General features: G+C 41.3%; 1 protein-coding gene across 1 annotated transcript; it reads left to right on the forward strand.

The window, feature by feature from the left end:
* The first annotated feature begins 25,393 nt into the window (after positions 1 to 25,393).
* Positions 25,394 to 195,285, forward strand: DISC1 (DISC1 scaffold protein). Its single transcript, XM_088534839.1, has 14 exons — positions 25,394 to 25,557; positions 26,996 to 28,121; positions 30,758 to 30,827; positions 62,801 to 62,948; positions 66,236 to 66,365; positions 70,239 to 70,474; positions 83,332 to 83,386; positions 87,036 to 87,138; positions 97,507 to 97,695; positions 147,406 to 147,466; positions 171,058 to 171,301; positions 177,064 to 177,108; positions 187,580 to 187,696; positions 193,977 to 195,285. Exons 1-14 carry the CDS (start codon positions 25,394 to 25,396, stop codon positions 194,124 to 194,126), a joined length of 2,838 nt encoding a protein of 945 aa, XP_088390965.1. The 3' UTR covers positions 194,127 to 195,285.
* The last annotated feature ends 93,073 nt before the right edge of the window (positions 195,286 to 288,358 follow it).

A 288,358-nucleotide genomic window follows, 5' to 3' on the forward strand; every position in this document is an offset into this window, starting at 1 on the left:
GAGCTAGCATCTCTTAGACCCTGTACCGTTCTGGGCTCCCAATAACCTGGAACGCATATAAGGGTGAAGCAGTGGGCGAGGTGCATTACACAGGTGGGGACTGGGGGTTGACACCATTTCTAGAGGAGCAAGGGGTAACAAGCTGCTTGTGTGCCTAAGAAATAGGCTAAAGACATCAAAAGTATCAGCAGCTTAAAAGCGAGTGGATTCAGAGTGTGACCCAGATGCAGCAGCTGACGGCAGAGGATGGCCAGTAAGAGGAAGGGAAACACGTCCAGGAGAGGAAGGGGAGCGTGGCCAGGAGGCAAGTTGCACCCACGCAGTCGCTAGCCAGGCAGCTCAGGCCTCCTGCAGGCTCCTCTGGTGCGAACCCTTTGCCCTGAGCAATCTCTGAGCGAGGGGACAGCGAGTTCCTTTCCCAAGCAGTTGCAGCAGGCAGTGCTCTGCCCCTCACAATATCAAGCTTCTTCAAGGGGAAGAGGAGCAACAGCTTTAAAATCCCCCAACAATAAACCAACTGTCTGAGCGGTGTCCTCAGTCACTCAGCAAACCCTGGGTCTGCAGAGGTGCGCATCCCTTTCAGGCACTTCTTGGCACCAAAGTACATCAGTATCTCACAAGCATCGACATCTTGCCCTGTAGGGAAGCTTTCTTCCACGTCGTTCCTGCCAGGGAGCTGGCGCATACCATGTTTAAACACTTTGGCTAAGGATACAAGAGGGTTGTGGCAACTCAGGACATTAGATCTAGTCTCTTCCAGGCCTCCGTTCATTCCAGCTCATCACCCTCCTATGCAGGGTGCAAATAGCCTGCAGGGTTCATCAGGTGAATCTCTACCACAAACCAGGGACACTTCCCCATTGGATGTCTCACTCTACAGAGCAAGGCACAAGGTCTGACCATTGAGACTTCTTATCTCAGCCTATAAAGCCTAACAGTACTGCGGATATTTGTCAAATAATAACTATAGTATAATTTTCTGAACACTTGAAATGTAGGTGAATGAACCTTAACCAAAATGACCAAACAGCAACAACAACAAAAAAACAACAACCACCACAACAGAAATTGTGAGGGAACTAAGTTGTGCATAAGGCCATTTATCTCCTCTCTTTCTTTGTCATCAAGCTCCTTGACAGCTTCACCAGGCTCAAACCAGAAAACATTGCCCAAGTAGGATTCCTACTCTGGGACACAGTCTTCCCTGGGCAATGAAACATGAAGTAAACTCTTAAATCAAAATGGCTATCTTTGCTACAAAAGAATATTAAGCTCACAGCTAGTAAAAGAATATCCTACAAAATCCTTCCTCATACTTCCCTGAACCTCTTCCCTGAAACAATTAGTGGATGCTCTTGTTTTGAATTCTGTGACTCACTCTCGTAATTCAGTTGTGGTTTGTGAACGCTCAGTCACTTAATGCAGTGTGGGGAAATAGGCAATTGTGAGAATTTCCCCTTCTCTCTCTCTTTCTAATCCCTTTTGTAATTCTGTGGTACATAATGTTACAGATCCATATGATTAGGGTGGATGGCTGTATCCCAGCTCTGCTGGCTCACCATTTGGACAAGCTTTCTTCACCTCATTCAAATGTGATCAGGAAGGTTTGTCAAAGGGAGAAAGTGCATTTCCTTACATTTTACAGTATTTTGTAATCCAGCTATAAGTACAGTACTTTTATCAATTTTCTTAATAGTTATATTGTGGCTTGGCTCCAGTAGAGTTTTATTTCTAAGTTTGTATCTTCTATGTATGTGCATGTGTGTGCGTGTGCATTATTTGTAAGACTTTATTAAAGATAATAGGCTCTATTAAAGCAATTACATTAGCTAATGTCTTTCACATTCTTATCTATTAACCATATATAACTTTGTCAGTCAGCAGCATATTTACTGCTATGAACTAGTAAGTGATTTTTAATCACATTTACTGTTATGAACCAGCAAGTGATTTTTAATCACTAATTCTTTACATCTCTAGAGGTCCTTTCCAACGTTAATGATTCTATGATTTGCATAACTTTCCAAGTATATGATGCATAAAAAGGCATTTAACAGGTAAAATAGAAGGAGTTCCAGAGATTCTCAATATTCACAAATTGGAGGCTTCTCTGTGCTTATCGTGCCTTGGTCATGCCATGAATTTTGGCAGCTGAGCAAGGAAAAAGTCCTCAATAATTTGCCAACTTTTAACATGTAAAAGAGAAGGAAAACATGAAGTTTCCTGTTGGTACCATTCCACCGAGCCTGAAATTTTGCCATCTGTCCATCAAACAGTGCTGTAATTTCACCGTGGCAATTATTTTTTCTCTTATTGCTGCTCTGGAGTGCTAAATCCCTACTATTATCACAAGTAGTAGAGGGGCCTATTGCAGGAGGTGCACAGATGATGCAGGAGGGAACAAGCTGCACCATCCTTCATGGAAGGCTCCCTGCAGCTCTCCAGGGGTGGTTGAGCGAGCAACTCATCTGTAAGGTTTCATGAGTGAGGGTTTTCCATGTCACCATCATGTTTCACACTTGTCTGTTTTTGACTTCCCTCAGCTTTGATCCTCTCTTTCAGGCACTTCCCTCCCTTAGTCTGTTTTTTTGTTTGTTTGTTTTTGTTTTGTTTTGTTTTCCTCCTTTCCTCTGTTGCTTTTTCTTACTACTCAGTTTAATTCCATTTCTCCCCCGTCCCTCTTTTCACTTCCCCATTTCTTTTTTTTTTTTTTTCCCTTCTCTTGCCTTTTGCCTAGCCATGCACTCCACCTTCTCCCTTTCACATAGTTTTCATGGGTGCTCAACCACAGCAGCTCTGTCTGCATGGACATTTCTAAAGCCTAGACCCATCTCCCCCAAATAATGGCACTTAGCTCAGGGCCATCAGCTTCTTAGACCCCCTCTGTAGCCACAGAGGAGAGATGAGAGCCTCCAGAAGGTGACCCAGCTTAAGAGTGTTGAAGGAACCTCTGAAGGCACTGTTCTCTTGGCATGGTCTATCAGTAATCTCTTGGTTTAGGAAGGCTCTTTTCCCTCTAACTGGGCAAAGTCACCTGCCCAGTTCTCGCAAGTTCACAGACTTCTGGGGCAGTTTGATGGTAAGTGCAAGCTGCACCCGCACTGACTTGCTCTAACAACTTCTCCACATGTTGAAGCCCTGTGCCACTGCTATAGACAAGACAAGCCCTCTTTCCTAAACCAAGAGGGTACTTTTACTATTTTTCATTCTAAAAATAAATGCGATGTAAGGAATAAGGAAATAAAAGTGAAATGGGAAGCAGAACTTTCATACTTAGCTGATTGCTTTAAAATAGGGCATCTGCATAGTTCTAGCTGCTTTCGTTTCACTAGGAGAATGGTTCCCATGGGCTAACTTAAACATTTTGAATGGAGCCATGTTTGGTCTTTTCAACAGCAAATCACACAGGAACTGTGAACTCTAAATGTAACCTTATCTCCATCCAGTCATTCATTCTCCAAGAAACTTATTTGGTTCTCTGTGGTCAGAAAAAGAAAATACATGGCAATTTATAACAGCCCTTTAGAGTTTCTGAGCAGGGACGGTCTGCGCCATTCTGTGGCTGCTGACAAGCTGCTATATGTTAAAGCTCCTTTTTACACTATTTTAGTAGCTCTGGGTAGAACTTCGGTCCCACTGCCTCTGTAGGAGAGTTTGACAGTGGCTTTCCTAGGATTTCCTGCCAACTTGGATCACGACTTTTAAGGCCTGCTGGTTCAGTAAAGCAACGAAGTAGTTGGAGCCCTCTTCTCTTGCCCTTCCCGTTGAATCTGCACCCCTCTTCCCTAGGAGGGACAGCCATCCACGCGCCGCCTGAAGGCCCTGGCCCTGGGGTGGGCTGCCAGGCCAGGGCCTGGCCGGGCCGGGCCGCGCGCTCCCTCCTCGCTGCTCTGCCGGGCGGCCCTGGCGCTGCTCAGCGCTCGCCCAAGGAGGCCACAGTGTATGTAACACATCCATGTGTTTTTTGGGCCACAGAACTCCTGGGGAGTATTTTTGGTTAACTTTTTTATCATTGACCTCAGGAAATGAAGTAACAGAGAAGTTAAATTGCTCGGCCTTGTGTCTGACCAAGGCAGCTGTTTTGGCCGTCGGTGGCTGCCGCCTTGGTTGCCGTTCTGTGTGCAGCTGACCTGCTGGCTTTTACAAGTGATTTTTTTACTAACTTGTTAAGTCAAATCCTGGCATTAAGCCACTGGCAAGTTATAAAGCTGGCCAGATAATCAGAATAATAATTCATGCACATGGAATGTTGTCCATTTAAAGGTGGTGTGTATTTCCTTGAATCTCTTGAAATGAAATCTCAGGTAAGGATTTGGCTTAGATTAGTTCACCGCACCATTTACTTTAGTCCTATTATTTTACCACCAATATATAGAGTAAATTCATATACAGGGCAAAAGACCTAGGCCTTGGTTGTATTATGAGATACTGTGGTATGGATTATGTGTTACACAGTAATGTATATTATAAATGTGGAGATAAAAGACCTAAGAAGCCCAGCTGGCACACTTCCACGTATTATCTCACAGTGATTGCTCCCAGCCAGTAGACATTTTTGTACTGCAGAAGACAGGTTATTTGTATTATGCATTAGGCCTAAAACTGTAATAACATCCTCTGGCAAAGGTATTATCTGATGGCCTCTGACATGGAACCAGTTTCCCTATTTTCAGGCATTAACAAATGACAGTCTGTGTCATCTCATGGCATCTCCTGAGTTTGAGAATAAAATGAGGAGGATTTTTAATTTCATATAGTTTATTTCTTAAGAAGTTGTTTCAGACAAGCTGGTTTCCCAGAATTGCTTAGTGTGGTTTGTATCACCAACCAGAATAATACTGCTTTTATAATTGTAATTGTGCAGAAACAGCAGTGCTGCTAGCAGGACTCCAGCTCTTAGTTTAGTAGACTCAGAACAAATAATTGTCAGCAAGCAAAGGTCACAGAAGAGATTTTTTGTTTGTTCGTTTGTTTTTTTCTCCTGTTACCTTAGAAATAGATGTCTGCTACATTATCCATGAGCTCAGCATGCATGTCCTCAAGTATATGCTACATTAATGATGATGTGCAGTCAGCAATTAGAAAGACTAATTGCAGTATGTTTTAGGCATCTTAGACAGAGACAAATTTTAGTGATTGGACAGGCTCATTAGGCAGTGTAGCTGTTCCATCAGGCAGTAATGACAGAGAGAGATAAAACAGGAGGGCTTGGCTTTGTACCTGGGCTGCATGAAGGCAAGTAGGCTGCTTTCCAGTTCTTCCATAACACTTCAATGTTCCTACATATACAATATATTGGCAAGAAAATGTTTGAGAAAACTTTTCCTTACAGATATCTAAAGATGACACATGCATTTATTTCTTTGTTTGTGTGTGCCACACCTGCAAAGCATCAGTGCCTTTGCTGCCACAGCTGGTAACAGTGCTCACCTGGGTAGGTCGTGGATGGCCGTAGCAACACGGATAGCTTTAGCACTTGGAACGCAAGCAGCTTTTTAGTCAAAATCTTCCAAAAGTAATCCTCCAAAGTAAGCACCGCACGGCCACTCTGCAGTCACCAGCTGTGATTAAGCCTTCAGCATAAAATATTGAAATGCAGTCCCAGAAGCTTTGGTAGCAGAAAGTACACAGATTTCAGTCCAGTATCAATAGACACAGGAAACACCGTTCTGGCCAAGTTACTGAGAAAGGAATACCGTCCTTGCTTTTTCCAAATGGATGCATATTGCAGCGCTCTCAGGTATCCTGACACCATTCTCTGTCAGCACATCCCATGCTGGGTTCCCGTAACCGTGGTCTCGTGGGTGCCCGTGGCCAGCAGAGCAGTCAGATGATACCCTTGGCAGCCAATGTGTTTGCGTGCTCTTCATGGTGGGGCATCTCTGAGGGCTCCCAGGGAACCCAGGGCACTCACGGTGTGAGTGCCTGCCTCTCCGCCGCTCTTTCGGACACAACAGCCGTGCCAAACAGCGTGGCCAAGCCACATTTCCAAGCTGGCATTTCCTGCAGTGCCTTGACACCGGCAGCTCATTTGATAGCGCCCATGATGGAGTTAGACAAGGACTGAGAATAACGTGAGAGAGCCAGCACAACCGGCCCACTGTGCTTTCTCTGGGTCCCCGTGCCCCACGGCTGCAGTAGGCGTCTGCGAGAGATATTGCTCACCCTGCCACACGCACAGGTGTCAGCAGTGTGACACCAACACCCAGTGGAAGGGGTCGCCCCTTTGTGACTTAGTGCCGCTTTCCAGGAGTCAGAAATTGATGGTGGTGGAGCAAGGAGCTGGCAGGTTGATGGAGCTATTTAAGGGGGCTGTGTGGACCGTCTCTTTCCAGTGTGGTGACATCTTAAACAGAAAACATTTATTAAATTGAATGTTGCAGACAGATATGATATACTCAAATCCAGATATGTGTTTTCTGCGGGGAAAATAAAAAGGCATAATAATGGCAGTTAAACAGAAAACAATTGCATAACTTGGTATAAATAGAGAAATTCAGGAATGATTGTTGACTTAGTGGCTGTACTATGAGGTAAAAACACCAGTTTCTGGCAAAGGACAGGTACTGAAGAGCGCAAGACTTAGAAATAACTTCGAGGCAATTTAGGATTTGGGGAGTTTAGTACTGTGAAAGGACACTTGCTGAGAAAAAAATGTTTGTTCTGTTTTTTAAAGCTGCAGTGATTCTGCTTTCATTTCCTCCAGTTTTGTTCTTACTTGATCTATTGATTTAGAATTACTGCTAGCCCACACTACTCTGAGTAAAAGGAGCCTAAAATCCATTTTTAAAACCTTGAAAATGGCAATAGGAATCCTCAGCTTTTTGTCTAGTGATCAGGTGTCTCTGGGGTAACTAATTCTTTTCTTGCACTAATTTAAGTTTATGGGAAGGCATTCAGTCAAAATAAACATTTGAAGTCTTAAACTCTTTTGATTTGTGTATCCACTGGATTAGGACTTCAAGCATTTCTGAGTTATCTATAATATATTATTCTTAATCCTATAAATATTTTGAATGGAGTTGCAATGAGCTATCAGCTTTACTCTGGCTCGGCAGTCTTCCCTGACACCAGAAAAACATACAGCTGAATCATCGCATTTGGAACAGGATCAGAAAATGATGCCAATAAAGTCAAACAGCTGCTCCCTCACAGCTGGAGATGAACAATGAAAAAGATGAATCTGGAAAATGAAATATATTCACCAGTCACAATGATGACATTAAAGCTGTGCCAATTTATTTTGGATTCTTATTAGTTTATTTTAAAAAGTATGAAAAATTATGCTTCAGATCAGTGGATGAGCTAAAAATGTGTATGCATATAGGTCATTTGAGGTTAACACAAAATGTGCTTATTAATTGTTTTTTGACAGGAAAGAATCCTTGTTGGATGAACTGCACCACAGAAAATGAAATGACTACTTGTATTTTTGGACATTTTAATCTCTTATGAAGGAAACACAGAAGAAAGTGTCAGCTGTCCCTGCAGTGAATGGCTCAGAGGCCGTGGCCACCTCCCATCCTCCTGTCCAGTCACTGTTATTGTCTTCTCCTGTCCTGGGTCTTTGGTGAGATGTGACATCCCTATGTCCTCAAAGGCCCCATCTCCTTGTTCTGGTCTGTGCCACCCCACGCAGCTGCTCTGCACCAGCCCCATCCCTGCCCTAGCACTTGCTCCTGGCCTCCTTCCTCCTCGCAGCTCCCCGAGTCCATCCTGGAGCCACTGCCGGAAAACTGCCGTGTAGGTGGCTTTTGACCTGTGAAGGAGAAACGAGGACAAAAAATAGTCTGAGATTTTCTGTATTAAAACATAAGGAAAATAAGCATTATAGTTTAGCTACTCTTCTGCTCTGTGACAGATGCTGTCACATGTGGATCTAGCTAAAAAAAAAAAAAAATCCAGATGTCTTAATTCCGGAAACATTAAAACAAACATGTCTAAAATTTCTGGCTTTCTTCATTTTTATACCTTTTTTTTTTTTAAAATTGAGTTTACAAATAGAGTTGTATTCCTGTCAGTGGCATGTTTTAGTGAATAGATTCCTTAGCACTGAAAAACCAAAAGGCCTATGGTGTAGCAGTGACTGGATAGAGAGGGAAAAACACAAATGAATGCAAAAAGACGAAAAGCAGAGTTTGCAGCTGAAACAGAGGTTGAAAGGGACAGAGCTACAGGAAATCTGTTCACGATGGCAGCAGGTGCAGAGGAGAGCTCTCATACACTCATGTCAAACCGCCGTGAAGGTACCACACAAAGAAGCAGCCTTGTTGGATAGTAGCAAACAGAGACAAGGACTGGAAGAGAGAGCGCGATTCTGAACTGGCATGAGGGCTCCGGAAGCGGTTTCCGAAGGAAAGAGGCAGGGCGCTGCGTTCAGCACAGAGGAGCAATTGTTAGAGTTTGCCAGGATTCCTGCCACAGCAGGAAATGTTGTAGTTTCACAGTCACTTTCAACTCGAGAAAGGCGTGTGGTGGAGAAAAAAAAAGAAAGGGTTAAATCCACATCTGTTCCCAGTTTACTGTAGAACCAGACAAATGCTGCACAAAAGCAGACAGTAGCTTGGGGGAAGGAGGGAAGGAAAGCACAAATGGAGAAGAAATAGCAGGGGGGCAGGCAGGACAATTTCTTTGAGCAACTGTGCCAGGTTGTGCTGGTTTAATGAAACCTCGAAACGAAGGAAGAGCAAAGCACTCCAGCCCCTCCTGCCTAAGCGAGAAGATGAGCGTACAGCATCCGCTGCTGCGTGTGCTCTTCGGCAGAAGCTCTTAATCCCGCTTTAAACACCTGCCTGCCTTCTGGAAGTGAGGGAGGGCTGCATGCCAGGGAGCAGACACCTCTGCAGGCTCAGGATACCCCCCGTGCTCACCTGGATCACACTTCCTGTGGAGGACTCAGCTTGCACACAGCCTTAAAAAACAAAAGAGCATTTTCACCTACCACCATTTGCTTCAGAAGTCTATCTGCTTCCTGCACTTTTTCTCTAGGCACCCTTACAGTCCTTTTGTTTGTTTGTTTTTTGTTTTTGTTTTTCCTTACATAAACACGCTAATATGAGTACACAAGAAGCAAGGCCAAGTCCCTTGAAGCAGAAGTGGTGAAGCCTGGAGTAACCCACACTGTGCAGTTTGGAAATGGACTCCCATGATGTGACAACAGCAGACACTAAGTCATGAGGGGTTTGGACAGGGTGGGTAATCACCACCCAACATAAAAACCTGGCAGCAATCAAAGACATCTAGTCCTAGCCAGGCTCAAAACAAGCAAAAGGAACCAGTTACGTGTGCAGTGAGTATAAACCAGCACAGCCAAAAGCTGCTGCGGTTCAAAGGGAGGTGGGACAGGCATTTAGGAGAGAGTGAGATCCATGGGTCAGACAAACCAAATCAAGCTTGGAGGATCAAGGAAATTCCCCGATTTGACACTGGTCAGAGGCCAGGCGAATATAAAACGGAAGTGTTGCACAGATATATTTGCCTTGTTCCTACTTTTCTCTTGGCAACTGTGCACAAGCACGGCTGGAGACCAGACAGGGCTTAGATGGGCCCTTTGCGCCAGTACAGCTGTAAGGAGTTTATCTCCAAGGGCCGGGAGCAACATGGATGTGAGCGGACATCACAGAACCACATTCCCTGCTGCGAGCCTGAAGCAGGGAGGACGAGGAGGAGGAGGAGGAGGAGGAGGAGGAACTCCTTCCTGCATGAAGTGTTAGCTATTTTTGGCACGCGAGGCACAGCTGCTCATTCTCTCCTCTCAGAAGCAGGAAAGACACAGATTGGAACAGGAGGGCAGAACTCTGTTAGCATCTCCCATGAAGGTAGTTTCCAGTCCTCCATCCTTTACTATCTACCTACAACAGAAAACAGGGAAGGGAGTTTCTGCAAAAATCTATGTTGTTGCAATGATACCTAAGCTCAAGAGGAGAGTGACGGGAAAGTTAGAGTGATCTTAAGCAGAAAAAGGGCTTCTTCCCCCCCATAACCAATTTGATCTAATAGCAAATTCCTAAGACTGATCACACCTATGACAAGCATGTGCACCTGAATTAACTGCACATTTTTGACGCTCAGAGCCACAGTGTTAGCTGTTCAGACTAGTTGGATTCCAAACCCGGTTGAAATGATTTGTTTTACACATAAATAATAGTGACTTGAAACAAAAAATGAAGCAGCTCTACATTTGACATCCCAAAAGCCAATTAGCACATGAAAGTAATGAAAACAGGTATGGTGTAGAAAGCATTTCCAGGATTCAGCTAAAGAAAACCAGTGAGTATTGTGTCATATAACTACACACGTTTAGCTGAATCAATAAGCATCTGGCACATCTGGCAGCGCATCTGGCAGACACAGGGCAGGCCTGCTGAACAGCCAGTAAGTGACCGCAAGACCAAAGCAGCGCACAGTATCGAAGCCCAAAGCAACCTAATTAAGGGCTGGACAACCTCGGGCCGCTACGCGGGCAGGCATCTTAGGCAGGGACGCTTGCCTTCCAGGTTTGCCTGCGGGCAAGCAAGAGCCCCGAGGGCACCTTTCCTTGCAGGGCTCCCCCACACCGTGCCTGCTGCCTCGGCCCTGTAACGGGCCGCCGTTTCCAGCCCGGCGCCCTTCCCGGCCGCCCGGCCCGCCGCGGTTCCCGGCCCCGGCCCCCAGCCCCGAACGGGGCTGGGGGCCGGGGCCGGGAACCGCGGCGGGCCGGGCGGCGGGTGCCGCCAAGGGGCGAGGGCGGCGGGGCGGGCTGCGCGCCGTGTCTCCCCGCCGGGGGAGGGGCCGCGGCCGCTCGGCCCGCTGCGACTTTCCGCCCCGCTTAGGGCCGGGAGCCGCGGCCTGGGCTGCCGGGATGTGGTGGCACCGCGGCGGCGAGGAGGCGGCGAGCCCAGGTGAGCGAGACGGGCGGCGGCAGCGGCGGGCGGGCGGGCGAGCCCCGGCTGCCGCGGACACGGCTGGGCCGCGCTGCTGCCGCGCGCCCGCTGCGGGGCGGCCCGGGGCTGTGCGAGTGCCCGGGAGCTCCGCGCGGACACAGCGAAGCGCTGGGGGGGCCGGGCGCTAACGGCCACTCGCGGCGCGGGGCGGCCGGTAACGGCCACTCCGGCGCGGGCCGGACGTTAACGGCCACTCGCGGCCCGGGGCGGGCGCTAACGGCCACTCGCGGCACGGGGCAGGACGTTACCGGCCACTCGCGGCGCGGGGCGGGTGTTGCCCCGCGCCACTGCGGGCCGTGGGGGCTGGCAGCAGGGGCTGGCATTCCTCTCAGCATGCGGACCGAAAACTCGGGTACGGAAACGCTCCGGACGGCGGGGTAAAACATGGAGTGCTCCATTCGCAGCTATATTCTTGTTGTTGTTGTTTTCTTTTCTGCGCCTGAGGCGGATTAGCCTTTAATTCACAGGGAGGGTTAGTGTGGTAAGTGTAGTCTAGGAAATCGTGTCACCCGTGTTAGTGCGTCTCCATCAGTGTGGATGCAGTCGTGTTAGTACAAAGGCATATATATATTTAATAACTCACCAGTTCATCAAAATACTGTGTCCAAGCTCAGTTTTAGGGAAGAGAGAAGAAGCTGTTATCTTAATAACACAGTTGCCAGATTTTTCTATATATACTTTTATTAGTATCCTTGGGTGTAGATGAGCCACCCTGGCTGTTAGTCAGAGCCTTGCTGGAGCTTCTGAAATGCGGAGCAGTGGGAAAATTTGGGGAAATTTTGCTTCAGCTCCATTATGAGACTTCCTGAAGCAAGGCACAAACACTAACAGCACATACCAGCTGCTGTTTTGCTATTTTAGAGATACAGTTCTCTCCTTAACTTCCATTAATCTAGTGAAACTTTATGCAGGCTCTTGTGCTGCCCTTGCCCGCAGCTCCGCAGGAATCAGCTCATTCATGTTTTGGTAATCCACACTGAAGCCACTCTGCGTGCCAGTAGCCAAGCAGCATTTGGCTGTGCTTCTAAGCAGTGGTTTAAGAGCTCACCGGGAAGTGCTCTTATTACAGAAGCTTCTACAAAATATGCTACAGAAAATATACCTGCAAGTTCTGCTGATAGGTCATTTCTTTGAAAACTGAAATTTACTTTTAATTAAGTAGGCTGCGATGCATTATCTCTGCTTCTGTCCTTTTGTGTTTGCTCGATTACTTGCTAATTTGCAACTGGTCTCACAGTAATTAATGCAAATTAGAGATGTTCTACTTTAATAAACTTTTCTTGTTGTTTAAATGCTAAATGCCTTTAATTGTGGTATTATTGATATATTAATTGATATTCCCCCGTACCACTGCTGAAGTTCAAGCCCTTAAATTTTTATCTAGATAGTGCCTTTCTAGTTGGAGCTATAGTAGTTTTTTTTCCTATTGATAAAGCTTTTGACATTTACAAAATTGAAAAGAAGGGATTTTTTTTGTATTAAAAGAAAAACATCGGAGTTAAGGAGTTTGTGGTTACACAACATACTATGATGGTGGGTGGTTACACAAAATACTATGATGATGGGTTAAGGGAATGTAAACAAAGGCCCAAATCCTTATAAATGTTGTTTTGTATGTTTGAGATGAAGGCGATGTCCAATTATGATTTTCTTTTTTTCAGATTTCATACTATCAGATTTATCATTTTTATGTGTAGTTCTTTGGGCAGTGAAAATAACCTGTTTTTATTCACCAAGTTATTGATTTATCTTTAAAAAGTGGTCATTTGCAAGTATGTTTATTGACAATTGACTTCCTCCCTATTCATTTTTAGATAAATCACCCTTTGTTCTCTTCAGCAAAGTGAAGCCAAAAGTTCGAGCCTAAGCTACTGCTTTGGGAATTGTAGTGGGGTCCTGTAAGAAAAGAGGATTTATTAGCACCAGTTTAAAATAATTATAAAGAACAGAAAGACAGAAAGCAGGGCCAACAATGTTTTGTACTGACAAAAGCAAAAAGCCCTAAAGGTTAATTCTGGCTTTGTTCGCCAATTAGGCACACTCGGTTAGGTTTTTTCTGCTTGCCATAACTTGGGCCTCCTGCAGCTACTGAACCACCTGACCTTTCCTGTGAGATTTGCTGGAGTGTGTAACACCTCCTGAGTGCTCATCAGGAGTTAGGATTTCTTCATTTTAGTATTTGGTTTCCTTGAGCAAACATCCTCTCTAATTGAGTGGTAGACAATCTGCAGCCCCCTCTGGTTTTGGACACACATAATACATATTAACAACTCTTGCAAAACTGGTTTTCTTGCCTCTTGTGGCATATCAGGCTCGAAGGTACACCCAGAGGAACCTGTGGAGTTGCCATAGTGATTTCTAAGTTCATCCTTAGCATGTTGTGTCTTTTTCTAGAGACCAGCCCTTTCACGCTGTGTCACTTAGATTAGGATTGAGTCTAGGGTATGTTGTAATACTCCTAAATATCCTTGAAGGAAGGCTGTTTCAAAACCCTTGTGTATGAGGGATGAATGTGTCCTTTGTAAGTCAGCAGTCACACAGGGAAAAACTTGGCTCTCTGGCACTGAACAAAGGTTACTGTGCCTACTTTACAGTACTGTAATGTCCTTATTTGGAGATGCTTTTTAATTCTCTGTACTGTTACTTATTTAGCACTCCATTTTAATAAATACTTATTTTTAGCGCATAGGTTCAGATTCTATTGACTTGGCACCTGGAAAATGCTCTTGAGGAGAAACCTTCTTTATAAAACCTCCTCGTAACTGATGCCATGAAAACTGAGATGAGCTATTCACAGACTTTGTTAAGCACTGGTTTGCCACATGAAAATTGAATTGGTGATGGATGTGGACTTCCTTCCCTATTTATCAATGCTGAGAATGTACAGTGACTTAACGACTAATCCCAAGTCTGCCAGCGGAGGGATGAGATAATGCACCCAGCAGAAGTGCGGCATCTTCGTGGGACACAGGGCCGTTGGGGAGCGCAGGAGTCGGTTTCTGCCTGCCCTTTGTGTGGTGGGTACGCGACGTCTGCGTGTTGTACGATGCTGCCCTCTCCATTTCAGACCCTACTGCACTGTACAGCTTCCTTCCAGCGCTTTTCTTCTATTATCTCCCTATGCGGTTAAGTCTTCACAGACTCTCTTGGCTAATGAATATAATGGACGGTGCCTTCCATTCTTTTCCTCTTCCTTCCTCTCCTGCTGTCTTACAAATAGGTTGTTGTATGACCGTGACGTCAGGGTTAACTGTCTGGTTGCTCTGCTTTTCTTCCCTTGTCTCGTTATGTTTATTTGTAGCAACAGTGAGTGTAAGAGCATGTAGATTTTACATTTGAAATACTACATAAATAGTTATGTGATCGGAATTTGGGATGAAAAGGAGGAAAAGCATTTTCTTAGTAGTGCTTAGTGAGCTCTTTCCATTTGGAGGGTATTACCTGTATGTATAATCAGACCAAACAGCACCCAAGTCAGAAGTGCAAAAAAGGCAATAATAAGTTTGCTAAATGGAGTTTATATGCACTGAGATGATAAAATCTTATAAAATATTTTATTGGGAAACATGGCTCTATGAAACACGGGCAGAATGAATGTGATATATATGAATTTCTAACCCACCTCTCCAGTGTCTCTGCAAGCGGAGAAAGTTTTTTCCTTGGAGGGATTTAGTGGTCCCTGATTGAAAGGTTTCTTATTCTGAGGAGAGAAAGCTTCTTTTAGTTAAGGAGGGTTACTGAGGCATTGGAGATACTGAGTTTCGTGCACAGGACTTGCAGCCTCTTTGCTGAAGGCTCGTGGAGACCAGGTGATATGGGGGAATGCGCAGCGCTGCCGTTTGCTGTGACCCAGCTATTCCCCTCTGTAAACCAAAGTCCCGGTTTGTACTTCTACCTGGGGCTGTGAGCAGTGGAGGCTGAGGACGCGCGGTGTTCTCCACTCTTCCCACAGAAGACAGAGGGACAGACAGCTCCTGATCGTGATAGTATTTTATACTGCTGCAGTTAGTACCGTTGTTGCTCTGCTTTGCTCTGCTGGTTGTCATACCTTCAGTGGGAGTGACAAGGAATGGGATGCTCATCTGTGCAACAGTAATGCTGTGGGGACTCAGGGCTTGGGACACCCTGAACAGTCCCAACCTCTGCTGCTTCTGCTGTGGCCAGTGCTGTTTTGGCTGGACACCCTGCTGAAACTTTGCTCCAGTGCTGCCTGCCACCTTGGTAGGTGGAACCATGCATCTTTTTGTGCTTGCAACAGTGAAAATATTGAGACTTTCACACTTAGGTTATGTGAGAAAGGCCCTATTGCTGTTGCTTGGAGTGCAATGCTAGTGCAGCTGGCCTCAGTGTGGTTTTGTGCCTTAATGTCAAACTGGATAATAATCAAAAGGTGTTGCATTTCCCCATTTTCTGGGAAACCTGAATACAGTTGCTGCAAGACAGCTGTTGTAGTATTCACATGTTCATGGCCTCCTAGATTCTTGTAGAGATTTGCTTGTGAGCAGGGCTGCCCCTGTTAATGGTTTCTTCCAAAGAGTATATACAAGCTGTTCACTTTCTGTGAGGTTGAAGGCAGGAGGGGAAAGAAATCTTGCTTGGCAGGTGGTCTCAAACAGCTGTAAGATTTTTTTTTTTTAAAAAAAGGCTAGTTCCCATTTCTTTCTTAGTATGCAGCGAGCAGTAGTAGTTGGACATTTTTCTTTTAGTGGACTAGGCACAAAGGGGTGCTTTCTGCTTGGCTTTGGTATAGTTGTGCTGTTTAGTGTTTTAGAAGTACCCCCTTTTTTTTTAGTTTGTTTTTCTGTATTAGGTAGAACTGTGAATGCATAATGAATGTTAGGATTTGGAGAAGAAAAATCTATTGGACTTCACCTTTTGTGACAGGTGCTGGCTTGCCCTGTTCTTGTGCAGAGCCTTTTGCTAGCAAGGCTTTTCATCTTTGAGACATATAACTTGTATATACTGATGCCACTAACTTTCAGAATTAATTTTGTGTTCTTTTCAAGTAATTTATCTGTAACATATCAAGTGCCGTTGGCCATGTGCAAGGCAGCACTTCTGCAGTGTTTCAGGTGAGCTTTGTGTAGTGCTGAATTTCTTGATGAGGGTCCAGACCTTTCTGCTAGATCTGAATATACTCATTTCTTTTGTTGCTGCTTTCTGCACTGCCAGATTTTAAGGGACGTCCATGTGTGCTCTGCCTTGGCATTGAGGCAATAGTTTGTGTGTGTGACCATGCTTAGTTTAGGTTGGCCATGGCTTTAATATTTAAACAGCATGGCTGTTTTCAGTGCGAGCCATTGAGAAGTACGTGGAGTTGCAGTCTTCCTTACAGATCTATGCCTAGAAACAGTTGTTCTACATGTAGGCAGTCTAAAAATTGTCTGTAACGACTTTAAAATCATGTTTTAACATATCAGGATTTTTTTTAAAGGGGTAAAAAGGCAATTAAAATGCAGGGAGCTACCTAGGGAATAATGAAAAGCCCCAAACAGACTTGGTAAAGACACTAGAGAGGACAGCTTAAGGCAATGAGAATTTTGTGCAGCAGACTGTGTGTGTATTTTAAATACCACTGTTGTGAAGTAAAAGGAGGAAGAAGAGAAAGGTCCCTAGGAATCCCTCAAATTTGGAGCAAAGCCAAGATGAAGTCAAGAAACAACTGCATTTGTGCGCGCAGCGGTAGAGTGTGTGCTCATGGTGCAGTTAGGGCAGCCTCGTGCAGCAGCGTGGCAGGGTAGCCAGGTCCGTCACCTCCCAGGCCCACGTGATGATTAGGCCTCAGGGGCTGGGCAGGATAGAGGTAACGTTCCTGGGCAGAGATGCCCTTCCTGCTTCTGTCGCCAGGAAGCCTGTGCAGCAGGCAGGCTTGATTGCAGCTGTTCAGACGTGATGTTAGATGCTTTATTTGCCCTTGGCACCATGGAAGGGATGATGTTTTGGAAAGGCAAGTGTCTCCAGAAAGTCTGGCATATGGCTCCCACTTGTCCTCTGATCAGAAATTGGCCTGAAAAATGTTATCAAAATAATTTCTAACATAGTAAGCTGAATAATGTCTTGAGAGAAATGCTTTCAAGTATTTGTGCAGCCAATAAAAAAAATGTTGGTAATAAACATTTTGTGAAATAACTGCAGTAGATCAAAGTGGCATTTAAGTGATGCTCATGAGCATCATTTAATCACCAGCTGGTGACTATAGGTCTGCTGCTGTGGAGCAATAGGAGTTTTTATGTTGCTGTGCCTTATTGTGTCTGCCCAGCTTGTAGCATGGACTGTCATTGAAGTTTGTGATTTCTCTGTGTGGGAACACTGGATGCTTAAAAGCTGGTTGAGTCCCTGTGATTTTCAAGTACTGATCTTTATTCTTGGTTTTGTTCATAGCAAGTCAGCTGTTTCCAGGTTCCAGGATGTGCATCTCCATTGGGATGTTTCATGAAGCAAGATGGAATCGCTAACTGTGATTTTCTTGTGCCTCTTTTGTGGAGTTAAGTCAGATCATTTTTTCCTTGCAAAGTTGGATTTATCTTCACAGAAGATGTGCTTGAACTTTTGTCATGTGTATTCTGAAGTAGTACAGGTAGCTTAGTGGAATATTGCAAATCCTGAAACTTAAATTTAAAGCTTAGAGGTAGCACAGGCTGATGAGACCTTGGGAGGTCTCTAGGGCTCTGCCCTGAGCAAAGCAGTCAGCTGCAAGGTCAGACCATTTGGTTCTTGAAACCCTCCAAGGATGGAGTCTGCGCAGTCTCTTGGAGCAACCTGCTCAACCTGTCCTCAGGGTTAAAAAATTTCCTTGTATGCAGTCTGAACCTGCCTTGTTTCAACGTACACCCATTTTTTCTTGTTCTCCCATTGTGCATTACTGCATATGGATTTCTTTTGTCCTCACTATTGATGTACAGTATGCTGGTAATTTTTTTGCTAGTAGAGGGTGGTAAGTTGTTATTTATAATCTCCTTAAAGCTTTTAGTGTAGCACACTTGGCATCATTTTATTTCCTTTCTATGGCATAAAATAGCAGCTGTATTTGCTGAAATGCAATGCTGTTGCAGATATATCTTTATACCCAAAGAGGGCATGCTAACCTTAGAGATGTTCTTAGTTCCAGCTTCATGACTTTCTCTGATACAGAAGTCCTTGCTTATGACTCAGACTTTGAGGTAATTTAAGTTTAAGATGCCTTTTTTCCCCCTCCTTCAGTAAAGCACCGTGACGCTTTTATCATGCAGTAGGAATTAGAGGAGCCAGTCAAAGAAACTCTTCTCTCAGTGGCCCATCTTTCTGGAGAGCCTTGATGTAGATATTGTATAAAACTCATTTCCTGTATGAGATCTGAAGAGTAATAAAGACATTTTTTGATTTGGAGTACAAAAACTATAGCAGGCTCAGATCATGTTACATATAATCTAAGAAGTCGTATAAATATGATGATTGTTTTAAATTTTTAGTGAAAATTCCAGTTAAACTGATGTTTCCAGGGATACTTTACTGTACAGAATCCCACATAACATTGTATTATTGGTAGTATTTGCTTTGGGGGACCTATGAGTTGAATAAGTATATTATTGCTATCAACATCTTGATTCCAACTTTTACTACTTTTGAAATTTCCAGAATTTTGAATTTTCTTAAAATGATTTATTTTCCTGAAAGGAAGTTACAGCAGTTCTGTGTGCTACTTTTTAATAACAATAATGCTTTTCAAGAGTACTTGTGCCTAAAGCTGAAAAGAGCAGGAGAAGAGACCACCACTCTTACTACACTAGTGCTAGTCATGGGACTGTCTCTCCAAACCGAGAGGGATCGGCTACTACGAGTTACCTTACAGGACTAGATCTTGAATTCAGGTTCTCTAAAGCACACAATAAATTGGAAATAAACTGTCTGAAATAAAGAATTGCATGCATTGTCTATATTTTTTTTTTCTGGAAGATGATTTAAATGGTATTTGAAGTTGTCATCCACTAATCTTTTGATGCCTAAAACCTTTTCAGGTGTGCATATTTGCCACCATATGCCACAATCAGCACCTTTCATCGCTTTAAAATATTAAGATTAATCCAGAATCTGTTGACATGAAAACCTGCTTTGCTGGATTTTTCAAAGCAATCTGCCTTTTACAAAGAGAATATTTTTGAAAAGTCAGTCTCTTTTTTTTTTAACTTCTCATTATTGTAACCAAAAGTATTTTAAAACTTTGCTTCCATACAGTATTGCTTAGAGCCCTTGGCAGCAGTGAAGCATCTGCAAGCTATTTCATGGAAGACTACAATTTCTTTGACGATTAATACCGTTCCTTATTTTACTTACATAATAACAGCAGGCAAGATTCAGTGAAAGATGGCAAATCCTATGGTCTTGCATTCAGATAGAAATATTTAGGTGAATTAGAAATAACATGACAGGAATAAATTTTAAGAAATGGCAAAAAATCTGTGCGTTTGTTGAGCATCAGTAGTATATTTAATAGGGGAACCTGCATTATTGGCCATTACATCTTAACTCAGGCAGACTGTCAGAGCAAATTGTTGCAGGTAACTGCCTGAATTGTCTTGATTTCCTCGACCTGAATAGCAGTGATTTACAGACTTGAGAAAGAAGCTCTTTTACTAGAATGTTTTCACTGCGATCATCTCCAAAGGGCTGAATGGAGCCAGTGCACTTTCAGAATGGAGCCTACAGGCTCTTACAAACTCAGCGGGTGCTGTGTTAAGTGTTAACCCAGTGAAATCAGTGGACACAGCTGAAGTGGAGTTGAGATCCTTTTCAGTGGACCCGAAGACACCTAGAAACTTCTTAGCCCTTCTTAGGGGCAGTGGGGAGGAGGGAGGCCTTTCAGCTGGGGTGAGATGGGTGCTCTGAGGGGCTTGGAGAGATGGGGGCTTGAAGCTCAAACTGGAAGCGCTTTTGTCAGTAAGCTGAGACACCCTTGATTTCTGTTGTGTGGGGAGCACTGTTGGGGCTGGGGGAGCCTTGTCTGTACTGGGATTCTGAGGAGAAGGAGAAAGTGAGAAGGTTCAGAGAGGTGGTGCTTCTAGAGGGCATGGCTTTGACTGGAGAAGGCAGGATTTTCATTTTGTGGAGACGCTTTAATCTCTGGTGTGACTCGCATGATGCAACTCTCACAGCTCTTGAACAGAGATGGCTCTTCCTCAGGTCAGTTGTCATTGAGATTGTAGATGTGGTGGTGTTGCCAAAGTCCTATCAGAGAGGCAGTGTTCCACTTCTGGGGTAGGAAACCCTAGTGATGTATGCGTGGAACACCACGATTGATCTCGACCTCCATAACCTCCATTTGGAAAATACAGAATGTTAACTCCACCAATACTGGTGGATGCCTTCTTGGTTTGGATCCGCTTCTGCTCCTTTTTGAGGTCTCCTAATCCACCATATAGATCACTATCATGACTTTGTTCCAGTGTGTCTTTTCATAGTGACTGTGGATAAACATCTAAACGTATACTCAGTCATGACTTTATGGCGTGTCTATCAGGTGCCACTAAGCAGAGGTTGCTGTCTTCCCATCCAAGAAATTCAGGCTTAAAGCCAGAAAATGTCTGATTATAATATATTAGCCTGAGGGAGGTGCTTTGTAATAGACAGTCCTGTCTGCATGTTGTACCTGACTACACAGAGCTTTGATGGCTTTAGTGATGTAAGGTCTGTGGTGCTGAGGCTTTTTTGTAGTGTTATACTTCTCCCTCAACTTTTATCTTGGTTATAATTCTTTTCTTTGGATGCAAATTGCTGTTGATACCCCAGAAATGGTGCCGAGTAGTTCAGTTTGTGGTTGGAGTGGAAGAGAAGGCATTAATTTTTCTCTTGTTTGAGAGACATGTATTCAATATGTATTCAAAGGCTGTTGTCATTACCTTCTAGATAGAAACTGTGCTTCTTCCTGAGACATTAATCTGTTTTGTGTGTGTGTTAGGGTATATTTTTTGTCTATTTGTTTTGTGATACAAGACATGCTCCAGGCAGCAGCTTCTGTGCCATGTTATTTGGAAGGTGAACCTATTAGCAGAAATCACAACAACTAGAAGGCACAGGAAATGTTTTATGCTTGCGGTTAGAGTGTTCTGCTGCAATATCATATACTACAGCTTCTCCCAAAGCTTGTTCATAAGATGAGCTATCTATCCTTTTTCTTAGTGGTAGAGGAAAAACATATAGCCAGTGTCTTCATTTTTGTGTTCTTGGACTAAAGAAAACTTTTTCTGCCTCAGATGAGGTTGTAAAGGAAGAGTGATATCTTCAGTGAAGTTCTCAAAAGCAGTAATGCCTGTGTCCGTCTTGCTTACCCACGTAGGTCTCTGATGGGCCTCCGCAGTCGCTCTGGTTGAGCACCAAGGCCTGTTTTTGGTGTGTGTGAGCTGATAATACAGACTAACAGGCTGGCCTTTAGCAAGGCCTGTGCTTTGTGTTAAGGTCTGTCCCTAACTGAGGTTCTTCATCTCGCAGCTTATAGGAGATACTTCTCATCAGCCACCAAGGCAGAACCCCCATAATTGCTGCTGCGGGAAAGAGAGAATACAGAGTACAGAAATTTCATGGGAGCATAAAGGGTGGCAGGGGCTCGCGCAAAGCCCTGAGTCTGTCTTTCTGAGGGAGCAGAAACGACGCTTCTTGCTTGTTTGTATTTTGCTGCAAGAGCGGGACTTGTTTGTTTCCATTCAGTGCTGTACTGGTGGTTCATGTACCCTGCCGGCTTCTGCAGCAGCTTGTATGTAATCTATGTCCTAAGGCACCATGTTTTCTGTAATATTGCTCAGCTTTCCTATGTCTGAAACTTCTTTCCATCTCCACTGTTGTCTAGACAGTGTTGGCATTGCTGATATCCTGATGGGCCGTAAGGTAAGCTTCCTATGAAGGGGCAAAGGAGGAAAATTTGTTCTGGGATTTTGATATTAAATTGTAAAGTTAAAAGCTTACTGACTCCTCGCCCTTGGCAATATAGAAACTGCCGTGTTGTTTTATTTTCATTAAATGTGATCACTACTGAGCTGTTAAGAGAAAATTACTTTCTATTTCAGTAAACTCAATTCTGGTTTCAGACTGAGTGTGCATCAGATGCTTAATTTGGAACCCACTCTCTTGCTGAAATTAAAAATTCAAATCTCCAAGCTGGAGCACTCAAACTGTGCTTGAATTAGAAATTGACTGCTGTCAATGTGCTCTCACACTTCACTGTTTTTTTTCCTATGATGAGTTCTATATTAAAGTCTGCTGCAGATGATCTGACTGAGCAGAAGTAGTGGGAATCCACTCTGTTGCTCAGCAGACAGAGTGATAAAGTGTGTGTGTTAAATAGACCATTCTTGAAAAGGACTGCTGTGTATTAATTTTGTAATTACATACATGTTGGGTGAAAGGCTCTTATGGCATGTAGCTGCAAACCCATTAAGCATTGTTTATACAAATTAATTTATAACATTTACATAACAAAATTTCACAGGTTCTTCTCAAGAGCATCAAGCAAAATCCTCCTCCCCTCATTTTTGTATAATATTTGAGATTTTTTTTTCCTGAAAAACACAGAACATTTTCTCTAAATGAAACACTTTCAGGGACTGCCTTTCCAGACTTTCCCATTGAAACTGGAAATAAAAGGTTTTATCCTGGGAAGAAAACAACATAAAACCCTTCTTCAGACATTAAAAACTACTGAAAGAAGTTAGTCCTCCACTCCAAGTGTTTCTCTGCACGCTTACCACTCTGTGTCCTTCTGCCTTTTGGAAAGTGGATAGCAAATTCTCAAATATTTAATTACAAGTGAGAAGAATATTACTGGGAGAGCCTTAAAACAGATTGAAATTGCGTATTTGTGGGGAAATAAGTATATTCTGGTATTGATAATGCTAAAAGGGACAGATCTACTGGAAAGCAGCTCTGTGGAGAAGGACTTTGGAGCCCTGTGAGGCAGGGAGCTGAGCAGCAGGCCCAGGGAGGTGATTCCCCTGGCTCAGCCCAGCCGAGGCCGAGGCCGCAGCTGCAGGGCTGACCCCAGGGCTGGGCTCCCCAGTGCAGGAGAGATGAGAGCACCTGAACAGTTGCCCAGGGAGGCTGGGCAGTCGCCCTCCTTGGAGACCTGCAGAATCTGTCTGCACTCGAAGCCGGGCATTGCGCTCCAGGTGACCCTGCTTGGGCAGGGCTGCTGGACTGGGTCGTTTCCAGAGGTTCCTTCCGACCGTGACCATTCCGTCAATTCTGTGAAAGGCTGGCCTGTGGATGTGATGTGCTGGCCTGTTTTTTACGGGCTTGCGTTCTCACTTGCTGGACAAAAACATGCTCACATGAGTAGTCAATGGACTGCTGAATAGCGATGGGCTCATAGATGTGTTTGTGTTTTAAAGTATTAGCAGTGCAGGACACAATCATAAGAAACACAGCATTTCTTAACTACATCTTATTCCTCCCTGGATTAAATAGCTATTTGTTATTGGAGTTGAAAGTGCTTTTGTATTTACCAGGTGACTTGTTAATAGATGCTATCTTTTTGCTTAGCGTTAACAAAGCAAAACTAGCTTTAGGATTTTTTTTTTTCCCCTTCCCCCCATAAAGATGTAATTGTTAAAACAATGGCTAAGGAAGCCCAGACTGACATCTAAAATGCTCAGCTCTTAAGTGTTCCATAGTGAAGAGTAAAAGCTAACAAGCACTTAATGACTGAATATTTTGTTCATGGCATCTCAGAAATTTAGCAGTTGAATAACCGAACTCAGCAGGTGGCCTTAGAAATGGAAGGAACCATTGGTGAGAAAATTGTTCTTAAATGGGGACAAACATAATGTAACTCAGCCCTTTCTTTTCTTTTATAAATACACTTTATAAAATGGTAGATAAATTGTAGCCATCATTGAGTAATTAAAATGAAAAAGCTGAGCAAGATCTTCATGTTTCAGGAGTTTAAAAAAATCTATGCAAAGGTAACTTTCTTTGAAAGCGTATTTGAATAAAGAGACCACAGTGGTTTGTTTTGAAATAGTCTGTATTCAGATCAGTGTCATCTTATTTCGAATATTTTGTGTTATCTTTGAAATTCAGCAAACGAGTCAAAATATAATGAGCTAGAAACCTGCAGTTACATTTTACATATTTCATAACATAGAAACTGACCAATAATTGTTATCAGCAGATCAGATCGATCTGAGAATGATGAATTTTATTATTGAAACATTGAACTTCTGCGTCTTCATCTTTGTAAATAAAAAATATCATCTTGCTAACTTCATGCATAGTTTAATGCATGTTTTTAAGGCTTCCTTAATAGAGACAGCACTGCAGATATTACTTGGAGCAGTCCTTTGGTAGCTGGCTTTGAATATGGCCAAATGTCTTCTCCTTACACACCCCAGTTACCTGCCCACAAATGCTCTGCAGATGAATTTATTATTCTAACAAAAATCAGCAGTGTGTAACATAAGTAAATTCAGAGCCAAGCTCTTTTTAAAACTGCATATGTAATTTCTCAGTCACTTTCAGGGAAAACTTAATGAGCTTGCAAACATTTTGCATTACGTGTTTAAAGCTGAGGGAGGAAGGAACTAGTCCCTGCAGAGTTTCTATTTTGATCTATAAAATCCTGGTGGACTTCAGAGATGTGAAGTACTTAAGGTGCATCTTACAGGTGCTATTAGAGCACTTAGTCAAAGAGCTACCACTTTTGTGGCTAAAAATGAAGACTGATTGTATCAAATAACTTCAGCGAACGTTCTGCTGTCCTTGAGCATCGTGTTCAGTGCAAGCAAATGTGCTTTGTCTGCAGGTGGTGTCTGCCCGGCGGCCTCACCTGCCTGGTGTGCCTGGCTGGGGCGACAGCAGCGGGCTGGCCCCGAGCGCTGCCGCTTGCACCTCGGCTCTGCTCCCATCCGGGCCTCACGAAGCTTGGCCTGTGACGGTGAAAGAGCTGTTAGAATGTTAAGCCCTTTTGTTGTTGTTGTTGTTTTAATAGTTTGGGTTTGAGGCAATTTGCACCCCATCTGGTAATAAATATCTCTGCAGATTCTTCTAGGATCATATCTTATGTCACGTTTTATAAATTGTTTTGTGATACTACAATTTAAAGACCCTTCTTCTGTTTGGGGTTTCTCTCTTCATCTTCCCCTCTCTCGCAGCAGTGTGATGCATTGCACACTGTAATGCAGGATATTTCTGAGCTCCTTTCAGTTGCGCTCTCCCTGTTCCATTTTCACTAGTCCTGGGGTTAATGGCCAGGGCCTGGTCTTTTACCTGATGTGCTTAAAACAAAACTGTGAGGAGAATTATAATAAAAATGTGAGACCTGTCTTTTCTTTTTTAACAAGCCATCTGAATACGGTTCAGTTTGTTTTCTTTGGGTGGACATCAGATGTAGGAAGCCCTAAGAGGAGGGCTGTGCGGAAGAGCCCTGCAAAAGCAGATTTCGGATATGCGATCATGAGCAACAGGAATGATTCCCAACTTCAGAACAGGGGTGTGACCAAATGCCAACGATGCCCTTCGATGGGACGCCCAGAGCCCCAGGGACCCTGCAGAGCCTGCGCTGGGTGACGGCCAAGGGACTGCTGTCCCTGCTGGAGACGGGGCCTGGCTGGGGATGTCGCCTCCATCCCCTGGCTCCTGGGGATGCCTGGGCAGATCCCCCCGTGCAGATTTAGTGAGGTTGTTTCAAAACTGATCACACTAAACCAGGGGACCTTTTCCTTTCCAGGGGCAAGGCCAGCGACCTCTGCAGCCTCTGCCAAGGGGTATCCAGTTTTAGAAAGACTGAGTTATTCCTGGGTTCTGCTGATTTGTTCTCAAGCTTTGACTGTTATTCTTTTATATAAAACAAAAGAATTACATTCTGAAGAACATTTTGTTCAAGTTCAGTCCCCTTGCTTCAAGAACAGCTTCTATTTGTTATATTTTCTATTAAATTACTCCCTGCAGAGCGTTTCACTGTCTTTTTATAGTAGGCAGGCTGATAGGACTTCATAACCCTTTTTATTTCTAATTTCTGTGTTGTTTTTTTTCACTGACAAATAAGAGAGAACAGAAGAGACAGTTGGGGTATTCTAATTTATGGTGATAGGTAGCAAAATACTGAAACTGAACTGCAGTCCTGTGCTAAGATGTCAATATTGGAGAATGTAGAAAGTGTTTAAATGGCTTCCGCTGAAGGTTGTTTTGAGAAGATGCAGCGAATGTTGGGCAACGTCCCCCGGGACGTTTCAACTCTTGCGCTTAAGTGCTTTGTATATCGTGTCATTCTGATGAGGTATCCATGAGGCTTCTCTAGGGAGTCGCTGAGGTGTTTGTATTTTGTGGAAATGTGTCAGTGTAAAAGTTGGCAAAAGTTTGTGATTAACACATATTTTTAAATATTCTAATTTCTTCTAATGTGGTTTGTTTTGCATTGTGTTGTTGGGGGGAGAAATTTGCTTTTGTGGTCACTGACGCAGAGGTGTCCAGGGTTATTCCAACGCCTTGTCTTCTGACAGTTGATTCTGTTTCCTTGCATAGAAGGTGGCTGATCAAGGGCATAATTCAGGGATCCCTTTGAAGGGTGATTCTGACCAGGTTTTTGTGATACAAAATGGATGATGGTGGTGTCAATGTTTAGCCAACAACTAATGCAGTAAATCTAAGTGAAAAATTATAAGATATCTTTTTAGTCTGTGGCTGTACATCCATCATTCCACTAGAAATTCACCTCTCTTCTGCAAGCAGGCTCTGAAACATCTTGCTTGTATTAATTAAGTATGAATCTGAATGTGAAACTGGACATGAGCAAAAATAGATAAATGCAAAAATTCTCTGCGGGTGCTGTCCTCTTCTTAATGGAGGTTCAATTCTGTGCTAGGTGGGCTTATATGCCTGAAAACCATTCTGGATCAGACACACTAACATATCACGCTGCTAACTGAGTTGAGAATGAAGAATCACAGAGAACTACTGTGGATAGGGAAAAGGACATGATTCATCATACACAGTTTTGTGTCCTGAGGGACACAGTTATATCGGTGAATTCACATAAAAACTGATGCAAATTCTTTAGAAAGCGAATGAGTATAGAGAGTGCTGTGATAGCAGCTTTTCTCCCCTTTGCGCAGTGTGGCCAGTGTCTTTGATGAAAAGGAAACTGATGCACCGTCTGAAATTCCCAAAATAACTCCTTTCTCATGCCACAATATTCCAAGCCTAGAAAATTGCAGAAATGCTTTAATGACTTTTTCTTTCCATTTTCTAGATGATTTGGAGCACTTAATACCTGCAGGCTCTGTTCGCAAAAAGAAACTGGCAAGAAGACCTGGATACATGAGGCCAGAGGCTCAGCAACAGACGGAGTTTCAGCCCTTGAGTGCCTGCAAGCCACTGAATGCAGGAGAGCTCAAACATGGCAGGAAACATTGTGAAGGCTTTGAAAACCATTCTCCGTGCAGGCAATGCAAAAATAACTTTGAATTTTTATGCTGTCATTCATTTGCAAATAGCGCTGTAGTCGCCTCTGATGTGGTAGCAACATCAGCCACTACTGGAAATATGCCAGGAAGCTGCAAAAATCTTTCAGGTTACAAAAATCCGAAGAGAGAAATCCCAATTACAGCAGTTCACTCTGCCACAGCCACAAAGGGAGGAAATGTTTCTACTGCATGCTGCTCAAATGCACAAGAGGCAACCCATAGTGCTAAAGCAATCGAGCCCCAAAACATGTGTTCTTTGGGTGAGACAGAAGTGAATAACAACTGTGAATATCAAAGAAAAGAAGTTGCTTCTCTTTCCATTGGTCTGCACGATGGCTTTAGTTCAAGCTTCAGCTTCATACAGCTCTCCATGAGCTCGGCCTCTGGAGTCAGCGCTGCTAAAGGCGCATTGACTGGGGAGCATGTTCCCCATCCCAGCACCGCGGGAGAGGTGCAGACACTAGAAGAGAGGGAGGTAGCTCAGGAGCACTCAGGAGCTTTGCGGTGCTTCTCAAGGCCCAGTGAGGATTTGAAGTATGAAAATGAGACCACAGTGAATGATAAACTACAGGATTGTGAAACTGTCTCTCTCTCAGATACAGATGCAACATTTTCATGTTCTACAGACTCCTCAGATGCAGCATCTGCTGTTTCTTCTGTCACCTCAGGCTATGAAAGTAGCTTTACTGCCAGTGACCATAACTGGGATACTTGGATGAAAAAATATGAACCAGTACTACTGGACTGCCTGCTTGCCAATCGCACGACATTAAAGGTTTGTAATCTTACTACTTTGGGATTTTTTTTTTTATTCCTCTCCCTCTCCCCTCTGCTCTGTTTCCCCCAAAGCTTCCTGTTTATAGTGTGGGTATCAATGTCAAAGCTGGTGCAGGGGTCAGGATACCAATCGCCTGTGTGTGTTCAGAGGTTTGCAGTAATGTTTTAGTATACAGCGTGTTGAAGGTAGCACACTAAAAGTGGGAAAAACCTGTCACCTATCACCTGACCTGGGCTTATAACCCCTTCTAGTGCTTATTTTTTTCATAGAGGTTGCATTTGGGAGTCCAATTAGGTTCTCCCATGTAGTGCTACAGACTTCATGCACGTTGAGATCAGGCAGTTTCTTTGACTCCACGTGTGAAATGAGAACATGCTCAAAATGTGTGATTTTTGGGGGGAATTTAATTATCTGCAAATTTGGGAATATATAATATAAAACATAAGTGGTTTTCTCTCTTTTTAGTATGCTCTTTGGACAGACAAAGGAAACATTTCTGTCTTTAATTTCTTTATTCATGAATTCATTGAATGGAGAACTGGGGATTTATGCCCTTACATGTCTTTGCCCTTGGTTACCCAGTCGCATATGCTTAACTTGAATCACCTTCCTATTGCAATGATAATGAGAGAGTTCTCAAACTTTTCAGAAAGGAGCAAAATAAACTGTAGTCAACAAAAGAAGACAACACTAAAGTTGTGTAAAAATATGCTTTTTCTTGCTTAGAGTGGTGACCTGATGGTACAGATAGAGGCCATGCCCCTCTGAAGTGGCTGAGATCCAGAGCTCTCACTAGCCTGCACATGGAAAGCACGTTATAGCAATGGCATCAGTCAGGTGTCTGCGGGCTCCTGGGTGCATTGTGGTGCCCCAGCTTGTTTTAAATGACCTGCCATAGAGAATACACGATGGCAGAAACAGTGGGGAAAAGCAGCAGGGCTCTGCTCCAGGTAGAGATGGTTGTAATGTATCAGACATATGAAAAAAAAGCGTTGAACCGTTCCCACGGCAAGCTTCTTCAGAACTCTATCAGAGGTATGGCATAAAATATAGAAAATAATTAACTTTGAGGATTCAGAGCGCCTCCCTTCACGAGGTTATGCGTTCCACACCAGCCTCAGAGACAAAAGATTGGTGGTTCTGGATATGGAATACAAAAGCAAAACAAAAAGCTTGGAGGGAAAGAGTATGTTCTATGCATGTGTGCAAAATACACTATGTTATGGGGTTTTTTTTCCCACATGTAGTATCATGTTGGGAGAGTCCTATAGCAGCATATTATTAATCAGCCATTTTTGATTCTTTCCTGGATTTGGCTTTTGTAGTTCTTTTCTGACTACCTTGCTTTCATTTACCAGATTTAATAGAGATACCATTAGTTTAAATGTCTTTCCTAATTTGTGTGTTGATTGTGTAGTCAAGATAACTGAGTATTTCCACTAAGTTGCTGACTGACTTCACCTAATTTTCAGTGTGAAATCCAGAAATGTAAAAGTAGAGATCAAACTGTGAAGTGAAGAGTTTGAGGGGAGAGGAATCTTTTGTAGAGGCAGAATGTCTCAAGTATAAATTTTCTCGCATTGGAAAAATGCTCTTCCAAGCACTTCCAGGCTTTGGCCTATGACCATATATATGCTCTTTCTTTTTCCAGGTATGCTTTTCTCAGTGCTCATAACAAGCCCTTGGTATAGATCATGTACCAGTTTTAATAATAAGAAAACATTTTTTAGTTTTATAATTCTAGGTATGCTAAACTGTGGCTGGTGTGATAATGAGGAGAGGGCTGCATAACTTTTACTAAAAATTAGGAAGGCCAGATAGGTATTCAAAGACTTTTTATTAACTGAGAAAAATGGTTAAAAGACGAAGCTGTAGAGCTTTTGTTTGGAATTGTCAAATAACAAAGAGAAACATCAACTTTTGTAATGAGACTTTATTCTGAAAAGAGTTCTAGGTATGAAAGAGCACTTGCTTTGTGCTATGGGGGTTTTGAGTGTATTCTCCACCTAATGTTTGCAGGGTGAATGCAAATATTGCAGTGAAAATGCAGATGTTAGTGTTTTGCAGATGAGCCTAAAATATAAGGAAACTTCTTTGTCTGCATGTAAATACAATTTTCTGTGAAAAATACACTTGTCCCAAAATATTCATGTGTTCTTTCTTTCTTTACTTGCTGAAGAAAATGTGGTTTGTGTATCCAAATTTCTGGATTTGTTCTGTGCAAAACTGATATACAAAATTGATAAAATGGACTCGGAAAAGAATATTGACTAGGATGTAAGAATAGGGTAAATGTGATCAAAGCGAGTATCCTGTTATGAAAGTATCCCGTAATACACTTTACCTTGAATAATTACAAATCTGAAAAATACTGTACAATCATACAACTTATTTAAATCTTTTAAGAAATATTATTAACCTTTGGAGATATTTGGACCGAAGCCATACTTGGCTCAAGTAGCTGCAGCTCAGCAATTTTGAAATATGTGGGTCTGTTTAATTTATGCTGGGCTTCACTTACAAAAGCAGGTAACTAGTAATGTAACAATTCTCTGTATTTTTATCGTGTAGAGGTTAGTAGTGATTTTAAGTGGAATTTTTTCATGATTAATTTTTTCCCCCTCTATATATAGATAAAATCCTTGATTTTACGTCTTCAAAGGCTTCAGGAAAAAGCAATAGAGGAAGATGATTATGATAGAGGTGAGACTTTTCTTATACCCACGTACTCCTGCCGTGATCCTCATTGCATCATGTTGTCTTTTTTCCGTTGTTCCTTTGTTAACGTTATTCTATATTTGTTACACAACTATGGTTAGATATTGAAGAGTTGAATGAATTATATTGTTTATTCCGTAGTGTTGCAGGAAACAAATTAAAGGAAGAAGTAAGGCAGCAGCAGGTAGCAACAGTTTTTATTTTCTTGAGCCACATTACCGTGTGGGAAGGTTGAGATGTGAGTATCCACCATCTGGATCAGCTGTTTAGAAACAGCATGACTTTTAAAAATACCAGAATAAATGAAAGGCTTGCATGGAGAAGAGACAGGCACTGCCTGCTGACAAATTGTGATGTGCTGCTTTCCCCATCTAGTCATGCCACTGCAGCAGAGCTCCGGCACAGAAATGAGGTCAGTAGCTATTATAAAAGTGAATGATACTGTCCTGTAGGACTAACTTGGTGTCCACTGACTTGAATCAAAACCACCTATGGAATGTGGTGCTAAGACTTCTGGCAATATCTGTATTTAATTTTCCTCTCAGAAGCCTTGGCACTTCTGATAAGCTGCATATGTGCATGTATGTGCTCATAACTAGGATGCTTGTTAACACATATTTGAGGTTTCCCTTTATAGCAGTCCGTGTTCAGATGCTTGTATTTTGACAGTCTGGAAGTTCTTCGTGCTAGGTTTGTCTTCAGCAGACAAGCAAGCACGTTGATAAGCCCTGCATGGGTGCACCTGAGAGAATAAGACTGGAGAGAAATAGCTTTTCTCTCTCTCTCTCTGCGTTCTTTCTTCTCAGCTTTGGGGCTCAGAAAGTGGTCACGTCGGGGTGCAGAAAGGTGTTTTAACACAGTGTAGGGAGTAGATGAGAGTGGCCCAGAGAAGAGGTCTTGTTGGTCTCTCAAAGGTTGGTCTGTACAGAAGATAAGTCTACTAATATCCAAGCCATTCTTTCAGTGTTCCCTTCCCCACAGGGGTGAGGCTGTGTGCTAAAAGCTGAGCCTGTTGTAGCTGTTCATGGTTGTGAAACAGACATAATTGTTGTGTGTGTTTTACATGTATAACATATCTATATACAGAGATATGTTGCTCGAGTTCCAAGTTGGAGACTTCCTAACAGCAGTGTACTTAGTGTGTGTGCTTCCCACAGAGTTCAGCTGGAATTTTGGGGGGGGTGGTCATCCACATTGGTAGTGATACTTGGCGTATGCCAGATTTGACATGTGCATGTGATGCTGTGTGGTCACTGACCACAGGGCAAAGTAGGGCTTGTCTATTCTTGCCTAGAAAGCTCTCGTGTAAATAGTCCAGCACACAATAGTCCAGGTCTTACCTGGAGTATGGGGTGCAGTTCCAGGCTCCCCAGGACAAGAGGAGCTTCTAGAGAGGGTCCAGTGTAGAGCCAAAAAGATGGTTAAGGGACTGGAGCATCTATCGTATGAGGAAAGGCTAAGTGAGTTGGGCCTGTTTAGCCCGGAGAAGAGAAGACCAACAGGAGATCAACATGTTCAAGAACCTGAGGGGAGAATGTAGGGAGGATGGGGCTGATCTCAGTGGTGGCCAGTGACACGACCAAGGGGTAGTGGGTGCAAGTTGAAACACAGGAAATTCCTGTGAGGAAGAACTTCTTTCCTGTGAGGGTGACAGAGCCCTGGAACAGGCTGCCCAGAGAGACTGTGGAGTCTCCTTCTCTGGAGATCTTCAAAACCCGCCTGGATGCCACCCTGTGCCACGTGCTGTAGGTGTCCCTGCTGGAGCAGGGGGCTTGGACTAGATGATCTCTAGAGGTCCCTTCCAACCTCAACTGTTCTGCAATTCTGTAAAGCCTGGGATTTTCAAGATGGGGCCATCTTTCTGTAACCCTCGTTTTATCAATTGCCCTTTTCAGTTTCCACCCTAGTTACCAGATAAGCAGCAGGGATGGCAGTCTGGCATGAGTGCCCTGTCTGCTAAAGGAGGAAAAATCTCTCCTAGGGCAGGGGAGGAAGGAGGCAATAGCATGTCATCTGTACGTTGAGGAATTAGTTAAGATTTTCAGAAGGCTGATTTTCTTTTTTTGTTGCTGTTTCTGTTTAAGGGATGCTTTCTAAGCCTTCACCGTTACTGAAATAAACTTGTGTTGATAAAAGCTTTAGTATTGGTTACTCAGTGAGCTGGATCAGGGAATTGGTTCCGTCTGAAATCTAATTTTGTGGAAGGTTTCTGGCAAGGTTTACATGAGCAAGATGGGGAGCGGTACAAAGGTGAGGAGCATCCACAGCATAAATTCTGCTATGTGTGTGTTTGGTCTGGCTCACGTGCACAGAAGGTGCTTCCCTTGATATGGGGCTAGTTACCGGGGCACTCGAAAGACCTTTGCTTAGTGTCCTGCATCACTTTTTTAAAAAGAACTCCAGTATAGTGCAAGCATGCTCAGAAAGTGCCATGTGCCTTTGTAATACGTGACCATATATCCTTAATTTTATCGCTTCCTAATTTTTGAGTCCTTGACCTACTTTTGATCTTACTGGTCTTTGTTCTCATCTGATACAAGAATCAACTTTTTTTTGTAACTACCTTTCATTATTTTCCTGACATCTGAACTGACTTCCTGAGGGTTTTTTTTTTTTTTTTTCCTGTGTAAGGTAGGCTGCTTATCTCCCGGGAGAGGCTCAGACTAGGGAGGTGTGGAGAAGCAAGAAGAATTAGACCTGTGACCTCCCTTCCTGCCCTTGAGGTGGTGCTGCTTTCCACCTTTGCTGTTACAACTGCATTGCTGCTCTCAGTATACACAAGGAATACAAAATACAAAGTCCTGCCTGGTGTAAAGTGAGATCTAAAAGCTTATTGAAGAGCTCACAGATTGGCTCATTGCCAATTTCCGTGTTGAACTGGAATCTGCAATTAGAGATCTTATTGCCAAATATTGCTAGCAGGGGTTGGAATTGCTGTGCGTGCAGAGCTAGGATGTGGTGTATAAATGGGAGTATGTTATCAGGGAGTGGGAGAAACTGGCAGTATGTGTGGTGGTCTGAGGACATGTCAACTAAGAATAAAATTACAGTCCTTGAAATTTGGGGTTTTTCTTTCAATATAGAGTGGGTCGTCTGAGAAGAGAAGAGCTATTTTGGGCAGGAGATGGTAGTGCCACAACTTGCGGTAGCTGAATGAGTTCTGCTGATTTGGGAATGGTTCCAAGGCTGGGAAATGTCATGTATGTGAAGGGGTGAATACTGGAGAGGAGAGCGGGTAAGAGGGGCACAGGTGATTTTTACCCGCAAATAGAGAACTGAAATATAGATAGAGAAAATATCATGTGTAACTGTTATTACTTGCTTCAGGAGTAGTGGCTTATTTTGCAACTTTAGCAATGGGCAGTAATTCAACAGATTTTTCAGACCTTGGCTTTTCAAATATCACTGGGTCGTGCAAGGAAGACTTGCACGTGTGTGTCTTATTTTGGCAGCAGTTTGGTGGGAAGGAGCTGTGCAATGCTGTGAGGGCTTTCAAGTGCTCAGGACTGATTTCTGGTGTCTACCACTGCAAAGATTTTAGCAGCTTGAAGGAAAAGTAAGGATATATGGAGTGACATCAATGCTTTTCTCCTTGCCAGAGCTTTTTGAAGGTTGCCGTAATTTCTAGTGAATTTTGAAATGGAAATGGACATAAAATGGCACCCTTCCAGAGGGGGGGAAAATAAAGCTCAGTATTTCCAGCTGTTGTAACAAAATTCAGAAATGCCTCAGAAATAAAGGCAAGATTTTCCGGCTACTAAATCGTGAACAAATACCCTATTGCAAACAACAGGTCAGGAATAAGGATACATTTACTTTCCCCTTTGCAGAAACACAAAGTAGATGCTTGCTGCTTGGAGCAGTTAGAGAATGTATGTATTTTCAGATGGATGTTAATGAATTAGCACTTATTTCCCGAACAGATGATGAAATTTATTTTAATTTTTTAATTGGGTATATGTTGTGAATACCTATTTAAATCTCCAATAAACTTCTTAAAAGAATTTTTTTAAGGAATCTATCTGTCCCATCTCTGCTCTCCCCTCGAGCTTGGGAGGAGCATGGTAATAGTGGCTTTTGCCGTTATTTGTGTAGCTGTTATGTGCTTTCTTTTAGACTTGCCTTGGCATGGTTAGGGTGTTGCTGTACGGGAACTTCAAGCAGTTACTCAAATGGCTCTAGTTCCTTCCTGTACTTTCCAGCACTGCCATTTGCAGTCTGAGAGGGTGAGAAGGCTGAGGCAGAGGCTGCCTTCTTGCCCCAGGTTCCTGCTCGCCTGGTACAAGATCCCCACGAGCTGGGAGACCGTGCAGGGCACTTGCTATGAAGCCTCTTTCCCTGCTGTAGCAGCTTTGCCTCCTTTCAAATACAGATACGGTTTTGCTCTGAAGTGATTGTGTCAAATGTATCTTCAGCGAGACCAATCTCCCTCTGGGTCCCTGTTTAATTTTAAATGTGAAACATTAGGATTTTACATGTTTTTATTGCTTGTTCTGCAGGTCTATATGATGGAATGCAGTGAAGTGGCCTATTTGTTTCGGTATTTACTTGCAGTCTCCTCTTGATGGCCACATTACCGTATATTTTCAAAGCAGATACAATGCCATGGGAATACAATAACAGCCTTTTGCCTTGTATAGAATATAGTAAAAATTGGTCTGTTCTCAAAGGATCACTTGGAATGTTGTCATGGCTCATTATTCATGATGGAGCTTGACAGCTCCAAGGTTAAACATACTGCTGAATACAGGGAGGGGGGAAAAAAAAGGCAGCATATTTGTGTGCCTGCAACTTTGCCTTGCAGTGGAAGCAATATAGCCGTATATTTTGCAAGTACAGATCTCATGCCTAAATAGTTTATTATCTTTTTCTTCTTCTTTCTCTTGGTTCTTGAACGCCTTAAGCTCACCTACTGTGAGGGGCAGACAGATTAGCAATAAAGGGTCAGCACTGAGCTTTGTGCCTGGACTCCCCTAATCACTTGCACGCTCGCTTTCTTACAGAGTTACTGCTTTGTGGGTTTGTGTGTGTGTGTGTGGTTTTTTTTTTCTTCTAATTTCTTGCATACAGGATGTGAACGTACCCACTTACTGCTTGCAGCTGATGGAGAATAATAGCTTCCCTGTACAAATGGATTGCATTCAAAATCAGAATTCCCCAACGGAGCTGATCTAGTAGATCAGGACAGCGCCTCATCTGTCCAGCCTGCTGGCTGCATGCAGAAATGGCAGCACTTGCCATGGAAAACCTGGCCCATTTCAGCAAAGAGAACTGGACTTCTTACAGTAGTTCTTGCAAAAGCTGCATTATGTGTTAACCCCAAATCCAGGCCGCACTGCTACTTGTGTAGTTCTTTGGTGTTTTTAAAATTCTCTTTGCAGTTTAAATTGAAATTGCTTAGTTAAGTACAATTTCTAGTTGTAGCTCTTAAACATTTGCACCAATTTGATCTTTTAAGCACATGATTTGATGATTTTTTTTTTCTTCCTGGCAGAGCTTGCAGATGGGGTTGGATAGAATCCCAGCTTAACTGTGCTTGTATTAGTTTGAACTGAAATGTTTACTTGACAGATGAATGTTATAGTAGGACATAGAAGTGAAGGGAAGTCCTTTTCTGAGAAAGGACAGTGAATTTGAGAGGCTGTGTCTAGAGGCTTTATCTATTCTTGCTCTCTGAGAGAAAAGAGCAAGTTGCTTGGGACGGTACTTTCAGAATGTAATGGATCAGTGGGAGTAAAATTCTTAAACATAGCTGTATGTTTCGCAAGGCATAAAATAAGGGAGTCTGTCAATGAAAATAAAAGGTGACGGACACTGGAGGGGTAGATCTGTGGCACAAGAGGCAGATGTTATTGGGAGATCGTAATTTGCAGTCGCAGGCTGCTGAGTTGAAACTGGGTTTGGGATGAATAGGCTTTTCTTTTGATACTTTTGGAGCCTTATCCTGGCATAAACTTGTAGAGACTTTCTGTGATCTGCAGGTAAGTCTTTATTTTTTGGGTTTCATTATCTTTATAGCTTGCCAATTTAAATGTTTAGGGCTTGTGCAAATTCTCATAAGATTTTTCTTTACATGGGTCTTGTTCATAGCATCTTTTTCCAGCAGCTCAAATAGCCTTCAGAAAACATTTTGCACGGTAAAGGAAAGCGAATGCGTATGTATAAATGAGACTGACTTTTTTTCTTGTAACAAAACAGAAACAACTCTAGCCTTGCAACCTTTCCAGCATGTCTGGGCTTTGCTGTTTAAGAGCCTGGTTTGAAATGAAAAGAATGAACTTTTTTTTTGTCCATAGTCAGTTAGTGCTGGGTGTCGGCTGAGACTAAGATACCACAATCCAGGTGCTTCGTCTTGGCTCTGTCTAGTAGCAACAGTAACAAGATCCCCTTTGCATTGTATGTAGTCTGTGTCAGCCTTATCCAGTTGGTACTAATTTTTATCACAAAACTGCAACAGGAGTTGATCCAGTCTTCATTTAGAGGTCTGAAACTCCTTATCCCAGGGTTAAATTTTTAGCTGTCTACTTGACAGATTAGTTTTTGTTATAGTCCTAAAAGAATATGGTTACGGCCAGTGTTTACAAGCAGCAATGTTCCTGAATACTTTACCTGCTGTGGGCGCTCATTACATGTATGGAAAATGTACATGCATATTCAGCAAAATACTTCTGATGTGTTCACTATCCCCCGTGCTTCTTAGCTAGACACCCGTTGTGGTCTTTTTATTCAGTTTCCATCCTGTTAGGGTGTGTCTTGGAGGCAGAACAGGATCTTCTTGCTGTGGGTCTGGTTATGCCCATGCATGGAAAATTCAGTTGTGTTTTCTGTATGATTAATTCCTTAGGCAATATTGAAGCGGAAGCTGCTTTAGTCATTCTGTATCTTGCTTAGACTGCGTGGCCTAAATATTTTTAGGAAACAATAGTATTTGGTGGGATTCTGCTATGCTCTCTTATTTTCATCTTGGCCAACGTTAAACTGTTCAGCTACATTTGTGTTTCTGGAAGCTGCTTGACAAAAAGAAAATTGCTGAAGTTTTGGCATACTGCACGTTTGGAAGCTTTCTCTGCTGCCAGCCATCTGCTGTCTAAAACTGACAGCACAGGCTACGTCTTCTAGGATTGTAGGACTCTATTTCTTCATCCGTGATGCAGCCAAGCTGCTTCCCAGACAGCCTGGCTAGTCTTTTACAAGCAAACCAGCAACAAAAAAATAGGGATAAAATCAGCAATTGTTCATAATTTAATACCCTGCTGGCTGAATTGTAATGCTGAAGTATAAAATTGTGATAGGTGTGACTCAAGAGAAGTGTTGATACATGGTCTGGACACTACTAACCCAGTGACACGGTTCTCCTGCTACCCAGCCCATCTGCTCAATTGTCGCTTGCAAAAACACTTACCCCAGTTTTATATTCGACAGACTTACTCTTTCTCTTGCTTTCAGAAACATTAACTCCATGTAAAAGAGAATTGTATCCTACCAGCAGTATGAACCCTGGAGGCAATATGACTGTTAATTAAACCAACTGTTAGAAACTGATTTTACTGCTCTTGTACTTAAGACATAGACTTTTTAAGGGGTTGGGAGGCACCTGCTCTTTATAATTATTGCCTGCTTAATAGATGAGTGAGCACGGACGTCAACTCATAGATGGCCTGGTCATGTGGCTTCTGTGTAACTGGGGGTTAAAAAGATGCTGTCTACTGTCTACTAGGTGAATGCAAACACACAAGACTTACGGTCTGAGTTCTCTGCGGGCACCTGATCGTGCTTCTTGCTGATTACTGGGTGTCTCGTTGAATTCCTAATAGGCTGCTTTCATGGGAGACCTCCTTGGGCCTTCCATCACTTGTCAAATTCATCTGCAAAGTGGAATTGCCTCAAGTCAATTGACTTTTCCCTCCTCCTGAGGTTTTTCTGCTGTCCTTTCCCTCTGCACACCCGAACCTGACCACCCATCTTCAGCTGTAGCCCCGTATCCATATGCATGTATGCCCTCCCCGTTGCTCCCTTGTGCTGCCTTTGGCATGTGCAAGCCTTTAGCTGGCATATAGGTAGCTGGTGGAGGGATAATGATAGTAAAAGTAGTAAAAAGTACTGGTTTGCAAACATCTCACATCATCTTGGGGCAATACAAAGGCTGTAGAAATGACCACTAATCAAAATGGTGGAGAAAAGGGACATCAAATTCCTTCTGCTCTTGCACATTAACATGCTTTGAATAAATACTTGCTGGGGCTGAAGGCCAAGCTTAGAGCAGCAGCATCAAAACTGATGTTAATTCATGCACCTCTCTGGCGTTTCCTAGTGCTGCTGGATATTTCCTCACTAGCAGCAGCCCACTGGAGAAATAGTCGTTGGGGAAGAAGCTTTAATGTTCGGATTGCTAGAAGCTGTCCAGAGTTCATCCACCTTCTTGAGGAATGGTATCAGAGTTGGTAAAGAGTACACACAGCCCACCCCTTTCCCCTCTTTTTTTTAATGGCATTCAGCAGCCTACGAAGCACCCATTGCATCACGCCGATGTGTCTTGTTTAATGCTGCAGGACAGTACCTGGGCAAAAGGGCCTCAGCAGACTAAGATCTGTTTATAAATGGATGGATCTCTGTAGAGCTTATTTTTTGTCATCATGTGCTATACCTGCAATATTTATGTACCGTCCTAATGTCCCTAGTCTTGGAATAGGTGCAGCTGCCTTAATTACTAGAATTGCAGCGTCTGAGTTGCAGACAGTTCTGTGTTCAGTTTTTGTCCCTGCATAAACAAACCTTTAAAAGGCACATTGCAAGGAGGTGCTAGCTGTCGTTTCCAGGAAAGCGCTTGTTCCTGACGCGGGGGAAGTGAAAGCACCAAGGAGACCAAGGTTTGAACTTGATGTTTGTAACAGTACAGTATAATGTCAATATGTAATAAGCACTACTGAGTAAATGTTTTTCTAGTAATTTTGCCTTAAAGAATGGTAGCCTCTAAGCAATGTAACTTGAAAGGAAACTTGTGACAGTTGTTTCTGTAAAATTTTCTGTAAAAATGTCAGGTTGGTGCTTTGCAGTAGTTGCACAAGCTCCCAAAACCCGTAACAAGGGATACACAGGGTCCAGTGAGATGCTGTTGTTTATTGGTAAGATTTCTGCATTTTTTTTTCTTTTGGATGTTTTCAGAACAAATCATGCAGCTGCAAATTAGAAGGATGAAACCTGACAAAAGAACAACTCATCGTCATTCTCCATGCTGTGCACTGCGTTTATGCTATTATCAAAGATATCTCTTTTTGTTTTATAATTAAGACCCCAGGGTTGATGCTGCTGTGTGGTTTCTATGGTGTATATGTGCTACTGACACACTCTCTCCCTCCCATGTGACATATGGGCAACTCGGCATGTTGGTTGAACCTGTCTGTTATTGTATGTGAGATGTTTCTCTCTTTCCTCCTCCCTCTTTCAAAATATTTAGGCAGTGCTTATATATAGGTGCTCTGCTGGCTGACCTGAAAAATGGTGTAGGTTTTTCTGTTTTACTGAGCCTTGCATGCTCAGTAATGTTTTGTTACTTCTCTCAGGAAATGGAAGGAAAGATCCTTCTTTTTAAAACTTTTCTAATACATTATTTCTTTCCCATTAGAAGGATAATCTTCTCTGTATGTCTGCCAAGGCCAGTTACCAAAGGCCATCTTTAGTTTTAAATATTTACCTGTCATATTATAACAGCACATGTTGTTTCATATAGCTAGTTAAAAGGAATAAATCTGAATATTATTTGTGGTGCAGAATTTCCTGAAATACCCTTTGAAAAGCGAGGAAAAGGTTTCTGCAGCCATAGTTGGCAATCTGAAAGTCTACCTGTGCCAGAGCACCTTGCATAACCTTTGGAAAAAATCAAGAGAACAACGTGAACTACTAGATTGGTTCAACTTCCATCTGCAGACCAATTGACTCTGACTGTTGGAGGTCCTTTTAGAAGTGATGTATAGCACATACAAGCCTATCATCTCAGCTTCCCGGTGAGCAGACAGAAGAGGCCAGGGCAAGGGCACAAACGTACCAGCCGCTCCTTCTAGGCGATGTGGTTTAAAGCAATGACCCAAACCTTCCTGCAGAAGAGAGATCCAGAGAAGCTGTGCGTGGTCTTTGTGCAACCCTCAAGCTCAGGTGATGCTCCTGCCAAAGCTGGGTTTCAGTCCTTGTTTAGGGGAGGCTCTTGTTTGTCGAGGTTCGGGCACCAAGAGCTCCTGCTGCCCGCAGTGCGTGCTGTGAGGAGCTCCGGTGCCTGCTCGGTGGGCCAGCATTGCTTTCCTATGCTTCCTGCTCTGACCTCCCATGCTCTCACCCTCAGGGCATCTCCCTGCAGCTTTCCTCCCTGCGCCTGTGTTTTAGGGGCAGGCTTGGTGAGTGACTTCTGTCCCCTCCTCTCTCCTGTGCCCGGGTGAAGCGTTGGTGCAGCCAGTGAGCGCACCGGGCTGGTGAGCAGCATTCGAATCTGCTTGTCGCTGTTGGTGCTCCTAGCAGGTGGTGGTGCATGTTAGCAGCCTGCTGCTCTGCTTGCCGGGGATAACTGGTCTCTGTTCTGCAGGCTCAGGGCTGGAGAAAAATGGTTGCTCTGTCGTCACCCAGCAGTCTGCAGTCAGGATAGAGGCATGATGACAAGGTGCATCTTCCTGCTCTGCCCTCTCAGTAAGTTAATTTTCAGCAGACTGGGAAGGCAGTGCCCTTTTCTTACCAGGTGGTGTTTCCCTGTATTCCTGCATTTGCAGATGTGCGCCAGCAGCCTGCGGACAGGCGTGCTTGGAAGTGTGGCCGCTGTGCTCTGTAGCATGGAAGGGAGGAGCCTCATGCACTGTATCCACTTGCATCAAAATGAAATTCTCCTGCTTGGATCTGTGCCCTCTGGAAGCTACTGAATGAACTTGGGAGATGGCAGTGTGTACCTGCACCATTTTTTTTCTGCAGCTTATGTATACTTTAGGCTTGATTTTGTAGGTTTTCCTCGGCACTGAATGAAGTCCCCCCATTGCTTCCTGAAGTTTCAGGCCTTTATGTGTGATTGCAGAGCAAGAATTTTAGCAGAAACAGGAATAGGTTAAAGTTACCCTTGGCTCTCTTGTGTTGTATAGAAGCTCAGGCCGCCCTGAGCATTGGAGATGGAGCAGCTGTATGGAGCCATAGACACATCTTGCATTCAAGTGCAAGGTCCTGCACCTGGGGAGGAATAACCCCAGACACCAGTACAGGCTGGGGACTGACCTTCTGGAGAGCAGCTCTGCAGAGGGACCTGGGTGTCATGGTGGACGACAAGTTGCCCATGAGGCAGCAGTGTGCCCTCGTGGCCAAGAAGGCCAATGGGATCCTGGGGTGCATTAAGAAGAGCGTCTCCAGCAGGTGGAGGGAGGTGATCCTGCCCCTCTACTCAGCCCTGGTGAGGCCACATCTGGAGTATTGTGTCCAGTTCTGGGCCTCACAGTACAAGAGGGATGTGGAGCTGCTGGAGAGAGTCCAGCGCAGGGCTACAAGGATGATCAGGGGCCTGGAACATCTGCCCTATGAGGAGAGGCTGAGGGAGCTGGGCCTGTTCAGCCTGGAGAAGAAAAGGCTGAGAGGGGATCTGATCAGTGGCTATAAGTACCTCAAGGGAGGGAGTGAGGAGGATGGTGCTGGCCTCTTTTCACTGGTGGCCGCTGATAGGACTAGAGGTAATGGCCGGAAACTGAAGCACCAAAAGTTCCACAGGAACTTAAGGAAAAATTTTTTAATAGTGAGGGTGACAGAGCCCTGGAACAGGCTGCCCAGAGAGGTTGTGGAGTCTCCTTCTCTGGAGATCTTCCAAACCCGCTTGGACGCAGTCCTGTGCCATGCGCTCTAGGTGACCCTGCGTGTGCAGGGGGTTGGAGTAGATGACCTCTAGAGGTCCTTTCCAACCTTAAGCATTCTGTGATGATTCTGTGATTCATCTCGCTGTATCTGTCTTCAAAAGCTTGCACAAAGGTCTTCATTTCTTCCTTTCCAAACTGCTGCCTGGAGCTAAAGCCGCTACCGTCCTCAGAGCTCTCTGCTTTAGCCCTGCTGTGACTGCCCACGTGCGGCTCTAGGATTCAGCTGGAATCCTGGTGCAGGTGCCGTTGGTCCCCATCCTCTGCATGGGGACTGGTGTTTAAGATTTCTTTCTTCTTCACGTAACTTGGGCAGTGTAGTTGGAAATCCTTGGCCCAATGAGAGCCCCACAGCCAGCTGCTGTAGAGAAAAGCAAGTTTTTAACCTCATTCCAAACTGAGGAAATCTAGATCCTAGGTTAGCAGCGAGGGCTCATCTTTAATGAGTTTAGACAAATATGATAATGCCTTGTTCGTATATGAAGAAAATAAAGCCAAGCCACCAAAAGAGAAGAAGCCTTGCTATTAGAGCATATCTTAACATCAAAATATCTATTTTTTTGGCCTTAGGAAAAAAAGTAATTTAAAATTTCAAGTTAAGTAGAAACAAAAGTGCTGATTCATTTGAATTCCAGAGAAAGATATGTGAGACTGAATGAAGTCGCCAGCAATGTTTGAATTACAGAAGAAACTGTTTTATGCTACTTATACAAGATCTTTCTCTTGAGAGATTTGTATTAAATATCTTGTCTAATGAAAGTGGAGGAAAAGCGTGAATATAAACCAGAGTGATAGCATTGAGACAGTAGCAGCATCAAGGAGAAATCTTGCTGAATGTAAAACAATAAGGTTCTACAGAAACCTATATATTTCCAAAAAAAAAAAAAAAAAAGCTTTTGATCATTTACAAAAGTCAGTAACAGATATAATTTGGTAAGAGACAATGTAGCTGTATACCTTGGTATTTTATAGAAATTTTCTGAAAGGATAACGTTCTTTGAAACTTTATGCATGTATTTTATTGCATTTCATTTTCTAAGGACCAGGTACACAACTCTGAAAATCTGTTTTCAAGCACTTTGTTGTTGTGCTCTGCACACTTTAACATTCTGCCATGATTGCAACTTCTGCTCAAATCAGTTTTAAAAAATATGAAATGTTTTAAAAACTTTGCAGAGTGGAATTTTGAGTCTTTATAGAATCACAGAATGCTCAAGGTTGGAAGGGACCTCTAGAGATCATCTAGTCCAAGCCCCCTCCTCCAGCAGGGTCACCTAGAGCACGTGGCACAGGACTGCATCCAGGCGGGTTTTGAAGATCTCCAGAGAAGGAGACTCCACAACCTCTCTGGGCAGCCTGTTCCAGCGCTCTGTCACCCTCACTATTAAAAAATTTTTCCTTAAGTTCATATTATGAACTTAAGTTCAAGTTATTTTCGAATGTTTTCTATAACACAATGGCATTAAGGGTTGCAAGTTACAGCCTCAAGTTCATGGAGCCTTTAAAAAGATTCTCTTTTAGTGTAACATGCAGATGTTGTTTGGTGTGTGCATTCGTGCCCTGCTGGATTGCCCTTGTGAAGGTGTAGATATGGTGTGCAAACTCATGTTTCCAGTCCTTCCAAAAAAAAAAAAAAATCCATCATTTTTCTTCCCAGAGCTAGGCTTTCATGACCACTCTGGTCTGCAAGTAGTGGAGATCGCAATAATTAGAGTTCAGAGGACTTCAGAATATTTAGGTTATTAAGTATGGATTCTTGAGCCTTCATTTAGGCATCACGGAGAAATCTAGCCAAGGGTGAATTTTCTTTGCACAGTGATATATTTATTTGATGAAGTTTCCAAGAACAGCTAGAAAACAAAAATCACTGAGGTTTTAATCTGGCTTGTGGATGTGCTTCGCTGCAGCTGCTTGCAACCTCATGTTACAGAGCTGCCATCATTCACAGTATTCGTCGGAGGAGAAACCTCCAATGCCATTATGCTTTTTTGTTATTGAGTATCTTTGAATAACTAGTTGAATTTGACACATTTAGAAAACATGCCAGAGGGTAAAACAAACATCACTCCCATTTTTTAATGTAGCAGCTGAAGTGGCGGTGAAGAGGTCTGTGAGGAAAGCCACCCTGTCCCTTGGCCTCAGCCGACTTCCAGGCTTCGCCTCACGCGGGAAGTGCAAACCTAGGAAAGGAGCTATATGTTGGCATGCTCTGCCACGTTATTTTGTTTTAATGAGGCACTAATGCTGTGAAAGAGAGGAATGTGGCTTCCAGAGTACCTGTGCTGTCTGTTTTACAGTAATTTCCCGCAGGATAGCTCTGTTCTGCTGTTAATGGTGATAAAGCTTCCATTGGACTCGTTCTGGAGGTTGATGCCTAGGCTGTGGCATACAGATTGAGTTACAGTGATCTTGTTTAGTTTTCATTCCTTTCTTTCAAAAGTTGTTTGGCCGTAGTTGAATCTAAAGGAGTCTGCTCAGGATACACATTATCTTTTGGTTATATTCAGCTGACATCTGGGAGACCTAGCAAGACCTAAGCAGTTTTGCAACAAATTCAGAAGCTTGGTGCTTATAATCAGTGCATTCTGCACTGACTGCACAACGCCATGAGGAGTCCTTGAGTTTTGTGTTTTTTAGAATCCACTGTGTAACATCTTTCTATTACTATCCCCTGAAGCTGGAAAGCATCTTCCAAACTTGTCTTGATAATGTTAGATGTGAACACCATGCACAATTTAAACGGTGTTCAGTTTTAATCTTTCATTAATAATGGGAGACTGAGAGTATACTGAATTGTGTGTAATTTTGGATTGCTGTAATTAGACTGGGTGAGCCTAAAAAATTTTCTTCCCATTCTTCATAGTGTAATTCAGGCCTCCTGTGATGATGAGAATCATGTGTGCATCTGTGTAAATCAGGTTGTTCCTTGCGTAGCCTTATACCTGCTTCTCAACCACTAAATTGCCATAATTCTGGCTTCTGTATTTGTACACATCCATTTCACATTTCAGGACTTACCGTGATATTCCGGACAGAGTGATATTTTTGGAGAATCAAGTAGAAGGTTTGATGTGAAAGAATAATTCCTTACAGAGGAAAGGGAGCTTTACAAAAAGGAAACACCTTGTATTTTTTTATGTTAGTCTGTGTGATCTTGCCTACCTTTTCAAACTGTGGGTGAGTTTCCTCACGCTCCTCTTCAGAAGAGCGAGCCGTCTGTAAAAAGGATGTATCTTCACTTGTAACCATATTCAGAGTTGTAATTAAAGATTGTAAAACCCAGCTTCCTGTGATTGGAGCTTCAGAATTATAAGGTATTATTAACCATAAATGCTGAGATTTTAATTTTTGTGTTTTGCAGAAAAGTTGTCCTTGTGTAACTTATGGATTGTAATGCTGTAGAACTTTCCTGTGAGGGTGCCAAAGCCCTGGAACAGGCTGCCCAGAGAGGTTGTGGAGTCTCCTTCTCTGGAGATCTTCCAAACCCGCCTGGATGCCGCCCTGTGCCACGTGCTCTGGGTGTCCCTGCTGGAGCAGGGGTTTGGACTGGATGATCTATAGAGGTCCCTTCCAACCTCAACAATTCTGGGATTCTTAAGTGCAAGCTATAGGTTAGGTTGTTCTAATTGGGTTGTATAGGTTGCAAAGATATGACAGTAATTCATTTTGTCCTGGTTTATCACAACATGAAAAGTTCTTTTTTTTTTTTTTTTAGCATGTATATCACAACAAAATTATTTTCTGTACTAAGAATTGTGTGGAGTGACCTTTACCAATTTATGACGTTGATGTAATGGAAGGGACATTTTTCCACTTGACCTTTACACAATGTGTCAGCTTGTCCTGTAGCACAAAATGAGTTGCAAGTGACACCTTTGATGGAAAACTAATGTGACAGGAGCTTATTGTTTGGAAGAAGATATGTGTTGAAATGTGAAGCCTGTAGTAAATACCATGATAGTTTTTGCATATTTTCTGTCACTACGGACTGTCTGGCTTAGAAATGACCACTGTCTAAATTACAGTTTGAACAGTGATTAACTCAGTTTCTAGCAAAACAGACATCAAATAAGGATATCTCAGAAGATTTAAAATAGATTTGACTTCATTATTCTGTAACGAACTAGTGACATTTTTCCTACATTTTAACTTCACTTCTTATCTTAACACCTCTCTATAACAGGAAGAGGAGTGTAAGTTGGATGAACAGTTTTCAGTATATGGTATGGAATACATGTCATCCAGGAGGAGAGTATCTCAAGTCATTTGTTTAGTTATTTCTATATTAAATAAATATTCTTAAACTATAATTCTGTAGAGAGAAACACTGGGGGTAGGGAGGAATGCACTTCGAAGGAAGTGTTAAGACAACAATTAGGGTAAGGATATCATGAAGAGAGCTGAAAGGAAGAAGAAATTGTACCTGCTCTACTGCTCCAGCTGTGAAATGTAGAGGGCTGAATCTACTCAGAGCCACTGAAATACAGTAGGAGAAAGATTTCTCCTCACCTTTTGAGGAGAAATTTAAAAGCAAAGAATGCCAGTCAGCTATTTCAGGTTTCTTGTTTTTGTTGTTACAATTCTAGTATTGTTTCTTCCCTGGTTTGAAGGTTCTGGTGCTTTCTGCAAGTAGAAATTATTCCACTATTAAAATAAATGGATAAGACAAATTTTTAGTGGAATGCAGGATTCATTTGTGAGTTTTCAAGTAAAGAATTACTATAGTTTTTAAAAACCACTGAGCAGCAGGAATGATAAAAGAGCAGCAAATACCATCTGTCTGATCTGCATATTTTACCACAGTTCTCCTCAAGCTGTCCGGTTAATGGAAAGTTATAAAGAAAGGAGAGGAAAAAAAAAAAAAAGAAAAAAAAGAAAAAAAGAAATGGCTGCATGGGTGTGGGATAGGAAAGCAGCCAGTTTTCTGTTGCATTTGTAGGAGGAATTTGTTTGTAAAAAATAAATAAAAATAATAAAAATTGCTTTTCTGCATCTATTCAGTCCTATCTCAGTATTTCAAAGACACACTGCTTCAGCAGTTTCAATAGCAGAGGAAGTTGCTGGACAGAATGAAGGTGACCTGCTGGACCACAGTGTTTATTTTGTTATGTTAGAACACCTTTTTAGAGTGTATATAGATCTACGGAGGTGTTGCAAGTGTACTGTCATAGTGTGAAATTCACAGCAAAATTCACTACTGTAGCAATATTATTTAATCATGACTCATGTGAAAGGTATGCATTAGTTACTGTGAAACTGTATACTGGCAGGAACATTTTTTACAGTATTTTAATTTGTAGTCAACATATGCTATGGAAAAGAGTAGGCATTAATGTATTTATGTTCTATGCCTGCAGGAGATTGGTGGAGAGCTCAGCTGCAGGCCTGAAAGTAGAACCCAAGTCTTTCAAGTAGCAACTCTGGAACCTCCCATAGGATTACACTTGGAAAATGTCCTGATTTTTTTCTGTGGCTTCATACTGAAATTGTAAATCCCATGTCCTTTCTGGAGCCCCTGCTTTTCAGAAGCCTTTCAGGAGTGTGTGGCAAAGGCTGGACCTCTGTCACCCAGGGCTGTATTTCCAGCGGGTGCTTCTACTCTTGTCTCTGGAGCTCAAGTTCTGTCAATCTCTGCTCCTCTTTCCCCTTCCATTCTGGCTGTCATTCTCACCTGGCTCTCTGTCAGCAGATATAATGGTCTGGCAGCTTTGATTTCCAGCCAGAGGAAGCTTTGATGAGCAGGTGGAGAGGTTGCTGGAGGCAGTGCGATGTTGCAGGCTCAGGCTGTTATGTGGGTGCCAACATTTGCTGGAAGAAGGCAGTGGTCCTGTTTTTAAAATGTTAAAATTTAGCCATGCTAAGCACAGAGACTAGGAAAGTTGCCTTACTCTGTTGTACTTGACTCAGACACGCAAGATGCTTTCCTGTGGGTCTGTGTGCTGCTGCAGTAGGAGAAAGCAGAGGGAGATTAAACTGCTTTGCAGCTGCTGCTGTTGAGTGGTGGCTGCTCTTCCTCTGGGAACTCCTTCCAGGAGGACATCCAGGAGGTCAGTGAGATATTGTCTCGTGCCTAACTGCTTTGCTGAACTCACTCATGTGGAGTTTTAGGACTGGAGATTGCGTAAAAAACCTTTTGGTCTTCTCTGTGGTGACCTGTGCCAACATCCTTCTGTGCAACCTTGCCAGGGGTTTAGTTTTTTGGGGGGCAATTTTTGCGCCCAAAGCGCTTGGACAACTTCAATGCTGGGACTGGGGCAATGAGGACAGCTGCATAGCCAGGATGAAATGAAGATCATAAATGAGAAAAAGATGAAATGTGTGTATGTAAAAGAGAGGAAGGTAGGGACAAAGTAATGGGGCGAAGAAAATAATAATAATAATAAAAGACTGCCAGATCTCCTTTGTTCTAATAGGAGAATAAAAGACTGGGCTTTGTCTTTGGAAAGGAGAAGATTAAGAGGTGACTCCAGGGGGTAATACAGTCTTTTATAGGGAAGAGAGTCCTGTAAAAGAATAAAAGGGCATTAACTTCTAAGAAGAGATCAAATTAGGAAAGGGATAATACAGAAATTCTTGTACAAAAAGCAGTTAATATTGCGTAATTATAGCAGTGCTTTTATCTGAAAATCTCATGCAGGTGTTAATTAAGCCTAATGAGGCCCCTGTGGAGCAGTTACTGCAATCCAGAGTTTACAGAGAGAGGACCTAGAAGCAGAAGGAAATGGAGCTGTTTGTCCGACCTCGTGCAGCAGCAGTGTAGGGCTGCTGTTGGGAGGTGGACGGGCAGTGTGCGACGTCAGCGTGTCGGCCACAGCCGCAGGCAGAATTCTCCTGCCGTGAAGCGCTGGAGGTGCGTTTAAAAACAAACAAACAAACCCCACTGTGGACTAAGAACAGGTTCTTTTCCCAGTCCTTATCCATTCTTGATTGTTTCTGAATACATTCTTGTTTCTTCTTCTGCTTTGTCAAATGTTTTGCTTAAAAACTGCAGGATTTGAGGACATCTCAAAAGCATTTCCGTGTTTAGGGAGACTTATGAGACCCACCAGTGCTTATGATGGTGAGGCTTGTGTGTGCCCATTTCTTTCTTCATTTCAGCTTTTCCAGTGCAGAGCAGACTGATAGGTTGCTTTGTGAGGTCCCTGTAAGAAAATCAAGCAATTCTTCATTGTTTTCCTCCTAAAAGATACTTCAGCTGTTGATATTGCTGCAATAAATTCTGTAAAAAATTTTGATGGATGATTGAACAAAAAGAAAAAAGAAAAAAAGAGAATTTTCAGGAACTTTTAGAACATTTTGTTTATAGGGTGTTGGACTTCTGAGTCGTTTGCTGTTCCTGACCATGCTCCAAATAACATCTCTGGTTGCCTGTTTCATGTTTTCTTCTGTATGTTTTTTTCTGCTGGTGGAGTTTGGGAAGTTCCAAGCCTGAACCTGTCAACACTGCTGCTTTCATTGGGTCTAGAAGCCTCCCTAACAGATTGAATGGGGAGGGAGCTCTCTGTGCACCGTCATGGTGCACTGGTATCGATCTGTGTCAGAGAGAGATCCTAACTGCCTGGCAGCTCTTGGAAGTTGAGCGCTGTAGCACTTGTGTTATGTTAGAGGGATGCCTGGGCCCTCTGCGTTTGCTGCTACACAGCTGGCATATGCAAATTGTGAAAGCATAATCACTCAAATGGCTAAGAATGTTTTTGGGGAGACTTGGAAAATATTTAAAGGTAAAGGCTGCCTGGGACAGTTTGGCACCCCTGGGTTGTAGTTCCAGTCCCGGGAAGGTGCTTCTTGCTTTGGCACAGTGGAGCAATTCAGGCCTGAGAGTGGAATCTGAGCAGGTGGGAACGTGTGCGCAGGGAACGGAACAAGGTTCTGCTTCCGAGCAGGGTTATGGCAGAAGGCAGCGCTGTGCAGTGCAGTACGTGGCGCAGCTGTGAAGCTGCTGGCATCAAGTTCAACTCGATGTAGCAGAGGTGGCTCGTCTGCAGTTAATGTAACCTTTGTTACACTGCAGCTTGAGAACCCGTTTCTGTACAGAACTTTCCTTTTCACAGTATTTTGAAACCCATACATTTACAAATTTTTTACCAAATTTGATATCTCTCGCAGATATGTCAGGAAATATTTAATGTTTTGGAATTTGGGATCCCTTGAACTAAGTGTACTTGTGATACGGCTCCCTTGGGATGAGAAAAGGGGAGGGGGCACTGAAAGCTCTTACTTGGCAGCCTGTCCCTTTCATCTCCCCCAGAGCTGTGAGATCAAACTACAGTTGTCACTGTGGCCAAATGGTTTCAGTTATTTTGTGTTCCCCCTATGTAATGCATTGGTACCAAAAGCTGTCCTGAGAAAGAAAGGTTGAGGATGCTATTTAGGAAACAGTCAGAAGCTGGGTACTTGCAACCCTGTAAATCCTTCAGAAATTCAAAGAAACCTGAATTGCTTTCAAGAAAGCAAGTAGATTAAGCTGCTAGCTGTGATGGAGAACGCGTGACAGAAATAGAGGTGGGAGAAACTGTGGTGAGGGTGCCTAGAAGCTGCTGAGGAGAAGCAGCTGGGTTGTAAGGCCAAGTTCAAAGAGAAGGGACTTAAGACACTATTTATTAACAGTCAGCAGTTACTCTGTGGTCAAGAGGCATTGCGTCTTTTGTCCTTGAATTCTTCTTTCTTGAACTGGTGAAATCACTGGATCCGACCAAATTTAGAAATCAGTGAGTTGATTTTGATTTATGGGGAGACAAAAGAGCCTGAGAACAAACCTCAAATGTCGTAAACTGTTCTCGCTTATTGTTTCTTTTTAGAATATGATCTCTGCTGGGTGAAGGACAACAATGACTCCTAGAAGCTACAACAGTGATGGATGATGGAAACTGGGAGAAGTGTCTAGAACAAACTAAGCTAGCATCCTTAATAGATTTAAAACCCTTTTTGTTTTGCATCTACTTATTCAAAGTGCTGGAAAAGGGAATCAATTCAAAGGTGAAGTTTTAATATCTGCAGGGCATCAAAGATAAGGGAGAACAAAAAAAAGGGAGAACAGGGAAAGAGGAGATTAGTGGGTGTGTATATTTGAGATATTAAGTGTGAGACATATGACAAAACATTAAACACTGTTGTGGAAACTCACGAAGGGAAGCATAGGGACTAAGAAAAAAAATATATATATATGTATAAAAATATATATTTTTTATTAAACACATATTCTGGCCTCCCAGTCCTTATCCATAATAAAAGGATGCTCTGCTTTCAGCTCCATTAGCACCAAGACTTCCTTGCTCTACTTTCTCCCTTTTTGTTTCTAGAGAAAAGCTTCAAGTTTCCTTGTAGCATTTCTCACTGAACTTTTCAGGGGAATCAGTTTAGAGTTGTTTATTTATATTTCTTTATAGTTCTCTGTATTCATTCTGTAAAAAGAGAGGGAGTGTTTGATGCATTTTTATCAGTATGCCGTGCTGCAGAATGAAGATAATGTTGTGTAATTGCATTTTAGTTTTGGTTATGCTGATGTCTAGCTGGTGACTTAACTGAAACTGCAAGCTTATTTCTTAACACAGAATAGTCATTGGGACTTTGTGCAATTTAATATATTCCATATTATAAAATCTGTGCTGCTTTCTTTCAAACTTCATCTTAAAGCAACTCCATACCTACCACTAGTGTTTCTTAGCCTTTGATTTATGCTGCTTTATTGTCCATTTTTACACATTTTTTTTAATATTAAATGTAAAAACCTTTGTAGAACACCCCTTATCTATAATCATTTTGGACTTTCAATATATATATTAAAAAAAAGTTTCAGACAGTGTGTTTCAGGATTATATTTTCTGAATATTTAGGGTAGGACGTAACAAAAGAGTCTGTTCTTTGACAACTGGAACATAGAATTTTAGATCCACAATATGTGCATGAATAGTGTTTTTTTTAAACAACCCAAAATAAAACAACAACAACAACAAAAAAAACAACCTGCCTGTTCCTTTAGTTGCAAAGTCTTTGATGTAAAGAATGTAAAAGCCCTTCTCGTGTTTTAATTCCTTGTAGAATACTTAAAACTTGCTTTATAAAATGACTGATATCACACAGCTTTAATGCAGTTCACTGTAGAACATTGCTTTTATTTATTTGTTGTATTAGCTGATAGGCCCATCTTCCAATTCATATTTGGAAATTCCATTCATTTGGAGAAAATCAAAAGACTTTGGCTTAGAGATTTTTGGAGCAAGGAAAGGAATGTCGTGGGTTGGGCTTGATTCCTTTTCAGTTGAAATGCCTGTGTTTTGCTGAGAGTTGTTCATCTGTGTGAACCTTCCCCAAAGTTCCTTCTCACCCATCTCCAAGAAGAGCAAGAGCTGTATTGCATTTTTGAATGATCTTTCTAAGAGAAGAATTTAACTTGGAATAGAAAAATGTCATTGTGCTGTGTATTTGTACATATCTTTTAATGCAGATTCAGCCTAGAGTCAGCAGGATATGTTTTTTTTTATATCTGTACAATTTTGTATGTAGTGACAGCACTGTCAGGATCGCTTACAAAATAATGCTGATATCAAAGTGCCCCAGCAATCAACTTATGTGTGTTTTTATTTTTTTTCTTTCTCTTCTAATGTATATTTCAATGTTATTTCAAATTATTTTTGCTCTTAAGTTGTATGGGAAATACAGGCATCTCAGTGGTGTGATTGGAAATTTGATACCTACAACAGAAGGCATCATGAAAAGCAAACAGCCAGCCAGTCATTGCTTATTTTGCATTGTGAATTGATTAAAACAGATTTTATGTGTCAAAAAAAAAATGGCTGACGCATTAAAATAAAAAACCCTTACAGTGTTTGAAACAAATTACAGATTCAGCAAATCTGAAGGTGTAAGGTCTATATGGGTAAATACTATATACAATTACATCATTATTTTAATGCAGTTTTATGGAGATGAGTAAGGGCTTGTCACATATTGCAAACTGCGCATTATTTCAGCAACTGGTATCCATGTTAAAATTTAATTACTACAGCATTTAGTAAATTATGGAAGTAACTTGCCTATGCGGCAATGTAAAATACAAATACAAAAAGTTCTTACTATTGAAACATTGCTATGAATACTTAATATTTTCAGAAGTGTCAGATGAAGAGCAGTGCAGATTAAGTTGCTGGCATACTGAAACTATGTTTGATCATTTTGACCTATATTGTGTATCTGCCGCTTTGTTTTCTCCATTTATCTCTTGGCTGTCATTTGTTTGGATTATAGCTCACTGGGGTAGGAGTTGCTTTTCTGTGTGTGCATCTACTGTGATTGGGTTCCCCCCTAGGTTTTGGCCTCCTGGGAGCTGATGGTAGCAAATAACCCTTGCTTTGCTTGCAGGGTGGTGGCGTTGCGGGGAATTGCGGCGCGGCTTTATCTGGATCGTCTTCACGTGCCGTGTAGAAGGAACAGCTGGGAGAGTCATGCAGCCTTATAGCAGCTGCTGGCCGGTAATGAGAAAGGAACATGGGAAAGCAACGTTTTCCCAGCGCTGACCGAGTCGCTTGTAAGATGAATCGCCCACCTGCGTGCCCTGATGCCTCCCTCTGGACGCTTGCCATGGGCTCCTGGTGGGACCTTGTCCCCTTCCTCCTTACTGCTCTGCCTGCTGAATCTTGAGGTTACTGAGCCTGCATCCTCATGAAACCTCTGAGCCCTGCAGCTTGTGCCCGTTAATCAGCACTTGGTTACTCATGTTACTAAGGCTGAGAGAACGCCTTGCACGTAAGGCAAGGTGTTAGCGATGGGGCTGCTGTGGATGCCCCACAAAACAGAAATTCTGCTTGAAGCTAATTCTCCACGTCTGTGTGAGGCTTGGGTTGGTGTCCTTCAGGCAAGAAGTTTCACATACAGCCTAGACTTTTCCATGTTAAAATGTAAACGTAGATAAGAAGCTTGGGGTTGCGGCCTCTCTGGAACTTCTGAGAATTCCACTTTTGTTCAAAGCCTAAATGAATACTTTCAAATTCAATGTGAGCTAAAGGAGAAAACTCATTATCTGCCAGTGTGTCAGGTTTGTTTTTATTTGATTTATAACAGCTGAAACTTGTCTGTACTTGTAATTTAAAAGCTATCTGGCTCTTAACTTTGCCGCAGCTCTAACAATCTGTACATTAAAGTCTGAAATGTTATGCATTAAGGGGTGCAGCAATTTTCTGGGTCATAGCTGGTTTAGACTGATGAGGAAAAATGCGGAGCTCGTGGAGTGACACAGAATCTGCTTGCCAGTGCCTTGTGAGAAGCTATTCAGACACTGCTCTCCATGGCCTTGCTAGTCAGGGCTATTTAGAAAACCAGTTTTCCTTTCTCTCCTCCTCCACTCGACGTGTGCTGGTCTCATACTGAAAGGAAAGAGATGGTAAATTGTGAATGTCGTGTGCAGCAGCTTCTGACATCAAACATGTCTTCAAATCGTTGCTGTGGTGTTTGGATATTGTATGCCTTAGGTTCGTTTGGTAATTTGGGGCACTTTAGACTATAATAAGGGTTTCAGCACAAATTCCATGTACGGCTTTGTCATTTAATGCACGCTGTATTTCAGCTCCCATTTTTCAAAGAAGCATTTCTTACCTTCTGGGGATTTGGTGAGGTAAAACCACTGTGGGAAAAGGTACTGCCCTGTATTTAGTTGTCGTGGTGAGAAGAGTGCTTATAACTAGGTAAAACATTTAGAATGCAAATAACTAAAGAGATCAGCCTGAGCAAAGGCTGCCTGTGGTTTTGGGGCCCTCTCTTCACTCTTGGGTGGTGGAAGGAGGAGAGGCAGGGAAAATTCCTGTTGTGACTGTGGAAGGCAAAACTTCCTGTGAGCCTTCCATCTTTTTCCTTGGTATTAACTTTGTAGGATGAAGACTTAGGAAAACTGTTGTGGTTTAGCGTGAACAGGTTAGTACAACCCTAAATATTGTTTAGTATTTTGATTATGTGTATTTAATTTCTTTGATTATATATACTTTAATTTATTACGTATTTGATTTATTTATAAGCACTAGTTTCAGCATTCTTTTTTTCTTTTTTCTTTTTTTTTAATACCTTCTGTCTATAGTGTTTATAGTTGCGTCGCACTGTATGTATTAGTGAGATCCATAGAGTTCAGGGGGTAATCGGTACAGTCCATGTCCATCTTCAGTGTTCCCCCGTGGAGCAGTAATGCCCTATTCTTGAGAAAGGAGGACTTGTATTCCTGACTTACAGCACCTCGATTCTTTGGAAATGGTCCACTGAACTGCTGTACCATCACAGAGAGTCCTCAAACATTTCATTCTGCTATCACATTGTCTGCTAATCTCTTGCACTCTTCAGATTGTCATTGCTTTAACTTTGAATAAGATGAGAATCAGGGGCAAAAATCTATCTGCATTGTAATGAAGTGAAGTGGGAATTAAAAGTAGCTTCAGACTCTGAAGGATGTTTGAAAGCCAGGATTTCGGTTTGCCCAGCTGTTCCTCAGGCAGGCTTCAGACTGCCTTGGTTTGGTTGGATGGGAAACCACTCTTTTACTTGGAGTGGGAACTAAACTAAACCTGCTCTGAAGCAAGAGGTTTGAAATGTGGATGGTGGGTTCTCAGACTAGAGGACTAGAGGGTCCCTTCCAGCCTCAACCATTTTGTGATTCTGTTGCGTGTGTTTGGATGTTGACTGGTCTGCATGTTCCTCTGCAAACAGTTTTGCAAGAGGCCGATGCTAGTCCTTGGGCTGTAGAGACTTCTTGCTTACACTGGACAGCCTAATATTTCAGTTGTGTATTCATGCTCCCAGTCAGACTTCAGGCTTCCCAGGCCTTGCAGCATTGCCTTAGCTGATAGAAATTTCTGTCTTGGAAAATGAGTAGTGCAGGTTGAACACAAAGAGGTCTAAATTATTAGAGGACAGGCAAAATGACAGAGGAATGCTTCATTATATTCACAGTATAAAATTGGGGAACCATGGGCAAAGTCATCAGACTTTAAGGGTAAAATTAATAGAGGGGTTATGTGCATATGTAACTCATAATTCCATTCTGAGATTTATTTTTCATAGAATGTTTTAGAAACCAAAAGCATAGATAGCCTCAGAAAAGAGAACAAAGAAATTTCTTGTGGATAGATTTCTTTTTTTTTTTTTTTTTTTTTTTTAAAAAAAAGGCAGTGATCTAGGAGTACTATCTTGTTCAGAAAGTCTTCGATATGTGTTGAGTCTGGCAACCAGCCCCGAGATAAAGGATCATTGTGTGCCCTCTTTCTTAGTCTTCTCTCTATAGGCCTGCTACAGCGTGCAGTTGGAGACACGATGCTAGATGGACCTTTGGATGTGATTCTGAGAATCTTTAGTTCTTACAAAATAGGTAATGAAGCAAAATACCATTGAGACTGGGTATGCAGAAATACTTCAATCACCATGGAAACTTTAAGATTTTAAGAAAATGAGCACTGGGAAGATTAACTGGCTCTGGAAGCATCTAGCAGATAAGAAAAAGCTCTAAGGACTACAAATCTGGTTTTACACATCTAATCTCTGTGTAAAACCAAATCTGAAAATCCTATTTTAGACCCTTCGGATATTTTTTGGGTTGTTTGCAAGATTATGGGGCAGGACAAATGCTCTTTTCTAGCTGAACTAGCTGAAGAGAAACTTTCTTATATAACTATCCAGCAGTTTGTGGAACAGTAACCATCTTCCCACGTATCAATAAGGAGCAGAGATAAAGAGCCATGAATATAAGTATGTAGTATGTAGCAAACAAGGTTCTGTCATAACTGTAACGATCTTTTCAGATGTTTTCAAATGATGACAAATAGTTCTTATAAAATAAACTTGTTCTTCATGGGAACTAAAATAAATGTCTCCTGAAATTATGTAGCTAAATGGTAGCCAAATGTTCTTATATGGTCAATTAAAAATTATGGAAATAGCTTCCTTTGCTCAAAGCTATTGACCAAAGCTAAAATAGGATCCTAAGAGACGAAGATTTTCTTAAACTGCTGTCTGTTTAATTGAGTGCAGCAGTAAGTCAACGTCTTCCAGGTCTGTGCCCTTGGTTAGCTTTAAAGTTAAAAGGGATATTTGAAGTACATAAGACAGTGAGTGAGTGGGATGAAGGGTAATTTAGAGACTGTCTTTTGCTGTTTGCACAGAAGTAGTGAGCTTCAGCTGAGGAATGCTGCAGTGGTATGTCAGCAACAGAGTATAGTGAAATAAAAGGTTGGTAAAGAGGATTATGCCTTATTTCAAAACGGTGTTATATAGTATGTCTTGAATATGTCAAAGTTCCTTCATTTCAGAACAATAAACAAATTCCATATGTGTCTATCATGATACTTCATTAAAGGGGGAAGTTCTTTCTCTTCATGTCAACTGTATTTTAGATGACTCTGAATGTCTTTTCTGTGTTGGAATAACACGCTTGAAAGGCTAAAATGAAGATGAAAGAAAATGTTGTCTTTGTCTCATGGCTTATAAATAGCAAAGACCTCCTGTAAGTTTCTTGGCTAAGAAATCCTAGAAAGTCTGGTGACAAAGGATTTCAGGAGGACATGTTCTTGTTGGGATCTCAACAAGAACACATCTTCAGGTATCTTGCTGACTTCAGCCTTAAGAATTGTGTCTCAGTTATTTGTGACAGATGTTTCCTGACCTGAAAACCCCACAGATGGAGGTTCCCTGGCTCTCCCAAGCAATTAGTGCTAGTGCTTTGCCATCTGTTATATATATATGTGTGTGTGTGTGTGTGTATAAATAATATATATATATTTTGTGATCTCCTTTTCTGTAATTCAAGTCTGTTATTGAAGACTCAAGTTCTCCTTAGACATAAAAAGTGCTTTGTTACTGTTCCTTGCAGCTTCCTGATACATGCTAGCACTGATGGTTATCCCCCTCAGTGTTCATCTCCACTAGATTAAGGAACGCTGCTTATTGCATCCTTTTTTGCATGACATATTTCCTAGACTTACTTATGGTCATTTTCATTACTTATGCTTGGTCCAAATCTCTTTTGAACTTCAGCATTGAAAACTGGACAGCGATGAGCCTTATTCGCGTGCTTCCCTGCTTAGCAGCTGGCACTCTGAGGTGCTTTTTTCTCTCCAAGCACTAAAGGCATCAGCAAGGTTAAACAGAGTGGCCTCCCAAAAGCGAGCCTGAAGGGAACAGCCTAGAATCCGAGTGCTGCAGTGCTCAGGACTGGTAGAGCTGGCGTCTCTTTGAACATAACCCCTAATGACAGTGCTGAAAGGATAAACAATCATTCAGTTTTGAGAGATGACAAGTGGGTATGGCCAGCAATGCAGCTTATAAAATACCATTGGAACACATTGTTTAGAAATGTCTGTTAGTGGAAACTAATTAAATTTGGTAGACTGGAATATATAAAGTAGGATGCAGCCAAGAATTAATGAGAGAACCAATTGGCATGTGGATTCACTTATCTGTTTTCCTTCCAAAAATAGCCTCAGTTTCTAGCCCTGGGATGCTTAAGGGTAGAGCTGTGAAACAGCTGGACACAAGCAGAGGGTTAGCATCATTATGGTGAAGAAAGTTAAAGTATCATGAGATGGATTTTATTTATATGTTTTTTTTTCAATGCAAGTTTTCCAACTGTTTGTCTTGGGAACAGAGGAGGAGAGCAGTGTGCCTTCTCCTGGAGTAGCTGGGGTTTATAGCATGGTATCCTATATAAATCCTATTGGTAACTCCTACTTTTTTTGTTTGTTTGTTTTTAGTCGTGGTAGTACCTCAAAATCCTGTCATGTGAATCTCAATAGTCCCATATTTCATGTGTTATATAAGATGTCAGCTCAAACATAAGCCAGTTTCTTCCTTAACCCCAAGCCATTAGTTGTAGCTTAATTTGCAGTTTGGGCTTAAACTCTTTCTTGAAGCCTGTTGTTTAGTGATGTGCTATTTTAAGTGGATGCTGGGGTAGCTTTGCAACAGTAAGTCCTGCAGTTGTTCCCCCTGGGGAGGGGAAAGCCTGTCTCCCCATGTGCCCAACCTCTCTTTCAACAGCCGTAGAGGGTCACACAGCGCCAACTCAGGTAGCACAGGCAACCCAAGGGTGAGAGTTTTGAGTGAAGGGAGGTAATTCCTGCATGTTGTGGCCTTCTGAGGTCACTGGTAGCAAACTAATCCTTCCTTTTCTGTCTGTATTTTTTTTTTGATGTCTTTGTTTGAAATTCCACATAAAAGGTAAATGGTAATATTTATTTTTCTTTCTGAACTACTGGCTCGGGTGTCTTACCTAGACCCTCACATCTGATGGAGCTACTGACAAGTAGGATTTTCAGAGATATCTTAAGAAGGAAAGTCCTGCCTACTTTTTTTGTCATACAAGATCACCTGGCATTTATTTCCAGAACTGGCTACTAGGTGTACAGACAGTACATTTATACACATTTGAAGAGGTCTGGCTATATATTGCTTCTGACTTGAAGCCAACAAGTCTGTGTGATGCTGCTTTGTGTAGGCTTTCTGATTTGGGTTGGTTTTTGGGCATTTCCTTACTGCCCTTTTTTGTCTGTAAAAGACAGCTCGTATGCCCAAAACTTCTCTCCCCTGCTGATGGTAACTATTGTGCACTGTGGTCTGCTGTCACTTGTCTGCACATCTGCTGCAACAGAGCCCTAGGTAAAGAAAATTACCCAAGACTCTCCTACAAGAGTCTGAAGACACTCATGTCCTACTCATGTCCTAATTTCTGTTTCATATTGTGTGGTTGTAGTCAGGATGTGTGGAACATTTCTACATCAGAATGCAGGTATAGCACCTTGCCCTCCGTTGGGCCTTGCTGAAATCCCAGTTCTGCGTTTTTTTTTTTTTTTTTTTTTTTTAAGACTATGCATTTGTCTGCCTTGTGGTCCCTAAATAAGGCAATAAACGTCAGGCAGTAAATGGCAGTATCCCTCCTTCGGTCCTCGCTTGTTACCAAGTTCTTCCTAGATTCTGAACGTTGTTTTTCTCACCATTTTCACATCTGCTGTGTGATGGGAGTTTGTTGTGCAGTTTCCTTGTGATGGCAAGGACAGGGGGTTTATTCAGCTGTGGTCCCTGCAAAATGCACTTCCGCAGTGGATGACAGATTTCTGAACTAGTTCTTTTTCAGTGTGTAGCAAAGAAATTTTATGTTCACCTTTCTCCTCCAATGAAGTCTAATTTTTAAAAACAAGCAGCAGATGTGGATCAACGCTATAGGATGGGAGCATGGGACAGAACAAGTCAACTAGGACTAGATTCCCTGTGCAGGAATCTGGGACCAGCTACAGTTATTCATGATGACCCTGAGAAAACATATCTGACATATCTAACAGTGATGATACTTCAAGGCATTTCATGGCAGCACAGATATTAATTTAGGTACAGATGTGACATGTGCAATTCTTTATTTTCTCTTGCGTGCAAGAACACTGTGTTAGACTGTGCAAAAACACCTCTCAATACTTCCAACCAGAGATGAAAAGGGCAGGAATGTTTTCTTGGAGGTTTAAATAGGTGATACATGGCCCCAAAGCCACTAATGAGCCACTCCTGTTCCTGCTGCCCCTACTGCTTCCCTGAGAATAAAGGCTCTTCGTGTCCCCCACATCAGAGTGCTGGGCAGATGCCCCCTCCAAAACAAGAGCTCAGGAAACTCGAAGAGAATCAAACAGGCCCAGCAGTTCTGCTTTCCTCCATCTGCCTCTCAGGGTGACAGTTCCGCGTGGTGCTTAGTGCCGAGCAAAGCTCAGGGCAGCCACTTTAAGGCGAGCTGAATTATTGGAGGGGACAGGTCGGAGCTGCCAGCAAAATGGCGCTGCCGCGGTGATCGGCGTCCAGCCTGGAAAGCACAAACACAGCTGGGGCTGTCGGCAGAGAGCCCTCCTGTGCTCAGGATCACGTTAGGACTGCGGTGTCAGAGCGGACTTAATGCCCCTTCTGCCAAGGAAAATGTATTTCTGCTCTGTGCGGATTGTGCGTGCACACATGTGTTGCGCTAAGGCTGGTGGGGCAAAGCCTGTTCCCTGCAGGATAGCACTGTGGTGCTGATTTCAGTGAGAGCCCTTGGCCACGTTCATGACAAAAGATAAGAAATAACAACATTGGTTTAATTGCAGTGGCCTAGGGAAAATATTCATCCTTCAACATTCAGGCGTTAGTAGATGCTGCTTATGTTTATTCCATCTCATCTGCACAGAAACAGAAGAGAGAGAATACTGATGATAGGTTATTGTAAAAATAGAACTATTTCACTAAAAGAAGAAAAGGTAAACAACCCTTATTTTCAGGATAAAGAAAGAAAATAGGCAGTAAAGAGTATGCACAAATGCACCTTATTTTTGCAGTAAGGAATTGAAAATGTTAAAGAGAAGGCATGCTAATCGTGCAAAATTGTAGGCACCAATGTCGCAAAAAGAATACCAAAAATTGCAGCCTGCCTCAAAATTCTCACTTTGACACCATCCAAGGTGTTCTGATTTGGATCAAAAAGGAGAAGGATTTGCTCTGAGAAACTTGTGGACCTCTGGTAGAATCAAAACACTCTTATGGACCTACAGTTATTTTTCCTTGAAGTTGAAAGTAAATCACTTTGCTGGATGACAAACTAGATATAATTCAGGAGAGCCTAAACTGAGACAATTGGTAAAATTCTTATAAACGCATGTGTATTTTCTGCTGCAATGTATTGCTAAGCTATCATAGGTGATCCTTTAGTTTTTGATCTAATAATGCTCTTTTTAAAAAGGTCAGTTTTGGACATTTCCAATTTGCTTAAAAATAGTGCAGCAAAGAGTAGGAATTTTCTTGGAATTCAATTCAGAGTTGTTGGTCTAGGAAAACAGCGTGGTTGAAAGCTGTGAGCAAAATTTTTGGAGCCTTATTAAATGAAAATTCTGTGAAAGTGGTGGGAAGTCTGCAGTTTTGTTGTTATCATAGAATAAAACAGTACTCTATATCTGTTTTTGTCCATTGTTGCCTTAGTAAATTCAACCCAGATGATAAAAGACTGAAATATTTTATCAAATATTTGTTGGCCTGCGTTTTTTTTTCTTCTTCAGGTACAATACAACTTTTTTGTCACTGTTAAGTAACTTTTTTTTTTTTTTTTTGTAATTTAATATCTAGCTGATAAATTTAGACGAAAACTGGAAGAACTAGAGAAAGAGAAAAATTCTTTGAAATTTCAACTTCCTTCGAGACATCCCTCAATTAGCAGTTTTCTGGACAGATTTGTTACCCAAATTCAAGCAGCACTGCACTGGGCTATAGAGCGGTAAGTTTGTTAGTTCCTTATCATATAAAATGACACTTCTGTTTTCCCTGAAACATTGACTGCAGCCTATGAAAAAAGGAGTACAGAATTTTAATGACTTTCTAGCATATCAATGTCTCATCTTTGTTTTTTTTTCCTACCATCCTTCCCTTCCCTGCCGGCCTAAGAAAGACAGGTTATGAAAAACTGGTGAATTAAATGCCGCCTTTCTCGCTATGCTGAGTGAGAATAGGATTGAATCCTGCCACAACAGTTTAAATATACAACTGCAAGGCAGCCTGAGCGATGGCTCCCCACGGAGTTAATTCTGATGCTCGTTTTCAGGCAATGGATGGACGTTTAAATAATAAGCAAAAAGAGATTCTTCTTTGAGATGTGTAGAGCTTTGGGTGCCTCCTCTCATGCATCGTTTGTTAAGTGGCAGTAATGTGCTCAGTGCTGCACGAAGTCACAAAAATAAAGTCTCAGTGTTTCCTTGAAGGGATAAGAGCTACAAAGTTGGAGGGAATTTAAGGAGCATTGAGTGGCCCAAGGGAGGTAGTTATCTTAGGAAGAAAGAGTTGTCTGTATTACTGGAGCATTCTTCAGCTACACTACTGGTTAAATTTGCTAAAAGTAATAGGTTTCTGTATAAGTATTGGAAGTTCTTCTCTAATGCTATAGCACAACAGGAAAAAAAAAAAAAAGAAACCTTTTATTTCTGGCAACCAGCATTTATAAGGTCTGCAGTTGCCAGTCAGTAGACATGGGTGTGTTTTTGATGTATGTGAGAAGCAGATTAACTCAGTAGAAGAAGCTATTGGTTGATGTTTTTAAGACTTTCTTTAGCCTCTGCTTATAGTAATGAGACACATTTAGAATTGGCTGTGTTCCCTCAGAACTATTTCTTTCTACCTTCCGAGCCCCTAAGAAGCTTCTGCTTTTTAATTCTATAGACATTAGGATACCTAATAATCCATAAAGGTTAGGAGCCTCCTGTGTTTTCCTGTCAAGACATGTTCCCTATGTGCATTAGTAAAGTTTTTTGCTTTAGAGGCAGTGTTTTTTTTTTAATGGCATAAAAATCAATAATTTGATTTTTGATTTGATTCAATATTTGATTTGATTTGATTTGATTCAATATTGAAATTCAATTTCAATATTGAATCAAAAATTCAATAAGCATCCTTAAAACATGCAGCCTGCTTAAAATATTTATTAATATAGTATATATGCTCATGACACTGTTCCTGCTGCTGATAATTGTATCTGTAATTCTTTTCTTTGCACAGGTCTGAGGGCAGTGCCATTCTTCAGGGTCAGATAATTTTCTTCCTCTTCTTCAGCTTTCTGCCTTGCCTGCATTGCTCCCTTTGAGCTAGACTTTGGCTGTTGTGTTGCTGTGTCATTAGAGAAATATCATTAAGAGATACTGTGCTTGACATCCTTTGCTTGCAGCCTTGACCCTTCTGTTGAAGGAGTGAGCGTATACCCTTTTACCCTTCCTCCTTGCTGGGGGTGGTCAAAATCTTTCTATTCCATCAGTGTTTGTAAGCAGGACAGGATAGAAAGCAGGGCTACTTCTTCAAGGAGAACTTGTAGTTTTCTGTCTTTGCTTTCCTTCTGAATCAGAACAAAAATAAGATATCCAAGAGAGTTTCAACCCCCCCCCCCAGAAAAACAGAAGAGTCAAATGGGCCCCAGAAGATGAAAACATTGCAATTTTTCTGTATCAGGCCCGTCTGTCCTCCTTAATGCTGAAGAACTTTTTTAATGAAAAGTGTGCTTGGAGGGTTATTAGTTTTAAAGCACAAGTCTTGAATTCTTCACTTGCTTTTGTTTTGCACTTTTAAATTATGAGGTGAGATTTTAGGTGGGCACATGAAGTGTTGGCAGGAGGTACTGTGGGCAACTTTTACAAGCCAAGTTCAGCATAGGCACATGAGCTTGGCGAGATCAGAGAGATCTTGCTTCTGTCTCCTCACTGTCAAGTAGATTAGATTTCCAAGGAGTTTCTGAGGATAATATTTATCACGAAATGTTCCTGAGCTGCTTTTCAGACATTTCCCTTGCACATTGCCCTCCAAAAGGTGCAGCTCTCATTAACCCAAGAGCACTTCGGAGCGGCTGGGAGTTGCGGCTGGTTGGAGTCGTAATGGTCTGTGGTGGCTGCGGGCGCACACGCGGGCTGGCCTGCCACCCTGCACAGATGGCTCTTTGTTCCAGCTTGTTACTGCAGAAATACCGATACAGAGTCATCACACCCATTCTCTTCAAGTGCTAATCCATTTATGTTAAAACTTGTGCTTTTTCTTTTACTGTTTTTTGCTTTTATTTTCTGGCGTGCACTTCAGTCCATAGGGAGGAAGTGAAAATGCATGTGCTCTGCAGAAAAGACATGAATGTCTTGTTTTATGCGTTTGATAATTATGATCCCCATGCACAGATGTTTATGTGATTAATAATGTTAAAACCAGCTTTATGATGCATGTTTTGTGTGTGGCATGAAGTGTTTATTTTGTAAGATTATGATGGGTAGTCATGGTTCAAAAATGTCCTTCATATGAGAGAAAGCATTTGTTGTTGTTGTTGTTTTTTATAGAATATTTAAATAAATCTCCTTTATATAGAAATATATACATGTCCCTGTATATACATGTAATTGTCCATACAATTGCACATGCCCTCATGCAGGAACATGTATGAGAAAATAGATTTGCATTGTTTGCAGGTGCATTTTGAGAGCTTGATTAGAAACTTGACACTTAATGTAATGCACTGATTATCTTGAGGTCCAACTATGTAAAGATTTACAGCTGAGGGCTGTACCGACCACTGTGGGATTTGATTTTGAAAGAACTCACTGTTCAACAGGGAAGTAAAATTTGGCATCATGGAGCAAACACTCCAGATGATCTCTAGTGTGAGCTCGAAAAAACGACAGAAGCTGCAAAAATGTCTTTGGCAAGTTTCTAAACTTCTGTCTAAAAAAGATTTTTCACTATATTGATAGAAATTACACTCCTTAGTTTTGCCTCTTTCAAGGCAGTGATGGATAAATTTCTGAAAAATGAAGTAGCTGGGGGAAGGCTGAAACTATACAAGTTTTCCTTTTTCTTTCTTGAGCATGTTGTAAAAACAGTGTAAATGTTTGATATAATAAAGGAAGATATGCCAAGGAAAATCTCTTGTACTATATCTGTGTATCTAGTTAAAATACTCTGGAGGTAGCATATAGCATTCTTTTCTGTCAAATCTTTGAGAAATAGGTACCCAAACTAATTTTTAGTTTTTGTCATTTTTCAAAGGGTTACAAATGAAGAAACACAGCTCTGGCAAGAAAATGAACATAAACTTTTGAGATCTACCTACCAAGAGAGGATTCAGGTTTCAGCCACAAAACGAAACAAGCTTCTTCAAGAAAAGAAGTGGTTACAGGTAACGAGACTGCAAAGTTGTCTATAGGAGACAGTGCTGCATGGGGAAAAAATGTGTAAGATGTCAAACAGAATTGAATAAACTTATTGTGATAGTGACTTTGCGTCTGTGTAGCAATTAGAGCCTTGGCTGTAGTCCAGTTGATAATCTAAGTGATGATTGGAGATGGCATATGCAGGAGTTGTCTTAATCTTGTTACAGAAAATGGGAACTGGAAGGCTTAGTGGCCTGTATGTGTGCTTTAATTTTCCTCTTTACATCTTTAAGTGTGCTCTTTCTGTTCTAATTTGCCATTTTTTAATTTCACTGAGCTTCAGAAGTTTTCGTTTGCTTGCTTCAAAACACCTTTTTCTTCAATCTCTCATCCAATTCCAAATAGATTTGATTATCAATATGGAACTTATCAGCTTTTCTTTAGGAAAAATGGTCTTTACCTTTCATGAGGATGCTGCATTTACTATGGAAAAGTCAGCATTTGCCAGCAATAACTTGATACTAACACGTGATGTCAAATGTGGTAATGGTTGGCAAATGTAGTGTTTTTAAGATGGCTTCTGTCCAAGTAAAAATCTGCAAGTTTTTAAAGCATAATTTAACTCTTTTTTTTCACCGTCCTTCAAAAATCTCAGTTTATTTTCTAGTACAAATCTTACCTCTACTTCAATTTCAGCTTTAGTGATAACTCTTAGCCATGTGACATCTTAGAAAACTAGTGGTAAAGTCTGTTTTTCTTCATTCCCAGGGTGTTTTCTTGAAATCTCACGGTTTTTGTATACTTTTTCTTCCTTTACTGGGTCCGCTGTTGTAGTGATTTGTGTGTGCACACATGTGTGTGTGTAGGTATATATATGAAGAAAGAAAGAAATGGAAACGATTATCTAGGTGGTGGATTTAAAGTCTTAGATCAAGAAATGTCTTTCCATCCTATTCATCACCTTTGCATTATTTGGATTTATTTGATCGGTGTGTAAGAGCAGCCATTGTCTAGTGTAATCTTATCAATGTCAATAATTCAAATGGAAACTACTGTACTTATACCAGCTAATATTTCTCTACTGAATCCAAGTGAATTTTTATTTCTGAACAGAGATACTAGAGGCAAATTATCCACACCGTTGTATGTGAATGCCACCTATAAGCATAGCATGATCAAAATGCCCATGAAGTCTAGATTGTGGAGAAGGCTCATTTGTGATGAGCTCCCAGCATGCCATAGGGATTGCTCCTGTCCAAAATCTCATGAGATTAGTTTTTATTTATATATATATATATATATATTTTTATCACTTTCGCTTTCTTCCTGTTAATTCCCTTCTCTCAGGTCTGCTTTTGCCTTCATTAATGAGAAAAACCTGTGACCGTACCTAAAATTTGCATTTCAGTGTTTCTGATGCACTCTCTGCTTTGCAGACACCACGACTCCATGGCTGAAGTGAGAGGTCTGCAATCAATAGTGTCTAGTTGTCATGTTAGAAATCTCAGTTTAAATGAAAACACACACAGTAACACTTCCAGCTATGGTTAATGAGCCAAATATCATCCATTGCTCCATGCTGAGACTTTGAGTCTTTTTTATCTATCTCTGGTGCGTGACCAAGTGCGTATCAAAGGCTGCTTGACATTTCTGGAAATGAATGAGAGAGAATTCCAGGTTACTGGCTAAAATTTCCATTCTCCCCAAAATGCCTGTGTGAGATTCTCAAGCAGAGTGGCTTTCACTTTGTGCCTGAACGTTCTGCGCTTCTGGTATCTATTTATGTTGTTAAAACATGTATGAAAAGCAAGTTGTAAAATCAAAGTCTCTTCATCTTCCTTTCTGTTCCCATGTAGGCTCTTTATGGCAGTGATTACAACATTTTCAAAGAATATGAAGGTCTTTGTATTAAGAAGGGCCTATTAAGATTTTGGCAGTATTCCCAAACCAGCAATGCAGGGACAGAATTGTCCTTTGTGCACACTAAAAGCCTGATTTGAGAGCAAAAGAAACAAAATGGACGTTTTTGGCCTGCTGACCTTTATCTCTGTGACAAATGCCTGTGAGTTGAAACATGGGCCACTCTGTACTCTTGCAGCTAAATCTAAAAGGAAAAAAAAAAAAAAAAATTGACACATCTCGTGTACCGCACTGATATGAGTTGAATTCTTTGAGGCAGGGCTCCAGGGTACAAGGACTGCTTCTTCTCCTTCTAAGAAATACTAATGGGGACTTGGGAAGCTTGCTACACTACTGCAAACCTGACAATGTGTTTGTTTAAAAAGCGAGCATTAGTAAAGTAAATGTTACTTGGTTTACACTAAAAAACTCAAAAGAATGTTAAGGCTTCAAAGTGAAGCAGTCGCAAAGGAAGTCGTTTGTGCGTAGTGCACATCTATTATGAAAGTTATGAGATATTATGTGAGGCCCCCCTTTTTGTTCCCCTCCTGGATCCCCATCTCATACTTTGTTGAAGATAAAAAGTGCTTTTTTGGATCCCAGTGTGTCATTTTATCTTAGTTATTCAGTATTCAGCCCCAGAACCTTTTATCTGTATGCCACTTAAACCTTCTTTTGGATACAGATTTATACATTTGCCAATGGACTCTCTGTATAGCATTACTCAACACAGCATCTGAGTGATTCAAAACCACTAAATTTTCTCTGCAACATTGCTTTGGGGTAAAGGGATATTTTTATTGCTATTTTACAAATAGAGGATGAAGAAGTGAATTGTTGTCAAAAGCCACGTGATAATGATCATTTTGAAATACCTATTTACCTCCATTTTTTTTTTCTCTTTTACTGGACTGAATATAATCAGAGCATTGAATTATGATGAGAGTGTTTAAATAGTACTTCAGATTCCCTCTTGTTGGTTATGTGGAAAATGGTGAACATTTAATCTGTGGCTATATGTGGAGAATTATCTCCATAAATGTCACCAGTTTAAGTTGCTTGTAGAGTTTCACAGAGATTGTGAGAAATGTAGGAGCAGAATGGAATTATCCACTATGACATTCAGCTATTTAGATAGCAAGACTTTTCCATTCTTTAATTTTTTCCTCAGCTTTCAAATTTTGGGACAAATGAGTCAAGGACCATATAATACGTAACTGTATTAACTCAGAAAGCCAAACTCTTTATGTAAGTGCTGTCTTTACTTGGTCTCTTATCTTTTGGGTTTCCAAGGAAAAATAGGATGTGCTCTTGTAACAAGTATCTGTATCAATGCATGGGGTTTTCACTGCCTGGATGAATGCACTTGAAATTGAAGCACTGGTCACTTTAAGTTAAAGAGATATTTTTTATAAATGTTTTCAATAGAAATTAAATAGTAATATAAAAAGGACTGGCAAGACAGAATTATTTGTCACTTGCATTCTGTGCCTGATGTTGCATTGGAAGTTTAGTGAAACTCTTGCAGGGATATTTTTGCAACAGGCCTGGTAGTCTTCACTTTAACTGCCAATCTGTAACAAAATACTGTTATTAGGTGTCAACTGAGATTACATTTTTTTTTTTATTATTTCATTAATTTGGCAAGTACTGGCATGTTTTTAAAGGCAAAAGGTGCCTGTAGCGGTTGATGTTGGAGCAGGAATTCGAAGTTTGGTTTGTAAGTGGAAAGACTCCTTAAGCAGTTAAAGATCCGAATTGTACTAAAAAAGAGCCAAGTTTTTGCCCAAATTTTCTGAGAAAGTTTGGCCAACTCTCATCAAATATTAACAATTTCTGTTACAGTTTATTAGAATTATAAGCTGCCAGAAGCAAGCATTGAAATGTGTTGCACAATCTTAATTTATGCTACTTTTGAGATGTGTACTCCATTTTTCTAGGAACAAAGCTTTTTTCTTTAATGGGGATAATCAATAAATCTAGATTTCCGCTCTGTGCAGAAAGAAATCGAAGACCTCCGAGCAAGACTGGCTGTATTAGAAGCAAAAGACCAACAATTAAGAAAAGAAATTGAAGAGCAAGACAGGCTTATTCAGTCCCATGACTGTGAACTGAGTGCTTTGCTTGGCTGGGTTTCTTTGAGAGAGCTACAGGAAATAAGCAAGGCTGTGGATGAAACTTTAGCATCGTCCTATCAAATCCCATTCAGTTTGGACCTTCCGGGGACAATAAAGAGGTATTTAATTTTCAGTATGCTGTCAGTGATGTACTGAGTCTGGTATATTCTCAGTGAATTGTTGGATTGGTTGTTTTCATGGTAATTGTGCCAAGTAATGGTGCCAAACTGGGTTCAAACACATTAAAATTTTCTAAGAACAGATGTAAATGTTCTAATATTAATATTCTTTGTTGGGAAAGAAGATCTTGTCGTTATTCGGAGGTCTTGCACTTATTATTTTTATGCTTAACAGCCACCTGCAGAGAACATTCAAATCCATCAACTATTAATAGCTATGGTCAATTTAAGCTATTACTTGTTAATTGATGGATTTTTTTTTCCTCCCCTGGATTTGTAATGCAATAATTGCAACATGTTTCTCTCAATTTGAAAATGTGTGCTGTGGATCATCCAAGCAAATATTAGCGATGCTTCTTGCTTCAGGCGCCTTCCGACCATAATATAGAGCCAGCTGCGATGAGAAAGGGGCTCAGATAATGGAGTCGAGGTAGTGGGAGAAGGGATACAGCACTGAGATTTTTGAGGACACCTACAGTTAAATGCACAGTATATGGTTCCTCTAAATGAGGAAGTAGCTACACTTGGTAGCCTTTTCAGAATTACCTCATCTCTATTTACGAAAGGAATAGAAGTGCTTCGGGGCCTAAATCGTACTGACGGGTCAGTGGAAGTTCATCGTGAAACTCTGAAAATGTTAATACTTCTGTGTCACCAGGATGAAATAAAATTTCTGTTTATCCTAGTTTTCATTCCTTCCAGGTAAGCAATATATATGTTGTTTACAGTGTTTTTCTGCCTTCGTACTGGTTGGATTTAGTTTGTTTATATTAGTATTCAGGAGAAATCACTGCTTATGTGTTTTAATTTATACAGTTTTTTTTTTTTTTTAACTCAGCCAGAACAACCCAGAGAGGATATCTTCTTCTTTTTCGAGGTTTGTTTAAGAATTTAAATTAGGTTATCTTTAATATTTTTAAAAGTCACTTATATCTCTGAGATAAAGGTCTCAAGCAGTGTATGTGAAAACTTTTGCTGTGGTTTGAGTTTTCTCTTAGTTTTGGATTTGCTTGCAAGAGAATATTCATATTTTTTTCCTCTCACACTGCTGATGCAACATTTGAGTTATGCTTAACACTGTCTTTAGAAGTTCTTCAAAAAACGTTGTCACTAGCACCAATAAGCAGTTAGGTCTCTTTACCCTGACTGCAATTTCCTTGTTACATGTGGGGACAGCTAAATGCCAAATTGGGATGCACAAGGAAACGCACTTAGGTGGGAATCTTTGACAGTCACTTACCTGAGGATGTATTTGCCTACTCTTGTCAAACCTGGAAGCCTTTTGTGACCTGAACTAATCGCAGCGATGCAGGTGCCAACCCATGAAGAGCAGCTTGGTGGCACTGGGGTTCAGGAAGCTGGAGCTCCGAGTCTAGGCCCTCTTGGCCTGACTGGATTTGAACCTAGGCCTTCCACAACCTCCAAACTGATTCTGTATCACGGCTCTTAAGTTGGACTGTGACATATTCAGGGATGCAAGATGTCAACATCTGTTTAAAAAAAAAAAAAAAGGCAGGAGAATGGTGAAGAGGCTGACTCTGAGAGTGTGGGGCCTGGGAGGGCAAATGATTATAGCACTCAACTGAGACAGGAAAGGTGCTGCTGATCCTAGTGGGAAAATTGCCAACTTCCTCCACATCAGTGAGATACTGAATGTATTTTTCTTTTCCAAAGTAAAGGTGAAGTCAGCTGCTATGAACATATCCCAATCTTTCAGAAGAACAAGGTGCCACTTGCTCTCTGTTCAGCAAGTTCTTGCCCCTGCAGGAGATGATGGTCCGCTCTGAATTCAGAACTTAGTGGCAGCTCCTGTTTCTTGTAGATGTTTCCTCAGCATGATGTGGCTTCTTGGTCTGCTATGACCCATTCAAAATCTGCCCAAGGACTGTGTTTGCTGTGTGTGGTGCTCTACTGAAAAAGGCACAAGTTGTCTTGGGAGCAAGGACTGAAAGCTGCAGTTCAGGTGTGTAACCCAGGCACTTGAATTTGTCATGTGGCTCCTTCTTTGCCTTGATCTGCCTTTGGTCCTTGGGTCTCTTCCCCAAAACAACTTGCTACTTTAGGTAACTGAAAGCGTTTCAGAGCATTTCATTGTGTTCAGCAAGCGTGGGTTTCCCTGCCTTCAGGGTGTGCTGTATGTCTAGAAGGGCTGATGGGGGGAACATACTCCTACAATGGTGTTTTAATGGTGAGAGTCAGGCTTGCTGTTAGGCTGAACAAATTGCTGGGTGCCTGCCTTTTATAACTGTGCAGCCCACCTTACCCCAGGTACAGTGATCTTGTGCGTCTGTATCCGGTCATGTTTAATTTTCTTTTTATGTAATATGAAAAGCAACAAATAGAGATTTAGGCATCTCTTTTGGGTATGCTTCCTGAGTGCCTGTGGAAGTCACCTATGTTATCGTAGAATTAAGGAATAGTTTAGGAATGTATCTGGTCAAATCCCTGCTCAAAGCTGGGCTGACCTCAAGCTTAAATCCAATTTCAAAGTTGGATCAGGTTGCTCAGGGCCCTGTCTGGCTGAGGTTGGGCGTGCTTTAGGTGACCCTCTTCGTGCGAAGGGTTGGCCTAGATGATCTGCAAAAGTCCTTTCTAACCTCAACCATTCTGTGGTTGTGATACATGTTTTCTGTCTCCCTGGACATGCTATGTCTGACCCCTTGCCTCTTCCCAGCTCCACAGTCTATCCAGAATTTCCTTATTGTAACTCATGTTTACTCCTGAGGCAGTACTTCCCATGAAAGACAATTTTATGTTAGATAAGAGGTTAAACCCTAGGCAAAAACATTGAGCTACTGTTAAGTTTTAAATTCCTAAAACCTGGGGTATTTAATGTGAAAGAGATTTTACTGGAGTTGTGCATTTAACGAATCATTACAGAGGGGAAATAAAAAAGTCTTTTAAAGTTAGGGCTCTCTGTGTTGGCAATGAAGTTTTATCCGTGCACGGATACTAAAGATGAGTACATTCATAGACCCTCATTCAACACGGATGGGCTGTACTGGCCAAGCTCCTGGCTCCTGGTTGCTGGATATTATGGTGTTGTTCTAACTGCATTATATTAGTCAGTACGGTACTGTGATAATGTGCTTTTGTGGAATTATTTGTTGGGTACATGAACTCCTTTCAGCGCTGGAATAGCATAGGGCTGATGGAAACATCTCTTAAAACAATCTGTGGTATAGTGAATCATGTTGAATAGCTTGCAGCTCACTATAAAATACAGATAATTTGCTTCTCTTGGTCTAAATGTTATTAAACATACAATAGCAACTTACTAAAGTCAACTTTCTGGAACAGGAGAAGACATCTTAAATGTCCAGTATAATTACCCAGATAGATTTTTGCAGCAGTGAGAGTGTAAAACAATGTAACATTAGGTGAGTGTTATTTCAAACTTACTTTTCTTGTCAAGCATTGTTATTTTCAGGGAGATTATTATCGTTTTGTTTTTTCTTGTTTATCTTTTGTATATGGTGGAGGCCTTGAAAACAAAAAGCTTTTGTCAGTAGCTATAATGTGCTTAGAGTTTAAAGAACTGAGAAATGTTACAAGCATTACTTTGGGCCCTGTCTTCAGGACTATTGAAAGCCTATGTTAAAAGGCGGCCAGTTCATGTGCATCAAGTGTTATTTATTGTATTTTGACAGGATTCTCATAAAGCTGAGGCCCTAAAATGTGGTTGTCTTGCTCACAAAGGCAGGAATAATTGCTCTTGGCAATCTAAAGGCAGTTAATAATTGATATAAAATGAGGAATTTGAAGTACAAACAGTTCGCGTGTGTGGGGTTGTGTGCTCAAGCTCTCTTTAAAACGTGGGAGCAGCTGGAGTTGCATGCCCTGACACACACGTGTGTTTTAACTCAACATGTGACATACTCTTGTCTGAGAGGGGAATTCACTGCCCAGCAGCAGGGAGCCGCTCGCGCTGTGCTCGGCGGGGACGTTTGCTTGCTTATTTTGCACACCAGGTGCCCAGTGGCTTCCCACAAATCAAGCACAGCCTCTGGCCTTTGCAAACTGTATTTACACACTCAGTAACTTCCCAAATCCATCCCCGTTGCACCATTTGGTTAGTGATTTACATACAATTATAATATTGCTTACCCATTGTGTCCACTATTAGGCATGCTCAGGGAAGGGTCTTTACCTTAGTGAGGTTTTTCTTGATCCATGGGTATGATTTTTAGTATCATAATGAAGTCAGTTCACTTAAGAGATACGGACCTTGGGTTTTCCTGCTGAGTTTGCAATGTGTTTAAAAAATAAATAAATATACTTGATTTTAATGAGTAGTTCCAGGTTGTGCTTGGTGAAAGACTGTTAACTGCCTGTTGTGACAAGGAAACTGACAAGTTTCCTCCCACCCTACAAAGATACAGGGGTCATCTGTTCAGCTTAGTTTAAACAATGTAAGCCATCCCTCAACATTACTGGAATCAGGAAAAAAAAATGTGCCGGAGTGTTATAAGTGTGCTCTCTCCTGGAGCTTGAAATGATACATTTTGTTACCTTCGCAGTATTGTCCATTGAAGAGGACATAGTTTCAGAAATACCTTTTTATTCTCCATTGCGTAACTTGAATCTCCTACTTGCTAACTAAGAAAATGTTAAATGTTTGATTTATTTCTTCAGTCTTGGCCTTTGTGTGCATGTGTGTGTGTGCATTTCTTTCCATTTGACAATGAAAACCTGCAAAGCTTGTTCTATTTCTCATCATATTTAGTTTCATTTAGCATTTTCTCTTTTGATTTTCTGACAGTACCATATATGTGACTGTTTGGCATGTCATTCTCAAAATAAATGTCACAGTTGCATATGGACTATTGTCTGGCCACAGAATGGTGGTTGAAAAAGTAATCAATAAAATACCTTTCACAACATATGAATACCTCGCCTTTTTTAGCTCTTTTCCCATGGAACTATCTGTAATTAGTAGGAAGTGTGTGGGAGATATTTGAAGACACAGAAATTTTCAGTTTTGTGTATGAGTTGTTATAGTACTGTCATGGCCAGCGGCACAAGGAGCTGAACTTGAAGTTTTATGCAACCAGTTCACTCTGCTTTAGTGATGCCTGGAGCTCATCTGGCAAAGATTAATTCGAAGTGAAATACAAGTGTTTAAGGGCTTAAAACCTTATTAGTTGGAATATACTTGAACCATTCCGCATCTTCACTTGAGACTGAAGTCTGGCTGATCTAAAAAAGGGTGTTTTTAGAAAAGTTGATCTGCCTGTGAAAAGTGTGTGGCAGAGGAAGATTTACATGCTATTTCACATATTCACTTTGGAAGAGTGGAGTTGTCATTCAGCACAGGCTACTGTCGTTAGAAGAGCCTGCGTTTACGTGTTTTGTTGCTTTTCAGCATACATCTCCACATGACGTTCCTAGTTAACTTAGTGATTAGCAAGCTACCTTAAATTACTGAAAAAGCCTGAAGACAGCCATGTTTGCTTGCATCAGTCTTTAAATAAAACTCTCATCTTTAATTGAATAAGCAGAACAAATTGCACCTTATCTTTTCAGAAAGATACCTGCTGTTTGCCAGATAATACATTGGCTGTCTAGGAGAGTCCTTTTTAAATGCAGAGTTTGAGCTTTTCATTGGCTATTTCTATGAAAATGCATACATATTGAAAATATCCTCCGTAAAAAGAAGGGTAGTGCAAATACAAAGAGCAAGGGGATGCATTTTTTTATTTTAATAATATCAGAAAGTTATTACTGTAGAGCATAGAGTGCCAGTGTTCCTGACTGATGGGCCTATGTAAAGGACAGTCCTAAATTGTACTTGTGATGCCTTTAATGTCTTCTGGGAGTTTTTTGGCTTTCTGTTTCTTTGGGGATTTTTCTATCTGCACTTTTTTCTGATTTCACAACCCTCATAGACCCTGCTTGCATACAGAAAGTGATGGTTAGACAGAGGCAGAATAATTAAAACAGTACCCAGTGGTAGAGCCTTCCAGACAGTGTACTGTAGTGATTTTTATTCTTAGGAGGATAATTGCAGCTATACTTGGTAAACTCTAGTTTATGTACAGTTTTTCTCAGGCACTCTAAAAGGCTGGAGTAGAAGCTGGGAATCTCTTGGCACACCAGAAAGCCTGGGGAAGGTGTTTGGAAGGCCTGACCTGCGCTGCAGAGATCGGGGTCTCTTTGCACCTCTCTTGCTTCTGCTGCAGGTACGAGCTGAGGCCGCAAGTGCCCCAACCTCCCTGTTGCAGCAGGTGACAGAAGAGTCATAGGAAGTAAAGCAGCGTGCAGACGGTTACCTGAAATAAATAGAAAACAGACTGCCAGTTCAGCTGCCTGCATGCTGTTTCTAAGCCAGAAAATTTCTTAATAAATGATGGTGAAATTCAGATTGGAACATTTAGTAAAGATAACCATAGCATCTCCTGGTGTCCGTGAGTTTGCTGTTTGTAATGGAGAGATTTTAGCTGAAAAACAGCTACCATACTAAGCAGGCTTTGCACAGCAGGTGCTGCTTCAGTATTCCTCTTGGGGGCATTGAAACAAACAAACAAACAACTAGTTGCAAAAACACAACAAAGCATCTTCTAATGGCCGGAATTTTCTGCATGCCTCCTATGGTTAGGGCTATTAGCAAGTAAGAATCTTCTAAATTTAGAATTCTTGCAAAAGCTTCTTCTGGGCAGGATGGTGGAAGTTGTTACAGCCCATTTCTTGTGGGTAAAAACAAGATGTAGTCTGTGAGACAAGATATGGACAAGTGGAATCACTTGGTGCTTTGGTGGGAACCTCACTGACGAGCTGGGGCTGTGCGGAGGCGCCGGGAGAGCAGTTCTGCCTCCAGCAAAGGCTGCGCGGCAGAACGCAAGTACTGAAACAGTCCTCGTTGTAAAGCAAAGGCGAACAAAATCGCTGCTCAGCAAACTGTTGTCAGAGGAAGAGGAAATTACAAAATGAACTGTCTGCCGTTTCAGGGGGTTCAGAGACATTCAGAGTCTTCTAAGTGTGTAATTTTGTATTCCCATTTGTATTCCTTGAAGATGTGTGTGTATTGAAAATGTGCAGAAGGTCCTGGGCTCCTGTACCTTAAAGTACATCTCCTGATAATTATTGTCGCAAGTCAGATTAATCTTTGAGGTTGGAAGCTTGCCAAGGTGACACTTTGTATTTTACTTCTAATTCGAGGGACTAGTTCTTGTAACTGCCAAAAAATTCATTTTCAGTGTGAATTAAACACAACTTATTCCTCCTCCTACTTAGTGTCAAAGTCCACCCCTCAAGAGCACTGACAGATTTAGCTAGAGAAATTGGATTTTTGCCATCTCAGTTCAGCAGAAATTTGTGTTTCTACCAATGTTTAAGCAGCGAGTTTTCTGTGAGCTGAATTATCCAAAGGGAAAATAGAGTTTAGTTGGCCAACTTGGACTTATATTTAAAGGATGATTTTTTGTTCCCATCTTGAAGCTATGCCACCATGAAAAACACATTGTTAAAGTCCTATGGATCATTTCACAAAGAGAAACTTCTGTGCTCATCTGAAAATCTGCTTCCCTGATGTGGTAATATCCAGATGTATAGGCCAGCAGGGCTTACAAACAGATCACATAGAATGAAGATAAATTTGACCTCCAAAGATTTGTTTGATTGTGTATAGTTCTGTGTGGTAGAGTATTAAAAAAGTTGCTATTTTATGATAGTAAATATAATGCATTAGTTGTGAGATTTATTAATTGGACAGAACAGTAGGGCCAGCAGCACCCTTGTAGGTGTTCTGCTAAGAAGCTGCACGTTTTATCTGCAATCATTTTGTTCAAAATATAAGACAGGAATCTTTTGTTATTCTTTATTTTAGTCAAAGTTGCAAGGGATATCTGGGTTAAAGCTGCTTCTTGTTAAGTAGAGCTTTGTTCAGAAGCTTTTTTTTCCTTTTAAACTTGTCTTCAAAGCATAGTGAGGAATGCGCATCAAGGGAACTCTGAAAGTACAGGGAAGTTATTGATTATTTGATTTGATTTTGTTTTGTGGACTTCGTGAAGGCCCAGGAGAGTCCCTAGACTTTGGGTTTCTAGTGGATTTTTATTGAATTCTTGCTTTGATGTAGCCTCTAGCAGATGTTCATGCGCAAAGTTCCCTGGCTAGTACTTCTGTTTCTTTTGCGAGGGATTGGACAAAAGCTTTTTGGAAAGACAGCTTCTGTTTGCTTGCTGTTAAAAGCAGGACTGTGAGTATATGGCTTGGTTTATATATTTTCATCTTCTGAGAGAACAGAAATTTTTGTTACCTCAGGATCAGAAAAAGAATCATGTTAGGGAAGTTAGAGTTGGAAAAGTCATCCTCTTTGCAGCCCGAGACCATTAGAATCAAGTAGGTTGACGTTTGCAGAAGTCTTAATATTCTAAGACCAAATTCAAACATGCTCTAAGCTGCTAAAAATTGCTGATAGCCAAGGAAATGCTTTAAAAAAAACATTTTAGCAAGCAGGGAAATATTAATATGAATTGAGGCTCAGCCCATCTGTTTTTTCATACATTTTAAACTTGCACAATCTGAGCCTGGGTTTCCAGACAGCAACTCTTGAATTTGAGATTCGAATATGAGCAATTTTAAATTGTTCTGACTTCTGCTAACATTTGAAGAAATGGAAGTATGTTTTTTTGCTTAAGCACTGCTATGGTGATAGGGAATGAAACAGTGGGACCTAAAATAATCTGAGGTGACAGTAGTGTAAGGAAGAATGTTTGTTGTTAAAGGGCACCCTTCTGTCTTTTAGTTTCTTCAGGTATAGGTGGTGGCATAGGTCAGAGGTGGTCTCTCCATTTCTGTATGAAAGTAAGAATTTCTAGTGTAGAATATGTGTATTATATAATATATAATAGTGTAGAATATATGTATTCTTTTGCCTTGATACTCTTTCCTAATTTTTAAAACCACATTTGTAGCATTTTTCTCTTGTACAGTTACAAAGACTATGTTCTGCATAGGTTTTTTGTCATTGTGTGTACATTGCTGTTGATACAGGAGCTGGTTCTGTTTAAGCAGTGCATATATTTATGTATCTTGAATGTAGAAATCAGTATGGCTTGCTTCTTGCCAATTTTTCATTCTTTCAATTTTTTTCTTAGGAAGCAAAATATAAATACACAATAGCCTAAGATGCGAAGGGAAGTTTTACTGGCAACGTGGAAGGAAAGAAATTTGGAAATGTTACTTCCTTTAGTAGAAAGTCGTTTTTCCCACAATTGTACGACTCGGCCTTCCTCTAAACAAAGTCAGTTCCATATTGTCTGCCATTCCTTCATGGATATCACAGCTTCTCAGTATATTCTTTAAAAGGCTTTTTAAACACCAGCTCTTGTATTAGGATGTTTACTGGCCTCTGAGTCATGTAGGAAGCCTGTGATAGAGCACGGAGTAAGCGAGCCAGACTGCTCCATTCCTGTCCTCCTTCTCTGTCCCCTCCTGCGCTGCTTTGCCCGTGTCTTTATTTTGCACGCAGATTATTCCTATTTGTGATCATCGTGGTCTCAGCAATTTCCAACTGTGTTTTAATAATTCAACCTACTCAATACCTGTTTTTTTTTTTTTACGGTTGTCAAGATGAGATGCTTACAAGGTGTTGGTTTGCTTGAAGTGTTTGGATCATTTTAAAGTTTTCCCTTAGTCTGTTGTTATGTCCAACATAAGTCAGCCCCAGATTCTAAACGCGCTCACATCCTAAATAAGCTTTTCTATATCCTCCTGCAGTTCTCTGGTTGAAGTCCATGTTTTGCCAATATAGTTATCCTCTGGAAATAGTAATTCCTTAGCTCTTGCCTTCCTAGTCTGGTCTAGCAGGTGTACAACGAGGCGATAGGACATTCTTTGCAAGTCTGCATTGCTTTACTTTTCTTCCCTCCTCATTATAGCTCCTAATGTGTGTAAATCCACTGCAAGCAATTTAAATGGTAGGCCTACATGAATAAGGAAATTGCATATGATGTATAGTCTGCTGTCAGTTCTGCAAGTGTTAAAAACCTCTCTTGTCCTGCCTTTAGTCAGTTAAATTTGCTCTAATTGAATTCCTGTCTTCTTCTAGTGTTTCCATCAACGAGGTCGAGAACTTTGCATTCTCTGTGATGGAGTTAGCTTGTATTGGATTTAAGAAGTAACTTCTAAATGGTCCCTATAATAGATTGCAGAGACTGTGAGGACAAGCAGTCAAATCCCTGATTAACTGTTCTGCCAGAGAAGAATAGCAATGAGTCAAAACTATGGCTATCTTCCCAGGCAAGAAATCAGTGTTGCTCCAAGGGACTCTTTTAAGATTGGTTTTCCCTGGTAGTCATAAGTAAAGCAATGTCTAAGCAGACAGAACATCCCTCTTAAAATGAAATATGATGCTCCAGGGTGCTGGTAAAAGAAAATACTATTTCTGGTTCAAGTCATTTGTAACGGATCGTGGCTATTAAAAGCCTTTGTCGGTCGAATGAATCAGTATTGACTGGCTGGTGGCCACTGGGGGTCAGCGGGAGCGTTAGCTGGTCACGTCCCTGGGAGGCTTGTGAGGGGCTTCTCCGAGCTGGTGTTTTGGGCAGAACAAAACGTGGGAATAAACTGAGTTAAAAGACTATTTGTAGGTGATGAGACTGACTGGTCCATGCAGTTTTGATTGCTGCATGTGAATCATGTGGGTTGATCTCTAAAAGGCATAAGGAATTCCTACAGTATCACTCTAAGAGTTAAATAAAATGCAAAACAAGCTAGCAGTGTGAAATTCATAGCATAAACAATGCAAATGCAGTTATAAAGTCTGCATGAATGTTTTAATTGTAGTAAAGGGGTTCTTCAGAGTCAAGTCTGTGTGGTTAAGGATCAAGGCTATGATTAACAGATGCTGATAGTCTTTCTTAATATTCTTCAGATTAATGTAAGTTTGTCTCTTAAAGCTACAGTGGATTGAGTCCATGTGTGCTTTTTTTGGTGACTCGATACATATTTATAACAAGAAATCTGAATAAAGAGAGGCTTGCTCTTTTTCCTCTGCATACTCTCTTCCCATTCAGCGCTGGATCTAAAAGTGCACGTGGGCTTGTGCGTCATTGCTAGCAATGTAGATTCTGTGGCGGGGCTGTAGGTCCTTTTCGCTTTTTTTGGATGTAGAGTTAAAAAAATAAATAAAAACTGATCTCCCTTCCCCTGCAGTGGAGTAAAGCACAACGTGAATCTTTGGGGGCTTTTTGTCAGTAAAGTGAACAGGCGGGAGGAAATGAACACAGAAGAGATTTGTGGAAGAAAGAGGTGCCATCTCCATACTGTTATTCTCGTGGCTATAACCGCACTTAGGTTTTATTAGGTCTTGGCTCCTTGGGGTGGGACAGGATGAGGCAGTTGGTGCACGGTTGGCCCAGTCACCTGTGGCTCATTCAGTCGTGCCCGTGGCCTGGCTGCTCCCGCTCGCCAGCCGCGCGCAGAGCCACGAGTCTGTAGCTTGTTCGCCCGTGTTGCAGTAGCAAGGGCTATTATGGGAGAGCTCGGAGGAGTGTGTGGGAGATGGCTTTGAGCTTGCGCCTTGAGTTTGCGCGTGGGCCAGCTCCCCGGCTTCGCGTGCTCCGTTAGGCTGCTGCTAACCCACACAGTCAAATGCTGTTTCGTGGAGTGTGTCCTTGGGTTTCAGACGTGCAGAAATGCTGAGTCTTGAAACAGAGCTCCGTAAGTGCTGCCCTGGGAAAACACGAAGCAGCAAAAGTGAAATGCTTCAAGGTGGGCAGCAGCGACTGCGCGTGGCATCAAGGTGGGCGCCCAGTGCTGATGTGCGCGCGGAAGAACGGCGCTCCTGAGATTCCCACACCGACACCTGAGTGCGGTGCTGTGCTCTACAGTGCTCCAAATGCAGCCAGGGGTGTTTCTGAAATGTTTGGGTACTCCAGTGATGAGTGCTAAAGAAAAGCTCGGAAATAAATTAGTAGCTCTTATTCAGGAAGAGCATCACAGGCAGGTTGTAAAATAAGCATAGTCTTTACAGTGAGGCTAAGAGCAAGACTTGAAATGCTGCTGGTAGGGAATGCTGGCTGTCATGGGGGCTGGATGAAGTGTCTTACTGAAGGGAAAATAGGGTGTAATAATGTAATCGAACACTGTTAGAAATGTGTCTCTGCAAAGCAGGAGGGAGGGAAGCATTAAATAAAGGTTGCAAAAATAGATCTCGCTGACTCCTAGTGTTTGTCTACGTGACTTGAATTTTTGATCTTTGTGTTTTATTTTTTTGTTCATAAATAAACTCACAGGATTACAGTATATTCAGTTATATCAGATTACTAAACTTACCTGGTTTTGCTTATGAAATGAAGGCAAGTGACTTGCATTTAAATATTTCCTGGCAAAGTTGGAAACCTGCTTATAAGAGAGGGTAGTTAACTGCATGTTCTTAGACAGAAGCTTTCTTTTTTTTTCTTAAATACTTCATGGCAGCCTACCATACACTAGTCCTGAACCCTATTTTGTACTTCTAGATACTATAGTTATGCAAATAATCATAATTGTGTTGTGTTGGTAAATAAAATGTGCTTTATTATACGTCCTTAATTAAAAAGTGTAAAACTAGTCTGCGATCCATTTTGCAAATAAATAGGGGTAGAACTGGGTGGAAAATGTTGGTTAGTCGCTAGCAAAACAAAATATAAGCACTGAAACCACATCAAGGATTTTATCTTTTTATTGGTTCTTTGTGCTAGTAAGAGTCACCTTAAAGCCTGTGTGTTCCTGTATGATAAAAGTGTGTGTTGTGTAGCAGACTGTGATGAGCAGACAAAGTCAACATTATTTTATTTTATTTTAATCCCTTCTAGCCTTCAGGAAAGAGAACAATCATTCCGCATGTCCATTAAGGAAACGACTGCCAAAGTAAGTACGTGTCAGATGTCAGTTCCTCAGCAGATTTAGAGAAGCAGATAATACCTTTCTAATAAACTTTTCATATTTTGGAAAGTTAGCTTTGTGGATTTCTTCTGAAAATATTTTACATATGTTAAACATGCACTCCAAAAAAAAAAAAAAAAAGAGAAACTTAAATTTGGGCAAAGGACAGAGATTATGCTTAAAGAAACAGGTGGAGAACTCTGCTTCTTGCTCCAGGTTTAACAGTGCTTGCTAGCCTCGATGTAGAAATGGCTATTTTAGCTTCATGAAAAGAAAATGAGCTGTGATCCTAACTTAATATTTTTTGTTCTTAATACAGAGCCTCTTACCTTCCTTGTACCTAGTTTGGTTGGTGTGAAGGAAAAAAATCAAGTTCCTCTCTCCCCTGGAAGAGAGTTACTTTTCTCTTTAAATAATAATAAATTAGTAATCCAGCTCTCATACTCCTTTAAAAATGTGAATGAAAGTATAGTAATGTATTTGGCATATCTTTCTAATCATAGAAATTAATAATTTTCCTTTGATTTTCTTTTTTTTCATGGCCTCCTTTCTATCAAGAAGATAATAAGTTTTCTTTTTATGTCAGAATAGCTTGGTAAGTCAGAAGTAGCATCTTTGCTTCAGAATTGTTTTAGAAGAAAAGTTCATTCATTGTATCTAATTCAAAGAGCTCTATATAGAACAGGGAAGAGAAAATATTTCTGGATTTGATCATTAATCATTTTTGTACATTGAAATAAGTGTGCTATTTTTTCGTGTTTTTTCTCTAGTAGTACTTTCCAAGATTGGTAAAAATTTTATCTTTACGTTCTATCTTCTGTACTTGACTGGCAATTTTGTGCTATGCATACTATAATGTACTATAATGTCTGTATCTGATTACCTCTTCTGCTCCTGTTTTATTTTGAGCTCATCCTTTTCTATCCTTGTATTTACAAATGTCTTGAGACTGTTAGTCTATCATACTATACTTCTGCTGTCACACCTTTTTTTTTGAAGACTATGAATAAAGTATCAAGTAAAAGATTGTGACTGATCTACATATAATCCACTAAAATTAATGAGTAATTTGGTACCTTAGAGTGACTCATTGTTTGGATCACAAAAAATAAGCTCTAGAATTTGTCTTCCCCACCAGAAATATGTGCATTATGTTTTAGTGGCCTATTTTAAAACTATAGCATGTAGGGATTTTTTAAATAAGAGCTTATAACTTAAGGTAGCAGTATAGAAGTCTGCATGGTAGAGTTCCACAGCCTGTCCATTTCTTTAAATATTAAATAGATAAAATCTCTCTAATTTCATTTGATTCCTGCATAGTGGCTTTTTATTTATTAGATAAAAAGAAAGTACATAGGCTCTTCCAAATCATTTCTTATTTTATTTGTTCAAATTATCCTGTTTTATTTTATTTGTTCAAATTATCCTATTTTCTTCTCAAACTGAGTAGAGCTAGTGTTTTTAATGTTTTGGCTGCATGAGGAAAACACTGCGTTGTCACAGGCCTGTGCTTCTAACATACTTATAAGGTGATTTTTGCCTTTCTGCCTCACCTATATAGTTAGGATTAGCACATTGATGACGGGACCCATCTTCCCAACCCACGTGCCCTGGCAGAGGCTCAGGAACACACTTAGCCTCCGGTTCCAGAGGAACCGTCTCGGGGAGCGTGAGGAACCTCCTTTCGGCCTCTGGCCCTGCTGCGCAGCCCATTGCCCCGCAGTGCCCGCAGGCTTCGCCGCAGCGGCCGTGCCCCGTAGGACCCGATTAAACCTCCCAGCTAGTCTGGCCTAATTGCCAAGCAGCCGTCTAGTGGGGAGGACTCCAAGTTACTATGAGCATAGAATATATTCATGCAGTTTTCCTAGGGATGAGTGATTCCTGATCTAAGTGCAGTTTGCTGAGTCATTCAGTTATCCCTAAAGAGAGAACACTGCTTGGAAAGAAATCATTAGAAAATGTAGGATTTATTTTGGAAATAAGACACACAAATGGCCTTGGTGTTCTTTAGGCATATTTAGCCCCCTTTTTTTTTTTTGTGGGTGTGTGTGTGCATAGTTCTTTTTTATTTATTTTCAACCATTTTAAGTAAATTATTAGGTAAGGTAGAAAGAGAAGGAACTAAGATAAAGTGAAATATCTGAGAATTTAAAAGCTATTAGATACAGAAGTGATGAATTAACAGATGCCTTAAGCTAAAACAAGAGGGTATTAACCATTTAGTTAAGATTTACAATTAGTATCATATCTGAATTATTATGCTTTAATTATACAAACGGGTAGCCCATTAGAGCTGTAGGGCTTTTCCTTTTTAAAAACAAATTGATAGTGATGCGTTTGTTAATGTGTGTAGCATAATCATCTCTTAAATCAATCTTAAATCATCTCTTGCTGTTGAGAAAAGATATGAGGTGGGCAGGGAAACTTTCCTCTGGAGATTTCATTTCATTTCAAATCTTATCTCTTCATAACTGGCCTGTGCTTCTCTTGACTGTGGCCTTACTCTTGTTTCCAATGAATGTAACGTTTTCTTGAGTGTCAGCTACAATTTTAAGCAATTGCTTGATGTCTGCCTTGCAGAGCAGGGGAAAAACAGAGCCCTGGAACAGGCTGCCCAGAGAGGCTGCGGAGTCTCCTTCTCTGGAGATCTTCCAAACCCGCCTGGATGCCACCCTGTGCCATGTGCTCTAGGTGTCCCTGCTGGAGCAGGAGGGTTGGACTAGATGATCCCTAGAGGTCCCTTCCAACCTCAACTGTTCTGTGGTTCTGTGTGGTTTGGAACAAGAGTATTTCCTACTACCTGGATATAGGCTTTACCTAGTTGTAGGGTTTTTCGGTTTGTACATTTTGCTTTCCTCTACAAGTGCTGCAATATAAGAGAAGAATGACATTCTTGAATATATGAGAATGGTATAAGTTGTGTATTGCATATAAGAATTTTTAAGATGCTTATTTTTGCTTAAATATAAAGTACAGAAAAAGGTGAAGCTCCTTTCCTTTCATGTCTTTTCTCCTGTCACTCTCCATGCTAATACCAGCTCTGATTTGTTGCTGGTAAACTTCCAATTCCAAAAAAGAGACAGAGGCCCCAGAACCTGATGCAACTGTATCTTTGTGAAATGAAGTACAACACTGAGTTGGTTTAGCCTTATCTATTGCCTGTCCAGAGAATGTCAGTTGCTTTTTCTTTTGCCAGTTAGGATACGTGATGTGGTATCTTTGGCAAATAATAATAATAATAAAATCACAGTGCATTTTGTGTTTTGAAATCTTAAGCACCAAACCTTGTTTTCCTTAAATTTCTCTGATTCCAGGCATCACTGAATTGTAATGTTCATAAACTGCCCTTTCTTCTATGTTCAGCCTCAGGATCTAGTAGTGAAACATAACCTTTCTTATGTAGGTAGCTAATGCTAGTGTTTTCTGTTCTTATAATGGAATATGTGTGGCAAAAGCCACAGAAATTCTGATTTGCATTGGATATTTCAGCAAAGACATCACTTTTTGTTAAGCTTTGGTACCTTGCTGTAGGTTGTGTCATGCTTGTAAACCATGAGCATTTGAAGCCCCCTTTAAATTGCCTTGTACTTTTACATGAATGAATTATATATCATGGCTGTCTGCCTCAATCTAGGTTTGCGCAAGTCAGAAACTCTGCAGTACTTTGAGGAGGGAAGTGAGTGATATTGAGACTCGGCTACCAGTTCTCCTTGAAGCCAAAATGCTGGCTGTTTCAGGTAAGTTTTAAATGATGGGAAGAGCTAACAGCTGATGAGGGGTGTTTTGGGGCAGTTTGTTCACCCTCTTGTAGTTGAGTCTTCCTGGGCAAATGGTCATGGCTCTGTCTACATGTTACTGGGTTCCTTGAAGCCATTGCAAGTCCAGCAGAATCCATTAGCCTGGGCTGTGTCATGTCCTGTGTAATGTGCTTCAAGCCCTGCTCCATGGTGGGGAACTGTTCTCCAAGAGAGTGCTGGATGACAGGCATTAGTCATATAAAGAACATGACATTTTTTGACAGGCAAAATTGATAAATAACTGTCAATAGCTTGCCTAGCCTTTACAAGTTAACTGCCTAGAGCTGTGCAGCTAAGAAGAGCCATAATAAGTTAACAACAAAGGTATAATAATTACATGTATGTGTTTTAAATGACACTTTAAAATGGAATACAATAATTGGCAGCTTCTGTTATTCAGATCGTTAAACAACTAATGTTGGCAGCAGAAGAGCAATTTGATCCTTGGAGCACTCGTGCATGTTATTTACAACCAGTAAAACATTGAAATGTGATTACAGAGTCTGATTCATAACAGCTTTACATGCCACTTATTTTGGATTACCGCGCTGTTTACTAAGGATGAAAAGGCAAAGCACAGTTTTGTCTCTAAATTTGAAGAGGGAGTTCTTCTAATTCAACAAATTGTTTGCAAATGCATAAGTAGACATCTCTTTCTCTAGACACCTGCCTCTGAGGAAAAGCTGAATAGGATGGAATGTAAATTTGGGTATAGAGAATTTTCTAGCATTTTTCTTAGCAATATATGAATCTTTCTTAAAGAAGAAAGTCTGGAGATTTTTCAATATATGTCAAAGGGATGCGATATAGGTTTTTTTTTGGCCTCTTACTTGCTCAGCTAAAGATAAGAATCTCATAACTGTACACAGAAAATTTTTAAGTGCAATCTTGCACAATATCATGTCATTAGTTTGCCAGAGGTGCATAGTGTCAAACTTGAGCAAAACCCTAAAAGATTTGACCATATCTTTTATTGATTGCTTTATTTTTTCTGCATCCAGGTGCAAGGTAAGCTGAGTAATCACCCTCCTGTGCCCTTCGGCTGTTTAAATATATATAATTTTCTGGCTTTTAGAAATCAGGGTCAAAGTTTTCCCCAGCCTTTTTTATGGCTTTCTGGAGATCAGAAATTGAATGTGAAGCTGCTTCATGCTGCCAGCAGGAAGGAGCGGGCCAGAAATGTTGTGCCTTGTTCTGATGCTTTGGGAGAGCAAATGAGAAGTATGAGTGCAATTTCAAAAACATTCATAACACCACTTTATAGTTGTTAGCTCTTAAAAGAGGGATGCTTATATTTTAGGAGTGGATTCAAGAGCTAGTTTAACGCTGGTGCTTATAGGAATTTTTCACAGTGCTGTGAGGATGATTGCCTCTGCATGCCTTTTAAGAAGTAATAGTACTATTTCTTAGTGTTGATAAAAAGCCTCACTTTTGTTTTTATTCTTACTATGAAAAACTCTCAGGACTGTCACTGAGTAGTGCAGTCTTAAACAAAAATCTACATTTTTGGGGAGAATTTTGTCCAAATTAAATTTACTTTTTTTTTTTTTTTAACTTTACAAATTCATATTGTTTGTATATGTGTTCATGGGACAAGTAATAATTACTTGCAGTGCAGTAAGTTAAAAGCTGTTAGCTCTGTTGCTTTAATGCGTGCTTTCATACAGTATAATTCTTCCTTGATTTTCAGTGTGAATAAAGGTAAATTCAAAGATGTTAAGCCTAATTGTGAAGGAATGGAAGGCATTGATGGTATTCACAGAACACCTCACTTCTGTGACTGCTTTCTTCAGGAAAGTAGGCATCCATGTGCCTTTACATCCATTACATCCATGTGCCTTTACATCCATTTCTGCCTTTACATGATTTAATTCAAGTGAGGTCACAGGTGGAGGACTTCTCAAGAACATCTGGAAATGGGTTTTCATTCTCAAGCCTGCTAATAAAGAAGACATCTCTCTGGTTTCCCATGCAAAGAATAGCTTGAGTCATATCAGGCCTGTGAAACTGCAAAGATACATTTATGATAAGAAAAGTTCAATATAATCTCTATCTTAAATCATATCTATAGACATCAGTAAGGATCTGTTTAAAACTGAGCAAGGCTTTATGACTTTATATGTCGTTATGAAGACTTACTGATGTAGTTATGAAGACTTACTGTTGTTTTCAAGTCTGACAAGCTTCCATTTACTACTCTAGGAAATACATTTTTACAGGCATTATATACCACAGTTAGTGACTTTCTGTCTTGTTGTGAAATGTATGGACTTTCAACTGCAGCTTGAAGGAAACTGTTGACTTTAAATCCATAATTGACTGAGGGTTTTTTTTGTTTTGTTTTTGTTATTTGTTCATGTGGCAGTTTTTTTGAGGGAAGGAGAAAGTAGTGAGAAGAAATGCAGCTTAAAATTGAAATCTGGAGATGGGAAAATAGAAATGACTCAAAGCAGAGGAAAAAGATGAAGCAGGATAATATATGTCTGAGATATTAAGCATATTAAAAATGCATTTTTTTTCTGAAGCTCAGACACAGATGAGAGGCAGTGCAATTTGTTGTCTTTTTGTGAAGAGAAATCACCTGGGTGGTCTCTTGTTACTACTATATGAGAAACAGATGATATTCGAGGCTTTTTGGGTCAACTAACAGTAGTATCAAAAGCAAAGACTTGATGCTAATGAATAACATAGGTCTTTAGCACCAGATTTGAGGTTACTGTCTAATGAAGACTTTATTTATTTGTTTATTGGTGAATTGGACACAGACCTACGTTTTGTCATATCACATGACTGGCTCTGCACCTTCATGGTCTTAGATCCAGACTGCAGCTGGAAACAATGTGAGAGGCACATTGAGATGAATTCATGCTTGTGCCTGTACCGTCATTCTCTGCTCCAGCATACAGTGTTGTGTACGAGGTGCGTTCCTGCAACGATCACTTTATCCTCTGCAAAGTAAAGTTTGACACTCAGGATTGTTACAAGTGATGTACTCTTTAGTAAACCTATAAACTCATTTAATAAATGATGCCTGCAAGTGTCCTCCCTGCCCAAAAAAGGCCTAACCCATCATACAGGCCTCAAGCACCTATGCTGTTTGTCTTTTTGTGCCATATCCAAATGGGACTACCAGTAGATGGATGTCCCTGGCTTTCAGTGAACTTCAAAGACAATTTGTTCCAGCTGAAGTTCCGTCATGATACGTGACTAGACAGCAGAAAATTATTGCTTCTGTTGTGTCAGTCACTCATGTAGTTACTTTTTTTCTTCCCACTTACCTAACCTGCTATCCCTGGAGGGAGACAGGGTAGAAAAATCTCTTTGACAGCTCCTTTTCGTTTGTACTCTGAGAAGAAAGGTTAGGTGGAGAGTGCTCCATGGAGAAGGCTCTCCTACCCTGTGAACAGGCCGTCCAGATGACTTGGGGAGATGTAAGAAAAGGTCTTGCACCTCATGCAGTCTGTGGACTGGGCCTGACACCACAGTGACCAATACAGATGACTGCCTCCCCACCTCTCTTAGCATATGCTGTCCGGGAAGCCTGGTGACAACCTCTCACATTGAGTGCATGCAGTTTTGATGCCTAAATATAGGTCTCGTGACTACTTTTCTTCCGGTTGTCTCTTTGGTTTCCTTCCTGTTGTGGTTGCTGAAAAGGCTGTAATGACTTCATGTGGCCATCAAGATCACAGATCTGAGCTGTCACCCTCATCGTATCCCTTTCACTGGTAGTGTCAGTATGTGGAGGCAGAGGAAGAAAAGAGAAGAAATGGAAGAGAACAGGAGCTTGAAGAGCATAAGGTGACTGAAGGGCGTGAGGGAGGGCGAAATGGTTATGTGGGGAAGCCAGTGTGCACTCATGTCTGTGCAGCAGCGTGACCCTTGAGCCTGTGAGTGACTTCTACCTGGGCATCCTTTTATCACGTGCAGAGATGCAGAAGGAGGATTACACAGAGTTTGTGAAGGAGGATTATACAGAGTTTGCAGCAATTACTTACTGGCTAATGCATGAAGTAAAATGCTGGGACCAGTGTGCTCCTGGGCTAATCTGTCCGTGCTCATCACCCTAGTGCGGGCACTGGAGGAGTCTGGTGGCCAGGCTGTCGTCAGTCACCACTGCTCTTTAGAACAGACTGCATCTCAGTTTTGCTGAATTGCCGTCTCCCATCCCTCTGCCTTTTTCTCTTCAGGGTCTTTTTTTTTATTGCCTTTTCACAGAGGCATTTTTTTCTTGAGCCTTTGAGTTTTTATTACTGCCTTAACAATTTTTACTTTTGCATTCTTTTTTTAATAGTGGGTGACTTTAGCTTATGCAGTCTATCGTAGCCAACAGCATTTTTTTCCAATAAAGCTGAACTAAGGTTTCACAGTTGTCCTGTACTAGGCTTGGCTTATGACCCCTGACAGCTGAACCTCTAAAACTGGCATGTAGGTTATTTTTGTGTGTGGTATTTTGCCGTGTATTAAAATATGGTCTACACACAATCTGGTCTTCCTGAGCTTCCATGACAGTTTACAGAGTTTGGATCCTTGGTTTAGTAGCTTTACAGTAGCCAAAAGTCTGTTGTAGATTAAGTTGAGACTGGCATCCTCACACTGCAGCTCGCAAGTAAGGAAGATGTGACTGGTTTTCTCTCCCTCCATTCTCCTGTGCTTCGTGGATTGTGGGTACAGATCAAGAATCGCCCCTCTGCCAACCTCAGAGGTTTATGTGTCTTCAAAAGTGTTTGGACTGTTTGATACCACTTGGAGAACAGCAGAGAGGAAAGCAAATCTTCCCTTGTGTGTGCTGTGGTGCCTTTGCTTTCTGGATACAGGTTAATAAGAGTATTAACCTGTTATTATCCTGTTTTATTATTATCCTGAAACCTCTTATTAACCTTATTATAAAGAGATAATTACTCTTACCCTGTCTTTGGAAGGATGATTCTGGAGAAAAAAGATCACTTGTTTTTTGGACTCATGAAGCACAATTTTGAAGGCTTTTCTGTGGAAAATTTTCTTGAAAGACTCCTGCAAGAACCTTCCATTTGTCTTGTCTTAACTGATTTTATTTTCCAAATTGCTCAAATGGGGATTCCTGGGTTGCTTTGTGCCCACTTACTCAATTCTAGTTCAAGAGAATTTCTCCTCTGAAAGTGCGTCTTTGGGTCTCTCAAATTCTTTTAAATGCATCCTCTTACTTTGGCTGTTCAGAATCACATAAATAATATTGTTGCACTACGTGTTTCAAAAGTGCGGTCAAGTGTTGTCATTTAAAACCCCAAATTCTGATTTTTTTAAAAGCTCTGAACTTCCATGAAATATTTTAGGAGACAATAAGTATTTACCTCATTTATTGATTTGTTTGTTTGTCTTCCCAGAAATGCAAACACACAGTCACTGCTTCCAAAACCTTGTGCGTCTATCATGTTTTTAGCTTTTCTTCATGAGAAGTTGAATTATATTTGTTTTCTTCAAGATTTTTGGTGCTGGAATCAACTTGTATTTTCAGTGATCACAAGTTGAAAGATTTTCAGACTTCAGTTCTAGTGCCGTTGATGAATACCATGATGGTATTGAGCTGAAATATCTCTAAGTAGAAATTCCTCTACACTTTTATGTATTATTAAAAGAAGTGTTAGCCTTTCAAGAATTCATTTGCAGAGAAAGTTGGATAAGGACTGCTCCATGGATTTCTGTTTTCAAGCTAATAACCAGTATGTAAATTTTACTGTTGTGCAAAAATTGCTCTTTCTGTAGAGGTGGGATGTTCCTCTCAGCTGCTAGTATAAATGGAAACTACGAGCGCACGTAATTGGTGGCATAGATATGAGAAAAACTTGCATTAAAAACCTTGTGGACCATTAACTTTATCTTGAAGGAGGAATATTTGACAACACTTAAATAGAAGCATATTTACCGGGATTTACAAAATGGGACAGATTCCACAGTATATTTTTAGTCAATTTGTCATTGGCAAGTAGTATCAAAACAATGACATGTTAGTTTGCGGCTACTAAATGGGCAACAATCTCCTGATACAGTAACATCTGGCAATGAGTTGTTAAAATGGGCATGAATTTAAATAGAATGGAACTCTATATAAAGAACATATACTTCATGTGCACAATAGTATTTAGCTGTAGCATACGAACTTACTAGAAGAATTCTGGGAAGACAGAAAATTATTTAGTATTTATTTTTATATTGTATAAAAACAAAAAACAAAACAAACAAAAAAAACTTTGTGCCTGGAGATATTTTTCCTTATTCTTTTGCTTATTCAACTCCATGTGGTTTGTTTTGCTTGATTTGGCTAGTATTTTTGGCATTCAGGTTAAGCCATTGCAGTTTACCTGATGTCACTATCTGGATGAAGCCAGAATGAAATCTTACCATGTAGATTTTCAATTCTTTAGTGATCTTTATGTATTCTTGTAACACTTTTTTTTTTTCTGTAAACCTTAGATATTGCTATTTTAATTTGTTTAAAAATTAATTCTGTATAGGAGCCCTCTTTTTAAGGGTTTCATTTAAAGACAGACTAGACTGGTTTTAGTTAAAAGAGACTGCAAAAAATTGCCTCTGACTTCTTTTCCATTTTTGTTTTGTCAAATGCTTCAACTGGCAAGCTTCCCCTGCATTAGTACCTATATTATGCTTTACAGAATCGCAGGTGAAACTTGTACAAGAATTTCTCAGGTTGCTTGTGAAATTTTGGTTGAAACAGCAGACTGTAGTTCTGTAGGCAGAATTTTTGAATCTGACACTTTAGCTACTACCTAAAAATTAAAGCCTTTTTTCTCCCTAATGACAGATTTGTTCTAGATCCGAATCGCTGTGGCAGTCTGTGCAACAGGGTCTCCCATAGAGAAAGCTGCTGACGTGGCAGGCACGCTGGAGAGAGAAGGATTTGAGAGGAGAGGACTCTAGAGGGCAAGATTAGGGTTGAAGTTTAAACCGGGGTTTTGTTGCAGTCTTTTGAAATAACACTAAGGTTGAACCTCTCAAACTTAAGTGTATGAACTCAACTCCTCAAGGCAGTGTATTTTAAGAGCTATTCACCCTATTCAGAGCAGCAGATGCTTGGAATTAGTGGTAAAGGGACAATATGACTCTTCAGTGCAGTACTTGTAATGAGTTTGGCTGATGTGAGTGTTTCCAGATTTTATTATAATCCGACTGTTTCACATGATTATTTATTTTTCTCAGTGGAGTTGATTATTTCTCCCAAAGATTGTTGCTTCCTTGCATTTATTCAAGTTTAAACTGAACAGTTGTAAGATACCAGTAAGGCAATAAATTTTCTAGCACCGACATTTATAAGCAATTTTCTGAAGTTGTAGATTTCCCTGTTTGTTGTACCATTTAGTGTAGGTTTATACATATACGCGCTTCAGTAGTATCACTATGAGGCAGAGGAAGGATGGGAAGAGTGGCATTTTGCTGTTCTGCTGCCTTTATAGAATGGCATTATTAGCTTCCTGAGGTTTTGGTATAGACGGAAGCTGAGCTTTTAGTTGTATTTATTTTATATATATAGTATGTATTTTGTATTGCTTAATTTTGTTGTCTCTGTACACATTTCCTGAGTGAACAGTCCTTTTTGTTTCAGTGATTTAGACTTTCCAGGGAAGAAGAGGACTGACTTTATTTATCTAATGTCATGCAGCTAGAATTCTGTCAAATGGAATAGCTTTGTAAAAATTCAGTAATGTTTATTGTGTACACATAGGAAAATGGTAATTTCATCATTAAAAAAATCATCAACAGTCTCAGAATACTAGCAGAATAAAATATTTCAGCAAATGCCTGAAGAATATCTTTACGGTATCCAAAGTGACTTTGGCTATTAACAAAAACAAACAAAACAAAACAGTCTCCCCAAAACAGGGCAGTGTGTTTCTAAATGTTGGCAGCTAGAGGTTTATCTTGTGGCATTTAGAAACTGTTATTTTGGTTGCTGTGTTTGAGGTCGGAAGCTCAGTGATGACACTTGGTAGGGTATGAGTCTGTAAATGTGCTTCTGAATTTTCAGTGCAGCCTTTCAGACGTTTTTGCTGTCAGGGATATCTCCATCAGGTAATTTTGGCTTTCGGTCATATATCTGATGTCATTTCCTCATAGGCTGTTTTGAGATCAGCTTCCCCTCTGGGATTTAAGGCCCATTCAGTATGTATAAAACTTTCATGTATACCTTTCTCCTTGCTGGCTTCTGAAGTGTTAGAGAAGGCTCCAGTTTCCAATGAGCATCTCCCGTCCTCATGTTTTATTAAGCATCTGGTGCATGGATGCGTGGGAAAGTTCAGGTGCAGTAAAGATGCAGTGTTTGATTGTAAGTCTTGCTGCCTTAGAAACATCTGAACATCTGCATTTTTTTTTCCTAGACATTCTTGTCCTATTTTTCTGCTACATTTTACCAATTTTGGAAATTGTTTAATTCTTTGTAGGCTACAACTGGCAAACAGGATTTTAGTTGAGAAACAGAGAAGTAGTAGTTTTCAACTCTTAAAATGAAAGAAAAAAAGGTCTATTAAAAAGAATTGACTTGATAGTATTTTGCTTGTTATGACTAACTTAAAAACAAACAAACAAAAAACCCAAACCAGCCCACTGTACTTGGCAGTCTTTTTCAGAATTTGGAAAAGTGCAGTCTCCTCCTGGCACATCTGCCTCTGTGTGGCCGGCGCAGTGGGCAGCGAGATCTCTCTTGGAGGCTCAGGGCTGTGGATTCCAGCCCCGAGCGTTCCCGTCGCTCCTGCACGCGGGGGCAGCAGGGCCCTGTCTGCAGCGGGAGGCAGTTTGCAGCGTCCTGGCTGGTGTCAATACCCGCATCTAGTTTTGCTCCCTTGTCCTGCAGGAACTAAGCAGCAGCCCAGTATTTCTCTCTAAGATTTTGTGGCTGACGCTTTTGAGAAAGGGGAGTAATGCTGCAATTTAGTCAACTCTGTTGTGGTTCTGATGTTTTGGAATGTATCTTATTTTCCTAAAATAAGCTTTCAAATTGATCTGTTGTTCATAAGCAATGTATTACTGTATTCTTCTGCAGGGGAAAAAAGAGGTAGTTGAATATCTGAAAATGCTGGTGTTGCCAAGTTGTTTCAGGAGTCTGAAATCATTGCATTTACTTTGTAGTCTGAATGAGGCATCCTGCATATGTGACTGGATGTTTGTCTCAAAAATATTTGGATCATGGCTAACTTTGTAAATGTTGAATGCCTTTGCTTCCTAGATCAAACTGCCATTTTTTTTTTTTAAGTTAAGACAATGCTGGAGCTCTGTTGTGCTGCAGATTTTCTGTCTTGTGTCTACAAGTCTACATGGAAATGTTTTCTCAGTCTAAATGTTCTGTTGATGCATTTTTGCTTTATAAAACAAATAGTTGAATAGTCATTAAAAAAAGACTTGTACAACTGCATATATGTAGCATAACAATAGTTACTACTACTTAAAAATGATTTAGTAGCTGAGCGCTTCATCATCCTTAGTATATTTATATCTGAGACTTCTCTATAAAGCAAGGAAACATGCCTGTCCCTGTTCTTACAAAACAGTGTTTGAGAAGGGTTAAGTGGCTAATGCTGTATGCTGCAGTGTTAGCTAGTTGGCAATTGAACTTTGGTTCCATGTTCAAAGGAGCTGAACATGTTTTTTGAAAATCCAGAGCAATGCGAGCTGTCAATACTGAGGTATCCTCTCACTTTGTGCTGTCTCATGCTTCAGGGAGAGACAAATGTGGAGAGTTGTATCTTTTAAATATGTTTACTCAGAATTTTCTTCTCGTTTTCCTTTTAGTTGCTGCATGCCACTTAATAAAGGTGATGTCATTTTTGAACAGCCTTCTGGTGCTTCGTATGAAGAACTGCCTGATGCCCCTTAGTTCAAGGAGAAATATTTGAGAGTCTTGCAGATTGATAGCATCCATTTCAAAACCATTGTAGGCTGAGGTGTCTTCCAAAACCTGCAGATGATCTCACTGATTACAGTACAATGATCCATGAATTACACTACAATGGTTTGTGCAGGGCAGGCCTTTGAAATACATTTTCCAAAAATGTAAATGGTAGCAATACAAAAAAGGCTGTTTATGTATGAATTTAAATCTCTACAATTATAATTCTTTTTGTAGTAGGTTAACAAGATGGATGGTTGCAAGCTGTTCACTGTTATTGCAAAAGAGTCAAAGAAGTCTCCCTCTTTTCTTGTCTGGTCTTTAAGTGGCTTTTGGAGAGTGTAGTTGCTTAATTTCTCTTGTTTTCTGTGTAACCTACTAATGTTGCAAATATCTGCTTCATTCTCTTCCCCCTCTCCCGAATGAATGTACAGGAAGTAATTTTGGGACTGCTAAGAATCTGACAGAAGAAATAAGATCATTAACATCTGAGAAGGAGCGTCTAGAAGGACTTCTCAATGAGTTGGTGGTGTTGAGTGCCAGAAATGTCCAAAAATTAGACAGAATTAAAGATGATTACAACAGACTGAAACAGGAGCTTGAGCAGGGAGAGACCGCCTTTGGTAAGTAACTCACAGGCAATTACAGCTTTTGTTCAGTCGTGGGCATCTACAAGTCTGCTGGGTGTGCTGAGCCACCTTGCATTTCACAAAACATTTCTAAGGCAAGGCTTCTTTGTTTAGATTTATGACTGGGAGGAAAGGGCTTAAACAGTTTAGCAAATACAGCTCGCATATGCCCGTAAGCAGTACTTGAGTTGCAGTGTCATAGTGGAATTGCAGAAGTTATCTGCAATTATGGGGAAGACTACAGACAAACTAACAAAGTAGCAAGGCTGCTGGGCTTGGCCAATCCTCCTTGACTAATGTCCCTCCTCCTGAAGTTATTGTGCGGATAAAGTGGCCTTGCTGCTTGATTTAAATGTTCCTCCGACTTTTAATTTACTGATTACAAATGTACAGTTACTATGGTTACCTCTAAACAGCTATGTGTAAGTCTGAGGGATTGATTAAAGCTCTAGGGGTTTGAATGTCTTTGTTTTTTCGTGATCCTGTGGGCCAGAGGTTGGCTGAGGACAGAGAAGTGCCTCAGATTTAAAATGAAGTCAAATAGGTAGGCAGAATTATCTTAGAAGCAAAATTAATGCCCTTTACAATATGCAGAATAATACATGTGTAGTCCTAGGTAAGAGTTTGCTCTGTTAGAAACTAGATGGCTATATTTTTAATGGTATTCCTCAAAAGAGGTATGTTAATACCTAAGCAATGTTATCCAAAAGCACAGTGTGCAATGCTTCCTCCTTGCTTGGATTTGCAAGGGGTGGAGAAGGTTTCTGACCTTCTGAGCTGCCTGTTTTATTGCTGCTTTGTTTCTAGGAAAATGAAACATCTTGTAACACACTTTTTTTGGGAAACACTTCTTATTTGTACTTTTATTCTGCGGGGTTTCTGGGAATCAAGTCTATATAAGACTGTTGCTGAAGCAACAGAACTGGTAGCAATTCAGTGACTCTTTTTCCTTTGCTTTTATGTAGCTGAAATGAAGTGTCATCTTGTTCTGACCTCTACTGTTGTACAATTTGTGACAATAAACGGGGAAACGCAGGATGTTTACCAAGCAGATGATTTTTTTCTTAATTGTGATTCTACAGGAGTTGAGAAATTTTATCCTTGCGTAAAATAAAACTCTATTAAGCACATCCTCATCAGAAAGATATAGATTGAAATCTCAGATGCTCCCTTGTCCTCACCTCTGTCCCTTTTGCATGTCATCTACACCATTTTCTTCCTTAGAGAATGGAAACTCCTTTAGGTTTGAGGACACTAGCAGGACATTGATACCAACCATTTAATTACAGCACCAACAAAAATAGCCTTCTGCTACACTCTGGAAGATAGTAAACACATCATATCTTAAAGGAGACACCCACTTTTACGAACTGATTGTTGTTTTGTACAGGGCTTTTACGTTTGGAGACTAAAGCATAAACAATGGGAATAGAAATCTGTTACCATGGGATAGATTAAGCCGTAGATAGTGTACGTAGTGTTACGTACACTTAACTGCTAAGCTGTAGATAGTGTACGTAGATAGTAGTGTTGCTGTGGCTGTTGCTACCTTTCATTTTGTTGGATGCTGCACTCTGTTGTCTGCGGTGGAATGACTGAGAATGGGGCTTGTTTTTGTGGGTTGATTGTTGCAACTTGCAACTTTCAGCAATTGAAAAATTAAATCGATGGAGCCAACCCTGGCTGAAGCGGTCCAGGTGCGGCGGCACAGACCAGCAGGTTTTATCCCTTTCTGTTACCTGCACCAGCACGATTGTATCTATGTCCCCCAAAGTTGAACCTGTTCCCTAGGAAGCTGCAGTACATCTGTTGGTGACTTTTGGACTTTGTTCCTCCTTTTTCCCTTTGCTGCCCCGAGTTCAGGTCTCGGCCTTCCCCGCGGCACAGCTCTGAGCGCGGTCAGGCCTTGGCCCTTCGCTAAGGCTGAGCTGCACACAGGCCTCCTGCACGTAGCTACACTTTTAAGCTGGAGTTAGCCGGCGTATTGCAAGACCAGGGGAGAAGCCAGGCCCCAGGTTTTGTTGTGGACCAAGGCCACGTTGCTGCTGCTGCTGCTGTGCAGGGCACTTGTCCCGAGGAAGGTGGCAGTGCCCCGCGCTGCCTCTGCTGCTGCCCATGCTTCACAAGGGAGCGCAGGGCCACTGCAGGCTGGATGGGGTAAATACGTGAAATCAGTGTCTGCCACAGCCTGGACAGAGGGGATTGGAAGATGCAGAGCAGACAGTCCCTACATCTTCTCTTCCTGCAAGATTTATGCTCATTTAAAATGAGTTAGGGGGTTGAAATCGCTTTCACTGTACAAAGGACATGCTTCGTTTTTCTCCTGGCGGGGTAAGTGGATCGACTGGATGCCATGAGCAGTTGTCTGCTCTCATTCTTGCTTTCATATTATTTCCAGAGAATAATCTTCTTCTTTCCCTATCTCAGGAGCTCTCCCTCTTTTCACTTATAGCTCCTTAAAACCTTCTGTGTGGGTATTTCTACACATAGCCATCTCTACATCCCCTTGGACTGTTGTCTTTTGTGCCTGTGAACTTCTTAGAAAACTTACTTTGAAATGGCTGTTGGACTGAAGATAATGCCTCTTTGAAGATATCTTTTTTTTTTTTTTTTTCCCCCTCAGAACAAAGAAAAATGGAACACTAAAGTGTGTGTGTATGTGTTGTATGTGTTGGTCTCTTGTGGATAAATTGGTCACCATTTTTTTCCCTTCATTAATAATTGTTGATTTCTCACAGTAATGTCGATATAAGAAAGCAGACGTCAAGGGAAGAGACTTAATCACACAATAATCAGAGCTGGAATTTTAAATAGGATGCATCATTAGCATGTTAATGAATTTTCTCACTTTGTGCCAGCTGCCCAAGTATAAAAGATATTGCAGATGTAGTGCAAAAATCAGGCTTGGCTCACTGTGCTGAGAGCTGTCAGTGTTCTCTACAAAGGAGACTTGATAAAAATCCTTTCATATTTTTAGAGATGCTCAAAGATATTTTTTCCCTTTGGATAATAGAAGCATCAAAAAATGACTTATTGATTAGTATTTTAGGATGAATAGTACTAATTTGACCTTTATATAGTAACTTTCTTTTGGGGGTGTCAGAGCACTTTTATAGACACGATCTACTGTTATTGCCATTTTACACATACAAAAATCAGAGAGGCAGAGGGGTCAGGTAATTTTACTTGAAATGGTAGTGAAGCCAAGTTCCCTGCCCGATACTCTAGCAAGTAGAATTAATCACTTTAAATAAACAGACCTGAAATGAATTGACACTTTGTGATGAGCTTTACGTTCTTCTTGACCACAGGGATTCTGTAGCCTTTGACATAGTGATTCTGAGAAAATCACTGAAGATCGTGCACTTTCCTGTTGACCAGGCCTGTCTTAGGAAGTAAAGGGCTCTGTTATGGTGAGGAAGGTAATGGCTTTGCAGCCCAGAGCAGCCAAAACCTTGCTCCAGACAAGTGAAACTTAATTACTTGCCTGTCTGCCAAGCTGCTGGATAGCACTTGAAAATCCTGGCTTGCACTGATTGCCATTTCCAACCTAGGCCTGGAAGTGAGAACGACCCTCTTGTCTCTGTTTCCTCATTGCTAATATTGAAGGGCAGGTTTGCTGGCCTCATTTGCCAAATCCATTTTCTAGCTGCACTCCTGCCACTATCACCTAGACTTTAGGGGAAACATCTACTGATGGTGAGTAATGTAGGCACAAAACTCGGGGATACTACTACATGATCTACCTCTTAGGGTGACCTTGCCAAGTCACTGGAAGCAGGATTTCTATACCGAGTGAATTTATAGAGGAAACCTGAAGTAAAGGCCATCATGTGCATCAAAGCAGCATATTAATTCTTTTTATAATCATTGTTTGGAAACTGATTTTTCATTATTTACTGCTGAACTCTCAATGACATTACTGAGAGCTTTATTGTGTTAGAAAATGCTTGTGTTGGTCCTAAAGCTCTTAACCAGCCTGCTTGTAGAGTGGCGGAGCTTTCCGGGAGGCAAACAGGTATATTTATTAAATAATGGATTGGATGTATGGATGTAGTGGAGGGGTAGCTTAGGAAACTGGAATTTTCCTTTTTGAAATGCAAGTAGCGTTCCTGCACATGGTATCTCATAGCTATTTGTCCTGTACGTGAAAGGAAACCCATGCATATCCATTATTTTTATTTTAATTTTTTTGAAAAGTATGCTTGGCTAATTGACTTATTAAAACTGAAGTGTGACACAGTTTGTTCCATTTCTATTGCTCTTTAAAAAAATAACAAAAATTCTCCTACTGTCTTTACAGTCATTGTTCAAAAGCTCTATATTTGGCCATTATGCAGGATGAAATTAATTACTGTGAAACTTAGCATTCTTGTGGTCAACAGAAATCACTAGGGGTGCTACTTAAAATAATACTGGCTTTGTATTCCAAAGTTCTTATGAAAAGCAGATGCTCCGTTTCTTGCAGAAATGTATAGGATATCATTTACCGAACTGTTAATGAGCATTTACTGTAAAGAATTTTTATTCCCTTGTAAAGGCACAGCTTTATTCTGACAGATTCATCAGCAAAAGTTTGATAACAGAAGTATATGTAAAGCATTTCTCATTGAGAAATCTTTCTTTATTAATTTAAATATTTGCTTTTAATAGTAGATTTGATATGAAAGCTCTCATAATTTTATTTTTAACTTTTATTTTTGTAATGCTTTTCAGAAAGGTCTAAAAGCTATTAAAATTCTCTAGCAGTCTTAATTACTTCAAAAATATCATTTCAGCATCTGTTTGTGCTATGAAAAAAATATTCCATATTTTCTTTTACTGATTTCCAGGTTGTGTTAGTATTGTGTCTTCAATGTTGTTGTTGGTTTTTTTCCTACGCCAAATAGGCTTTCTGTATTCTTTCCAGAGTCCATCTCGTGTCTGAGTGATTATTTGATTTTAAACTGAAAAGATGAACCTTTTGATTGCTTCTGTTTAAATAAATCATTAAAGGAAGCCAGCACAGCGTGTAACAGATGGGCTTCCACAAGGAAGAAGCTGTTGTGAGTCTCATCGGGCGTCCACGTCTAGTGTGTGCAAGGTCACCATGTTCCACGTGTCACGAGTGTCTGAAATGCTGGTTGTCGCTCACGTGAGAGGTGGAGTGGGGCGATTCCTTGCTTATGTCTGTGGCCGTGTCTCTTTTACCTGGGATCTTGTCAGCTTTAGCTGGCTTTTGCTCTGTTCAGCTTTCACCAAACGCATACAGCCCTGGGTGCTGGTGGAAGAAGCGGCACCCGCGCTGCAGACGGGCACAGTCTCTACTCCGAGCTGACGTTCAACTGATGCTCCAAAGTAGCAGGTACTAGGGAAAAGCCAGGTCCATGTGAAAGCAGAAAACAAAGACCAGTCAATCCAACTACCACAAAACCCTTGCAGAGCTCCATTTCTCTTGGCCAGATGCAGTGTGCAGGATTGCTCACTCACTGCTCACTGCTGCTCTCTCCTTTGCAAAATTGCTATTTCTGCTTTTGCTCCGAGTTGGGCTGTTACGTGCAGTATCTGTTCTCCTGCTTTTCATTGGTTGTCAGCTCGGTTCTCCATTTCTGCAGGCATTTCTAGAGCACTTGGGATCTTTCCGGTTAAGTACCACCAAATACTTCTTTTAGTCTTATGATTCATTAATGGATTTCTCTGTATTTCAAATTGTTACCTGACTTCGAGGGTCAGGTTTGGATTTCTGGTTTTCATTCCATGTTGTTTTCCCTCTCCCCCCACACCCCAAATCTATATAAAATAAGTTAAAATAGTTTTCTGATTAAGATTTCAGGTAAATAATTTTTACTGTAATATTTTATTTTTTATGTGTTACAGAATTGTCTTTTTGCTGCATATAAGTTATAAGAATTTAATAGTCTATAAATAGTTAAGTTCTGCTAAGCATTTTCTACAAGCAAACATCAAGTGTATTTTTGGTTTAGACATTATTTTTGTAAGAATTGACTGGAAACTCATCTGTTTTAGCATAATTATATTTGCCATATGTCTTCAGTCACTTGCAATTGTCTTTCTCATAATGGTGATTATAAAGGTCATCTTGCTTGCTGTTTTTTCAATATGTAAAATAGTTAATGATTTTTCATTTTAAAGGATAGAAGTTTACTTTATATAAAAGCGGTGGAAGCACTAAATTTACCCAAGTTGTTCTGTATAATTAGATGCAAATATCTGTAATGCAGAGAATATGAAATGAGCATTCAGGCAACCTGAACTGCCAGAGCAGCTTGGTTCAAAGCTCACAGCAACCTATAGGAGTCTTTTGATCAGGCCATTTCTGTGTTGATGCTGAAAGGTGAGCTTCTCTACCATTTCTTTCTGCTGAGATCAGATGGCTCGTGATCTTTACTGAAATGTTTTATATACCTTTGCAGTGCTGTCCTCTGCAGACAGCAGTGGAACCTGTCTGCACAGCAGAGTAAGCACGCCGTAAATGTCAGGGTATCGACTCTGCAGTCACAGAGGGACCTGGTTTCAGGTGTAAGAAAGGGAACTCGCTCTGTAGTTTCATTTTGGCTCTTTTCAGGATGAATGGTGCAAGGCTACTGAAAGACCTTCTGCTGTAGTGAAAGTTGGGGGCATCCAAATCCAGAACTAACTTTCGACTCTGTCATGCAACATGCACCCTTTAATGTGCAACTTTGCATAAAGGCAAGCAATCAGTTCTTAAACCATGACATAAACTTTTGAAATATTGTTGCCAGCTATATATTGAGCACATTACACTGTTCTTGTGTGTTTGACATCAAATAATTCCTGGTTTGCTGTCTACATTCCGGATTTCTGCATCACCTCAATATGTTTCAAATGATGGAGATCAAACAGCATAAATACAAAGCAACACAGCAATGAATCTGGAAGTACGTATCACCAGTTTTCATCTTCATTAGATGCCATTTAGAATCATAGAATCATTATGGTTGGAAAAGCCCCCGAAGACCATCAATTCCAACCATAAACTCATCTCCACCATGCCTGCTAAACCATGTCCCTACGTGCCTCACCTACATCTGCCTCAACTACAATTCTGCAGTTGATTCTTCTGAGGAGATAACGTCACAGTTATGGCCAAGTTACTTAGCATGGCATAGAGTCTGATAAGAGAGGAGATCATTTAGTATTTCAGTTCCCAGAGATGTGCAAATGCTCTTAAGTATGCTTTGCCTCATTCACTTTCCTTTGAGGATAAGTTTAGAGATGGATAGGATATTTAAGGAATTATCAGTGCATTTTCAAGCATCACTGCAGTGAAGCCAGTCAGGTAGTTATTCTTCTACAGGTTCAGGATATTTTACTATTGAAAAAAATACATTTAGTATTTTCAAGTTGAAAAAGTACATTTAGTACTTTTATTATTTATTTACTTTTTACTATGTAAACCAGAAAATATTGTATTTTGGGAATTATATCATTGGGAATTATCTAGGATTATGAACATCTAAGCAAAAGAAGCCCTTGTATTTCTTTTAAATGTAATTCAAAATGTTACTCTTAGGAATTAAAGGTTTTTTTTGGGTTTTATTCTTGTTGATTGTCTGACAGAATAATTTGGTCTTTCTGCTTCATTCACTCTTACTACTATTGTTTTAGGGTTTTCTTGAAGGTAATCACAAATACAATAGAAAAGGTAAAAGTGGAACGAAGGTTTCTGTAATTACCATGTTCTGAAATAGGGACATTACCATCCTCAAATGGCTTCTTTTTGCTTAATACCTAGATACTTAAAATGAATGAAATAACTACCTCCTGTGTAGTTTAACTGTTATTTCAATCATGCAGGCTTCCAGGCGTGCTGCAGATTTTATGCCCACAGATACATAGGAATGTAGGGAATCCGGAGTAACAGAAGATACTAATTGCATATTGCACAAATGTGGGGGACTTGCAATTTTGATGATAAACACAGAAGATGAACTCTGAAATTATAATGCTCGCCAAGACAGCTGCTCTTGATCTCTCAAATCATTTTACTGCTGAAGACTGCTCACGATCCTAGGATTTACAATTTAAAGCCTCTTGCAGTTCCTATCTTTTACTAAAATACAAAAGTGGAAATGCAGAGATTTATAAATGCAGAAAAGTTACTTGATTTTTTTTTTGCATTATTCCCTGGTGAAAATTGCTTTACCTTTTTTGCTTTTTATCTTTCCTAAACTTTTTGTTATTTCTGTAAAGAAATAATTCCTGTAAGTCCTAACTGATGACTCTGAAGTAAAGGAAATCTTATTTTGTGTGGGGTTAAGTGCTCTGTATCTCACATTCAGGAAACCAAAGTCTTTGTCCAAGAGTTTTCTTCCTCTCTCTCTCCTTGGAGATAGAAATGGGGGTAAAAGGCAGAAAAACAAGGAATTGCCAAAGTCCAGGGCAAGGAGCTGGAACTGTGTGCACTTCAGTTTGGTTTCTGTTCTCCCTGGTGTGGTGGCTTTGCTTCACACCGGAGACTGTGGTAGCAGACTGTAGTATCAAATCGGAGACTTTGTCAGCACAGAACTTGAGGTCGATACACAGCAGGTGCCACAATGATTATTATTATTTTTGATTACCTGCCAGATTTCAGCTGGCAGTCTGAGATCGCAGAAAACAGTTTTTAATGTAAGAAATGCATTTAATTGGATGTTCAAAGGGATTTAATCTTTTTTTTTCTCTTCCGTTCAAAACCTGTTTTATTTTTTTTTATACAATAATATTGTAGTGTGTGGGTTGTAATTAAAACTCCAAATGATGATAGTTGAAAACAAGATTCAGTCATATTTGCAGGGGATATTTTTGGCTTGATGTACATGCTAAAGACTCTGGTAAAGATAAACAAACAGTGTTTGCCAAGCTACATAAGATTAAACAGTTCATTACCTGCTGGAATTATCATCTGGAAGACACACTGCATGACTTGGACTACAACCTTTATACCTTTTTGCCAGGATCATACCTCTTATCTAGTGTGGTGTATTGAAATATAATTAGTAATGTGAGTTGGAAGTGACAGGGTGAAGCTGTGCATATTTTTGTGCAGATAAGCAATCCTATGTCTAGATTGAAAGTAATAGAAACCTTTTTTTCTACTGCTTTCCAATTTCCATTCATATTTTAAAATATGATATAGAAAACAAATCATCTGTGCTCTATCGCAGAGAAAAGCAAATAAGCAATCAGCTCGACTTTCAGAAGCTTTTAAAACTTTTAAGTCCTACCAGAAGCAGCAGAAATTGCAGATCTCTTGTATTCTTGATATTTTGGCGTGTTGATGTCATTAGGAGTTCTGCCTCTAATTTCAGTATGGTTTAGGATTTCACCTCTAAAATTCTGCTGTATTGAAGCTCCAAAAACAATTTTTGATCTGAGCTACTTGGATGCAAACCCCAATTGTTTTCATGGGAGTGCTGCCCACATAATAAAGAACAGGACTTGATAAGAAGATCTTTCAACTAGAAATTCCTTCTGTTTTATCACAAAATGATACATATTTCACACTTGGCAAACCTCTCCTATTAAAGAAAAAATAGATTTTGTATTGTATTTGTATTCTTTTAGGCAAAAAGGTAACATTCAATTAACTTTATTTCAGTGAACTATGATACCTGCAATGATTAAAAAAAAAAAGGACAGTGTCTGTAGTTGAGAGGAATCATTTTCTTTACAAGTCAGGGTATTGGAAAGATATGCAGCAAAAGAATGGAATGAATGAAATGTATGGCTTTTTAATTTTTAGTTTTCGTATGTGCAGTCTTGTGGGTATATGAATAGTGTTAATTCTCATCTAGCGATCAAAATGAAAAGTTGCACATCCCAGCAGAAAGATGTTTAATTCCTGATATTAAATTTATTCCTTCTTTTCAGTACGTGTGAAAAAACTCATGTTAAGATAGCACACCATCATTCATTCCCTTCTGAAGTGATCAGCCTTATTCTTAGATGTGGGGACATTCTCGTAATGAGGAATATGTCCTTTTAATGAGCTGTAGACACTGACAGAAATAACCAAATTCTGTGTCATCCAATTAAGCAGGCTAGATAGAATTACAAAGACATAGATTCAAATATTTGCATCTTTTCCTTTATTTTTTATTTATTTATTTTTCCTCTCAATGTGTTTTCTGCTTCTATTGTAAGGAATGACAAGCTTGGAAAAACGATTCTAAAGTAATCAAATTCTACATAAGGATGCAGCTATTTCCGTAGATTTCCTAGGTCAAGTGTAACTTTTGACAGCTTCTGTAAGTAGTCAGCTTGCTGACTTTCATCAGCCTGAAAGTGTCGCTTGTATGTGGATGTTGTAGCCTGAAGCTGCTTGATGATCAAATTTGCCAGAGTCGAAATAAATAAATAAATAAATAAATAACATGTCTGTAATTTGTCAAGAGTAGGTATAATAACTCAAAAGAAATTGAAAATGAAGTCTAAATAGTTTTTGTTAGTGAAGCAAGTTCAAGGTATTTGCAAGTGTGACCTGTCTGTGTTCTTCCTTCACAGGCAGCCTGAGACAGCTCTATTACCTTCGTTAATGATGTTGAGATAGTTAAGAGTATTTTCCATTGCCCAGAGCTTGTCTTGTTTGAGTGTACTTGCACTGATTACAGTTAGTTTGGGCAGTAATTGAAAACGACTGATGAAACTTCAGATTGTCATTTAAAATAGTCCTTTCCATTTTTATGGCAAAGTATTTCTTGCATTGCAAGTGAATAGCTATTTCCCTAATGTTGATGAAATAGAGCACTTGTGATTGAGATATTTATATGTATATATATATTTGCAGTTTCATAATTTTTGAACACTATTTATGTCTCTTAATGATGAAATGAAGTTAGTGCTTTCAAAGATCGAAGAGTTTGGAGAGGATCTCGTGAGACAGATGAAAGGACTGGGAGATAGGACTGGCATCAGAAGGCTTTGCTGTGCTCGGCTTAATAAATGGCTAAGTCTGAGATCATTTGATGGCAGTTGGCAACTGTCTCCTCAAGAGACCAAAGTTTGATAGCAGAGAGATCTTCAGGGTGATAGACAAAAGTCTAAGTAATCGTTTCTAACGGCTGGCAATTGAAGCTTGACAACTTTAGATTAGAAATGAATCATTCATCTGTTAACTGAGGGAACTATCAACTTTGCTGGAGTTTGCCAAAGGTTACTGCAAATTCCCAGTAACTATTCATTTCTATGTCTGGTTCCAACAGGAATTAACTCGGGGAAATCTTATGTTTTGCTGATGGCCAGCATTGGTGCAATCACCTCTATGAGCCTTGCATTCTGGAACAACTGTACTTCCCATATAATGATAACTAGAAAAGCTTTTCCTATTTTGGTATTTTTCTAGATGAATAATACTTTGTCTTGAATGTTTTTAACATTTTTATTATTAGAATTCACCCTGTTCTACTCTAACCCCCCAATTCTCTTCCCTCCCTGTTTTATGCTTTCATTTTCAGTGTACTTGCACCTAATGGTTATTATTTTTCCAGTCTTATTTTCTTGCCCAGTTGAAGCGACATTACGTTCTTTTCTTATGGTTCAGTAGTTCATTGAAAGAAAGTGTGAGGTTCTGCTCCTCTGCGCTCCCACTGCGGGCATGCGGGTGCGCTCCCCCTTTGCCTGGGCAGCGCAGATGGATCCCTGAGATCCATCTGTCTGTCTGTCTGTCTCACTGACTTATTTATTCTTTAAAAATGTCTGTGTCCAGGTCTTCTCTGCCTCACTTAATTCCCCCAAGGCACAGGTATGCAGGTCCATCTCCTGCCTGTGTTTTGCCTCTGGTGACCCCCGCTGTGGTTATTTGGGTAGCGTTTGTGTGGCTTGGCTTGGGAAATGGGCACTGCGGGAAGGCGCACAGCACTTTAAAAGCGTATAGCATTTTACCAGCTGTCTGCCGAGCCTCGAGAAACACTATCCGCTGCTCTGAGTGGAAATGCATTCACAGATTAGCAGGATGAAGTACCAAGACCCTGGGACCATTTCCCACGCTAGAACACTTGGTTGCACCTCTGAGCTGCAGAATTGCAGCTGAGAACCAGCCGGGTGCCTGGATTGGTTCGGTCTCTGTAGCGTCCACCCAAGTAGGGTACCAGGCATCCTCTCAGGCCTGTGAAAGGAATATAAAGAACTGAGAAAATCTGTATCTTTTGAGATCCTAGAGTCTATCTTCCTCACCATTTCTGTGTTTATTTTGTACATTTTTTTTTAGCATTAAACTTTCTGTGCAGCATGTATCTTTAATAGGTGCTGTGCATCTTTGTAGCAGAGAAAAAAAAAATGACCATAAGGATGTGGGCATCACATTGTTTACATTTTTTCATATTTTTCCTTACCTGGTCTTAATTTTTCTTCGTCATCTTAGTCATGTGTTTGCTTTTATTTTAAGCTATCTATTTTCTAAGTCCAGTCCACGTGTATTTTTTCACTTGTTTACCTTTTACTTATGTCTTTCCTCTACTCTTAAAAGCTTTTGCATTTTCTGTAATCTTTCTATAAATAGCTTTCTGTTTGTGCAAAATAACCTAATTTCATGTGTGATGCTGCTCTTCCATTTCTAACATTTTTTGATGCAAATGATTCCTGAAGCACTTTTGCTGCTAGCTTCATTTACTATTCTGTTAATTATTTTTGTTGTCTGTATTTTTGAGCATTATACATTTGGTGCTTAACATTAGTTGCTTCTAAAATACAAAATAGGTTGGTTTATTTTGCAATCCACATGCATCAACCTTGAGCTACGAAAGAGCCAGTTATTTCACTCATCCCCTCCCAGCAGCAGTGTAGCTGAAGCTGTCGAGGCAGGTGGGGAGCCCATCTCGGAGTGCTAAGCAGGCAAAGACGGAGCGGTTCATATTGCTACGTCCTTTTGCTGTGCCGGAACAGATGGACGCTGCAAGTGCTTTAACTCAAAGTACTGCTCTCCATTGGTTTCAGGTGAACCGCTCTTGTCCCCGATAACTTGACTAGAGATGACTCTGTGCAGCTTTCTGATGGACATGCGCTGCTCTACGGTATTTTTATCAGGAACCTGTTTTTTGCCTTGCTTTGCCTGCTACTACCACCTAGTTTTGTCATCCCACATTGCAAGTATGTTTCATTCAGCCATGTTTTCCCAAGCTCACAGTTACATAAATTCACCCCATATGTTGTTTCAGTTCCATGATAGCAAAGGCTGTGTTGACCTGTGATGATGTTTTAAGCTTCCACAGCAGAGTATGGTGATCCCATAAAGGGATATTTCTGTTGTGATAAACATCAGGGAGCCCAAGCTGACTTGGCTTTGGAATTATTATTTCCTTCTTTCTTTCCTCTATGGTGTTTTGCTACTGAACAGTAGAATGTGTGATAAACTTCTATAGCCAGGGTATTTCTGGAAATTACATTAGCTGCAAAGTTAAAAGGCAAATGGATACATTTCTGGAAGTGACCCACCTAAAATGATTGTTTAATGAAGAATTCTGCCCCAATACATAGAGTATTCACAGGGGGGAGTAGTCTGAGTATTGTGAGCTTTTTATGATAGAAAATAGATTAAAAGCATAGTAATAGAAGAATTGCTGTCCAAGGATAATAACTCTATAATAAGAGGTTAGGTAGGGAAAGCTACCTGTCTAACAGTCAAAGGTTACTAGTACAGGCAAAACTCATTTAGTTCCCCATTTGTACAGTGGATGTTTGCTTTTTTCACTCTTTATTTTTGTTATTTTTGTTATTTTAGCACACTATGTGCCAGTGACAGCAAGCCCTTTGCTAGTTCTTCGTGTCTTAGGCAACTCCCCTTCAGCTTTACGAAGTGACAGTCTTTTTGTTGTTTTGATAAGGCACATTTTAGAATAGGGCTTAATCCACCATCACTGATTTAATTAAATGGAAATATGTTCTTGCTGCACTTTTTGCTCAGACTTACTGCTTCAGCAGTCACAGGAAAATCTGATTTACTGCAAACAGCTATAATATCAGAATACGTGTATGGGCCATAAATTGGTTGGAAAATAGGTGTAACTTGGTGTAACTTGGTAGCAGAAGGAAAGTAACACTAAGTTGTGCCCCCGCAGCATTCACTGGAGCCTGTACCACGAGCAAGGCAGTTTTAGTATCAGAAGAAGCTTTATGCCAGTTTTTGCTTTGCTGCTTATCTTGGGCTTGCCATCACCTACTACAATTTGATCTTGGCTTCCCAAGGCAGTGGTTATGAGAGAACCTTGACAAAACACTTCCCTGTCCTGGCCAGGGTGTGGTATAGACTTGCTTGAATTTAACTGGTAATAAATCAATTGCAATGAAGAAGATAAGAAGAAGGGGGTGTTCCTTCGTTGCTCTGGGAGGTCAGCTGTGATCTGGATCCTGGAAATAATTTATTTTGTCTAATGAACTGGAAAATTAAAAAAAAAAGGTTGCAGTGGAAGAACTTAATATTGGGGCAGGCAGTTCTCATCAAAAGCAAATATAAATTGTAAGGAGATATTGTAGATTAGGATAAGATCTTGTCTTAGGAATACATGAAATACTTCTTTCAGCAAGGTTTAAATCTTCATCCTTGCTGAAACTAACCAATTCCCAAAACTACCAAACCCCCAAAACACATAGAATTGTAATCATTATTTATTTATTTTACTTTGAGAAAAGGTGGGAGTTTGGTGGTCCAGTGGTTAGAGCAGTCGCTCGGTGTGGAAGATCCAGGTTCATTTTCTTCTTTGTGTAGAAAGGATTTGAGTCGCCTCCCTGGGTCCCCTAAATCGCAGGGTGGGAGCAAGGCAGAAGGTTGTGGGCCCCTCTGCTGCTGAGCTGTTGAGCCCCATGTGAAGAGCTGAACATCCTTTGGAGGGGAGACCATGCCGTCATCTCTGCCCTCGCACTGCCGCATCGGAGCTGCCTCCTCCTCGGGGTTAGGGAGCTCATTGCCCTTGGTCATTCATTGCTTTCCTTACTGCAAACGCCCTCCGGAGCTGTGGGAAGTTGTAATTATGCAATTTATATGATTTGTTATTCGCACTCAACAGCCACTCTGCACTGCCGTTACCATTACTTTTGAATTGGGTTCATTTAAAAGTTTGATGTTTTTATATATATCATGTAATTACAGGTAACATAGTATAATTGGCCAGTCTCATTTGGGATAAAATTATTTTCAGTTCATAGTATTTTCAGAAATGATTTAATTAAAGCCAGGTCTCTCATTTACTGAATTTTTTTTGGCATGTGGATGAAAGGGTCACTATATTGCTACACAAATGGATAACCTTGCCTAAGGTTTTATGCTGTGAGAGGCAATCTTTGTACTCATTACAGCTGAAAATTGCAAATTTTACATTAAAAAAACCCCAAACTTTAAACACTACGTCTTTTCTACCTACTACCCTTTATACTGCCTCTGAATGTTCCTTTTGACCTTGGTGAAAGGCTGTAATTAATCTGCAATTAAAGTAATGATAACCTTTCAGAAGAAAAAAAAATCTTTTGCCATCCTTGCAACACGAGAGGGCGATGTTGCCGCAAACAGACACAAGAGGCGTAATAATTATGGGACTGCAAGAGCTTGTGAAAGAACCTCAAAAGAAGAGTCATTGCAGAAGCTTATTTATCAACTTCAGATCACCAGCCAGCCTCGATTCCAGCAAAATACAGAATAAAATAAATCAGCGCAATTACCTTTTTTCTTGATAGCAAGGCCTGCTCTTAAAACCTGATTTAAGATTATTATTTGGTTTTGAATTACATTTTTGTTCTGTGTGGGTTCTTCTTGAATACCCACCTTGCCATAATATTCCAGATGGCTGTCACCTTAACAATAGATAAGAATTAGGAATGGTAATAGGGGATATTTTATTTAAATCCACTTCTTCATCTTTCATTACTTATTCACATTCTATTATACCATAGTGCTGTGTTCAAAACACGAGAGGATTTAATGGAGGAAAAAATAATGTTTAAAATTAGGATATTGTGTCGACATCTCTCTTGCTGGTAAATTTTTAAAGGAATAGTGCAGTATGAAAGAGCTGGATTTATTTCAGATGAAGGAGAATGCCTTGTAAACCCCCAAATTTAATACAGATTCCATTTACAGGCTTTGAGTTAATTCCAAAATAGGAAAAAACCAATTAACATAATTCAGTAGAAAAATGTCACAAATAGGTACGCTCACAGACCTTGTGTGTGTTGTTGAAGATTTTCACTTGCTTTAAAGTGAACAGAGCTAAACCTTTTTAGTTGTGCAAATAATAGACTCTCCTAGAATTATCATAAGAGCATAGGAGGAGGGAACTGCACGTTATTTGTGCTACTTTTACTGCTGCTTTAATGGGGTAATGACAGTCTGTATTTCCTCTATTTGTTAACAAAACACTATTAATGAGTTTGAGCCTCTTCTTTGCTTTTAGATGCTCCTGTTTGCTTTGAAAGACACATGCCGCAGACTATATGCTAAGTAGAACTTGTTAGAAGACTTTCTGCAAAACTTCGCCAAGTTTCTTGTTTCACTGGTGCCTGACAAATTGTTTTGCTAGGACTTCTAATTTTGACAAGCAATTTCCTCAGACAAAAGATGCAAGACAAATATATATATATTTACTGCAAGAGAGTAAATAGAGTGATCTGGGAAAAGGGATATCCACATACAGGTCCCCACTTGGCTTGATGTGGAGTGCTCTTGGACGCTGATCTCTGAGGAAGGGAACCTGAGGAAGGGAGGTGGTATGGGCGTCCACACACCTTTCCGAGGCACCAGGTCTCCCGAGGTGACCGGATCTACCAGCTCATGCCTTTGCCTGAAAACTGATGTTTTGGGAGAACTGTGTTTCCTAAGACAGTGACCAGGCAAGTCTGAGCGTTGCCTGGGCTAAAAGACTGGCCAGTGCCAGTGACATTGCAACATGTAACAAAGCCAAGTTTTAAGATGCCTGCATGGGAATGAGTGATTGAACTGCTTAAAGTGCTTTTTCATAGAACATGAATCCCTTCAAATGTCATTACTGGGAGAAAACAAGGAGATGCATTGATAGTGCTGGAACATTTAATAGATTTGTTTCTGTATAGCCACTGTGTGCATAAAATGAGTTCTCTATGACAATTTTTACTAATTGAGATAAGCAGGTGGAAACACCATTTTCCTGTGTTGCTTGTGATATTTGAGCTTGCCAGATGAGTTCATTTGATTCATGATAACCATGCTCATTTCCAAAAGGAAAATGGTGTTCTTGAAGTAATTAATAATGAAAGTTAGGTCCTTCTATATCTTAATACCCAGGTTGCTTCAGGATGGATTTGTTCGTGGCAATATTTCTGAGTTGTAGAAAGTCTATGTAAGATGAATTGTTGGGGACTGTCCATCTTCCTAAGAGAAGGAAAAGGCACTGTGAGGGCTCAGGCTGTCATGGTATTATACCTTGATGGAAATTCCATATGAGAACTGGCATTGTATTATAAGCACGGTACTTGGATTATATCTTAGACTTGTTCCATGAAAGTCAGGATGCAAATTCTTTGGCGTAATGAAATTAAATGGGGATATACTTTAATTATGACCACTAGTACTCATTTGTTGGTGCTTATGTAGAAGATTTTAACTTTACGATGTCAGATTGAACAACTTGGTAGTCCGTTCAGGTGTCATAGGTTGTTAATGACTTTAATAGTGTCCTAGTGTCTGTTGACTACTTATTTTAGATCTTAAAAACAAAAGTTTACATTTGTATATATTTATAATTCCAGTTTTTATGAATGTTATTGCTCACTGGTATCTTGGTATACATATGCAATATGTCATGCTAGCATAATGCCAGACTTTCTATGTCTGTAAGTATATATTTACCATCAGTCTGGTATAGATCTTAGTGGCATATATCTACAGGGAGCTGAAAAATATCAGTAATTTGCCAAATATATGTAAAATATGTATTGGGAAAATCTTTCCTTTTTGATACAATCACTTTCTTGCAGAGAACATAAACAGCCGGCTCTGTGGCTGATAAATCTAGTGTAACATGTTCTAGGCAAGCTAGTGGAAATGTAGAAGGAAACTGCCTCCATCAAAAGTATGGATTCCCTTTTCCTTAGCACATGCTTACCTGAATGTTTTTGGTTATCAACAAAATTGCAGGATACGCATGTGTAGCTAAAAGCCTCATCAGGCTGATCGAAACATTTATAAAACACTCCTGATCAATGGAGTGAGGAAAACCTGAAATATGTTTTGGGGGGAGATATTATTATCTGTGAGAATCAATATAAATGTTGCAGACGAGTTACTGTTTCAGAATATGATTTGTTATGTTGAGTGATAGGACCATTTTGCTGTCAGTGCTCTTGTTTCCTCTCAGTGCTCAGTTTGTTCAGCAATAAGAGGAAGAGGTGGTATTCATAGTCAGCCTTGCTGAGAGGCTGTTTTTTCCTGTTTATTTGGAAAGGTGTAATTTTATGAGTTGGCTTTAATAACTCTGTAGTCTGGACACAGGAAAATCTGCCATTAGTCCTGCAGTGTCTCAGTGCATTGCTCTTCCGACTTCTTGCTTGTTTTCCTTCTGAGAGGAATACCCAGCATAAGATGAAACACAGACAGTTTCAGTCGCCACAGGTTTCTGAACACCCATTTACACACGGTTAAAATGACACCGAAGAAAAGCATGTGCAGAGCTCTTTTTTAGGTTAGTTCATTATCACTTTGTTATGCCAGGAAGGGTCACGTAAGAGAATTTCAAAGTGGTGGGCAGGAACTGGAACCTTTGTGTCTCTGAACCCAGAGTCTCGAAGGTGGCGATTTCACTTCTCTACCTGAGCGCTTGGTAATAGGTCATGAGTTACTGAAGTCTCTGCCTTATACAGGACTTCTCAAATCTGTTTCTTGCCTCTTCTTCTGTTTGGTTTTGAGTAGAGCTCTGTGTTCTCCTCAGTACAATTCAAGGCTCAGCTGTGTGTGCTGGGAACTTGTCCACTTCTTTCCAAGCAGAAATTATGTGTAATTATGTAGGACTTCTGGAAAACGTATGTCCATATACTGGACTGTGAGAAGTAAAAATCTGCAGGTTTAGTAATGAGCCTGTTAGAAACAGCAAATTTTCTGCCAGCATCATAGAAACCAGGATTTTGTACCACTGGATTTTCAGTAATTTTTAATTTTTGCCTTGTGAGCACAACTGAAAAGACTTTGTGGAAATCAGTTTAGAAACAAAATCATCCCTCAGTGCCAGCGTGACCCACCCTAAGACTTGTTTTGGGATTGTATGAAAAGGATGGGAACTTCTAGCATTACGATCAAGTAAAGGAGTTTGGTATGAATGGGATGAAAACATTAGAAAGGGGTATAACTGATCTGATATTTGGCTTATTGCAAAAGCTTGCATAAGGCAGTCGGTGCGTAACAGTCATAGCTGGAGCAATGCTTCATCCCGCAGCGCAGTGGCGTGCAGCACCATCGCAGCAGCAGCTGCGTGTCTCTAGCACTCCTTCATCCTCTGACCATGGGGCCATTTGGTGCTCAGATTCATTCCAAGTGTTGTGTTACTGCTTTGCTCTTGGATATGGGTGAGATTAAAGCTGTGAAACTGTTTACAGATATCTCTGGAATTCAGAATATAATTAAATTTCTCCTCATGAAAGATTTGATGACAAAAATGCTTGTTGGAGGAGTTTCTGAAGGGTCCAGTGCTTACCTCCAACAGCTAATGTATCTTACAAACTATCTTAGCGTGTAATGTAATATATACATGGAAAACAGTAAACTGTAAGGTTATAGTCAAGCTAAAAAAGATGGTTTGATCTTCACGATAAATGTGAAGGGCTTCAAAATCTTGTGGAAAAACCTTATTAGTATTCATTGGTTGTGCCCAGAGGACTCTGAGATATTAGGTAGTATTTGGCTTTTTGTCACAGTAATCATGAAGGTACAGGGATATCTCGGAGAGTGTGGAAGGGCTAAATCATGTGGAGAGAGTCTGGGGCTGGCATACCAATAGCATTAATGGGAGCTGTGTAGGTGCTTCGTAGGACTTGTTAGTTTGTGGGGTTTTTTTTCTGATTTTGTGTGTGTGTGTTTGTAAAAAGATGGATACTAGCAATTAAACAGCATCACTTTTCTTCATGCTGCTGGTCGCTACATCCTTCTACCACAAGTAGTGTTTGGTTTAGATTCCCTCCTGATAAAATGGAGTTTATGTTGAAAGCAGTTGTTGCATGCTGGTTTGCACAGACAGCTACGGTGTTGTGGGAGCAATGCTCACCTTTCAGCTCCAACATACAGAGCCCTGAGCAATGTACACTCTCTGCTTAATTCTAAAAGGCCATAAATTGAAAATAACAAAATGATACTGACTTTCACCAAGAGCAAGTTTACGTTTTTGTCTTGGATTTGGTATCTAACAGCTGTCATTTCTATTTTTCTCTCACCCATCCTCATTACACCCTTTTTCCCTCCCTCTTCTTTCCCAGATAATCCTGGGGTTGTTCAGCCCAGTTTGATGCTCTCCATTCAGCCACTGCTTTTCTTCTTTGAGGCTGGCATTGATGGATGCTAAGGAAAAGAATGAGATATTGGGTTGGAGACCTTGCAAGTTTGGGCCTTCCAGTGAAGCTCCCATCTCAGATTCTCTTTGATGGGATTCTTTGCAGTTACACTTATCCCTGTGGTTGCAGCATGCCAAAAGGTTTTGGCTTCAGCCCAACAGGTATATATTTAAAGTATGCTTAAAAACAAAACTATTTTAAAAAGCCAGAAAAATAAACCCCCCAAAGCCCATCCAAGTTTATTTAAGATAAAGTTGGACTTTAGATCATTTTTTTAATCTAAATTATTTAGAAAATCAGCTGTTGGAAGACTGACTTTAGATCTTTTCTTTTAATCTAAATTATTTAGAAAATCAGCTGCTCTGCGGTCCTTAGGTAAGAAAAAGCAAATTGGATTAAGGGATCTGATTATAAGCACATGGTTGTTGTGCCAAATACAGTCTAAGTCTGTTACGCAATCATATGAAAGGCACATTAGGTTTGGTATGGTTCAATGTAAGATTATAAGTTGTTCATCTTCTGCTGGATTTATAATTTGTCTGACAGCTACATAACTGCTGTAGATGGTCTTATAGTTAACTTTGGGTAATATAAATAATGTTTATAAATAATATAAATACTGTTAGCACATACTAAATGTCACTTGAGATGGCAAAAATTCTGCTATCTGTATTAGGACTTGTTTCTGGACAGTGTTACAAAATCTCTCTCATGCTGTGGTTGTCTTTGGTCTTGATTTTTAGGAGTTCAAAAAAATGTATGTCTCTAGAAGGGCTACTTGGCACCTTAGGTGGTGAAGCCGCAACCAGCTGTCCTAGGATAAATGTATCTTCATTCATTTGTCTTTTCCAGTGAAGTAAATTATCCCAAATGCTAAAGTCCTATTCACTCACACTGGAAATAAGGCTGTTTAATGACACAAGTGATTTGTTACCTTGGGTCAGTAATTGTTTAATTAAAAATGAGTAAAAATGTAATTTTCAGTAAAATATTGCAATATCTAAAAGAATGTGTAGTTCCCACATTAAAATTTGAAAGGCAAAGTAAATTTCTGTTAACAGAAGACTCTAAGTTTTCCATCAATACCTCAGTTCCACTTAACTGAGTTTTAAGAATTAGAAAATTGAGATAGAAAAATGAAATTTTCTTGAATATTTCTTTTAAATTCCTCTTGCAAATGTTATCTTTGGAGAGAGAAGCAACAGTGCAGATGTGTCTGAAATGGTCGACTCTGCAAATGTTCACAGTGTCTGAGGTATGTGGTAAATGAGGCAAGACTCTTTATCCTCCTCATTGTACTACTTTGATGTAAATTACTTTCCGGAATATCCTTGTTTGGCATACACAGAGCAGTACGCAACAGATGCTTCATATGTTTAACTAGACTCATTTAAAAAGGCAGAACATCTTTCAAGACCTGCCCCTTCCTTGGCCACCAGTATCTCGTCTGGCATTGGCGGTGCCTTGCAGAAGAAAGCCCATCCAGCAACAACACGGGCAGTGCTATCTTTCAGCATCTCGGCCAAAAACCAAATGCTCGGGATGATAGGTGCATGTGATTCTAAGCTGGAACTTGTAACCATGGTAAGCCTCTGATATGTTAATATGCATTCTAGATATTACATATTAAAAAGAGAAGTTTGTTACAGAAAGGTTATCCAGGTGTGCCAAGCAAGCTGCTGACAGAAACCTGCTTCCACTGATCTTATAAATAATCTGTGGCTTGTTAGGTTTTAACTGAGAACTCCTCAAAGGGTAACATATCAGTATATAACTATGTGTGTCTTCATATGCTCCTCCAGCAGCTAACTTTCGCAAAATGGAGACAAGACTCATTGACTCCTCAGATGAGACCTGCTTCTACCCTTGAGTTTTGTGCAAGCCCATGTAGCGTCAAAAAATAATATGAGTTCTAGGTGAAACGTTTGCTTAGAAAGTGAGTACAATGGTATGGATTGTGAAAACAGTACTAGGGATTAATGATATTATCTAAGAAGTGATGCGCACTTAAAAATGGTGATGTGATACATACACATCGTATGCATCTACAAGGAGTTGCTTTTTTTCTCATGAGTGCTAAATTTTAGTCTCAATATCCTATTATTTTATTTTATAGTCTCAATATCTTTTTTTATTCTCTTTTCTTCCTCTCTTGAATCATTTCTAATCTATTCTGTACATCTATCTGCCATTCTTCTTATGTATCCAAAGAATAGATGTTTTCTTTGAGTATTCTGGTGTGATTTTTTTTTAATTCATTCTGAGAGAAGTTGACATTGTTTTTCCACTGGAAGATACAAGAAAGCTTCCAAATCTATTGCTAAGGTAAGAGTTCATTGCTTGAAAGTAGCACTGCACAGTGTGTACCAACATACACTTCTATTTTTCTTTGGAATTGACTGTTATTTGTTCAGCATTGACAGGAGACTCAGCACTGTATATTTTAAAGAGGAGGATGGCATTTCTGCCCCAAAGGGTTTGCAGTCTATGTTAGATGCACAAAACAGATTAGATAATGCTAAATATGGCATTGGTCAGATGCACAGATTAGTCTGAAAATGGCACAGATCTTTTTAATATAACTTCCTGCTTTGATGGATGTAGTCTGTGTTTTAATGAAAGTATAAAAATATTCTTGACTTCCCTGGAGACTTTACAAAAAGCTACATCTGAATAACTGACAGGTAGGATCTATCATGCCAAGCTTAAGCTTATTGCTAAGCCAAAATATCTGATAAGATGGTTTGCCTACTGGCAAAGAATTAATTGGATTTCATACTTTGAATCCTTTCTTTCGCTCCATCATTATTATCATAGAGTTACAGGAGGCAGAGATACAAAAGACCTATTAAGTTATCCAGGCGATAGACTTCTCAAAGCATGGCTTCTATTACCCTGCCTTATTTCCTAAGATTCAGACCTCTCTTAATTTCATCTTGTTATTCCTAATTATATCTAGTTTGTGCCATCCTAAATAATCCATTTTCCTCACTGACGTGTATATATCCTTTGGATATTTACAGGCCGTTATTGTGTCCCCAAGAAAATTGTCCCTTAGCCAACCTTTAGGTAGTTAACTTTTAATGTATTTGTGTAATCAGGCTCTTCAATCACCACTTATCATTTTTGTTGCTTCTGTAATAACTCTCTCTGATGTGTTATCTTTCTGGTAATGAGGTGACCAGAACTGAACTGAACACTATTTCGTGCGTGTCTGCACCACAGCTTGGTGCAGAGGGGCTTGCAGCTCTCTGCGCTGGGATTTGATGCCTCTGCAAATGCAGACAAAAAATGGGCTTCATTGTGCTAGACTGTGTAGCAAACAGGAGATCAAGTGATTCAGATTACACTGGCTTTGTATCGTTTCAGGTGATAAAGCAGCATTAGGTATGTTTTCCCATGCAAGTGTGGAATTATCTAGATCTTATCTCCACATGAGTTGAACTATGTTCATAGAAAAGATTTGTTTCTTTTATCCCCTCCTTATAACAGGCACATTTAAAAACTGAACAGAAAATGAATGCTAAAATAATGCTGAGGTGATTGGCAGTGCCCTGCTGTTGCTCTCTCCTTTTAACATCTGCTGGCACTCTCTAGGGGAAGGGTTCGGATAGCAGGGATTTCTCCTGGCTCTTCGTGGTTTATTAACATTAAATTGGATGTAATGGCAGCGGCGATGTCCCTGGGGAAGTGGCAGCTAGAGGACCTGGTGCTCTGTAGGTGTGCCTCACTGCCTTGTCATTTTAAGTAAGTAAATCCTCCCAGCAGAAAGGGTGGGGGCTGTATCCAAGATGTGGCCCTGAGACGGGGTAAAAAGGAGTGCTCCTACAAAAAAAAAAAAACCCAAAGAAACAAACATTATTTTGGGAGTGTGTTGAGGGAGCTGTAACTGTGGCTCTGTGCTGGCGCTGTCGCCCATGAGCGCGGGTGACCCGGGTGCCTGAAGCCCTTGGTGTACGGGGAGCTCTGAAATGGCCGCTCGCCGTGGGGCCCCTCTGTGTAGCTGCGCAGGCCCAGGCGAGGGCTGAAGGGAGAAGGAGCGCGGCCTCCCGGGGCCTGCGGCACAGCACAGCGGGGGAGCTTGGAGGCCGCGGTGTGGACTCCAAGCACTGGGGTTCTCAGTTCGAAGCTTCTGGTTTTTGATGGTGCCTTGTCTTTCTTGCCTCCCCTACAGGAGCAGGGAAATCATCTTCTGTGTCAGCTTGACTGGTTCAATTCAGAGTCTGTTGTACAGAGCACTAAGAAATTGTTTTTCCTCTTCCAAACTGCAGTGAAAACCTGGATGTGGAAGCACAAGATCTGCTTGGGAAACATTTTGGGGCCTGAGCTGATTATGTCTACTCCCATATTTGAGGCAATGATGCTTTTGCTTGCTCAGTTTTAAATACAATAAATACTTAAATACTTTCTTCATAAGTACGCGACTCACCGACAGTAATTGATTTAGCTAATTGGTACTGTTTTCTGGTGCCCATTTGTGCCTTTTTAAAAAGAACTCACTTTCATTCAAAAAAAAAAAACAACTTATTTTACCATTTTCCAATAAAGTGAAGATGAAAATAAGACTCCGGTAGGTTGTAACTTTAAATAGTGAGTATGTCATGCCCTTGCAGAACGCACAGCGTATGTTTTGACACATAGCAGGGTTTGCTTGCCAATGAGCCAGTTGTAATGATTGCTAGCCAAAGGGAATCCCTTCTTTTAGAAAAATGCATACACAGATTAAGACCGATTTAAAGTCAGGTTTTGTTCTAGCTTTAATGCTGAATTAAAGCTGTCACAGAGAACAACATGATAGTTTTAGTGTGTAAGCTGAATGCAAAGGCATTTGCATCTTTGGCCTCTGCATTGCTGCGCAAAGCCTGTCATCCTGGGTAACTGGCAGGATAAACTGCCTTTGACTTGCTCCCTTCAGCAGAGGGATGTTGGGGAAGGGTGTCTGACCCAGCCGAGTAAGCTGCGTTCAGCCCTGCTCCAGCGTAGCTTCTTCCTGGAAGCAGCGGTAGTTGTTCCTCAGCGCTGAGTGACCAGTTTCAGGCAGATCCTGTTGTAGAGTAGGATCCATGGCAGGAGGATCCTGGCATTTTATTTTTCTTCTGAATTGGTGTATGTCAAAAGGGAAGGCTCTACCTTCAATTTGGATTTCCTGTTAGCATCACAGGAAATTAAGCCTTAGTTGTACATGGTTTTGTTCTTTTGTTTTTGTTATTTCTGCTACAGATGGCTTGGCAGGTATCATTGTAAACCTATTGGCATGTAGAGCACAGAGATGAACAACGGGCAACAGCAATTGCCATATTACCAAATTCTCCTCTTTGGACTGCATTTTGAATGAAAGCAAAGTTTTATTTTTTATTTTTTAGCTTTTCAGGAAGCTTATACAGAATGCAAAAGCATGTTGAAGGATCATGCCCATGATCATCAGTCTTGAAAAGTAGGTTCTACTTCCTTGCTTCTGTGGGATACACTGACATATGCTAAGGGAAAAAGAGGCTAAATTAAATTAAAGAGAAAAAATAAATGTTTTGCAAGTAGAGTAGTACCATTATTCCAAATTTCTGAAGGTTGTTTTAAAGCACAAGATGATTAGTCTCTTATCCTCTTTGAGGTAGGGATCTTTTTACATGGGACTGAGGCCAGGAGAGTCTTGTATCATTTAGTCTTACTTTCTAGTGTGGGCCAGGTAGCAGCTCTCTTAGGTGTCTCATTGACAACCTAATGTGGCTTTTCCTGCTAGTCTTTAAGAAGTTGCTGAGAACTTGATCTAGAAGAACTAGATGCTGCGCTGTAGATTCTGGGCACTAGGCCTTCAGCATGCAACGGACAGGCTGGATCCAGAGCCTGGGTGTACTAGCAGTTCTCTTTGTTCTTTAGCCAAGAGAACAGACAGTTGTGTCTCTTCTTGGTCTCTTTTTGACTCTCTAATGAACAGTGGAACTTTTTGGGTGCGCTAATGTCTGAGGTAGGTGTTGAACAGCATCCCTTGTCAACACAGGGCTGTTAAATCCAGGCCTCCATAGATACCTATGGAACTTAAAGGTCGCTGAATGCAGAGGCACACTGAGTGTTTAGACCACTGCTGAATTACCAGGGTCATGGATTCTGTGTCCTCAGAGACCTTGTCAAATAAGTTATTGCTTAGTAAATATGAAAATGTTTGAGTTGGGTCTTTCATATTCAGTATGAACTGACTCCTCTTGGTTGGAAAGGCCTGGCAGGTATAGTGCATGGTGTCAAAGGACTTACTTGCGCAGAAGTCATGCTGACTGCAGATCTTGTAGGCCCTTAATTATTTTTGATTTAACAGCTATGTTCAAACAGTTAATTCAAACAAAAAGTACTTTCCCGAAAACTTTCCCTTTAAAATGTTTTTCAAGATTATTTTTTAAAGCAAAATCTTTGTCACTATTCTCTCCTGAAACATCATCAAAACTTACACTAAAAGAAGTAAGTTATTTTGAATCTATTTTTCCAACTGTATCTCAGTGTTGCCTATCATCTTTGATAAGATAGTATTGTATTTCTTATGCAATTGCTTCAGACTCCTCCCGACAGATTACTGCAGAAATTATGAAACAAATTTAAATTGTAATGTGGAAAAACACCTGTAAAGAGTACGATCTTAATTTTGATATAAGGGCATACTGTGCAGTGGTTGCCTATACCTCCCCCTGGAACTGGAAGTGCCCATATTCTCAGCAACACCAGTTAAAAGACACTGCAAAAATTTAGCTCTGATGGTGGTAAAAGGGAGAGAAAGCAGAGAGATGGAGGTTTATCTTAATCTGAAGAGAGTTATTTTCCAGTTCAGGATTTCTTGCAAAAGCATGCAGTGTCTTATAAAAGCATGCTTTAGTGAGCGAGCAGAGAGGTCATGACTATATGATTTGTAAGTCTAAGTCATGTGTTCTGAACGATTTTGTCACCTCTGAGTTTCTCTTTGATTGTTCGTGGAGATTAGGCTCTTTAGTGTCTACATCACTTAAAATGTAAATAAGGCCTCCTGTGGAAAATGCTAACCTTGACTTTCATTCCTTTGTTTGCTACGTTTGACTCTTGTGCCTTTAGGTTGTTTATGTATTTATTTATTGTACAACTCAGTTGCCTGGAATAACTTCTAGTCTCTCTCTAGTATCAGTCCACTTCTCACTCCTTTCTCATTTGTTCTTCTGGGCAAGTAGGATGTTCTTGTAGTTAGGAAATGAGGACATTTGAGTCTTCGTACGGTTATGAAATCATTCCTCTGAAATGTCACTTGTTAACACAATTGTGGATGACAAAGCTTGTTATCAACAAGCTTTCTGAATCTGAAAGAGTTGTTAGTGTTGTGTCAAAATCTTTTGCACGGGTCACTCATGCCTTGAATACTTTAGGCAAATATGTGAAGAATGTACGGCTCTAAATTTAGAAACACCTTGGTAGAAGTTTTTCCCAAGAAAATCATAAGCTGTATGTGTAACTGTCATTTAAGGAATTCAAATGAGAGATTTGAAGAAGTAATGACACTTAAGGAGAAGGAAAAAAAAACGAATAGAATCTTTATTTTAAAATGCTTAATGGAGAAGATCTGGCAATATTCCTTTGTTTAAAAAAGACTCTTTTTGCCTATATTCACTAGCTATAGAGTAAAACTAATGTACTATATGTACTATATTTTCTTTATTTTTAATAAATTAAACGAGATTTGCAGCAAAACAGGTCATGTTTCCGTCGAAGTTCACTTATCCCTACTGCTTTTTCCTTTGCTGAATTCTTCATCATCTGTGATACTGAAGACTGCTGTGGTGGAAGTGTCAGTGAAAGATGGTGACTTCAGAAAGAAAATGACCAATTGCAGTCTCTATACCATTAGTTCAGGAAAAAAAATAATGACTGGCAAAATGTTCTTTTATAAGAGTAGCTGCAATTCTCTAGCAGAATTGTTTCTGCACAGTTCAAATCTCTTGTTAAACTCTGAAGTCTACCATCAGACTTAGTGGAAGGTGAATTCATGTTTGAATTTTTTCATACTTTGTTTTGACTGTAACTTGAAGACTTATGCCACTAGTTTTAATTACTCAGCACGTGGCTTAGGGAAGCATATTCGGATCAGTCAGCCCTGAGGAGTAACAGTGTCGGAGCCATCTCAATGAAATGGTAGTCCACGTCTGACAGGTATTTTACAGTTAGAATGGTCGGGCAATCAAGTGACTCCGCCAAGCAGTAACTGCAGAATTTCGTATGGGATGTACCAATCAACCTCTCAAACGTTCTATCTAGCAGTGAGATCACCTGAAATTTTAGCTTGTTTGTGATGTAACTTTTTAGTTCTCATTCTAAATGGCATATTCCTGATGAAGTTACATTATCAAATCTCTCTGGGGAAATTAGAGGAGGAGGAGGAAGAGGAGGAGATTAGAATTGAATTGCTAACACAGAAGCACGCTTCACTAAGTTACTAAGATAACTACTTTTCGGTTGTTCATTGCTGCAACATGTATGGATCATGTATCAAGCAAATTTTTTGCAGACCTTCCATACCATCCTTTTTTTTCTTTAAAAAAATATATATACAAATATTTATATATTTGTTTGATATGTTTATATATTTGATTTTTTTTTGCATCCATTTTCATCCTTAATTCTGCTGCTCTTAAACCATAGTTTTGGTTTTGTTTTTTCTCCTGTCACTCCCTCATTGCACAGCTTGGCATAAATGTGAACAAGTACAGGCCACTTCTTTCACACGCAAAGTGCTGAATGAATCATTCTGCTTTCCTCCCTCTTCCTCTTTTTGCCAGTCTTCAGCATATTTGTATTGCTTGAAAAACAGCTTTGCAGTGGAATTTTGCAGAAATTCATTATACAATTTCCAGGCTTGGGTACTGTCAGCATTTTAGGGTGAACTTGCCTTGGTTGCTTTTATTCTCTTCCAGTTTGCCACGAGAATGGTTTTAGGTACCCTTTGTGATATCTTTTTCATTTATCTGGAACAACAAAAGAGATTATAACAGATGAAGCGATGAAGCTGTTGTGGGGTTTCAAACCAGGCCTTAGCTGGAACCAGTCATCATCTTTGCCTACGAGAAAGACAATGAAGTAAAGAATGGTAATGCTGCATTTTTTCCCCTCCTGCTTTTAATTTTACTGCTTCCCTTATGTTAAGGGGAAAGCTTTCTGGTCCTCTCCTGGGAAATGACTCCAGTGTGAAGACTTTTTATGCATTTGATTACGTTGATTAGTTAAGCATAATTCATGTCCCCAGCAGGAACCTTTTTTTCGTCTTTGTTGTTCATCACTGTCAATTTTACCCAATTAAAATCCCCTCCATTTTTAGAGGCACTATCAAGTCATCAATTTTTCTGTGAACATTCCTCTGAATCACCCCCTTCTGTTTACCTTCGAGATTTCACTGTTGCCACCTGCCATAATAGTAGTGAATAATAACCTCAAAATTAATGAAACTTGGAACATCTCCAGGCTTAAACAAAGCATGTAAACTGTAACTTTTTATAATTTTGAGATACTTTTGTAGTTTGCCTTTGGACTTACATACATTGGAAGTGCTTCTTGTTTCTGTAGTTTGGTTTGGATTTATTACTTCCATAAACTTAAGCATGATGCTACTTTTAGTCCTGTTGCTTCCATGTCCTCATGTCCTGGCTCCTGGTTGCTTCCCACACCTCAGCATCCGTGCACATGAGAGAGGCAACTGCCACAGCCTCTCATGTTGGCAACTTTCCCTGTCCCTCTTGATCTCAGAACATTGGTCCCTTCTGAATTTTTCTGTGCCCCATAAAAAGCATTAGTCTGACACTATAGTGTCTGTGAAGAGTAATTTGTTTTTGCTTGTCTTTTAAAATATTTTGGGTGAAATGAGTAAGACAAGTTTTTTTAATAAGGGATTTCTTCAATAGTCCTTTTTAAAAACAAACAAAAAAAAAACACAACAGCGACTGTAGTCAAAAGTATGATTAGTAACAAATTAAGCATGAAAGAATCCTGTGCACCAGCACAAAAGCTTTGTGATGAATATAATGTTGATATTGCGGCACTATCCCCTAGTTCATGGTAATTATTAAATTTCAAAATATCTGAAGGAGAAGATGGAGCAACTGTGTTTATAATGAATCTGTAATGAGTTCTAAGCTGGGTAACCATGCAGAGTCAAGAGATTTGCATAATAATTATAACTGGGCTAAAACTATAGGGCTTTATTCCAAGAGAAATGAGATTTGCCTTAGCATTTATTGAAAATTCAGCATTTGTAGCTTTGACAGCAGTACCACAACAGAGACTAAAGAAAAAGAGCTACAAGGGAGAAGTGATGGCACTTCACTTGAGTCTCCTAAGAGTGGAAAAAAAATGAAAGCATGGAATTTATAGGCTGGATAACTACAAAGAAGAAAGTTTGAATTTGTATTAATTAGAACTCCTTCAGCCAACACTAGGGTGTAGAAGAACAGAGTAACTGGGTAACAGAGAATGTAGGTAAAATCTTCCCCAGCATCCTTATACCTTCATGAGCTGAGTCAATTCTTGCTAAGTATGATCACCAATAAAAAAGAAATGATGCTTAATTTCAATCGCAGGAGGAAGGTCCTTGCTTAGCTGTGAGGTGTTGCATATTACCATTGATGGAATTTTGTTCTATTTCCTTTCTACTTAGATTTTTTTTATTATGTATATAGTGAATGGTCTGAAACTGCATTTATTGCTCTTTCTGTTACTTTCTACAGAAAGTAGAACACTGCAAGAGACAACTAAATTATTTGAGTGTTTCCTGGCAAGGACTAGAGGATTTTGGGGCATTCTAAAACCACGAGCTAGAAACTCATGACCGCATACCCATCACCATCATTGCAGACAGGATCTTGTCCAGTCTAATCCTAGCATTTGTAGCATAACATTCAAAGTGCATTTGACTCTTCTGACCCTGTATTGAGAAGTGATGTTAAAGCAAGACCCTGGGTTGGAGATGTTCTGCATTACGGATAGGATATATGTGTACCTTCAGGAGTATTTTGAGGCAGAAATGGACATATCTTCTACAAATAAGTGTTTTTAAACTGCAGATTAGAGTTTTTAGTTTAGCTTAGTTGAAAACAATCAACAGATGAGCTAGCAATGATTTTTCTCATGTTGAGGGAAATTGGGATGTATCCCAATGATAATTCCCCTATGAAAGCTGTTTGTGCTAACCAGATAAAATTTATTTTGAGGAAAGATGAGAAAAGGCTTGTTTATTAACAAGAGGGATAAAGTTATCCTCACTTGACCTGAAAATTTTTCTTTATACTTTTCCGGATGTTTCTAAAGCATTTAAATGGAAAACGTATTTTGTATTTGAACTGCACTGGTATAATTTCATCTAATTTTGTAGCTAGAGTGTGTGTAGCAAATAGTTGTGTTTTATTACTTAATTTTAAAAAATTCTATATGAAGTAAAGGTAATATTAATAATATAGTGCTGTTCTCTCAAAGAAATGGATGAATGCTACTGAGACTCATACATTTTTAAGTTTCATCAGAGAACTGTATTATTGAGTAAAGAAAATTGTGGCTTCCTACTTCTAAAAATTATTATAATCATAAATCCATCTGCGATTACTTGCAGTTTGAGTATAGCGTTAAGGATATTACACATGAAGACTCTTTCCTTTGCTTTGCTATCTCATTTGAACTCATCCTGAGCATTTCAGCAGAGCCCCAGAAAGACAACGCTTTTCCTTCGGCTTCCCCTTCTGCCTGGGCTGCCGAGGAGGGTAATTCAGATGTCTGACCCCTGTCCTTGCTGCATCTTCTTGTGTTGGTCACCTACTGTGCGTGGTGAATGCTCATCAGGAGTGGAAGCAGGAGGCTTCCAGGCTCTGCCTGGGAGTCATGTGCAGGTGGACAAAGGAGCTGTGATTGAGGCAAAGAGATTTTTGCTTCTTTCTCCAGCAGCAGTACTGTGAGCACCTCTGAACTCTCTGATTCAATTGGCAATGCCTCACCCCCTTGGTAATTTGTTCAGATGTTCTTGCGGATGAATCTGACACAATCTTCGTGGAAAAGATGAGCTAATGCTGTTAAATCCTGGAATGCAAAGGCTTTGTTTCCTTAAAAATTCAGAGTTTTGCTCCTTGTTCCTCAAATTAGTTTATGAAATATTGAAATATGGGGGTTTTTCTGAATTTTGAAGCAGAGCTGTAGTGACATCACCAACTGCTTTGGAAAGTTGTTGTTCTTAAAATCTGTTGTTATTGGAGAATCTTTAATTGCTCTGGAGTAGTAATTCTCTTTCTCCACACACGTGCCAGCCTTTTCTGCATGGAGGGGTATTCTGTCTCTTCTGGTGAGGAATGTCACACCTAGATAACGCAGAAGTGCTTGACACCTGAAATTCAAACTTGGTTTGGGATTTTTCAAAAGGTTCGTTGAGCGTTTTCTTTTTTTTTTTTTTTGTATGGTCTGTTTTTCTACCAAGTTAAGTCTGAGGTGGAGATGCGTGGTTTTGCTAAGGTGAATTCCCCCCTTTTTATTTTTACTTATTTTTATTTTTGTTTGCATTCATTAAGCTATTCTGTCTTTCCTTTTTCTTCTTTCAATGATAAATCACTAAATATTTCAACTGAAGTAAAGCTGATCAAAACAGAATTATTTTTCAATGGTTTTTTGACTTTTTTTTAAATGAGATACATTAATAAATAGGAAAACTCATATATTTATCGAAGGTATCAAAATCAATGTAAAAAAAATTAATTGACATCGTAAGGGAAATGTGAAAAACAATAACAACAGAAAGAAATCTAAACCAAAACATTGTGTGAAGGTAACTTTTGACTTGTGCTTGGCCTGAGTGCTCCCTTTTATACCTTCTGGAAAATAACTGGCTTCTGATGTGCAGGGCTGATGCAGCACTAGCTCTTCCCACTGCGACTGGCCTTCATATGTGCAGGCCATTTGAATATGTGAAGGGATGGTAATGTTGAGCTTGAAGCGTGTTAAGTAATGCAGCTAAAAAGGAATTTTCTTGAAATTATTTAGACGAGCTAGTCTGTCAAAGATGAACAGACCTTAATGTCCATAAAGAACAGAAAGAGGAGTTTGGTGTTTTGCTATGGGATCTGCTCATGTTTCTCACTGTCTTTCCCCGCTGCTTCCAAAAATCATGCAGTTTTGTGTCTGAGATCCAAAATGACCCGCTGTGGTATCTCCTAACCCCTCTCTCAGCAGCAGGCCCCATGCTAACACCTGCCTTTACATGTCCCCTTGCCCGCCTAAAGGTGTTCGCCTCTGTTGGCCGGTCTTTGCTGCAGGTAATCAGTATGTGGTTTCTGGGCCAAGGTAAATGTCCCTGCTAGTCCTGTAGGGAACTTTCTAGTCCACACAGATCCTGAGGCTGTGACTGCAGATAAGTGAAACGTCTTTCTTAAAAGGCTTTTGAAGAAAAGTGGATGAAAATGAAGCATCAGGCCAGAGACAGAGTCCTACTGAGAGGAAAAGAGGGGGCGAGAGTGTTTGAGTGTGCCATAGTATATACCAGCCTGTTCACTCTTTGCCTTGACCTCCCCAGGTGACACCCTGGCTTTGAGCGAGTGTGAGGTCCCCTGGCAGACCTCGCTGCTCATAACCAGCCTGCACACTGGTGGCGTATTGCTATGGAGCAGTCCAGAGGGCAATCTTCTCGAGCACTGGCTATTCTGGCACTGCGGGTATCCCTGGAGAGCTTCTGAAGTCATTGTGGTGCTTTGGGTTACACCATGACTTGCCCTGGCACGCGAGGCACAGAATGCGGGGTGTTCTTTTTTACAGTTGAGGGGTAGGAAGCGGTTTCTTCTCTTAGAGAAATAGCCTTAATGTTGGTAATGTGTTTAACAGGCGTAGTCTGTGAGTATGTTGGAGCAGCGTGTTGTTTGGAGCAATGAGTTGAACCGTTGGACTCTAGGATTCAGTTTCTATCTCTGTTTCAAATCCTTTTGGCCAACACTGATGCACTTCCCAGGCCTTTCAGAGTTTATGAATGCGACCGTAAAATGGTGAAACAACTGCTCTCTCTGCTGGAACAGCGTCCCTCGGTTTGGGGGACCCGGCAGTGACGGGCGCTCTTCGGTAGGCGGGAAGCTGCACGGGGAAGGAGGGCAGGCCTGGGCCTGCTGTGGAGCCTTCCTCTGGGGGCGGCTGCCTGTGAGCCTGAGGGTTGAGCTGCCCCACAGCTGGGTGGGTTTTTCCCAGGGAATAACCCCCACAGGGCTTTTCCATGAGCTGTTAGAGCCAGAGCGAGTTTACTCTCTGCTCCCGGAAGACATATCTGGTCCATTCCCCGTCTCGGACAAAAATGGGAATCTTCATGTTGTTTCAGCAGTTGCACTGGCACAAAGCGTATTTACTACGGGCTTGAACATAGTCCAGACATACAAGCTGTGCCTTTTCTCTGAAACGCCTTGATCTGAAATAGCTGCGGTTCCCACCAGCTAGAATTCCCAGCATTGCAGCCAAAGCACATTGCCGCTTCCATGCTGTTAGTAAGAGTTTTCCTGAAATAGACTTTTTTGAACAGTGAAGGATTTTTTTTTATTATTCCTGTTGTCCATCTGGTCCCTTCCCCCACATCTGGAGAGCTGTGATTACCCAATCCACAGCACCAGAGGTAATTTAAGAGTCTTAAAAAACAGCAGAGACTTGTAGAAAGGTTTTATAGCCTATCAGGATTCCTGTATATTTTTCTTCTGTCTAAAGAACCTTTGCATCATTGTGCTCTTTCTGAGGATGAAGTTGCCCTCAAGGAAAACTGAAGTCCATCATAAAAATTTACTTGAGAGCAGCATATCTTTTCACTACAAATAAAAGTTTCTCTATAGGTAAACAATGAAACTGCACAGTCTCTTTCTTGATCGATTTATGTCAAAACAACAAATGTTCATAACATAGTTGGCAGTGGTAAAATAATGACTTTTATTTTTATTATAGATCCATGAGGTGAGGTGTATCAACATAGCATGTCCTATGCCCTGCTAGGAAGCAGATTACTGTAACACCTTCAGAACTGAAGAACTCTCAAAATAATGCAAATCAAATATGAAATGTCATTTAATATCTTGATCAGTAATTTCTTAGCCAGCAAATTTATTCATGATTTGTAGTGTATCTTTATTGTGGTGATTTCCTAGGTCAGCCTTTCCCAATAACCTGCTTCAGAGGCCACAAGATAAAAGGTTAATCAAAAATGATTCTTAGTAGACAATTCTTACTGAAATACAAGTTAATTTTTGTGACAGGGCAACAGAAGCTGTTATGTAAGGGATTCTTTCTGTCCTACTTTGTTTTGTCAGCCCTTCCACTCCTTGCACAGCGTCAGCGTGGCAGCTCTGCTCTGCCCTCTGAACCTGGCAGTCCCCACACGTGTGGCTGCCTTCCAGGACAGGGCGGCGTGCCCCAGAAATGGGTGGGAGCAGATCAGAAGGTGGCACTGTTCCCTCGCAGGAGGGCTCGAGTCCCGCCAGGCTGTTCTGGCCACCAGCGTGCCAAGGTGTCCCTCACTGGGCAGGCTCCCAATCCCTGAAGTTCACAAGTGAAAAACTGAAATCACAAGTGATTCTTGTTTTCCAAGCAGAAAGCGGAAGATGGAGGTAGGAGCCAAAGACAGGATGGCAAATGTTTTGAGGAGAGCTCCTCAAAAAGTTGACAGTGTATTTTAAGAAATCATAAGAGACGCAAAAGGAAGAAGTGGCAATTTCAGTAAGAGTTGAGGTGTCGGAGTTTTCTGAAATGACCATACCTGGCCTGCTGGTTTTGACCAGTTCAGCTGCAATGCTTAAGATCATCAAGTTTCCTGGAAAAACAAGTGTTAGGAATTAAACAAATTATGGGTACATCAAGTTGTTACTGTTTTTCAGAGAATCGTAGCAGCCCTAATGTCACAGAGCTTCCTGTGAGTATGCGTTTTGAGCAAGGATGTGATAGCAGAAATCAGATGTAGGCAGCTCTGTTTTTCTTTGATGACGTATGTCACTTTCAGTTTTAGTGGGACAGTGCGCTCTTCCTGTTCGTGATTGCTGTGTCGCACCCTGTTTAAATATCTTCTAGAAAGACGACCGAGACTGAAGAAATTAAAAAAAAAATCCTAGGTTTTCTGGGATCATTTGAGATGAATTGTTATTAAGCATTTCTGCCTTACAACTTTTTAGAATGTCAGTGCTATTGCTATTTTTTTTAATAATTGCTATTACTCAAATGCATTTTGTTAGGGAATTGTTCCCTTTTGGAGTTCTCCTTTCTCTTTGGGTAATTTAGTCAAAAAATGTTGAAAATTGGAATAATACATAATTAAGAATAATGGTTACAGCACTGACTTATTAGGGAAGAAATGCAGACTGGCAGTCTCATGAGAAATATAGAGAAAGCAAAGAGAGAAGCTCTTTCCCCCCATGCTTGTCCCGTCCCTCAGTAGATAGATCCTGAGAAACCTGACACACTTCCCTGTAAATTTGAATGTCTGCAAATGTCATATAGAAAGTTCTAATGGGTGTTTCTGTGTGAATACAAAAACAGAGAATAATAGTCTTTTATTTCTATAGAACAAAATGTTAGGTGGTTTCTCTGCCTCTTTAGTGGAGATAAAACTAGATGAAAGGAGTATTCCCTGTCAAGGATCCAATGAAAAAGAGCAGAAAATTGAAACAAACAGCTGTAACTGATATAAAGAAAATAATTCAGGAGTTGATCTTAGGAAATTTAGAGAATTCAGATTCAGATGAATGGTACTTTAAAGGCAGAATTTTTATCACAGATTCTGTTGAATCTTTAATATGTTGCTTCTCTCCCTCTGCAAATTCATTTGTGCTTGTAATCTAATCCTGCTAAAACTAATCTCAGCCTTCCTGTGCTGCTGAATAGGCAGTTATAATAAGCAGTCTCTTGATTTGTGAAACTACCTGGTTTCAGAAACACTTATTATACCAAATAACTTTTCCTTTTCTGGGCGTTCTTGCTTATCTGTTTTTTGCTGTTGAATGATAACGTGATAGTAGGCATCATATAGTGATTACTTTCTGATTCCTGACTATTTTTTTGACTTCTGACAATATATTTTCTTCCAATTTAGCTATAATTTCTAATCTCTCTTTTGTTACTGTCTTCTGTATAAAGCATCATTTTCCAAGTTGGGTGTTCATAAATCCTTGACCACTATTTTATAATTCACCAAAAGCCTATTCTGTGTTTCACACAGAGGTTTGCATTGCAGGTAGGGTGGAATCTGTTATGTAATTATGTGCTGCTGTCTTCCCACAAGCTTGCAGAGTGTCTTATGTAGACAAATCCCTTTATTTTTACCACTTCATCCACCAGGAAGTTCCAGCTATTTAACTGGCCATGTTCATGGAACGAGAAGCCCTTTACACAGATACTCGATTCAAACATCCAAAGCTGTTTTCTGGTATCTCTTTTTATACCTTTCTACCTTACTGGTTCTGCATATATCACAGTCACTTCTTCCAGTGTTTGTCAGAAGCCCTCACATGTATGTGTGTGTGTATGAAAATACATATATATAATGTGCTGTTTGCCCAAAAAGTGATCCACAGTGTGCACATTGCTGGGAATAACCTTCCCTAATTTGTTGCATGCCTCCTTCCATCATCATTCAGTTGTGAATATTTTGGTGTGTGTTTGTGGCCCTAACTGTTAGTTTAATCTCTGTGGTAGAAACTGCCTATCTTTTTCTGTGTTCATTGATATTTTCATGCAAGAAATATCCTCTATGCTAAACTCTCAGATCCTCCAAACTTTACTGTACCTTTTCTTTTAAATTGGATGGGAAGAAAGTGTTTCCATGGAGTCCTGAGGATTCCCACTCCTGAAAGTTAGTTTTTCGCCCTCCTTGTATAGCAGGCCAGTGCTGCTTATCAGCAGTCAGGGTCAGGGGCACCAGGCCACTCACAGCTGAGGCATTCTGGCCTCTTCCAGAGGCAGACGCTGACATCTTCTGGAGGCCCTTACCCCAAGAAGGGAGATGATTTCCTGGAATTTTAATAATACCTTTTATGTTTTCACCCAAACTAATGTGCTTTAGAGTTGTGCTAATTGACCTGATATTCTGGTTTTAGATTTGTGGTGCTAACCCTCGGAGCTAATTTACACAATGCGCTTTGAACTGAACTTGGTAATGCAAATACAACGTCCTATTAGCAAACTATGAATGGTTCCTACTGGGATTTGTACAATGATTCTGAGCTCATTATTACTGTCATTCAATATTGTGGATGAGTAGAGGAAGAATAATTAAACAAAATAGTACTTCAAATCCCAAAGGGAATGTAAAATCAACAAAGTTGAAAACCCAGAAGTCTTAACTTGTGTTTAATATATACACACTGTGGAAGGAGAGGTAAAGCGTGGGTATGTGTTACACACTCAGCATAGCTACCCAGCCTAATTGGATGGAAAAAACGATACCCAGTGAATCATTTATTTCCCCCAAATGATTCTGCATTTCTCTGAATCTAAGACTTATGCTGTTACACGGAAAATGGTGTAAGAAGTATTTTTTCTAATCTTCTTTAAATATAAGTTTATCCTATTTTTCGTCTTCCAGAAGTGTTGCTTGGGGATTTAGCTGTGTTACTCCTAGTGATATTATTGGAAGTTTCAAAGCTAAAATGCACAAAACAGCCTAGAAAATGCCTCTTGCAGTCTAACTGTGGCAGCATTGCTGTGTAAGCACTTCTTCTTTCTATAGTTTGCCGACGTGTGAGCAGCAAAATCTATGCAAGACCTTAAAGGTCAGCTAAACTACTGCATATTCCTCAAGTTAACATAAACATAAAAGGTGATACAAGTCCACTTCTAATAAACACTAAGTGCTCTGGCAACCTTAAAAATGCAATTTAAATAAATAAATAAGCATGGGCAACCCAGGCTGACTGTTTAATTATCCCAGTCACTCAGCTAACCCACCAAGCAACCAGGTGGCTCCATGGCAAGAGTGTTGTGCAGCCTCGTGATTCCCAGCACTCTGCCCTGACCTGAGCACTCCAGCAAGGGGCCTGCAATGTGCTCAGCAGCTGCAGCTTGGACCAAAGGGCCGTAGAGTTCCCCTTGGCCTCATTTCTTCCAGCAAACACTTTTCTGCCTGCTCATCATTATGACTTCTTTCCTGCTTGAGGCCATTCATTTCCCTTTCTGTCACTTCTAAAATCCCTTCCTGGGCAGGCTGCCTTTACTACATTGCTAACAGCCCAAAAACTGGACTGGATACCTGAGCAGGAAACTCAAGTCTCTTCATCTTTAGGCTGTGGGACTGGTGGAAAATTTAATTCCCTGGGCCTCGTAGTGCAAGACTGATGTGATCCAGCTGGTGGCCTGGCACTCTTTCGTTTGCTTTATCACCTTTTCCATAAAAGTGTAGATAAAAAAAAATAGGTGGATATTGTCTAAAGAGTGGATTATTTTGTCCTGAGAGTGGCCAGTTCAGAAGTATGAGTTAATGCTCCCCTCGCGCCTTAGTGAGAAGAGAAAAATGAGGGAGGAAGCATAAAATCGTAATTTCGTGCATTTTGTGCAGCGCCAGACTTCTGCCATTGCTGCTGCTGTGGCTTTTGGGATGGCCTGAAGTTTAGTACCTTTAACTTACCAGAATTGGACATCTAGTTCATCTTTTATTTAAAACTTAATATCTTAAAACTTTTCATCTGTCCCTTGAAAAATAATTTGGGTCCTGCAAATGAAACCAAGCTGAATTTATACCTGAAGAACATTTGGTATTAGAACATGTTAAATGAAATTACTCTAGAAGGAATCTACGTCAGGCATTGGGAAGTTGTTTCATAACAACCAGAATGATCAGTAAAGTGTCCTTAAAGTACCAACTTGGGAGTGCTTATTAGACTCTGTTAGAAGTTTTCATTGCTCACAGGAAGTCAAATACTGCAAGTTTGGTATGAATAGGAAAACCAGAAGTAAAACACCCTGTGGTGATGAATGATTTATAGCTGAAGTGAAGGAGGAAAGCTGACAGGAACTTTAAAAAAGGAATTTGAAAGTCAGATGAGGAAAGAAAATAGAAGAAGGGGAAAATGGGAGAGAGAGAAGCTCCATAGACTTAGGAGCCAGAGAAGGAGACAGCTAGAGTGTATAACAAGACAAACAAAATGTATTGAAAAGAAAATCATGTTAAAAAATCATAAAAAGGGTGAACTACACCAGAAATGGGCGTATACAGTGAAACAAACAAAACACACTACATATGAGACCACTGCGTTAAGCATTAAGCTACTTAGGATGAGTGGATTCATTCTTCTACTTATATAGCAATGTTGAGACATCATGTGAAAGGCAAGGTCTTTAATTCTCTTCTTTTATGGACATTTCTCATACAGAACTCTTTGGTTTAATTCAAATAAGAGATTCTCTATTGGTGCAGCTTCAGAAAAAGATATCAAATTGGTGCTTCAATTGCAGACGAATTGCTTTACATTTCTGTAAGCAAAATATGAATCAGGTATCTTCACAAAAAAAAAAAGGTTAGCGCACAGCTAAAATATTTTATAGTTTATCTTGATGAGGGGAAAGTGCAGATATCTCTGTCTCTGTTAACAGGAAAGGGTGTCAAGAAAAAAAGATGCAAAATATTTTGCAGAATAACATAGGAGGAAATTACATGGTAATTTGCGGTGTAATGGGTTTTGTCTTCCATTAGAATCCCTTGTTTATTGTGCAGTTGATATGTACAACTCATTTGTAAAATGTACTTATGAGAAATCCTTTCTTTGGGACCACCTTAACTTAGTGATATTAAAGCTATCTTTTTCAGCAGCTTTAGTGTACTGCAGTTTTGCACTGGGAAGTTAATAATAAAATTAATACTGATTTTATACTGTAAGCGTTATTTTTAAGACAAACAAATTAGTGGTCCTGTCTTGAAAGCAATTCAAAAAATGTCTGCCCACTTAAGAGTTCACTTGTGTCTGTGACTGCCTTTTTAGCTGCTCAGAATTAATATAGACTCTTGATACGCATATTCTTATAGCTACCTCCATTTGGCTTAAATTTTGTAATGGTCTCAATTTCATTTTGCAAATCCTTATTCCAGCTTTAAACATTAATAGCCAAGATGCTTTTTAGGCATGACTGCGTGCTCATGGTCAAAACCAGTATATTTAAATTAATATGTCAAATATAGTTGAAGAGTAACTGATGAGCTTCCTGAGACTCCTGAGCAGCCCTGGGCAGGTTGCATACACTAGCATAAGTAGGCCAGGACAAAGGTTGTTAGGGATTAAGAAAAGTGATATATTCAGACTGCTTTAGTCCTGTTCCTTGGAGTGAGTATGGAACAGGCTCTGCTCTGTGTTTTTGCTGGACTGCTTTGCATTTTTTTTCGTGTTTAGGAGCCCTGTAATTGTGTAGCAGGAAACATGCGTAGTACAGCCAACAGTGGCCAAGTGGTTTATAAAGAATTTCTGAAAACTGAAGCACATCAGGCTCTGTGTGAAACTCTCTTCTTCTCTACATCACTTCCCATTGACAGCTATTTTTTAAAGATAGAAATTGCTGCTTTTCTGTGGGTATTCTGTAGTTTGAAAACCTGTTTGAGATCCTTGAAAAGAGTAGCATTAAAAAATACAAGTTAATGCTATTTGCAATTGTCTTTTGTAAGTAAATGTTAGTGTAGGAAGTCCCTGGTTTATTTTGAGTTCTATTTGTTAAAAATAAAATAGCTCACCATGCTGGTTTTTTTTTTTTTTTTTTTTTTTTGTCATAGCTGTTGCAATTTATATTTCCTCTAATGTTCAGTATGTACCTTTGAGCTCCACTGTACTTTCTTTAAAATACTCTAAGGAATAGATGTCTTAGTAGCCATTTGTTCTAGTGCAGTAAAGATAAGGGTGTTTTTTTTTTTTCAGTTTTAACATTGGGCATTTTTTAACACACTTTTTTTTTTTTTGGCTTTGTCACTTTCCAAAGCTCCTACGTTTGTACTCGTCTCTCTCTTTCATCTCTTTTAGTAGCACCATGGCAGTATTTGAGAGAAAATTCTGCCAGTTTATTTTCGTTTGTGCTACTGTGCTGCATTTCTGTACCCTAAAGTCTTGCACACGAACAGTTTCTGCGTTAACTGAATGTATTTGTTGCAATACAAAGCATATTTCATAATCCTGCTGGAGACTGCCTCTTTGGGGGTGCCTGGATTCTCACTAGGTTGTATAGCCTGGCTAGCCAATGTTTGAGGCTGACATGTAGCAATATTAAGTCTGCAGGAGATTGTGTGGAGTCCTTTTCTTTCGGACAAATTTCTGGAGAGTTTGGAATGATTTAAAGAAATCTCTGTCTATCTTTGGTTTCTTTTGTGACTTAAGTTTAGAAGCCAAAGTGGGTTACTCATTCAGTGTAATTTATTGGTTGTAATTCATGGTCTAAATCGTTATGCGTAATGCTGAGTATTTAAGTTTGGGAGAACATCTGCCATGAAAAGAATTTAGAATAGCTACGGTGTGTTTTAGAAACCTTGATACTGCTTAACTGCTGTGACCTAAGATGATCCCTGTTAGCAGTGAGACATCCTGCTGGGCCAAAACTTAACTCAGGATTTCACTTGTCTTTTATTTTGTCTCCTAAGATACTTTTTGAGTTGTTCTGACTTTTCATAGTGTACTTATTAGATGTTCTTGGTTATTGCCATGGAGCTTAGCTACTGAATATGGCCTAATAGTTCTCTGTTATTTGCCTCGAATAGTTATATAAACAGTTAATACCAGGCATTCTTGTTTTATCTAACAGTGTTAAAATAAATCTTACTTTCAGGAAAAAAAAAGTTGTGGCAATATGAGTAGCTAGTTTTAAGACTTTTAGTGCCTATGCACGTGTCGAGTCTGTTTGTCTTTTAGTTTGGGTAATGGTTTCCAGATGAACTCTTGTGATTGCTGAAAATCTGCAGAGGCCAAACTGGACACATGGCTCTCCTTGATACCCAGCCTCTGCTTTGCAAGGAGAAATGAGAAAGCAAAAAGAAAGAATTTTTTAGAAGTTATTACAGGGGGAGCGAACAGATGGTCAGTAAAGAAATGAAATCACTTACGTGCAGGCAGGGAGCAAAACAGGTAGCAGAAAGCGAGAAGAAAATGTAGGTTGATCGTGTCCCCCCACTTCATTCATTCCCTTTGGTCAGTGGGGAGGGGAAGAAAAAAATGAAAAATTCATCATATATTTTGGAAAGGACAAGACACCTATCATCAATATGCTTAGATAAATGCTTATATGATATTCTAAGTAAACAGTGGCCTGAATGGCCACAGAAAAACTAGCCAAGCGGTTAGGAGGAGGCTCTCAGCCATCTGATGGGAAGGGAGAGTAAAGCTCAAACCTCACCTGATATGTAGGAAAATTCAAAAGCTTTGGTCCCTTGAGAATGTTCCTCCAAATATTCTCCAGTGCCATGTAGTCAAACTTACGCTAAAGAGTATGCACCATTTCATGTCTTATTTCATTTGCAATAATTTAAAACCTGTCTGTAATAAAGAATACGTTTCTGAGAGACTTTAGCTTATTTATGTTAGAAATGTAAAGCACCAGCATGATTTGGATTTGGAGCTGAGTTCAGGTTTCCCAGAGTTGATAAGGTTGCCTTACAGTGCTAGGCGCATGGAGAGGCCTGCGTGTTTGTATGTTTTTAGGGTGTTTGTTTGATTGTTTGTTTTTCCAGGCCTGCATTAAATTTGAAGCTCTGTTTGGCATACCCCAAGAGACCATCTCTAGTTTTGGGTCACGCGTGGTAAAGGTGGCCAGACGTGTGGCAGATGGGCCTGTGGTTACCGGCGAGGCGGCGCGCGCAGGCCGGAGCCGCGCCAGGAGGCCTGGAGGCTGCCCCGGCTCTGTGGCTGCGGCGCTGGGTGGTTCCAATCACCACTTTATAACCCTGTGCCTTGGTTTCCATCCCTATGCTTTATATAGCCTCTTCAAATAGCAAGGAAGATCTGTTGTTATGTAACTTTAGTGCTCTGGTCACTGTTGTCCCAGTATTTCACCTCCTGTCCCTTTAATTTAAAAGCAGTATGCTTGTTCTAATACTGAATAATAATAAAAAATCTTAAAATTTGATCTGGCTTTTTTTTCAAAAGCAAATTATTTACTGGAAGTATTCAGAAAGTAACTTTGCCTTTTCTCCCCTGCTGTCTCCCACATGTAACACAGGAAGAACTACCATGTGTCTGGCTTGCTAGGTTTTGCGAAAATCTGAAGAAGCTTAAAATACATATGAAGCTATGGTAATTTCCTTCAATTTAGGCAATTTAATCATCACTGAGTTTGAAGGGTCACCTGTCTCTGTGGGTGAAAAGTACGACATACAATGCGGAAGGTTCAGGAGGTAATTTCTGGGAATGTCGGTTTTTGAAACGTGCCTTTTTATGCAGAGTGGGCTTTTTCTCTGCCCTGTTTCCTGCTCTGCAAGCTTTTTATGCCTTGCCCCAGAAGACAGATATTTCAGTTGGTACAGGCAGGGCTGCTGGTGCGCCTCTTTGTAAGATATCTTTGTAAGATCTAGTTTTCAGGTTTTTATGTCTTTGTAAAACTTCTGTTTATGCTGAAATTTCCTATATCTTTTATCTGTCCTAACATCTAACCTGAGGGCAAGACCTGGCCTCTCTGTTGATATCAGTAATTTCTATAGCCATGTATGTCTGGCTACAATCTTTCACATCAAAGTCAAGGTATTGCTTGATTCATTGTGGGTGTCAGCTCAAAATTCATTAAGTTGCAGCAAAGCCTGCAAATTTAAACCCGCTGAAAATAAGGTGGCAGCTGGGGGGGCAGAGAAACAAGCAAATGGAGATGCTTCCATGAAAAATCAAAGGGCTTGTTCATTACCAGGTTCTGCTATGTGAAACTGCCATCCCTCCACATGAGTTGTACCCGACCCCTTTCTGGGCTCTGCTAGTGAGAGAAGCCAGGTTGTCCTTGGTACTGCAGTGTCCATCCATCCCAGCTTGACCAAGGCTGGAGTGCAGTCTTCCTCCTGTTCGGGGTGCCCACGCATTTGAGGGAAAGGTAACAGCAGGCCTCTACGGTATCTGCCCCAAAGGGACTGCTAAGGAAGATGGGTTGTGCATTCTGTACCTCCCCCTTCTTCCTTTTGCAATGCAACATAAGTAGGAAAATGATATTCTGTCTTGTGCTCTGCAAGTTTGCATTTCCTTTTCTTTCTGTGTATTTTTATTATTACTTTTTTTTTAAATTTTCAATGGTTGGGGGTATGAAGCAGAAGCTGATAGCACGGCATTTAGGGGAAGAATGACTGAGTGCATGTCAGTGGTGTTCAAGTTAGATCCTTTATTTTTCAGTTTTCACCTATCAGAAGGTGAAAGGACGTATCCTTCGTCAGGACTGTGGTCCCTCTAGGTCTGGAGAAGCAGCCTGAATGAAGCCACTAGCTGAAATCTTCCTATGGGCAAGATTCAATCTATTGCTTCCCTCTGAGAGTTGCATGAGCATTACAATGACATGTGACAATAGATTCCTGAGAGTCCCACTGTCCTCTCGTGGGCTGGGACTAGGATAAAATCAACATTGCCAAATCACCCAGCTCCACCTCAGCAGCTGCTGTAGGCTCTCTTCCCTCCAAAGAAATTCAGGCTACCTAGCGGCCCTTGCATAGCACAGCCCTGCTCCATTCACATGATGCAGTCCCAGCAGAAGAAATGTGGAGATTTAATATCACAGATGTTTGGTACCAATGTTCTTTTGGCAATTCACCATTCTCTAGTCTAAATTTTGGCCTCATCTCTGATGACACTGATTTCTGTAGACTAATACCGTGCTCTTCAATAATGATGCTTAAAGGATGAGTGGATTCCTTAGAAGAAAGCACAACCAGTGGAAGAGACGGGTCGTAACTGCACATCTCAGGATTTGCTTCATTATTGAAAGATAATCAGTGAACCAGAGAAACATTTGGTTGATTGAGTTGACCCGGATGTCAGCTTTTTTCGGAGCATTTGTATGTCTGCCTTGAACCACCTATTTTCCTCTCTTTAATCCTATCCTTTTCTCTTCTTTTTAGTTAAGTTCCCCAGGAATAATGAACTGGAAGAGGCTGTTGTTCTTAACTCGTAGCTAGTTCTTTGGGTTTTTCTCTTGCTGTCAGATATTTTTAACTTTTAACTAATGATGTCTTTTCTTTTAATTTTAGCATTAATAATTATTTACAAACTTAAACCCCAGAAATCTGCCAGAAATCTGTGTTAAATACAGAGGGCTTTTTCACACTCAGCCAGTTGCAATTGTTTTTATATCAGTCTTAAAAAGAGCCAAATCTCACTCGAGTTTCTGAAGTCAGGTAAAAATGTTATTGAAATTAGTGGGAGTTTTGCTTTACTTTGCTAATAAAGCACTTGAAAAGCAATGTAATGGTTGTGGAAGAGTGAGATTTAATGGTATAGGCTCTGACTTTGTGATCTAAGCGGGTAATGTGTGACAGTTCTCTAGTGCTGGGTCCAGAGCTGCTAGCAGCCATTTCAACTGCTCCACCTTTTGGTTTTCAGCCATGGATTTAGGCCACGTTCTTTACTGTGAAAAATCAAGTATCTGGTTTAATTATTAGAAGAAACTTATGCAGCTTTCAAGATGTCAGGTTTATGCTCTGCAAGAACTAAAAAGGCCACCCAAGTTTGTGGCCCTTTTATTGTGGCCCTCCATCTGACCAGGATTGATTGTAAAATGGGATTTTGTTGGGAGAACTAGGGGAGGAAAAAGATTATATGACAAAATAAAATCACTTTTCCTCAATTAATCCTTTACAGGGGAAGTCTATTTTTAATCTTAGCAAACACCCTGGTGTCTGATCTTCCATAAGTCTTTATATTTTTTTATTTTAATAACTCCCCTCAAGGCCAATAAGAGCAAAGTATGGAAATCCTCAGAGAACTCATGGAAAAACCAATCCTATTCACTTAAATATAAACCATTTGGACTGTTTATGCAGAAGAAAATCTCATTATTATTATTTTGTCTGTCTTCTAGTACTTTGTTAGTTGGATTTGAGGCATGCAGAGCTTACAGTCTACGTGTTCTTGCTTTGGAGTGATGGTGAATAGATTCATTAAATTACTAAACTAAATTCTGCTAATTTGTTGCTTGTCTTCTGTTTCAAATAAATTATCTGAAAGGCTGAAAGTATTTGTGGACTTGTTGCAATGCTGCTTGTGATTTGCTTCAAAGAAAGTAGCCTCCAAGAATTATTAAGCAAGGTTTTCCTTCAAGGAAAATATCCAGGTCACAAATCTTTCAATTACATGCACAAGAAGGCAAGGAGACCAGACTAGTCTGGATAGCTTTCTCCTGTAGAAGCAAAGTTTGCATTTCCTTTAATTTAGTTAAAACATTTGGCAGGAGAGAGTACAGTTTAGAGATGTGAGGTGATTTCCAAATGAGTGCTAGCGTTTAAATGACCTACTTTTGACTAGTGGTGTGTTCTTGTGCATTACTTTTTGTCATTGAATAAATGCTGATTTATTAAGCTGTGTGCTTCAAGGGCATTGTGAAATTGCATGTCGGGGCAGGACTGAACTGTGAAAGTGAGAATTACTCTATCAGATCATACCCAATTAAAAAGTGACAAGCACAGCAGGAGAAATTGAAAGCAAGGTTTATCTTTCATGTAACATAAGAAGTCACTATATCGGTTAGAAACAAAGTGAGTGTGAAACAGATTCTCTACCTCTTCTTATCCCTCTGCAAAAATTAATAATATCTACTGAGTTTATTATCAGAAAGAATAAGCCTGTGAGTTGTAACAGCTCGTGGTCAAGGATATTGCGACAATGGCAGGAGAGTGGAAAGTGGCCGTGTCCCTTGAAGCCATCTGCTGTGAAAGCGCGTGCTGAACTCCAGGTCAGCACACTGGCACCTGACAAAGGGAGCGTTGGAAAACTGGTCTTAGTTAACATACCTCTGTAGTATGTCATTAAAGGAAAACTCTCTGGAGTTCCACGGGAAGCATGGGGAATAAAAGAGCGGTAATAAAGCCAGGAACTTTTACTAAGCCTTGTAGTTGTTATAAAACTCTGCTATGGAATAAAGAAACTTATTTAGTTTCTACTGCCATTGCAGAAATCCTTGTATAACCTTTAGTGTAGCATTCCCCAGTGTTCTTCTAATAGTGAGGTGGAGCGGGGACTCCATAAATGAAGGCTACTGTCTATACAACATACGCTTTCCTGATCCTGCTGGATCCACATTAGCTGTTGTGTTGCAGATCTTCTTTTGATAGTGAATCTGGATTAGAGAGGCCATGGACAAACTGTAGCATTTTCTAGAATATCCGGGTGGATCTTTGTTCAGTCAATCTAAGTAACAGCTAGATATGTATATAGTTGTGTGTGTGTGTGTGTGTGTATGCAACTTTAGAACAGCTGATCCTGGCAATGCCAGGATTTCAAATTAGGCTTCGGTGTGTGAAGTTTTGTGTTTTGAGGGTGGTGAGGGGAGCGGGGAGGAAGAACAGAAGGGCAAAGCAAGAAACACACTGGAATGTTTAACATGTGTTAGTTGTATCTGGACACTTTCCGTAGGTGTATCACTGTCTCGAGATCAAAGAACTGGGAATGCCAATCACTAAAACCTCTTGACACAGCTGTACTATTCCTCTCAAGTGCGCATATCATTTGGGGTGATTCCACAAAAAGGAGATAAATCATTGTAGAGAATACAGTGGGAGGAGATCAATGGGTAGATTTACAGGACATCCATCAGATCCATGTAGCAAACTCTGCCTACAGCAACAGCAATTCTCTGCAGAATGTATTTTCGGGTAAATCATATATGGGATTGGTGTGCGGTGAGTTGTTAAGAGTGTCTAGTCCTACTAGACTTAGTGTAGGAAACCAGCTGTTAGGGAAATTAAAAAAAAAACTTTTTTTTTTGTCAAAATATGAAGTGATTATTCTTTACGTTCTCCATTTTCTGAGAGGGAATTAACTTTTCCCTCCACTCTTGCACAAGATGGGCGTATTGATGACAGCAACAACAGCTTTGTTGTTTTGTGTTATGTTGAGTAGGTGGTTTATTAGATTTTATTCTGAGCGAAGAAGTTGCAGAGACATAAATCTATACTTACAAACACATTTTAAAAACAAATCTATATGCCTATTGTATAGGAATTATCATTTTCAAATGGTATGTGTAAAGCTATAAGAGATGATTTTAAAGAAATTACAGATATACTATTGCCTAACTTTGAATTTTATCTTGCAGTGGCCAGTGTAAAAGAAAATGCAATAAAATACATGGAGATGCTGGAGGATAAACTGCATAGGTAAGGATGACTTATTGTAGAAGGCCTTGAAAACTCAGAAATGTTTCTTAATGCAGCACTGGTATGCATAAGAGAGAAAATGTGCTGGAGCTTTGTTCTTATGTTCTTATCTTTTTATTATGTCATTTGCTATTACTGTAACACCAACAACAAAAGCTATAGAATGTAAACCTACCCAAAGCTGGAAATCCCATGGGTGTTGTTGTTACGACCTCTGCTCATGGCCATGCTGGAGGTGCTTTGCAGAGGGCCTGCTGGTACCAAGGTGCAAGTGAAGGAAAGGGTGGCTGGGGCAGAGCCCCAGTGCCTGGTGCTTCTCAGGAGCTGCTGAGATGGCCGGAGAGAAGGGAGCACATGTGTCTTTATTAAAAATTAGTAATCTGATGTTTCTAGGTTGCATGGATTTAATTAACATATCAGGATCCCAGAATTAAGCAAATTTCTCTTTAAGTGTTGAATACTGGAAAATCTCTGAAGACTTTTTTTTTTTGTTCTATGTAGAATACTTCTGATAGATTTGCAGTCGTGGTTTGTTTTTATTTATGCCTTTTGATACAATGTTTCAGTTGTCTACCCAGAATTTTCATTTTTGCATCAATATTTTAATGTGTTTTGATGGGTCTTGTTAATGGGCTTGCAGCATGTTCTTTTCCCTCATCATGTAGTTTTAGTACTTGTGAGAGAAATTCCAATTGTGAACATCTTGCTGCTATTCCTCCTGCTTCCATAAGAAGTACCGTTTCTGGAAACAAATTAGAAGTTAAATCCTCTTTTCAGCACTATTTCATATTTTGGAAGCAAGTGCAGCTAAAACATTTCTTTATTAACAGTAGTTGACAATTTCAAACTTTCCTCAGCTTTCCTCAGATTAAATCACATTTAGGAATAATCAGGTATTATAATACAGTTTGTTGCTTTTGTATGCGAGAGTTATATTCCTTAGTGCCCTACATACTTGACCTTTTCCAAGTGTTGCTATTTAGAGGCCAGTGGTCTCCCTGCATTTTCTGAGGACACAAATGCACGAAGTTCACGTTGTGTGTGTACTAGTGCATGTAACATGCACATCTGGGCTTGCCAATAACTCCTGTCCCTACCTGTGTGTGTGGATATTCTAGCACTCCAAAATGTTGCAATATTGGCAAGCTTTCAAAAATTCCCTTCCTGTTCTTAATTTTTTTTTTAACTGTATTGGCCAAACTTCCACAGATGAGGTTTATTCCAGTACCCATGACAATTTTTCAGTACGTACAAATGGCACAATTCTAAAAATAGTTTATCCCTAGTAATTAGAAGCTAAGATTTTCTTTTAATATCAGTGGGAAAAGAGAATCTATGATGTTTTTACCAAGAAGGATACCCTGAAATACAATACCTTTACAATCTTTTTATATTTATGCGAATGAAGTGATTAGGTATTTGTTTTTTCAGAGGTTATTTGAACTTTGCATAATGAACTCCACCTGCTTTATTGCTTGCATAATTACAAAAAAAGTAAGCAAAACTCTATTTTTTTTCCTTTTTGAGAAATACATTGGAGGGAGAATTTATCTTTTATTTGGTTTTCATGTAGATGCCCAATTTACTCCTTATGTATCATAGGCTAAGGAAGAGTATCTAAGAAAGAGAACATGTGTGTTGAAAGAGGTAGAACTGATGCCTTTAGAGATGCCTTTGAAACGAAGGGATGATTAAGTCTGTACAATGAGAATTCAAATAGACTTTTGGAGATTTTCTCCAGGTGTTTCCCAGCACCTGTTTTGCTAGGAAATGTTTCAGATGGAAGCAGCGTGATTCAAAACCCTTCAATTTAAGGTATAGCTTCAATATAAGGTAAAAATGTAGGGTTTTTTTGTACACCTTTATCGTAAAGGAGAAGTAACAAAGAAAATTCAGACTGAAGAAGGCTTAATGAGTGTGTATGTTAAGTGTAATACACTTTGTGTGAGTGTATTAAGTGTAAGGAATCTTAGCTTTCAGCTCATCTCTTTAAGTGTTTTACTTACAGAAGCTCAGTCAGCTGAGCATCTTCATGTGGGACCTTTGTTCTTTCACAGAAAATGTGTTTCTTCATCTCACTTCTTTACAGTCTGTGTGAAGACTCTGCTGTAGGCCTTTGTCATCACCATTGCTGAAGGGGACTTTAGTGATCCAATTCTTTGAGGAACTACCAAGTTCTGCCATCAGGGATCCTGAGTCATGTGCCGGTTTGTAAATGGCTGGAGCTCATAAGCTGAGCACAGGAAAGAGTTCTATAGAGCCACAAAAGGAGAAGATTTAGGTTGAAATTTCATACTTAAATGTTGAATCCGAAAGGAATATTTAAGCACCTAAATAAAAGTGGACATATTTTGCAAGATGCAGGGTACCTCTGAAGACCTTTTTAAATCAATGGAGTTGAAGAATGAGTATCAAGTCACATTTGTTTAGGTATTTAAAATTGGAATCTAAATCTAGACTTAGAGTTTATAAATACTGTCCTGATTTTGAAGGTTTCCATGAAATCACTTGCCCTTAAAATTGGTAAGAAAAATATGTATTTCTATATGAAAATTTTCATTGTCCGAGTTATTTGCTGGCTTACGTATCTCACCAGTGAAAGCAATGTGAAGTGAGTGAATATGTCTGTCACTTTGCACATACCTCCTGCATCTCGTTAGATCTCTGCCTTACCTTCAGTCTATTTCCCTTGTATCACACAGGGTTTGTAAGAATGCATATACATAAAAAGATTGATCTTTGTGAGAACTGAGTTTATTTGATAGCTGGAAGAATCCAAAGAAATGTGTGGAACAAGATAGATTTTTAAAAATTGTCGTTTAAAATGTCGCTGTCGCAGAAGCTAGTAAACGTTCCAGTGTTTACATAAATGTATGAAGTGTTGTGCCAGTTCAGTATCCTCTCTAAAATATGCAGCAGAAGGATTTTCTTCTTTAAGTTCATTCTTTTCTTTGGAAACGCTGCTAATTTTCTTGCAGTAGTGTAGAGTATTAATCCATTTTATTCAAAATATAAGAGGTTTTTAAACCAAAGCAGACCAAAGTATCATTAATGATGCAAATCAGCTTCATCAGATTGAGGGTGAGATAACAATGCTCTATATTTCAAGCTTCCATCTGCTAAGTATCTGGAGAAGCATATTTGGAATGCATTGCCCCTGCGAAATGTATTAGAAACTGATAATCTGTGAACGTTTGCACTCTTAAGCAAATGGAGTAAATGTGGCAGAATTGTTCCAAGAGAGTGCCACGTGAAGACTTCTTATTTATATGTTTTGATATGTTTGACATTTGCCATCTAACAGCTGGGTTTTATGGTACGCCAAACAGTTTTTGGGTGGCAGTGCACATTAACATGCACGTTATGACTGAACCATAGCCTGGGTAATCACAGATGTGATAAATATGTAAAGAAGGAACATCTCCCAAAAGAAAATACATCTTGAGGGAGAAAGAGGCAGAGAGCAAATAAAACGTGAGGAGAATCTTGGGACCATCACTAGTCCTTTTGCTCACACTCAGGATGTCGGAGCCAGATGTATCATGGAATATTGAACCCTGCATCAGCAGAAACCCCAGAAGGAGCTGAATTTTTCACTAGTTTAATAATTAGGCTTTTAAACCTTTCTCAAGGCTGTCCTTACTTCATACAGTAAGGTGAAGGTTCCTACATCCACCTGGAACTTTTTAGTCTCCTGTGCCCACTGAGAGCCCTGTTTAAACTCTGATACTGCCTTTGAAGAGAAGTCTGGTATCGAAGCCTATGAGTATAAATTTGCAGTTATCAAGCGTTTTAATGCAAAGGTCCGCTCTGACAGTCTACAGACTCTTACCTGTAAGGGTAAAATTTCATCTTGAGCTGCAGTGTATCATTGTATAAAAAGCCCAGTGTCTGCTAGAAGAGGACTGCTGTGCTGAAGCTCCTGAAGGCCTTAGAAAGGCTTCCCCCTCCTAATATATCACAGTGCAGACATGCTTGGAGTGCCATGCAGCCTGCAAAAATTTTTGTGTAACCCAGGACCTGCTTGACTTGCACTGAAGGCTGCTTCAGCTGAGGGTCGTATCTCAGCAGTGCATAGATTCCACTGAAATATCCATAGATTGGACTGAAATCTTGGTCCACCTTTCGCGAAGACTGTGGCTTCCACTGTGTGTCCAAGAGAGCATGCAATCTCATGCCTGGCTTTAAAATGATCTGATTTTGCTTACCATTAGTTCTACTGCTGTCTTGTTAAATGCAGGTAAGGCAAAATGCTGGATACTTATAGGGACTCATTTAGTCCTTTTTTTATTCTTCCCAGCAGGTCCAAGTCACATCCAGCTGTGAGAACATTAGCTCCAAAACTGCGAGCAGCAGACAGGTCAAATGTGATGATGTATTCCTTGGTATCTCCTAGCCCACATGGTGATGGCTTCTAAATCCCTTATCACAACGGCCTCAGGCTGGAAACACTTTTTTTTGTACCAGTCGATGTAAAGATGACATTTCTTGAGCTGAGGGAATTTAGTGTGATTGTTGTGTACTCCAGGCCTCAAAAGATTATTCCGTGACTTCCATTCTTCACACACACACACACACACAAAAAAAAAAAAGGGCATTTACTTGCTTTTTCTAATTATCCTGTAGGAATCATAAAATTATTTTGGAGGCAATCGTATTTTTTAAGAATACCTGGTGACAATTACACAAAACTGTTTTATTGCGCTATCTTCTGTATTGATCTGCAAAAATAGGGAAATAAATATGCCTGCTTGTAAAATGTGATATTGCAATGATAGTGTGCTACCATTTTTGATCTTTGAATGATACAGCATCTTATAACTTTGCAAAGGTATGCAAAAACTTTCCTCTTTTTTTATCCCTGTCTGTAGTTTGTCTTGGCTTGTTTTCTATTGAGCAGTGTTTGTTCTTGTTTTAATAGTGGCTTTTGTCACCTCATGGATGTGAAGCACAGGAAATGTAGTAGAGTCTTTTCCTCATGTAACGTGCTCATTTGTACAACTCGTCATTTGATGAGGCAGGAAGAGAACTTTGTCATTTAGGACAACTTGCTTGCACTTGCATGTACTGAAAAAACAGCAGCTTAACCCCAGGCTTGTTTTACCTGGTATCATATATCTGTAAGGGATTTATTTATTTAATGTGGATAGTCACTTGCCGTTTAGATGTCACTTGTCTAGTTCAGAACAAATATGACTATAACCTGGTTGCAGCCTCAGATTGCTGCTGCTTAGTCATTTCATATACTATAGAAAATGGGGAAAAAAAGCAATGTGCGGGAAGTGAAAGGCGGCATTAAGAAGTTGTTAGAGGCTTTGGCTTTCAAGTGTGACTCTTTTTAAATTCTAAGTAAACTCCTTAAAGTTTACTTACTGAAGTACAAATGAAATAATTCATCGAAGTCTTTTTGTAGAGAAGCTAAGAGCAAGGACTCCCCCATATGCTTGCAAAGGGGCGTTTATGGTAGCTTTCTGCTGATGCAGGAAAAGAATGATACAGGCAGCAAACTAACTAGGTTAGCATCACTGTCCAACTTGAATACATGAAAGTAGCCACGTTTGTCATAATGACTTCATGAGACTGGAACTCACAGACCTGTATGTTAGCTGAGTTGTTGGCTTTCATGGCTGGCCCAGGCTCTTCTGTAGAAAATCTACACCAGTCAAAAGAAACACTGACTTGGCTTTTACTGAGATGCCAAAATACTATGTGTTGTAAGGTGATTGCTGCCTGCTGCAGAGTCATGACCACCATATGGAAGCCATGAAACTCTCCATGTGTCAGATGAAGCCAAAGAAGTCCTCCTGCTCATAGACTGTGTCAGGCATCTCCCATGTAGCTGTTCCCTACAGCTTACTTAAGGTGAACTTGCTGTATTAAAGCCCTGTATCTTTCTGGCACCAGTATGTATGGAAAGGGACGCTCCCACTTCCCGTGCACTGCATCCAACCTTACTCATGTTGCAAACAGAAGGATGGGAGGTGAGCGAAGAGTATTAATGTTTCTTATGCTTCTCTCTTCAGATCATTTATGTGCACATCCTATGAGGTGCATGACATACTCTCTGCCTAGCTGTGGAAGGAAGGGCTATTAATAGGAGACTTATTATGCCACAGTACCCGAGGTGTTACACGCTCTTGGGGAACTTGCTTGCTTCCGCGCTGTTAGACCAGGCACATATTCTCATTGCAGCTTCACCTTTTTCAAGTATGGGGCAGAAAGCCCTGGATTCCACATGCTAAAGGCAGAATTATTTGTAAGGATACATGTGCTTGCTTCCTCTGATGAAGTCCAGAAGAAATGTGGGGAAGGAAACATGCATTGTGCAAAGGAGATCTCGGGTACTCTCAGTTTTTAATACAACTGAAGGTCTCATCTTCCCCAAGCCCCATCCCTTCAGGCGAGAATGATCGGAGGGTCCCACATGTTAACAGGACTAATCAGGATTAGTTGAGCCCACATTACATTCCAGTTGAATGGATATAAAAACCCTCAATGGTTATAAATACCCTCAGTAGCATGACCCATTGAGGGGGCTTGTTGATGTTACAGTGATGACCTTGGAGCTCAGAGCACATTAATAAGGCTGAATGAGTGCACTTGGACTTGGCCAGTTCTTTCCTGCCTGTTTATAATTTCTCTACTCTTTCTATCTTTTTCTAAGTAGTATTGACTACATAGAAGAAATGTTTCATTTTCCAGGCAATCGTTGCCCACCTCTTCAAGATGTTGTTTATGAGTGATCGTCATCTACCTGAAAAAGAGCCCATAGATGTCAGCGAAACCGTTGCCTGCCCTTGTAACAAAGGGCTGCAGGGCTGGGTCCTTTGTGACTATCTTAAGTATTGAAAATCTGAACCTTGGTTAGCAGTCAGTGCTACTGACAGTGGATATGGTAAATAATTGATCAGATAGGTTTTGCCAAATCAAAAGGGAACAAAAGGAATATGTATGCCTCTGTGACATCTGAAGGCATTTTGCCCCAAACATATTTCCCTGTTCTTTATCGTAAAACAGCCCATTTTGAACATACTGTGTAGTGTTATGCTACTGACGAGTTCCCCCCAGACCTCCAGACAGCAACAAAAACCTGGTATGGCTTCAGCAGCATTTAAAAAGCACTGCAGTGTCACCATACTCACATGAGGATGTCTGAATGCTTTTCTTTGGAGAATTGGTCCTCTCCATGCATTTGGAAGAATGCATTCTTTTTAGTTCTCTTGCCTCATTCTTCAGTTTACTAGAGAGACACTTTCATGAAAACAGAATTATAGTTTCTCAGAGGGTCGTGTTTTCCTAAAATTCATTTCCAGCCTGAAAACAGAAATTTAGCTCATTACACCTATTTACTGTGGAAAGTTTATGATCTCATGGGTTGAAGGATTATCATTTCAACTACATTACTGGTCTCAGAACACAGGAAAATAATAAAAAACAATATTTTGAATAGATGTCTTTAGAGGAGAGAAAATTTGGGAAAAGCAGCACATATTTGCAAAGTTGCTTCCATTCACCATTTGGAAACTATATTCAAACTCCTTTATTATCCTACTAATCTCTTGTATTAATTAAATTGTAGTAAGGGAAAGTTCACTCAAAATATTATCAAATAAAGAGACTTGTGAATAATGAAATGCAAACGAATAGGAGTTCCAGTTAATAAATTATAATTAACTGTTGCTACATTGGCCCAGTCTTATTTAGGAGATATGTCCTTCTTTGAATAGTTTTGAAAACTTAATGATAGTGAATCCAATTAACAGAGAATAAAACATTAAATACCATTTCATTTCTTTTTTTCCTGCACTTTAAACATGCATGTGCTTTCTTGCTTACTCTTCCACCTTTTTATTTGTTCTATCTTGAAGTTAGCATTTCTAGAGAGAGGACTTTCCAGTTTCCCCTTTGTCATTATTTTGGTTTCTTCTTACCCTTTTATTCCTCTCCTATGATTTTTAGAACTTTATTCTCACCTTCTTTGTTTAGTGTTCCCTTTTATTCCTTTATTTACTTTTGTGCATGCTCACTGGTGTTACTGAAAAAAAGAAATGTTGAATGATAGGAATTTAAAAATGTGCTTCATTCACAGAAAACCTGATTTCACCCTTACAGCACAGCAGATTAGAGATAGCTCATACTGAATAGTACAGGTTCTCATTAAATGCCTGTATTGCCTTCACAAATACTTGCAGTATATTTGAAGGTATCTATAGTTTCCTGCTAGCATATAGTATCTTATAAGTAGCTGATACCCCAGAGGGCTGTGCTGCCATCCAGAGTGATGTGGACAGACTGGACAACTGGGCGGTGAAAAACCTCACGCAATTCAACAAGGCCAAGTGCAAGGTCCTGCACCTGGGGAGGAATAACCCCAGACACCAGTACAGGCTGGGGACCGAGCTTGTGGAGAGCAGCTCTGCGGAGAAAGACCTGGGTGTCATGGTGGATGATAAGTTGACCATGAGGCAGCAGTGTGCCCTCGTGGCCAAGAAGGCCAATGGGATCCTGGGGGTGCATTAAGAAGAGCGTCTCCAGCAGGTCAAGGGAGGGGATCCTGCCCCTCTACTCAGCCCTGGTGAGGCCGCATCTGGAGTATTGTGTCCAGTTCTGGGCTCCACAGTACAAGAGGGATGTGGAGCTGCTGGAGAGAGTCCAGCGCAGGGCCACAAGGATGATCAGGGGCCTGGAACATCTGCCCTGTGAGGAGAGGCTGAGGGAGCTGGGCCTGTTCAGCCTGGAGAAGAGAAGGCTGAGAGGGGATCTGATCAGTGTCTACAAGTACCTCAAGGGAGGCAGTGAGGAGGATGGTGCTGCCCTCTTTTCACTGGTGGCCACTGACAGAACTAGAGGTAATGGCCACAAACTGAAGCACCAAAAGTTCCACAGGAACTTAAGGAAAATTTTTTTAACAGTGAGGGTGACAGAGCACTGGAACAGGCTGCCCAGAGAGGTTGTAGAGTCTCCTTCTCTGGAGATCTTCCAAACCCACTTGGATGCAGTCCTGTGCCACGTGCTCTAGGTGTCCCTGCGTATGCAGGGGGGTTGGACTAGATGATCTCTAGAGGTCCCTTCCGACCTTAACAATTCTATGATTCTATGATAAATTAGTAGTAACCTTATATTCAAATAGCCTCGCCAGAAATTTAATGGTATTACTTCATGAAAATGCTTAATGGATTGACTGGGACTGCAGAAAAGGGGAGAACCATTGCTGTTCCTTGTTTGTGGATGCAGAAAGTGTAGCTAAGGCCCACAGCATGTGCAAACCAAAATAGCCTCCGAATGTGCAGGGCACGGGAGAGGCTTCACAGCCAGCAGCTGTCTCAGGGCGAGAGACGTTTTTCTCGTTTGAGCTCTGTTGGAGCATTATTATTACAGCAGTATTTATTTGGTGAATATTGTGCTCAGATTTTTGTATGAATTGCTTCACTTCTATGTAAAACAGTAAAAAGTAGAGAAGAACACAAGAATTGCAAATTTAGTTTTTCCTTTTGACAATTCTAACAGTTCAGGAATGCTGGGTCACAGGTATTGATTTCTCTCTTTTTTAAGTGCTAGGTAGGGGAACAGAGGTACATGGCCTGATTGGTTTATGAAGAGAAGCAGGGGAAAGATCTGTTCTTTTAAATCTAGTCTCAGCATTGAGACTAGACCTTTTTGGAAGAAAAAAAAAAAGAGGTCAGATTTGCAGCCAGTTGCCAGTATTTTTTAAAACTTCAGAAAAGGCAAAGCACAGAGTCAAACAGCCTTTAGTAACTCTCTGTCCATATCAACTGAGATTTCATCCTGACTTTTTCCAAGTTACTGAACTAACTTATCTCTTAAGACGGATTTACAGTGCAGCATTGCTAAAGAGTAGGTTAGAAAGGATTTTGCTGCTTATTCATAGAAAGGACTTTAATCTTGCTCCTCCTTTCCCCAGGCTCTTTGTCTTCCATTCATTTTATGCTTGTATAGCAAAAATCATTGGAGGTCAAGGATGGGTCTTCCCTTCTAAAAACAGAAAGTGTTGCCTCTCGCTTCAAAAAAAAAAAAAAAAAAAAAAAAAGCTGAAAGTTCACAGCCTTTCTAGGTGGTTAGTAATTGAGTAATTTTGTTAGGATCTGTTCTTATTCTCCTTTCCTTACAGTTCATTCCTCTGGTGCAGGTCAATCACGCTTGTGAAGCTGCGGCTCGGCAGCCTGCTGCAGCTCATTAATGTCATGGTAGCCCTCTCTGCTACAACCTCTGACCTCATCAAAAACAAACAACTCTGCCTTCCTTCGTCGCTTTGATGCAAAGTAAGGGCTGAAAGGGATGAGATTTCCCTCTTTTGCAGCAGACCTAACATTTTCGGTTTTATTTTTTCACTCACTCGTTCTCTTCCCTGTTTCCTCAACTCAATCATACCATTTTTTTTTTCTTTACTAATCAGTGATACTCATGAATGCAGATGAAAATTTTTATTCTGTGAATGTTTTCTTCAGTACTGCTTCGTCTGAGACTTAATGAAGGACAGTTGTGCTCTGAAGCAGCTTCAAGCCTATTAACTAAAGCAAATAAAATACCGTGCCCTCTAAATGGCAGCTGTTCAGATTCCTCCTGTGAAGGGATGGAATCAGATTTTGACACTGATCTTCATTTTCCCATTTTCTCTCTATTTAATCTTCAATCTTTGCTTATCACCATGTCTAAATGCAGCTGCTTTCACAGGCTAAGAATGGTAGGAATGAGCTTGATTGTGAATTGAAGGAGAGGAATAATTTGAACGGCCTTACTTACTCAACTTCAAGCAGAAATGTATTTTTTGGTTGAAAAGGTAGAATTAATTTAAAAAAGGATATTGGCCAGATACTCCTGTTGCTTGCTGACTGTGACAACTAAAGTCCTGGATGCCACAGCGTAGCAACCAGTGACAGGACAAGGGGTGGTGGGTGTAAATGAAAACACAGCAAGTTCCATCTCTATGTGAAGAAGAACTTATTTCCTGTGAGGGTGTCAGAGCCCTGGAACAGGCTGCCCAGAGAGGTTGTGGAGTCTCCTTCTCTGGAGATCTTCCAAAATCACCTGGATGCCACCCTGTGCCACATGGTCTATGTGTCCCTGCTGGAACAGGGGAGTTGAACTAGATGATCTCTAGAGGTCCCTTCCAACCTCAACCATTCTGTGAACCATTATTCTACAGCCTAATAGTAACTGCTTTTGTTAGTATATGAAAGAGCATGATTGACATCAGTTGGTTCTGATGAAAGTGTAGACAGCATGGAATTTTTACCTGGAAGTCTATACGTTTTTTCTTGTGGATATCTGTGCTGCTGTATGTTTCTGCTAATGAAGGTAAAGTTGAAGGAATGAGCTTGGTGATTTGTTTTTAATAGTATTCATTTCCTATGCAGTGGTGTTTTGGCTGTGAGCAAGTGAGCTTCAAAAAGAGTGTGTTCAGCCACAGATTTTGTTCTCACATTTCAGATGTGAGAAAGTCAATCTAAAGGGCAATGGTTTCCTCTTCCTACCCAGATAATGGTAAAAACATGTGTAATTGATGCCTGATAGCGTATGAGAGACTCTTGAACAACAGGATGTGCTAGTGTTACTTGCAGGTGCTTTCAGGTGAGAGCATATTGTCAGTTTGTAGGCACTTCAGAAATTAGAGACTGAGTTTAATTGCTCTAAAGAATAGTGTGAAATAAGAGGCTGCTTTAGCAGGAAGCTTCTTTCAGTGACTTTTGTGGGACTTCCAATCTTGTACTTTTGCTGAGATAAATCTGTGAGTGCTTTCTGGCTGTGAACTCTTCAAAGGGCTTCTCTTTGCCCATCACCAGCATCCCCTGTGCCTTACCAGGTACTGCCCAGCTATCTTTATCCCTGTGAGCTGTTCTCCTGGAAGCTTGCCCTATCTTGTGGTGATAGGATTATGTGAGGGCAGAGATGGACAAAGCATCTCATGTCTGTATCTACAGTGTTAAGCTTCATCTCTGACAAGGTTCCTCAGAGGCTGCACGTGGATGAATAGACATAAGTGAATAGGTATTTTCCCACTGCTGCTGTTTTTGGGTGCATGTCTCCAGGAAAGACTTAAAACCAGTCTGCACATTTCCCAGAAGCTTTGTCACCTCTCTCAAGGAGAATTGGCATCAACAGCAGTAATGAGTGTAGAGAGATCAAGGAAGATGAGGATGGATGTCTGACACCATCTGATTGCTGTCCATCGGTACTGCTAAGTCATCCTGTCCTGTGTTTTGGCAATACTCTGCCTAAAGTCCTGCTCAGCCCTTTAGATGCAAGTGTGATGAAAATTATGTAAGTGGAAAATAAATAAAATGTCACCACCTGCCTAGCCTGCATATGAAGATGTAGGATAGTTCTACCTTGCACACAACGGTGACAGTCTTTCCCACCAGCATTTGGAAGCAACCCTTCCTTACTGCCCCACTGCGGCAGGGAGACAGCGCTGCCGGTCTGGGTAGCGCCGCGGCCTGGGCCAGCCGAAGGGCCTGGGGAGCAGCCAGGGCTCGCAGGGACCGGCAGGCTCCAGCCAGGCAGGATCAGTAGGTCCTGCTCTTTCTCTCTTGCTCATGTTGAGCCAAGCCCTGTTTGGCACTGTGCTGTGCAGATACAGTGGGTCAGATCGTGCCCTTGGACGTTTCAGAGGAATTCCGTTAGCACGATCCCGTTGACATCAGTATTTGGCCACCTTTCTCATTTTTTCCAGGTGTGTCTTCCTGGTTACAAAAGTTGGATTTTAAGGTACATTCCTACATGGTGAGAGTGTGTTATTCCTCCTGATTATGTCCCTTCTAAAAGGGTTTTTCTGTGTCTTTTTTTTTTTCCTGGTATTACATAACCTTAATTCCTGCTCGGTTAACAGTAGACAACAATTCATATTCCCAAATTCACTTTCTGCTCATATTCTAAATCCCTGCTCCTTTTGGAGAGCAACTGTACTATAAGCTGTGGGTTTGTATACTGAAGAACAGAGGTAAGTAAACACAAGTAGTAATTGCCATAGGAGTTTCATACGTATGTTTCATAACACTCGTGCTTCATAACACTTCATAACACAAAGACTGTGATAAACAGTAAGAGATCAGGCTCATTATACTAATTGGTTTGTGGTAAGAGCACACTCTTCTGCTGGTATAAATAGACATAACTGTGATTGCAACAGTGCTAAGTTGTGACAACTGAGAATACAGCCTCAGCACAAAGGCTGTGTGGTCTTCTCACAAAATACCTGTGGGGACAAACGTACATTCTTGGGCTAGAACTGGCAGGGACTTAGAGAGCTGCTGAATTTCTTCCTTTTCAGTGGAAGTCTCTAGAAGTTAAGTCCATTATGAGGTCCTTGTAGACTTACAGAGAAGGTCAAGCATTTCAACAGAATTTAGCAGAATGTTTGGATCCTGAGATGCTTTCCAAAATCAGGGTCTATTTCATGCATCTCCTATAAATATGATTTGGGACCTGATATTAAATAGCGCAGGAAAAACTCTCATTCCAGCATTATCCCATCCAGTCAGAGAAACCCAACAGCTTAATGACACTCTGGGGCTGTGGTGTTATTACAGGAGCCAAAGGTGAGCAGGAGGCAGACTGAGTTATCAGGGTTAATACCAAACTTGAAGGTACTTTATCAGATTATGAATGAGGTGAATGATAAACTAGAGTTGAGAAACTGGCTTTATGTGGACTGTTTAATGAGAGGAATCCCCTGGTAGCTTTTTGCTCATCTATCAAAGTTAAGCTTTTTGCCCTTAGAATGGATTATTTACAATAGATGTTTCAGTGGAGGTAGGGGTAGTACGGGGAGGACCATTACTCTGTTCCTTTTCTTAAGAGAGGGAAATAGTCCTGAAAGAAGGCTGTAAATTTCTACATTATGGGTTAGGTCATATAGTAAAAATAAACTGTACAGTAAATGTAGGAACTAAATTGAATAGTTAATTCTTACTACCAGGTACCTTCCTGATTCCGTTGTAAATTACTTAAATTCCCTGCGTTTGGCATGTCAGTTCCATTCCTGCATCCATCTTGTACTAAGAACCAGAGTGAAAAGCATCAACAGACAGCAGTCTGTCATTTTGTATTTCTAGTGGAGATAATTTAAATATAGCACAGTGACATAGAATATTGATAGCAAAATGACAGGCCATGATTAAAGTTTTGTGCCACATAAAAGAAATGGCTGGCAGATTGAAGAGAAAGCGACAAAAATATTGTTCAGCATTGCATGGTATCGTGTTTTTAATAACCCTAATCAAATATCCATTATTTGTTTTAAGCACTAGAAAAATTGCTTTCCCTCATCATTTTAACAGGCCATTCAGTGAAGGAAGAACTTTTGTAAAATATGTGCACTGCACATAAATTCTAAGGCCTTAGTTCTGCCCTTAAGATGATTCTTCCCAGCTTATTTTTAAGTTTCAGTTTAAATTCTAACCCCTCAATATCATGGGTGCGCTAGGCGGTATTTATCTGGGATACAAGAATGTATGGATAATCACTGTTGTTGAGATGCTTATTCAAAAAAAAATTGACAGAAAATATTGTTGGACATTCATGTTTCTCTGTTTATTGAGATCAATGTGAGGGCCAAATATTTTAAAATTAATATTACTCTTTTGCTAGCCTCTTTTATGCAAAATTCTGGATGTCTTAATGGGAAGGAATGAAGTGTTTTATGAAGTCAGTTCAAGTGTTTAGTTTATGTAAGATCTGAGAGAATTCCTTTGGCATCTTAGAATGGCCTATCCATCATCACAGAATGTGTTTATCCTTATTTTATTAAGTATGTATTTCACAGAATAAAATGTTATCTCATATATATATGTGCAAAATGCCAAAGACTTATTTAAAATATCAATGTGGAAATACAACTACTTTTCATGGGAGAAATATTTTGACACAATGCATTTCTTTTTTCTTTTGTGGGGAGAGTAGACTTTATGTGAGAGGGTCTCTTCATACAATTGTTGCTGCAAAATATAATGCATTATTGCTGTAAAATGTGTAAACGGTAGTGCTCATGAGTCAAAATCTAGAGAACTGAAGAGAAAAGTAGAATTCTGGAAGATCAGAAGCAGTGGTCCAACTTGCAGTTCATCCTGTGGAGTGATTCTCTTAACACACAGTGCATTTTGCCTTGGACACTAAAACTTGCATTTTCAACAGTCTGCATCTCAGCTGCTGGTAGAAGTAAAACAGTTACAAATACAAAGTGGGGAAACTGCCCAGCATCCACATTTCACTGTATTTTTTTGCCCTGCTTTGGCAATTTGTCCATTTAAAAATTCTGTCCTTAATTTTGAAATATATAATAGACATGGTATATTCTTTTTGCTTTTTCTATCACTACTAATATGTTAAAAGGAAAGCATTTATTAAAGTTAAAAAGGATTGTTTTCTTTGTATGTCTACATCTTCACATGCATTGATATTGTAAAGCTCTTTGCAAGAAGATTAAAGATTTCAATTAAAATTGTTTACAAATAGAACATCGTAGATATAAATGAAAGTTATGTAATTTAGATGTTATCAGGAAATTAGTTCTATAATACAGTATACATTTATTTTGTGCACATACTTTCATGGAATCTTTATCTCAGAGCATGTATATATTTATACAGCTGCCACAAAATGCTCATGTTAAATATTAAATAAAAGCAAAGGGAAGGAGAAAATAGAGGCAGGGAAGAAAAAGTTTCACGTGGAAGATACATATTGGAGAGAGGTGGAGATTGTCTCTGCCAGGCAGCCCTGCAGAAAGCAGTGCTCTCCATGGAGTGAATGTTCAGACAGGGACAAGAACGCATTTGAAAGGATCAAGGTCCAGGAAGCAGACAGCAGCAGGCTGAAAGAGTTTGTGCATCATTTGAGTAGGAGGTGAGGTCCAGGGTGGCATTGTTCCTTCCAAAGCAGTTATGTGGTTACCCTTCAGCTCCGTTATGTAAGAGGTTTTATACTAGGCCTTGGCTAGCTACAGGATTAAAAATGCTATTCAATCTTAGAGGGATACTAAACTGGCCAATGGGAAACATATATAGCAGAGCTGTATCTTTAAAAGTTTATATTCCTCTCTTCCTGCAGTGTGCAAGGCTTAGGTGTCTGCTGCTGTTTGAGGTTCTCCACTCAAACTCTTCTGAAATCTGGGGAGCTGCAAAAGGAAGAGATTCCTGAACTTGTAAATAGTTGTTACATATAAGCAGAGCTATTAATACGTGACTCTGAATTAATATGATAAACCAAGTCAGAGGTGTTGGTTTCTAGAAGCAGTGAAATATGATTATTTTCCTTCCTCTCATCCTTTTTCAGTTTAGTATTATTGCTTCATACATTCTTTTCTTCAGTTGCCTCTTTGCTTGCATAGCTGTTACCTTAAGAGGTAAACAAAGAAATAACATAGAGCAAGAAGAGTCAGTCTGTTCCCTGCAATACAAATTATAAAGAGAAGTGAGTGACTAAATTGCAGATAAACTTTCCTTAGCTTGTACTTAGTATCAACAAAGCTTGTACTCTATCAACAAAGGATGGGAAATAGAGAATCAAAGGGTTTTTTTATTCTCGTTGCCAGTTTCAGGAAAATTTGCAACTTCCTGATTGTTCAAATTGTTGTAATGAAAATTCCTGTTGTTCCAGCAAGGCCATTTTTGTGGTGTTTGAGTTGCTTTCTTTTTAGAGAAAATTGCCATTAATGTCAGTGAATGCAATGCGTGAGCACAAGTGTGCCAAGTACTGGATAAAGGTACATGTTTTTCCATATCTTTAGTGTGTATCACTTATTACAGGGTAGTGTCATCTAGGATGTTTCTTTTCAGTGATGGTTAAACATTCCCTCGTAAGTTAGTTTTTGCTTCTGCAGATTCCTGGTAGGCACCTATATAGTATAGTCTCTATATTCTGGGTAGCCTTTTAGCTTCAGCCTTGCTCTCTTGGCTTTCACGATATGGTTCCTTAAAGGGATTTCCTTTTGATGACCTTAAATAAGCAATATCTTCTACAAACACACAGTGTGTTGACCTCAGGGTGTTAATAAACCACTTTTAACAGTTCACTCACCAAAGCACATTCCTAAGAATGAGAGATGATGAGATTTACAAGTAGTGACATCTCCTTGTGTTGCTTCTGGTTGCTTTGGAGGAGGCTTTGAGGGGGGAAGAATTTGGTAAGGTTTAATATAAAATCTTTTGGCTGTTTTTACACAGGCATGTTTTCGTTTAGGGTGTAGTGTTCAGGAACAGAATGTGCCTTTTGTACATCTGCAGAGCCTACAATAGGAAAGTTGTGTTCTCAGAGTTCCAGTTCGCACTATAAATAGCTTTAGAATAATATTCTGCTGAGAGCCGCATAAAGAGCCCCCATTGATCTCTCTGGGAAACTTGTGAAAAGCCTGAGGAGCAACGTCCTTTAGACTGCAAGGAGGACAGAGAGGCTGCCTGTTGGGTATGGCTTTCCACATGAATTTGACCCAAGATTACATGTAAATTGAAGATATCCTCTAGTTTCCTGTAACCTCTGGTGCCCTGTGCACTTCCCTGGAAAGCTATTCTTGGCTGCCTGTGCCTACTTGAGCCTTGGTGAAAGCATCTGCAAATACAGTTTCAACTGGCACTTCATGAAGAGGACTCAGAGTTATACTTCTCCATTTCACTTCATCTCCTCTTGTCTACAAGCAATTCTCTTTCCCTTACAGCTCTGCAATCATCATCAAGTTGACCTAATCCACGATTTTCCTTGCTGCTTCCTTGTTTTGCTGCTCTGGATGTCTCACCCATTCTTCAAGTCAAGCTGGACCTGCTCTTTCGGTGTAGATTTCTGTAGATTCTTTCCGTGTAGCCTCCTTGAAATAAGCCTGCCCTATCTATCCATCTGGCTAAAAAATTACTCAGTTTCTAACAGTCTTGCATCTCAGTTACTTCAGCAGCCTGGCCTTGACTTGACAAAAGCAATCTTGCCCTGCCCTTATCCAAGTGCTGTTGCTATTTGAGTGAACATTCTTTCTCTCTCCCTATTTTAAATTTTGTGTTGTTGACCATTTCCCGTTTATTTTTCCATCTCTCCATTGATTTATCTGTTCTGTCACACAAAACAGTAACTATCAGTTTTCAGTGTCAAAGCTGTGCACAACCTTCTACTTCTTCAGTTTTATATATATCAAAAACCGGATTTCCCTCCAGATGCAGCACCACCCTAATGTTCATCACTTGCTTGTTACATTTACATACTAGCATTTTTTTTTGGTATTCCCATGGCATTTCTTTGTGGAGGAATGGAGCTTCTAGCCAGCCATAGCCATTTTGTTGGCCTCTTGCAAATCTATAAGATTCTCATTTATCGTTATACCTCTGTGAACTTGACAATTGTTAGACTGGTTAATGGTTAATTACTGATGTAACTAGTTAAAATGTTGCACTGTAACTAATATGCTCTGCTCACTGCTATGCCAGTGTTTTTTTTTTTTAAAAAAAAAAAACCTTCTTGTCTGTATCTATCTTTCATTGATTCTTTTAAGCTCTAAAATCTTCATTTAAGCCTCTTTTAAAAGAACTTTTAAAACTTTTTGAGAAAAGGATCATCCTGTTTTCTTTAGCTGGCTTTTGTACAAAACTTAGCTCTTTGGACTCCTGTGCAGTCTGGTGTTAAGCATCATAAGGTGATTAGGGTATGTTTGGTGTGCCCTATGGCTGTCGTGTCTAAGCAAACAGTTAATGGTTTGTGATATGGTGTAGGTAGCAATGGATTGCTCCTGGCACCTTTGTTGAGCTCACCACATATACCATTTTTTAGTAATGCATAGAGATCTATAACCACATAAACCATTTTGTTAGCAATGCGTGGAGAGAAGCACATAACATCTAGAGATTGATGGATCGTAAAATAGTTATAAATGTAGAAATAATATAAAATCTGAAACAGTCTTGACTCATCATTTTGAAAATGTTCAAACTTGGAAAAAAAATCACCATACTGAACATAGGCATCCATATACTACTTGTGGCCTCACAGAGACTGCAAATGCACTTGTAGTGTAGATGGAGCACATATAAATCAAACTCTGTAATTGGTATCAGCTTGATTTTATGTAAAATGTAAGGATTTAGCATATTGGGGACAACATAAAAGGAGAGGTGGGCTACTGGACCTCGTGCTAACAAATAGAGAGGGACTTATAGGAGATGTGAAGGTGGGGGGCAGCCTCGGCTACAGTGACCATGAGTTGGTGAAGTTCAGGATCCAACGAGGAGGAGGCAGGGCTGTAAGTAGCCTTGCGACGATGGACTTCAGGAGGGCCAACTTTAGCCTCTTCAGAGACCTCCTCGGTAGAATCCCATGGGCTAGTGCTCTAGAAGGAAGGGGGGCCCAAGAGAGCTGGTTAGTTTTCAAGCGGCCCTTCCTCCACTCCCAGCAACAGTGCATCCCTGTGTGTAAGAAGTCAGGCAGAGGGGGCAGGAGACCTGCGTGGATGAGCAAGGAGCTTGTGGCAATGCTCAAGCAGAAGGTGGTATACAGAATGTGGAAAAAAGGACAGGTCCCCTGGGAGAAATACAGGAACGTAGTCAGGAAATGCAGAGATGTGACAAGGAAAGCTAAGGTACGTTTGGAACGCAATCTCGCAAGGGATGTTAAAAATAACAAGAAAAACTTCTTCAAATATATTAACAGCAAAAGGAAGATCAGGGAAAATGTGGGTCCGCTGGTGAACAGGGTGGGCATCACCCTGGTTATGAATAACACAGAAAAAGCAGAGTTGCTGAATGCCTTCTTTGCTTCGGTGTTTACCAAGGGCAGCCCTTTAGAGCCCCAGGCGCTAGGGACAAGAGAAGAAGCCTGGAGAGAGGAAGACTTGCCCTCGTAGAGGAAGATTGGGTCAGAGAGCACCTAAGGAAACTCAATACCCACAAATCCATGGGCCCTGATGGGATGCACCCCAGAGTGCTGCATGAACTGGCAGATGTCATAGCTAAGCTGCTCTCCATCATCCTTGAAAGATCCTGGAGAATGGGGGAGGTGCCGGAAGACTGGAAGAAGGCCAATGTCACACCAGTCTTCAAAAAAGGCAAGAAGGAGGATCCAGGCAACTACAGGCCAGTCAGCCTCACCTCCGTCCCCGGAAAAGTGATGGAACGGCTCATACTGGCCTTTGTCTCCAGGCACATGTAGGACAAGAAGGTGCCCAAGAGCAGTCAGCATGGATTCACCAAGGGGAAATCTTGCTTGGCTAACCTGATAGCCTTCTATGATGGAATGACCAGCTGGATAGATGAGGGGAGAGCGGTGGATGTCGTCTATCTCGACTTCACCAAGGCTTTTGACACCGTCCCTCACAACATCCTCCTGGGCAAGCTCTGGAAGTGTGGGATAGATGAGTGGACAGTGAGGTGGATTAGGAACTGGCTGGATGGCAGGGCCCAGAGAGTGGTGATCAGCGGTGCAGAGTCTAGTTGAGGCCTGTAGCTAGCGGGGTCCGCCAGGGGTCAGTCCTTGGTCCAGTCCTGTTCAATTTATTCATCAATGACCTGGATGAAGGTACAGAGTGCTCCCTCAGCAAGTTTGCTGATGACACGAAACTGGGAGGAGTAGTCGATACCCGAGAGGGCTGCGCTGCCATCCAGAGGGACCTGGACAGGCTGGACAACTGGGTGGTGAAAAACCTCATGCAATTCAACAAGGCCAAGTGCAAGGTCCTGCACCTGGGGAGGAATAACCCCAGACACCAGTACAGGCTGGGGACTGACCTTCTGGAGAGCAGCTCTGCAGAGAGAGACCTGGGTGTCATGGTGGACAACAAGTTGACCATGAGGCAGCAGTGTGCCCTCGTGGCCAAGAAGGCCAATGGGATCCTAGGGTGCGTTAAGAAGAGCGTCTCCAGCAGGTCGAGGGAGGTGATCCTGCCCCTCTACTCAGCCCTGGTGAGGCCACATCTGGAGCACTGTGTCCAGTTCTGGGCCACACAGTACAAGAGGGATGTGGAGCTGCTGGAGAGAGTCCAGCACAGGGCTACAAGGATGATCAGGGGCCTGGAACATCTGCCCTATGAGGAGAGGCTGAGGGAGCTGGGCCTGTTCAGCCTGGAGAAGAGCAGCCTGAGAGGGGACCTGATCAGTGTCTATAAGTACCTCAAGGGAGGCAGTGAGGAGGATGGTGCTGCCCTCTTTTCACTGGTGGCCGCTGATAGAACTAGAGGTAATGGCCACAAACTGAAGCACCAAAACTTCCACATGAACTTAAGGAAAAATTTCTTAACAATGAGGGTGACAGAGCACTGGTACAGGCTGCCCAGAGAGGTTGTGGAGTCTCCTTCTCTGGAACCAAACCCGCTTGGACGCAGCCCTGTGCCACGTGCTCTAGGTGACCCTGCATGTGCAGGGGGATTGGACTAGATGATCTCTAGAGGTCCCTTCCAACCTTAAGCATTCTATAATTCTATAATTCTATAATTTAATACTTAGTTATATATTGTGTTGTGTATGTCAGTTGTATGTGTTTCTGTGTCAGTTATTTTTAGCCTTAGAATTATTTTCATTTTAAAAGTGTATTTCAACAATGTTTCTGTGCACTCAGGAATTTTAAAACAGAAGCCAAAATCCACAGAGTACTTGGGCTTGGGTAGGCCCAGAATATCCAGATATATGTACATTTACTGATTTCACTCGAGAGGTTCAGTAGCACAGTGTATGTTAACATGCATACTTAGTATCTTAGCTCAAGATGTGTTAGAGTTTTACTGGTAGAGTGATAAAAGGAAGATGCACTTAAAATTAAAGAGAGCTTTCAGAGGCACCTTCTTTTATTGCTGATTACTAAAATGGTTGTAAAACATGCACAGAGTCAAAAGCATGTTGACCAAAGAGTTGAGTAATGGCTAAATAAATGCAGCCCAGGCAGCACTACTGTATGCTTTTATATATGCTATTCATCTTCTGCACTGCAAATACTACATATATCATTCTGTCCTAGTTTTGTCAATAGAGCTCTTCATTAAACTGAGCAGCCAAAACAGGTTATCCACTAGGAATTATCTGTTAGGTCTATAGCATGCTCTCGGAGCAAACTTCTGCAAAAGGCAAGTGAATGGGCATATTATATATCTGCAGGGAAGTGTTTTCGCTGTATAACCATGATGCTGTGACTGACAAGTACAGAAACAGTGGGGGTTTTTTAATTTTTATGGCTTGATAAGTGCTGCCTAGCTGGAACATAGAATTTTAATCAAGTGAAGTTTTTTTCCCCTTTCTAATTAGTGATACTCTGAATTCTTTGGGGAAGTCCAATTTGTGGACCTCATGCTGTGCTGTATTACAATAAGCAGTGGTGCTGACTCGGATCAAGTAGCCCAGCTTCTGGAGCTCAATTTTGCTCTCAATCTCAAAATATTGCTATGTGAATTTTATAGCTTCGCATCCTGTGTCATAGAGTAAAAAGGTACCTTTATTAGATTAATGATTTATTGTGACCAATGCATCTCCCTTATCCTGTGTTCAGAATAAAGATAGGATAGTATTTAATTTAGTCAAGAAAGTTAAAATCAAATAGTTACTTTCCTTCTTTTAGTCACTTATAATTGCCTACTATTATGTAGCAAGTATGAAAAGAGGGAAAAATACTGCAGTTACTAAATATTAGTATTAAAAATCTGTCTAGAAGTTGGTATTGCCATGGGAATCAACACTTCTGAGTGTTACTCCAGGCTCTGCCCCTGACCTGTTGTATCTTAGCAGGGAACTTAACCTTTTGGTTCCTTAGAGACAATGTGCATTAAATGGAGATGTGACTGTATCCCTTAAAAGCTGTATGATGTTAGTATTCAAAGTCTTGTTCTGAAAAACTGTCTGTTGGCTAGAATTCAGCTGAAAATATATATGTGGATGGTTTTCAGGACTAATATTTTTTACACACTTGGACATCTCTGACAGAGGATCAGTAGTTTAAAAGTGCTAAGCAGTTTGTGTTTTGAATTTCCTAAATCTTCTGGGCTTTCCTCAGTGAGATAACCAGGTGGGAAGAACAGAACACTTCACAGAGATAAGAAGAATATTCAGAATAAATATAAACAGTAAAAGACTAAAGGAAAGGAAGAAGACTGCTAGTTTAATAGCATTCATAACATTCAATAGCATTGAAGAACAGACATTTCAGTCCAGCAAGCAATCTAGAAGTTGTACTATATATATTTTTGCAAACTAGTAGTGATTTAATGCAGCAATTTGTTTGCTGATACACTGTCTTGTACAAGAAATTCAGGAAAGCTGCTTTGAGGTGACAGACAAATATATGTGATAGGAAGAGGAAAGTTCCAGTTTTGCTTGCAAAACTCCTTGACTTCAGCCAAAGAGGGAGAAGATCATATGTAGTCAGTGTATGGGGGTACAGTTGCAAACAGCATCTTACCAAAAAGGATTTTCCTAATGACACCCTCTTTGTAATAGTGACATCATTTTGCTAGTCGTCAGTTTGAAATAGCTCATATTATCTTTGTGAAAATATTTGAGCTGCTCATGTATTTTTGTTGTTTTCATTTTCCTAGCTAATCACAAGCAATCACTCAAAAAAGTTACTTGAAATAGCAACTATTCTCCTTGAACTGCTGCTTTCTTTTCTTTTGGCTTTTATTTCAGCTGTGGGAGCCAGCTGCTCCAGAGAGTGTGGGAAGCTGATTTGGAGGCCTGTCAGCTGTTGATCCAAGGGTTTCAACTGAAGGAAGCTGGTTGCTGTGTTTGTGAGGAAGAGGAGAATCAAATGGATGAGATGGAGGTAATTGGTGATGGCCCTCCTGAGTCTCAAAGAAGAAAAGAAAGTCATTTTCCAAAGAGCACGGAGTGGGGCCCTGCTTCATGCCCCAAGCACAGTGAACGAAAAGAGGTATTTAAAATACTCTGCAGCTGGGTTGCAAGTGATGCTGCTGTTCTCTGTTAGCAGAGGAGGCATTAAACCTGGGTGATGGGTCAACAGAGCAGGTTAAGGATAAACTTAACATCTGGCTGTCACTATGGGACATGAATAAAATAGCTTATTAGCTTCTCAGAAATATTTTCAACCCTTTTTCCTTTCTCCAGTCTTTTTAATACATGGAAATTATTCAGGCAATAAATATAAAAAGTACATCTGCTTTTAAAGGCAAAAATGGTCTCTTAAGATTATTTAGGTATTTAACGCAAACTATCAGATGGTCCTCCTCTCACTGTCAACAGTTTCATTCTGAGTTAGTTCAGCTGACTTGCTAGCTTGAATCTATATTAGCTGAAGGGAGGAAACAGTAAGTTTTCCTACCCTAGTGAAATGGTCAAAGGCTTCCTTGCTCAGATGCTGGCAGCCTCCCAGCATGCATCAAATATTAAAAGGAGGAAAGAGTCATGAGGCTTAAAGGGTTTGACATACTTCTTTTAAGTTTTTGTGTTTTGCTCTGGAATGCTTTCCTTGCTTAAATATTTACAAACACCTAGTAGTCTTTTAACTGCACTGTCAAGATAAACAAGCTATTGAAAAACTATACCACTGTGACAAAAATGCCCTTCAACAGTTGTCAGTTGGATTACCTTGAAAGTTGGTTGACAAAAATTAAAAGTGGACTTAATGGCACAATGTGTTAACAGCCATTGAACTGTTCACTACATTGGAAACTGATACCTAGTTTTGCATTTGTGCAATGACTGAGACTTGGTAGAAGACAGACTGTGGCCTGGCCTTATTGTAAAATTCCTTCTTATTAGTTAAATTATGTTTTTAAATTGGACTTCAGTAGTATTTGTAACCTTTTCTTGGGAAAAGACAGTTTACAGACTGACTCATGTAGAGGACATTTTTATTGATAATGGTCAGCTGTGGCTTTGCTTTTTTCTTTCTTTCTTTCTTTCTTTTTATCTGTTTATTTATTTATTTCTGTCTCTTCCTGATGTTCTTGGTGAGTCCACTGAAGGAATACGAAAAATTTTGTTGCTTATGGAAAGCTGAGCTCTCTGTCTATAAAGTGCAGCTGAGAAGCTCTGGAGAGCTTGGAGTTACATGACTGTCTCTGTAGCACTGGGAGGTTTGGCCGATAGATGACCCATTTCATCACGGCAAATCTGGATGAATTCTGTGGAAATCGGCATTGTTATCCTAGAATGACACTTAGGTAACTGATGTGAGCTGGCTTATTTGCAGCGCTTGCAACACCCTTTATGAGCTCCTCCTTTTGAACTTCCCTTTTTGATCATTTCCTATCAACTGTTTTTATCATTTGTCTATCAACTATAAGCAGAACTTAGGGTGAATACCCGATTAACTTCAGCTCTTCATTCAGGCTTTGCAATACAAATGGCTTTGCGTAGCAGCTGGCCTATGTATACTGGATGAAAATGATTCTGAGAACATGCCAAAATCCATCCAGAAGCTGATGTGTAAATACGAACATGAAAATGCCAGTCAGTTCAAGACCCGTGGAGGTATTCTCATATCTATTCTCACATTACTCCTAGGACTGACAAAAAAAAATGCAGCATTTTTTTTAAAGTAAGAATGTTCATTCAATTTTCCAAATTTTAGAATGCGCTGAAATAACACAGCTGTATTTTATCACAGCTTACTAAACTAATCTTTCTCTGCCAACTGAGTTGTTCAGTGATGCCTGCAGCTTTGACTACTGAGGCTGTTGCACATCAGTGACAACTGCAACCCATTGCCACCTTAAAATATACAGAGAGACTGTATGCTCAGTCTGGATGTAGAGTTGGTCAGCTTGCTTTGGTACTTGCAGGCTTGGGGATTTTTTTTTTGTCATGTTGCAGGATGTAGAAATTTCACCCAGAAAATTGCACCTTTAGGTCACAGTAGTGGTAGATCCCAGTAGGCCTGGCAGCCAGAGTGACCTGCTAAGGGAGAACTATAGCGCAGCACTCCCTAGCATCTTCCCCTTGTTCATCACAAGACCAAATATTAAAGATAAATAAATGAACCACCCGACACGTTTTCCAGACTTGCAAATCACGATAACTTTCTGTTGTTGTTTTGTTCTGAAGAGAAGGTAGTACAAGGAAGAAAATGTCTTGATTTGTAAATGGATTTGTTTGAAAGGCATCATTTGCAGCATTTAAAAGATTTATTATATGGTATTGTGTTTTATTTATTTATTTATAAGCAGCTTTATGTTTGTGAGAAGCAAAAAAAAAATGCAATAGTGTGTTTTTTAGCTCCTAACTTAGCTATTTGTGTGACTTTCATGAAATAACTTACTGATGTGCATTAGTATTGAACTATTTCATAGCCATTTATCAGGAAGCAGACATAGCAAATGGAAGTACTCGCATTTGAGAAAATTCTTGGTTTATAGTGTCCCTATGAGAAGAATATCTTGATGTTTACCATGTCTCTGGAGTAGCCGTACCCTTCAACTCTGTTACCTGTGTTCTAGATAAATGAATTTCAAGAGAGAACTGTTAGTCATTGCAGCAGAAGAAAAAAGTGTCACACACTGTAACTAGAGAATATTGAATTACTAGCTTCAAACAGCATAGCAGAAGGTCATAATTGCGTATGTGCACATATGTCTTTCATTTCAAGGTGCTTTTCATTGCCAGGTAGTTAACTTACTCTATAGTGAAATAAAGTGTTCCAGTTATTTATCTTGCTATATCTGGCAAAGTATTATTGTGGACAGGAGAGTAGTTTTGTTGATGTATATTGTTAATACTGTTTCCCATGCATATAATTATCTTTTACCATCTTGATTTCATTAGAAAACAAACTAGTTAAGAGACAGCAGAAGAATAAAAGAAAGCAGAATAACGTAAAGAATCCTTAGATCCTCACATACTACTTTGTAGAAGGGCCAAGATTTTCTTTTTAATTAAATATCTTTACTGGATTATAAAATGTACTCTCAGACATGAAATATGTCAGGTATAAATTCTTTGAAAGTTCAGATATTTTCCTGTCATATGTGAGCACAGGTTTATTAACTGTCAGCAGTTACTTTATAGTCTTCATAACTGCAGTTCCTAAGACAATACAGATTTTTTCGTTGTTCTGCAGCTTGTTTATGCTGTGAAGTGGCATCCCAGAATAATCCCATAAATCAGGTTCCGTTGTAAAATGTGTAAGTAGGAAGACCATCACATATTTGGCAGCTCATCTTGTTGAATCGCCATTGCTAATTTTTGGTCAAAACTAAATAAAATGAGACCAACAAAATTCATCCTGAAACAATTGGAGTTATTTAAAAATTAAACCATACCCTTCTCAACTACATATATAGCTTATTAGAATTACAGTATCTAAGAAAATCCTGGAGCACTGTTATAGACTCTATTACTGTCTATTATATATTATTATAGACAGTGTTTTTAGCCTTAATACCATCAAAGTCTGCTTGTGGGTTAATGTAGGTAAGACATTTTGTCATTTTCGTACGTGCTGCTACTTTCTAGGTGATGGGGATCTTGTTAAAATCAAGGTGCCCCGTGAGTGCAGTTGCAGTTTGTCTTTTGCTAGCAAGACAGGCTTGATTTTCTCCCATGTCTCTGAGGAATTCAAGATAGGTTCTAGTTTCTGTCCCAGAAATGCTCTGTGCTTGTAAATTGACTCCAGGCGACTTTGCCCAGGCTACATGTGAGAGATGGAAGTTATTAACAGTTATTACAGTTAGATATGTATCTGGGTGACTACTAAAACATACGGTAACATTTCGTTTCTCTTCAGACATTAACGCCTGCTTGTTCCACTTCTTCTTGTGGGATCTTGCTTTATTTTTTGCTTATTGGTAGTATATGTGTAAGCAAAAGCTTTTTATAACACTGGAAGCAGCAATGATGACTAATAAACGTGGAGATGTGCGTGTGCTGGGACCTCCCTAACACCAAGTATATCTATGAACATGTGTCTGTGTGCACCTGCAGCTTGAGTTCCTGACCTATCCTTTTTTCTCCTTCCTCTGCTATCTGGCATGCTGTGCAGTGTTCCCTCTTAATCCCTATGAAGGAAAGAAACACCTACTAGATTTCAAGAAAATTGAGGTGATTAAAGTTACCAGGTAAAAAACAAAATTCTCTTAGTGTAACCTTTTGTAAGTCAGCATTTCTGGTAGATGTCGCGTGAGAATTCTTTGTAGGTTATTTCTTGTTCCTTCAGTGTAGCTGAAGCACAGAGAAGGAGTTAGCATAAGGGCTGCTGGGTTTTTTCCCAACCTCTGCATCCTTCAGTTTTACCAGCTGGGGAAGATGTTTGGGATGTAAAGCACTTTGGTGGTGGGAAGGTGATCTATATCTGCAAAGCATTAACTTGAGTCATCATGTTTAAGGTCTTAAATGTTCTAAGTGATTTAGAAGGAGACAGTCATGAAAAAGAATAACAATAAGCAATTTTTCATGTGATGTCAGTCATTGAAAAGCAGTCATCACAGGCTATGACACAACTTTTTTTCAGAATTTAGAGACAGCAGGCAACAAGAACGCCTCTGTCAGCAGCCTTTAACTTATTACCGTGCATTGAAATAGCTTGTGATCCAGCAGGCAAATGTGCATCGTGTAAAGGACAAAGCCTTTAGGAAGCTAAATAAACTGTGCTGTCATTTGAGGTTTAGTTAAATGTTGTGTTTGTAGAGCTTCAAAAATAATTTTGAAACTTTACATTTAATCTTCATTTTAAATGTCGGCATTAAGTGTTACGGAAGTGTTACGGGCTGCTTTCTGTATTCTTATTGCAAGAGGCAAAGGGTTCTTGTGACAACAGGCAACTGGCTTGTATATAACAGTCAGATCATTGCTGTACAGTCACACCTAACTGGTGTGCGGTAAGAAGCCTCTTAGTTGCATCTCTTAGTAAACATGCTGGCTCTTTAGATAGAGATCTTAGTACCTCAGTAAATTTAATCCTTACTAGTTCTTTGAATATTATAGGTTAAAGAAACCAAACCAAGAGTGAAGAACTACTACTACTCTTTCCAGGTAGATTACCGAGCTATTCAGTAATAATGATCTTAGGACAGAGTACTGATTTTACACTTTATATATACACAAACTTAAGACACTAAATATTGACCTATCAAGGCAATATCTCTAGCTACATTTTTAAAAGATTGTCTGTATCGTTATATGTGCGATGAATACTAATAATTTTCCACTAATGCTAACATCAAATTTCTTTGGTGGCTCGTCAGCCAGTCAGTGAATTGTTAGATAATTTCTTGTAAACTGTAGAGCTGAAGCAAGTTTTGAGAGAGGATCTGAGTGTAGTTATCATGTTACTCATACAAAACATCAGTGGGATATTTCAGTTGTTCTTCCCCAATCACTTACAGAATTTGTGTCAGAAAGAACCTGTAGACTGTTGGAGGTAATATAGATGATTAAGAGCTTTGTAGAAAAGTTTGTCTCAACACACAGTAGATTTTTCAGTTTTTGAGAGACGGAGATTATTCCTTGTGGACAAAAGACAAAAATAAAATGCAATCAAATATAGCTCTAACATTGTGTGGCTGCTACGGCTCCATTTTAAAGGCCATTGAAATGTTGTTTCATTGTGTAGCAAAATGATTTAATTGTTCATCTTATATATTTTTAATATGCTATAGTGATTTTATATGGTCCATTGAAATCTTAATGTTCATACAGCATATATGTGCCATATACTTAATAACATCTCTCTAACAGGTTTTGGAAGATATTTCATTTGGAGCAGAGGGTCATTTATCTGAGGTAAGTGTTTTCTAGGCAATATAAAGAGGCAATACTATACAAACTTTTTTGGAGCTGAATGAGAATGAGTGTTACTTGATCATGTAGTATTGCTCCTGAGTAGAAATTGAGAGCAAAGTATTACTGAGTATGCAGGATTTTGAAAAGCAATACACTGGCACAACTATGGGACCACTCTTATTCCATTAAAGATAAGGGCAAAACTGCTTTTGGTTCAGAGCACTTATATTTAAACCCTTTGCCAGTGCTTTTGACATATATCAATAAAAGGATGTGATGTTCGGGAAATGTAGGCCCAGTAATAGTTTGCCAACCTGTGCCCATGTCTACTTCTGAGTCCTATTGAATTTATTTATTTTGAGAAATATATAAGCCTCCAGCATAATAATATATTTTAATAGGAATTTCATCTGAATGAAACTAGTGAATGTTTGCCTTTTTCAGTATTTTCATAAATAAGATCTGACCAAAGCCTAGGATAACTGAATAGTTTGAAATGTATTCCCTGTGAAAAAAGGTGATGAGAGAAATCTATTTTTTCCTGCCTATGTACAAACTGAGAGTTTAGATGATGTCCTTAGGTAAGGACATTTATGCTGAACCATGGAGGTGTACTGATTCACTGTGGTCTGTTCTTACATCCGTGTGCCTTATTAGGAAAATTTAGTATCAGTACATTATGTCCAGTAAGCAAATTAATTACATGGGTAAGTAACCTCCAGTTCACCTCCCACAATAGCGTATGTGCAACCTGTTAAGTACAAGTGACAAGTGCTCAGCCAAGCAAATTAAAAACAACAAAATCCCTGTGTTGCAATCTGGGATAGCTGTTTGGATGAGGTGTTCCTTTGGGTTCCCACCAGTGAATCCAGAGACTGTGGAGCAGCTGGAGCCCTCCAGGAAAGATAATCTACGGCAAGACCAAGCTCAGACTGTTGACCTTCTACCCAAGGAGACTGTGACACGAGTGCAAGCCTGGAGTGGAGCGCTTAGCTGTGCAGGAGCTCAGCATAAATAAGAACAGGAAGCCCCGAGAGTGAAGGTGAACTTCGCAAAAAACAGCCACCCGAAATGCAAATGGCCTTTCTTGCCAGTGGACTTGGTTGTGAATTAAAGCAGAACTGTGCAGTTGCTTCTGCCCAAGGACGACGTGATCTAGGAGCAGGTAGTCCCACATGATAAAGACAGGAAAAAGCCCTACTGCCAGGAAGAGAAAATAGCGAGAGCGTGTCGGTAGTGTCAAGCCCCTGACTGCAGATAGCAGCCAAGACAGCAGAATCTGCTGGAAACTCAAAATTTTGCACGGTCTGGACCAAGACATATGAGAAAGCTTCCGCAAACTCATGTGTAAGATTGACTTGTTCAGCTCTTGGCTGAAGAAGTTGTTGCTTTGGTTAACAGGGAAGCACCCAGAGCATGGGAGTGCTGAGCTCCTGCATGTGCTGAAGCTCAGAAGAGCAACCAGGCACAGCAGGGTGTGATACCCGTGGGGAAGCCTGTTTCCACCCCGGGGCCATTATAGCTTAATCCCTAGAATTGCCACTGTCTGTGGAAGTGAGCTTGCCCCTTCTGAAGTTTTAAGAAAACAAGTGCTTAAAGAGTGGGGAGACACACTATAATAAGGGAGATGAAAACTAGCTAGAAATCCAGGCTCTGCTACACTACTGCAGCTAGACTGCTGCTGACTTTTTGACAGTTCTGTAAAGGCTCCAGGAAGCTGTCAGCACCCTGTACCATGGCACTGATTTGCTTAAATGTTCCTTTGATGCTCTGGTCCCTTAATCCAGTCCAGTCAGTCTTCCTGTGGCCTGCAGGAAGGCCCCCTTTTAGTCATTCCAGACTGCCCCAGCTGGGTGGCTCAAGACCAGAATGAGGAATGAACTATGCTACAAACCCACCTGTAAGTGGTACCCAGTTTTGCTGACTCCAGAACACAGCAGGACATGGATACTAGAAAACAATTTGGTGCTTTTGCTTCTTTTCCAAATCCTGGCCCTGTGAATTTTTATTGTCTATAAAGTAAGTCAATAAGTAGCATCAATCTTCCACAGCAGGAACTGGAATTATCCATTTAATTAAATGAGTCAGTGCAACAGACCACACTGATTTTAGAAAGTCTGAGCTCAGGGAAGATCTTCAAACTGTTCAGGATGAGAAGGGGAAGACCTCTGTCACAAGCGCAGTAGGATGCCCAAGACCTGCAAAGTAAGGGAAGGCTCCCTTCCTGCATAGGTGCTTTTCTAAAGAAACCCCTCAATAACTATAATGCAAGGTTATGTGAGTAGAAGGATTTTGTCTGTGTGGATGAGGGAAGGGGATCCGTGTAAGCAAAGGGGATGTGGGAAAAGTGTGTGATGGTGGGAAGGAGGTAGCTCACAGTTGCAAGGCAGCTGCCCGGAAAGCGTTAAGCCTGCATCATTAAATGTGAGGAGCTGAGGAGCATGTTATAGCATTCTCTTGCATACACATAAGCAGGCTGATGGAACAAGCTAGTAATCTGTAAGTGGAAGGTGGTACAGGCAAACGTAATCAGAAAGCAATCGTGATGCCACTTTTGAGAAAAGGAGGCTAGCCACCTTCTTTTGCAGGAAGAACTTTGTAAGGGAAGAAAGCAGCAAATGATCTTTGGCATCCCCCAGAAGAAATCGTGTTCAAGGTACAGCGCTAAGGTACAGATCTTCTTTTGGTGTAGAAAAGAGCAAGCACACCAACTAACTGCATATCTATGTGAGGGAGTCTTCAGTGAACAAAAGAATTTTAAAAAGGAAAGAAAAAAAAATACATGGCCAAGGGTGAGCCTGAAAGAATGCAGCATACAGTGTAAGAGTGAAGCCAGAAGGAGCACAGTGCACAGTAATTTGCACTAAGCAAAAGACAGGCAAACTGGCAGGAGGGTTCATACATAAGCTGAACATAAGAGATAGGTGGAAGAAAGCATTGATATGTTTTCTGACAAGGAACATGGATGAGAAAATAATGGAAGGGGAGCAGAGTGCAGAAATACTTTTCTGTATTTTCTTTGATATTTTCAAATAATAGCTTTGTCCATATATATAAAATTACTAGTATTCAGCACGAGGTGGCAAGGAAAGAACATGGCAGAGAATCCTAGTGTAAGTGAGATGCACTAAAGACAGGAGAGACCTGATGAAATTTATTCTAAAGTGCACAAGAGCCAAGAAAAACAATCTCCAAGCCATTAATAAGCTTGTTTGAGAACTCCTAGAGGGAGAATGAAGTCTCAAGGGATCAGTAAAGGGCAGATTTGGTATCTGCCTTTAAAAAGGGGATAAACTAGGAGAATATGTACCAGTCAATGTAATTTCAATTAGGATTAGAATTCCAAATGATCCTGGTAGATTGAAAGAATAGCCTGAAATCAATAAGATGTGATACATTAAAAGACAGGTGCAAATTACATTTGAGAAAAAAAAAAATCAGGTTTATGTATACAGATGGTGAATAGCAAGCTAAGGTGACAATACTGTAAAAGCAGAATCTAGAGTTGCAGTGGGCTGCAAATAGAGTGGAATTTATTACCTTCATCCTCTTGCAGAAAAAAAGGGGCAAATGTCATTTGCAGCCTTTCGAATGGGAAGGCCAAGTGTACGGCAAAAAGGTATTTACTGCGTTTAGGTGAGAAAGTCAGATCCCCCCGAGCAGCTCGGGCACCTCGTTCCCTGGGAGGGGGGGACCTAGGGAAGAAGGGAATCAAAGGTTTAGGAATCTTGCTCTGATTGAAAGTCGAAGCCTTCAACCGCAAGCGTTCAATCAGTACCGATAAAGAGGGCAGTGATCAGTTATCATTGTGTGCTGTGTAGGGGTAAAATGAAACATAATCAGCTTAGTTGGCACAAAGGGAAGCTGAACTGGGAAAGCTTGCTCCCTGTGAGGACAGGTTAGCCCTGGAACAGGCTTCCCTGCCAACAGCTTTTCAGAGCTGGGCGGGCAGACATCAGTCACGGGCAGCAAGGGGGTGTTTGATCTCGCTGCAAATCACAGGGGCGGCTTTAGTGATCCCTGGTTGCTTTCTGGTCTGCCTTGCCATGCCTGGATGGTGGTGGTCATGAATAATATACTTTTTTGAGAATAAAAGGCTAGGTCTGTTTTTTAGATTTTAGGATTTTAGCATGCAGGGCACAGAGAAATGTTTTCTTTGGGTGTCCTTTGGATACTTTGGGGCAATGTAGCTCATTAACTGAGAGCAGGGGAGAACAGCGTGCATGTGACTTAAGCATCTGCTCAAGCAGGAGAAGCATATGGATGCTTGCACTTTCTTTCTAGAAAAGATTTAAGAGATACCCTGGCTGGATTTTCTCTGGATTTTCAATTTCTGTCCTCTTGTGTGAGGGGTGGGGGTCTGCTTGTATTCAGTGCTTCTGCAAACAGCACGTCCCTGTTCTTGTGCTTATGCAGAGTATGTCTGCAAGAGCCATGTTTGTAGTTGTTATTTATATTGTTTAGAATGATTTTAGTTCTTATAGGAGAGGGAGGATCAAATGCTGATGAAAAAAATCTGTCTCTGGTGTTCTGCAGATGGTCTTTGTCTTCTGTGGCTTTAATTTTATATATTTTATTGGGGTTAAGATGTTGCTGGTTTGAAGCAGGACAACTTATTTTTGCAAAGTCCTTGTGTAGGGAAAACAAACGTTAAGGATGTATCTGGGAATTCTGCTTCTCAGCACAATGTCCTACAGCACTTATCCCTAACTGAGTTATATTCCTCTAGCTACTGGAATACAAATTCTTTCTTATAAAATTGCTGAACTAGATTCAAGAGGGCACGGAAGGCATTTGCTCTGGAAAACACTTCCCTAAGTAGTACTGCAGCAGAGCTGCTGCTCTTAGGTGACTAACATGACTTATAAAAGAGTAAAATGAAATGCAGAAGACTAAAGTGGAAACCCTTCCCTTCCCTCTGGATTCCCTGGGCTGATGCTGTGCAGCAGCTGCTGCATTATCTGTCCTCCACGTTTCTTGCACCAGAATCTTGCATCTTGCAGAATGAGAATTTCTTCTCTGTATGAAAAGGCGGAGGGATTTCTTTGGTCACTAGCTTAAAAAAATAACAAATCACATCCAGTTTTGTATCTGTGTTCACCTGCTTAAGGATTAAAAAAAGTCCCAGCCAGCTACATCCCCTGCTCTCACAAAAATCCATAAAGCAATATTGCATCTCAGCACTCTCCTGACTACTTCAATCTCTTCTAGCTGCTTCCTAAAAGTGCTGTTAGTGCAGAAATAACCAAACAAGCTTTAAGTTGCCATAAGAGTTAGTAGCTTATAGCATTGACATAACCTGCAAGCTTGGATGAGTTGTATTTTATTAATATTTAGAGCTGGAGGCAGAGTCCGTTTTCTTCTCGTTGTGCTGTGTAAATGCCAATTTCCAACCAGGGGCTGCTCTGAATAGTTTGTGTGTCACTGCTAGTGCTTTCCCTGCCTCCATACACAAATGTCAAATAAAAATGTTACCAGCAACATTAATAGGCATGAAGGACACCAGGAGGAATCTTTCCTATCTACTTCTCTGAGCTGTCTTACTTTTTTTTTTCTTTTTTTTCTTTTTTTTTCAAACTGGGGCTCGGGGCAGGAGCTGTGGAATTCATTGAATATTTAGAATTTTCCTGTACACTTTTGAAAGCAGTGCATTTTTTTTGCAACACCATGTGTAACTCTTCTTGATATTAAACTAAAGTTAGAGCTAACTGTATCAACGCATCTTTCTGAACCATAAAGGCATAAATATTTTTCCTTTAAAATCATAATCTGTATGATGACTCTCTTGTATTTTTCACCTCACACCTGTGAGCATCTTGTGGAGAAGCACTGCTTGTCTAAGCTGCGGAGGGGCTTTTCATTTAAATGAGAAAGCAGCTCTGTGGCATGACGATGCAAAGATAATTTATCCATACACTATTAATATTGTGTTAAGGAGGAATTAAGCTTCTGAATACATATTAAGTATTTAAGATTAATAGAATATAACTCAATCTTGCAGATATTTTAGTTACTCCACAGTGCAGTTATATACCATAGTTAAATGGATTTCAAGTGTTTCAAGACCCTGCCAAGTTCAATCCTCTATGTGAATCCTCTATGTGAATCCTATATGTGAAAACTTGTTTAGATCTCCCTTCCTTTGTATATTGTAAAAAAAAACTGTACTGGGCACATTTTTTCCGTAGAACTCATTATTCAATTATCTTAATTTTCAAAATAAATAGAATTTCTGTTATTTTTTTCTGGTACATTCCATTATGTGCTCAAAATGTGATACTTTGGGAAGAATGAGCACAGTATATATATTTTTATGTGCGGTAGAATGGATGTTTTATTTTAAGTGATAAGTACTCAGTTGACAATGGAATTGACACCCATGACTCTCTAGGAATTAGAGAGTTTTATTTCTAAGCTCTTTTCATTCAACACCAGTAATGTTCTTGTCTGAAACTGGAGCAGGGTGAAACCTACTAGCCAATGTGTAGAACACAAAAATGTAGGTTACTACTGATGAGAAGCACCACAAGATGCCTGTGCCACAAAGGAAGCATTTGCCTGAAATCGCAAGTCATGTTCTGTTTTGAGACCATTCTTGTCTATAAAATATTATTTAAAAAGGGGGAATAAAGTCAATCAAGAGATCCTTAGGTAGCCATACACTGTTGAGGGTAGCCATCCAGCTGTACTGCTACTATGAATTTCAGGGCCGTAGTTTTATCTGGGATTTGTGTCTAAGGATCTGTGCTCCTTAGAATTAGGCCACACTTGCAGCTTGATGGCTCTTTCACAACCAGCATATCTAAATGCTATGCCTTGTTCGCAGGCTTTTCCAACCCATTGGAAGTTCAATGAGGGGCTATGTCCAAAAGACCTCTTTTGGTCTTTTAAATATTTCATTTTTGGAGGGGACACCCTGCACATAATGGATCAGAGCTGAAGAATTAATAGTACATGTCAACAACAGAGAATTTCTACAAGTATCTGCTACAGATGATTGGGACTCCTTTCAAACTCATATTCAGAAACATTTACAAGTGAAATTTATCCTGGTACTTTCACACTTCTTTGTTTGAGAGGAGAGGAAAAAAAAAGAAGAAGAAATAACCATTTATTTGGAAAGGCTTGTTTTCTTTTTTGTGTGTTGCAAGCAGTGTCATGATGGGAGTCAGCAGCAAGGCGCTAATCAGTGAGAAATGAGTTTGGCAAGCGGTAGGAAAGGAAGGTTTTATGATGGTGCATTGACAAGCTCTATACAAGATCTACACTGTTTGACAATAAATGTCTGCATACTAAGAGCCAGACCTTTTCCGAAGGAACAGATGTAGAGAAAGGGAGAATTTATTATTCCTAGCTCAAGAGGAAGAAACTTGAAGGAAAGGAGGAGGCTGTGCCTTGTCCAGAATTCAAAGGGAACATGCAAATGCCCGGTGCACTCAACGCATGACTTAGTGAGAGGCGATGCTCGCAGATCCTTTTCCCAGCTGGCTCTGCCCCTCCTGAAAAGGTCAGCTCATGTCACGAGTATTGACTTGCAGTAGCCGGTGCCGGCAGCTCAGCAGTTTTGCTGGGTGGATGGAGCATGGTGTTGTTTCTCAAGTGTGCGCTCTTTGTGCAGCTCCTGCGTCCCAGCCAGCAGCATGGAGGGTACGATTGACTCATGGCAACAGCTTTCGCAAGACTGACACTTTATCCAAAACTTGTATTGTGGTTTGCATGTCTTTGCAGCAGCTGACAGTTTCTTCCTCCTATCAATCATCTGTCTAACTGCTTCCAGGTTCAGTTCAGCTAGGGAGATGGTGCCATAAGGCTTGCCTAGTGCTCCAACTGCTAGCGTAGTGGGAAGAGGGAATGCAAAGAGCCGGGGGGGCTTTCGTTGCTGCAAGACAGGAGAAACTCTGGATGTCAGTGGAGAGTCTGGTGGGAGTCCAGGAGAGAGGCTAAAGTCCGTGTAGCTGCTGTGACAAGACTGTTAAGTGGGTGAAGTTAGAAGGTTTTTCTAAAACAGTGTATATAATAATAATGTATATAGAATCTCATTCTGGGGAAGAGGAACCAGTTATGTTGCGCTCCAGTCCTGATAGGGTGTTAAAAACTTTACCAGAAGGAATAGTCACACCCTAAAAATAGGTAATCTTTTCTGCAGGTTATTTGCTTTCCCTGTATGCTGTATTGGTGTCCAAAGGGTTGTCACTAGCACACACTGATGGCAAAAGGCACAAATCTCGCTTCTGCGTTATTGTTTCAGGTCTTCTGGAGAGGTTTTATTTTCTGTGTATGTGTGTGTTAACAGAATAAAAACAGAGCACAGCTTTTAGAAGAAATAAAAGCTGGGTCACGGGAATAATTAGCAGTCTGTCTGCCCTCTTTACAGTGTCTTTCCATAGTTCTCTCTGGTTTTGCAGCAGGATGGACAAGATCTCCCAAAGTGTCTTGGAAAAGGACCATAGACTCTTCAGTTTGTTGTAGGACTAAGGATTTGTCCCTGGGCATCTTGCTAGCTCACACAGAGCCTTAATGAGGGCACAGTGAATGAGTAAAGATGGGGATGTTCACAACAGGGCTAGACAAATGCAGCCGAAGGGTTTGTTGTTTAGATTAGATGCTCAGTGAGAACAGCCTAAACTCCGTGTATTTGCATACACTAGAAAGGAAACAGGAGGACAATTTTAAAACGTAGAAGATGGATTCTTTCTTACAGCAATACCTGACAGTGCTATTTAGGTGACTTCTTATCTGGATGAGCTGTCACGCCATCAACAGTATCCCAAAAAGGAAAGGGGTACCCTATTGTAATGTGTATTTTTACAATGCTTTTCGTATTTAAATATGCTTAATGACACAGGTATTCAGGAGAGTACTTTTAACATGCACGTTTTTAGTTGCTGTCTAAAATAACTGATGGTTTCAAACTAACATTAAAGATACCATCCTTCTTGACAGCACAAATGTGATCCAAAATCTAACATGCTAATAGTTCTTGATAAAAGCAGTGACTGGATCAGACGAAAGTATTCAATATATTGATACTGTGGAAGCTAGAGTCTGCTTTTTATGTGTCACTATAAAATAGCAGTTCTTCAAGATCTGTACAGCCTTGATTCATTTTGCCTAAGCACACAATCTGTAGTGAGACTCTTATTTGAAAACTTGTTTCATAGCTTTTATCTGTTAAAGCAATTCTACATTTAAAAGTTCACAAGTTAATTAAAGGCTGTTCTTACTAAATTAACTGTTCAACTATTATGTAGCACTGAGCATTTTTGGTCTTGTTTTTCTTGTTTGATATGATGATTATGTGAATATCTAGCTGTCTTATCAGTAGTAAACCTATATAGAAGAATCAGAGTTCAAGCTTTTTCTAGGTGGCTGTCTTTCAGATGTGCTTACAGAGCAGTAAATTTTAATGATTTACTGACTTTTCTTATAGTAAGAGACCTAAATGCTTTTAAATAACTGTTCCCTGTTCCTGTATGCATGGCACAGTGTGATTTTCTAAGAGCTTTCTGTTAGTATAAATTGCCTGGATTATCCCTCCACCTAAAAGCGTGTGGAGTCCTGCTGGTACATTGACTAGCAATTTAGCAGCTGGATGGAAGACTTGTTCTTTATCTTCTGTCCCCCAGTCCTGAAACAAGGACATCCCTAGTCGCTGTAGGGAAAAAAATACAGCTTTTTTTCTCATGTTCTTATGTTTCAGAATAGTGGACCAAATTCACTTTTATAAATTCTCTGAAGTTCTGTTGTAGGTTATGATATTTGATACTGGCTATGGAGGTGGCCTCTTGGGTCTCACGCGCTGAGCCAGCAACTCAGCCAGGTGGTTCCCATTTTGTCCTGGCCTGGCTCTACCCTCCGGCTGTTCCCAGCCCGGCCTCTCTCCAGCTCAGCAGTCCAGGACTGGAGCTGCAGCTGGATGCCTGCCCTTGGGATCTGCGGAGTAGCTGTGCCTGGCAGAAGATGTGGGAAGGCGGGAAGGCGAAGGCTCTGCGCTGTAGCCGAGGATGTGCCAGCCAGCAGGGCTCTGCTGACACTGGGCTCGATTTGGGTGCACTGCATAACCCAAACTGCAGGGGTAGCATGGAGAAGTCTGGTCAAGGTGTGTACCAAAATCAGACTGTTTCCAAAGGGGCAGCATCCCAGCAAGAATTAGAACCGTGTCTTTGGAAGGCTTGATAGACACAGGTTTTCTCTCACCTTTTAATCCTCTGCTCAAAGTGACATCATGACATTTTTCTCCTGGGAAGTGGAATGTGACCACAAGCTCATTCCATTTCATATAAATCACCAAATCATCATGTAATAACAACTTTCAGTTCCTTCAAAGGGAATTTGGTTTTAGGCAATGTTATAGTGCTGCAAAGCATTGTGTCCCTTTGCCAATATTTTATATTCTCCTTTATTTGCTGCAAGCTTCATGGAGAAAAGTGCATTCAGCAGCAAACATGCTTTCTTTTTCAACTTCCTGTAGGAGTTCTACATATTTTCGGCAGAGCTGGGAAAAAAGTGTGAAGCAATAAGTGAGAAATTGGTGCATCTGGAAGATCAACTGCAAACTTCAGTCTGCAAAGTTGATGATGGAGTTATTCATATCCTTTTTGATATATATATGTATATATATGTGTGTGTGTATGTGGTATATTTGCCTTTGAGATTCACATAGAATACTATTATTTTTAATGCAAATTGTATATATTAAGAAAGAGAGAATCGATTGTCTTGCTGAAGTAGACATTTTTGTTAGAGCAAGTTTTCCTGTGGTGCATTTTCACTGTAGCCTGCTCCAGCATTAATTGATTTAAAGAGAAGTTGGCTCCTTGTAAATCATGATTAGGTATTGAAATGCCTTTATTCTACTGTTCTATCCTTTTGTTTATAATGCTCATGTAAGTAAATGCCCAGTGCACAAAAAGTTACAGGGAAACAAGCATCCATAAATCTCAATCTCCCAACATGATTTAACTAAATTAAATGATACATCATTGACTCTGACGGTGAATATTGTCGCATTTAATTTGGCCTTTGTTCCTTTTGGAAAAAAAAAATGGCCAGCAGATGCATCATGTGGCATCCTCTGCAATTTAATTTGCTTCCAACACTACAGTGTAAATTACCAGGTGAGATGACTTATAAAGTATTCTTAGCTCTTTCTGTGTTTCAACTGTCGTTCAGAATCTGCTTGAAGATTGCTTAACCTTTAGAAAGGCCTGATCTGCGGAATGTTTTCAAAACATAGAAGTGTAGAATATTTTTTCACTTCTAACTTCCATAGAAAAGTTTATCACAAAAACTTGTTAGTTTTCTGAGAAAGGGAAGAGGGCCGAAGAATCAGTGAGACAGAGGAAGAGAAAAGGTTTTGGGCAAATGGATAATGAAGAAAGATGAAGAAATCCAGGTTTGGAGAGATTACCAGATCACCCTTACAGATGCCTGAGGATGAGTTGAGAGTGACCATGGTGCAGATTTCCTCTACACTGAAGCAGAGATTGGAACAGTTTTGTAGCGGAGAGTTTAGAGAGGGCTGATTCAAAACTAGAAAGTGGAGTAGGTGGAACCTGTGATGATACAACCTTGCTTTAGCTAAATGGGCATCAATTGCCGATTATTACAAAGACTCTGTATTACAGATCTGATTTCTTGGCCAGAAAGATTATTTTCTTTTTTAACACAGACCACTTTACAATGTTCTGTGAACTTTCTTTACAGTATACATGTTCCCTGCTAGTTGTGTTTCCCTTTATGGTGTTCGTGAGCATTCTTTGCAAGACTATATGCATGTATGTCTTGTGCGTGGGTCAATATCTGCCTCTTTTTGCACTTAATATATATTTGCCCCTCAGTGAACTTTAGTCAGAGTCAAATGAATAGCAGAACATTGAGAGTTGGAGTTAGGGTTTCTGTCCCCATCTTTTCAGAGGCCTTAAGCTCATATTCAGACCCAGCTGTCACCACTGGCTACCATCTAAGATGCAATAAACTCTAAAAGTGCTTTCTTGATTCCTGAAGAAAATAATGCTACAGGAATGTAAAATAGCAGTATCCATATTTTCTGTATGACATGGATGTTTCCTTCTAGGTGTTCAAACTGCAAGAGTTAGTAAAAAAAAAAAATCTAATCATTATAAATTAGAGAATAATTGCAGATTAATGTCATTCTAACTTGCAATAGTCTGATCGAGATCTGATTTAAAGTATCAGTGCAATGTAACTCTTGTTATCTACAGATATCTCAGTCCTCCTGCTAAGACCTTCAGTGACAAAACAAGAAACCGTACTTAAAAAATATGGACACAGAGAGAAGCAGTTCAGCAATTCAGCATCAATTCATTAACATTCATCTGCTATTCCAAAGGTAGTCCAGATCAATATGCATAAAAAGTTACCATCTGGTATATGTAATCACTATGCTACACTTCAAACAGGAATGAAAAAAGGCAGCTATCCTAGTGCTCTAGACCTACAGATTACTTTCTAAGAAGAAATAACTCAGTGCCTACAGAATGAACAGGCCCACTGGTAACTTGCTTAAATTATACAAACTTGAATTGAGATTGGTGCAAAGATTTAGCCTCAGTAGAAGAACTGATCATTAATGGTTAGGTTTATTATTTGCACAGTAGTTTGTTTTAAATGAAATAATTTCTTATCTCAGATGCTAGGCAGTTATGCATTCTTCATTAAAAATCTGTAGATTGTAATGAAAGCAGTATAAACTTTCCAAACTTTTATTTTCTGGTTATTTTTGTCCATTCTCCTAACCTTCCCTTCACCCCCCAAATAACTACCTTCCACATATAAATATTAAAATCATTAGGTCAAAATTTGACAAGATGCTTCACAGATATAATTAGTCTTATTGTTTTATTATTAAAAAGGCTTTTAAAGACCACACTGACAAAAATAAATTTCTGATGTGCTCAAGACATTTTTCCAATGTTTAGTGTGTGTGTCGTAGCTTTGATTAATAATTAAGTTTTTATTAGCAGAAAAATCCCAGATGTCATTGTTTCTCATTCTACATTTTGTTGGCAAAGAACACTTGAATCATCCATGCTGCTAGTAATAATTGCCAGTGCAACCTGAGAAAAGCGGGAATATAGTGATATTTCTTTGCCCTTTCTATTTGCACACACCCACTTGGGATTTTCATTTAATATTGAAGCTTTTCTCAGCAAATATTAGACTATGCTTGTGTATAAAAGGCATCAAACAATAGGAAAAAAAAAAAAAGCTCATCTGTAGACTCTGGCAGATTTGCTAAATTCTGTGTAGTACAACCAAATAAACCCACAAAACATTCAAGTGTGGTTAATCATTGGCAAGTGTATGAGAACAGTCCACATCATTAAGCGGAAAAACCAAAGGAAGAGAGGTGACTCAGTGCTGGTGTCTGCAGCGGGGACGAGAGGTGTTACTTTCCTGGCAGTAAAGGCCTGGATTTCCCAGTAAAATTAAACGGAGCCTGTATTACAATTTCACAGTCATTTTTGTTCTTAATTAGCAGTTACAGTTGGATAGGCAATTTGAATACCTGTAATAGTTTCTTCTTGTGAAATGCTTTTGTTGAAAGGAAACCTGGCTGGACTATTATTTTAAGCACACACAGAATCTCCATTCCTTGGCCTTTAAACAGTTATTCTGAAATCAGAGTTTTGCACCTACACATCCACCAGACACTGCAGGTTTCTCACCTTTACCATAATAAGGGCAGGCTGTCACGTATGTGCTGATTTACAGAATCAGGAGGGTAGAGATTAGTCCCTAAGTGGACCTCACTGAGCAATCTCACCCTTGGTGAAGCTGTAAGAAATTCTGTCACCCTGCGATAGCGATGGGTGGCAATGGGTCCCCTTCATCTGTATTTTGGAGAGGAGAGTGGTCTCCGGGAGCGCGTGGCTCAGGAGCAGGTGGTTGGGAGAACGTGCGGACACGTTTGGCAGCCTCACCCGACGAAGGCAGGTCAGCACCTTTGCAGCCAGGCACTGTGAGTGCTTTGCTTTCCGTTGTGTGCTGCTGGGAACGTGTTGGAGGCTGCTGTCATGGGCACGTCGCTGCAGCGATTCGTTTTTCAAAGTGCTCTGGTGGGTTTTTGGTTGGTTGGTTTTGGGGAGCATTTTGGCAGGGAGGTGTTGTCTTAGGGGAAGGGAATTACGTTCTGTTATAGAAATGTAAGTGGTTGTGAAGGAGGGAGTTAGCAATGGAGGCAGGAGCAGTAGGAAATTAGCTACCCAGCTTCACCTCTACAGGCACCCTCGTGTTCTACAATGAGGAAAGAGGGAGCCACGTCACGTTCTGAGTCTGAGCCCGCATGGACTGGCCTTACTTAAAGGACGTGGGCACTGGCTCAGTGTTTTTCCTTCATTTCCAAACAGTGCAAACTCACATCATTCCAAGTCCAAACTGAAGCCTCTTGCCTCCTTTCGCCGGCATTGGAGCCGCAGCATTGTGCAGAGCAGGGGATCTCTCTGTATGAAACTGTCTCAAGGGTACTTACTTGCCTGCTTATGTGAAAAAGAGTGTTTTTCCCTAGTTTCTCTTTTACCTGAACACCACCAGGGAATGTTCCTGGTTGAAACTGGTTTTGGCTCCTCCCTTTCGTACTGGCTCAACATTTGCAGATCTGGATAGCAAATTCAAGCATTAAGGAGACATTCGCATGAGTTAGGTGTGAGTCAGTGCCCATTTTGTGCATTTTTAAAATGGGTGAAGCTCTTTATCCAGACATAACCTCTGGATATGGATAGGAATTCCATGCTCAGTCACAATACCATATATTTTACTCAGCTATAAAGGCTAGTTTGAAAGGCTAGTTACTACCTTACAGCAAGTGTGGTATTATTTATGAGCTTATTGCAACTGGCTGTACATAGACCATTAAGACATCTTTCTTGTCGCTCCATCTTTCTGTCAGTTAAGAGTCCCTTTCCCTGTCACCTTCTTTTTCCTCCTTCCTTCAAGGTGTCTGATTCATTGGCAGGAAAACATTTAAATTTTGCTTTTTCTCTCTGACTAAAGAACATTTTGTAATCATTATTTGGGATATTACAAAGAACAGCGTGTAGTCACAGACTTCACATCAGATGCAAATAAAAATATCAGAGGCTTCATGATGCTCATAAACTAAAAGATTTTTTTGCTATTACCAGTTAGGTTTTCAACAGAACCTCATGATTAAGTTAGAATGGTGCATGGGCCAGGACCACTTATCTGCAGATAGTGACATTTTTCAGTATGGAGAAGCTGCAAGGCATAACTAATTTGTCCATGTCAAGTGTTTCGAGGTCCTAAAATAGAAATTTAGGGTGTACTAGTATTACTGATGAGTAGTCAGAAGTGTGTCAGATTAATAGGACTGTCCAGAAATTAGAAGTATGAATGAATACTTCTGGTAAAAAGTGGTAAACGATTGTAGTAAATATATATAAAACACATAAAGAGGAAGCTTTGAGGAAGTTGTAGGAGAATTAAAAGCAGCCTAAAGGCTTTTCAGAGAGGTAAATGTGACTGCCTGAAATAGAGGTGGGTTGTATAGCTTTTTCATTTCTTCCTCTAGTCACAATTTTTCAAAAGCAGCAGCTCACTTTTTACAGTTGCATGACCTAAGGGTGTCTTTTTCTCTTGACATTGCATTGACATTGCGGCTGGGTAAAACAACATTTCATAAAGGCTAAAGCCTGTCCTTGTGCATTACCCTTCCTGTGTATTATATTTTTGGAAGTGAGTTGTTTCAGCTTCAGCCTGTTTCGTTTCCCATGAAATAATGCTTCTCACAGAAATGCTACTGATGTCTTACTACTCTAGAGGAACTTACTTCTCTCTCCCTTGATCCATTTGTGTTTGCCTTTTGGGGACCTTGCCCCTTAGCCTTATCTGTGCCGAAGGGAGCATTGGCCTCATTGAGGTTGTGGGTAGGCCCCAGGGTTTTTTTCACATAGACTTTGGTGTTTTACAGCCTCAGCAGCCCTCCAGCACGTTGCAGCTGGGGAGAGAGGAGAAGGGAAGGTGAGCGCCTCTTAAGAGGCAAAACTACTCACCGTTATTTTCTTCCCCAGTGCCCTGCAGGAAACCTGACCTAAACAACAGCAAATAAAGTGTGGAAAAAATCTCAACAACAAGAAGTGTTTTTCTATGAATTATGAGATGTTCTCCAAGTGGTTTTGGTCCTTTCAGCACAAGACAGTGAGGTGTTGCTACCACTAATCTCTTTGCTTTTTGCTCAGAGCACTGTGGATCTTTGTATCACTGCAATATTTTCGTTGTCTGCACTGATAATTACACCGATATTCAGCTAAGATTAAAGCCTTCTGGAGGTAAGCAGAGCAGAAACACTTTCTCTGTTATAAGCTCATTTCACCTATAGACCCTCCCCTCTTCTCCCCCTTTCCCGGCGCACGTTTCCTGGCTCTCTCACACCGTACACTATCCGGTCACTTGCTTATGGCTTGGACTGCTCTCACCTAGGAGTGCTGGGGGTCCGAGCCCCCCAGGCCTGAATCTCTGCTATAAAAACCTGCTCTCTCTGCAGCAGAACCAAATCTGCTCATGCCACTGCTTCCATGGTACAATTTCTTCATCTCCTTTCTTCCCATGATAACCGTATGCAAGCAATATCCCTCATCCCATCCTCTTTTTTAAGTGCTAAGTAATGCTACTTGAGAAGTTCAATTTGCTTTTTTCTTTTTTTTTCTTTTTCACACTTGCTTTCAAAAAAAATGTATTAATATTTAATCCAAACAGTTTGGAAGAACTTGAAGCTACAATTAGATAGCCATCTGTTGTGAGCAGCAGAACAACAATTTATTTAATAAGTTGGAAAGAGAAAAGGGGCTGCCAATCACCTATAGATTTATTCCTTAATAAAGGCAGCACAGTCTCTGCAAAGGGAGATCCAGGTGGTGAAGGAGACGCTCCAGACCGCGCTGGTGCAACTTCAGCCAGGCAGGGAGGCAGGAGAAGAAAAGGCTGGAGACTCCCTCTGTGACAGCTGGTGTCCAAGAAAACAAGACCTGCAGGAATAACGAGCAGGAAGAGCTGGTAGGATGACATTAATTCGCAAAGGACTGCTTTTAGTAACTGAATACTGTTTTACCAAGCCTCAGGGATCTCTTCTCTCCTTGCATAACTAATAACTAAATCAATTATGGAGAAGCAGAGCCCGGAGGTCTATCATCTGAAGGATTCTACACAGCCTCACATGTTTTGGCACAGATTGAGAAACAGCTTTCAGAGCAGAGCATCTCCTGTAAATGTGTAGATTACAAATTGATACATTTTAAGTGAGTCTGCAAAGTTGCCTTTAATGTCAGTGAAATGTTCTCCTAGAAGACTCATAAACAATATTTGTCTTCCTTAGTCACAGATTTTTCTCCCCAATTTAAAACCATAACATTAAAGCTGGTACATCTAGTATTTCTTGAAAAATAGTTGTAAGAATATAAGCACTTTTCTTTCTCTGACTTTAACAGCTTTCTTATACTCAACATATTTTTGCATTCCTGCCAATAATTAAATCAATAGGATGAAATTCCAGCTAGCCAAGTTCTTTCAACAGAAGTTTGGACCTCATTTACTCAGTGGTACGGAGAACAGTGGAGGTAACTAAGAGCAGCCCCTATCCTACAGCAGTGGTTTGACTGTTTTCATGTAGATGTTAATATAAACTTGCTTTGATATTACAGGGGTTATAAAGCACACAGTTAAAATAATGTTGGTGATTTGCGCTACTTATATTTAATTACTGTATGAACAATGTCATTTAAATCTCTTTGTAAAATTTATTAATACTATTATATTACTTTAATCTTCTTTATAAAAGTTAGAAGGAATAGACACATATGTACGCATATACATACTTAAACATGTATTTTTAATAGGCGATAAGAAAAATGTTCAAATGAGACCAAATGCTATAAATAATCTGCATTAAGATCAGTGTTCAAAATAGTTAATGATTAAGAATTCATAGTCTCCTCTTACTTGGGTACTAGAGTATATCTGATATCACACAAAATTCAGCTTCTGCCATTTGTTCCAGAGAAGAATTAAAAATATATAATTATATGATTAATTATCTGTTTTAAGCCAGTAAATGAAGCAAATCACTTGCAACTCATTACCGTACTTTTTAATACTACCTTTGTCTGACATGTTTAGACTGACTGTTTCTGCTACTTTGATTACTCATTTCACAGTCACATTGTGAAGGTTTTTGCAAATTTGGAAGCTCATTGGACTACTAGTCCTGTAAGATTATGTTCATTTTGCTCGTGTGTTTTAATACTAGCTGAAACTTCTACCTCAGTGTTAACTATATAGGGAGAAAAAGAGTGCCAGGCAGCTGAGACAATCGTGCAACAGGGTTATAATTGCATCCAGAAGTATACGGTTGTCAAACGAGGGGAGCAGAGCTCAAGTGGTTGCTGCAGTCATCAGATCCTCAGGATATAATTACAACCCTGTAATTCAAAGCATGGGTGACTTCTTTTATCTTTGTATAATATGTGGGTCAGCGTCCGTGTTGTGGTTAAGAGCCTTGGCTCACGACCGTGCGCGGACTGCAGTACTCCCTTCCCAGCACGGGTCCTGGATGGAGGTCTCTTGCTGCTCCGCAGCCTCTTTCTTTGACAGGTCTCCTTCTCCTAGCTTTGCTGGCTGGATCCTTGTTTGCTACCTACCTCCCTGCTGCGGATGTGGCACTTTCTGAAAACTCCCCCAGACAGATGAGCAGAGCATTGGTCACAGCTATGGGGAGCAGCCCTGCTGCTCTTCTGTGACCAGCTGCCGTTCAGCCCCAGGCGCAGACCCAGCTCCAGCCGGGGAAGCCCTGGGTGGGCTCAGGCAACGCGGCTGCCTCGGGAAGACCGTGAACCACAAAGTGCTCACAGAAACTGGCATGAATTCAGGTAAACAAAAAGAAAACACACTGACAGAACAGACCTAACATCTGTTTCCTTAAGGCGAGTCGAAGCTGCTTGTGGGTTGCCATCAGAGTGTCCAGGTATTGCATTTCCAGCAATGAGCATTTATAGGACTGCAAGCCCACTGTGAGCACAGCCCAGAGAGATGAACAGTGCACTAAAATTGCATGACTCCTGTCTTCCCATGTGCCAAGGAGAGTGTAGAGTTTTGTCCTTTGATAATCTAGTGCCTTTAAGCTAAATAGTTGGAGGGCACTGTAAATGTCTTGGAGCCAGGATCTGCCACAGCTGAACTGTGAAGTCATCCTCCTTGCAGCTCTCAGGACTCAGTGATTGACATAGGAACCTGTGTAAGGACAGACAAATAGCACCCTCGTTCTCAGTAGCAGGAGTTTTTGAAGACTTTCCAGCTCACTTAAAAACCTGTGTGGCTTTCATGTTTCCCAGCTTCAGAATGCCAGTGCATTTTAATAAAACTCAACTTATGCAACCACTTTAAGGCACTGAACTCCTGAGAAGGAGGGAAACTGAATCTGTCCTCATTTATGTCATATGTGTATCTATTAACATTTATTTTATACATACTGTGGACTACTACTACTTTATTTATTATTCCATTAACTTCACTATTTGATGTGGGAAGTTAGAGCCAGTAATCAGTCTTTTTCTCAGACATGCTGAATAATAAGCATACTTAAAAAAAACAGAGAGTATTCTACATAATATCTCAGCTGTTTTTATATCTGTGGATAAAATCCTTTTCAATTAAAGAGTATGTTTTTAACAAAACAGCTGTCATTGCATTCTTTCCTGCTGGGATGGAGGAGGGAGGATAGAGGCAGGCAAGGAAGGGAGAAAACATGTGCATGGCAGTGGTGCCTCTGCTTGGGAAGTTCCATGGTGCCTTCCAGAAACTGTGTAAAAGAAATGATGCATTAGAGACTGGAGTCCCACAGCAAGAGGTAGGTATCCTCAGTGTGAGAGGGAGAGAAATCTGAGCCATACGGACATGCAAAACCTGGGCTTGAGCCCCAGCTCAGGCAGTCTTCCTGTGTGACAGATACCTGCGTGCCTCCCTGAGTACCTCACCCAAGGGAGGAGAGCTCTTCCCTTGGCCGTGGAGAAGGGTCAGGGTATGGGTAGTGTGTAGGACTGCCTACAGTAACTGTTCAAGGTAGTCATCACACCATCAATGCCAGTCTGTGCCACAATGAAATGACGAGGTTCCTCCACCCATCAGAGGTAGGAGGCTGTGACCTGAGGACCAGTGTTGCACTTGCTTGCCAAGACTGTGTCATCTCCAGGCAGACTGGTCTCCTACCGCCTACAGACACGAATCCCACCAGAGAAAGCCCCTTTCCTGAATGTCACACGCTCTCTCCATCCCAAACGCCAGACCTGGAGGGGGTTGAGTGCACAGAGGGGTGCCTCGGTTTGGAGCACAGAAGTATCTGAAACAGCAGTAGAGCTCTGAGGGGGTCACGAGGAGGCAGCTCATGCCAAGCAGCGCGTGTGCCCCCGGAGGGAGAGCGGGCTGCGCTGAGGTGCAAGCGTGCCAGCAGCGCGCGCAAGCGAACAAGGAAGGGAGCAAAGAGGGAGAAGCACCCCAAAGGGTGCTCGTGTTTCTGTTCTCAATCAATTAGCTAATCCGGCCTTTCTAAAGCTTGACATTTCAGTCTTTTGCTTTTCCCATTATTACGTGTTAAATCAAGATAAGCACATCTCTTCTGGAGCAGCTGGAGAAGGCAGTTATATAATGGCTACCAGATCTGTGGTAGTGCTTGAGGAAGCTCCAGGGTGGGATTAGAATAATCCTTATGTATCCTCTTAGTTTACTATCCTATTAAAAATGAGACTGGGACCAAGAGATTTTTAGTTTCAGAGCTTAACATATGCCACAAAGAAGCTCTAAAATACTATGCATATGTGGATATTTTTCTGCACTGTTAAGGAGGATGATAACACACATTTCTGGAGATATATTTAAAAAAAGGATATATGAATGCAAAAATTTCTTTTTGAACCTGAAAAGCAGCCAAGCCAGCAGCCACAGTAAAGCATTTATCTCAAATTGCTAATGAAGCCTGGGAAAAGAGCACCTGGGGTTGTGTGAGTAAGGAAATTTCTGCTTTTTGAACATGTTTGGTATTCAGTCACTCTCTTAGCTCCTTGTTTGTAAGGAGGCACACCTCAGTGTGTGTGTGTTGTATGCATCAATATAATGGCCTGAGAAGTTGAATAAGAAGTTTATAATGGTAATAAACATCAACACAGGAATACTAAGTCAAGAGAAAGAGCTAATAAGAAAATAATCATGCTCATAGCTAGATGTTACATGAGAGATTGCATGGGAGAACTGGATAAAAATAAAATAACTTGGCACAAGGGCAATACTTTCCAGACAAAGGAAATCAGAAATGCTAAAGAAGAGCCCCTCAGGATTAGCTAAGTATGCACAAAATTGTAAGGATATCAGCTCACTCGCAAAACCTATTCTGATGCCAGTTTTCCAGTGTTAGAATTGCAAAACTGATGAAGGCAAAACCAAGCCGGGCTGTCCACAATCTGCCGCTCCGCACGCACGCCGCAGCTCATGAGCACCGTTGTGGAGCGTTATCAGCTGTTACACGCAGCAGCGAGGTGGCTGCTTTGTGCCCGCTGGCAGCCTGCCTCGTGCCATGCAAGATTCATGAGCAGCAACCTGGAGCTGCTTGCAGATCTGCGCAGATGAGCTTCTCCAGGACTGTATTTGGCATCAGTGTCACACTGATGGGTTTAGTGACACCTGAGCCAACCTGTTCTACTCCCTAGCGGTAGTGAGGGAAGTAAATGGCCATCCATCTTACTACTTCTGTACTCTTCCAGAACCTTAAAATTTTCCTTTCCTATGGCTTTTCCTTTATGTTGCATTTTCAAGCCACTTTCCATACATACTCCATGAGGCGAGGTCTGCATTTTAAACATCTGATTTTATTTCCTTTCTCTACTACTAATACAGTAAAAGCAAGCAATGAGGTACTTCTTGTTCTTAGAAATACAGGATTACTTTGGATCACAGTTAACTACTTTACACTGTTACCACCCAAGAGTTTACAATAGCTTCAATGTGACTTCTGCAACAGCTGCTAAACAGTTGACAAAGATCTTTCCGCACTCAGGGTCTTAACTAAGAACATGGCATTGCCACCTGCCCTGAGCACTAGCAAGATCCAGAAGCCCTGCCAACTTCACTGTCCACACGAGGTAAAAGTGGACAAGGTTTTAGGAAGAGAGCTACAAGAATGGTTGAAGATTGGGAAAATGCCCCTTATAATAAAAGACCAACAAAGCTCAATACTAGTAACTTAGCCACCTATAGATCAAGAAGTGACTTGCTCATGGCCTTAAGTGCTTACTTGCTGAAGATTTCTACTCCCTAATGGCCTTTCGTCTATCAGAAAACTGCATGGTGAGGTCCACTATATGAAGAGTAACAGGAAATATTAATGTTAAGGAAAAAAGAAGTATTTCTAGTAGGGAACATAACTGACCAGTTAAGCAAGAAAATCTCTTGAAGTTAAAGCAAGCTTGGGCTTCTTTTCATAAAATGTGCAAATGAGCCTTCCTGCACCCTACATGTTACACACTTGATGCAGAAGCCACCACAATGTGGGTTCTTACGGCCTGCAAGTATATATACATCACCAAGGAGTTGTCATAGTGCTTTTGCCCTTAAAGACAGGAATTTTCCTCAATGGCTGAAAAATAAACAAACAAAAAGCCACAGAAGTGCTTCAGTAAACTGTTCTTTACTTGCAGAGGCAGTGTTACAAGGCAGCACATATGGGTGGCCACATGTTAGAAAAGCCTACATACCTACTCTTGTGGTTTTGACCGAAACCCAAAAAGGCAAGCAAATAAAAGCAGTAAAACTGAACGCTAAGGAAGGACTTATTATTTAAGCCTTTCCTGAGATGCCACCGTTGAGGCTATTACAGAATGGTTCAGCAGCCTCACTGGGCAGGGGCAGCCGTGAGGATCCCCCAGGCTGCCAGCGGGACCCCAGCTCCCCGTGCCGCGGCACGCTGCCCTCCCAGCCTGCAAGGACAGGCTGAAAATATTTGCTTTGCATTTGCTCCAGCTCCCTTGGTATCCCCACCCAAACTGCTCCGTGTCACCAACCCACGGCACTTGCCAAACCGGGCCTGGCGAGGCCAACGTGGGATTTGATGGCGAGGGAGCCAAGGCCGCGCAGCAGCACACCACACCCTGGGAAATGGCACGGCCTGGCACACCAAGGGCCTCTGCAAGGGAAGAGAGGCCCAAGAAACCCAGCCAGCTGTGCCAAGCAGGCACCATCTATCTGTCATCATCTATCTCAGCACCGGGTGCTAGCATTTGCTCAGTCTATTGCTGGCTCTTTTCATTAAACAAGAAGGAAAAGGTGAAAAGAACAACTTGTCTCTCTCAGCCATACGTGATTTGTCATTGCTAATTTTCTGTAATGAGCTGTTGCAAGTGAAGCCAGTCTCTCTCCATTAATCTTGATGAGAAACTTTTCTTCTGTGTCTTCTTATCAAGAGCCCTAAATTCTTTGAGTGAATATATGCTACAGCTCTACTGAACCCCTAAATGTCCTTGAAAATTCACCGTGCAGCTATGTAGAACAGTTCTCCCAGCACATCAATACTCCCTAGTTATGACATGGGAACACTAAGGCATCACCAGCTTTCTTCCCTCCATTCTTCCATGTGTTTTGTGTTATCTTGAATTGGAAATGTAGTATTGATTGGGTCTGCTTGAGTGTCAGTGCTTAATAAGCCCACTAAAATAAAGAAGAATCTATATAATGGGGGAAAAAATGAACATCGTCGAGACCAGCATCGTCTCCCGAAAGACAAATGAATTGCCAGGCCTGGTTAATATCTCCTCTTCTGCAGCTTTAGTTCTTGGTCTTTAGAAAGTTCTTCCCAGAAGATATATTGAGGTCAGGGAGATGATCGTTGAGGTATTTCTTTATTCACGTTCCTTATAAATTGGTAACAGTGCCTGCTTATCTTTAGCGAAGAAATGTTGGGAGGCATCGGATATGGCCTATACAGCTGTTTGTTACTGGGCCATTTATTATGGGTGATGCTTAGCTCTAGAAATCAAATCAATAGGAGAAAATGGTCATGACTCTTGCATACAGATAGTGCTGTTCTTAACAAAAGTCTCTTGATGTCTCATGCTCAGAAGCTCCCACAGTGCTTATCCTTCTCTCCAATAAACGTAACCCCAGACAGAGGCCCAAACACACACATATGCTCCACATTCATCTCTTTAACACCTTTAACATATGGTTTATACATGTCCTAAATGGTGCACAGATTTAGAAGAAAGGAAAAAAGGCTTCTTAATGGAATTAAAGGATTTTTCACGCTGCTAGTCTTCTTTTAAGTTCACTTCTCCTCTTTGATCTCCATGCACAACATCTTCCCTCAGCAATGGGCTGGCACCTCGGCTCCAAGATGTGGCTGGCTATGGCCTTGCTCCCGAGCTCTGCCTTTGTGCACAGCCCAGAGGAGCTCTCAGAGCCCAGATGATGTTCTCCAGTTCCTCTGGGCCAAAGCCCCCTGCAAGCTCAGTGCTCAGAGGAGATAGGCTCACCCATGGGGGATTAAGGAACCCCAGAGGCCTGCTCAGAGAAAGCTATTTCAGCTCAGTGTCATACACATCTGCCTTACATTAAAGGCAAGGCCAGTCAGGTACATAGGAATGACTGGAGAGGCCATTTGCCTCTAACTGGCAATGACTACAGCTTCTACCACTCCTTATTCTTCTCTACCACTGGATTAAAAAAAAAAAAAAAAAAAAAAGGCCACCAGACAGACAGATAGGCAAGAAAGTTTAGTTCCACCAGTTGAAGCTGGAGGCAGGAAGTGCATCTTGGGCAGGCACAAGCTTGCTCTGACTGTTCCCCAAGAGGAAAACACTGCGTGACCCAGTCAGCATGGCACACATCCCAGCTCTGCTCCGTGGAGGTACTGGCTTAGGCTTGACACTATAATAATGTGTCCGCACCCCCTCGTTCCTACCTTGGCAAAGGCAAAGCAAACTCATCTACCTTAAGACAGAGACAAATTTAAGTCAAGGATATTCTGGTTCTCTTCCTAGCCCTACTAGCTCATCTGTTTGATCTCAGGCTTTCTATACCTCATTTTACCAGTCTTAGCTAGAATTAATGTATCCGTCTTGCATGGTTACTGTTAATCTCAGCTGTTATTTTTGAAGGACTTTAGAAGAACAGACAATTGAACCTCTCCTTGGAATTGCCTATGTTGAATACTTAATAGTGCTGCCCAGCACTGTCCCGACTGAAGGAGAAGGAAGGGCAGAGCCCTCTGTCCCCAGGGTTTTAAGCACATCAGGGATTTGGGGGATTTCAGTGAGACAGAGTCCCTGGTACATTTTACTAATGCTCTTGCTCTAAAAACACGGCACACTCGCAAGACTGTCCACACTGAGCTTTCTAGTTAGCCTCCCTTCACTAAAGCTGGAAGGGAATACAAGAGCCTTTTGACTCCTGCCAAACTCAACCCTCCCCAGCTGGCAAACAGGTAGCTCAGCCACTCTGTAGGAACTGCCCCTGCAGTGATGCACTCTGTACATGCTCTTGGCTATTTATTTGTCATCTTTATTTGGTCTACATTTCTTCTAACTTGAGACATTAGATTGATCTTGAAAATATGTAAGGTGCTTCAAGGAGGCTAAGGTACAAGGAAAAGAATAAATGTTCTTCTGCATTTATGTAGGGATTCATGTAACAATAATCCAAACAAATGAAGCTCCATGAAGCACATGACACAGGAAAGGCTCTATGTGACTACCCAGACTGCAAAATTCAGCATCTGTTAGAAGCCAGGTCTTTCCCTATGACATGGTGACAAAATTCCAACTATGAGCTCTTGCAAAACTCTCTCAGTATTTCTCTGAATATGCCTTAATTTTCACCCAAGTAAAAAAAAATAGCAGGAACCTGAGGAAAAAAAGTTAAATACGGAAACACAATTACTCTGGCCTCTGGCTGGGAAGTTACTGCGCTAACATCGTCTCACCAAGTGATGGTAGCATGTTCTCCACCCTGGGTAAAAGGAGAAGGATCTGTCAACCTTTATTTTGCTGCAGTCCACATGGAGGAACATCACCACCCTGGGGCAGCTTTTATGCTGGGAGGGAGGTGGATTGAATTTCAGCAGTGCTACTCTGATCAGTGAGCCCAGCAGCCAGCCCCACACCTTACAGCCTTGCAGCTCGCTGAGGGCCTGATGTCGACTAGTCTGTCCAGCTCCTGATACGCTCTTGAGACCTTGCCTCCTCCTTCTGTTTTACTCCTGGCGGATATACACTTTCTAGCAGGAGAGGTGTTATAGGAGTGGAAGGAGTGAGAGTGAAAGGAAAAGCGTGTCCTACATCTCAGTACACACCTCTCCTCCCTACTTCCTCCCCACCTTGGATAAACATTGAATCTTGAACCAGAACCAGCCTGTCTTCCCAAGCCTGATAAGCACTCAGTCAGCTTTCAAACAGAAATAACTGAATAAAAGGAGGAAAAAAAAAGAAAACGCCTAGGAAGAAAATTGCACCAGTTTGTTGAAAGTCTTAGATCTGCCAAGTATTCCCTGCCACCTTTAATCACAAGTCAAAGTAATCCTTTAAGAGGTTTTGCTGGAGGGAACGTTAAAGTGCTCAGGATCATGCACAGCTCTCCTGGGATAGTCACAAATGATATCTGTAGAAAACCTGAGCAAAAAAGCAGACCATGTTATGGCTTCCAAACTCTCTTAAGATGTTAGGAAAAAAACTGATTTCAGCCAGGAAGTGCATTTTGTCTCTGCAATTGCATCTTTACAGGTAGGACTGACCAGGGCGTGAGATTTAAACATGAGGAGGAAGTTATTGCCCCTTTTGGGGTAAGAGCTGAGCTGCTTATGGGAAACTTGACCTAAGGTGTCAGCCAGAAAAAGATTTCTCATGTCTGTCAGCACAGTCCACCGCATTCCTGTCGTGTTTGAGCTCTGTCAGTGCTCTTCATATGTCACCCTCTCTTCGGAAATTGGCCTAAAACAACAAAGTCTGCTCTAACGTCATCTGTTTCTTGCTTTTGAAAAACAGGAATTAAAGGTTTGCCATTGAAGTTTTGTTGAAGAAGATAGACATGAGAGAAGTCTATCAATCACAAGCATGAGTCTTGCAGCTCAGAGACATATGTGAAACTTTCAGAGGGTGATAGGAACTTGCTCTTTTTAAAATAAATAGAAAGCAGTTCAGACTTAACCCCAACACTACAGAATTTCTACAAATTACTCCATGAACCTGACACTTTTCATCTGATGACCCTGGAAATGTGATACAGGTCTCCTCAAAGAGAAGAGTCTTGTATAGCTTGTTTCATGGATCCCTTTATGCAAAGGGCCTGTGAGACTTCAGAGCCCATCATGCATTTCCAGTAACAGCACTTCCACCGTTGGACTGGCTACGGCAAATGATGTCTTACGTAGACTTCTTTATTACCTCTATGCAATGATATGGCATAACGGTATTTAAAAAGGAACTATGGCTAAAAATCAGGACTAAATCTTACAGTAAAAGGGGGTGAAATGCTGAAGTTGACTTGGGAGCACCAAGGTGTTTCTCCTTCCTAAGCAGGATCTATCTTTAGCCATCATTCTCACCAGGTTTTGGCAGCCACAAGGGGCTGTAGACCCATCTTCTCATCAGCCCTCTCGTGAGAGAGGTGGTCACACATTCACAGTTATTCCTGCCTATATTAGACCAGAGCATGAGTTACAAGCACATATTCTACATCAGCTGTGTGATGAGTATCAAGAAGGTGATGTATGTCTATATGCCATTCCCAGCTGTATGAGGTGGGATCATGAAAACAAGGATAAGAACTGCCTTCCTGATGAAGAAAGGAGATGAGGTTAGAAGGAATTTGACCATTATCTCCTAGCACAGCTAGAGTTGGCAGCAATATTATTCATGCCAGATTATTTTGTGTGGAACAAAGCTTGCACCTTATGCACAACCAGAAGACCGATTTTTTCTTTTCCCTCACAGCTCAAGGGACCTAGCAAATACTATATAAAACAACCAGATGGCCCCTTTTGCTCAGGCTCATTGAGCAAGACCATAAAAAGAAAAGTGTGGCCAAGCAGGAACAAGGGTTCCACACCATTTGGCTGCTCTGCACAGACCTAGAGAGCTGCCGTCCAAATGGCCCCCTCCACTGTCTGTTCCTGTCCACGCCGCAGCCCATACTGGAGGTGCCTTGCCCACACTCTTTGCATAACCCGGTCAATAAGGTGACTGGTGTGCCAATGCCAAGACATGCTCTACACCAAAGCAGCGAAGAAACTCTCTGTGCCATCTATCCATGAGCACAAGTGAGGAGAGCCAGTGGGTGAGAGCTGGAGCTCATCAGCATCATACGGGGAGGAAAAGAGAGGGACATCCACCCCCCAGACCTACCAGTACCAAGAGACAGTAACAGCAGCTCAGACAAATATAATCACACTTTATGCATGAATCAGGCCAGGGATTATCCAGGACGGCAAGATAATCCGGACCTGTTGGTGTGCTCTGTGATTCCCACTTTGGAAAGCACAAGCCCCCAGTTATTCTGCTGGGTCTTTTCCTTCTTCCGAACCTGTCAGCCCTTTGGAATTACTCATTCCTATCTGCATACACAAGTCTTTGCTTTCGTTGTGACACAGCCTAATTAACCAATTCTGACACAGTAATTACTCGGTAAAAGTAGGTCTATATTTCATTATTTAAAATGTAAATCCTGAAATTCCTGTGCCAGGGGAGCTGCAGACTGGGCTGAATCCAGCAGCCAGAGCTGCTGGGGCTGCAGGGCGTTTGATGGTGCTACCTGCAGCGCTGTAAATAACCATGTTTTTCACATCTCCATGACAAAAATGGGAAGGCGTCATCCACCTCAGAAATCACCCCACCAGCACATCTGAGGCCTTATTTCCCTCCTGCTTTACAGTGTCACACAGAGACATCCAAGTAAAATGGCATCTTTCCAGCATCTCAGTGTACCCTTTCAACTGGTAAGGGCTCATCTGCTTAGTCAACAGCATCGGCGGGATGGGACAGAAGCAGCAGCCCTCTCCAGAGCTCCTTTTCCTGTACACAGGCAGCTTGCTCTTGCTCTTGCTCTGCTGAGCTGAGTGGAGTGTAGCATGTTAGCTCTCATATCCTTGCTGGCTCCCAAGCACACAAAAGTTTTGGCATGCGTTCCAGCAGCCCACAGGGCATGAGGATCCCGAGCTACCAAGTCAGGAAAGCTCTCTGTCTGCCCCCTCCAAACTCTACTGCATGCCCTACGGAGTTGCTTGCATGACAAGTGCGGAGGTCTTAAGCCAAATTATCCTATTTAGCCAGATTGCGCCTTGACATTGCTGACATGTTTTGTGGAAAGTTCTGGCATTTCTGTGTGTTAGAGTATTTACTGCACAATACTTAACCAATTTTATAGTAATTCTGCAAGAGCCACAGAGCCTATAAGCCTGCCTTGAGTCAGTGGCCGTATCATGGGCAGCAGCACCAAACAGTCTGTGGAATAACAGCTCTATCAAGCCCCCCTGAACTAGGGAACAGGATGCTCATCCCTAGGGGTGCTGGCAAATCAGTATTTTCCAGCCATTCTGAACCACAGATAGCAGTTGACTCTGCAAATTGTTACCATGTTATGCCTGAATATCAGATTTCTCCTTACCTTCTCCCCAGTCCTCAACCCTGAGGCTATGTTTTCTCCTGCTTCCAGGTTGGAGATGACTTGATGAAGTTTCAGTACTCCCTTTTAACTCTAGTAAGTGGTGGATAACGCAGCCTTTAAAGCAGATACTATCCCATGCAACTATGATTAAAACTGAGGTAATGTTTTATTTTGGGAAAGCACCTTTAAAAGTTATGACTCTCCTAACTGGGCACAAGCCAGGAACAACAGAATGGTATGACCCAGGCCCCAGCAGCCCACATAGTGCCAGAAGGAGCTGCCACAATGAGGGAACGCAGCTCAGCAGCTCCCGCAGGAAGTTGGTTCCCCAGCACTGGCTACGGGACCAGAAAAGAGTCCATGGGCTTTTCCACAGAGCAGGGCCACCCAATGGCACTACCATGAACCTGGGTGCCCTCCAGCACCTTCCCGGGCTTGCTCCTCAGCATCTCAAGGGCTTTACTTTTTGGCCTCCCAAAGGACCTTAGAGTAGCCTGGTGCATGTACGGAAGGCCCATCCAAGTTTTCAGAGGAACTGAAGAAGCTTTCTGAGAGGAACTGCTTTATCATCCACTGTGGCAATACTTCCATCCCATCAGTTCAGAGAAATATCAAGCTAATGGTGGTCGCACTGCTGCTCCCCAGTTAGACTCAAAGTGTTCAATACTGCAGGTGTTAGTTGTTCTCATCACGATCCTGTCCAGCATCCCCCCATTTCAGCAGGTACTGGGGTCGCTCAACAGCTTAATGGAAGAGGTCATTTATTTTAGCCCGGGCCTTGGTTGCCTGCTGTTGATAATTTTTATATTTATCTTTCGTTCTATTTAATGATGCATAATGTTTTCTCCTTTGCCAGGTGAATATTTGAGAAGACACAAGCCTTAATGGCTTCCCTAGGTATTAAGGGCCTGGACCAGCATATGGAACCCTTTCTCCTCTGCTGCAGCAGCGGCATTAGCAAAATAAGCCAGATATGACAAAACTTTTTAAAGGGTGATGTCAGGGACATTTGAGCAACTGCCAAAGCTAACACAGAGACCTAGGATTCAAACAGCGCAATGTGAGTGAGCAGCTCAAACTGAGCCATCCTCCGCAGTGACTGGCTGTCTGATACTGTGGCATTAAGCACCAGAGAAGGACAAAAGATTAGAAATCAAACAGATGAAGGCAGGATGGGTTTATTCACAAAGGTGGACAATGTGAACAGTGTTCTGTGATTTTAAGATTGCTTGCATTTTCGTTAGCACAGTAAGAAAGTAACAGCACGTAAGTTATTTAAACAAAATCCAGGAAATTAACTCCCGATTATAAGGTCTCTTATGACAAGTTTAAGAGGCAGTGGGGTTTCTCTGTCTCCCAAATGCATGACTGAGGCTACGCTCCCCAAAAGACCCAGGAAAAATAGTCACAGCAACATCTAGACCCAGAACTGTTGGAAGGCAGCAGTACCTTACTAGAGAGATCTTACTGAGGTTAAGGAAAAGCCTCAAGACACATGGTGGCACATGACAAAGCAGAGTCTGATAATACCATGTTCCTCTATCCCTACACGGCTATGTCCCATGGGTTACAAGTTCATGGATTAGTCTAATCCATACAAATGTAATTATGGATCTTTATGGCTCTTAGCAATCTCTGCATACCGGTTATGTGCAGAGCTACAAGTACTGCTCTAATCCACTTTTCTGATTTTTTTTTCCCCAAAGAGCATCACCAAGTCCTTTTTATCCAGAAGGAAATTTGATGCTTTTGATCTTATGGCAATGAAGACCTATCTGACTCTAGTTCATATGCTGCCTGACACAAAAGCTCATTTTACCTGATATCTGCCCCACATTCCTTTCAGCCATAAAAACATAGTCAGGAAAGGCTTCAGGCAAAGAGGGCTATAACACAAGCCAGATTTTAAAAACAGCTCTGTCCCCACCTAGCACGGGCACAGCGCTCCCCCAAGGCTAAGCATCCGGGGGACCAGCACATGGGGACCGCTACCACAGCAGAAGTAGCAGTAGCTGGCCAAACAGGGCAGACTGTCTCATTACCTGTCCTTACACCTCATGGTACTCATGCAAGGGCTAGCTCAAGGCACTGTGACCATAAACATATGGGCAAAGAAGGACTGGGATCTGCCTCCTCCTGCTTCTGGAGCCAGAGAAGAAAGGGACTGCTCTTTTCCAGGTGGGTTGGATCTCCCTGGAGGGCATCACCACCTGAAAAGTCTTCCAGTGTCCACTCTAGAGGTCAGACAGGCTGGTGCTACATCTACTTCTGGTCCCACATTCATCTAATTTACCCACCTAAAACTCCCATGTGGAGTTTGGGTCCCCCACCTACTGTAGGATTTTCTTTGTAGGACCTGAGACTCACTCCTAGAAAAAGCGCTCTCTGTACTTTTTCTAACAAAGTTGTTTCCAGCTCTTCCACTTGAACCCTGACCTGAGATTTGGGCATTCCCAGCACCACACGGGAAGATCAGACTCCAGCATGCTCCATCACACCACTGCAGGAGGGAAGACACTTTAAATTGGCAGCCCTCCCTAGGTTAAGTGCCCAGTCACTCAGTGCTCCCTATGCAGGCAATGAAGAAAAGCAATCTCCAAGTGCAATTCAGCATCTCTTCTGCTCCCGGCTCTGTGGGGAGCCTACGAGGCCATGCAGGTAACAAGCAAGCGAGCGCCAGCTCACCCCAGAGGCTGCTCCAGGAGCACACAATTAAAGGACATCAAGAGAGTAGCATTTCAGGCCTGTCACCCACATCACTCTCCGAGATGCATGTATGGGTTTAAGCGCTGGCAAAGGATGCCCTTGGTGACAGCGCCAGGTCTCTGCTCCCCGAGCAGACGGACACGCAGCCGGGCCAGCTCCTGCTCACACAGCCACGGTGCTGCGTCCCCACTCCGCAGGACCCTGCTAGGAGCAAGGGCAGAGCTCGCTTTCCCTGACCTATTATGTTAATGGCCCCTGTGATGGAGGCAGATAAGAATCATTCCTGTTAATAGCAATTATAATGAGGGAGAGCAACAATCCTTTTTCCAGTTGAGGTCGATAACAAGGCTCCCATGGGCATCTATGGGAAGAGAATTAGGATTGTTATAGGAAATTAAGATGTACATAGAGCAGTGTTGAAGGAACCCTGGAGAGGAGTTTTGAAATTCTTGTAACCTGATGAAAAATGATTCACTCATTTTCCCAGATGGGTTCTTGGAGAAGAGACAGAGTTGCCCATACAAAAGAAACACCATATATTCACTGAGAGAACAAAAAAAAGCCAGAAATATTATTTGCTTTGCATTCTTGCATTGGTAGAATTACCAACTAGATGTAGTCAGAACATTATCTACAAACACCTCAGTTACAACAAGCCTTACTTGAAATAAAAGTAAGGAGCCCATAACTTATGACCATGTTTCCTGCCTCCTTACCCAACACAGTGTTCTTCTAGCACAGACTCGTGACTCAGAAGTGGGGACAGCTAGAGCTGCCCAGCTCTGGTCCCAGCATCTGAATCAAGGCTGTTCGCCTTTGTTGCATGAACACCAAGAGCCCTAAAACATTGGCTCAGACCAGGGGGTGCTGGACAAGAACACAACAACAAAAAACAAAGAAAGAAACCTGTGCAGAAAATCTCGCTGTCAAGAACTGAATGTCCAAAAGGAGACAGAGGAGTCCTAAAACTTTATTCGAATAAAGGGAGAGTCCACCGGCCATATCCCTGTGGGGTCTCTCAAATTGCTGGGGGACGCAGCCCCCCTTTTGTCCTAATTTCCCGACCGAGGGACGCCCTCTCCTTTTCCCCATTGGCCAAGGTACTCAGAAGTTACAGCCTTCCCGGCCCGCCTACACCGAACTCCGGCCTCCCGCCATCTGTTCTCACCTGAGCTCCCCAACTCCTTTGTCCCCCTTGCTGAAGAATGTGGGGGAATTGCCCTGTTTCCCTCCTTTGTAAAGGCCCCCATCTCGTTGCAGATGGCTCTTTTTGTCATGGCTCCACTCAGTCCCCCCTCCCTTTGTCCTGCTCTTCAGCCAAACTGTGGAGAAACCCCCTTATTGATGAATACAGAAACTTGAGCATTCCGCTCAAACCCCACCCTTTTCTCTACTAATTCCCTCTCCTGCAGGAAGAAATGCCTATGTTTCAACCAGCTACAGCATGCTGTCCTAGCTGGGAGTGTATTCACCACAAAAATGCAGCCTGCCCTCGGCCTGTGCTGGCCACCCCAGCCTGGGCTCAGCGCGTCACTTCCCGCTGGATTCATCACTTCTCCAGCAAGCCTCCGCTGCCCAGTAGAGCAAGGCGAGCGCCAGCCCGGCCCCGCTGCCCTTTCCGCCCTGTCAGCAGCAGGACCAGCTTCCTCACCTCCGGCGCACACCCGCTCCCGGCCCGCGTGCTCGCAACCGGCTCCGTGCTCGCGCGCACGCAGATGGCCAGCCACGGTGCCCGTTAACACCAGTTCTGATGGTGTTTCCTGGTGTGAACACATGCGTTTGGGGCAGGAACCAAGGAGCCTGACCGACTGCACCGAGCAGCCAGGTCAAACAAAATAAAGCCAAATCTTACTTAAATGGCAGCATTTCCATTAAGAAAGCAAGAGCTCCTCTGTCTTATGTGGCAGCTCCTTCTCCTCCACATTCCAAGCTGCCAGAAGTAACAGCACAACCAGAAGACTAGAGCTCAAGGAAAGCCTGATCTTATCTTCTAATCCTGGCCATGGGACTGCATAGTCAAGACAGGAGAGGCTGTTTTCCTGTCAGGCAGCAGTGGAAGCCTACAGTTAGATTTTCTCAGCTACATCTCTCTCACATCTGGAATCCTGTCTCTTAGATGGGCAATAGCTACGTTTTTATAACATACCTTCTCTTCAGGTTTGAGGTAGCCGGTAAGTCTGTGCTTAGTTCTCAAGAGGGGAGTGTTCATGTTTCCCACCTGTTTCCACAGATGCTGGCACCTGTGAAGAGCCAGAGGCTTCAGGGCTGGCGCTTACATGTGTATTTGAAGTCTCATTCAAGCCCAGTCTGGCTTGTGCATGCCAAAGTAATGTTCAGCTTAGCAGCAGCCTGGATCATGGCTTAGGAGAAAGACAGTAAAGACTGAAATAAAGTTATTATAGAAAAAGACCGAGTAGTCCCATGAAATGCAGTCCTCCAGAAGCTATGAAGAAGAGTACAGAAAGATGAATACAAATTCCCAGTTTTGGTCATCTAATGCCACATTGAAAACACCTCAATTTTTAAGAACTATTTCTAGAAGTTACTCAATAAATTTGTGATGGCAAAATCCTGCAAGTCCCTGCACACTTAATCTGACTTCAGGTCCTGTCAGATTGAAGTTCTTTCTTCACATTTTGGGCCACATGCAAGTGCAACAATACCTGGAAATTCAATTACAGTCTTTTGTTCCGTCTCAAAAAGTCATCCTTGATATTTTCTTTCTCATTGTAGTTACAAAGAAAAGGGATTTTCTGCAGCTTTTTGAAAGGTTGACATCAAAGCCCATCCAAGATTAGCAAAGTACTAGTTTGCTCTATGGTTTCAAGGACTACAGGAAGCTTCGCCCTTATTTAGGTGTTATATTCAGCTCTGCTACCTTCAGTAGTTTGTCCATCTTGCACAGATTAGAGGAGCAGATACAGAAAGGCAGAAAGGGCACAGCAAGTACCTATTTCTGTACCACACAGAACAGAAGCAGGTTTCAAATCAGTACTCCCATCTCTTCCCAACTGTACTCAGCAAAGGTAGCGGGCAACATAAATATGTGCGCTTGTGGCATGTGGGTCAGAGACAAGATGGTCCCTCTCCCCTTCCTCCATCAGCTCATTCACAGCAAGAGCATCTGTGACACATTAATTTCCCTGGGTGCGCTCGGCATCTGCTGCCTTTCCTTACAATGTTGTGGCATGCTTTCTACCAGGCGTCACGGCTTCTACCACAGCAGGCTTTCAAGGACTCTTACAACTGGATACAAGATGGATTTTCGAAACTGAAGTCAGATGAGACCTGTGTGTTGATTTTCACATATTGCCAGAAAGAGAAGTTGAGCACAGCACAAGAGAATTTCTTAGAACAGAAATTGGGTACAAGTGTTTAGAGAATCTACACTCTTTAAAAGTCATAGGATTAGGGCTTCCCAAGGAATGTGGATGGGCAAGTCCCACTCTAGAACACTATTAAGCATACTTCTCTCTGCCATTCCAGGAAAGGTAGCATGTGAACAAGTTTGATGCATTGCGTGTTTTGGCTGCTTTGAAGTAGCAGCTTTGAGAGATGAAGGAACAATGGTTTTGTAACAGCACACAAGAAACCCACAAAGAAAGTTACTGAATAAAGCTGATATCCTCCTCGACACCTTAAACCACTAAATACCTCCTGGAGCTGCTGGATCCACAGTGTTCAGATGGATTATCTAACATCCAACTGTGGATGCTAGATAATCCATCTGAGCACACTTATGTAAAGAGGTTTTTTTTTTTTTTTTTAATAAAGACATGCAGCTTGAAACACAAGCTTCACAGAGGGTGTCAACCTTTGAAGATCCTTTCATGTGCAAGGTGCAAAGCTCAAATGAACCTGATGTAAACAAGGATGGGGAGAAGAAGGAATAAAATCTAGAAAGGTAGAATTGCCAGAGACTGACATGAGTTACAGGAAGTCAGCCAGAGCTGCCTTTTCATCTCTTACATTCCTACTTTTCAAAGCATCCTACCAGAGATGGGCCCTTTCCTTTCTGTTGGCACCCCTTATGTGGTTTTCTTTGTCATCATCTCGGAAGAACACTCAAAGACAGCTGAGCAAATGCATCACAACTAGTAATTAACTCATTGAGTGATATTTGCCAGAGGGGACATGATTTCTCTCTCCAGCACAGCTGGGAAAGAAGTCACTGTTCTGCACATCCCTGTGCCATCTTTGCTGGGAGATGGCTGGGGCATGCCTAGGGCAGGAAAGCAGCTGGGCAAGGGAGAGGAAAATAAGCAAAATCTTAAGCAAAGGTGCTGAATTTCCCTACAGCTCTTGTGACCATGCTGGCCTTGGAGGAGCAGGTCTGTGAGCCCTGACCCAAGAGCGGGAAGAAGCTGCCCCTGGCGCCTGTCCTGCGGTTCATCAGGGGGCTGGTTACACCAGCCGGTGCCCATGGGAACCCCCATCCCAGCCGTGTGCGGGACCTGGCTCGGGATGCCGCTGCCGCCAGAGGCTGAGCCCTCCCTGACGGGGGTCAGGTCTTGCCCCTTGGGAATTGCTGCACTGGGGCACCATGAGTAACTCAAGAATGGTATGAAGGGACCCCAGCAGGGCTTATGTTTTTGTTTTGTTTTGTTTTGTTTTTCATTGATTTTAACCTAAAGTAAATGACATGGCCTAGAAAGGAAAACGCACATGTTAGGCAGAGCATCTGGGGTATCCTTTATGAATTTTCTCAAACAATACCCAGGAATCACCTTGCTACTTTGGCACGTACTGACTCTCAGCTCCCACAACTAGAAAGCTCTCTGCTACCCAACACTTTGTGCACATGCTTGCAGCTCCTGGCTGTTTCTCCAGCATGGCCTGTGTCACTCAAGGGTTTCCCTTTACACCCAGTCTTTCACAGTGCAGACTAGGGGTAAAACATCACCATGTGAGGAGGAGAGAGGTACCATCACAGCTATGCTGGGATAAGTCAAGACCAGCAGGCAAGGAGGCCTGGGTCTGCACTCTTAGGCCTGTGGAGAGCCATAGGGTGAGCACTTAAGGACAAATGAGGGAGGGGAAAAAGGGAGGGGAGGGGAGGAAAACATAAGACACAACACCAGTAGTATCTCCGTTTACAAGGTATATGCATATGACAACTTGCACAGAATGGAAGAGGCCACAGACAGCATTTTAAATTTCACTGGTAATACAGATGTAAATTGGCCTCACTTTAATGGCTTTCATCTGTCATCTAATGCTTCAGCTTAGATCAGTGCTTCAGCTCTGATTTCTCTTTTCTTAATGACATTCACCATTTCCATATTCATCTTTTCTTTGCATCAGGAATTGCTATCCAGGGAGAGAAAAAGCAACTAAACCCCTAGTGGGAAAAAAAAATAAAACAAACTGAACCAAAACAAACAGAAATTAGCATTTCCTTGGGGTATGCTGGGAGCAGCAGTTACCTTGGCAAAGTGGATCCCAAACAGCTAGGCACAGGATTTGTTCCTGCTTTATGCTATGCCAGCTCCTGTTTGAGCCATCCTACACACACAGTATCTACAAAGACTGCTCCTACCTAGCATGGCTGGAGCACACAGGGTGTAGCCCAGGTAGGCTGTCCATACAGGAAACCAGCTTGTTGATTCTCTACAAGGAAGGCTGGGACGTAGGCAACGGTCCTCTACGAGTGCCAAGTCATCCCTCCTCCTCCCTGTTACTCACTGCCCTTCTGGAGAGCTTTCTGCTTTGCTGATGCTTGCTGCTCTCACCTAGGGGCAAAAGCCAAGTTTCTCTCATCTTTGAGAGAGTTCATCGTCTCTGCTGACAAAAGCGTCTTTGTACGGGCCCCTACAAAATCACTTTGATGAACTTGGATGAGGGAATTGGTGCTGACAGAAAAAGAGCCATTGGCCAAAACAAAGTTCAGCTCAGATCAACACAGAAACACCTTTCAAATCTGATTAATCATCAGAGCTACAAATGACAAAGCCTTCCCTTCCTGCATTGTGCACCTTCTGCCTCTCCAGGCTCCTGGGATGGGAAGGATGGAAGTAGGTAAGAGACCATCTTTGAGGAATTCTGGACTTGAGTAGGAGCCAGAAAACACTAGAAACAGATGTTTCTAAGGAGCTTCCCAAGCATACAGAGACAGTGCTTGCCCAAAATATCTTATATTCCAATAATTTAGACATCATTAGAGAAGGGCAGGAAATATTTTTCCTATCCTATGAGGAGAGACATCCCTTTTGATGCCCTACCCCAGTTCTTCCTCCAGAGGAAGCAATGTTTTTGTTACTTTTCTTTCTTAAGGAATGAAAAACAAAAATAGAACAGCGATAAAACACACACACAAAGAAAACAGACCCCACACTCCAGTCAGTGGAAAAAAAGCTATGCATTTACCCAGAATACAGAAAAAAACAAGTCACAATTCTTCAACCTTGATTTTCTCTGTCCCTGGCAATCATTCAAGTACCTAAACCATGATGCTTTGGCTTTCACTTCCTCCAAACAGAAAATCGGTTTTGACTCTGACAAAATGACTTTTACAGCAATACCTCCACTTCAGCAGAAAGCTAGGGTAACTATCACAGTTCCCTTTCTTCTGCATAGGGAATGAAGCTATTTGCAACTGCCTCTGATTCCTCCTCTGTCCCCCAGTGCTCTTCCCTAGAGCCAGAAGCAGTGAATGAAACAGCTTTCAGATGGCACTTCTCTCCTGCTTCGCACTGCTTCAAGCAGCCTAGGACCACATCCCTGTTAAGAACTGTTAACAAACAAACAGCTCCATTTTATGCCTGTGGCCTCCAAGTACTATTAAAAAAGGGTTTATGTTCTCATCATCTCATTTTTCTATGAAGCTTCACATGTGTTCTGTGTAGAAGGTTTTGGTCCCAGAGTTCAAAGTTTTGTAAACAGTGAGCAAATATGTTTTCAAACCAAGGAGAAACAACTTGACAGAGTTGTGTTTAGAGTCATTAATACAGACAGAGACACTGCCCTCTGAGGAATTTTGAATGACCTTAAATACCCACAGGATGTTGGACCCCAGATCCTGACCTGCCCCACTGCCATGTAGAGGGGCCACAAAGTGTCTTGCTGACAGGTGCTGACATCAGATCTTCCCCCAAAACAGCAGAAAAGAAACCAGAAAGCTTTCTGTGGGGTTGACAAGACTATTGCTTGCAAATTGTGCCCCAGGTAACAACATGCCCCCAGGTTACTGGCCATGTGTAAAATAACTTGCATCTCACGAAGAAGCGATTTATCACAGGCATGAAAGTGCTCCAGCCTGTTCTTCCTACTGCACTTCAACCCAAACGTACTCCTCTTTCTTACGAAACTCAGGCAGGAGTTATGCAAACTGCCCAGACACAGAGCTCCTCTCAGCTCAGGTCTTGCTGAGCTGACACGGGCAAGCTCCACAGGCAGCAGGAAACCGGTCCAGCAGCTCTGCACAGGGAAGCTGCTGGGAGATTTGGAAACAGCAGACACCCAGGCAGTGCAGCTACTGGGACCAAGGGCGGTTGGAAAAGGCTTCTCCTAGGTCAGCAGTTCCAGAAACATGCTGGAAATAACTTGTCATATCACTTTGTAGTTGCATCCAGGAAACCTGATATGGCAAAAATTGACTTCCTTGTACACTTTTTCCTCCTTCTTTATTCACACTGGGAGAATACCTGAAGCAAGTGCTTTCTGCTGGTGGTTCCTGATAGATCTATGACAATTACCACCTTTGCCCTTGAACTTTAAGGCTATACAAGGTTCCAGTATTAACATACTAATATCCACAGACAGATAAAGAAGCATCTTAATGTTACAAACAGCCAGAACCCCTTAATACCAGATTTAAGTTCTTGGTCTAAGAAAAAGAAAGAAAAGTCATTCTTAATGGCCTTATCCAGCCTGTGAATTATGAAGACCTTTTATGCAGATCTTGTCAAACCAACAGTTATAAGAGGCAATAGATTTGACCTCCCAAATGGAAACAATAGATTCATTTGTTCTGGCTTAGACCAAGCTAGATTAGTGTCAACATACAAGAACACAGAGTACAGGCTATTCTTTCTATCACAAAATTTGAATGCTTTTACACATGGAAAGATTCCTCTTTGCTTCTCATGTTTATCCAACTAAAATTGCCTCAGAAGCAAAATCAGACATTAGTTAGTTTACCCATATATTTGTTAATGAATGTATGGATCAAGTTATCTCAGATTTTAGATAAAAGTCATAAAATGTGAGAGGGTAGAATTTTTCATGGAACTATCCAGCATTTTTGATTTACAATGCTCTTGTAAAGTAGTTAAAAGCAGTTCTGGGTAAAAGTAGAATAATTCTCATTGGAACTTGCAAAATTTTAATTTGCACATGTTCAGCTGAGGAAAAACTTTTTCATATGGTCAAGTGGAGGTTTGTTTTCCTGATATCATGAAAAGAGTTGGAAAAAAATAAATCAGATGACGGTATTTATATTATCTATTCACAGGTCCATTTACTAAGGCTTGTTGAAAATGTGAGTGGCTGTGAAAGCATGACTGAGCCTTTGCTTTTCTTCTGCCAATTCATGCTGAATAGAAAGTCTTTGTTCCCATATCAGTTTTTTAAAAAAGTAGATACACAGATTTAATTAAAAAAAAAAAAAGAGGGGGAAATGATTGGATGAAAGCTTCCAGTTTTTCAGGTGTTCTAAGAATGGACAGATTCCATTAACTTAATCTCAAGCTACAGACACTCAACTTCTCTGATTAATTAGAGTCTTAGATAGACTACCTTCAAAAGAGCCTGCTTTGAAAACCCAGGCTATGCATCTCTGATCAGCCTTCCTGTTCACTGTTTGCATAGTCATGACAGTCTGAAATGGGAAAGCTCAGTTTGCCCAGATTTGAGCGGTTAGCGGCAAAGTTTGCACCGCAAGGGGCTCACCTCTTGCCACTCACCATTGCTGGAGGTGAGGAGACCTGCAACCCCACTCTGCCCAGCCCCACGTGTACCCACCCCGACCCGCTGTGCCTCTCCCATTGGTTTCCCTCACCAGTTCCTTGTGACTTGCCAGCCAGGAAGAAAATATTCTCTCAGATGCTCTTTGTTTTTAAGGTCTGTCCATCTTATTTCCCTGGTTTGCTCTCTTGCTCGGTCAGTCCTTTCGCGCGAGGCTCGAGGAGCAGGGGCTCATTAAAGGCTGCAGCAGATGGTGAAGCTGCGTTGTGGGAACGGCAGCAAGGGCAGCGGGAGGTGCAGGAGATCACATCGCAGGAGCGCCGCGCAGCAGCGGCACCGAACCGCAGGATTGTTTGTCACCGCAGAAGGCGAGACACGAAGTCATCTCGAGGAACTCATTATTTAAAATCCCACTATGCCCCTCTGACCTTCCCTGCTGTTCTCACAGTGAGCAATTCCCTGTCCTATCGCTTTACTGGTTTGGAGAGGGGGGGAGAAAAGGAGCAGGGCACTTTGCCACTCATATAGTTCTTTGTACAAAGAGATGCACCGTCTCAGACAGCACTGAGGACATACATGCTCTTTATTCAGGGGACGCTGGCAGGAAGCAAGACTGCCTACGCAAAGCCACAGGGTTAAACACCGGGGCAGAGAGGGAATTGGAGTTACCTGGCTCTCAAGCACGGCCAGCTCCTCCAGCCCCTGCCGTGCTGCCGTTGCAGACAGGCTGAGCACAAGTGGCTTTCCCCTTGAACTCCCATGAGCTCCTTTAACGGATACGCTTAAATCTGACTTTATCCCCCGATTGCTGCAATTCCACCACATTAAAGTAATTCTCTGAAGTAACACCGATTTATGCAAAATACTGCTATTTAGCAGCCAAAGCATAATAGAGGTATGGTTATATTTTGATTTCACTTCAATTACCAGCACAGAAGAACGCACAGTGTGACAGCACTGCGTGCGTGGCGCATCTGCAGCAGCTGCTTCTCGCTGTGTCTGCTCAGCACTTGCTTTACCTCTTCTGTCTCAGTCTCTCAGTAACACAGACCAGGACTTTCAGATTGCCAGAACTATTACAGGCCTGAAAGGCCACAGGAACAAGGTTCCATGAAGAGGAAATAGCACAGCCCTAGAGGACACTGGCTCTTCACGTGAAATAGATCTAAAAATTAGGAGTAAAAACAATTCAAAACAAGTGAAAGGAACAGAGGAGAAAGGACAAGTGACCTCAGCACAAAGCAAAAAAAATCCTCCTACAGAGTTATTTAATATGGAAGGAACCTCTGACCAACCAAAGAGGTCTGGAGGCCAGATGTCAGCAGAGCTGAGAAGAGTCCTGACAAGGAGGGATTATAGATTTAACTCTACCAAAAACTTCAAATGGGGCACCAGAGATTCAACGATCTAAGGATACAATTACAATTACTGTTCAGAAAACAAAACTTTTCAAACAGCCCCAGTGATCAAACTCAATGGACTAAGGGAGTCTTCAATGCAATTAAAGAGGGGACACATGTTTTCTACGCCCAGCTCTTACTATAGTTTGTCCTCTTAATTGTAACGAAGCCACCACACAAGGATTTAACAGGTAAATGTCAACACCAGCAATTTTTAGCAGGGATCTTTGAAGCACAGACAGTTCCTAAAATCGCCTGTCACTCTCAGCACCTGTAGGAGGGATAGACTTCCAGCCCTTGAGTGTCAGCCACCCAAAGGTAGCCAGAAGCCACCTTGCCATTCAGTGGCTTGCTCTGGGCAGTGTGGCAAAAGGGTCTTGGCAGAAGCACCCTGTTAATGGCTGCAACTGTGGAGCCATCACCCTGTGGCCATGGAGAACGCCAGCCATGGCTCCTTCTGGTGGGAAGGAGCCTTCAGCCTGTTAGGGGCTGTATCTGCACAGAAAATAAAAGCACAGGCAGTTGGAAGAGGATCTTACAGCAAAAGCGGTTATACAGGAAAGATCCAGGTACATACCTGTAACCTTTAACTAACATGGCACAGCATATTCCTTCCAGTCAGGCACCAGGACTTAAAACGCCTTGAAATAGCTTATACCTTTTGCTATCACCAACTTGCAAATCAAATTACATTCTTCAGGTGACCTGAACGAGCAGAGGATTTCCTCAAGCATAGGAAATTAAATCAAAAGAAACCCTTAGAGAAAAAGAGCAGTAGCCTAGGATTACCAGATTATTAGCCCAATCTTTCACTCTACCAAAAGTCTTTGCGCTTGTCATAATCCCATCTTCTACCAATGACTCTGAGTAACTAAGGAATCGATTAAGCATATCCTTGATACTGTTCATTGCTTTTACCCAGATTTGGAGAATTTCCACTTTTTGGGAAGGTCTATAGTTTGCGCGGAGGTCTGAGCTGTTTTTTAGTAGAGTCTGTTAATGTTACTGAGCTCTGGCACTGAGCTCTTTGGTGAAGGGGCTGCATTTCTTTATGCCTGCACTGGCAGCTGTGCGAGCTCAGCTGCCTCTGCAGTTCTCTGAGGCTGTCTGGGGCTCCAGAGAGCAACCCCATTGCTCTGCCTTTTCTTCTCTCTGCCTGGGGAAGGCCTTTCAACTGCAGCACTGAAGGCAGCGCCTGTGGATAGGGTGATACCTCAGGCATTGTAGCCCTCAGATGGAAAGTCACGCTGTTGAAAGCATTGCACTGTCATCTCTTGGAGATACTAATGAGGCCAAAGCCATTAATTTATTTTCTTGGGGTTCTGGGGAACTCTGCATCCTGCTTTCAGGGATTACCAATAGCAAACTCCCTGATGTCTAATGGCTTATGATTTACAGGTGCAATTAATTTCTATAACAATAAACATATTTTTTATATATATCTTTTCATTGATTCTCAGAATGCAGTGATTTAAATAGGTTAAAGGTTGTTACCTTAGAGGAAGACTTTATAAACAATTTTTTAAAAGTAAATTCAACTACAGAGCGACAGCAATTCCCCTTACTAAATTTTTGGGGAGTTATGAATTGTAGCCATCTGGCTATGGGAGAAGCTGAAGAATCTGTTTTTATTAGAGACCTAGTTTTTGATGACTGAGGTGGGAGAAGTTCCATTCAAGACATTGGAACAGCTCTCAGAGTATTTGTGGACCAGCCACCAAAATGACATATAACATGAGTGTTTTAACTGCTGTTTTGGGGGATTATGCTTTTCAGCCATGGTCTTGTTTTCAAATTCATTTCACTGCTGGAGTTATGGGAAGTATAGGATATGAGATAGGGAAAGTTCATCACCTCAAAAGAAAATAAGTGCCTAGTTCCCAGAGATTTAAATAGGAGCTAGGATCCTATATTTTTTATCTTCGTACCAAATTTAGTTTACTTTTCCAGCTGTAGATTACTCTGCACATAGAACTACACCAGAGTTTTACATCTTTACCTAAGGGACAACACTCATAGAGACCATGAATTCTTCCAAGGAGGAATCACCGCCCTCAGGAAATAACAAATCCTCCCCTACAAGGGCCTGGGTCTGCCGGTGGACTGAAGGCAGTGCTGATCCCTGCATTGCCAGCGCTGGGTGCAAGATGAGCAGCACAGACAGTGGAAACCAGCAGCAGTGGACGGCCAGCCCTGCCTCGCATGCGTGCCACAGCCAGCTTGGCTGGGGCCCTCTGCAACTGCTACAGCCCTTCTGTTGGCTGATACGACCAAACTCACTGTAAATACAGCCAATTATTTTTCTATCATATCCTTTTCCATCCACTTACACTTCTCACTGTTTTTGGAAAGCAGGCATAAGTAAATAAACAGATTGTGCTATGAGCACTGAAATCAGCTACTGTCAGTAGTTGCCCTACATGCATATTACTGAATTAACATCTCTCTGGTTTATACTCTGAATTAATTTTCTTCTTTTATTCCTCCTTATGCATGCTGCCAAGCAGTGCCACGGTACATAACTGACCAGTTTTCTGCAAACTATTCCTATGCTCAGTGAAAATGGGCTGTACATAGCCCTAAAACACAAGATCAATTACTAGTACTGATGTATTCATATTTGGGTTTACTTAAAATATTTTGTCTACAGTTTCTTATTAGGAACACTGTAATGTTGACATAAGTCACACCAGAATAAAAAATGTTATTTCCTACATAGCATTTCTTGTAAGTATAATATGACAGTTTACTTCAAGTTTTGATGTCCTTTAGAGAGGACAAAGTTTTTATTATTATTACTAGTATTCATTAAAAATAAGGAACAGAGAAAAAAAATAAAAGACCATTTAAACTATCCTTGAGAGGTGCTTAATTTTGACCTTTCCTAGGCAGTTACTTAGGTTGAATTTTCTTATTTTAAGTGGCAAGAGAAAAAAAAAAAGAGAGAAATATTAGGCATGTCACATTTGTGACAGTAGGTTAAGAGATACCCTGAGCTAGTAATTTAACTTGCAAAATCAGACAGTGTTTAGCTGTCAGGTAAAAATTTCCTCAAAAATTATAATTCACTGAAATGTTACTAGTATTCATTACTGGCATGAGACCAATGAATAAATTAATGAGGTAGGAAGCAGGGGATAGACGGTAACTTATCTTAGGGGGCTGTCAAGTGTTCACCAGATCTTTGGGTAAACCAGCCATCTATCAGGCCTGGTTTTATAGAGTTAATTGTTGGATGCAGCTTTGCACAGATGGCTGCACTGTTATGTTTATAACATAGTATCTTTATATATTTACTGCAATATCCCAGACTGAGCATGGTGTGGTGAGGGCCCTTGATTCCCACTTCCTTTTAATTGGAAAATATGTGGAACGCAAAAGTGTTCCACAAGGGAACAGAGTCAGCTTCAGAAGCTAACATTAAAACCACAGCTACAGAAAGAGACCCTGTGTTGTCAAACGCAGCAAGTTGCACTTGCCCAAAGAAAGGAGCCCAGCTGGAGTTCAAATAAGACACAACTGCAGATTCGAAAAGACCTTTTTGCTGGAAAACAGCTTGATCTTGACTGAAAACACATTCCAGACTGAAGAAATTAATGTAAGGAAAAGGATGAGTCTGGCTGTGAGTGGAGTGATTAAACAACAGCTTTAAGGTTCAGTGACAAATGTCTCAGCTGCATCTGAAGGCATTTGAGGGTCTGATACTCCTTATTTTACAGAATGCCAAGGAGAGAAGAAATGCCTTGAGAAATAAAATGGAAATCTGCAGTGCGTAAGAGCAAAACTGGGCTCATTCTGACACTCCAGGATAAATACTTATGTTCTTGCTCACTAGCAGACACTGCCTTTTCTTCTAAGGAAGGTCCTACTTTAAGCACTTTGAAGCAGTCAAATGACTAAGTTGTTTGATGCATGCAGGAGCATGTTGAAGGTTGTGTTGCTGCTGTGCCTAGTGGCAAAACAGGCTGCAGGTCCAGCTGCCCCATGTCAAGCCACAACAACTGCTGTCTTTGGGCTTATTTTGTTCATTTTCAGGAGTTCTGCAAACTCTGTGAGGTTTCTGGCCTTCTGTTGCTGGAGCATAGAACTGCAGTAGGAGCAGGAAGGGGGACAGTGCAATGAGGAGGAGAGAAATCATTTATTTCCCTGAATGATAAAAAAACGGCTAACTTTGGCTAAATTACAAATACACACGCACATGTGCACTCACATGCACTCAACACTGGTATAAGACAAAATATAGGAACTCAGGCTGCTAATACAAACAGGACTACAGGGCACAAGCATTGTGAGGTGGATTCTCCTCCAAAATCTCTCCAGAGAAGGGGAACATTTAGGGGCTGAGAGTCTGGATGAGCCTTGCTGAGTGCACACTTCAGCGAACCGGCTAAACCACCTCCCTCTGGGTATGACTACTCACTAGTGCTCAGCAGACAGAGGAGCCTTTAGGGCCCAAGATTGGTGGCGTAATTCAAGACACACCTTGTATGATTGTCCTGGGAGACCAGAATTAGACGAAAACTGGTTCCCTAATTTCCATCCTGAAAGGCCAGTGAGAGAGCAGTGAGTCACTCTGATGACATGAGGCTTTCCTTGGGATAGAGGACACATGCAGTGTCAGCATCGCTGCAGTGGGTTGTATGCTATGCCACATTGAGAGTAAGTTATAGAATCATAGAAACATTATGGTTGGAAAAGACCTTCAAGATCATCAAGTCCAACCGCAAACCCATCACTACCATGTGTGCCAAACCATGTCCCTGGGTCCTTCTTTGAGCACACAGACAGGAAGACTCAGCCAAGGGTTCCCTGGACACATCTGCCCCTATGGCTTGCACCCATGCATAGATGATGATGGTGGCTGGAAGCCGATGGTTGAATGGACGGACTCGCGGCTGCCCACCATGCTCAAGGTAAACCACATTTGGGATGAGGTACCTGTAAGGCTTTTTCTTCCCTGGCAGTTGACAGGAGGACAGTGCCAAGGTTGGCAGCTACACCCACGTCCCAGCTACAAGCAGTACCGAACACTCTCCTTTGCTATTTTTAGCCAGAGCACTTTTTTTCTGGTATGTTTTCCACATCAGCTCCTCAGCCCAGACCCATGTTGCTGTGTTTGGCTGCCAGACAGTGCTTGGCACCGGGGCTCCCGCTGGGATGGAGGCTGCGGCAGCGCAAATTGCAGGGAACACCTGCGAGCCTCGCTGGCGTGACAGGCGTCTGCCCATCTACATAATGTGGTTTTGTACCTGGGTGCTGTTGAATCAAATCCTTGACACGCTCAAGCTGTGACTGGGATACTCCTGTTTACATCAATTTGCTTTGCATTGCTTAGAAGAGTCACTGCAGCAAATGCAGACAAGCAAACCATGAAAAGAGGAGGCTTCTCACCAGCTATGGGCAGCTCCTCTGTTTTTTTTTCATGGTGTGTGTTTGTCTTGGGGTGAAATGAAGCATCTAGGTCAGGGTACAATTTTAAGAGCCAGGAATTGTGCAGGAAAGCCTTGTAATATGGCGCTGGTGACACGCTAGGCAGAAATGACAGTAAGCTTATGGAAATATATGGAAATTCCCCACCCCGCCTCTCCATTTCCCCTGCCCTCCCACCCTCTGCGATGTATGATTTTGAATCTGCTTTCAAGAGCCCCTGCTGCGTGGGGACTGTCCATCCATCTGGCAAGCTTACAAACACATTTCAGTGCTGCCTGCAACGCGCCTGATGTAACCTCTCTGCAGCCTCTGCTCCCCCCGCACGATCCTTGTTTGATGTTGAGGAATGGAGCAGCGCTGGTGAACCACAAAGGAGCCGCGAGGCCCAAACTGCCAGAGCCCATGAGAAGAAATGGGGGGCGCGAAATCACACAAGAGGAAGGAAGGGAAAGGAGAGGTGCGAGAGAGCACTAATAAAAATACAAAGAGGATCTTAAAAAGGAGGGGTGGAGAAGAAGGGAAAAGGGGGAGAAGGCAAGCAGAGCTGGGCTGCACTTTCACTATGGGGGTTTAACACGAGGTTACTGCTTGCTTTACAGCCGTGTTACATCTGTCAAAATCTCTGATTCTGCCTGCTGAGGTATTTACATGAGGCTCACTCGTGACAGCAGTGAGCCCATGGCTGGCTTCTCCTCTCTTCTCCACAACTGCTAAGGAAAGGCAAAGCCTTTGTTTATTTGTCAACGGTGCGTTTGAGGCTTTTTGGTTATGAGGCATTTCCCTTACCAAGGTCGCAGCGTGCGACTCTGTCGTATAAATTCATCACAAAAACATTTTAAGTACTGATGATTGTTGTGGTAGTGCTTATGATGGATGCTTCGGCAGGATGCTGAAGTTTCTGTGTTAATCAATGATTATGTGTATTTTTTTTTTGACTAAGAGCTAAAATGCTAATTTTGCTGTTTGGTAATTTATTTTGGTTTCGTTATGGCACTGAGGCAAACTATGCTATACCCATTAATGAGAAGTTCTATGGCTTGTGGCTTGAGGATATTTTACTAGAAATTAGCTAAGGAAAAAAAAAACAAAAACAAAAAAGGAAATTCTATCAAATCTATCCTTGCTTTAACTCCATGCAGTAGTTGTTTTTTATGTTTGGAGCCAGTGCACTGAATACAAAATTCAATTTTGTATTCAATTTTGTATTCAGTACACTGAATACAAAATATGTGAGTCAGAAACCATCACAATCGAAACAAACCCTTGTTTTGTTTCTCTGAAGAACAGATCTCAATTGTCTTGGTAACTTTTGGAGGAAGCTTGATGCCTTTGAATGAGAGCATAAGCAGGTTTCTCAAATAATCAAAAGAGAGGGAAAATTCCCCTATTTAAACACAGAACTCCCCTGTCAATTTACTGAGGGGCAGTCAGATACAGGGATGTTATCCATATCTGGCCTAATCTTCAAAAGGACAACTTCTTCTCCATGGAATAATCTACATGCACCTTTCAAGTGCAAGTGCAAAGCTAAGTGATTTTACATCTGTAACAAGCTAACTGACTGTGTTAGCAACTAACAAGGGAGCATCTTTCCAGCTATCTATCCTTGCTTTTTTCAAAAGCTAGACACACTCTGACTCAGCTGTGCTAAAAATATGCTCCTCAAAAAATAAAATATTCCCCTGTGCCACAGACTGTGGGACTTCATGACACGAGACCTCGCATGACCCACTAGAAACATTCCACTGACTCTGAAAAAAGAAATACATTTCTTTGTCACTCACTATTTTTACAACTCACTGATAATACTAAAATTGGTATATATAAAAAGGCAGGGGAGAAAGATTGCATGACTACTGCTTTTGCTTTTATTTATAACTTGTAAAGAGTTTATTTAGAGTTTGAAAAGAATACGTAGTCTGAAAAACTCTCAGCCAGATCTACAACATTATGAAGCCTAACAGTTTGACTCGAAGCTGTGGAGCCATAACATTTGGTGGCAGTTCCGATGAACTGAAGAACTAGTCCTTCTGTGTTTCAAAGAAGGGAGCTAATATCAGAAGCATTCCTCATTTTTTTCTGCTGGATATTCTTTCCCTTTCTCTCTAACAGGAATGTAAACCGAATTTTGTTCATTTTCTACATAAGAGCACAAGCTACTGCAAAATCAAAATCTGCTTACGTAACCGTAGAAGAGGGTCATGTAGGTGCTTGCAGCCTTTCATATCTATTAAAATAAATCCAGCTTGGCAGGCAACAAATAAGAGATGGAATCGCTTGTGTGCTCTATTACTCTACCTAAAGGTCTTTAGTAATTTACTATTGTTGGTAAAAAATTGCGTGTCATCTGTATTAGTCATACTCTTCCACCAGGAGCATAATCTTAATTACTGTTCCTGGGCTTGTGTGTCTAATATGTTTGGTGCCACCTATTTTACTTTTGAACCTGTTATTTTCAATAACTGCCTTAAAAAGAAGTACTTAATTATCATGATTGTGTTTCTTCTTCACAAAATGCCATGATGTTTATTTTCCTGCAGGCTGGAAGGACAAGCAGAGTATTTCAACGGCTATGTTTGGCACACTAGCATCCCTGTTTTCCATTCATAAACTATAAATATAAATGATTCAAAAAAACAACAACAGCAACAACAACAAAAAAAGTGATGCTGAATCATTCTCCTTTCATTACTGCCTGAAACTGAAACCCTCAGGCTTGGCATGAGAGCTAGTGAAGGAGCTTGATGATAAATACCCAACTGCAGCAGCTATGTGCTCTAATGAAATACTCACAAATATGGGATTTCTCTTACGAGCCTCACCACACTACTTAGCTCCTGGAAAGCTACTTGATAAAGAAGTGACACTATGATTCCTGCAGCTCAAGACATAATGAAAGAATATTATTTTTTTCCCAGATTGTCTCACGGTCATGACGACTTGCTTTTTAATCTAACTGCTGGGCTTCGTTTTGTACATTTTTTGCTTGTAGTATTGTAATTTGGGTATGCAACTTGATGTTCCTGCCCTGTATTATGACAGACTTTCATCTTTTGTTGACCTCTTAAAAAATGATTATTTTGAAAGACAAAATGGCTGGAGAAGACAATAAATTCTCTTACCCAATAACTTCTTTCTGGAATTACCCTGGTTTACAGTATTCCATTTAGAATTGGCTATCTTTGTTGCTTAGTAGAGTTTCCCTGCCTAGCGATTCCTTCCTTTGCCCCTGCTGTGAGACAGTTTCTTTCCAAAGAAACCTCTTGTCTGACAGCATGTCCCAAAGCTCATAATGGAGAAGAGTCTGTAGAGAACCATTTGCTTTTCTTTAAATACAAAGTTCTGGTTTTGTGTTTGCTTTGTCTACAGAGAAGTCAGCTTTGGACTCCATTTTCTGTCATCACTTTTACCAGTTTAATGTGATGCAGGCTTATTAATGCAATGAATTGTTTTAACATTTAACATGGATTCAGCAATACTGGTAGATGTGACCTCGGTCTGTCCCCACGGTGTTAAATGCACTCTGGTGCAGGCATATTTCTCTGGAGTCTCACTATTCTAGAGTCCTGTTGAACAACATTGAATGTGGTATGATATTGAAATAATGCTATTGAAAATATCATGCCTCTGTCCTAGTCAGGATGTTGAATATTTTCTAAATGTCAATCATTGCAGGCAAAACCAGCACTTAAAAGCATGATTAGAGTTGTCATAGTATGTACTGAAAAATTAGGTAATTAGGAATGCATCATGTCTTTTAATTATGTTGTCCACATCTCTTCTATTATAATAGGGCCTGTTTGAGTGGCTACACTGGATTCTGCTCATTTGATGAGCAGATATTCAAGATTTTTTTTTGTTTGTTTCAAACATAGCCTCATGCAAATGAAACCTGCTTTACTGCACACTGTTCAAGCTTTTCTCAGAAAACATTTGGCAGTCTGCTATGTTGAGCACTTCAGCCTTCAAACCCATCCCAGACATTAGTCCAACAGTTCCCAAGCTGCTTTTCTCAAGGCAGCCTGCTTGGTAAGGGCCGTAATGCCCTTTGTCCTTCTTGGCATGGCTAAGATCAGGCTGCCTCCTCCAATGCACTGTCATGCGGGCTCCCCACCACTGCAAGCCCTTTCCATCCATATCCATGGATCGATTCATGCACAGGCACATGCTGTATTTCCACAGGAATCTGCACAGCACACTATCTGCACACTATGATGAGTGTAGGGAATCTCATCCCCATTTCACTGTTGGGGTATAGAGAGAATAGGGTCCAAAGATACTGCTGATCTCAGGCACCTCATTTAAAGTGATTGGGACATGTCAGCTACAGAGTATTTGGCAACCAAGAGCACAAAAGCACAACCACTGGTACTACCCCTTGTTAGTCTCTGCAGCCTGCAGTGCTTCAACATTTTAAGTCAGGCACCAAAAAGTAAAAGAAGAAACATGATATCAGTGATCATCTATGCCAAATTTGGTTTAAGTAAGTGGCACGTCAAGCATTATACAGAAACCATTTGATGACTGTAGGGGCAGAACGGGATTGCTGCCCTGAAAAATCCAGATTGCTTTGGAAACTCTGCTGCTATCATTGCAATAATTAACCTACAAGTAATGCACTGGTTCCTCGTACGGAAATGCTAGGGGTGGTACCTCAGGGTAGTTGTTACCAGCTATAGTCCTGTCACACACTGGAGCCATACTCAAAGTCTACTTTGTTAACAGCAATAGATGTCTGTGGTAAATTTGTTGCAAACTGAAATTAGAAATGCAAGGGAAGACACAAGTACATGTAAAAAACTAATAAATACATACAGTTTTTTGAATCTATTTGTTGCTTTTTTCTTCCTAAATATTCTTCTCATTAGATATATTTTATTAATGATGAAATAAGAGCAGAAAGGAGAAAAATAAATGTGGTGATAAAAACTATACACAAGACTTAGCATTTTCCTGTTACTTGAAAAATATGCTCAAAAGTATGAGCTACAAACAAACATACTTATGGACTTACAAGGACCATTTTTTTGTCTCCACATATTAGTCATCTCCTGGTCCTCTGCTTCCATGGAAAGTTATGACTGCAGTTTCTTATAGCTACATTGAGTGTTCATTTTTGTCATAGCTCAGAGTCATTCCCTGACACTTGCATAGTTATGCTGTAGTTTTGTGGATTAAAAAAATAGTATTTCTCTCTTTTTCACATTCTCCTCTCTAAATACTTTTTTTCTTCATATTCAAATTTAGAAAAACACCTTTTGCTGTCAAACAATGAATCACACAACAGCAAATAAAAACTAACCCTAAGCAGCAGACTTTGCAAGAGTTACCAGTTTTAAAGTGTCTCCATAAATAGCTGACAAGAGGAAGTGAGAAAGTTAATGAAATTACCATAACCATGTGCAAAAAAAGATTAGAAGAAAGTTGATTTTAGAGTGTTTGGGAGTATTTTCATTGACTTTTCCAGTTTCACTGTAGCAATTCATGAAGAAATTGTTAAGCAGTATTAGTTCCATGTGCTCTTAAAACTTATTTGTGCTTCACTGGGAAAACTCTTTTCTTAATGAAGGAAAGACTTCAGGGTCCAGAGCTCCTTGCAAGGTGGTTTTCCTGGTGAATGCCAGCCACCGACTGCTGCACCAAGACTGTAGGGCTCTAAGAGAGGAATCCTGGAGGACTTTCCTGAAATCAGCAGACTCTGCCACAAGCTATTGCATGAATGGAAGTGAGGAAAACATAGCTGCCTTTTCCCCAGCAAACAAAACTAAGTGGTGCTTCTGATGAAGGTTGGCTTGTGCTAAGATAGTCGGTGTGCACTGGGACATTTTAAACAAAGGCATCTATTCTTTTTTGATGAAGAAGTAATCTCAAAGAAATAGTTATTAACCTAATGTTGGGGAATTGTAAGGAGTTAACCCATTACAGCCTTTTGCCCTCTGGACATGAATTGGTGCCCTAAGTCATTATGAAGTGTGTTGAAACGCTCTGAATGTGGAAGCATGGAGCAAATGATACAGAACTAGACTAGAACCTAATGCCTCTCAGAAAGAAGCTGTGTCTGGCCTTGGAGGCAAGGAAATGAACAGAGATGGGGGAGCACATGTGACATCTCAGGTGCCCCTTCAACGGTTACATATCAGCAGTGGGTAGAGCAAAGCTCCATCAAATCTGCATGTTCCCTCCCTAGCGCAGGGCCAGGGCAGGATCAGTGACAACAAAGGCACTTTGGGAACTCTGCAGTTACATGTATCTTCAGTTCACAGGAGCATAGTCTGGACAAAGAAAAACCCTGTCTTTATCTCTTTGGTGCATATCACCAAGGACAGGTAGGTCTTCACACACTTCTGAAGATTAGAGAGGAGGTGCTACAAATTTTGATCTACGAATTTTGATTTGGTCAGTTAATGGTTGAAAGTCAGTAGCATTAAATGCCAATGCAGATGCCCTCACTTGGGAATAAAGTCATCCTCTGAAGAGGATTATGCTACAGTGAAGGTATGGTACACATCTAAATGAGACTACGCACATGGAAAATGAATATGTGCATTATGTGCAATCATATTGCATGTTGAATTGAACCAGTTCATATTAATTGACTACGTCCTATGTTTACACGGTCTCAGTATGACAACATCCTCTCTGTGACCTGCACCCCTTCCTCCGCTTCTCACTGTCTGTTTTGATAGGAGGGTCTCCAGAGTCAATATCACAGCCCTGTTTTCCCTGTTCAGTGCATACCATTGACTCAGCATTGGCCCATGAAGCTACCACAGTACAATTAGTACAAGGAATGACCATATTTGACATTAGTATCTTCAAGTGACAAGACAAAAAATGACCTGTATGGCAGCCAGTATACATTTTCTATAGATCATTTCTAGTTCTTATGTTCATAAGGTCTTATGCTCATAGGGACTAGAGGTAACATCAAATGTGTGAGATGACATGAGCGCTGCACAAAGGTAGGTAGGGCAAGGAACCGTGCTAGCTCTGACACGATATGATCATACTGTTGTATTACTATTGCTTTAGCTAATTAGTTCTACTAACAGGCATGACTTAGGTGAAACCCTATTTTCCTGCAGCTATACATCAAACTAACATTTGTGATTGCTATTAACCTGCACCCTTTGTGAGAAAGCAACCCAATCCCTAGCCTTGGATTCCTGCTACTGCAGTCCCTTGTGATATATGTGTGTACCTTAAAATCCCTTGATAGCATTTCCTAGCAGTCAGGCAAGAGGTAACCACCAGGAGAACTTTCCGTTCCTCAAGAACGTGCCTCAGGAGGCAATCTGTTGTAACCTTCTAAGACACATAGTTTGATGCTGCTAGCTCTCGGGGTTTTATTCTGGCAGTTCCCTTAGCTATGCTCTTTTTTTTTTTTTTTTTAGATGATCTATTGATCTGATGTACTGCAGTTTCATTGATATTCCCATGTTAATTCCACTCCTGTCTGCCATCACAGAAACTTTTGTGTGCTCATGCAGTGTAAATTAGCTTCAGCTCAATTAACCTCTTGACTTATCTTTTTTTTTTTTTTTTTCAATTTCTCTTCAGACCTGTTAGGTTTCCTTTGGACCATCAGCACACACCTTCTCTGATGAACGCTTCTCCTCACAGCAATATTGTGCTATTTCAGCAGTGGCTGACATGGCACAAGGATACAAAGCCATCTTACAGCACTGTTTTCTGAGGAGGGCAGCTAGGTGCCCTGGTACAGGAAAGACTGCGGCCTTCCAGCCCAGAAAATCTGCACTTATTTGTCAAAAATAGAAACTGAGAAGGAAAAATGCATAATAAATTGGGCTCCTGAGGCACAGCTTGAGAACTTGCTTTCCCTTTTAACATACTAGGTCCTATATAAGGAAGAATTTGGCTCTGAATAATGTTTTCAGACAGCCCACTGCTATGAACATTAAGTATGTACAACATGCAGTAAACTATTTTACCCTATTGGTCTTCATCAGTGCCTTTCTTTTAAAGTCCCCCTAATTCAGCAAGGGGAACTGTACTCATTGCAGTCAGCAAGGGCATTACTACATGTGAGGAACACAGGCATTTTGAATGGTGAGCTCCCATTTAATTGAATTCAGAGAATGACAACACCATGACATTGCTAAGATTAATGACTCAATAATTTTTGAGACAAGGCAAAACGTGAAGTAAATTGATTGCATTAATTTTTTTTTTCCTGGTGAGCAGTGCTGCATACCAGCTCAGCAGTGTCCTGGAGAGGACTCCTTGCTGTTACACGGAGAGGATTAGCTACCCATTTGCTGTTCAACTCTTGCATTCTTCCATTATTTTAGAGTATCTTTTAATGTGATTTCTTACTTGCAGAGATGCAGTCTGACAATAATTGCACTGAGATCTCGACAGACCAAATGATTAATGGAGAGGACTTTTTGGAGTGGAAACTTGGGTTATTAGATCATTCAGGGAAAGGGGAGAAAGTGTCAGAGCATGTAATGGAGGACTGCAGTGACTAACCATTAAGGCCTTGAAAAAATATGAATAGGTTTTAACTGCCCATTCTGCCATCTTGTTAGCAGGTTGTTCCTTTAAAAATCTGTTCTTGCCTAAGTGTAATGTCAAATGTTACATCTTGTTTACAAAGACATTTGCAGACAATGAGATGGCATCTTCTTTCCTACATGTGGCATAGCTGAGACAGCTTTTCATATAGTATCTGTGGCAGGGTATGTCAAAAGCATCCCTGTAAAATGTACCGGGTAGTGTCTTATATTGTTCAACGTCATCTGTAGCATCACATTTGTTTTTTACAAGGCAGTCACAGAAAAAAAACAAAAACAAAAACATAAGCCCAGCGAGAAGATTGTGCATTTAATATTTTTAATTCCACAGGCATCAAATTTTGTCACGGTGTCTGAAGAAGGCAATAATAAGTATGCTAGAGCTAGGATTTTGCTAACTAGGATATAGATTGGAAATGTTGACCAAAAGATCCTGGGGATGAGGAAAGCAAGGTAAGGTAGTACTTCCTATGATACCACCTCCAGAAACTAAGCATCATAGATAATGAGAAGAAACCTTCTCAAACAGCAATGTGCAAAACTACAATATTTGATCTTTGGATGAAACAGAAAAATAGTTTTAGTTTTGCCCTGTATCCTTCTCTTCTTTAGTATGATGGGGAGTGAGCAGCAGCAGTATCCCTGTCTGGCAAAAAAAAGAGATTCTGGTGCCTAACATAAAAGAAAAATGAAAATGATCCATGCAGCCACCAAGGATCTTTATCAATCAGTATAATTTCAATAGTAGATTTTTATTACTTTATCTGTTTATAACTTTATTGCATCACTGGAAAGCAGGGACAGCTAAGAAAGCCCCCTGACATGTCCCAATGGGAGAGCTCCTGGACTCTGTGACAGTGTCACAGCAATGCCTTTTAAATTTTGCTGTGGTCATTTCAGGAAGCTACAGTGGGGCCTCAGGGCTGCCCATTTGCTTCCCTCAGATCACCAACAACCTCTGCCTGGCCTTATTTCAATGAAGAACTAAAACTCAGCAAGTTTTGTCCCTTCCTGTCCTGCTCATCTGCCATTTTCCTATTTTTTTTCCTCTGGTGTGTTGCATCTTAAGGTACTTTTAATCCCAGAGCAGCCTCAAATATTATGCAGTGATAAAGCACAGCTCCTGTTGTATCAGAGATTGAAAAGAGTAGGCCACCAAAAAAAGCTCTTAGTTCCTGTGCCAAAAACCGAAAAGGGTCTATGGCATCATTCCTGCTATGACTGCACAAGAGTCAGAACATATAAGAACTCAGGCGCATTTTTAGGGCTTTTACAGGACAGAGACTACCTATATCCTCCAGGCAAGAGAGCTGTCTTCTTGCAACAGAATCCTGGATGTACGCATTTCGGTGGTACTTCAGCAGAAATAATAACAAAGGAAAATCATAGAATCATAGAATCATAGAATGCTTAGGATTGGAAGGGACCTCTAGAGATCATCTAGTCCAACCCCCCTGCATACACAGGGACACCTAGAGCATGTGGCACAGGACTGTGTCCAAGCGGGTTTTGAAGATCTCCAGAGAAGGAGATTCCACAACCTCTCTGGGCAGCCTGTTCCAGTGCTCTGTCACCCTCACTGTCAAGAAATTTTTCCTTAAGTTCCTATGGAATTTTTGGTGTTTCAGTTTCCGGCCATTTCCTCTAGTCCTATCAGTGGCCACCACTGAAAAGAGACCATCACCGTCCTCTGCACTCCCTCCCTTGAGGTACTTATAGACACTGATCAGATCCCCTCTCAGCCTTCTCTTCTCCAGGCTGAACAGGCCCAGCTCCTTCAGCCTCTCCTCATAGGGCAGATGTTCCAGGCCCCTGATCATCTTTGTGGCCCTGCGCTGGACTCTCTCCAGAAGCTCCACATCCCTCTTGTACTGTGGGGCCCAGAACTGGACACAATACTCCAGATGCGGCCTCACCAGGGCTGAGTAGAGGGGCAGGATCACCTCCCTCGACCTGCTGGAGACGCTCTTCTTAACACACCCCAGGATTCCATTGGCCTTCTTGGCCATGAGGGCACACTGCTGCCTCATGGTCAACTTGTCATCCACCATGACACCCAGGTCCCTCTCTGCAGAGCTGCTCTCCAGAAGGTCAGTCCCCAGCCTGTACTGGTGTCTGGGGTTATTCCTCCCCAGGTGCAGGACCTTGCACTTGGCCTTGTTGAATTGCATGAGGTTTTTCACCGCCCAGTTGTCCAGTCTGTCCAGGTCCCTCTGGATGGCAGCGCAGCCCTCTGGGGTATCGGCTACTCCTCCCAGTTTCGTGTCATCAGCAAACTTGCTGAGGGAGCACTCTGTGCCTTCATCCAGGTCATTGATGAATAAATTGAACAGGACTGGACCAAGGACTGACCCCTGGGGGACCCCGCTAGCTACAGGCCTCCAACTAGACTCTGCACCGCTGATCACCACTCTCTGGGCCCTGCCATCCAGCCAGTTCCTAATCCATCTCACTGTCCACTCATCTATCCCACACTTCCGGAGCTTGCCCAGGAGGATGCTGTGAGGGACGGTGTCAAAAGCCTTGGTGAAGTCGAGATAGACGACATCCACCGCTCTCCCCTCGTCTATCCAGCCGGTCATTTATCATAGAAGGCTATCAGGTTAGTCAGGCAAGATTTCCCCTTGGTGAATCCATGCTGACTACTCTTGAGTACCTTCTTGTCCTCCATGTGCTTGGAGACAACAGCCAGCATGAGCCGTTCCATCACTTTTCCGGGGACGGAGGTGAGGCTGACTGGCCTGTAGTTGCCTGGGTCCTCCTTCTTGCCTTTTTTGAAGACTGGCGTGACATTGGCCTTCTTCCAGTCTTCCGGCACCTCCCCCGTTAAATGACCTGAATTCAGACCTTCTCCCATGTATTGGGCCTTTGAAATTGCTAAACGTTCATGCAACTAATATCTGGGAGCACCTGCAGCCTAAGATTTCATCTTTCTTCTTTGCAGTCTGACTGAAGAGAACTTCATCACTATAGACATTTATACGAATTGCAACTACGGTTCTGGGCAGTTATGTCTTGTTTTGTAGTGGCCAATATGGAAGAAAAAAAGCATTTTCAGTCAGCTAACAGATTATATTTTACCTCAATGGCTAAATGTCATCTCCTTATTCTAGTGCTGTATCATTTACCTTGCTGTCCAGCTGAAAGCAACTTCACCAGACCTAAATGCATAAGAGATGATGTGAGTAAGGAAAACTGTTCTTTCAATAATACTGCAGCAGTAGAGAGTTTATGACCCTGAAAAGATGGAGGTTTACAGTCACAGACTACTGAGTCATTACAGATTTCAAAGAAGACAGGGCAAGGGCGTGTTTCCTCTGAACTATAAATAACCTTACCTATTTCAAATATCTTTTGATATGAGTCGATGATCAACATTGAATACCTGCAACTCCACTGCAGAGACAAAACCTGTGCATTCCAAGATTTCTGCAACATTGCTCCCAAATGCCTGGATGAAGGTTCACTGCACACTTATAGTCCCATATTCATAAATGGCCACTCTTTCTTTTGGGGTGTCATCAGTTGTGCAATCCCAATTTCAGGCATGATAACTTCCCTTTGAGTAGAGCTGACGGCTTCACTTCTGAAACTCCAATTAAGGACTTTAAAGTGCTTGGTTGTCAGAAGGAGAACCTCTCCAGTGTACCCCTCATTACAGTGGTCTGAGCAGGCAGCACTTGATGGAATTCATGCACAAAATATAGGGAGACAAAAGGAAGGATCATAATCAGCATTGCTTTTGCCATCACTAACCAGCGGGGAAAAAAAAATCCTTCAACAGTGTTAAAAATTCCAGTTTTGGTTTCTTACTAGATTTGGACCAGATTTGACTAGAGTAACAAGACAATCATGGGAAAAATACTACTGTTCTTTTTTGTTTTGTAAGCAAGAAACCTGCAAATGTTCAGCTCCTAATTAAATAACAGTGGTAGTGAAGTGTGCAGGTGGATGAGGCACCCAGATGAATTTCTGGTTCTTGATTGTATATTTCCACCTGCCATCAGTGACTTCTGCTCAGTCAGAGGCTAGATTAGATGAAGCTTTCCCCTTTGCTCTTCGTTCTGTGCCAGAAATGGCTCAGGTTTTCTCATCAGTAGACAGAAAATTAGTTTTTGCCCCTTGAGGGGAAAGGGGTGAATGACACTTATCAAGAACTTTTGGTGGAGAGCAGAGGGGAGGGACTTCGAAGAGACAACCAAACAATCCTCCTTTTTCCTGTGCTGGCCCCCACTTCCTTCTTCTTCCTCCTCAAGAGCAGCAGCATCAATGGCTCCTCAGGACTTTGGCACAGCCAGAGACAGAGTGCATGCTTTGATTATGTCTAGTCCTGGCCCCCATCTCTGGCTTATTCATGATGCAGCTACACCGCAAGGAGATGACTCAGGGAGTTCATCAGAGAACCTTCTCCTCTTCTTTCAGGCCTATGCTGAAAGTCACATAACATACCCAAGACATTGCACTCCCTCCAAATGTGCATGCTTCTTTGTATGCTTCTCAGGGCTGGAGCTCGTTTTGTATGAACTTCATTTTGCCACAGATCAGGATGGTAGGTAAACCACCGCAGAAGCCCATGCGCTCTTGTGTGGTACAAAACCTTAGCCTACTGTTTAAGTTGGGTTGTCCTTTGGTATACGTCACTATGTAGAGCAGTGTTGCCAGGACTGCTTGGTGAGTCTTGTCCTATCATTGATCCAGCAGGAGAAAAACAACATCTCTGACGTTCCTGGTTTGTGCTCATCATGAAATCATGTTAGCAGTCTGTGAGGTAAACACTAAGGTCATAAGCACTGATTTGTTAAAAGTTAAACATTACTTTTGAATGTATTGGTTTTACAGGGGTTGCACTGAGTACTGGATTGATCTTACCAATAATAAGAAAAAAAAGTGAATTTCAAGAAGATTTCTTTTGTTCAAAATGTCTGTAGAACTCAAACTCATAAAGAGCATTTACGCAGCCACAGTAAATTCTATTTTTATTCAAAAGATAATTTGTATAACTTTTTCCAAGTGCCTTAAACAATAGGCACAATATAATCTGCCTTTAAGGATTCTTTAGCTACATTACAACTAACAAATGATGGCAACATTGGTATTATGTGAGGTCTTTCATCCAAATAAGACAAAGTTTTCAAAATGCTGGGCCAATACAACTGTATACAGTCACAAATTGCCTGACTACATAAATGTTATCTGTCATGCATCCTAAGAGGTAGTGTGGAGAGGAAGGTAGGAGAAAATATCCCAAAGGCCCAGGCAATGTATGGTTGTGGTATCAACACACCCAGTAGAGCAGAGGGTAAAGGAACAAGACAAAGAACATCTTCCAACTACAAAGTGCCTGGTAAAGGGTGAGTTCAGTACATGAAATCTGAGGCAAATGTTGGAGTGAGTATTTCTCTCTTTGTCAATGTTCAGGAAGAATGTAGATGACGAATGATGGGTGTACGGGTGTGCTCGGGTACAGCTTGCTCAACCATCACTAAACCATTGGTCTACTCTAGAGCAGTAGACAGATGCTTCTAAACTGTATGTATACCTACACAAAAGTTTTGTGATCAGTACTTCATCTAAATAAGTTATAAGGAAACCTGAGACATAAAAACTATAGTAATATAATTGAATCTCACCCAGGATACTCAAGGCAACAGCATTTCAGTACTTCGGGAAAAGCGACCTGGGATATGGAAGAGCTCTACAAATGGCTAGATGTTTATAGCTTATTCAAAAGATAGCCCCTCTAACAACATGATGTCCCCTGGCACCATTCTATTGCACTGACCGAGAAGGAAAAATGCCAGCTGCTGACCTAGGGGTATTGTTCCTTATGGCACTTACATTTGCCTTGTGTTAATCCAGGGATTAACAGAATCCCAAATTCATTTCGCTTATGATATGTACATATGCTTCAGTGTGAGGTTCAAAAAGAAAAAAAAAATGGCTATGGAAGGGAAAGTGCACAAGCGTTAGAAATAATATCAGATAACTTAGACACGAGAATAACTGTAAATGAATATGGCCGAGGTAACACAGAAATGATCATTTTACTACTTTGAATTAGAAAATAACATGGGAATTATCACTGAGTCCAGTTTCATTAGTGCAACACATAACTGATTCAGAGGAGGAAGAAGCAAACTCCCTTCTGAATTAGTTTAACCGCTATGAATTTGTGGGTAGACCAGGCCTCAATCAGAACAAAAGAGAAAATAATCCCCTTGTAATGCAGCATTTAACACCTAGCAGGCAGGTGATAATTGCTTCAGTCCATGGGGATTAGCACATTGTAACCTCATTATAATGTAAAATGTTACTTCCCTATATGGGATTGTCTACATGGAAAAGTAATACTAGAATAAACAAAGGTATGAATTCAAAAAATGATCTAGTTTTCCTGGAATAATTCCTGGTGCTGATTTATTTCTGTGGAGAGGAGAATATATTTTGCTTGTAGGCCCAGCCCTTTCCTTTCTTTCCCTTCCCTTCCTTCCCTGCCCAGGGATGTTATAACAGAAAGTCTGGGCTGCTCTGAACTATACTATTTAACTCTTACTACACAATTTTAGCAATGATAGCATAACATGAAAAATTTTCTTGTGTAAACTGGCAGAATGAAAATTTGTTTTGAATAGATGGTGCAGTTTTGTGGCTGGCATAAACCGTCCTAAATTTATGTTTCCATTGACATTAATGATTGTAATAGAGCCTGGGAGTGGCATGTGCAGACACATCAGGTATCTGTAAAGTAATCTTACAAATAAAGAATGAAAGAAAAGAAAAAAAAGGCAAAAAGAGGAATGATTCCTCTCCTGCCTTTTGGGGAAAGATTAGTGAAGATAGGGAGTGAGGAATAGCTGGTCTGTCTCCAGATAGCAGGGGTTTAGACTAATGTCAGCTGACTGTAAGCCACACTGACCATTTTCCTTCACTCTGAGAACAGCAACTTAAGATGTCTAAAATCCAGACACTCAGGCTGAATTAGTCTTTTAGCATTTTTTTTCCTGTTGTCAATGGAAAGACATAGGATGTGTAGTCTCTTGACCTGCTTTAGACATTCAGCTAAGTGGATCTTTTCTCTCTTCATTATCGAATGCTAGATTCAGACGCATCCCACCTTGAATATGCTCAAATATGCTAAGCAATTCAAACTACTTCATTTTAAATAGGATGTTCCATTTTTAACTATTCACTTGAAGTGGTTCTCATTGGATGTCAGCAAGTTCCTCACCATTTAATGACACTATAGTATTTACAAGCTAAAGAAGCCTACAATTGGGGTAGTCAGTTTTTATTAACAAGCAAGTAAAGAATTATTAAAATTGTAAGGAGCTCAGTAGTAATGCATGTAACACACATGAGCACAAACACTACAAAAACACACATTCTTGCTAAATTAAAACACTGTCTCATTTTAGTGGGAATTTTGGCCTAATTGGCTTTGCCAGATCAGATGTATGGAATACTTGCAAAGAGTTTTTCTCAACATACGTAATGAAATCCAGCTCTGAAATGAGTGTCTGCTGGGATATTAAGATGTATGAATAGAGCACTCATCAGTGCTTCCATATGGAGGAGAGTTCCTCTGCTAAAGCCAGTTCTATTCAATATTTTCACTAATGACCTGGATGATGGAATACAGTAAATATACAGATGAGGCCAGAAAGCTTAGGAGGACCGGTTTAAGGTGCTCTTGGCAGACTGAAGAATGGTCATAAATAAAGGAGATGCAATTCAAGAAGTGCAAATGCAAGAGTACTTCATTTTCAGTAACCAAGTTTACAAGATATGGAAAGAGTGGTAGTGCAGCAGTTCTGCTGAAGAGGAACCATTGATTATAGTAGATCATAAAATGAACATGAACCCACACTGCAAACATTGTCTGTGCAAACAGAGGTAGGAATATTAATCTATAAGGCACATGAAGTCATCTTTACATCATATCCAGTTTTCTTGGAGCCCCTGCAAGATTACTGTGTCCAATTTGGCACATCACACTTCAGAAAAAACAAAGGTGAGGAAAAGGCAGAGAAGACCAATGCGAGTAGCTGGCCACCTAAAAAGCACGCCTAATGAGGGATGGGATGGAAAAAGACTGCGTTGGAAGAAGAAGAGCTCGTCTAATGTCCTTCAAGAATGGCTTAGGTAGATCTGCTCCTGCCCTAGGGCAGCAGGAGTACCTAGATGACCTCTTGGGGTCTCTTCTGGTCTTATTTTGTGTGACTTGTTTTTCTCTGTCTAGGAAAGTTAAGTACTGACAGCACATATGTCCTAGCATGTTCCTTGATGCCTGTTTGGAATACAGAGGGTAAATGGAGAGTTTGATGCAAGTCCCTTTTCAAAAGACTTTCCATTGAAGTCCGTGAAGCAGGATCATTTTAGAAGAGTTCACACAGCAAATAAGGGAAATATACCAAAACACTGACCTTGCCACTGCCAAAAAAATGTAGGAAATGTCACATTTACTACACCCAAAGCAGAGTTGAAATCTAAAAGTACTAAGAAAGATCAATTTGCAAAACTGGTATAATATCCTATCTATGAAGAAAACTTCTGACTCTAAGGAGCTCTACTATTTAGTAGGAAACGTCATAATGAAATGGACAGGATCATGAATTGTGTGTGAGGTCAGCCAGAAGTTCAGATATTCTGGAAGAAAAAAATCATCTCATTTTTCAGATGTCTCTTGTAACTCACTCTAAGTTCCCCTCAAGCAGTGTATACTTGTTCCTTCTGAAGTGTTTAGAGAAGTAAATCACCTTCTTAAATGATATGATTTATCTAAAATGTATATACATTTTAGTTAGCATACATAACTTGTATGCTAACTCCATGAATGTCCTATGATTATAACCTTGTCTTAACTCCATGGAACTTAAACATAAATATTCAAAAAAGCTCAAAGAAATTCTCTGAAATGGGGTGAGCAAATCTGAAAAGGAAAACAGCTACATGGAACCAGTTTAAAGAGGCAAGTCAAAATCATATGGCTTCTGGCTCAAACAGGTCAGACTATTCCTATTTTAACCTCCCTGGGGAATATCTCTGAGTGGCAGTTTAACTCCTGTTACCTTCTAGTGAATACAAGCTCTCTGCTTCTTGTAAGTCAATCAGTCCATTATATGCTCTTTGTTCCTTGCAACCACATGAAAACAAGTGGAAAAGACACAATTAAAATAAAAGGTTTAGGGGGAGCAGAGGGATCGACAAAAAAACAGCAAATACGCTAAGAATTAAGAGGTTCTATAAGAAAGTAGTTCTGGTTTGAAGAAAACTATAACTGATTTAGTTTGTCAGGTATCATCATACGGTAAAATAAAATATTCTGTCCAAATAAAATAAAAAAGTTTAAACTGCAATGTTTGTCAATGTGTGAAATTGTTCAGTTACCAGTACGTATACTGTTTTTTAGCACCAGGCCCTTTCTAATGTTGCAGCTGCTCTAGAGAAAGCAGTGACTTTCTAGCACTGTTCAGCTGCCTTTGAAATAGGCTAAAAATATCCATCTTTGGGGCCACATTCTGCACCCATGGACCCAGCTCTTGTGATGGGGAGTACTGAAGGGTTGCAGGAGGTGTCGCAGCTCTGATGCATTAAGGATGCCCAGCCAAGCACCCGGGCCTCCAGCATCACCAACACTGTGGATGTTGAGGCTGCCAGGTGCTCCAAAGCACTGCTGAAGCTTGCAGAGGGGCTGAACTCCCCTAGCTTTAGTGATAGCTGCCCTAAAGGGAGAAACATACTAACAGCTTCACACCAGCCTAACTGCCCCCATACTCTGGGGATGTTCTGCTTTGTCTGCTGGTACAATACACCGGTCATGCTTTTGTTTAGAGAAAACTGGAGAAGAGATCACAGGTTACACATTCCTCCTGAAACCTATTTCTCTGGTTTATTGCCTTGTGCCACTTCAGTAGCAACAAATAACAAAACCTCATTTTATCAAGGACCTTGAACCAACATCAGTTAAGGCTCAAACCCCTTCTGAAGCTGTTTTGTGTTATGCTGATTTTACAAGTGATCTAAGCAAGGAAAAGGGTTAAAAAAGCTCTGGCCCACAGCTGCTACACCCAGCAGTGTGGGAGCCAGCAAATGCTCTTTCTGAATATGTTCTCCCAGATAATGGTAGAATCAAGAGTTTTATCACACACTTTCTTTCCATTTCTCCCTAAGGAGCAAGCCCTGATGAGGTCTCACCTGGCTGTCCTTTTATGCATAGCCAAGGTCACAGAGAAGAGTAAAATATGAAAATCTAATCTGCTTTGCTAATGCAAAATAACTTCTTTCTGTATGTGACCTCACACGGAGTTCAGCCACTCAGCTGTAACAGGCTAAAGATTGCTTTCAAAGTCTTAATTCAATTTCAGGGAGCTTGCTGGGAACTCCCAGGGAACAATGCAGATGCCTCCCTGCCTTCCCCAAAAGGGATCCATCACAAAGCTGTCCTTGATGAGCTCTTTGATTTCAGATTCAGTCTTACACACATCAGTCAGCTCAGATGCTTCCTTCAAATCTGAATCACCTGGGGATTTAGTGGCCTTATAAACAATGCATATTGCCACTTACCAGGCGTTTATATACAAAAAAAAAAAATTCTTTTATGTACCATAAGCAATCTCTTAGCAAATATCAGAATATACAAAAGAGCACATATTTCCCTAAATAGGATTCTACTATAGACAAAACAGTATGCAGTAGACCAGCTATGATTCGCCCTAAAAGCTTTTAAAACAAGCATTCTAGGTTCTTTCCCTTATTTGTAGATGGATTACAGTGTGAGCAAAAGCATTTTTTCATTGTGCTGGTAATATCTCACCACTTCGAGAAGTCAATGGAGTTATGAACCAAGGAGCACTTGAAGGTGTCACCTAGAAGCCCACCTCTTTAGCTAAACTCAGAATAATTTCCCAGGCATATATCCTGGGTTTTAAATTTCCCAGTCATATTTTTTTTTCACCTTCCTCTGAAAAAAATGTGTCACTGTTTGTACAGAGTGCTGGTTGCATAAATTAAGTCATTCTGGTATTTTTCTCCCCTGTACATATTCCCATGCATGCTGCTGATGCCAATATAAGCTTGCCATTTTGGCCATTTAGGCATATGACATCATATGTGGGATCAGCATCAAGGCCCTCATTGCTTCCTGGGAAGCCATAGTGACATGGTGGAAACGGCTATAAAAACAGAGACGTGATGGTGGTATGAACAGATCAAAGTGCACAGACTTGCAGAGGAACAGTAGCCAGGAATATCTCCTGATCTTTCAATTCTGACTATGTCGGGTTTATGGCCAATCACCTTCCTTATAATGGCACTGCATCAAAATCCTTACTCGTGACAGTTTCTTTATATATATACATATATATATATATTATCTGTTAGTATCAAACAATGCAGCATCTGTAAGAAGTAGCATGTTTTTGTATTCAATCTAAATAGAAAAAAAAAGTCTTTCACCAGGAAACATACTCAGCTCCCTACAGCAAGTGCAGCAAATGGTTTGCTAATTCTTTGTGTGAGGCATCAATCTTTTTCGTGTTCCTTGACCCCAAATAACTGGAAGAAATTAAGTTTCTTTTTAATTATTCTGCAGCATGTTTACTACATTATTCAATTCAGATTTGATAATAATAATACTTTGCATATACATACGATTTTGCATCTTCATAGTGGCCTACAGCCTCAATTAATGAATCCTAAAACATTATGCATTTCAATTAAATAAGAAAACTGCTGCAGGTAAATAATTATTTGCACTCTATATGATGTAATTTAAGATTTCACAAACACAACAGAAATGCATTTCTGTTAGCTTGCTAGGACTGCACTCTGGTCCTAGAATTTCTAGTCCTGGACAAAGGACTTTTCCCATCTCCTCCCTCTCTCTTGCCATGCTGGTGCTCTGGGGATTTGTAAAGCAGATACAAATGTTTGACTTCTCCCGGGCTGCATTTTCCATCCTTGGAGATGGAAATGTCCCTGGAGCTCCTCTATTGTGTCCTGAATGTCCTGTCCATCACGCCTTGACCAGCAGCTGGTTAGTCAGGACCGTGGCTGCTCTCACGCACGGGCTTTGTCTGCCCCTTTCTGCGTCCCTCTGTCTTTTGCCTCCTGTCCCACGCTCACGCTGCCAGATGTGTGTGCCGAGGGCTGCTCTGTACTGGCTCTGGGACAGCAGAACTGCTGCCACAAAGGAAGATATAACATGTTCTCCCTATGTTGTTTACCTTCAATACATGTTTGATGTAGCTTTGCCATCGCATACTCCCACAGAGGAAAAGCAAGAGTCCTTTCAGGATAAAGTATGTGCAGTGTTCTTTTGGAAAGGTATAAACTAGAGACAGTCCTATAGCCTGGGAAAGGCGATAGAGAGTTATTTGTATTCGTAAATTCCTTAGAGGGAAAGGCACTTAGATACAGCTATGACGAGAGCCATACAAGTGCATTGAGAGGGAGAGAGAGAGAGGGAAGAAACTGATTAATGCAATTCTGCTACATTGCTAGCTAGAAGATTAAACTGCCCCAACAAAACCAACATTTTGACAGAAACATTCCTTTCCAACTATGGTAGCTTTAAAGTTAGAGATACTAGTGACAGTACTAACCATGGTTTCAAATATCTCTGTCAATAACCATTGCCACCAGCATGAATAACTGCTCTTGCTAAAGTAGATGACAGGAGAGAGTCAGTACCACTTGCTCTTTCCAAGCTGCCTGGTGTGCTTGAATCACTTCCAGCCTCCCTTCACATCTCCCTGCAAGTGGCCTAGATACAGCAACACCTGCTAGAAACCAAAGCAAAGCCTCACCAGAAAACTAAAGCACAGCAGCCACACGAGGATAGCTGATCCTCCATGCAACCTGGAAGGGGCGAAGTCAAATTCACCTCCAGACCGCTTTGTCTTTACTCTGCAGATCATCCTGGGGAGAAGTTGTCAGTCCTCACCACCACAAATGCAAATACAAAAATGGGTAAGGAAAGTTCATTTCTTCCTGAGCCTAGTTTTGATTCCAGGGCAGATGTGCAGGCCATCACCAGCAGTTGTGGTGCAGACCAAGCACCTCTTAAATTCAGTAAAGGTATGAAGACAGAGTCTCATAGCTGATTTTGCTGCTGGATATTTAAAGACAACAGGCGTTTATAGAAAATCCAGGCAACAAGGACAAATGTGTTTTCGTGAAGGTTATGTATTTTCATATTTTGTTTACATGAGTGCAGTATCTGTTAGATCACAAATGTAGTTAGTAGATATATCAAACTGCAGCCTAAAAAAATCCAAAACATTTCACATACCACAGCCATTTCTCCTCAGGAATCATTTGTGACTCACTGTTTCTGTCAGGCAGGTTAATGTGCCTCTAAATTTCACCTGACAGAAAATTTATCACAATGTCAACTGCATTAGGAAATGACAAACACAGCCCAGTGGTGGTACTGTCAGACACCTCTGGATTGCCCTCAGCAAACACAGGTGGAGGAAGTTACCTGCCTCAGTTCCAGTGAAATGAAAGGATTTGGCCAGTTTGAGAACAGACTAAGACAGACAAGTTCAGCAACTTGTAAAAGCAGTCATTAATCTTGGTAAAATGAACCTCCCGGCTTCTTGGAAAGAGGACTTGTTGAGGTGAAACCTGTGGCCTGTTTACAAGCAGAAAACTAACTTAGAGACAGTGTCTGACCTCTGAATAACTCCTGCTCTTTTGAAATGGCCTCCAGCCAGGCCCTGATGGGAGAGGTCCATCAGACCACGCAGGCACAGGCAGAGGACTTGTGGCTCTTCCAAGTGTCAGGGACACCCGAAAGCACAGCGGCGGCAAGGAGTGTGGTGCAAAGGTGCTCATGCTGGTATGGACCAAGGGAGCTTCTGACCTGCTGATATTGCTTTTGAGACCCAGCCTTGTAGCTCCTTGTATTAAGGGTGTGCCAATCTGCACAGGTCATCTGGAACTGTCACAGTGCATGATGCAGCCCATAGGACAAGGACAAGTCCATATGTCTATGGACAAGAAGCCCATAGACTGCATGAGACTGTTGCTGCCTCTAAGTGAAAGGAGCTAAGCTTTTAGCTTGGGTATTAGTGGCTTAAGCTTGTGTTTCAGAAAAATAAGCTCAATCCCTGAACACATCCCAGTCAGAATTAAGACCATATGCACCTCATCCGGAAATTGTGTTTACAAGTGGGATTTCTGGAGCCACAAGATATCGTTATTTCTCGCTTCAGAGTCTTGGCTCTTAAAACAGCCACCAGGAACTGTTATAAAATCCTGCCATTGCCTCAGAACAGGCTACTGCAGGGACTGAGGAGCTGGATTCCTGGTAAACCAGGGTGCAAAGAAGGAGATACTCCATCTCTTTCCTTCACTGGCTGCTTTGCTGGTTGTTATGGCTTGTTTTGTCTGAGCTAGGACTGATGCCGCCAGTTTCCACTGTGACATTTCAGATCTCCTGCAGAGTTTGATTTATCTTCCTTGGATTTTCAAATCATTTTCTTAAAATGTAGAAGAGTGAAAAAGAAATATACTGAATCAATTGCAATCGGTTCTGATTCCTTATGTAGTCAGTGATGTCTTTGTTTGCAAAGACCTCAAAGAAAGGGTGGAGGATGCAGGGCAGTGTCTATACCTCCAGCCAGACTCCAAAAAGCATTAAAACTAAAAAGAATCACATGTAGTTGAACTGCTTTTGATCTAATGACAAAGTATGAATCAAACAGAGCTGATAGTCTGGACTACCTGTCTGCACTGAACTTGTTCTTCATCCTTCCTGATGCAGCACAGATGTTAGCCAGCTCAGAGGCACAAACATCCGTCTGTCAAACACCTCCCCAGATAAGGCACTGCTGGAGCCATGGTGGTAACGCACCAGCTTCATTCAGATTTGTGGTGAGTATGTTCCATGAGTAATCTGCAATCTTTGAAATCTTTGGCTTTCTGGAGTCCTTCAGAGTCCCTTCCTTCGCACTATAAACAAAGACAAACACTGTAAAAAAGATTTATTGGAACAGTGGTATCCATCTGCTATTACATCTCCGCAATCCCCCATTTTATAGGTTGAGATTAAGCAGTTGACCAGACAAGATAGCCAATACATAAACAAACATAACTACAGCATAAATAAAGCCAGTGTGTGAAGGCAGCTAATGAGAAATGGGCTTGGTCCTCAAAATCCTTTAAGTTTGCTCTGAGAAGCCCAAAAGGTCTTAGATTTAGCAGCATTCCTCCCGCCCCTTCAGCAACCTTGACACTCAACTTCTTCCCTCTACCCCAGATAATCAGACTGACTTAAAAAAACACAAGACAAACTGGAAGGTTGAGTTCTTTTCTTTTTTTTTTTCTTTTCCTGTCATGAAAATCAGAAATATGTTTGTTAAAAAAAAAAATAGCCCTCACATGTTCAGGTAGCTGTCTGCCCACACAGCCATGCTCTCATTAAATCATCAGCTATCACAAGACTGTAGATAAAAGATCAGAGCTGGCAACATCAGGATGTCACATTAAATCTCAGCTGACAGCAGGGGCTGGACATGGCTGCTGCTGGAACTCATCCTTGGGAGGGCCTCTACCCTGGGGAGCATCTGCTTGCTGCTCAGGATGCTGTGCTACATGCTGCTGGTTGCATGCACCATGGATGCGAGGGGAAGGAGCTGCTGCAAACTCTGCCTGACCTGTTGGCCGTCACTCAGAGAGGACGATACAGGACAAGGGAGGGCACCTCTCTCCTCGCAGATGAAACACGGTATCTTTCAGCTGAGCCACTCTGACCCTGCCTCCTGTGCACAGCAAAGCCAGCACAGAGATGCATTCTCAGCTGCCCAGAAAGGATCCGGGAGGATGGAGCAGAAAAGCTTGATGCTCTGTCATCCACGAGGTTTCTGTCCTGTAGAGGACTACACTTTCTTATGCAGCATGGGGAGGAAAAATAATATGGGGGGAAAAAAATAATAAATGTGCTGGTGCTCAGAGCAAATTTTAGTACATTGCTTTTGAGGCCCAGAGGAAAAGATGTCTATTTTTAGATACATGTGTCAGGCAGGAGGCCAAGCCACTGCTCTGAGGCGAATATGCCGGCAAGGCTGCTACCTTCCCATCTGCACATGGCATCCTACAGTCCCAATAAGAGCCCATGGTGCTGCCTGGTGTCCTCAAGAGCAAGGCTTTCCCCTTCTCATGGTGGGTAGCTACATGCAGCTGCTGAGAAATGCGCATTTCGCAGAGATACAAGGATGGTCAGGGGCCTGGAACATCTGCCCTATGAGGAGAGGCTGAGGGACCTGGGCCTGTTCAGCCTGGAGAAGAGAAGGCTGAGAGGGGATATAATCAGTGTCTATAAGTACCTCAACGGAGGCAGTGAGGAGGATGGTGCTGGCCTTTTTTCCCTGGTGGTCACTGACAGAACTAGAGGTAATGGCCACAAACTGAAACACCAAAAGTTCCACAGGAACTTAAGGAAAAATTTTTTAACAGTGAGGGTGACAGAGCCCTGGAACAGGCTGCCCAGAGAGGTTGTGGAGTCTCCTTCTCTGGAGATCTTCAAAACCCGCTTGGACGCAGTCCTGTGCCACATGCTCTAGGTGACCCTGCATGTGCAGGGCGGTTGGACTAGATGATCTGTAGAGGTCCCTTCCAACCTTGAGCATTCTATGGTTCTATGATTTCAGCCAGTTTAAAAGACACATTTTCATGAGGCTATTCCTCTGGGAACTGCCTGAAAGAAAGTGAGGGTGAAAGAGGGAGAGAGTCGAGCCACTTTGCAGTGCTTTGGAAGGCCACTGCCTCGGGTCGATTTAGGCTGTGATTTATGATTCCCTCTTTAAAGCCTATGGCTCAGAATTTCTCACTCTGTTGTTTTACAGGGCGCCATTTCCACCCTGGTTGGTATGACACCAGGCTCCTCTCCATACACAGCTTCACCACAGGATGGAATCTTTAATGGCAAGCTTTGCCTTCAGGCCATCAAAGTGTTAAAGTGCTCCAAGCCTGTACATCTGCACCCTTGAGGGCAGGTTTCTATTAAGGGTCCAAAAGCATCTCCCTTGGGTTGCTCCAAAGGCCATTAAAGTTAGTGGAAAGGCATGTTGTGGGCAGTGACCGCCTGAGGTGGAAAACTGTTTCATCATTGAAAGGGCTTAAAAAATTCACAATCAGTTCTTCACAGGTGGCAACTTCTTAGCAGCCAACCAATTTCTGAGGGGCTGCCAGCCCAGGCATCAGAAAACATCTCCAATTCCTGGTATGTCAGCAAGAGCAAAGCATGGCTGGCACTCCAAAGATGACTCCCCAAAGTATTTTAAGGATCAGCACCCAAAGACATTTCAAGCTTGGAGTCTAGAGTACTTAGAGTTTGGACTCATTTCCAACCTCCAAAGTGTTGGTGGAAATGCTTCTCTACAAGTCAGATCCTTATGTTGGAAGTCCTCGTGGTTAGTTGTGCTGTTTTACTGAGCATGTATTGTTACTATTTTTGAGACAAAGTGTCCCACTAAGTTCTTCCCTTAGTCTAAGAATAGATTTTCAGAGGAATGGCTTTATTGCACAGTGGCCTTGATGCAAAAATGTAATTGTCACTGCTTAAGATGGAGTATTTCCAAGTTTGTTAAAAAATAAACGCATTTGACAATTTTACTGCAGCTTACTCTGAGTGTGAAATAAAATAGCGAAATTTTTGTGGTTTGACTTGTGTATCTGCACTTATATATAGCAATTAAATGTAAAAAATGTCAATTAAAAACAAATGCTGGCAAGCGATCAGTCAAAATATGTGCACGTTACTTTTTTAGGGGGTGGAGGGGGTATTCCTTTGACATTTGCTTTTTAAAAAGTGCCTTAAAAACATGACACTTCAAAAGAAGCTGCCTTGTGTGTTCACAAAGCGCTTTCCATATGGGAAGTTAATGTCAGATGTACAAATGTGTATTTGCACAAATGACCATAACAGCTGGTAATAGGTTAAATAATTGTTTGCACGGTACCTTGTCATGACTGTTAGATGTCTGTTAGTTTATAAGGAACGGTTAAGGACAGAAGAGGAATCTTATCAGTAACACATGCCCATGCATGTTCAGTGCAGCACACTAAGGAATGAGCTTGCGCTGGTGTCATGAAAAAAAAAAAAACAAGCAACATTATACAACTGTCTGGCTCTCCTGGCCTTTCTCATCTCTTTCTGTGAATGCCATTGGGTTTTGACGTGGTCATGTCACTTTTCTGTATCTCACCTTCCTCATGTGCAGAGTAGAGGATGATCATCTTTCTATAGCAAAGCAGAGTGCAGTAGAAGCTAAAAAAATCATTACAGGAAAGGGTTGTTCACTGCCTTACATAAAACTGCCTGATTATCTATTACTGTTGAGAAGGATAAGAAAGCGGGTGCACTGAGGGAGGGAAAATCCACCAAGGTATTTTGTTATTGCAAAAAAACAATCTGTTGAAGTTTCAGATATGTTATTTCAGGAATTGTTTGCTTCTACCCTGCCCTGCTTTGTTGCTCTCATGTGGACATTTACTCTATCCACTGCCAACAGCCACTGTTAGACACCGTCCTCCCTCCCGCCAGAAGGCCTGTTTTCAGAGATGATCCCGCACCTGCCTTGGGGACCGCTCAGCCTTTGGGCTGTAACCGTTCCTCCTGCTAGAAAAAATGCAATCTCTGAGAACAAAACCATCTGCTCTGAGAAAACCCCAGCAGGAAAGCCAGGCAAGCGTGAGGTCTCATGGGGACTGGGAGCGTTAGTGCAATATACAGTCATCACTAGAGGCAATTAAGAAATCTGCCCATGAGAGAAGTGATGGCAAACATGGCATTGTGTTCCACCCAATGTTTACCACAGTGCTTCTGAATTTATTAGATAAATAAATAGGCAAACTGTGAACAGCAATCGGGAGGCTGATTCAAAATTGTCTTCAGTCAGGCTAGAGCTCTAGTTTTGACAGGTACAAGGTGACCTGCCTTGCTGGTGCCAATACATCTATGAACAATGTTGCTGAGATCCCTTTGCTTCAGTGACTTCACTAGCCTGCAGCTCCCTGCCCTCCTTCTTCTTCTCTGTAGCCTGTCTAAAAGCAGAAGTGTTCTTAGTGCTGCTTATACTCAGTTTTTCCTCAGCTCCAAACCCCATGGCTGAGTGATTTGCTTTCATATTTGTAGCATTTCCTGGATCCTGATTTCTGTGCCCCCGGGGTACAGCTGTGGGTTGCTGTCTGCGTCATGGGTCCCTCTCACTGGCCACATGGCTTGTGGCTCACAGCTCTGGGTAGAAAGTGCAGGGAGGCCTGGAGCTTCTCTCCAGCCAGCAAGTGGCTGGTAGAACGAGTGGCAGAGTAGGTAGAAGATCACTTCTTCCCTCCTGTGTCCTGGTGGGTACATGGCTGTGGTGGGGGTTACCTCTCTGTGCTCTGCTCAGGCAGACGTCCATTTTGTGCCCCTATCCCATCCATACATCTGCACAATGATCAAGTATTACCCCTTCTAGTAGCCCCAAAATGCCCTGGAGTCCCACTCATGACGTGATCAGGTTTCTCTGAAGCCAGGGCCGGGGTGGTGGGTGGCAGGTGGGTTTGGTTTGTGTCAGGCCCAGCATGACTGTCTGTAAATACGAAATGTTAATGAGCATGGTAGGCTTCTGCAGTCACTAGCTGCAGACCAGTGACACTAGGCATCTACGTAAATTAGAATGAAAGGAGGGAGATGGGGTGAGATGGAGAAAGGAAAACATTGTTTTAATAATTTATAGAAGAATGTAACCTTAATATCCAATCATTGACATTAACACTCAGATGATCAAGCTCATAAATAAGATAATAATCAAATAAATATGTTATTGCCCCCAAGCATTTTTGGCAGATGTCTTCATTGCACGAAAGCTCAGAGGATTTGATGGGGGATTTTTGTGGCAAAGTTTGTAAGGGATATGTTGCAAAGCTGGAAAGGGGATTTTTCCATTCAGTTGTCTTCCACTCTTGCAGTGAACACCAGTCACATTTTTCCTAAGTGCATTTTTGATTTGCTGGGGTTTGCGAAGGTGGCACTGCAGGAATGGAGTCTTTTCCAGGTGACATGTTGGCAGCTGACTCTTTCCCATCTGAGCCTTCAAAGGTCCCTCAGAGAACAGAGTTGTCACCATGAGTTGGTGGGATGATCCCTTTCGATCAGGCTCCAGTCTCCAACAGCCCCTACACTGACTGCCCAAGGACAGACAGAAGAAAACTCACTCACGGGGTCTATAAACTGGCCTGTTCAGTGTTCCTCCTAAACTCTTAGAAATTTGCCATGGGAGGGAACTTTCCAACCTTTTCAGAATTCCATATTTCCTTATAAAAATTTACTCCTGTTACCTCAATGACATCTCACAGCAATGAGTTCCAGTGGGCAGATGCCTGTTCTGTGAGAAATCACTTATTTCACTTTCCCTTTGAACTAGTCAGCTCATCACTCATGCGGGACCAGATGCTGAACCAGGGAAAAAGCAGTTTAAAGAATGTCCAAACTAAAGCCTTCTTTTAAAATCACCTCTTTCAGGTCTTGTCAGCAACTCCAGACATCACCAGAGCATACTGAAAAGCAATTTGTGACATCTGCGTTCAGCAATTTAAGCCTGGCTCTTGCCATGAACAGCTTAAAATGGAAGAGTATTAAAAGGTTAAAAGGACAAAGCTGCACAGAGCAAATTCTCCCCAGGGATAAAATATTAGTTGGCCGTGTGGCCCAGGAGCTGGAGGGAGGTTAAAGAACACACATATCACTGTGCTGTCGCGTGGCTGAGCCAGCGCTGTCCTGCTGCAACCCTAGCTGGCCAGGGAAGAAAAAGCCAAACCTTGGGAAGGCCAGCACTTCATCCCCACTGGGCAGTTTCATCTTTCCCAAGCAAACTAGTTGCCTTCCCTTGCAAGCGAGCACATGGTAAGAACTGTGCAAGAGTTGAGAACCAGTAACTAAGTGCAGACGGCCAAGCTTGCATCTCAGCTGCGCACTGAGCTCCTGTTCACATCACTGAGTCTCAAGAGCATATTTCAGGACTGGACCCCAATGACCATACAGAGCAGAAGAAGCAGGAGGGGCAGCAGCGATGACACGGGGTAGCCAGGAGCACTTTTGCACAGACCACTCCTGCCTGGCACACCCAGGAGGGTTTTCCCCAGCTGCACAGGTTGCCCAAGGGGAAGGGAGCATTGCCTAGCGTGGGGATGGTGATGGGAAACGTCATGGCCATGCTTCCTTGCAGATCAAACTCACAGGTGGCTTTATTCTTTTCCTCTATTCAGTCTCACTGCCACCATTGAGTAGCATAAGTAGTCTAAATGTTTTTTTTTTTTTATAGAGTGGGCTATGATCTTAATATATAACATTTAATAAAACTCTTCCAGTAGAAAGTTCTGTTAGTGTAATTCTGAACTGAAATGTCCTTCTGCACTGTCTGAAATCAAAGCCAGCTCTGGCGTACAGGAAATAGAAAAAAAAAGAAATATTCAGTAAACAGGAAACAAAACAACTTTGCCTTTGCTGTCCAAGCTAAAAAAAAAACCACTCAACACCCATAAAAAAAGAAAGAAACATCCTCAATCAGAGGGAAAGAGATTGTTTTTTAAATGCTTTTCAGTATTCATTTTTAACATGTGTAAATACTTTACTTAAATATACGGCTTTAAATCATGTTATTTCCACCCATACAATTGAATACAGTTTGGTCCCTACTTTGTTCCTCTAGGTTACATATAATCATATTGCAACAAAGAGAAAACAAACTAAAAGAAACCTGAAACAGGCTGGGAGTTCCCTTTATGAAGGATAGACTTTTATTCCATCTGAAAAACCTGATTTCATGCCATGCATAGTAAAATTATCACATGATATTACATGGGGTAATATTAATAAAAATCCCAGATCATTGTCACCAATCCAGCAACTGCCAGCTGAGAACAGCAAGAAAGTCCCTGCTCAAGAGGCAGCAAAGCATGCAACATTTTTCAGATCTCTTTCCTTTCCAGATATAATTTGCTCCACATTCTCTTTACCCACTGACTCTTCCAAACCATGTCTTGGCTAGAAGGCAGGTGATGACAGGTCATGGGAGAAGCAGAAGAATTTTGCAGCTTGTCTTGGCTGTACAGAATGTGTCTTCATGCCTGCAACAAAGACCATGCCTCGTACCACTAGCAAACCCTCGCAAGGCCAGCAAGTCTTGCCTCCCTAACAAGGATTGAAAAGATGCAGCAACAGAGAGCAATAGAGACTCATGTTGAGTTCAGTGCATTGATTCCCATAGTGGAAAAAAAGAAGGAACATGCTTATCATGTACGCCTGCATACTTTCTACGGGATGGGTGGCAGGGTACAGAAGAGGTTGTGTCACAAATATTCTTTTATTGACTTCTTGGCAATTGTCTTTGAAGGAAGATCCATGCTGATGTTTCTCCAGTTTTTAAAATCATTTACAAACTCCTCAGCATTTTTTTTTGCCCCCCAAGTCACTAGGCTGCCAGTGACATGCTGTATGTTCAATTTGAGAAGTAACTCAAATAATTGACAAATATGGGAAAGCTTAACTATTTTGTTATGGAAATTTCAAAATTGTACAAAGTATCAAAGATTCTTGGTCAGTAACCCCTAACAAATCAGAACAAATTATAGTCCCTGCAGCTCAAAACTATTTTTTAAGAAATAGACATAAGGAATGTCCGTGTTCTGTAAGTTGTCCTTACTCTGGACCTTGGGAAGACAGAGGGAAAACATGTGACCTAGCTACGTGTGCACGTGTGTCTGCAGCTACATGCACAGAGGACATCCGGACAGGGCGTACAACCCGCCAGACTGAGCCTGAGCATGGGCTTAATGGCAGCTGAATAAATGCTCACAGATTTGCGTCAAAGTGCTATTTTTGCTGCTGGCCCCCAATGAATTTATTTAACCTGGAAGTCATTGATCATCTCTCCAGCTGGGAACAGAGCAGTAGCGTAAGATGTGATCTGTATAAAACTCTAAGCTAAAATGCGCAAGAGAAAGAACAGAATTTTGTGAGTTATATTTATGTGTCTGTGTCAAAAGATCAAGTCTACAAAATCACAGAATTGTTACAGCAATATGATGTCTCTGTAGCTAAAGATGAATAGAGACAGAGATGAAAAAATGTCTGTTGTGCCATCCAGTTCATCTACTTCATCTCCATGACAATGTATGTTCCTTTTCTGCAGCTCATTTCCTGCTTTTTGACTAGTTTAACTTTTAATGTCCCAATCATTGAAACTTTCTCCTCTTCAAAGCTACTCCACAAAGCTCACTGCCTGGAAACTTCTTATTTATTTGTTTTTGAAGTTCAGGCAAAATTTTAAACTCCGTAATTTCACCCTAATATCAATAGGCACATGCACTTATGTCAATGTATATCATTATTAGACTGATAGCCTGAGTCTTTCAAAATTCTGGAGATAATCATCTCTTCAGTAACACAACTCTTTAATTAGCCTTTTCAGAATTGTTTTACTCTGTCTGCCTGACTTTTATTGCTTTCTAACTAGTAAGAAAATGCAACAATTCCATGAACCTTCACCATCAGTTAACCCAAAGATTTGTTCCCCACAGCATGCCAGCTTCCCTAATTTCCATCCATATTACCATTGGCTGGCTGAAGAGTTGATAGTAGCTAGGACATCACCAGAGTTCATCAAGACCTACTTTTAGAGAAAACTACAATAATATAGCACTTTTTCAAGGATGTCAGAATCCAGCCTTAGGAAAAGACAGTTTTTGACAGGAATATTCTGCAGCCCTATGCCCAGCTGTTTGAAATGTACATTTTCTTTGTGACTCAGAAGCTACCAGTGCATCAGATTTCATCCGGTGAAGTGGGCTAACTCGAAGCTCTACATTGGTGTTGTGTGAAGTTGGCACTCACCTCCTCGTTTTAGTCCCTCCATCTTTTTTCCCCTGGTAAGACTTACCAGTTTACTGCGATCCAGATACAGGAATCCAGTCTCCAGCTTTGCCACTTCTGCAAATAATTCCCACAGAAATGTAACTTGTCTAAAATGTGGTAAAATTCTTGCCATCTTCAAATTGTTTCTTTCTCTGATTGCAATCAGCACTTTGGAGTCTGCATATTAGTTTCTCCTTGCACGTGCCAGCATCAAACAGCAAATACACTCACCAGTCTCCAAGTCAGAGGCATTTTTCATATGTGTGCCCTCCACTCTGTCCTGCCTAATGACTATACATTAAGATATTATTCAGGGAAGGTTGCAGTATTTTGTAGCATATGTCTGCGCAAGTGAGAAACATGTCTCACACCTGCTTCTTGGCTTTAGGACATTATTTCTTATAACTCCATTACAGCCGAGCTGGCTTGTGGCACTGCACGCTTCAAATGGCAAGCCAGAGCAGCAAAGTAGCACTTTCCCTCCTTAGTAGGTCAAGCTATGCAAAATCTTGCAGTTCTTCTCATAATATGGTTGGAATTATTTCTGTGGTCTTGTATTTGTGTGGAAGTGGCATTCTGTGAGAGGTAACAGCCAGGCTTCCTGTAAAACAGTGCTGCCAAATCATTTCCAAATGAAGTTCCCAGTTTATTCATGTGGAAAAACATTTATGACTTATTTTATCACTTGAAATTCAGAAAGCTGCTCTGAGGGAAATAGATATAGTCTCCCTTTAAATAACATAAGTAGCGTTGGAGCTGGATTGCATCTGTCATGGATAAAAATGCTCTATTTATGCCTCATTGTAATCCATTCACTGGTTTATGGTCCTAACCTCCTTCAGGGAGTGTCAGAAATCCACACAATGTTCCCGAGTGCTGCATTTTGCATTTGGGTCCCCGATTCTGTTGAAAGATGTGTACAATCAACATGCAGCAGCCAGACAACTCCCTCTTGACTGTACATCTGAGGAAGAGCAAGAGGGCAAATTATTTCAGCTGAGGTCAGCATTAACTTAAACTCAAAATACTCCCTCCAGATCCACCTGTTTCAGACAGAAGCATGTGAATAAGTGACGTTTTTTGGTGAATTCTACCCGCTTCCCTATTTCACATCCCATTTTGGGCCTCTGCCATCAACAGTGCCTTGTAGACAACACACGTATCTTCAATTAAACAAAAAAAGCTGCAATCAGTCTGATGAATAAATAAATAAATAACAACCCAGTCTGCAATTGTAATATAATGGGATAGTAAACACATATTCCCCATTTTATATATCAGCATTGAATATACAAATACAGGTGTGTCCCTGGATAATCGAGGATAAATATTATTAATTTACTGAAAATGGTCTAAAAAACAGAGAGTGATCACTTAACTGATGCTATATTAAATGAAGCTTTCTGAGAAGATACGCTTAAGAAAAGGAAGTTTCCACTCTCTCCTACCCTTTCAAATACTGAGAGCACTGACTTCCTTCTTTGCTATCTTTCTATGCCAGGAAGCTTCCCCTTTCGTTCCTAATAACGGGCCATTGCTAATAAAGCGAAGTGGTTGCAGGGAAACGCAGGGCATCACCGATACTCATTTCTCGGAGCTCAGCCGCCCGGGATGTGCCAGGTGCTCTGAGGCAGGGGCTTTCCTTGTTTGATCATGTTCCACATGGCCTCAGGCTGGAGGGCACCTGCCCTCACCAACCTTGAGAGAGATGCCTGTGAAGCTGCTTTGGGGATCATCCTGAAATGGAATCCTATTCTGGTCAGTCCTAATTATCGATACAGTGGGCGAGCGTCTCTTGAGCCCCCAACAGCTGCTTCTCAGATAAAGTTACCTAGGAATTAAGCAGAGGTTCTCAGAAGGGGTGGGGAATCCAGAGCAATGGCACTTGCTCTTCAAACATTCATCGTTCTTGAAATACACCTTATTAGCGTAAATCTCCTCTCCTCTACATCCACATAAAGTGAAGTTTAAATCTCAGTAACTGGGAGATTTTCTTTAAATAACCACAGAGCTATTTATAGCTGGAGGCCAAAGCTGAGGACAGGTACCACCATGTTATTCTCAGACAGCTTTGATATTTTTATTGGCCATTTCCTTAGAAAATAATGGTATTAGCAGCTCTGACTAAAGTGCAGAGAGCTGTGGCTCCCTCGCAGCAGGTAAACAATCTGTGCAGGTGGGCACAAGTGCTGATAATGAGGCTCCTTCCAATTAGGAAGCAACAAAAGAAACCATATCAGCAAGATTCCAGTGAGGCTATTCCTTAAGGCTTCTTTGTGCTCTTTATAAAATACAAGCCTTTTTTTTTAACCAGACAGCACCCCCAGATTCATCAGCTGCTGCCAGAAATGCTTCGGCATGCTTATTTTATGCAACTGCACAGGAGAGATTGCCTGGTAATATTGCAACTAAACCCTGGGGTCACAACCAGAGGGACACGTTTACACAGGAGAGGCAAAGACTGACATGCACAGACACATAACAGCAGCAAAGGGAGTTTGTGAGGGTAAGCTGAAACCTCTGTGTAGACATTTTAGGTTTCTGAAAGCTGCTTGAATGGAATGTACTTGAAAAACAGATGTATTTTGAGAGCTGCCACAACAATTATCAAATGTGGGTGACATATGGGTCTGGGACTGCACCATGAGAAACATCTTGGCCTTGGTCTCCTTCCATCTGAAGATAGAAGGCTTGCTCATACTGCTACAGAAAGACAGGAGTGCTCCTAGAGACAGACAGAACCTAAATTTATGCAGATCATTTTTCAGCAATGTGTATGCAATTTCCGAGCACTTACACAGACACACAGTTACATTAGTCTGCCTGTGTCAGCAGCTTACTGCTCTCTCAGAGTTGCTTGAATCGCAGGATGGCTGAGGTTGGAAGAAATCTTTAAAGATCACTTATTCCAAACCTCCTGCTCAAGTGGGGTGACCCACATATGAGTGTCCTCAGTGACGGTGCATCCTGCAGGTCTGGGAACAAGATCTTTCACCAGCTCCAATTTACAGTGACTGACAGCACATCTACTCAGCGCATAGGAAAAGCAATGGATTTTGATAATATGTTGGTGTGGTAAGAAAGGAACAAAGGAAACCGAGGAGGAGCTATGAACATGAGTTAATGCATTCATGATGAAGAAGTCATTGAGTCAATTTAAAGCTTATTCCTGACCTTCAAAAGACCATCTGTACATGGAGGGACTGTTGAGGTACAGTTTCTTGAGGAGAGATAGGAGTTTGGCAGATGAAACACAACATCAAAGAAAGGCAAAAAACTGGACCATGGAACTGGGTTTGTAAGATGGCACAGTACTTGATGTCAGTGTGGGTAATACTGAAAAATAACTTTTTAGCAATGTGTAGGGATGGCTAATTTTTTGTTATTGCATAAAGCAATGTTCCCTCATGCTCATCTCAATGCAAAGTGAGCTACTGAAAGAGCAATAGCTTTTTCCAAGGCCAGAAGTACCCACAGAGGCTGGGAGACAGATCAGGACAGGGGGCAAGAAGCAGTGATGTGACAAGATTATCTCCCACTCGCACAGTCCAGTCAACTGGAGACATCAAGGTTTAGCGGGTGGATAGGAAGATGCAGTTCCCTAAAAAAGCATGGGTAGCAGCATTGCCTTGGGAAAGTGGGTTTCAGTGGCAGAGAATGGAGTTTGCCAAAAGCAGTTTTTAACAACTGGTTTGGCTGTGATCTTGACAGCCATTTCTATCAAACAGGGCTGAATCATCTCCAGCATAACTCTGTCTAGACAAGAGATGCAAGATTTATAACAATCTATTGGAGCTGTTTTGTAAGTGCTTTGTAAATGACTCCTTTGATTTACACATAGTCTTTTTCAGTAGAGATACTGAGCACCATTCAAGTGATGTAGCTGTCAGCAAACTGGATAAATGCAAGTTAATCTGCTTTCTGGTGGCACAGGCTTTTATTGGAGCTCACAGTAGGAATGGTCCCTACATTTACAGTAAGGATTCATTATTATGTTGAAAGTTTATAGCTCAGCATGCATGAGTATCTATGCCAGTCTGGTGGGATGTCTGGACAGTAGCCCAGGTAGGGGGAGGAAAACTACTGATGATCTGGCTAAGAGATGAAGGTCCAAGCTGAGTCCTAAAAAAAAAAGAATAGTTGAAACCCATATGTCAAAGAAAGGAAGTTCAAGACAAGTACTTGTGTTTAGCCAGATTGGGGTATGAGGCTTAGACACATGTACCCATACTGAAAAGTCTCCCTCACAGTATCAGAGCAGACTGCGTCAGGTAAGAGTCGTTCTGTGTCAGCAAGATCTGCCCTTATACAAACAATACAGCTATGTTTTCTTCTCAGAGCAATTAGCAAGGTCATAACCCTTAATACTAAAGCAGCAAGCAGAAAGAGAGTTCATGTGCATTTTTTTTATTTTTCTGCCAGGAGTTTGCATTCCTGCTGTCTCTGAAGGATGAGATGCTTATGAGTAGGAGTTCTTAAATGCTCAAGATTTTCCAAGAATGAACTTAAAGATGAGTGTCTGTCCCTTTAAAGACACATTTTATCACCAAAATCACTTGAGAATCTACCCCACATATTTTCTGGACTTTTGGTGGTTGTAGCTTGCTTTTCCCCATGCCATAGTACAGTATGGATAATGTATAAAATAGGGAGATAGCTGCAGTTTGTCTCAGGGTCATTATTTATGAGATAAAATATTAATACATAAGCCCTCAGAGGAGCACCTAGACAACTAAAAATGATTATTTTAATGGCAACTTCCCCAAGGAGTTCCTCACAATTAATGAGAAGGTAATAATAGGAAAATGGCAGAATAAATAGATGATGTCAAATGGTGAACAACTGAAAAGTGATTTATTAAAGAAAAGACAGAAGGCAGTGAGAGATATGTTATGAATAGCGACCGTTAAAACCCCCACTATTCTTAGGTCTTACAAATGTGGGTCATTTTGTAAAGTGAAAGCATGTGGGAGGAAACAGAAACAAAAGGGTGCAAGTCCAGGGTATGCAGCAAGAAGTCTTAGCTTGCTTCAAGAAAGGAAAGAATTAAGAACTGCAAAAAGGTTTATTGAATGGGATGAAACAGATGCAGCATCAGGAATTAATAACAAAGGATTGTTGCAAACACATTTCATTCTGTTGAGGATCTCTGCAATTTCCTTTGATTAAAAAAGAACTCTTTCGTGAAGGAGCCCAGAGTATTCCTGTTGAAAAATAGTTACAAAAATATTGTTTCAACAAAAACATTTAGATTTGTGTGTGTATGCGCACATGTGTTTGTACTTGAACTGTCATGGATGAACTTCCTCAGGGAACAAATCACAGATTTTGAACTGATGTACTTTTCAACATGAAGACTCTTTTTAGAGTTTCTGTTGCTTTCCAAGGATTCTTCTTGCACAAGAGATTATTTCTAGTAGTTGTGCACTTTTAAAAAGCTGCTCTTATGCCATGAGGATTGATTATGTCTCATTAGAGATTTTTGAGTTTCTTTCTTGCTTATTTTTGAGAATATTAAAGTAAAAGGTACAAGAGTTAACTGTTTCATTTTTCACATAGAGCTTTGTACCTGGAAGCTGCCAGAACTGTTTGTTATGACAGGAAAGAGGAAGCACCTTGCCTGCTGTCCTTGGAAATTTCCACTGACGCATAAGCAGCTACTTCTAACTGCATATACTGTAATAACACTGTGGAAATATGAGCCCTCTCTTCTTCAGCAGGTTAATGGCAAATGGATAATGACTGAATATATATCAGTGAGAGTGTTGCTGTAACTGTGATGGTACAAATGCTTGACTGAGAGAAGGTGTTGGTTAGACCTGTGCTTGTAAATAAGCCTCCCTGCTTTGTGTTCAAGTCTTCCTCAAGCTTCTTTTTCAAAGCTACCCTGCTGCACCTAAGGGCCATGTAGAAGCACGGGGAGCTGTGTAACCCACTGCTATCTGCAAAGCTGAGTCTGCCCCCCAGGCTGCCTTTTATTAGACCAAATGGCACGTCTGGAAAAAATTAGACAAGGTTTTTAGCTCATAACACCTTTACTGGGTCTGCAGCAGGGCAGCTGGCTTTAGGAGCTAAAAACAAACTAAAAACAGTTGCTCGGTATTTGGCCCCTCCATGCAGATTATTCTTTTATTGAGCTTTTATCTACATTGTTTTCAGACACCTTTTCTAGCTGAAGCCAGCCAGTATGATAGGAAAGCCTGAAATATTTGCCTGAAAGTGCCTATTCAAGGTGGTACCCAGGAGCAACAAAGAAGCTGAATTTGGTGCTCTGGGAAGCACACGTGAACACTTCTGTGTCAGCAGGGAGCTCGGCTATGGGCACAGTGCAAGGTAGGGCTTTTGCCACCGGGATGGAGACTGAAAGCAACGAGGGGCCGAAGTATCTCAGCAGAGATTAAATGTCATTTATTCTGTTTATGTATACATTTTAGAGGGGATACTCTTGGGGCAAGTGGAATGATCCTGCAATATCTGTCCCGCTTTCCTGGGGTGTTTCCCTTGATTAGCCGTAGAATGGCTCAGCAACCCGCCACTTTGCTCCCATGAAAGTAACCCCTCAAACCCTCCCAACGACCTCAGACGGTCCTCCTTCCTTGACAGGTTTCTGGCCCTTCTGCTTTCCCCACACTTCCCCAATTAAAATGTTCCGGCCCAGGACGTGGAAAGCCGCACACAGCTGTGCGCCCGGTTTCCCAGCCCGCCGCCGTCACGGCTAGAGCTGCTGGCCAAAACCTTGAAAACAGATTTTTCAATTTAGATTTTTGGCCAAGCCTGTGGCCTATTCAAAGCCTTTAAAAACACGGTAGATCTCAGTTCCCTTGAAGTAAACCGGGAGCAGCAGCAGCACAAATGAGCTTCCCAGCAGCAGTGCTGGATAAGACCAGGGGGAGGGGATGAGGATCCTGCCCGTTGCTCCATGATCTGCACAGGGTGAAGGATAGCTTGAAGTTTTGTTCCAGACACTCTCAGTACAGGCAGAACCTTCTGCTGTTTTGTCTGTTTAATGGGAATTTAATGTATCTTTTTCTTCTCTCCAGATGTACTAACAGATACACAGATTGGCAGCTGTATAGCCAGACCCCTGAATGAATGTGCAGAGAAAATAAGGGCGCAAAGAGCTTTTCCTTGTCCTTTCCAGTCCCTGCCAAAGGCTGTCCCAGCATCTCAGGGGTCCTGTTACCTACCGTGCCACCTTGCAGGAGCTAATGGCTGCGGTGGGCAGGGGGACTCCCTGGCCCTGTTGGCCCCATGGCTCCACATGGGTCCTGGCAAAGGGGCCAACCCCCTTTGCCATGGTTCTATGAGTAGTCCTGTGGTGGGGCATCATGGCCACATCCCTATCCTCTTCCAGCAACCTGGTCTTCTGGGTGGGGGAACAGTGCTTTCCTGGAGCTCTAAGGGCCTCAGTGACAACACCCAGCCTCTGGGCTCTGTGCTCCCGTAGCACTGCTGTAGGCATCTAATGTGAGCTTGGGCAAATCTCCCTATACCTCAGCTTCTCTGCTTTTGAAGGAATAGTGTACACTGCCACTGGGTGCTCAGGAGCTGTTCAGATACTGGTGTGACAATCCCACATGAGAAATAACAGATTTTAAGAAATGCCGTAATCAATCCATCTAGTTCAGTGCTCCACATCTGGCAGGGTAGTAGGAGGCACATGTAGGGAAAGCTCATGAGCCTGGACATTGCCCGTTGAGTGACATGGATGTTTCCCAGTCAGGAAGCCATTTGGGTGGGAAAGGAGAAAGTTTCTGTGAAGTCAGGCCAATGAAATTCTGAGGTGGGCTTTCAGAAGTAGGAAGGACAAAGACTGAACTGGTTTCGAAAGGAGTTTAGGAGACAACTGGGCTTATGCAGTGTGGCAGCCTGTGAGGATGGTAACCCAGGTAGCTGCCGATCCTGTCCTTTCAGAGCAGACAGCACAGCTACCCAATCCTTGTCAGGAGCGCGAATAGGCCGGTTCATTTTGCCACAGCATGACAGAGCTTTTCCAACATTAGCAGTTTCTTCACAGGAGGAAATGCTCTTTGCCTTGTCTTTTACGCAGGGCAAGCACAGCTATCAAACTGTGCTTGCACAGCCATCAAACTGCACAAGCGGTTTCCTTCACTGCTGGCAAGTGGGGTCAGAGTTTAAATCAGTGATCTGGGGAAAACGGCTTGAGCATGAACTCTGCGATTTATCTTACCAATGCAAGTTTTAGGGCAGAAAGTTTCCTCAGCTCAGAGAAGTTCTTTATACTTAATTGCTCTGCGCTTCAGTTCTCTATCTGTAAATGGAAATTCCGTGATGATACCTATGTTGAAGGCCTGAGATAGATATGAAGCATCTCTCCTTTGCTCTGGGAGTCACTGCTGATTGAGGTCACATATGCAGCAAATATACTTAGTTTGGCAGTCTACAGTGAGGTTGAGGTCTTTGGCACCAGACAGATTAAAATGCATGAATGAAAATGTAATGAATCATTGTTCCTTCTCAGTTACTATCCCTCCTCTTTACTTCTGAAAACTGAGCACAAATAAATCACTCAAATATACAAGCCTCTAAGTGACTAATATGTTGTACTGTCTTGGAGAACGTGTCATTCGCTGTGATCAGACATGACTGGGGAGAAGCTGAAACATTCCCATACTCTATGACATTATTTTGTACGTGCACAATAACTGAGCAAATAAAGTGACTGAATTTGCTATGGCAGTTTTATAAATCCCTCCTCAAACCTAGCACATACAAAGGTTATGTTCCTTTGAGCTGAAATTTCTTACTGCCCTCTCTTGATATTAGCATATTATGTGACCCATCACTACAGGCAAATGACAACAGCCAATTTGTGTATGCTGGAATCAGATAGGCTAGTTATAAAGTGTCCACTGTGATTCAGCATTTGCTGAACTGTTAACACATTTCTTTTCAGATGACAGTTCTGGCCATAACTGGAAGTCTAACTGGAGCAAGAGAATTGCACAAATCTGCTATCCTGCAAAATTTGATTTTGAAATCAATGAGCAGTACAGTCAGCTCTGCTGACACTCTGATTTTTTTTCATCGATATTTTTCTTTTAAACAGTGTGGTGCTTTGTGTGTAATCGAAACTAATGCAGAAAAAAGAAATATTCAGAGGATGTGCATGAAACAAAATAGCTGCACAGCAGCCTGGAAAGCTCTGCAGGTCTAGGCATAATAAAAGCTTTTGAAAGGCATCAAGACTCGTGTGCTATAGGTAACCTTGGGATTAGATTTAAACTGATACACATGAATTTTTGTGTTGCTTCTCCTCACCAGATCCCAGCACTGCTTGAGCATGCAGGGCAAGATTTCTGGTCAGTGGTAGCCACTTGCCTGCTCCATCCCTGTGGGGCGCCCCTCTGCCCCTCTCCTGGGAAGTTCTTCTGGTCAGTTCAGGGGATTTGGTTAAAAATTAAGCAGTCTCGAAGTGTGTCAAAGGGACTGAAATAGGTCAGAAACTACAAGATGATGGTACAAGGGAAAGAAGCTGAAAGACAGTGCTGCAGGTTTGGAAGTTGGAGGTGGAGTCATTTTGGGATATATAATGCAAAATGATAGTTGACAATAAATGCAGGAGCCCAAAGTATGTGATTTTTAGCCAACAATTTTCAGTGAAAATAAATGTAGCATCTTGCCTAGGGGACAGCTCCAACCATGGGGAAAGTCATTTCACAAAGAAACATGAGCAGAGAGAAGGTCTTTCAGCTAGGGAAAATGGGGAGTGTGGCCCCTTCCAACCTTGAGATAACCTTGGGGTAAGGTCCAGGCTGGGAAGAAAACAGCAGAAGTCGATGTGAATTGGCACTGGACATCGCCGAGGGAATGTGCTATGTCAGACTCATTTCTAAAAATCCTGTCTCTGTCTGTCTCAATTATCTGGGACTGAAGTGCAGGCGGTTCTTGTGCAGGCGGCTCAGGATGGGGCACAGGCACACACTGCTTTCCATACCAGTTCTTGCCAAGGTCCGTACCTATAAATAAGTACTGCTTGCCCCTTATTCTTCCAAGGCATAAATCTCTTCAGAAAGAGATGGGAAAGAGGCCACAGTTCAGGCAGCTTTTGCTCTTCAGCCTCTGCATTATGATCCCTCAGGAAGGATGTGTCCCCATCCCACTCCTCCAACTACAGCCAGGTTATATGACCCAAGATGCAAATGCTGTACATGCACTGGGCTGAAGTGGGGAAGAGGGACTGAAGTTTGACAGTATTCCAATATCTGTGTCTGGTCTTCAATTAAATAGTCACTTGCCTTTTTATCTTCATTCAGTGCATCAGCTGAGTGATAAAGAATCAATATTAACATTTATCTGTACAGAGCTCTGGATCTCCCTGTTTCTAAGTGCATGAGTTCACAACCATTTTTTTTTTTTCCTGCAGTTTAGCCTGTTTGTGTAAAAAAAGGGGCAGATCACTTGTGTGAGGATATTAAGTTATAAACTGAAAAGAAGATTTACTGTGGCATTATGTGACTGATGAGCTCTGCTACTTGGCATTTATCAGTTAAAAAATCAAAGGAAAGAGTACTGGCTTGCTAGCTGTTTTCTGAGGAGCATGGTTTAAGAAATAAAAACATAAAAATGCACTGCCTGTGCAAAACAACCCATAGTAAATAATATCTATTCATACTCTATGTAAATTAATGCCCTAGATATGCAAACACTAGTTCAGACTCATTGGCAAGGAGCTGTGATAGACAAATATACAGGCTATTGGCAAAAGGAGCACTTCTATTATTCATTTACCACTAGTACCCATGACTGTGATGCTATTCAAGGTAATGTACTGTCTCAAAATAAATCTTTTCAGCACTACTCACTTCAGCAGCTGGAGCTGACGGTATATGCAAGTACATACAGATACAAGGCCAAAAGACGCCCTTCTCTTTCTGGAACTGCTTGCAGCAGTTTTACTTAGCAATTAGGTACCATTGTTTTTGGGGGTTCATATTCATGACATGTAATAAGGCAGCATTACAGTGAAGACCAGAATCTGTGCGAGTCTGAGCAGAAAAGTAGTAATAGTGGGTGACTGACAGCACTGCAAAGGGTAGGCGATTTTGTACATTCCTGCAGCCTGGACCACAAGAGTAGTAACAGGACCTAGAACAGAGAAGTATCATGCTAAAATACAATTTAAAATCTTTCTTCAGAAGACTGGACTGATACTAAGATAAATGAAAACTTTTCCTCAGCTCTTGAGAAGATGAAGAAGTCTATGCTGTTAATAATCTGGATCTCAACTCAGTTTAATGTTACTTGAATCAAATCCAGCTTTGCATCAATTTACATTCTAGAATAGACTTTAAAAATGACAAAAAGCAGATTTTTTTTCCTGCTGAAGTTTTGCACAACATCAGCAACATAGGAACTATATATGTAGAATCATATTTACCTACAATCCCAAATAGCGAAAAACACGCCAATAGCAATATCTACTGTCTTCAGGAAAGCACTGTAAGTTTGAAATTTAGTATTCATAGACCCATTTTATGCCTGAAGCATGGTGGAGCTGAAATGGCGTGCAGAATCTGAAGTGTAGCAATAGCGACTATTTTATAGTGGAGAAATTCAAGGACGTATGAAGAACAAGGCAGAGGAAGACAGTTCCAACAGAGATTGGTTCATTTTTTTTTTCTGTTTAACTCGTGCTATAGGTCTTCATCCCGTGTTAAAATACTAAAATGGGAAGCACCGAATGCTTCCTACAAAATGTTCATGAAGACTCCATGACATTGGTGGAAAGTGAGGACACATCTTCTGCATGGTTTGCATCTAGTTGCATCTAGTGTGTAACACTGTTCAGCCTATCAATTGCACTTGTTTTCCTCTGATCTCTCCTGCCTCCAAACAGGGGGCAAGTGAATAACTAACAGTAAGGAGAGGAAAGGCAGACTTTAGGGGAAAACAGGACCTGGATGGCTCACAGCAGGGCCAGTGTTCTGGAGGAGGGCTAGCCTGGTGGGCAGCATGTTGAGACAGAGATTGAAGTATGGTGCTGCAGAAAAATGAGCTGGGTAAACTTTTATAGCAGGGACCTGAAACAGCACCTCTACAGCGAGTGACAGAGCAGGGGTTAAACCACGAACCTGCAGAGATAAAAGCAGGAGCTGTAGCACAATAACCCTGACTGTAACAAACGTACCTCTTGTGCAGCATGGCTGTGTAGCAGGGTAACTAATGTATATTTTTCATGGGTTTAGATGTCACACACAACCAATAAGGGTCAGGTGAGGTTTGGAATAACTAGTCAGAGAGAAATTCCTGCATTTTAACATTTGTTTGTGCTCTGAAATGGGACACCAAGTTCCTGTGGGACACTACATTCCCAGCAAACTGTACAACACTGATAGGAATTCAGCTCTCACTGAGTCTAGTTCTGCTTGTTTATTGTAGACATGCAACTATCTGAAAAGATGATTAAAGAAAACCAAAAGCAAGCAACTAAATTTACATGCAAGAGGGGAAGCCTCTTAAACCACCCAGGGCAGCAACCCAAAATCCCACACTGAGGTTTTCAGGTGTTTACTAGCATCTGTACAAACAAATGAGCAAAATGAGTCAGCAGGGAGATCCACTGGGCTTCCTCAAAACTGACACGTCATGGAGACTTGGGTCATCCCAGTAGTGGGAGCGTCCCTGGAACAGGAACGGGCTTGTGCACTTCCCTCTGCTAGGTCCCTCATGGCAATCAGAGCAGCTAACAAACTCAGGCAGAGCCCTGCAGCTGAATAATTAATTCTCTCTGTTCCTTGCCCTAGGGGAAAATGCTGGCAGGGAGGTGGAGCTGAGCTCTCGCACTCAGGAGAGTAGGGGTCTATCTGGGGATTCAGATGGCAGCCAAGACATGACTCAGACAGCGGTGTGACTCTCCTTCTGAAATGGCCTCTCAACTCCCCACCCCATGTTCCCTGGGAGATTACCTAGTTTTTGTTCTTTTTGTTCTTTCTTTCCTTTTCCTTTTTTTTTTTTTTTTCATTCCTTGCATTTGTTTTTCTTCCCATTTCTCCTTTCTCTCTCCCTTCCCCCAAGCCTCCCTGCCTGCTTCGTCTCCAGCCTCACCTACACTGGAAGACTTTCCAAAAGAAATTTTGCTTTACACATAAAGTGGCAGTGAGCCATTAACAGTCAAGGCCTGTTTTGGCTAGGAACCACCACCTTCCCCAGTGACAGAAGCCCCAACAAATACCTTGATGTGAAAGGGTGTTTGCTCTGGCCACAGCTGTGAGCTTCAATGGGCAAGATCCAGTGGGCTGGAAGTCCAAGCAGGCACTTCACAAGTCCCTTCATTTCAGAAGCACTTTGCCTGCTGCCAGACTGTAGCTGATCAGCCAGGCTGTGGCTTTTTGAGGGGAGGACCATGCCCAGAAACTTTACACTTCTGTTTGGGATGGGACAGAGGTGCTAGAAGACCATAGCTACTAGAGACAAAGTTGTGCAAACTTATCTGCCCTTAGACTACAGGAACAGAATGACTTCTGAAGAGCTGTGAAACTCAAGGGTGCCTGATTGAGAAGTTCTGCACCAAGTCACTGCTGGCTTCACTGAAGAGCCACCCTGTACAAGAAAAGTCAGGAAGCGCCCAGCAATGTTTCCAGCTTTCTAAGCAGGGATCCCACCTTTCCCCTGCTGTCACAGCAAAGAAAGGGGAAGAAAACTCCAATATAGTTGCTAGTTTTGGGGTTTTTTTTTTGGTTTGTTTCGGTCTCCCTGGCAAGCACCTTTCAGCCTCAGGCTCCCTCATGCAAAGACTAAAAATCAAATGAGTTTCTTATGTTGGCTTTGCTGCTGTTGTATAGAAGCCACGTCTGGTTTGCTCTCTGGAGTAGACAGTGGGCAGATATATAAACCTTGCACAGCCATGAGAAATCTTGTTTCAGACCCTTCATTTGCTCTGTGAGGCAGATACCAAAAGAGGCAGTTTGCAGGCCAGCTCTGGCCTCCAACTCATTATTTGGCAGCTGTGTTGAATGTCCAGCCAGTGACCTTTGAGGATCATCTAGTTCTCTTTGGTTTTCTGGGACAGTGCCCAGAAAGTGGTCTAGAAGGTTCTTCCTTCTTCTTTCCATGCAGCCTGAACTTCCTCCATCACAGCAGGACACCAGCCTTCCCGTGCTGGCCTATGAATGTTTCTGTTGGTCCTACCCCTGTTAGTACCCCAGCTGTATGGTGACTTAGGAACTTCATGTCTCTTGCAACACGTCTTTCCTCGGAGAGTTGATGACTCCTGTTGCCACGTATCGGCCTTCCTGCCCTGCAGGCCGTTTTGATGATTTCCCCTTCCTCAGTTTTTGGCACTCTGACCTTGTTCAGGTGCCTCACAGCAGTGGGGGTAACCTTCTGCAGCAAGCTTCCCTGCAAACCATGGTCTTTGCAGGACTTTTACTACTGTTTTACTACCATTGCATAGCAAAACTCAGTGAGAGGGTTGACAGTTCCCTTTGTGCTACTGCTACTAACCCAGCAGGCCTCTTAGGTTTTCTTACTGAATGTCAAGATTTTTTAGAGCAAAGCCTCAGTAAAAAAAGGAGCAGAAGGAAAAGGAAGGCATGAGCAGAAGCAAGGCAGCCCCATAAACTGAAGATTTGGTATTAAAGACTATTACAAATCTTTTAAAGCAAAATATACGGATTTTGAAAACATCCAAAGACAACAGCATCTATGTGGATAGCTCCTGCTCTGTTTCAAGTGCTATTGCCTGTGAGAGAGTAGACCTGCTACCTACCCTCTGGCCACACAGTAGCTCCTGCTCACTTGCTTTGCCTCTTTCCTGATCTTTGCTTTTACTGGTGGGTCCAAAGGCTGCAAATGAGTCTCCTTGGCATCACCATATGCATCACCATGAAAAAATCACCATATACATACAAAATTTCTACAGCCACACAGCCATCATAATATGATCTCAGCCTTCAATGGACTTGGAAGATCAGAGAGTCAGGTTCAAATAACTGGAGCATATTTATCAGCCTGCAGACTTTTGACAAATTGCTACCGTGGTCCTGCTGCTGCTCCTTCGTGGTCCCTGACTCAAACAAGCATCCCTTGTTCATGCTTTTACCATCCAAGTGGAGCAAATGTAAACAAGTATTTCTGTGCTGTATTTGCAAGAAGGACTCAAATACAGTGGAAACCTTTTTCAGTAAGGAGATAAAATTTAGGAGATTCTGGGCTTTCATGCATTATCACACAAATTAAGAGTAAAAACCATGCAGCGAAAACAGAATAGTGGAAGCTGAACTCCAGGTATGTGCAAGTCCCTGGATCCATCAGTAGCTTTCTGTAATGCATCATTCCTATATTACATGATCAGGGGAGCACTGAAGTGTTTGGCAGTGCTGTGCTAGGCAGCTCAGTGTATATCATGATAAGGGTAAAAAAGTTGTCTTGGGTGGGTAATATTGTGTGCCAGTGCAGCTGGCAAGGAGAGTTGCTCAGGTGAAGGTGGAGACACCAGACAGAGACACCTGAGAGAGGGCCATGTAGGATCCCTGAAGGGTCATTGTCACAGTGAGGCTGGATGAGGACTGTTGTCTTTCACCTTAAACACTTAGATTCACTTTCAGATCAAGTCTCTCATTCCTTTTAAATGTTAGGCCTTGCTTTCCCTAACTCCATGTTGTTGTGGGGGAAATTTAGAGAGCCTTTAAAAAGCACAGCACATTAGACACAATATTGCCCTCGCAGCAGTTTACGTTGCTGGGACTTACAGAGCTTACTCATGTGGCTGGGTTTTTCCCAAGGCTCAAGCTTATTTGATCCAAGCTATGCCTGCCTTTTTCATCCCCATGCCGTGTTTGTACATACTGAGAGCCTGCAGGGCAGCTCTCTGCAGACTTCATTTCGGAGGCATTTTTGGCCTTTGTTTTATGAAGCTGATTGCTCACTGCTCACTTTGATAAGTGTTTAATCAGATAGTTTGGCCTAAAATCAAAAATCACAAAATGGCTCCAGAGGCAACTTACAATTAACTGTAATTGATTCATCGAAAACTTCTTCATGTTAAGAAACTTCCCTGTGCTGGTTTTGGTATTATAAAATCTTGAATAAGAAAACACAGATGTTATCTTAAAATAAGAAAGTCTAATAATGTAGTTGGTTCTAATCAAAATGAAAAGTCATTGTAATAAACTGTAGAGCAGTTGCACTCACTAGTGCTTTACTGTTAGCCATACATACTGCACTGCAAAAGATGTTATTCCTAAACAGCCTTACACAGGAGCCTTGCATAACTGTGTGCCTCATTAATTTTAGCAAATGCCTTTTTTTTTTTTTAGCAAGTGAATAAAATACTGCTCATTAACTCATATTCTATACGCATGGTACATATAGGTTAATGGATTTTGCACTTGACTTGTTAAGTTTTCAGAACAGTTTATCAGGCTGATAAGCAGTGCTGTTTTTCAGTCCTTAGGAGTAGGAAAGGAGTTAAAAACGTCACAGCACATTGATTGCTCATAGACTCTGAAAGTGGTGTTGGTGCTGATGAAAGGGAAATGTTCTGCAAACCGCGTCTCTCATATTTGGAACTGATAAACCTTAAAAAAAAAAAACCACAGACACACGGACACACACAAATTCCTGCAGCTGTAAATTCAAACAAAAACTGCCTCTGTGTGCAGTTTCACTTCTCTGTGCAGCTGGGAGTATGAGGTCTGAGCCTTGCTGGGGGTTGTCAGTCACTGAAACCTATCCCCAAGGGGCTATAATTACCCAAACCCAACTGCTCAGTAAAGGGAACTGAAAGCAAAGGCTTCTGAATAATGGCATCTTCTTAATTACCTAAGGGGACTATCTTCTAGGGACTGTTTGATCAATTCTCTACTCAGAAACTCTAAAGCTAAAGTTCATGCTGTGCTAAGGGCATGATGAATCTGATCGTATTTACTTTCCTCAAACATCTGCAGGGACAAAAGTCGTTCTTCATCTTAGTGGTTCTGCTAGAGAAGGGCGAATCCCCAACAGGAAGGTGCTATATATACATAAGCATCCAAAGAAATTGACATTCTTCTAAGATTTGTCTGAAGTGCCTCAGTCTCTTGAGTCTGCAGCACTAAAATAAAAGTCTTATGGCAGAAAACTTTTCTGTGAAATTTCCAAAAGGCTTGCTCCTTAATAGGCCAGAAGGTGAATCACCTTTAATACTGTACAAAAGTCTTGCTCCTTTTTGAATCTTGCTGTCTTCCTGATCTTCAGGAGCTCCTGCAGGTGCTAGCTCTCCAATTTCATTAAGCAGTGGGTGAAAATGGATTCCTTAGTCAGAAATATGTGGCCTGTTATTTCCAGTCTGTCCCCTTTTCCTTTTTCTATAAAAAGGAAGAACAGAAAGCCCTGAAATGCTTTCTCCATAGCGTTGATTTATAATATTTTTAGCTCATGTTCTCCTTTCTTTTCTGTATTCCTTTATCCCTTCCTCCACTCCTTACACCTCCTGCCTGATCTGACCTGTTCTAATGCTCTGGACCATAACTTTTCCTCCTTTTCCTCTGGACCATAACCTCTCCCTCCAGGATCTGACAACTTAGCCCAACCTACCTTCTCCCCAAACCTACCCTCTGGCGAGGCTGTCATTGTGCCCCTCTGGCAAGCTCGCTAGTACCCCACATGCTGGCCTGTGCCTGCACAGCCTGGGCCTGGGCCATGGCCACCAGCCCTTCCAGCTCCTGCCATGATGGGGTCACGTGGAAAGGTCTTTACTTGAGCCAGGGATGGCCCTGGCTCCCAAGGCCATCCAACCCTCCTGGCAAGCTGTGGCTTTTCGAGGAGAAGACAGCACTGAAACACAGCAGCAGCTGGGGCAGAGCACCCTCTTGACAGCCACCACACAGGGGCATGGATGGGGCATGGAGAAGAGACAGCAATACTTGGACCAAGAGCCAATGCTGGAACCACAAACTGTCCCCAGAGCACTGGATCACTCCACCAACCACCCCATCCATCTTGCTCCTGCCACTCCTCACTCCCTGCATCCTGACCCGGTGGGCTCAGAGCACATGTGTCTCTCCACCCCTCTGCCTGGGCAGCAGGAGCATCCAGGGCACAGGCTGGCAAGTGCCAAGCCCCTTCCTCCCTCCGCAGCCCCAACACCTACCCTCGGCCTTCAGTGATGCATCTCCCTGCTTTGTGCCGACCATGTCCAGCAGCTCATTACAACTGCATCCCTACACGCCTTTAGGTGTTTGTTATTCAAAGCAGGCAGGCTTTGGGTTTGTTATTCCAAGCATTCTCTTTTCTACTGTTTGTCTGGTCAAGTGAAACCTTAGAAGCAGGCCCAAACATACCAGTCTCAATACTGAAACAGTTGCGCTCTTTTAAGGGAGCTCATGCAGCTATAGATCTCCAGAGTGAAACACTACCTCATAATTAACATTCATTAGATGTATTTATGTCACTGTGTAGCCCCAGACATGTAGGTTTATGTTCAATGAATGCATACTACTGTGTATACACTAAACAGATGTTCTGTCACTTCAACTCTTCAACTCTTGATGAGTTGAAGTCAACTTTAATAACAGTTTCCATTTACCGGTTGGCCTGGTTCATAAGAATGAGTGGCTTACAATTTCTCAGCTGAAAGAAGGGAATTTGATTCTGTGTCACTGAATAGATAGCAAAGCTCTCCTTGCCTTTCTTCAAGCTGGATAAGAGGAAGAAAGGAAAAAAAGTGAATAAAGAGATTTTCTGTGCCATGACAAATCTTTGCAAAAAATATTTTTGATAAGCTTTCTTTTTACACTTTCATAAAACTAAAAAATAGGTGTATAGGCTTGATTCAAACTTGACTAAAATGTTACCATTGGCTTAAAAGAAAACAGAGATCATTTCAGCTGAAAAGGAGAAATCTTCAAGCCTTTATGGGCAGACTAAAAGAAGGTTTTATAATGGAAGTCCCAGAGTAACCTCAGCTAAAACTCTGTACTAAGGCAGAAGAGAAGAGAGAAAAGCTTGAATTCCATAGACACCAAAAAGACATTTTTAACAAGCTGTTCTTGTACTGAATCACACTGTTTGTGTGTTTTTCTCTCTGCGAACTATTTTTTGTGCCTTAGACACAGAAGGCAGGAACAAAGAAATAAAATGTGTATATGTGTATATAAGTATATATATACACACATATATGTGTGTCAAAACAAAGCAAATTATAAACAAACTTAGATTCATTCAGCTGAACTAATCAACACATGCTGTTCTTCAGAGCTATTGGAGGGAATGACAGAATGACATGGTATTGTATCAAAAACAGACCAACTGAGGCAAGATAACTTAGGAAACCATAGAAAATATGTATCAGCCATTAGAGACAGATTTCCTTCCCTTTTACTGTCTAGAATGGGCAAAATTAGACCCTTCAGACTGTAATGTTTAAAGGCTGGAGGAGAGGTGACACATTTTATCCTGCATCCTCTCAGCAGCCCTTTTCCCGAGTGTGTTCTCTCTTCTCACTCTGACGCTTAATTGGCATTTTTGATGCAGAACTGCAGACTCTTTGATGATTTTCTCAAGACAATCACTGTTTTGAGCCTTAGATGCATGAAATCCTCTTGGATCCTTTGAAATCCCCAGTGCACACTTTGGAGACTGCCCCCTGGATGTTCATCCTCAGATACATATTTTGCTAGCCATTAAGCAGAAAATATGCATGGGTCCGGCAGCATGAGGATTTCATAAGCAAGGCAAAGTACATCAAACACCACATATTTCATTCTGAGCCATTGCTGACACATATTTCTTTCTGCAAATAGGACAGTCCCACCTGGCAAAGAAGAGAAGAGCTGTGGCCTTGAAAACCTACTGAGATTAATGATCTGCAAAGAGTGGAGAGAGCACTGCCCAATGGGTGCTTCTCTCCAGTGTTCCCGTGGCTTGCTTGTGCTCCTTCGGTTATACCTCACTTGCTCGACCTCTCTGGAGACCTAGCAGCTTGAGAAGATGTGACTCCTTCCTCAGTGATTGTCCACTAGTGAGATTAGAGAGGTGCAGTACTGCAGGATATTAATGTTCTTCTGACCAGCATTAATCACATTGTGAAGCTCAGTCACAAAAAAGGGTCAATTTGCTGCACATGTGCATGGAGGGCACTCAAAGCCCAAGCATCTTATAGATAAGAATGCACCAAAGCATGGGCTAGACTCCATTTCATCAATCTGCTTGCATCTACTGGCATGAAAGGGAAAGAAACACCTGTGTCTCACTGCTCTAATAAACAACAGCTTGCAAGTGGTGTGGCAATGGGAGCCATGCATGAATTTGGAAAATACAAAGCAATAATGAGCAAAAGCCATATGTTTCCTTGTGTGACACGCAAAAAGGTGTGGAAAGAGCTATGACCTGTAAAAAACTGATTAATACAATGAGCTGTGCAAATTGCTATGCGGGATCCAGGGACACAGCCCTGCTAGTCTGACACAGAAGGGATTTGCTGCTCAGAGTTGCTATCAGGTTCCTGCTGCAAGGGCCAAACCTTACTAGGCAAACCACTGACATATATAATTTTTTACATATGGCACTTCAAATGCAATAGCACCTTCAAGGTAAAGCAGCTATTTAAAGGAAACTGCATTACAGTGAGCATGGGAAGGATAACCTGCTACACAGATAAGGGGCTCATTCAGCTCCTGTAGCTACAGCCCTGCTAGACGTTGCATACAGGGCTGCTGCACTGCTGTGATTATCCAGTGTGGAAATTCGTTTGTGGATGGTTTAATAGGAGAATTGCAGAATCTGCTTGTGAGGGCAGGGAGTGCAATGAATGAATCCATGGAGCTGATCCTACACAGAATTACAGGGGTGGAAGCAAAACCTGGGGGATTTTATGAGGTTTCCTCTGGAAATCCCAACAGCCTTCAGGCCCTGGACAGCCCCTTCCCTGCAGCAGGCAAGGGGCCCCCACACACATGGCACTCTGTGGTGCAGCTGTTCTCTCCTTGCTGCAGACAGCTATTGCAGGGGGTCCTTAATCTCAACTCTTTGAGGGAATGGCCTCCATTAGCTGTGCCCAGGCACGCAGACCTCAGCCAATGACTGACATCAGTTTTCTGCTTGTTGATCTAAACTGCTGCTAAATAATTGCATCACTTATGTGTTACATTTTCCAGGTCTTGGTAGAAATGCTTTCATCTACTTTCATGACTTTTCCAGATCACTTGAAGCACTTCAGTACATTTTTTTTTTGTGTGTTAAAGACAGAAAGGGAGAACCAGACACCACCTTTTTGCAAACAAACTAAGGGTCAGATGAAAATTTTCTGTACCCACAGCTCTTGTTGCAAGTGATACTGGTAGCTCATGTAGAAGCAAAAGTCATGGGAGATTAAACTGTCCAAGCAACAGGAAGCTGAAATCTGAGAAAAAACAGAGCTGCTGGACAGCCCATGTGGATTGCCACCTTTGCACCCAACAAGTAGAAGGGAGGAAATTTACTGAACATCCAAGGATGGCACAGAAGTAGATTTGGTAATAGCTTGGCAGTTGCTAGACATGATGATAGGAAACCTGTTCTGGAAACAGAATCATGAAGCTAAAAAGATTCAAGGAGGTATCATCTTGTTTGTGTGAACTTTTGCAAGTACTGATGTAAAATATCTCCTTGATATTTGGGTACTCTGCCCCATTTTCAATCTCCAGAAAATGCAGGTATATACATTTTAATCACTGGTAGGAAATGCAAGTGTGCACCAGCATCTTGTCAGTCCACATTTAGGACTCAATCTCCTATCGTATGTCAGGTTGGTTAAACATAACAGGTGGGACTGGTGGATAGATATTTGCCAATAACAGAGATCAGACTGTGTTTTTGTGGCTGAATACAAGATGTAAAAAGGTAGAACAACTTGAAGACCTGCATGACTTACAGACAACCTGCATCTCTTGCACAACAAATTCTTGAACCTTGTCTGCGGGTGGATGGGCTATGAGTAAAGAATGTGTTTGTAAAAATGTGGATTGTATTGTACAGCTGGTAAAGACACAGGGTTTCTGAGTCAAAGAGAAATTTCAATTTTTAAAATGTATTTTTTGTCCCTATTGCTCTTGTCTCATCTGTGCTCTCTCTCATCTATCTTACATTCACTTTTCCATTTATCTTATCCATGCTTATTTAACTTACACACACAGAGACAAAAATAAAATGAAGCACTTTGAAATCAATATGATTCATGAATGTCTCTCTGCTTGCAAGTGTTAGATGCTTTCCCCAACTTTTTTGTTTTATTATTATTTTTTTCTGGCTTCTGAACTGCAACTTCCATGGGTCAGAGCTTGTCTGCTAATCTTGTACCACAAGAATTCATCCTTGGCTGGTCATAAGACACTAGCACAATAAACATGAATAACTGTAATAGCAGTATGTCCTGCACAGTGTCACACAGTTAGCTTTTATTGGAACTGTGGCAGATCAGTGAGCTGAATTTGTGGCCTGTCCACCTACCCTAGAAGGTCCTTGCTCTGTGAACCTTCAGGAAGCAGCATTTGTTTCCTGAGCGTGTCTTGGGCTCATGCAACTCAGAACCTCCTCCACCCAAGGCATTAAAAGTAGGATCACATTCCTAACAAAAAGTAAAAAGGATGGAGAGGAGATGAAAGATAACATGGGACTAAATATGCTTTGGTGAGTCTTGCACAGGCTATGTTTTGCAATGCAAAATGCATTTAGCTAGGTAGTTCAAGCCCTCTCCGAAGAGCAAGAAATTAATCTGATCCCAACCATCCCTTACAGTGCTATGCCAAACTTCTTGTGTTCAGAGTCTGCAGGGAGGGAAGGACAAAATAAAAATATTTTATCAGAAAAAATATGAACAGTATATTTTGCTGCAACAGTGATGTCACTGGTGAGTTATTGTCACTGTGATACTGCAACTTCTGGAGGTCATAGAATCATAGAATCATTCTGGTTGGAAAAGACCTTCAAGATCCTCAAGTCCAACATCACGGAAACAAGCCATACCAGGGCATAGTTTGAAGCATGTGAACGGACGCATCTGTATCTGTCTTCTCTGACAGTTGTTAACTTCTCTTGTATGGAACTGGTGACTGTGTCCCAAAGCATCAGTATTTCCAGAGCAGAATGGAAGCACAGAAAAGTACTCCAAATGAGTGAAACATCCCCTCATTCTTGGAGCAGAGAAAGGCAGCTGATCTGTATGTGTCTGGGCTGTGATGGATGGGAGACAGTAAGGGGGTCTCTGGGTGAACTGGGATGGGCAGAGGGATGTGACAGTGCAGAGCTCCTGCATGCACTGTAATGTAGGTATATCTGCCTTCATATTACTTATCCACAACCAAGATCAGTGGAGATTACTGCATGTGGATGAAAGGAAAAGGGAGAAAATGAACAGAAAGTCCATGCATTTGGCTCTATCCCAGTATTTCCACAGATATCTGTTCAGTCAGGGAGTCCAAGGGGTCCTATCTTCTTTGGAACTTCAAAAGAGAGGTCACACTATATCACCCTAGCATTGGTGCACATAGCGTTTGGGAGACTGTATTCATGTGCAAGGGAGGAGCATCTTCAGAGACTTTGGAAGTGAAAGGCAGTGCTGGATCGGACTGCTCAAAGCAATTAAATGGTGGGTTTTGAGATGAGCTTGTGTGTTTCCCTGTAGGATATGGCTGTTTTTGAGAAGTGAAAATTAAATGTCTTTTTGCTAGTCCCCCTAGGGTGACGATACCTGTCAGATGTATCCATAACATGCACTCAAATCTCTCTCACTTTCCCCCAATCTTGAAAGCAATAGTTATCTTTAGCACCTCTGGGGCATATATTCTGTCACTGAGCTGGAAGAGACCTTAAGATGCCATCTACTCCTGCATAATGGGAAGGAGAAGAGGGAAGTTAAAAATAAAATGAATGCAAGAAGAAAAAAGAAGAACTAGGGAGCCCACATGAAGTTTGTTTATTTGTTTGTTTGTAAGATTCCCAGGATGTGTACTATACAATCTCACTGGGCAAGCTGTTCTAGCATGCCACTATTCCCACTCTTATATAATTTTCCCTGAAATCTAATCTGAATCTTCCTTAAGCCCATTGTCTCTTGTCCTGTTCCCAGTGGATATCTAGATCCTTTATTATCTTCCACTCACTTCAACTCTTTACATAGTTGATGACTCAACTCATTCTAAGACTCCTGCTTAAGCTAATTGAATCTAGTTCTTAAATTGCTCCCCACAGCTCCCGTCTTCAGAGCATCCTCTAGGTCATGTCTAACTGGCTCTTCTCTCAGAGGGCCTGTTATGCTCCAACCTGGGCTCAGTATTCCCAGTTAGACCTTAATGAAGCTGTGTAAAGAAAGATGCCTCAAATGTTCCTCAAATGTCTTAGAGGAATGTTTTTCTATTTTGACATCCCAGAATGGCATTTGCCTTTTTCACATGCAATTTGGAGTAATTTTCACAGGCTTTTCAGCAGTTCCGCTACCAAGTCAGTGATGTCCCTACTGTTCTGTATTCATTCAGTTCTTCCTTAAGAGTATCTTGCATTCCTCCCTATCTAGTAGCATCCAGGTTTTAAAAACCCAGTTTGTCGCAGGCAATTTTAAAACCTCAATCTGTCCTCTAATCACTTGCTGGGTGTCATTTTACACCAAATGATTATGCTGTGTTCTCATACAGGATATTAACAAAAATACCATAATAGTGTAAGTGCCAAGAAAGACCTTACCCTATGTATATACTTCTATTTTGATAACTAGAATGTTTCCCAAAGCTTTTTCTTCATCCCTCCAATACCATGTTTTTCCAATTTGCTTATGAAAATACTGCATGATATACTGCAAAAGCCTTTCTAAGCTGAGAGGTAAAACAGTAGTGCATCTCCTCTGTCTGCAAAGACCAAAATCATGTTGCAGCAGGAAATGAGAATAGCTGGACATAATGTATCCTTGAAAAATCCACACCATTACTTCTTACCTGTGTCTTTTTTTTATAAGGGCATACGTATTATTTTGCTGACTGCAGCAGTAACCTGCTAGGAACTGAACTGCCAGGTCCATATTCCTGAGATCATCCTGTTCCAGACCACTTTTCAAGACAGATGCACTATTTACCTTCCATCCATCTTCTGTTTCTCCCGTACTCTTCACTAGGGTTTAAAAACACTGTTAATGACTCATATTTAATAACAGGTCTTTAGAGATCGACATCAGAGACTGACTTTAGAGGTAGACTTTAGGATGAGGTTCATTAGACTCCACAAGTATGGGAATATTCCTCTCTACTTTCTAATCTAACCTAGCTAAACACCTCAGATTTGTGCATTGAGTTGCACTTGGTCTTACTTCCTTAACTTGACTTTCCTTTGTGCACACATGGCATTAAGGATCAATCTGCACCCAGCCTGAGGAACAAGGACAGAGAACAGAGGCTTTCTGGCTTATAGGGAACTTTACTTTTTCATGCTGTTTCTCCAGCTTTGAAGAGTAGCTTCTGTCCAAGAAGGCTGCCAGGTGGAGGGATCTGGTGCTTCTCTAGCTGCTAACACTGCCAAGGAGGTGCCATGGTGAGGGGATACTATCCTCTGGGACCACAGAAGAGGATGTGGTACTCGAAAAGTTAAGTTTTTGTCTGTGACACACTTTGACCTTAGGAAGTTTTGCCCAAAGTTCCTTTGAGGATTTTGTTACAAAGCCTTTTGGGAAAGAAGGAATGGAGGCTTGTTCTTAGGGGAAACAACTATCCATGATCGCATTTCCTTGTCTGAAAGATGGACCTGGAGTGCAGACACCGTACAGAAAAAATCTATAAATGAAGAATTTATACAATAAGAGGTCAGTGGGGTTTCCTGATCTGAAGGTACAGATAATCAGAGCTGCAGCCAAGGTGCCTAGAGATATGGGTGGCAGTAATTACTTTCTTGCTGGGTTTAAAAGATAATGTATTAGATGCAATCATCAACAGCTTATGAGACAACAGAGGACAGGTTCAGATAGATGGTACATAGAAAGAACATGAATTCAGCAGTGTGCAATAATCAGTTTTCCTTTTGCCTGATTCTTATTAAGGAAATATGGTGTTTACAGACATGCCCAAAATTGATACAAAATAATATGTTTTACCTGTTTTGTATGGAACATAAGCTTGCTCAGTGGGAGCAGCAAAAACTGCCTCTTTAAGGCCTAAGCTTCAGGATTAACATTATTCATTCTCCCTACCTAGACTTTTAAAAACTCTATTTTATAAAGCACTTCTTCCCTGCGCAGGCCTCTTCAGCCTGGGAGGGGCTCAGCTGTTCAGAGATGGTTATTAATGGTCTGAAGATCCATCCCTCTGTATAGTTCCCCCTCCTTCTTGCTCCCAGCAGTGCAAGGTGGTTCTTCGTGCTGTGGGGATGCAGAGGACACAGCCATCCTAAGAGCTTTGCAGTAGGGATTGAGGATCTTGGGAAGGAAGAAAGCAGAAACTGGTTACCCCAATGTCACCAGAGCGATGCCAAAAGGATGGGGGAAGCAGCATAGCAGGCCCTACATTTCCAAATGAATACATGGAGCTTAAAGAAATGCATCAGAAATATTGAACAAACTCACTTCTTGGGAGAATAGTAACTATATTCACATTCTTTCACTTCTTTGATGTGTTCATTACCTTGGGAGGAAAAGAAGCACAGAGGAAGCTGAAGGTCATTAAAAAGAGGGGAATAGTCAGTCTGTAATGGTATTTTTGTCATGCTGAATTTATGTCTTTTTCTCCTTCTGGAGAATATGCCTTCCTGGATTTTCAAACCAAAATATCTCTAGATTTTGTCTGTGCTTAGCCTATCTATTTTCTTAGATTTTGCTATTAGCAAGTACTTGCAGCAGTATAATTGTACGACAGAATGATGCAGAATGAAGTTATTTCATTGCCCAAGAAGTTCAGAAGACTTCCAGCTGCTTTGGGATCATACGGGGTTGCTAAGTGCACTTAGTCAGAAGCACAGATGACAAGCTCTGTTTTCCCTCATGGACTCATTTTTCAAATTGTGTTTTTCTCAGTTGTAAAAACGTGATGTGTGCAATTTTATGTAATACAAAACAAATGAACAATGATATTTTGTCTCTTTCTATAGTTGTTTGGAGACAATACTTTCATTTTCCACCTAAATGCTCCTTAATTCTTTCAGTAGCTTCCTAAGTTACTGTTATACTATTACTAGAATAAAAAAAAAAAAACCTCTACAAAGGAGAAGTACGATATTGAGAAAGTAAATACAAAACATATGGGATGAGTAATGAAGAAAATAGTCATGCCCTTTTTATTTGTACCATGTGAACTTTATGATATATGATATATACTCTATTTTATCAGTGCACCTGGGACAACTGCCAATTCACCAGGTTAGCTAATTAATGGAGGAAGACAAAGGCTACTCCTTGAACATAAGCATCACAGCAAATTTTCCATTTTATGAAGCATACAGAAGAAAAAAAATCCCAGACAGTGGAGCTTTAGGCCATGTAACTGATAAATCACAGGTCTGATTCATCCCTGTATTGCATTTGTTTCACATTGGTGTTCCTCTATCCAACTCAACAGGCATGGGGACTAGGATGGGGACGTAGAACTAGTGCCTGGTGCGGATGCTGCTGCAGTCCGTGAGCTAAGCAGTGTGGAGGGGCCCAGCTCTTTCACATTGCTCAGAAATTGCTGCTTTGTGAACCACACAATTGCATCTGCATGGGGAGCCACAGTTGAGAACCCACTACTGTGCCCCACACAGGCTCAGGAGAAACATGCCAGCACTCAGCACATCAGGATGCTAAGCCAGCTTAATCTTAGAAAAAGGTCATTTTGCATCTGTGGCCAGAATCATGCGAAAGGGGCAGCTGTGGTTTTGGAAAGAAATGAAGTAGACCACATAGCTGAAGTATGTGATTAAGCACAAGCTGCTGATATAAAAGGAGAAAGCAAAGGTATCCATGTGCAGTCCAGCTTCCTCCATTAGGCTCTGGTAGACCCAAGCCATCAAGGACTAATCTGGAGATTCATTTGGACAGTGATCCGAGACATTAAACAGCCATCTAAATATTTAGGGAGTGATTCTGGTGCTTAAAAACGGATTTCTGGTGTCCTTTGAGATGTCCTGGGGCACCTGACCAGAGCGACGTAATGCAGAAAATCCACTGGGGAGACTTGCACCCTGTGCAGCAGCACTGGTGGCCTGGCAGGATGACCAGGTCATTTCAAATGGATCAGGATGCAGATGTTTGACTGCATCTCCCTGCACATGCTGGAGAACTAGGTCTCTCTTATAGACCACGAACAGTAGTCATCCTACTGCCTTAGACTTCAGACAGGCTGAGTCATCTCAAGAGGTTCTCATCTCTTTTAACTAAATACGGAGTGGTTTAGAGCCATAATTTACATAGCTGGAATATATGAGAGGACTCCAGTCCTTTATATAGTAAGAGAAAAACTCACTTATTTAATAAGTGGACCAATTTATAGAATGATTTTCATGGTGGATAATCTAGGAAAGGAAATCTTGAAAATCTATGCAGTTTTCCAACTCTGAGTTAAGCCACTTAATCTAAATGGAAAATAGGAATGGTTTATTGTAATTTTATAGCTCTCTGGAGAGAAGTGATTCAGCCAGCATATAAGGTATCAAGTATACTGCTAACTAAACATTTAAGTTGACACTATTATGCAGTTAGAAAATCTCCAAGGAATGGTGTGACTAATGGCATAGGTAAATAGAAATATCATGTGAAAAAGAGAGTACCTCTGGAGCACTTGCCATGCAAGAGATTTTACAGAGCAGATGAGAGAAATACCTATCAGAAAGCACAGAAATATAATTGATCCCACCGCAAGTGAGAAAGAAAGGTTCAGTGGTATCATACAGGCTTTCTTATATTTAATTAATTCCCTCGTGATCCCTCAATATTCCAAGATACCATGACATTGGTCATAACCTTACAAATTCTTTGTCCAATGGCTTCTACACACCTATGCTAATCTGTGTTTACTTCTTTTAATGAGCCAGTCAATCATTTCTATAGATAGCATACAACAAACAGTTTATATCAGTCATAAAGTAATTATCGTTTGTTTGTTTGTTTGTTTTAGTAAAGTGGTTTAGTAAAATTAGGAAAGGATTGTTAAGTAATATGATAATATAAATAATATAGATGCTTTATAATATTTTTATTCTGGTGGCTGAACAAGTAGAATGGGTCATTCATTCAAAATAGCCTATAATTTATTTGGGATGAAAGTCCATGGAAAATCCAAGTTACTTACATTCCCACATAGCTACATTGTGCCTTAGCCTTTGTCTTTTTGCTTTTGAGACCTGCACTCAATACGAACATGCCTCCGGCTCCAGTTCTAATCTCCCTTCTATTGGTGTAAATCCAAAGTAGCTAAATTGAAGTCAATTTAAAATGTAACTGAGAGCAGCATTAAGGTTTTAGGGCCAGATTTAAAAGGGATTTAGGTACCTGATCTCTCAAAAATCACTTGAAATCAGATTAAACTTAGTTCTGGGAAGTTTATCATATTCTCAAATACATCCTGTTTTGATGACGTCAGTGATGTTGGAGTGGGAATTAGGTGCGTGGGTATGTCAAACATAAAGCCCTTGCCATCTCAAAAAAAAAAAAAAAAAAAAAAAGAAAGAAAGAAAAAAAAGCTTGTTTTGTTCCTCACCTGGGGGTGTTCACTTTTGGTTAAGCTTCTTGCTCTTTGAAGTCCTAATACAAGCTACATTTCCCTCCTTCCTTAAATGGGACATACACTAGGACATGAATTTCAGAACATTTTTTTCAAGTATAACTAAATTACCATCTTAGCATTTTCCACTAGCTGATATTTAGATAAACATCATTTCCTTTTGCTTAGCCTTTTTTTTTCTGTCCAATACTGGCACTGCAGAAGTGTTGAATTAGTAGAGGAAGTGAAATTATTCATTGCAAATGAATTATCAGATAAGGTCAACTTTATTCTCACTCTTTCAGGATAGTACTTACATCTAAAAAATCTTTCATTATTTCCAAATATTCCCCTGATAATTTAGATGTGTTTATTTCAGTCAGTGGTATTTCTGGAATTCATTCTTTAGTCTATAAATTATTTTTTATTTTTGGTGCACATTACCTGGCATTATTTCTACTTCCTAATTAAATAATTGTATTAAAAAAATAGAATTAAATAAAAGATTGGAATCCATAAAAATAGCATACATCTGCAAAACTTCTTGAAAAATGTCAGGTTTGGTACAAAAATACTCTTAATAACTAGTTTCCTATTAAATCAACATTTTAGTTTTGTGCAGAATATTCAAAGCAATCCAAACCTGAAGTGTTCCTTTTCACATAGGTATGTTGGCACATGGTTTAGCTGCTTTGTGTACTTTACCTTTATAGATACTGGAGGTGAGTCACTGTAGCTGCAAAGAGAATTGGGGTGACTAAATGAAGGGACAGAGGTGTTAGATGTGCAGATGATGCAGGACGGACTCACCAGTGAGGAGAGCAACTGTACCACCCTGTTTGATTGTGGTGATGCAGGTTTTGCAGATACCTTTCTTCCAACACTGCACATAGTTCTGTTTTCTTCCTCCTGACAGACATGGAAAATTGCCTGGTAATATGTGCATGCTCTGAAAGTATAGATTGGCCATATGAAGCTACTGCTTTCTATATATAGTTTATAGGTTGTTGACTTGTGTTTGACAAAAGCTAACCTGTGGCCCTTTAAAAGCTGGAAAAGTTGTCTCTTTTCCTTGTA

This window comes from Tinamus guttatus, unplaced genomic scaffold (genome assembly GCF_059628265.1).
Source record: "Tinamus guttatus ecotype Peru unplaced genomic scaffold, ASM5962826v1 Tinamus_guttatus_pri_ptg000601l, whole genome shotgun sequence".
Lineage (NCBI taxonomy): Eukaryota > Metazoa > Chordata > Aves > Tinamiformes > Tinamidae > Tinamus > Tinamus guttatus.

Excerpts from the sequence above, each read along its gene's own strand:
- DISC1 (XM_088534839.1), top strand. The coding sequence starts at position 25,394 with ATGCCCTTCGATGGGACGCCCAGAGCCCCAGGGACCCTGCAGAGCCTG. Across the intron at positions 97,696-147,405 it reads GCAGGGAGAGACCGCCTTTG|TGGCCAGTGTAAAAGAAAAT; the intron begins GTAAGTAACTCA and ends TTTATCTTGCAG. Across the intron at positions 187,697-193,976 it reads AAGTTGATGATGGAGTTATT|CAGTCTCTGCAAAGGGAGAT; the intron begins CATATCCTTTTT and ends ATAAAGGCAGCA.